Below are 260,371 nucleotides of genomic sequence, written 5' to 3'. Positions count from 1 at the left end.
CTTGTTCCAAGATGTACCATAACTAATATCATATCCTCCCCCCCCTTCCCATATATTTCTTATCATTAGAACGCTTATTAAAGAATATGGGATTTTCATTCCTTTTTTTTTTAAATTTTTCACTCACTTTGGACTGGATGTAGAATTAATGCGCGGCGCTTTAAAAATGAGATAAACGAAATCAATCGTCGCTTTTATACTATAGATTCGCATAAAACCTTAGATACATACCGAATTTCAGCTCATTCATCTCCCTGTAAGCGAAAAAATATATATATACAAATAAATAGATATACTTAGTAAGGAGAAGCGTCTCAATACATTACACTTCCATTTCCCAGACTTATTTTCTAAGCTTTTTTAAAGAAACTTTTATCTATTATGATCTATGTCCAACTCTACCAGCATGGCAATACATTTCTAGCTTAAGATGTCTAAAAAAATCGAAACAGCAGAGCTTTATTGAAAAGTTGCATGTACCAAACAAATAACTTGAAGTTTGTAATACATCTTACGTTCCAGATAATTGTAAACATCGAATCTATGTGTCTTCAGAGGAAAATTCATATAATATTTCATCTAACAACCATTACATGTATACACAAGAATTGAGAAAACATTCGAGGAGTTCGACTGTTGTTGTTCCACCTAAATATATATAAATGCGTGGCCACCATGCGCGGAGGAGTACACATAAGCTCAAAAACATTTTACCAAACTAAAACCGATTTTGTAATCACGTAATTTAAAAAGATTTTGTATTTGTGAAAATAATACTACAAATTATAAGTTATTATTATTCTCGTTTCTGTCAATCGTTGTACTAAGATATTCAGCGCCTGTGACTAGTAAACTTAATATACCTGTCAATCAAAATACACATTAAAGGCTAAGTTCTACAAAGTTTATCCAGTATCTTGAACAATTTTACAAAGTTTTAGAGCAAGAAATAATTTGTAAAATTTTGGAAATTAAATATAAACAAATTAAAATCGAAATGAACCGAAAATTGCGTTTGCAGCAACTGTCACTGGTCAACAAAAGAGATCCGAGAATTCTAGCGTAAAACGTTTCGCAGCTAGTTTAGAAAAAAGTTTTTATACAGACAACCTCATGATTATGAAAAATAACTAAATTTTTGCGTCTGCCATAATTAGTTGCGTTCTGCTGCGATTATCGCTCAGTTAATTTATTAAAGCTATATATTGAGTTAGATATACAGGTATATGAGTTGTCAGTACTCTCTTTTCACTAAGATTATTATTTCTTCGATCAGGTAGATTCAACTTTTATGTCTACAAATGTACCAGACGTAAAAAAATTTGAGTGAAATTTTCATGTGCTCGCTAGCCAACCATCAACAAAACAAAATAGCATCAGCATCTCACATATACCTACTCCAAAGTAATGTTATCGAATGCACGTATATCATATCGTTGGCACAACGTAGCAACGGCTATCAAATATAACGACAATATAATATGTCGGTAGTAAGCAGAAGCAGTAGCATTAAAGCTTCAAGCTCGTTGTTTGTTTGAATCGTACACACAATTTTAGTGTGTAAGTAACAGTTGTGTAGTGTGTGTTGCAGCTGTTATAGGAGCACCACGATGTTGTATAAACGTGTCTCCTGACATGGAATTTTATTGTGTTAGTTTAGCGAGTTTTTCTGTATGGGGGTTGAAAAGGTAAACACACCCTTTTGTTTATATGTATATTTATATTTTATAAATATTTTAATGTGTAGCAACAGCTTGTATTGTTTATGAAAAATTTTACAGGCTTTTTCTTTTGTTTTTAAGAACGTGCTCATTGTTGAGAACTATATATTGTTGTATTGAGATACGTTTAATAAACAATAAGATAATGTTCACAATATGATCTTAAATTTTTACTTTCCAATACAAAATTTAGTCCGATAATTTTTACCTGTACTTTTTTTTTAATTTTCATTAATCTCAATTCCGAAAAATTTATTATGAGTTACCTATCCCGGAAAGATTAAAATGTAATTAAAAGTCCGCCCAAAAATCTATATGATAAAATAGTTATGAAATGAATAGTTTTCGAGTTACATAGTTCGAAAACCATTAATTTATTGCTCGTTTACTTCACAAGTATTCGTTTTAGAGCTTCAATATCATTACATAATTGTTTGAATCAGGATATTTGGCCACAATCTCTGCAAATTAAAGCGGGGTATATACTTCTGGTTGCTAATTTTCTCTGGAAAATATGCACTTGTCATATCTAAAGATTTATTGCCGTATTATGCAAATAAAATACGAAACACTTGATTACCGCTGATGACAATTTATCATATCCAGATACTATTAAACTGATCTTACACCTAATAGAATTTGAAACTAGGATTACGAATTAAAAACTTGGCGGTAACTGAAACAGTGGGAAAAACTATTATAGTTTTAAAGTGGAAAGTAGAAACATAAGCTTAACTATATTAAATTTGAAAAAATAGTTTGAAAAAGAGCACTTTTATACTAGCAAAAATATGTGTTTGAAAAAAAAATTTTTTTTCTATTTTTATACAGCATACCTATTTCTTCTAAAATTATTTCCTAATCGATATCGCGCAAACAAAAAAAGAAATCGATTTCGTTGAAGTGTTGACCGAAAGTTGGGCGAGTTTTTACTTAAATTATTTCCTCATCCATATCACGTGAACAAAAAATAATATCGACTTCATTGAGGTGCCGATCGAAGCGTATTAATGATAATATGATCCGTAAAGAATTTCATAAAATCGAGACTTCGAAAAGGAAAAATTCAAAAGAAAAACTCCGACTTCATTAGGTTTTCAGTAAATTAAAAACGGGACATTAAAAACACTAGCATTAACTCTGTTAACAAAATATGTTTTTTAAATTATCCATTAAAATCGGGCGTCTCGCGCGGGACATTAAATTTTTGATCAAAAAACGGGTTTTCCACTTTCAGCACCTCTCGTCTGACAGCGCTGCAAACAAAAATCCTACCAATAATTATTAAGTAATAAATTGTACAATTTAATGAATTCGAGTATCATTTCAAATGACTTCAAACGCAATTCAATTTTAATCTTTCTTATTTGGTATTAACCACGAATTCATTAATTAAAAAACGAATCAAATTGAAAAGATGTATTTAATAATTGAACATTTAATTAACCTTGATCTACTGAAAAGAAATAAATAATTTTTTTTCTGTGTGAAGTTTAATACTTCTGTTATAAAACATACACAGAACACATCTATCTAATGATTAAAAATAATTTGGTTTCTATTTTAAAACTCAACTACACAAGGTTATTTCTTAATTCAAATAAATAAAGACTAATTAACAGCTATCAATTTTAAATTATATTTTAATGATTGTAAATTATTAGTCATACGGTCAATCACTGCTAAAAATTTTAATTTCTTCATCATAATAGAAATATTTCGATATAGAATAATGTAAAGTTTTGGTTGACTATGTATGGAATTATCATAATTTTTTATTTTTTATTTGTCCGTTATAATTTAACTGTATTGGCCCGTTATTGAATATTTAGTAGGTCAATTAATATTGTCATATCGCAAATGGAGAGAAATATACTTGTTTGGTCAATTGGTTTATGGAAATATCTGAGCACTGTTCCTTGATGTTAACATTCGTACGTGGTAATGTGAAAAATCATTTTGCACATATTTCCAAATGTGCTGAGCTTTGTCTGACGTTTTCATAAGTCAATGAATCAAACTTTCTTTTATTTTCACTTTTGTCCAAAATGGATGGTTTATCTTTCGGAGTTTTAAAAAGATTTAGTCTTTTTTATTTGAAAATTGTTATTTATCGATGTGATTGAGTTATATTTGATAAAAATTTGTTAATCTGTTTAGATATTATCAGCTTTCTCCCAATATAGAATTCTTTACCGAACCAAGTAGTAGCACAGGAGAGTGTAATAACAAACTTGTATCCAGCGGTGTCCACTTCTGTTCATGTCCATGGTTCTTTAATCGAAATTACTATTAAAAAATTAAAACTGTATTTCGCCTATTGAGCTTTCTAAAGGCTATTTGGGCATTTTAGGAAAGAAGCTACAATGAATTATATTCTCTAGAAAATGTAATGTCCATTTTTCTAACTTATTTGGGTTGAATTCTCCACTTATTATTTCGGATTTATTTTAGTATACTATTTGTAAATCATATCGTTGGCCATTTATATTATATGAAGTAAGAAGAGTTCTTATGGACGTTCTCATGCATAAAACAAAGAGGAATTGTATGTGTATACACGAACTCATCACTTGAAGCTGTACACATGCATAGTAGCAATCACGCACAGTGACACATAACCATAACATATCATAACACACAGTACACATTCCCTCTTTGTTTTATACATAAGAACGTCCATAAAAACTCTTCTTACTTCATATATTTTATATGGCAAACGAAATAGCTTACAATCGGTATAACAAACGTGCTTTTGAAAACAATATATTTCCTTATTTTATATGGTTCATATTCACGCCCGAAAGAATATCTTTGGTTATTCATTTTGATATATACCTCTTTAATCTGTAGTTTTCAGGCTTTTTAACCCGCTAATAATTTGATGTGGTTATCAACAAATTGTTATATATTATAATCCTACCAAAAATTGTACTAAATAAATTTATACATAAATAAAGCTACTGTCTCTCTAGACAATTGAGTATAGTTACAGCTCGCATAATACAAGATACAAAGACACAAGGTATGTGATTTTAGGTAAAAATTCTCGTTGGCTCGTTTAATTATACCCGAGATATGATTTTGTATTTTTTGTGCCTTCTTTCTGATAGAAAATAATATTTATCCAAATCGGAGATACAGAAAGAATTTCCCTTTGAAAAAATTGAAAAAATCTCAACTACAAAAATTGAGACATTCTACATTTTAGCTACCAGGTGTTAGAATCTAATATGTATTATGACTCCAACTTTTTTTTAAATTTTAGATATTTTTTTTAATTGTCTAATTACTGAAAATAGTTGACTTCCTTACATTTTAGGAAGGTTCAGTTTTTTGAAGGGGACAGTTACTCTGATTCTGGAGTGAATCTACTTAAGGGTTTTTTAGGCTACAGTCCAGGGTCTCGTGGATACAAAAGGGCCCCAGCCTTCATTGTAACCGATTGTCATTGTGAAAAGAAGTCATATTATATAAATATAATATTTTATGCCCCGATTCTTCCCTTCTATAGATTCGCGCTTGGATAATGGCAGATACTGCCAAAAAAAGACATATTATTAATAACTTACTACCTAATTTTGTTAAAATTGCGGTCGTGAAACAGATTAATATAACACATCTGTAGGTTTACTATCGTGTGGTTTAATACCACTATACATGTAAATTTTATAACATTGAAATATAAATAAAACCGCATATTTTACAATAAAATATTCAAATAATGTTCGTATAAATTAGAATTATTTAAATAATATTTCACACTTTATTATTATATACAAACCACCGCACTCACAAATTTAGAATTAGAATTTTTTTAAACATTATTATTCAATTCAATATATTCAAATATTCAATGAATAGTAAAGTAGCCAACAAGATGTTTTTAATGTATTGAAAATAATTATAAACAAATCATTTGCCAATATTAATTAATATAATTACGTATGTTGTAATTATTATTTTAAATATAATAATAATATACTTGTATCACGCCTGCGAGTACTATTTATTATATAGCTAATCAAGTTATTTTCATTAGATTTTTATAAATTATTTATTATTAGAATTAAGAAATTTACACGCGCGGGAATAAGTGCAGTTCAAATATCAAGCCAAAGTATTTTCAAGATAGAATTGCTTTTAAAAATTATTGTTTATAAATTATTAGAATTTTGAAATTTATTTATAAATAAAGTCAATATTGATAATAATTAAAGTGATAAATATGTTCATTAATTGTTGTGAAATACATCAAATGTTTATAATAAGTCTTTATTGGAAATAATAAATCATTAATAGTTAAGTTTGAAGTTGAATAATCAAATTATAATTGTTTTCTTAAATTTTCAAATAAGAGTGCATAATTTTCTCGTGGTGAATAATTATCGAACCAACCTAGAGTGATGTAGGAGATTAATGTTTATCGTAAATACTGCGCCTTATTGAGTGTGATATGTGGATATTATGGATTGAATTTTATGGAGCAATAACTAATCTGAATTCAAAGGTAGCATTTGAAAATCAAAATTCATGTCGATTTTTTTTGCAGCAACTTAATTCAAAATTTTGAATTTTTTTAAATTATGGCTTCAAATTTCTTAAAATAATTTATTTTTAAGTAATCCTCTTTTTAAATTATATTGAGAAATCCATTGAGTCTTCATTTTATTATCTCCAAAAGTGAATAAATAATATATATTAATAAATAGTATATGAACCATAAAAAAGTCAGGAAATATTTAAAAAATTTGCGTGTACACGGCGACATACTGCCTATGCAGGTTTTATCTAACAAGTTAGCGTACCTATATTTTGTGCTTTTGGAAAGTTGGGCAAATTTTATTTTTCATTTTATTTTACGTTTCCATCACTGACGCGAGATGAATGCGCGAAATGTCCCTAAAGATCGAGATCAAATTCAATGTGTCTAAAAGATGCCCCCCTAAGATATTATCATTTCTTGTTTGATAAATTTGTCTGAGTTTTAGCTGCCCTACATGATTTTTCCGCTTTTATCGATTATAATGATAAACCGTGTATAAATATCCAAATATTAAAGTTTCAAATATATAACTACGGAGCCCTATATACGGTTGGTTAGTCACGCACTTAGGATTTTTTTTTTGTAATATTTATTCGATAATATTGTATAAAATTGAATAAGAAAAAAGGCTTTTATTATTTGAAAATGACTCAGATACAAATTTATAAACCTTTCTGATAAGTATTATGTGCACGGTATCCATTCCTGAAAAGTGATGACACAAGCCAAATAATTAAAGTTAATTGAGAAAATTTTTTCCCTATCAATGCTTGTAGTACGCGCACTCACGCTTAAAAAAACTTTAAGATTACTTCACCGCTTAAATTATTCATACTTGTGATCATATATGGTCGACTTGATAGTTTATTCTCTACAAAAAATTTCGGTAAAAATTTCGCTTTCTCTGTCACGGTATCCCAAAAATTTTGTATTGCATGGGCTAGTTTAAAATTTAGGGATTCTATTTTACGGGTGTTTCTGGGCTAGAGGGTTTAATAGAATTTAGAGAAAATAGACCGAAAAAATAGACCTGGAATAAATAGGCCGAAAAAATTTCTGTAATAGTGTCCCAGTTTTGAATGCAAGAATTAAAATTTCAGAACCCAACCAACTCAATTTTTTCGGAAAAATCGGTATGTATATTCGGTGCCAAAAAGCCCACGCCCTTGCACGGAGCATATATACATAATGTGGGTTTTAATGACACAGTTGGTAAAGTTGGATAAGTGCCAAGAATGTACCTTTTGGGGATTTCAACTGCTTCCCAACCTACTGCCTCTTTTTTAATGTCCAAATATTTTTTCATCTGTACACCCTCTTCAAATTGAAGTAGAAGGTTGATTGAAAATAGCTATTTAGATTGGGGTAATATCAAGGATGTGTCTTTTGAAGATGTCAACTTTCCAGACCACCTTTCCTCTCTTTTATAAAGATTTTGGTTGTTTTCAAAAAACTTTTTTATTCTTATGTGGTTTATGCAGGTTTATTTATTCATTTTAACATACGTTATCGCCATCGGACATGTTAACATCATGCTTGATCGAGCCAAAAAAAAAAATTAAAACAATATCAAATAAAAATTATTATTTATTTAATACAACTTTTATTGATATTTTGTTATCAATAAATTTTATGATACATTAATAAATTTAATCAGAAAAACTACTTCAAAAAATTATGTATGATTAATAAAAAAGTTTTTTTTTATAAATTTCATACAAGTAATCATTTGAAAGTAAAATTAGAATGAAAATTTTGTAAAAATTAAAAAACTTTAAACTATAATATCTACTTGAAAACTTGTTATATCTAAAAAAATATATTTATTATTTTTACTTTATAAGTTTTCGAAATTAATAATTTTATTTCATCTTTATAGGTCTGATGGCCTTTCCAGGGGGGATAAGTGTTAGTCCGGATAGTCAACAATTAATTAAACCATCATTTACATTTACAACCGAAGATTTATTAATTTCTGGTACAACCTCATTAACACAAACACCACAACAAGAGGATTTTCATTTGTTACCAAGCTTTTCAACATATTCAAACTTTTTCACACCAAAAAATAATAAATCATTAGTAGACAAGAAATATTTATGGTATACAAAATTACCATATTTTACATTAATTATTACCATTTCAGAGGTAAGTACAATTATTTTGGCATATTTTTATACCATGTATATGACATATGCAAGGTATACTATGTTTAGTCCCAAGTTTGGACGCTTAAAAATATTGATGCTACGAACATAATTTTGGTATAGGTGTTCATAAAATCACCTAATTAGTCCATTTCCGAGTGTCTATCCGTCTGCCCGTCTGTCTGTCAACACGATAACTCAAAAACAAAAAGAGATATCAAGGCCTTCCTCAAAAAATTTCTAAATCCATTGCTAAGTATATGTAGGGTATTTAAACAAATAATTCTATTAATAGTTATTTTACTTGTTTTGATGCGAAATTATTTGTTACAGATTTTGATACATATCTTATTCGTTACAAAATACAAAAAACTTTACAATTTATTTGTATTCGATCCCAATCAAAATCAAGAAATATGGCGTTACATGACATACATGCTTATACACTCCGATATTTATCATTTACTTATGAACATAACAATGCAACTTGTGGTAGCAGTGCCTTTAGAATGGTATCAAGGTAATATACGACCGGCAATTGTTTTTATGGCTGGTATTGTATTTGGAACACTTGGAACATTTATCTTTCAAACGGAAACGAAAGTTATAGGTGCATCAGCTGGTACATATGCGTTACTTTTATCACATTGTGCTGACTGTTTTATGGTAAGTACCTATAGGTATTTAGTTTTCTGTCAGAGCAACCAAAATCTTTCTCCAAAGTTTCTCTCTCTTCATAATAGAGACATAAAAATTTTATCATGAGATTTCCTTGTTAAAATTTCTCAAAGTAAATAATACTGAAGCTATTGAAAACTAGTCTTAAATCTTAAAAAAACCAACAATGGTCTATGGAAAAGTAAACCATTAAAAATTTAGGCTATGAGAAGCTACTAATTTCAGTCATTCATATGTTTGAACAGTTTTGTTGCAAATTACTATGGCTTCTTAATATCCATCTATTTATTCAACGTCTGCTGAAAACCAGTTTAAGCCTGTTATCGTAACTCTATTTGAATCCTTCGGTTATCGTATGGCAAAATAATTTTCTCAATAGTTTCTGATTTTCTAGGGCGGGAGTCAAAGTTCTAACAGAGACAATAATACACGGGTTCGAGAGCGTACATCTGTCGAAAAAATCGCCTAACGAAAAAAGTATAACTACTAGTAAATTTCTAAAAAATACCTTACACATTTGAATATAAATAAAGACTTTTCCTCAATTTTGTGTACAAAAGAAAAATTCTACTCAAAAGATGGGAGGAAGAATATTTTTATCCGGTAGACCCTCTTCTCAAGCTAATATTACGTCAAAAATTAGCTTTCGAAGAAGGATATTTATTATATTTGAACTTTGACCTGCAATATCAAACGCTTTACACTGTTTGAGATTCCATGTCAGTTTTCGAGAGAACAGCAAAAAATTTCCGAAAAAACATGCCCAAATCTTCAGCATAATTAGTTATTTTTTTTAAATTTTATCACTATGTATACAAATACATATATAAGGACGTCGATATTAAACTATAGTTTAATATCGACGTCCTTATATTCCATACGTCTACAGTATGCCAATACAGCACGAAAATCGATAAACTCTACTACCATAAATTCGACTTATAAGTTATAACTTTCGCAATTCCTCAAAAAATTTGTTCAATTTTAGTCACATGTAAGTAATTGAGGCGAAAATCTATTTCTTATTTTTTAGTTCATTAAAATTTACTTTCTAAACCATTGTTATTGTTAAATAAAAGGTCCTCTTTAAAATGGTTATTTTTGATTTTTTTATTTTTGTAGAAAAATTATAAAATACAAATTATAATATGTTTAGTATATTATAGGAATGCAATAATGAAGAAATTAAAAATTACAAAAAAAATACTTTTTTTTTAGAATCGTAGGCGTAAAAATGTGATAATCCAAATTTCTGCAGTATGTTTTATAATATTTATTGATGCGTGTTATGTAATATTTCATGTTTATAATAATGGAAATGTATACCCAAAAATTGGATGGTCAGCACATTATTCTGGTGCAGTAAATGGATTTTTTCTTGGATTTGTTATATATAAAGGAACTTATGCCAAAAGTGAACAAACAACGTATATAAAAGCGCTTCGAGGTGTTTGTGGTATCGTATGGTTAACATTATTAGTGACGGCAATCACAATGAATTTATTAAAAATGAATATTTGATAATAATTTACCAATATAGTGGCGTTAGAACTGGGTGATCGAATTTTTATATTATAGCTCTCGTCTAAAATAATGAGTAATAAGCTCAGCAGCGATTCAAACGACGATTACTTCCCCCACTGTATCAATATTAGCAATATTTATATTTCAAATGAGCCTGTCCATTAATATTTTTTTATATTCTCATTAAAGAAAATTTCCCTGATGATTCGAAGCTATTAAAGCCACCATGAATAATAATCACGGAAATATAAAGTTTAATTTTTTTTCCCACAAATTCATATACAAATGAAAGAAATAATTCATCTAGAAGAATTCATTTTAGAATGAAAAAAGACTTGTGATGTGACGTCTTAATATATGTTGAGGCTGGGAACCAATCGGAATCACGCTAAATTCACATTTTTTGGCTTGTTTCTATGTAAAATTATTATGTAACAATATATTAACAACAAGTTGGAAGAAAAACCATTAATCATTTTGTATGTAATTTCTCCGTATTTCTCCGTACAGTGGCGTTACTCCGTGAAGTTGACGTCACTGGCGTTTGCAGGTTCACCGGCATTAATATACATTCGGCTTTAAAATCAAAAGATAAAATTTAGACAGGCTCATTATATTATACACATGTATTTCTCAGGTATTTAAAATAGTTACACAGAGTGTGTTTCGAATCATCGAGATCGAAAACTATTTAAAAATTGTAATAAAATATTGATGGTAAGGAGATCAGTTCTAGATAAATGATTCAATACACACCTCCCGTATAAACTACGAATTATTACAATAATTAAATTTTTAATTAATCGCAATTAATAGTACTTAAATATATAATGAAATCGCGAATATCTCAGCACAAACTTTTTTCAAACATCTCGTACCAAATATTCAAATTTTTAAAGGTATACTCATATAGACATGATAAGATATACAGGATGAGTCATGAGAAGCGCATTAAACTCTAGAAATGAAATCAAAATATTTAAAACTAAATCATTCAATGGGTAATACGACTGTTTTAATCGTTTGCTGTGTCAATTTTTATTAAAACACATGGAGTGTCGAAACACACTGAGCAATATCGAGCGGCTGGAGGCAGCTACTTATCGTAAGACGCATGGTACAATTAGACAAGGTATGATCTTGCGCTGATTCACTCTCTCACTCTTGGTTCATCTCTCTCGCATTCTTTTCACCAGTCTCCACCATATTACTTGAAGTTGCTAAGTCACATCTGTCAATGCGCATTTCTTTTTTCTTAATTGGTTACGCGTCGGTGATACGAACGTACTGTGTCTAATTGTAATTGTATTATTCTGGAGTTTGATACGTTTTTCGTGATTGACTCGATATAGGCCAAATAGGATTATGCTCGAAATTCGAAAATGTATGTGCCATAGCTTAATTTAGAAGGATATTACGTTCTGCGCATGGCTAAAGTAAAACGGTAAATGTTATGTTCATTTTCTGGGCGAGTAGAAGATCTTTAAAAATCTATTTGTATCTACTTTAAATTTTACTCGAAAATTTTTGTATATATTTATAATATTGAGGAATTCTGGCTCAATATAAATTTTATAGATTTTACTCGTTGTAAATAAAATTGTTTGGTATAAATTAGTTAACATAGGGAAAGAATTGGAAACTGCAAACAGGGTAACAAAAAATAACGCGGCCACTACGGTTGTATTCATGAAAATCAAATGTTTGGAATTTACAAAAAAAAAAATTTATCAAAGTAAATTATTACATATACCCTACTTAAACTAAAATTACATATATCCTACTAAAAATATTACTTTTCTACTTTAAAAATTTGTTAGTACTAGTAATTGATTTAGCTAATATATACCAAATAATTTTATTTACAATATGAATTATTTGAAACTATTCGTTGCGTGCAGAACTAAAAGCAACACCCCTCGCGGAAATATATGATTTATTAAAATGAATTTTCACACAACGGCATCGTATTGTCGATATTTTAAATTAATAATACTATTTATCTAAAAATATAGACAATATTATAACATACATGATGAAATCATTATGTGGAAGGAAATTCATATTAATAATAGAATGAAATGATATGAATCTTCTTGAGAGAAATGCAGTTACAATTAACAAAATGCTTTGAATAACTGTATAAATATGAATAGTTTAATTTTTTATAACAAATATTATCGCAAAATAAATAAACAGGTAAATAAGGGCCGTGTAAGTTCCGTAGAAATATAATGAGTAATGAATTTCCAGCTATTGAACAATTGTTTCAAATTTCAGGAAAATTGTTAATTAAACTTATAAATATTTGGTCTCGCGGTACTAAATTCGGCTCTGTACTCAACGAATAACTAATATATAATTATACTTGCCCAAATTTTACAAACATTTATACAAAAATTTTATGAAAAATATTGTAAAGAAAAACCTTATAATTAATGTGATATTAATTTTTAAACCAAAACAATTTTGTTCAAACGTTAACTCTTTGTGATATTTATATAATAATATTTAATATTTAATAAAATAATTATTATACCTATTTAATACTTTAATAACGTAATTCATAATATTATATATCAACAATTTATATATGCATAAAAAATTATTATAAAAATAAATTATTAATCGAATCGATATAGGCATTTGTTTTCAACTGAATATTTTTAAAACCTTTTCAGAAACGAAATCAAAAACTGTATATGATGTCCTGTAATGACCGCATTCGGACAATTCAGTCATATATAAAGAATAAAATTTTAATCATAAAAGACCATAAGAAACTCTTTAATTCAATACACTAACAAGAAAATTTGAAGTAGATTGGACCAAGGAATCACGTTATCCCATACAAACTTTGGCCCCGTTTTTCATCCCCTTAGGTATTTTGGTAAATCTATCGTTGATCTGTCAATCAGTCAGTTGTCAGACACACATCTGTCAATCAGATGTGTGTCTGCAGAACTCATCAAAACTAAAAGAAAGGTTTAAAAAAAGGTTTGGAAAGCTTCGATACTTAGATCAAAAACAATGCAAACAAATCTCTGAATAAAAAAATACGTAGTGTATTAAATTTGAGTCATATTTTTCAAATTTCACGTTAAACTTAACATCTTCTCATTGTTTATAGCCACTAATTCCTAAACCGAAAAATTCGTGTGCGGACCCGATTGAGTCGCGATGTTTTTCGATTTACGACCGATTGCGGCTCGGCCTTGTAAGAAATGTAGAAGGAAATTTTTTTGCTAGCACGCACGTTAAAACAAAACGCCCGTCATTTTTGATCAAAATTAAAAAATTAGTTTTCAAAGGCCAAAATTATAATAAAACACAAAATGGATAATAAATATGTATTTAAATTTTAAAATAATTCATTTAAATAATAATACTGAACAGGATTTGAAAAGTTAATATTTTTCACATTAGTCATGGATTGATTACTTTGTCTTTGGTATTTTACAAATAATTTACATGCATCCCTTGAATCATGCACTCGACTTGTTAAGATTCCATTGATAATCTCTTCAGAACAATTACGTTCTTCTAAAAGTTTTTTTAAACTTGAATTTGAATATAATTTAAAAGGACATCCACCACAAGACCGTACTGAAACAGCATCATCTTGCAATTGTGTACAATTTCTACATCCATAATTTCTTCGACTACCTTCTAAACCATACATATGTCGTATACTGTAAACGTAACGCTTTTCGGAATCTTTCCATTGATGTGAGCACGATGTACAATGATTTGATGGTTTATCATATTCTAATTTCCAATACGTTATTGCTTCGTTTAGTGGTAGACCGATATTTTTTAAAAATAATGTTAAATTTACTCTAAAATGAAATAAAAATTATTATTGACTGAGTATTCGGGCGTTCAGTTTAAATTTTATAATAAATGCTAATACAATTGAACGCAAAAGAAACGAGAAATTTATAAAAAAACTTATTTTCGATACCTTTGACCTTGAATATCTAACGACGCGAATGCGTTATCATTTGTGACTTTTGAGACAACATTTGTACTATCAAAATAAAGGTTTGTACAAAAAATTAGCCGATTGATTCCGAGCGTAAACCCTAAGATGATTGGAGTAATACGTAATGAATGCGAAAGCTCTCTCTCATAACACAATTTCATTAATATCTTTGATATAGAGAAGGTACACGCGACCAAGCTAGTCGGAGTGTCCCAGTACAAAAGTTCTTAAAAAATTTAAAACTCTAATCTATCGACGCTACGTAATCACATGCCACGTCAATGCAGGCTTTACTGCTAAAGCCATCTAGATTAAACTAACTCTAATCTGATTTATATAAATAGAATTAAAACCCGTATAAGTTAACCAGACATATGGTCAAACCTCTTACCTATCGTCATGGTGTAATCTATGCTCGCGTTTTAAAGTTGTGTGTAAAATTTGCATGCACAAAGGAAATTTTTCAACTTCTTGTTCAATTTTATCAACTGTTATAATAGGCACATCCTTATCGATTTGAATTTTTCGCCGTTTTTCTATTAAATATTCAAATCTAGGATCATCAAATACTTCTAAAAATCCCGAATTATTTAATAACAGATCGCATTCTAATTTCAAATAAAACATATATAATTCTTGTAAAAGTAATTTCCATTTACTGCAAGGTATAAAAGCAATTCCTTTCCTCATTTCAACTTCAAACGACGATATTAACTTCATACAAATCGTAAACGGAACTAAAATATATTTAAAATTACTAAAATTGATTAAAAAAATGCTTAGAAATTGAATTACTTTCAAAATATATTAAATTACACTCCGTTGAATGTATATTACAAAAAATATGCTCAAAAATATCCTTTCTCAAAAACTGTAAACAAAGTTTATAAAATAAATTTAAAAATTTTAATTTTTTTGGAGGTATTTGGTTGTGATCTAAATTATCTTTGATATGTTTTATCCAAGTATTAAACATAACTTTTAACATATGAGAGTCGTAAGAATCTAAGCGTAAAGAAAATAATATTTTTTCACCGCGAAGAAAGTCTAATGTAGAACCTTCCTTGACACTTAAAATTCGTAGTATAAAATGTCCTGTTCGATCAAGAGCCGTGCCATCGATAAGACAATTAAAATTGGTAGGTAAATCTTTCTTTTTAATTAGATCATTTAAAAGATTTGTTCTTTGATTAATAGTTTCTTCTAATATATGAAGTTGTAAACCACCTCTTGGAGGTTTTAAGTAAAAACACATATTCTGTTTACTGTGATTTCAAATGCAAATTAATTTTGTCATGGTTTATTTTTTTGTTTTCACAGCTCTTTCAGTCTTGTCAAAGTCAACAATTACAAACAGTACAAGAAATGACATTTATTTTGTTTTGTGTTTAAACTTTTTAACCTATATTTTGAATTATCTGTACAAGAGTTGACATTTTGACGTCATTTACGCGCATTTTTTAAATTAAACACTTGTTGAATTTTATTTTACTTGTTGCTACAACAATTATTTACTATTTACTTTACACTAATAATAATGCATAAAGTATATCAGAAAACTCCTGGTTGAACAGAAGGCCATAACTTGTATCTCGTTCATCATTTTTACAGAAATAATTGATGCTTCACAATAATGTTCATAGATATCGCGAAATGTCAAAGAATAAATTTTATTTATTTTCTTATTTAATATATATTATATCCTTATAAATTATAGCTCATGTGTTATTCTGATTTATGAGCTTTATTATTGTAAAGTATTTATGAGATATTTTATTGTAAAGTTTCTATTAAAATTAATTGAGAAGTTTTTGCGTGATACCGTAAAAAGCAAACTAACTTACTTTCACATTTATAGTATGTAAAAATAATGAACCTAAAACTAATAAAATGACATATTTATTTCTCAAAATATCACAGAAATGAATTTTTTCTCCACACGTAAAGCTTTATTGAAACTCCATCATTAGGTATACATATAACTATTTCCTCCATATTTGTGTTTCCGCTAGACCTTTTCATTTTAAAATATAATTACCTTTTGTTTCGAGAAGTTTGTTAAAAAACTAATGTGATAAAATGAATAACAAAAATCTTTTATCTTTGTCCAACTAATCAACAATTAGTTCATTCAAGATCTCAACTTTAAGTAACGAATTTGTTAAGAAAGTACTTTCCGGATTTCTGTCTGAGAAATTGAAGGAATAAATTTCAATGATAAACAACACAATATTTATAACGCAATATTTAATGTTTATAATAAGAATAAGTCTACAAATTAAAAATGAAAAGATTAAACAATATATAAATTTAAAATCCTAAGTACAAATAATTCGATAATTATATTCAAGCATCATCCATTTGAACATCTTCAATTTCCTCTTCCGTTGGTACTTGTGTTACTGAATATATTTTTTTTAATTTTTCATAATGTTTTTGATCCTAAAATAAAAACAAAAATATTTATTGAATTTTCTTTAAAAATGTTAAATGATAAAATATTTTGGGTATTTGGGGTATTATTAAGAGGATATTTTAGAACTGTTCCAAAGCTTAAGTTACATTAAATATCGTACTGAAAAAGTCAGAGATTTTGATTTTAATTACTCACCTTATCAGTGACTGATGGTCGAATTTTTCGTATAGCTTGTTCAAAATGTGCTGTAGTTACAGCTATATTATTTCCATCAGATTTTCCTTCGGATATGATAAATTCTCGTAATGCTAGTACACCAGCTTCACGTACTAACGCAGCTAAATCTGCTCCTGTGTAGCCATTACATTGTTCAGATCTACCAATCAATTCTAAATTAACGTCGGGTGCTAATTTAGGTCGAGTTCCGTTTTTAGTAACAGCTCGTAATATATCCACACGATCATTGGCTGTTGGTAAACCAACATATAAAATTTTATCAAAACGGCCGGGTCGTAAAACAGCTGGATCGATAATTTCTGGTCTATTGCTAGCAGCCATTAAGAATACACCTCGACGACCTTCAACACCATCCATTTCAGTCAACATCTGATTTACTACACGCATACTTGCACCGCTTTCATTATTTTCAGAACGTTTTGGACACAATGCATCAAGTTCATCAAAAAATATAACACAAGGAGCTGAATTCCGTGCTCGTTGAAAGCATAATCTTACAGCGCGTTCACTTTCACCAACATACTGCAAAATAAAAAAAATAAAAATTAATTATCATTAACGATTTTTAAAAAAAATTTATTTTCTTACCATATTTAAAAGTTCTGGTCCTTTAACAGATATAAAGTTAACACCCGCTTCATTCGCAATCGCTTTTGCCAGTAATGTTTTTCCACAACCCGGTGGTCCACATAATAGAACTCCAGTTGGTGTTGTTAGACCCATTGCTTCAAATTGGTCAGCATGTCTTACCGGAGCCTAAAATAATAATTTAAAAAAATTCAATCTTAAATTATTTTGCCTTACAATTAGCAGCTTTAAATTTTTGTTTGCTGCTTATGGGACAAAACACCATTTAAAACAAAATCTTTTAAGTCTTTAATTCTTTTAACTTAAATAGTTAAAAATAAGTTATAAAATCATTTCATACAAAAGTGCATTTATTTTGATGTGCTGTTTGACATCACATAATTGCTTTTTATTTAAAAAAGTACATAAATATTTTACTCACCAATATCGCTAATTTTAGTTCTTCCCTGATTTCAATCAGTGATCCCACATCATCCCATGTTACGCCTGGAACTGTAGCAAAACCTTCACGTTTTGCTGATGGTTGTACAGAACTTAAAGCCTTCTGAAAATCTGTGCTTTCAATATGAACAGCAGATAATTGTTCTTCAGTAAGTTGAACTGAACTATGTAACCATTCAACTAATTCATCATTTCGAGACTTTTGTATTGTATCCGCTGAAGAAGATGTTGCAACATTTTCATTATTTACATCTTTGTTTTCTTGTACTACAGGTGTTTTAGGTTCGGATTCTTTAGCTGCCTCACCATTTTCCACTACCGATGCCGAGGCACTTTCTACATCATCCTCATTTTTTGTTGGTGTAGCTTTTAAATCTTTAATTACCCTGTCAACGGCAACCATAGCAGCTTCACGTACTAATGACATCAGGTCCGCTCCAACAAATCCTGGTGTTAGTGACGCCAACGAATTGTAATCAAAATCAGATTCAAGTTTTAAGCTTTTACATAAAACTCGTAAAATATTTGCCCGAGCTTTAGTATCAGGAATACCCATAGTAACTTCTCTATCAAATCGTCCAGCTCTTCTCAACGCCGGGTCAATAGCATCTGGACGATTTGTTGCTCCAATTACCAATACTCGATCACCATTTTCATGCTGAGTTAAGTCATCTAAACATGATAATAATTGTGCAACGATACGCCGTTCCATTTCACGTTGAGCTTGTTCGCGGTTTGGGGTAATTGCATCAACTTCATCAATAAATAAAACACATGGCGCAATTTCAGCAGCTTGTTCAAATAAATTTCGTATACGTTCTTCAGATTCACCGGAAATACCGGCAACTAATTCTGGTGCTGCTACTTTTAATAAAGGAACTGAAAGTTCACCGGCAATTGCATTGGCTAATAATGATTTACCACAACCTGGTGGACCATGTAATAAAAATCCTCGTGGTGGAGTCACACCAATTTTTCTATAGATTTCTGGGTATTTAATGTGTACGAGTAGTTTACAAACATCTTCTAAAATATTGTCAATACCTCCAACATCTTTGAATGTGGTTTTTGAATCAACAATGTTCAGATCTCGTTTTCGTTTTGCTGGGGTCTGGCTCAATGTTGATAATGGTAATTTTCTTTTACGATCAATTTCTTTGTTTGATTGAGGAAGTCTTTCAATTACTTTCACTTTCAAACTCTAAAAATTAAATCAAAATTATCTTATTTAAAAGAATACAAATGAAACAGAGATTTTATGTGATAGCTCGAGAATTGTGTATTTAGTCGTCAAATTAACTTATTTTCTTCAGGTCTTAATTATCAAAAGCTTCTAAAAACAGAGACGTTTCAAAATTTTTTTGTATTTTTACTATTTTTAAAGGTAAAAAGAACCAAGTCCAAGATCTTATTTGACGAAAATTTGTTGAATATTTTTCAAAATCCTCCGATATTTTCAAGATAAATCGTGAGCATTCAAATTCTTTCAATTAGGATAACCTGGAATTTAGTTTTGTGGCCACTCAGCCTAGCTCGAAGTCAATTTCGGAAAACTTTATATAAGCAAATATTTTAATAAAGCTTTAATTCATTTTAAAAAAAGTTAAGTACGAACAGCAAATTGTTAAATACCTTATCAATGTTACATAATCCTCTTGGAATTTCACCTGGTTCACGATCTGTAGATTTGATACTTGCTTCCGAGCCATTATTATCACTTTTTTTAGGATCAACATTTTCTAAAGTTTCTTCCTCTTCGTCACTGCTTATTGTTATATTTATTGTTTCACCCTGTGGAACTAACTTTTGTTGATACAATTTCATCAAACCATCATTCAAATGATTGGACCTCTACAGTAAATAAAAATTAAATGTTAAATACTCAAATGATGCCAATTTGATAATGACACTATAATCAAATAAGATTATGTTAGTTATTTTTAAAATCTGTACTAACGGTAGCAGATATAAAACTATAAGAGAACATACGCTTATTCAAATCAATAGATCTATCTGGGAAAATTATCACATCTTCGGAATTCGAAACCGCTCTGCTTTAACGGTCGTTTTTATATATATGTCGCAACTAACTAGCTTAATTAGTCATTCAAATGGCGCTGTTCAACTACCAGCTTGAAATATATTCATTCGTAGAGTTTAATATAACATTTAATCAACTTGTTGACTGATGCTCAGGGGATTCATATTATAGGATGACCATTTTACAAAAAAAAGATGAAATATCTAACATTAGAATTTGTTTATTTACGTAGAAATATAACATATTGTTATTTGGTAATCATGAGATCAAATAGCATAACTCAATAACAAAATACACGTGTAAGTAATTAAAATATTATTTGTTAACAAAAGTTAAATTTTCATAGCATTTTGATCCACAAAGAATTTTCTTTTTAAAGCACGCACATCTATTATTGCGATACTGATTTACAGCAGGCTTACAACCCCATTTTTGGAATCCCTTGCCAAAGACACTTTCTAAGAAATTGGACTTTCTGAATTTTCTTCGTCATTGTTTGTATCTGAATTCTGCAATTGCCGTACAAACCAGTATTGATTAGAAGCTTAGTAAACCCAATCAAACTGTGAGAAATATCAACAATATTGTGTATAGATTTCAGCGACAGGTGGCAGAAAGTGGAACTAAATTAAAAATAACTAGACTAGGCATGTAATTAAACGTTATCGATCTAACTCATTTGCCTAGCTGTTTGATTGAATAGCTGAATACCAATCAGGTCGCTAGTTGAACGGTGCCGTTTAGTAAAAAGTTTAGATATTAATTTAAGGGCTTATTAAGATATTTGGCTACGACATATACATCACAAAAGTGAATAAAAGGAGCTGTCTGTTTCAATAACACAGTACAAACGTTAATAGCTCTCGGTTAATTAAACTACCAACAAACTAGGAATTATTCAGCGAAGTGGACCGGTAATGGCTAGTAAAATTATTTATTTACATGACTTTCATGTAACATGAGTATTACAGAATCATTTATGGTCTATGTACGTATACACTCAGCATTTGTTGCATCAATAAACAGGATGTCCTTAAAAGGTCTACACAATGTTCTACCAGGAATGGTTTAGCACAAAATAGGCTGATTTTGCTGAGTTAAAGTTAAGTTACTTAGTTTACGCACTAGGAGTAGAGTTTGAATATTAGTTCCCTTGTTAATAAAAAGTATACGAACCGGATTTTCATTTTCAATAACGTCATCATCATCCTCTTCATCATCTTCATCATCCGACCAAGACGTTGTTACATTTTGTCGTTTATACTCGTCCAACAGCATTTCATAAGCATTCTTTACATAAGCTTGAAATGGCCGACGCTTCCTTCTGGTATACTCTCTATATTTTGCTTGTAAATAATCGGCCATTTCAACAATATCAACTTGACGTTGTTCTGCATTTAATTCCAAAAACTATACAAAATTAAAGTTTATATGGAATTTTATTATGCTGTCTCCAAAAAAACTAACGAATTTTTTCAGATAATTTTAATAATATCAAAGCGGTATTATCCTCAAAATCACTTATATATCAATAACTATAAATTTTATCTAAATGTATTATCCAGTCGCTAGCCCAGTAAGGCTAAGCCTGGTACCTATCAGATTTTGGTTCGGAATTGTCGGTTTTCGTGACCAGTCTTCGATCTTCGGGCGAAGATCGTAGTTCTCATTTCTCGAAAAAAAAACACAACTATCTTAAGCTACAATAATAGGTACATCTTGGTTATTTATTATACCTATAAAGTTATAGGCAAAAGTCTTAATCGGTCAAAACCAACAATAATTAACATTGTTCAAATTAAGAAGAGCATTTCTACGTAGGCTGCAAATATTAGGCATTTTTTTAAATATATCACCTTCACGACCCACAATAAAAACTGTATCTTAATTTGAGTAAGGTTAAATAATGCTTATTAAACGGCTGAGGCTATTCGAACACTATTGTGTGTTAAGAGTCAATCAAAAAGCCAAAAAACCCATAGATCCGTACTAACTCGATCCCATTAAAGACATGATCAACCCGTGAATCAATGAATAAACGTATAGTGTGTAAATTTTTGATGACTTTTGAATTTAATCATTTATTCATTTTTAGGCACGAAGAATAATTTTTATCGACAATGAAAGTTTGTTTGTTAATTTTCCACCAACTCCAAGAACAAATTCGTAATCTACGTAAAAAATGCTTTAATTTGGTTTTTTATCAAAGGTTCTAGAAGCTCTTTAAGAAAAGTCGCCAACTACAACAGCAAATTCGTAATCTACGTAAAAATGCTTTAATTTTGTTTTTTATTTAAGGTTCTAGAAGCTTTTTAACAAACGTCGCTATAGATAGCATTAACATTAGATAGCCGTTAAATACACGATAGTGTCCTAATATCCCAAGCGTAATTATAATTGAATTTCTTTTAAATAATTAATTGGGTTGAATTAAGTTCCCCCTGATGAGAGCCTATATTTAAGGCTAAACTGGAAACCCGCAGCTTCGGGTACATACAGCTTCGATTTATACGGACTCACAATTACTTTAAAATAGGTACAAATAATTTACAATAAAGTGGGTTAAGTATAGAGCTCGTGCAATTGTGCTTAATTAAAATTAGTATAGGCATCACATGATTTTCCAGTTTCAAGTTAATTATTGTATTTTCAAACTTAGCCTTGTATTAACATAAAAATTCATACTCGTTGAAGCTCCGATTCTTAAATCAGTGTGGGGGTTTACTTAAGAATTTACTTAACGATAAAATATGGTTACTTTGGGAATTAAATGGATGTATAACCTCCATTAAAACTAGAGCAAAAAAAATATTAAAATTTTTTTAATTACCTCTTTCACACGTGCAATTAAATGTGGATCATGTGGACTAGCGATATATTTAATATTTGGCATCGTTTTAGGTTCATCTAAACCACTCATATTAAAATTATTATTTGCGGTTTTTTCGTTTTTTTTGTCAATGTCTATTATTGGTATAATATCTACTTCGGCTGGTATCTCTTTCCTCTTATTATTACTAGACATAATTAATTAAACACTAACTGCATTATATAAATTTTTTTTAAACTTTGTAACAGTTTATTAAAAATGTTTTTTAAAACGCCATTTTAAAATTAGGCATCAATTTACAACTTTACTACATCATCAATCACCTATAAAGTTTAGTTCACAGTTTATCGCATTCGTTAGTTTACCAACGTGCGCTACTATGTTCCCGCCACATTATTAAAAATTAAAAATATATAATTTTTTAATATAAGGAAAAACTTTTACTAAAAAATTGCTAATTTTTAATTTTTAGATCAGTTCTAGAACCAATAAAGATTCTATTTAAACATAAGATGTATCAAAATTACGATTTTAGCATATACTCATGATAAGATAATGAATGGCGGTAACAATTTAAATAAAACAACTGAAATTATAACGCAAACGTGGCAACGATGTAAAAACTGTGGCACATACATAAGAGATTCATTTTGCTTCATAGAGCTCACTTTTGGCCTAATAATAAAATAATGGACTTAGTTGAAGGAAGACCCGATAATTTCTTATGTTTAAAAAAAATTGAGAAATTCTATATTTTTCTCTAAAATCAATATTTCTAACCTTTCCAAATTAAGAGGCTAATAGTAATTATAACGACCTTGTTTTAGAGGATATAACATTAATATTAATCAAAACATCCTCGTGTCAAAACAAATGTCCAATATGCAGAAACTTAAATAAAAGTAAAAATTTGATTTCAATAGTTGTGAAGGAATTTTAATATAATAAGCTGATTGTAACTAATTATATTATAAATATTAATTACCTACATTAAAATTCCTATACGCAATTCACACTAATGAAGTGTTTTTGTGTGAGTTTTTTGGAGATGGGTGCGTTTGTTTCGAAACTGAGATTCATGAACTTATGATAGTAGTAGTTACAATAAAAAATAATATTTTATGTAAACTCACCTTTATTTGCAGAAGTAAAGTTCATTTACAAACCGTTTTTGGCGCCACTTAAATGTTCAAAATGTCATCGACTTGTTTTCATTTTTGACATATTCATCTTGTTTTTATAAATTCAATGCGGCTGTTTTACTTCATTTCTTTTTAAGTTACTTTAGCGAAATTATGCCCTGAAATATGTTTTTTGAAACATATTTATGTGATTTTTATGTCGTTTGGGCAATTTTACCTAGTATTTTAATGATTTTTTTTATAATAAAAATCCTACATTGGGTATTAACTGACACAAGTATTGCAGTTCCAAATAGTTCAAAACATAGTTGGAAAAATATTGGATGGTTAGAAAAAGTATGTACTTAGATAATTTTTTATTCAGTGAAAGTATAATATTAATTTTGGAAATTTACTTCTTAAGCCATGTTACTGTTCAATATGCGAATCTCTTATGATGAATGCTGCGGGATTGTTTTGCGATTGTTGTGGAGTTTGTGTGGATCAACCGTGTGTTAAAAAAGCGGATCGTAAATTATCTTGTAAAAAGATAAAAATTGATAATGAAGTTCTGTCACATCATTGGGTAAAAGGTATTTTGTAATCTGTGTTCAAGCTTTTTTTAATTCTTTTTAAATGATACACTTTTTAAGGTAATTTATCAAATGGAGCGCAGTGTGTAATTTGTCAAGAAGAATGTAACTTTGAATTTGGTTTAAGTGATTACCAGTGTTGTTGGTGTCAACGGACTGTCCACAGTAGATGCAAGAGCTCAGTCCAAAATGTATGCTTTTGATTTGATTATTTTTATATAATTTTTAAGAGATTTAATTTTGTTTTATCATATCAATTTGAGAAAAATTCTGATTAAGGGCATCAATTTCATTGAGGTGATAAAGCAACATTTTGGCTAACATTACATAAACTGGGGTATAAGATAAGATTTGCTTTCATGCTTCCATTTTTATTAATTGAATCAAAATTAGACTCCATTCTCCTAAGGTATTTATTAAAATAGAGTAATGTAAGTGCGTAGAAACGTCAAAAGAATTTACTTTTATGCTACTTAAATTGCCTTAATTTTTTGTCTGCCTGTCAGCGATAATTCAACACATTATAATTAGGTTTTGATTTCAATAATCATTTCTGAGGTGAATGCCCCATTGCAGATCGGTGCAGGTGCTTAATTTGCTTTAAAGTTATAATTTTAAAATGTCGAAAAAAAAAGTCCTTTGATAAAACGGACAACTCGAAAACGGTTAGTCTTAGGAAAATGAAAATTTGAAGTTTGTATGAATTTTCTTGTAGATACGATTTTTTCTGTCGATAGAGAGGATGTGGGACGTTGTAATCAGAATATGAACTTGAATCCCAACCGCCATTTTTAGTCAACATTTTAGACTTATAAAATGTATTATGGCCATGTTCTGAACGAACTGTTATATTGTGACTTACATTGATTTTATTAACGAATACTCCGCGTAAAATTTATCTTTGCCTCTCCCTGTCTTTAATGGCAGTCTTTAAACTGTGACATGACATTAATCTGTTTATGGCTAAACATGGCGCATACAAAGCAAAGAAAAGTTTTGGGCTGCCAATCTAGTTTTGGACTGCTTATTAACAATCTTCGTTTTTTAAAATTAAATAGAAACTTGTTGTGTAATTAAACTTGAAGCTTTAGAAGCTAATTTGCTAAACCACTGTCTTTAGGAAATAATTATTCAATATTCTACGACCGATATGTTTCTTGCATCTAATTGCATTATTGTATCTGTTTATTTGGTCTGTCAAAAGGGTAATTCGGTGGTGAATACTTCGACGTTATAAAACCACCTCTTGCATTTTCTTCCATCTTTATTTTATATTTTTTTAAGTAATAATTACTCATTACATATTTTTTGAAAGAGTTCTGTTCATTTAATATGATAATATTATTTAATTTATATGCGTGCATTGAAGGATTGTGATTTGGGTATGTGGCGACAATTTATAATTCCACCATGGAGCGTGCGTGTATCTGGGCGACATAAAAGTATGCGACGTCATCAGCATGTACAATCTGTTTCACATCCGGGATGGAATGATTGGACGCCTCTTATTATAATTGGTACTAAAAAAATAACTAAATTTATGTGAAGGCCGCTTGAATGCATGTAAAAATCTTTTTATTTTAGCTTGCATTGAGTATTTATTTAATTGCTTACTGGGGTAATAATTTTAATGCTAGCTCTAACGCCTAATCAATATATCTAAATCGAATTTGGTGATTTTCATACACCATCAAATCTTTTTTTAGGTAACAGAAAGTCGGGGAATGGGGATTGTGATCGAATTCTGTCTTTATTCAGACATATTTTAAACCCGTGTCAAGTAATTGATTTAGATGAAAAACCACCAATTGTCGCCCTTCAATGGGTGCCAATTTTAAACAAAGCATTGCATCAAGGTGATGTTGTTTCATCTGAACGAGAATCCAATTTAGAAGATAAAAATTGTAAGATAAAAATTTCGTGTCGATTATTGGTAGCTGGTGGGGATGGAACTGTAGCTTGGATACTGAATATTATTCATAACATGGGATTAGAGCCTCCACCTGCAGTTGGAATTTTACCGTTAGGAACTGGAAATGATTTGTCAAGAGTGTTCGGATGGGGTAAAGCAACTACAGCGAATCTTGATACTTCGATAATATTAAATCAACTTATAAATTCAGTGCCAACGTACTTAGATAGGTATGTTGTCTGTTTTTTTTTTCTCAATATTTTGTGCGTTGTTCTTTATATTTGTATTTACTTCTATACGTAATGTCACTTCATGGATAATATTTGTTTGTTTGTAGATGGAGTGTTCAAATTAGATCTTTTCGCCATTTAGGAATAAGGTTACCAACAAAAGCACTATTTATGTACAATTACTTCAGCGTTGGTGTTGATGCTCAGGTCACTTTAGATTTTCATCGCACTCGAGAGAGTTGCCTGTACTTATTTAGCAGTAGACTATTTAACAAAGTAAGGTCTTTACAGTTTTCTATTTTTGGTGATGTTTTAACCATATTTATTTTTTTATCAGTTATTGTATTTACTATTTGGAACTCATCAAGCATTAGCTGCAAATTGCCAAAATATTCAAGATCGCCTAGAATTGTTCATGGATGGCAAACTTGTTGAATTACCGTCCATTGAATCAATTGTTGTTTTGAATATACCTTCATGGGGTGCAGGTGTACCATTATGGTGTAAGTATTTCATGAATATATTTCGTCAAGTCAGAAATGATTTTGAAATATTTTCTTAGCAATGGGTGCAAATGGTGACGTACCTAAACAATCTGTCAATGATGGAATGCTAGAAGTTGTTGCAATATATTCCTCATTTCATATAGCACAACTTCAAGTGGGCCTATCACAACCACATCGACTAGGACAAGCAAAAGTTGTAGAGGTAAATATTTTGTTTTAACCCATAATTTAAAAATTTTTTTTGTATAACACGGGTGGGTGTCATTAGCCTGTAAATAAATCATTAGTTTTCTTAACATTTTATATAATTAGGTTACTAGCCACTAAGGTTGACTAGCGTTTTATATAGTAAAAATTAAATTTCGGTGGATATTTCTTGATAAAAGCACCGTACATAAATAGTGTGACAACAACGGTTGATTAGATACTAGGTACAAAATTATCTTTGGAAGAAGCACACTCTGATAATAATAACATAATTTGACAATAGTAAGAGGTGTTTAAATAACAATATTGATTTATATTTTTACCACTTTTGCGCTTCAATTTTAACTTTTCAAACCCATATATTATAGAAGCTCTTACTTTCAATGGAAAAATATATTTATACAGGGTGGGCTATCTTAATGATCCGTGAGAATAACTGTTCAGGAAAGCAGGGTGCAAAGAAAATTTATATAAAAAGTTTCGATTCATAAAAGGGTATCTCATGATGACTTTGACAATCAAGGTTACTAAGTCAACTCCTGTTCATAAATGATGAAAAATAGACGAATTTTTTAATTAAATTCATATAGGAACATCTCTTGTTTTTTTCGACTCTCATGGTCATTTACAAGTAAACTAGATACGTTGGAAATCTACTTTCTTCCAAAGCTCAATAAGCATAAAATAGTTAACCTGTCTCACAAAATGTAATATCAGCCTTTTTTTCTGTACGTTTATATCAGTATAATGGCTTATTCACACATGTAGCCACGAGCAACATGCGATTAACTACGGAACTGGTCCCTGAACTCTATGAAATTCTGATTAAACCATAGATTTTCAAGCATTACAGTATCCACCATTAGAGATTGAATTCTTATCTTCCAAACTCATTCAATGTATTGTCAATTACAGATTAAAATTAAAGGTACATCTCCAGTTCAATGTGATGGAGAACCATGGGAACAGCATCCTGCACATATTACAATTACTCATAATGATCAAGCATTAATGTTAAGAAAAGAATAATTTTCCAAACAAAATATTGTGGGTATTTGAAAATATTTAATGTATTTATTACGATAAGTTTTAATTGTTTTGTTTAAATATTTATTTTTTAAGATAATATTTTAATTTTTATTTCTTTTTTTTTTCTTTTTTTAAATAAACTCAGTTATACTGTATAAATTACTGTTTTAAATTTTTACAGTACATTGACCAAGTAAATTGATAAAATTATTAAGTTGTTTCACCTTTATTCAAAGCTTGGGTGTTATGGTGTTATTATAGAAGAGATGACGGTGGGATATTGATCTTCCTCTATCTGAAAACCAGATGAGATATATTTTTTATGAAATTTCATTGTTTGATAAACACGCCTATGGTAGCTTGTCTATCGAGTAAAGTCTTCATGGCTATTTTAATTAAATAATGTTAATCAATTTTTTTTCATAACCTTCACACTCTTTTTTAACCAAGCAAATTTAGTTTTAACTGATAGTTTATTAATATGGAGAATATACCTAAGTAGGCTTGCCTTTTTATTTTTGTTCATGGTTACATTGCAAGCAGGTAAGAACAGATAAAAGCTAGTCATGGAGATGATAGAAATGCGCCGCAAATCATAATTTGAAAACAGTAATATATTTATTTTTTAACGAAGGCTACTAATTCATGAATGTATAGTCGTCATCTTTAAAATAAAGCGACTTTCTATCAAAAATTCGATTACGATAGTTTGTGATGGAATTTCAACATAGTTAGCTATAATTAACAAAAACCAATTATATTAAAATAGATATATTTATATAGTCGTGTTTAAAATAAAGCGACATTTTTTTTATAAAATTCGATAGCGATGGTGCGTGATGGAATTTTAACATAGTTAGCTTTAACTAATAAAAACTATTTATATTAAAATAGATATGAAAATATTTATTTTAATATAAATATATATTTTATCCTTTTAGGTTAGTATATGAAAATTTCTTGACCCAGTATCGAAAATTCAAAATCGTGTTTTTTGTAAATAAATTTGTAGATTGTTTCGTTGTTTTCGAGCGTGGCTATATCTCTTATCCCTTTTACAAATAAATAAAATACTGTTTAGCGGGAAATCTTAGGGTTAACTTTTTAAATGAATATAAAAAGTGTTTGTTATCAAAGGAAGTTCAAAGTACACAGCATTCTTTTAACATGTATAATATATTAGTTTTTATTCATTCAACAATTTTACAGATTTACGTATAAACCTTATACAATCTTATAATCATCATCTTTGGTGTGATGAGGAATGATGCTACAATAATATGAAATAAATGCAAAATTTCTATTATTTTTAAGTAATACAATGCCACGCTTACAAAAAAAATAGAGGAATATTATTGATTATAAAAGTATGCATAGTATAATATCAAAATCTAAAGTAAAAAATCCTAATAGGATTTTTTTCAAAATATATATTTGATCGATATTTTCTTGAATATCTTAGGACGTTATCATTTCAAAAACCTGATTTGACTTATACGAAATTTGAATGCTTATGTGATTTTTTTCACATATGAATACAAGATTTCACTTACAGTGAAACTTCAATATGAAAATTATAAATATTTTTAAAGATTTCAATAGGTATGTTTACACAACGCAGTTAAATTATTTTTAGAAAGCACTGTCAAAATTTCGACTAGACTTTTAACTGAATAGTATGAACTTAATCTATAATAATTGTTAAAAAAATAGGTTTTGTGACGATCTACATTTATCAGAAATACATATTCCATTTATGGCGGTATTTTGTTGTGGTAAAATTTTATAAAATTAAAATTGTTTGAAAAATTCCATTTATGGCAAATATTTTGTTTAAGTAAGTAAAATTTTATAAAAATAAAATTTTTATTTAAAAATATTTTACTAAATATAAAAATATTGATTTCTTTATAGTTTTATTGCGTATAAAAATAATCTATAGAAGATGTATTGCACTAGACCCAAAATCACACACATAAATTATTATTGCCTAAGATTTAAAAAGAATAACCCATATAAAATCCTTCAGTTACCTTTATTGCCCATAAGAACTGAGTCGTTTTAAAATTTACCAAACTCTTAATTAAGGCTGTTTCTTAATAAAATTATAATAATTTCTAAATATATATTGTATGTAACCAAAATCCTGAGTTTGGAATTCGTATTGTTCGATTGTATTTTAATCGTAAGACCGCAATAATTTTTACGTAATCAGAGTATAGAAAATTATAATCTAAGAAACGGCAATATTAACGGATATTTGATTGTTTCTAAAGATAATGGATATGAATTGTTCTTAAAATGTATGAGATACTAAAGTACTCACTTGGAATGAGAGATATACCGGGATCAATTTATTTACAAAAGAAAAATTCAGATTGCAAATGCTGGATATTGATCCTAATAAATAATCGGATATAATCGACGGATCTGGACTAACTTATTTAAATCGAGATAACTATATATCCATTCGATTATGAAAATTTCCGTTTTATAACTGTTAATATCTCATAATATCTGTTAAAATTTTTGGGTAACGTACTATTAGAATTAAAATTAAAAACAGTACCTAATTAATCTGGCCCACTTAACCAGTGGAATTAAAAGAAGCATCTTAAATCCAAACAAAAAGAAATATTTTTGATAAAATAAAATAAATTATAACTATTCTTATTTACATAGTTCTGATATAGACTGAGGACAACAATTTGATATAAAATTATTTTGAAAAATATAATCTGTTTTGATAAAAATTCTATAGAATAAATTCGTTTATATTAGGATTTTGTTAAATAAATAGAAGATACACTTATCTATTGTCTTAAATAGTGAATTCAATAAATTTTTCATTTAAGTCACGAGTCAAATAAATATAGTCACCATCTTATGTTGAGCTACGCATCGTTAAATATATATGAATTGCTAAGATATATGAAATAGCTAATAGGCAATTAACGCTGGGGAGCATTGATTAAATAAGCTTCTTAAAATTGGGCATGTAGTATAAAGCATTAAAACTAACGGACAAGATACGGAGGCAAAGCATTATGGTTGCTTACGTTACACATATCTCTCACTATATTCACAAGAATACTTCACAATTATCAAAAATATTGTTAGCAATTCATAAATGATCGAGATGCGTATATTTATGATTTAAATATTTGGAATTTACGTAGATTTTGAAGATGGGTCGATACCAAAATTTAACCGTAATTGTTCTAAGAATACAAAAGTGAGTATTGTTTGTGGACCTAAACGTATAAATGCTGGAACATAACCTTTGAAGAATCCCATTGGACCTAATTTGGCAGTATATTTTATTAAAGCTAACATGTTCTTAAATTCACCCGGCTTCGAATTCATTGCTCTAGTTTTTAGAACATCCAAAGGTTGAGTTAATGTTGTTGCTACTGCACCCTAAAATTAACGGAAAAATGATTACATAAGAATAGAAGAAAAAATGAGTTGTGGTGAGTATTGTTTTAAAAAAATATTAAATTTAAGTAAATTATGGTATTCATTAATCAATTTTTAGAACGTTAAAACCGTAAATATTTCCATGTAGAAACAATTTTAGATACCTCAAAACGGAAATATACAATTTTTTAATTCGATTTTTAGAATGAATACAATAATTTCTTACCAGGAATTCACATTACATTAATTTATATTTACCGCTGTAAAACTCGATAAGAAATGAGTATTAAAGTTATCCTGGAAGTATCCAGATTTCAATAAAATAGATTTAACTTGATCATAAAAAGCAAGTTGTCCAACAGTCATAAGCACTGCCCTACTCGTAGCTGTAGAAGCACCATTAAATAATCGTAATACGCCCTCATCCTTGTATACTCGCCACAATCCATGGAAAACATTTTTATAGCTAAAATAAAACATAAAAATTAAATAATATATGCAAATTATAACAATATTTATGACAACCTACTTTCTTCGTTGTTCCTTAGGCAATTTAACATCGTTTTGCATTCGTACATTAACCATATCTGCTGGTGTACCCACTATTCCACCTGCTCCACCGGCTACGGCAGCCATAGAAACTAATGTAGCAAAACTAAGTTTCGTATTATCACCAGGTTTGACTAGAGCTTGTTTTGTGATTTCATAAATACCAAATCGTGTTGTGGAATATGTTAATTGTCGCATAAGTGATGCCGTTAATCCCGAATATAATTTTGTGACCCCTTCATTTTTAACAATTTTTACAGCAGTTTTCAACTAAAATAAGTATTTGAAATCAGTAATAATTGTTATAAAATTTGCATCTTTTTTGTATTACCATTGAAGTTTTACCCTCTTGTTGAGTTTGGAGGTGAACTTTTAATAAATCTAACGGATGTGTACAACATGCAGCTCCTGCTGAACCCAAACCACCAAAATACCATTTTGCTAATCGTTTATCCTTTTCTGTACCCATTTTGATAATTTTCTATTGGATAGTTTAAAATCAATTGTTACAAATATGAACAAGCAAAAATTTAATACTGATTAAATACTAAAAAAACCTTGAGTTTCTATTACTATATCTAAGGTAATTTAGATGCCCCCCTTTTAAATTATTAAGTTTTAATTTTTTTTAAATTTACTTTTTTATGTTAAATGTAGGTTTTACAGTATTCTATATTAAAAAGGTTCAAGGTTATCCTAAATAAAGATTACAGTTCGTTAACACGGAAAAGAAGGTTAAGTTAATAAAAATTATTTATAAATAAAAATTTGTTTCTGAAATGAGCTTACTTTTAAAAAATATATATAAATTAGTCACTTTAAATTAATTTTAATAGGTACTAACCTTCCCGAATTGTAGTTGTAGTGTTGTATTAAAAAACTTATTGTTAATTAAACTAATATAAAATTATTAGGATTGGCGGGCATTTGAATGATATATTTTATGAATTAATAAAATGCACATCATAACATTAAAAATGATTTGATTTTTTTAAATTGACCTTAGTCTCCTTGGCATAGTAGTGGAAATATAAAAGTGTATATCAATCATATAGGTATCAGTATAATATCAGTCTGTATTTTGTATATTACATAAATGGTTTATATGTGTACAATATAAATATACCACACACACTACACTGTAATAAAATGATTGGGCATGTGTATTAGTAATCACTCATTTATCATCAAGTTTTAAACATTCAATTTTATGCATATGTTTAAATAAATCATGTGCTAAGTTAAGCCTAAAGTCCAACTATACCTGTTGTAAACGTTTGCGAATTTTTTCAATCTAAATACATACATTAAAGATTAAATTTATTTTCATAGTATAGTAAACCTGAATATATTTCATATATAAAACAATATTTTTTTAAACAAAATAGTATTAGCTCGTTTAGAAAGCGCTGTGGAAGTGCTCAAACCGTTAAAAATGGGTAAAATCCATGATATTTGATATAAAAACGAAGAAAGGAAAAAGGACTGGGTTAAGTTACTACTCTCAAAAGGTACTTCTTTGACTCGAACTCAACTTACATACCGTTTTTCAACCCTTTAACTCAATTTGGAGGATGGTTTGTTCATGCGGGTAAAACGTTAAACATATGTAGGCAAATTTTCCTGGAAATTTTCTTCGCTTCTGAAATGAAACTCTGTTTTAATTATACATCGATCCTCCTAGTATAAAACCCTACATACCGAATTTCAGCTCATTTGAAACAATGGGATCCCTTAAAGGTGCCCCCTAAAGTAGCCTGAAACAAATAGTCCTATATAATTATATCTAGATATGTAGTAATTCCTTTCAAATTGGCTTTCGATACAGTGCATGAGTCTATATTTTCGAGCCAAATTACCGACCAAACCAGATTTTAGGACAAACTAGTTTGGTCTAGGCTAAACTAGTTCTTCCTATACGCGATAGGATTAACTAATATAGCCTAGTCCAAACTAATTCGTCCTAAGCCTGATAGGATAAACCAGTTTAGGTTAGGCCAGACTAGTTAGTCCTAATATAAACACATACAGTCCAGGATAAACTAGTACGGCCTAGTCTAATCATTATAGTTTGTCCTGAGATCGGGTTTTTACTTGTTGTACAAAAAAATACTCATTTTCATTAAAACAATAATGATTCGTAGTTACATTCAATTAATGAAAAACCACGCCTATCATTCAGAGATCAAACAATCGCCATACCAGTCATTATTTGGAATGAAATCCAGAGTGGGACTTTCGACTTCGTCTTTGTCGTAAGAAATCATAAATAATATTCAGGATGAGGATGACTTAAGGAAGGTAATAGAAGATGATTGCAATGTTAACCTTACAGAAGACAGTACTGATAACGTTGAAGAAGTTAAAACCCAGAAAAAGTGATTATTTTACTAATTACGAAGTATTTCATTCATATTAACTTTATATATTAATTTTGCTTTCAAGGTATTCTACAATGTTTAGTCTAGGCCGTACTAGTTTATCCTGGACTGTGCGTGTTTATATCAGGATCAACTAGTTTAGCCTAGCCTAAACTGGTTTATACTCTCGGGGTTAGGACGAATTAGTTTGGACTCAGTCGAATGAGTTTAGCTTAGACCAAACTAGTTTGTCCTTAAATCGGGTTTCGCTGGTAACATATACATTCAATTTTTATAAATTATTTCTCTACTTATAAAATTACAGGTATCCATTTTCTTGTACTTTAAAGTAAAAATATTCGCCAATAAATCATAAGAGTTTATTACTCATAAAAGTAGTATAGTACACCGCAAGACGTTCCCAAGTGAGCTTTAAATGTGCATAAATGATGTGCATAAACGATATATTTTGTACTTTATTTTATGTAAAATATTTTCTCATAATTTTCTATTAGCACTATTGGGGGTAAATTTTTTCATAACTGGGAAATACATTTTTTTTAATTGAGAAAATTTCAATTTCAATGTAATTTTCATGTAATTTTTAATGTGAATCCTACTTGTTTCTCTTTGGTTTTTTAATGAGATCGCCACGGGAAATTTCAATATTTTCTTCGATAAACTCTGGTTGATAATCCGAGTACGAAATCGCGTGGTTTGACTCTTAACAGTTAATTCTACAAATCGAAAATATTCGAATACTAGATGACCCGGTGAACTTCGTTTCATCTACAATTTATTTGATTATAACTTTTGATCACCGATTATTATTCTTAATTAACCTGCAGCTCCAATTCATTAATAGCTATAGGTAGGTACTATGCTTATATCAAAAAAATAATTATTCGAATATGTCAAACCGTAATTCGCTCAAGCTGGCCCAAAATACCAATACTCCGTAAATATTCAACAAAATGAACGAAAAAAATATACTCGGGGATTTTTGGGGTCTCTGAACACAGTTCCGCGAATTTTGATATACTCCCCCTCTTCTGGGGTAATTTGCCCCCACTGGTCTAAAACAGCAACTGTAATTATTTGACAAAATTATGAATTATGTTAGAGGGAGGGGGAAATATATCGGAATTCTGATTCTGGAATCGTAATCAGCGACCCAAAAAACTTCTGAGTGTACTCCATGTTTGTATTCAATAAGATGGACCATCATTTTTGGCCCATGTTATTGAATATTTACAGAATATTGTTGTTTTGGATCAGGAGAGGGTAAACTAACCGAGGAGGGATGGCATATCGAAATTCTGATTTCGGAATCGCGATCAGAGACCCTTAAAACCTCCGAATGTAACTTTCTTACCCATTTTGTTGAATATTTACAGAATATTACTGTTTTGTATCTGCGAGGGGTGAATTACCCCAGCAGAAGGGAGGAGTATATCGGAATTCTGACTACGGAATCGTGAACAACGATCCCGAAAATCTTCGAGTATACTTTTTTGGTTTATTTTGTTGAATATTTTCAAAGTTTTGGTGCGAGTGATTCCAACTCGAAACGCTATAAGGTGGGAGCGTGGGACTGAAAAGGAGTTTTCCAGTTTTTAAACTTAGAACTTGCTTGATGAATTTGAGTGCTTGTCTTTTTTATAAAGCACTCAAAGTTAAAAAAAGTGCTTAAAGTGTTAATAACTAACCTGTTTAATAATTTAGAGCTATGTATTACACCATCTCGAATGTTAGTTATGTGATATTGTTTGCATAAAACACTGGAAATTTAGCATACTTATTACATACTTCTAAGAAATTTTATAATTTTAATAATATTAATTTTAAATTCTATAATATTTACATTAAAATTAAATAAATATTAGTTTATCTCAAAGTATGAGATAAACTAATATTCAGAAAAACTGTCAATACTGTTGCCTAGGTTTTATTGCTTTTATGGTCCAATAATCGACCGTAGACTTTTATAACAGCAAATTTAAATTAATTTTACGCAATTATGAATATGCACAAGTTTTGTCTATGAAAAGGTACAGTTTTCGAGACACATGCTCCTCAAACTTTAGAGATTTGAAGTTTATTATTTCAAAAGAAAGCTAAGCAGTAAAAATTTCAGGTATTCGTTATTTTTGGTTGGGATTACCTTGGAACATGATTTCCTTCAAAATCGAACATTTATTTTCGATTTTTTCTAACTTTTTAAAGGTAAATATGACCCCCAAAAAAAAAAAAACAAACAAAAATTCAGCTGGCATTCCCAATTTTCGATTCGAAATCAAATCCAGGATATATTAATGATCATACTTCTAATCAAACTTTTAAATAAACATTTATTTTTGGACTCGCATTAGGTACCTTAGATTTCGCGTTAAACAAATTTCAATAGAATCGAAGAAATTGCAAAAACGAGAGAAAATTAATAATTAGATTTTTATCATTTTTTTGGGTAATTATGACCCAAAAAGTACAAAAATCCAGTTCACTTGGATAGCTGGTGTATAGTTTTGGAGATACATTCTCCTCAACGTTATGATTTCGAATTTTTGGAATTACAAGATAAACGTAGGGCATATTTTGAAAATCATACTTCTGATCAAACTTTTAAATAGATTTTCGTTAATTTTGGGTTCGAATTATTTTAGAAAGGATCACTTTTCTACTCAAGCTTCTGAGGCTTGAACTATATTCGAATTGAAATTGAAGCCAAGGTTATATTTTGAAAATCATATGTCTCTGATTATTTAGATTAGTATAGGTTTATTAATTACTCTTGTGGTTATATGACCCTAGAGTAAATACGCCTCTGCTTTAATAATTTTGAATAACATTACATCATGTTGAAGGCTGTATGTAGAGATAAAAATTAATTTCGAAGATTAATTCTCCAAAGATATAGTGCAATAATGAACATTTTTAGAAAAAAATAAAATAAACTTCAAATGATTAAAAAATAACCATGAATAATTTCGAAGATTTCTCAAAAGATATATAATGTAATAATAATGACCATTTTTACAAAAAAAAAATATCTGGATGACCGAGCTTTGCTCGGTTATTCGCCAATAGATGTCAGCAAGAGTCATATTTTTCACTTTAGACTACTCAAACGCCTCCTTTTTGTTATGTTATAATTTGCATTGTATTTCATTAACTACGTTATACACCAATAGATGTCTGATGAATTTTCCATGAAAAGACGGATAAACCGACATTTCTGATAAATGAAACCTAGCTAGATCGACTTATCGCCCCAAAAAACCCCTACATACTCATTTTCATGAAAATCGTTGGAGCCATTTCCAAGATCGTTGATATATATATATATATATATATATATATATATATATTTATATATATACAAGAATTGCTCGTTTAAATATATAAGATAAAATCAACTTCAAACAAATGATATTAAAAAAACACTATGGCCGTAACTGCACTAGATTATGCACGGCTCTCTTATTTTATTAATTAATTTACTGTGAAGCTACAATAGGGCAACCGGTAGTGCCTTTAAGCCCCGGACCTGGGGGTAAATTTTATAATTTTTTTTATTTTGGCGCACAAAATTATTTGCTAATGATACTGTAGATTAAATTTAAATTTATCACCCCTATCGTTTGCTTTATCAATTACTTCAAACTTCACTTCAATTGATTTACGTCAAATATGTATCTAAATCTAAGCACATAAAGGACCATTCATTAATTACGTAAACGGTAAGAGGGGTAAAGTTTCATTTTCAATTTTGATGAAGAATTTTGTTATAACTTCATGAATGTAGACGAAAAATAAGTATAAATTTTTTCGATATCTGCCTCGATTTTCGAAATGTCGAAAAGCTAAAAAATTAAATAAAATTTTCAATTTTCAATATTTTGATAATTACTCCAGATATCGAAAAAATTGATTTAAACTTTTCGTCTTATATTGTCCAGCTATAACATAATTCTCCATCAAAATTGAAAAAATATTTTTGTTTGTTTGTTTTGTTTACATTAATTTATTATCTATAAGGTTTTAACTTTAATTTAAATACAGTGCAACCTTAATATAACGAACCTCAATATAACGATTTCCTCGATTTAACGAATTTTTCGTAATCCCCTTGAATTGTCCATAAGAGTCAATATAAAATATACCTCTACATTACGAATATTCTTTGCGTACAACCTCTATATAACGAATTTTCAACTATCAAGAAATAGTATAAATACATAGCAAACACATATACATATGTAGTAATTTGATAAAAATGTGTTATAATTTATTAGTATAAGTACGTAATACATATTGAGGTGAATAAAACTATTCTTTTACCTCTTTATAACGAATTTTAGACCAATCTAACCTCAACATAACGAACCTCAGTTCAACGAATTACTTGATATAACGAATATTTACTGGTTCCCTTCAGATTCGTTATATCGAGGTTGCACTGTAGTTTTATTTTTTAATTTCCACCGACTAGTTTTGGAGATATCTATGAAAACATGTCATCCATCTACTGTTTTACCATAAAACCAATGTTAAATATGCCTACTTTTGAAGTAATTTATTTATTTAAATAATCGGGCAACCCCTCCCTAAAATTTTCGGAATTGATTTAGACTTAGTCACACTTCATATAAAAAAAATCAAGCTTTTTATTTAAAATTGCCTTGGTGTTTGCACATTCTTAAGACCATGAATTTGAATGAAAATTACTTAAAATTTAGAATTAAATGTTTACAACGTTCAGTTCTTGGAAAAGTTGTAATTAATTAAGGAATGGGCGAGTTATTTTTAGTCAAAGTCACCATTGTTATAAATTTATTGCGTGCCATAAACTTGATTGTGTGTCTTTTTATGCAAGTCCGCATTGCTCATAGAAGAGGAAGCGAGGCGGGTATACGACTCTTCTACCTATCTCAGTTTCTCTAATAGTAATGAGATAGGTAGAAAAAAAATGTTGTCTCTCTATCTTACTCGTATTATTGGTTGACACTGGTTAGGGTATCACTGTCTTACTCGTATGTTAGTTACAGAAGCCTGAGTGGCTTCTCTAAGCCACGTTTGCCCGCCCATGCATGAATTATAGGACCATATGAACTTTTCTCCTTTTTTGAAGTCAATTGAAAAAGAAAAACTAATTTAATTTGATGATCAATCGATTGATTAAATTGAAATAGGTTGGTAATCTGATTTTGTATATAAAAATCATTCTCGCTTTTATGACGAACATAATATTAAACCTGATCTAAATTACTTTCACTATTAATCACTGACCTGTGTAGTTATTTTATATATAACAACACTATATGGTGTAATAATACTACATATATCTACTTTACTTGATAGGCGAACATACGAACATAAGTTTACATGAAAAGCTTCATACAAACACGTTGTATATTAGATAATATGACGAAAAGCTCTTTATATAATAACGTATAGGAGTGAATAATATGTTGTGTATAAGGGGGTTTATAATACAGGTTCATAAATTTAGTCAGTCTAAGCGCGTGTGCTGTGCAAATATTCTGGTAGCACAAGCAACCAAGAGAATACCTACCACCAAGCAGCCTCTATTTGCTGAATAATATAAATGCCTTGCTCGGTAATACAATTTATTAGATGAAAATGTTCAATTTCTGATATTCTTCGTTTCTCTCGAATGCTGTACTCAAACGTTTAGCTTTTCGTTTTTAGTCACATTGTAACGTTCATATGAACTGGTACATATAACGTATATCATTAACGTTATTTTTATATAATATTTATTTTTTTTTTTTAATATAAAAAACATAAATTAATTTGTGAAAAGGGGTGTGTTTTTTTATTCATAAATTTAAAAAAAATTTCTTTTCTTTTCAAAAATAAATTAAAGTGAAATTAAATGTTTTTCTAAAGTAAAATAAAAATTACTGAAACATTCAAATTATTCTTAATTTGGAAATAATAATAGCATTTTAAAATGTTCGTCTGTTGAAAATTTAAATTTCGTAGTATTTTCTCTGACGTGTGAAAGGTGAGTTTTATCGATTATACGTTATGAATGTATAGAGAAATTCGTAACTTAATTAATAAAATGGGATAATTTGACAAGAGAGAGAAAGAATATCGTCTCGTTTTTTTTTATTATTTAAAATTTTACTTTCATTTATTGATGAAAATCGAACTTAATATCTATATTATATATAAAAATAGCTAAATTTTCATTTTGGAAAATTCGCAAAAAATTATTTTTCCGAAAGTATTATTTTTTTATTTATTTTGATGATAAGATTAAGATTATTGAAAATACGGCAATTTATTGGATTTACGAAATCGAAGATTATCAAAATTATAAATAAATACCTGAAATTTTCGAATTTTGAAATTAATATGTAATTTTATAAAAAAAAAAAAAAACATTTGGATAGGTTTAAAATACAAAAAAAGGTTTTTTTTAGTCCTTTTTATATTTTCAAAATGAATTGGTAAATTAAAACATGATGAAATTACTTAGACACGATTTGTTATTAGCTTTGAGTTGCTATTATAACCGCCGGGTAAATAAATTTTACATAAATACTATGTTGAAAATTTTTGTTATTTAATGTTATTTAACTCCCGCCATAAAATAGGGGTGTTAAAAGTTAAAAAAAGCTCTTGCCTGTCTGCGGATAGTAATTGATACCTACGTCACAAAGCATCCAAACAAATTGACTGCGGATTCCATTTGTTTTTATTTAAATGTTTAATTGAGATGAATGTTGGGTGAATGAAGGGTTCTTATAATAATGGTGGAAGCGCTGGGAAGAATGAAAATACGAATTTATAATATTCATTTCTGTAATGCGATTCCAAAAAAAAAATATATATATAATAATTTTTTTGTACTTCTAAGGGCATAAGTAGTTCTTTTCACATGAAAAGAAAATAATTTAAGCAAGTTGTGTACTCGGTATATTACTCAGTTAATAGTGTATTACACATCTAGGGAATAAAAGTAAAGAATGTCTCAGATCTCATGTTCATTAAGCCCAAGGCGAAGCTGAGGGTGACAAACATGAGATCTGAGACATTCTTTACTAGCTCTCTTGATGTATATACATTTCTCTCCCCGACGGAGACGGAAAGCGGCAATTTGGTTTTGTACAGTGGGCAGAAAGTTGACACTTTCTGCACGGAGGTGAGAAAACTCACTTTCTTCTTTCTATTTGCATTATCGAGGGCAGTTTATAATTTTATGTTTCACAAATATGTAAGTGGAATTTTCCAAATTAAAAAAAAAAAGATCCAATGAAAAACGAAAGTTTGGATTTGAAAATATTCATACTTTTATTATAAAAGCTCTAAGAAATAGTACATTATAGCATTTTTAACATTCTTTCCAACTAGGAAAAGAGCTGTTGGAAGAACGCCTAAAATTAGATTCCACAACTTCAAAAGCGCTTGAGATCTATGATGCCACAGGCAGATAAACACCAACAGTAGACAAAAAACACTTAGTCCCAAAAAATGTTTGGTATCCAAAAAATGACTAAATTTATTTGGATAATAATAAAAATATTAAAAAACTAGAGTGATACCCACCCGCTTCGCTGGGTTTAAAAGTAAAGATTGATAAAGATTGCTCTCGCTTATCCACCGTCGTGAAGTTGGCCCCCGCATTTTTTGTTCCAGAATATAAACCATATGGTTCGATTGTACTCGCATTAAGATGGATTGTTCCAGAATTTCACCCTTTTGTACCACCCCATTCTCGAGATATTCAATTATATATGCGCGGGGGCCAACTTCACGCTAGCCCCCGCATTTTTTGTACTGAAATTTTAATGCTACCTTTCGGAAGAACAATCAAATTAAAGGATTGTTCCAGAATATAAAGGGAAAAAAATCAAAAATACGGGGTGGGGAGCCAAAAATATACCAACCCACTAATACTAGTTAACAAGTTACCAATTCAGTAGAATAACGCTATAAACATAGATTTCTTACAAAAGACTATAAAATTGATACTATTGTTCATTTTGAGAAATGTATACTGAAAACGGCAGCCATGGGGAGGATATTTATAAGGGTGCAATTACATGATGATGGAAAATTATGTAAATGCTACTTCTTGAGACGTTAGTAATGAGCTACTGTATGTGCCAATTGATAGATATACGTTAAAAAAGGATTTTTCCAGAATATTTAATCAATACAACTTCAAATGGGGCGTGAGGGAGCAAAAATTCACCCCCGATACAAGAGTAAACACATAACGCATTCGTTTGTACTGGGCTATGAATGAAATTTTTAGAAAGAATACATATAGAATAACTTAGTTTTCCATTTTCACCATTTTTAAACTTCGAACGTAGCCACAGGGAGGTGATATATATTCGGGGGAGACCTAACCCTCGCTGTGCTGCTTTCTATGACGTTTGTACTGGGTTACTGTATACGCCAATCGATAGATATACATTAGTAGAGGATTGTTCCAGAATATTAAATCAATTCAACTTCAAATGGGGCATAGGGGAGGAAAATCAACCCCCGATACAAGAGTAAACACATAGCGCATTCGTTTGTACTGGTCTATGAATAGAATTTTTGGAAAGAATACATATAGAATAACTTATTTTTCCATTTTCATCCTTTTTAAACCAGGAACGTAGCCACAGGGAGGTTAGATATATGCGGGGGAAACCTAACCCTCGCTGTGCTGCTTCCTGTGACGTTTGTACTGGGATACTGTATACGCCAGTCTATAGATATACATTAGTAGAGGATTGTTCCAGAATATTAAATCAATACAACTTCAAATGGGGCGTGGGGGAGGAAAATTTACCCCCGATACAAGAGTAAGCACATAGCGCATTCGTTTGTACTGGTTTATGAATAGAATTTTTGGAAAGACCACTTATAGAATAACTTAGTTTTCAATTTTCACTACTTTTAAACCAAGAACGTAGCCACAGGGAGGTGATATATATTCGGGGGAAACCTAACCCTCGCTGTGCTACTTCCTGTGAAATTTGTACTGAGTTACTGTATATGCCAATCGATAGATATACATTAGTAGAGGATTGTTCCAGAATATTAAATCAATACAACTTCAAATGGGGCGTGGGGGAGAAAAATTTACCCCCGATACTAGAGTAAACACATAGCGCATTCGTTTGTACTGGTATATGAATGGAATTTTTAGAAAGCCAACTTATAGAATAACTTAGTTTTCAATTTTCACTATTTTTAAACCACGAACGTAGCCACAGGGAGGTTAGATATATGCGGGGGAAACCTAACCCTCGCTGTGCTACTTCCTGTGACGTTTGTACTGGGATACTGTATACGCCAATCGATAGATATACATTAGTAGAGGATTGTTCCAGAATATTAAATCAATACAACTTCAAATGGGGCGTAGGGGAGGAAAATTAACCCCCGATACAAGAGTTAACACATAACGCATTCGTTTGTACTGGGCTATGAATGAAATTTTTGGAAAGAATACTTATAGAATAACTTAGTTTTCCATTTTCACTATTTTTAAACCACTTTTTGTGTTTAGTTTTTGAAAGGAACATTTTTTACATTTAAACTTTTGCTCTATCTCTAAAGGGTTAGAAGATGGTAAAGATAAAACGGTAAGATAAAACCCAATTGACCTATGTTGCTCATTTACGAACTTGACCTCAAGTTCAAAATAAGCAACATAGGTCAAAAATAAAAGAAAAATAAACAAACAAAAAAATATTTCAATTTATTTTAAATATTTTTTTATGCACAAAAAATAATACATTTTTTGCCAAAAAATGATAAATTTCCCGTTTTTTGCAAAAACATGGATCAAGGAGCCAGTTTACGGGCATGCAACTTATTATAAAATCGATAGTTAATACTAAAACCTACAATTTAAATAAAAATTTAACTTTCTAGAACCCAATGGCTTAAAATGGCAGCCGTTCTGAAAAGATCATTTCTAAAAAGTGATAAATTTTCTGTTTTTTGCAAAAATATGGGTCAAGAAATCATTTTACGGACATGCAACTTCTTATAAAATCGAAAGATAATAAAAAATGCTACAATTTAAAAAAAAATTAACACTCTAGGACCAAATGGCATAAAATGGCAGCCATTTTAAAAAAATCATAAAATTTAAAATTTTGGCCGAATTATTCGGCGAATTTAGTTAAAATTTTAACTGAAAGTTGTACGTGTTATAACCTAGTTTTGGTATAAATTTCATTAAAATCGGTCAAATATTTTTCAAGTTACAGTCAAATGAACTCATTTATCATATACATGTATAATATATATATATGTATAACTTGGGGAGGGAGGTAACAAAAACCCCCCCAAAAAAAATGTGGTGTAGTTTATAACCATTACTACAAACTTACCAAATTTAGATATGCTCCGATATCTCCTCTTTAAAATAAAAAATAAAAAAGATAAAATTTCTGAAAAAAATACCATTTTTGACGCCATTTTGTTTTTTTGACCTGTTGCACCACTCCGAGAAAGTAAAAAATTTCAAAAAATACTTATTTTTAAGTAAAAAGCAAAACCCCAAAGTTTCGTTGCCCGAACTTTTAATCCATACATAAAGCCTATTTTTATTCTACTAATACATGAGTGAGTGAGTTACAGTTGTAGTAGTTACAGTTGTAGTCATTTGAAACAATATGATTAACTTGTAGTTAATTCGCGTAGTGCTTTCCATATGGTACTTTGACTTATTAGGTATACAAAGAATATTATTTGGATAATTCAACATATAGATTGGTATCTTTCCGTTTAATATAACTTCGAAAATATTATTCTATCGTCGATTTTTATTGTGTCAATTTTTTTGCTTTTTTTCATTTATTATCATTTTTACAATTTTTTGCTTTTATAAGCTTTATTTTTCCTTCATATTTTTGGTGTTTTGATTTATTCGCCGAAAAATAAAATAATTTTTTTTTAATTTTTGATTAATTTTGTTTTTATTATATACATGTATAAATGTATGTATTTTTCGATTTTTGAGTTTTTTTTTTTGGTTTATAATTTTGTTTTATTGTTTGTGCTTTTTTTTTTTTGTTCACTTATTTTTTCGTGTCGGAGTTTATTTTTAATTATTTCGATTTATTTTTGGAATTATTATTTTTTTTAAATTGAACTTGTTTTTGATTTTTTTTAAATTTAAATTTGTTTTATTACAAATTTAAAATGCCGAGAACTTTGAAACTACTCCCGACTGAAATTTTGGATGAGGCTCTTGATTTTAATCTTTATGATGAAATTGGTAAACTCATACCTCCGTCCAGTGGTATATGGAGAGAAATTAGTAAACGCCTTAGTAATCAAATTACTCCAAAACATTTATGGGTAATGTTTCATGGAAATCGATATAAGTTGAAAAATTTGTATTTCGAAGCTAAAGGACTCTTCATTCAAGAAGAAATTATTGAACCGAAGGAAACCGAAATAAACACTGGTAGTGATATAAATAATACGTCTACAGAATCCGTTGCTTGTTCTGATTTATCTTATTCCATCATAGAAAAGAAAGATGTCAAAAGCAAAAACTTTCCTCTTTTGCATACTATTCTTACAATATCTGCGGCTCTTTGGTCTAAAATAATACCTTCCTCTTTAAACTACCAGGATAAACGTGATCACACTCGTGGATATTCTGTTTTAAGAAAAGGGTGGACTGATATAATTTATAATGCAATATGGGAGCAATTACGAATTCCATGTGCGTTTGTCTTTAAGCGAGGAATCATATCTGAAAGCCCAGGTTGTCCCTATTTAAAAATATCGGCCTTGTGCCATGAATGCCATTCAAATTTAAGTGCACATTTATTATTTAAGCCAAAAAAGACAGATGAAAATATTATTTTACAAGTCACGGCTTCTGACACCCGAGGTCATGCGCATATTAAAAAACGTCGCCTGGCTGGGCAATCCCGCCGCGAAATCGGAAAGGAATTAACTAGCACACAAGCAGCAAATTGGAGACGTGAAAACGCAAACCGCTGCATGCTATACGGCGAACCACAACCCGCAAATCTTTATAGTCTTGAAGTATTAAGAAAAGCAAAACAGGAGATTCGCGATGAGATTTTGATTGGAGGGAAATGTACCGATTTAGTAGAATCATTTCATAATCTTAATGAGTCTGTCGAATTTGCAGATATTATAAAGGAATTGTGCTTAAATAAATTTCACCTCATATACTGGACCATAAATCAAGCGACAATTTACAAAGAAATGAGCCACCGTGAGAGAATAAGCATTTCTATAGATGCAACTGGATCACTTGTGCAACAGGTACACAAAGGGAACGACTATTCCGGCAGTATTTTCTTATATCAATGTGTAGTTTCCTCAAAAAGTGCAGTGGTTCCAATTGTACAAATGCTATCGGAAAAACATAACGCAAACATGATAGCATATTGGCTTCGCGAATGGCTACGAACAAGACTCCCCATACCTTTTGAAGTTATCACGGATTTTTCACTGGCTTTGATGAATGCTGTTTCTTTGGCATTTAATGGAATGGAGCTATCCAACTATATTGACCTGTGTTTGCAAATTTTAAAAGATGCAAAAGATGACAATGTGCATTTACCCCGAACATTTTTACGCATTGATATAGCCCATCTTATTAATTTGGTATGCCGTTGGAAGTGTTTCCATAGTACAAAATTTAAAGTGAAAGATTTCTACGTCCGTTGTGTTGGTATCCTGTCGCAGTGTACTACTTTGGAAGATTTTAGGGAAATTTTGCTTTCCGTTCTAGTCGTTTCACAAAGTAAAAGAAGCGGTCGAGTAAAGGATATGGATTTTTTAACGCCTTGTGAAAATCGGGAGGTCTTTCTCATGAATAGAATTAAAAGCTATAAAATAGAACAATTCGTTAATAAAACAACTAAAACAATTGAAGGGGATACTTTTGTAGACGATGTTGATAAGTACGAAGAGGAAATTTTAGCGGAGGCTTTCGTAAAAGATGCTACTAAGAATAAATTGACAGAGATACAAAAAATTCAAGCAGAAGCACTTCAAGAATGTGGTGTCCAAGGAAGTCGCCTTAATGCATATTACTTACCAAATTTTGCTCAAGATTTGTTAAGAATATGTAAACACTTCGTAATGTGGACAGGAGTTTTATCTTCGAAGTATATGGCGACTGTAACTGCATCGTCATCGTATGTGGAAAGTTACTTCAACGATTTGAAGAATTCTGTTCTCAAGAACGAGAACTTACCTATTCGAGCTGACAAGTTCTTTGTTCACCACGTACGATCTATTGAAGGTACAGTGAAATTGGTTAAATCAACTCTTTTACTGTCAAAGGAGCAACTAAAATTTAAACCAACACAAAATGTCAATTCTATTTTCATTGATAAAAGTGAAAATATCAGTCAAAATCTTGAAATATGTAATAATAATTTAGGGACCGATCTTGATCATTTAAACGAAGTTGAAAATTGGAAGGGAAAAGCAGCGCAAAAAATCAAAACGAATAAATATTTACAAAAATGTCCTGGAATGACATCAATTGAAGGCAAACCAATAACAATTAGTTCAAAAAAATTGTTATTAAGAAATGGGAGTATTCTACCTTCTTTAGTAATAAATGGCATGAAAATACAGGTAACATATACCTGTCCTTTTGATACTTTGGCCCAAGCATTTTCTGCCGCCTATGTCGATATAAATTCATATAATACATTCGTTGACAAAAGCGGCATTCAGTTTTTTGAATTAGTAAAAAATTTTGTAATGCAAGGGCCTAAGTCTTCTATTTATAAACAAAGGGCCGACCTCTTATTGAAATGGCGTGGGAATTCCCTGAAAAATAATGTATTAGATTGTTCTGGAAACGTAATAGAGCTGGCAGAATATCTCTTTAAAAATGAGCCCAGTGTCATAAATATCCGGAAATGTAAAAAATGTAATTCCGCACGTTCATCTTCTGTTGTTGCATTATGCTTAACTCCCCAATATTTTTATGAAACTGGTTTTGCTGGTGTCGAAGAAAATATAAAAAAATCTCTACGAATCGCTTTAAATCAACAATGCAAATCATGTAAGGAGGATATGGAAACTTCTACTGTTATTGGGAATCATTTAATAATTGACGTAGAATTTACAAACTTTCCGAAACACAATGATCCAGATTGGTCTGGCCAAATAAAATTATCAGATTTGCCTGTAGAGATAAATATTTTCAATGACAATTTTAAGCTTGTCGCTGCCATTACAAATTTACCTCCAAAGGTGGAGAATAGTATTGGGCACTATGTAGCATACTGCCTTCGTGCTTCAAGTAAATGGCAGCTACACGACGGCTTAAAGTCCGAAATAATAACGGTCAATCCAAATAGAATTAAAACAACGGTGTGCGTTTTAATTTTTGTTAGAAAGTAAATAATTTGCACAACACTTACCTAAACAATATTCCTCCCCTTCCTCTAGTACAACATATACAGACTTCATTTACACAAACTTCTCTCATATATATAAACTATATGTAAAATTCTATCACAAGCTGTTTGGACTCGGCGTCAACATATCAATCGGCACATTGTCTTTGTCCCCTCCACATAAATTCCCCCAACCTTCTGATAACAGCCCAGTAAAAACATTTTGCAAATATATTAGCTAAAAACGAGAAAGATATTTGTTGATTGTTGTATCGGTGGGATATAATACCGTTTACGTCCCCAACCTTTGCAGTTTGATTAATTTAATATCATGAAAAATCCTATTCTAAAGTATATCTGTCAATTGCCGTATACAGTATCCCAGTACAAATGTCACAGGAAGTAGCACAGCGAGGGTTAGGTTTCCCCCGAATATATATCACCTCCCTGTGGCTACGTTCTTGGTTTAAAAATAGTGAAAATTGAAAACTAAGTTATTCTATAAGTGGTCTTTCCAAAAATTCTATTCATAAACCAGTACAAACGAATGTGCTATGTGTTTACTCTTGTATCGGGGGTTGATTTTCCTCCCCTATGCCCCATTTGAAGTTGAATTGATTTAATATTCTGGAACAATCCTCTACTAATGTATATCTATCGATTGGCGTATACAGTAACCCAGTACAAACGTCATAGAAAGCAGCACAGCGAGGGTTAGGTTTCCCCCGCATATATCTAACCTCCCTGTGGCTACGTTCCTGGTTTAAAAAGGGTGAAAATGGAAAAATAAGTTATTCTATATGTATTCTTTCCAAAAATTCTATTCATAGACCAGTACAAACGAATGCGCTATGTGTTTACTCTTGTATCGGGGGTTGATTTTCCTCCCCTATGCCCCATTTGAAGTTGAATTGATTTAATATTCTGGAACAATCCTCTACTAATGTATATCTATCGATTGGCGTATACAGTAACCCAGTACAAACGTCATAGAAAGCAGCACAGCGAGGGTTAGGTCTCCCCCGAATATATATCACCTCCCTGTGGCTACGTTCGAAGTTTAAAAATGGTGAAAATGGAAAACTAAGTTATTCTATATGTATTCTTTCTAAAAATTTCATTCATAGCCCAGTACAAACGAATGCGTTATGTGTTTACTCTTGTATCGGGGGTGAATTTTTGCTCCCTCACGCCCCATTTGAAGTTGTATTGATTAAATATTCTGGAAAAATCCTTTTTTAACGTATATCTATCAATTGGCACATACAGTAGCTCATTACTAACGTCTCAAGAAGTAGCATTTACATAATTTTCCATCATCATGTAATTGCACCCTTATAAATATCCTCCCCATGGCTGCCGTTTTCAGTATACATTTCTCAAAATGAACAATAGTATCAATTTTATAGTCTTTTGTAAGAAATCTATGTTTATAGCGTTATTCTACTGAATTGGTAACTTGTTAACTAGTATTAGTGGGTTGGTATATTTTTGGCTCCCCACCCCGTATTTTTGATTTTTTTCCCTTTATATTCTGGAACAATCCTTTAATTTGATTGTTCTTCCGAAAGGTAGCATTAAAATTTCAGTACAAAAAATGCGGGGGCTAGCGTGAAGTTGGCCCCCGCGCATATATAATTGAATATCTCGAGAATGGGGTGGTACAAAAGGGTGAAATTCTGGAACAATCCATCTTAATGCGAGTACAATCGAACCATATGGTTTATATTCTGGAACAAAAAATGCGGGGGCCAACTTCACGACGGTCGCTTATCCCCTTTCTATAACACTCGAAATAATGGTAAGGATTATTTTACACAGGTAAAATATATGTATGGTTTTCTATTTTTTTTTAAATGTATAATAGTCGTAATTATTCATTGAGTATATCAGAAAAGATGACCGTGAAATATTTTATATTGACTATTTTTATAGAAATCTGTAATTTATGGTAATGTCAAATTAAATTATATCTTAAATTTTTTTTTATTTTTTATTAATATATCTTTATAAATTATATCTCATGTGTTATTCTGAAGTATGAACTATATTGCTGTACAGTTTTATTAAAAACCATTCGCTAGTTTTAGCGTGAAAGCGTAACAAACAAACAAACAAACAAACATGCTTACTTTTGCATTTATAACATATAGAGATAATATTTTCTATTATATACCTACTATACTATCTGAGTTTTATTTAGTAAAATAAATTATTTATAACATCACGGAAATAGTTTCTGTTGAATACTATATTTGAATAGAAATATAAATTGCTCACGGAAATAAATAGATGCATAACCATAAATTTAAATTATCTATATCACAAGTTATAATTACTATTTTAAACTGAAATATACTCATTGGCAAAGAAATTGGGAATTAAATTTTTTTTTTTTAAATTGCCTTGAGTAAATGAATAACTTATTTAGTGGTAATATTTTTGAAAACTCTTCTTATTTAAGTGGTTCTAAAACTGAAAAAAAAAAAACGAAATTTAAAAAAAAAAATGGTGATGGACTATCTCAGGAATATAGTTACTCAATGAGACCCGTTACTTATAGGAAAAAATTTCTATTATTAATAAAAATACTTTTTATTTATGAAGTTTTTAATCATTGAAAATAAAAAAATTTTGAATATTATGTCGAACAAGTAAAAACAAACAATTGACTAAATTAATTGTTGAAATACCATGTATAGACAGTTTTGATAAAGCAATCGTTTGTTTTTTGAGGTCAATGTTTCAAAAATGTTTCAAAAAAAGTTGTTTATTTTTTTATAAGGAATATTTTTTACACTTAAACATTTGTTCTATCTCTAACGGTTTACAAGGTGGGTCCAATTGACCTATTCTGCTCATTTACGAACTCGACCTCACTTTTTACGTCTTAAGCACACTATAAAAATTTCAGCTTGAAATCTCTTTTCGTTTTTGAGAAATCGTGATGACAGACGGACAGACGACAGACGACAGACGACAGGCAGACAGACAGACATTTCTGTTTTTAATTTTTTTCGTAGCATCAATATTTTTAAGCATTACAAACTTGGGACTAAACTTAATATACTATGTATATTTCATATACATGGTATAAAAAGTGTCTGTGGATCATCTTAAAGCCGGTTTTCCACTAAACGGACAAACAAAAACAAAACAGAAACTCGTTTCGAAAAGAAGAAAACTTTTACACACTTCTTGAAGACTAGCAATGTAGTGGCCATTACAGTTTCAGTTTTGATTTTCTTTTTCAACAAAAACTCAAATACAATTTTTATATTCTTAGAAAGGCCGAGGCTAGAGCGTATTCTTAACAAACTGTACCTATCGAGCCATCATACAAAACCTTATACTGAATTGTAATAAATGTTTGATAAAAAGGTAATTGTCAATTAAAAAGCAGAAACTTGAAATGAATATGAAACGAATTAGTCATAGAATACTTTTTTTTTTTTTAAATGTGGACTATTATAGGAACGGGACTATCATTGGTTCCACTACCAGAGATAAAGGATTTCACAATTTTTATTTGTAAAACCATTTTGTCGATCACGATTTGCCCGCAATTTAAAACCTTGAAAATTGGGTGGCAGACGTCAGACGACAGGTATCTCGTTCCTTCGAGTGTTCGATAAAATCATTTTTGCATTTTATACCATGTATATATGAAATATACATAGTATATTAAGTTTAGTCCCAAGTTTGTAACGGTTAAAAATAATGATGCTAGGAAAAAAATTTTGTCATAGGTGTTCATAAAATCACCTAATTAGTCCATTTCCGGTTGTCCGTCCGTCTGTGGACACGATAACTCAAAAACGAAAAAAGATATCGAGCTGAAATTTTTACAGCGTACTACAGGTCAATTGGGTCTTGGGTCCGCAGGACCCATCTTGTAAACCGTTAAGGATAGAACAAAAGTTTAAATGTAAAAAATGTTCCTTATCAAAAAATTAAACATCTTTTGTTTGAAACATTTTTTCGTAAACATCACTGTTTACCCGTGAGGGCGCCAATTAGGCGGAAATTTTATAATATGTACTATACTTGATTATCATTTATGTATGTGTCACATATGTTTGTATGTGTAATGTGATAGAGTAATTAGTAACACAATTTATGCATGGTATTTCAACAATTAACTCAGTTAATTGTTTGTTTTCACTTGTTTAATTTAATTATAGGCATATTTGAATCACGCTCACAATGAATATCTAGTAAAAAAGAAATATTTGTCAGTTTTTTTTGAGGGGTTAAATACTACGCTTCTCCGCAGAAAAATTTAATCTTAAAAATAATTTTTTTTTTCATACACAAAGTCTTATATAACTATAGTTTCGAATATACTTACCCATTTTCTTTGTCAACGGGTATAAAATAAACTATATTCATGCAAATAAATTCGAATTTTTTTCGATTAGAGATTTTCGTATTTATTCAGTTTAAGAATGTTTTTCAATTCAAGATTAACATTAATATTTTCTTTTTAATTTTATGTTTTATTATATTGTTTGTTTTTTTAATATGATAAATTATGTAACGGCACGTTTTGTAAATAAAAAAAAATTCAGATGGGAATAATTTAAAATTAAATTATAATTTTCTACCGATATACGCCAGTAAAATCTTGCAAAAAACAACTAAAATCACAAAAAGCGATGTGAAACTATTTGCTTTTTTGGTATGCTATGCGTATAAACTACGTTTTGGCAGCAAAAAAAACGTACGAAACTACGTTTATGCTACCTGCGTAATAAATGAAAAACTGAAAAAAGTCCGTGTTTTTTTTTTGCTAACAATATTTAGTTTCACAATCCCCTAAGGGAGCCAAATAAGCAGCTTTATTACATCGCGTTTTTCAATTTTTATGTAGAATTTGACTGGCGTAAGTTGTTATATTCGTTTTTTTTTTTTTTAAATCACCGAGCCACAAATCGGCAATTTCTTTGAGTACTTTGAGTATCTAAAATAACTATATTCTATCGAATTAAACTTGGTGATCATGAAAATAGCAAAAAAAATTTTCTTATATATGTCATATTTTTAAGGTATGATATCAAAAGTTGTTCCATGTTGGAAAACATGACGTGATAAAAAATTTGTTTGCGAATTTTGTAGTATATTAAATTGCATAGAAAATAGCGAATAGTATTCTGGGTGTCAAAATGCACCCAATCGCACAGGGTCATTTTTTAATTTATAAATTGCTTTGTTCGATTCAATCGTTTAAAAACATTTAAATTGATTGATTTACTGATTCTCTTAATGGCATAAATGTTTCGGTAGTAGACTTAATATTTAAATACAGAGTTTTCAAGTGATGCCTCGCCGAATTGTGCAGTTGTATTCCTACTATTGGGACACCCTATATACCAAAATTCGCTAAGACTAGGCAGATCTTGCATGCATGTTGAATTTTTCCCCCAAAATCGATCGAGTCAGGATACATAAATGATAATCTCCGATTTTGCGTAATCGAATGAAAAGTATATGACCTAAACAAAAGTATGTAATAAAGTGTTTATATTGATTTGATGATTTCACAAAAGTAAAAATATAGAAAAATATTTCTTTTTTTTTTAATAAAAAAGAAAATTCACGCAACAATAAGTTTATTATTGCAAAGAAAAAAAAAATTATTTTTTCATTTTTATTGTGAAAATCTAATTTAATGTTACAGTTTAGGTTTTTATTTTAATAAAAAATGTACTGACGTCATATGTATGTAGTGTTTAGAGTACATAAATTGAAAAAAAATAACATTTAAAAGGTGTAAAAAGGAAAATGTGAAAAAGTGTTTCCATAACAAATGGTTTTTAAATTAAGTGAACATCTTTACCATCTACCCGAACAATGTTTATAGTGAAACAAAATGAATCATATTATGTTTTATCAAAGTATAACATAAATTATTTACAACAAAATAATGGCAATATTGCAATCCTGTTGTTGCTGGAGAACTGTACGTCAGGGAAGTTTTGCTAGTGGAATTTATACAGCGGTAAGTGTACTTTGATTTAAATTGATAACTTAAAAGTGTTGGTGGATTCTGTCACTATCTAAAAAATTCGAATTTGGCGACTACTTATTTTAATTCAACCAAAAAAATATTGACTGAATTGTTGATGGTACGTTTCCTCAAGGTTCTCAGTTGATATCCTGTTGATAACGCTTATCAAATCGATTACACGATTTTTGAGTAGAATTTATACAGAATGTTCGATTTACGTTTGGCCATATAAATATCACTAGTGTGACAGAATACATGCTTTAGGCAATGCATCTAAGTGAGAGGTATAAAAATAAATAAAAATTAATATTGGAATAGTATATAGTCCTTTGATAATGTCCCTATGGAACAGCTAATAATATTTACGTTTGAGTCAGGTTGAAGCTGAAAGGGTTGTCAAAGTAAATAGCTACAGATAATGGCTATTCATAAATTACGCAAAGCTATAAACTCAAGTAGTTCCTGCGATTAACAGAGCGGTTCAATGATACATTGTCAAACTTTGAGCATGCGTTCCTTCAATTAAAACAAAAAAAAGAGTTCATATAATTATATGGTCTTAGCCTTTTCATTTTCGAGGTACAGGGTGATAAACTTTCACAGCAAAGAAGAATAACTCTTTTTTTTTTGTTATTGCTGTGTAAGATCTTGAAAAAATAATTTACAATTACCATTGATCATATCTTTACTTTAAAACTTGATTAATTTGTACCTCGAAAATGAAATATATTCTTTTAAAGGCAAGGAACCCATGTTCGAATCTATCCCTGTTCATATTCTTATTTTTACAAAAAAAGTCGCTAGTTGTTAGATTCGACTTATTTGTAACTTTCTTCGTTATATACACAATTACTTAAAAATACAATTTATTCAATTTTCATGATTTCTTATGTTGTAAAATACAATTTATTTAATTTTAATGATTTTTTATGCCGTTCAAACTGGTAAAATGCTAGATATTCGTTTCACAGTATTTCTATTATAATTACATACTTCTCTACCCAGCCTGTATTATTGAATCATCCGGTATAGGTAGTGGATTCCAAATGAAAAGATTGAATTACAAAGTGGATATTTTTAAGAAAATTGAATTTGAGAAGGTATTCTTTTCATATTGAAACTCAATAAAATTACCTGCTCAAAAAAAGAGTACAGTTATACAGGATGGTCCAATTATGAAACCAGGTCAACAGGGCTTTATACGCACTTATAGCCGAGAAAGCCTTATTTTCTAGATATAGAATGTTTAAATTTTGAAAAAAAATCTCATTTAGGAGTATTATTAGCTCAGTTGGTTAAGGCGTAAGCAATTCCGTCCGCGGTATACATAGGGTAGCGGGTTCGATTCCCGCCGTCGCAACAAAATTAATTTAATTAATAGATGGGCTGGTGTAGTGCATGGTAGATGCATGAAGGAGGTGCACTTAGCCTCTGAAATAGAGGAGCTGAAAAATGAAATTATCAGCGGAAAGGTGGTAAAACACAAATATGGTATCACAATGCACTCTATAGCCTAAGTGGGTCCTTCGTGGACAGTTAATATAACCTAACCTAGCCTAGGAGTATTATCAAATCGAGGGCCTAGAAAATTTGAAATTTTGTCACACACTTTGATCTAAGGATCCTTTATGATTTAAAGCCTATGGATGATAAATTACAAAACCGTCTTTGGCAGGGCCGGATTAACAAGTAGGCAGAAAAGGCAGTTGCCTGGGGCCCCCGATTTTAGGGGGCCCCCAAAAAATGAAAAAGACTCCTAAAATTTTCTTACAAACATAAAATTCTAGAGAGTGAATGGAAATATAATCAGAACTGAAAATAAATTTTACTCAAATAAATAAAACTCAATTGGCCGCATTCAAAAGGCGACGACCGACGAACTAGACAAAGTTCCTAAAAAGGACATTTCCGACTACTTTGACAAAACTTATAGTCATTTGTATAAGATTCTAATGGAAGATCAATTAGCCGATGTATTTCCTAACACAGAAATAGCTCTTCGGATTTTTTTAACATTAATGATCACAAATTGTTCTGCCGAACGATCCTTCTCGCAATTAAAAAAAAATCAAAGCTGCTGAAAGAGCTACAACGCGACAAGAGCGATTCGAGATGTTAGGTATACTTTGCATTGAGTCAGATTAAGTTTGTATTTTTTAATCGAAAAAAGAAGGGAACGGGCGTGAAAAAAGGGCCCCCAAATTGATGGTTGCCTAGGGCCCCGTTGAGGATTAATCCGGCCCTGGTCTTTGGAGCCTTAGAAGAGACAAAAATGTTTCACTGAATTCATTGAAAATGTAATGAATACTTAACGTTTATGCGATATTTGAAATGAATTCAGAGAAATTTCCCATTTTTCTAAACAGCCGTTTTAGCAATATATGTTCAGAAAAATGCCTAATTTATTCAAAAGATTTCCATACCTTTGGCTCTTATTGAGAAATTATGATTTTTTAGCGTTATATACAATTTACTGAAGTCTTACTGTTATAAGTTGGACCATCTTACTGTTATGAGTTGGACATATTTATGTAAAATACTGATATAAATTTTATTGATTTTGTTCCAGTCATATTTCGCTTTGACCATACTCATGATGGCAAACTTCTTAAATGAGGAACGTCTACATTTGTCTAGCACACCAGAAAATCCATACAGTACAACTATTTTAGAGCCAGAAACAATTTCACACAGTAAGCTTTTTTTAATTATAAACTTTTGTTGTCGTTTGCTTAATAAGCTAGTACATTTGAGTTGGTTAGTAAAAAAAGAATTACTCCTACTAAAACTCAATGCATGTTTACTTAAAAGTAGTTTTTGCGATAATAAGTTGTTAAAGTTAAATGAAATTAAATTGTAAGCAGTGCATGATTTCGTTTAGGATTCTCGCGTTTATTAGTTAAAAAACTAAACACCTCATATGTACTATAGTATACTGAAAATAACATTTGATCACGAAAATTGCAACAGCAAAAATTTAACGTCTACTATTTTGAATCGCCTATAGTCTTTAAAAAAATTATACCTAAAGGTGAAATAAACTTTAAAACTCGAAGTCTTAAAAGAATTTGAGCTTTTCTTTTTCAATTTTGTTCACTTCACGTGCTAATTTATTATCACTCAAAGCTAAGTTATTATTTTATTTTGAGTTTTATTTTTGTTTGTCTGTTTAGTGGAAAACCGGCATTACAATTATTCGATAATGAGAGAAATTTTGCTATAAATTTTCAGTTGCGTTACTTTTGACGCCGCGTGTATTTTGATTAGATATTTTCAGTATACTAGTAAGCATTAAATAAATATCATGCTTATAGCTAATTAATTTTTAGCTACAATGACTATCAGTATTGTCATACTGTGCAGTTCTAGTTGTGGTTTTCTTACATCATTACTACTTTTGTACGGAGTATACACCGTAAGTAACTTACTACTGCACGGGTATAAAATTTTGGATGTGCACGTTATATTTTATAATCTGGATCCATTCTCTACTGAGAGAGGGTATCAACCACCATATTCTATCAGACAACTTTTACTCCAGAGAATGTACGAAACAAAAAGTAATCCAGTCTATTGATAAGCAAAATATTTGGTGGAGTATAAGAAAAAATTCTTAGACAGAAAGCGTTTTTTGCATTTTTCCAGATGGTGCAGAATATAACCTATATCAATCGGAAAAGTCGGTAAAAGTCGAATTAGTTAAATCAGGAAGTTACAAAGAATAAAAAAAACTATCGAATGAGAGAGACTTGCTTAATACAATTTCGTTGCTAATTCTCTGAGAAAATCGCGAAATTTCATCGAAATTCTTCGATTTTTGTTCTAGCTTGAACTGCTCAATTTTTATTATAATTTAAATTTAAAAAAAAAGCTCCTTGTTGTACTCGGTAGAGGTATCTTTATGTGTTAATTACAAATATAATAAAAGTTGAACCGTTCGTGGCGAGAACAAAAAACGACGATTTTCGATTAAATTTCGTGATTTTATCGGAGAATAACCAACGTATCCAGCAAGCCTCATTCAATAGGTTTTTTTTTACTCTTTACAACTTTTTGATTTAACTTTTTTTGTAGCTTGCTTTGATTTTTTTAGAGCGAAAAACCGTTTTTCGATTTTTGCTGGAATCCAGCTGGAAAAAATGCAAAAAACATTATCCTTCTTAGAATTTTTCTTCTACCCGACCAAATTTGTTGCTTCTCGACAGTATGTTTTAGAGCTTTATCATTGGGTCATTCGTAAACTCCCTGGACTATTTGTAACTTACAAAATATCTAGTACTCCTACTATCATTTGTATAATCTCTTTTTTTTCATCTCTGTAGCTAATAGCTAATTTTATGTGTTTTTTTTCCAATTTATTTAAAATTATATTGTTTTGAAATAAAATTCAAATATTGTATTTCAGGATAGAAAATTCCTACTAGTTCCATGGATTTTTACAATCATCATTGCTACAATTATAGAATTAGTTCATTGTGTATATATTTTCATCAATGAAACGGTGCGTTCCAATATATATATTTATTTATTTATTTATTTATTTTTTTGGAAATGCATGCAGGCTTTTTAATGTAACATTGCCACATACATACGCCCAGGATTACCAAAATGAGCAATTTTTCATAATTTTCGAACAGCTTATACAAGGGGAATTTAATTTAATATTTCGAAAAAATTTTCAAATTGGAAACTCTAAATACAACCTAGATGATAAAAACGAATTAATCGTTAGATGTTAGATATCATTAAAAAAAAAAGTTTTCCAGTTTCCACATGATTTTCACCCTAACTCTTTAACTTGGAAAAACTAAGAAACTCATCGGAGGCCATTTATATTTGCAATATCTCTGCGAATAGATTTTTTCAGCATTTATTATAATATAAAATGGGAATCTACACTGTGAGGCAGAGAAGTGTGCGATTTTAAAAGCGCTGTAAAACCAAAGTCCTTCAATTTTCACAAATTATGTTTTTACCATCCAAAAAAAAGATTTACCGAACAACAGTTGAAAACTGCAAGAATATTTCACACACATCAACATACATTACATACATCATCACACATTACACTTTAAATTTTCCAGTTTCTAATCTACGCTTACGCACTGCTGTGATGATTTTTTCAATTGTATATTTAGAAATAATTAAATTAAAGCGGCAGTTTCAAATTTTTGTATTTTCATTAAAAATAATCTTTAATAAAATTAACATACGGTAGCACTTGTCGAAGGTAGGAGAGCAACACAAAGCTTTTGATCCACCTACCCCCCGCCCTAGCCCTTGTCAAACGATGTATGCCTGAATGGACTTCATCTTACTAGATTTTTATTTTACAGTGTTTTCAAAATCACATGGTTCACTCTGTATACTTAGAATTAAAACTTCTAAGTTTATACTAAAATTTTATAACAACTAAAATGTCTAAGGATATAATTTTTTGTCTGTTACAGTTACGCTTTAATCCAAGTACAGCTATTTTATTCACAATCGACTTTTTCTTGCTCAGTTTAAATGTAAGTTGCCCTTTAGTATAAAATTTAAACGATTTTAGTTTTGTATGCATTCAAATGATTTCATTTTTGAATCAACTATATTTAACTTATTTCAAGATACTTTCAAACAAAACACATATTTTATTTTATTTAATACAAGGTAGTACAAATTACAAGTATCCAGTTTTGCTTCTCTTGTTTAGGTCTGATTATCTATCCTTGATAATTGATTATCTCAAATTCAATCTGAATTCTTTCCGTTTTCGAATGAATACGTTTGTCAAGACATTGGAAATTAAAAAAACGAATCATTATAATTATTATCCAAGCTCCTTCAATCGTCTAGTTTGCTACTTTTGACCCACAGTGTTTTTTTAAGAACTACAAAAACTGTCCTGTAGTATATTCCAAGCAAATTAGACATTTGGGTACTTAAATTCTGAAAAAAACCAGTAGTAAGGGTTTAAGATTTGCTAGAAAAAGTTATAAATATGTGTGTAAATTTTGCATATACAGAGAATGGAATAAGCCTTCTATATCTTTAAAACCTACAACTTTACGTGAATTTAAAGAAAATACACTAGTAACCAATTTCTAATTTGCTTGGAGTAATATATAAATAATTGTAAATAATAGTACTAATTTATTAAAATTTTTAGGTTTATTCTTTTCTTTGTGTGGTTTCGCAGTATCAAGAATATCAGGCTGGTCGTGGAACTGCTCAGTACCACTTGGAGCATGTAAGATTTGCCTACATTATATATACATGGTTTCTAAAAGTCAAAATGAATGAAAATAGGGGATGGAATTCTAAGACGAAGAAATTATTTTGTAAACCTAATTTATTCATGTTTATTTTTTCGTGACGTTTAATACTTATTTATAAAGATATTTACGCTTAAGGTATTTCCAGCATGGTATTTGCAGTTTCTATGTTAAAGCAATGGTACAATTTTTTTTTCGACAGAATTTAACGAAAAATTAAATTTAAGAATTTAATAATGCTTACTATTAATTCCCAAAGTTTCAGAAATTTTGACCGTTTAAAATGGGAAATAATTATGCCAACGTCCCAATTTCGATCAATTTACGTCAAAATTAATATCTTGAAAGTGAAAATTAATTTCTAAATTTTTTTTTTAGAATTTTATTGTATAAACATTTTTTTCTACTTTTTCTTCAATATATAATAATATCATAAAAAATAGTTGGAGAGACCGGACATTTTACATGCTTTAAATGGGACATGACCCTCAAAATCGCGAACTTTGTCTTTAAATATCTCGCGATCTAAACGGTCAAAAATTATGAAATTTTAGGAATTCATAAATAAAGCTATTATAAACCCGAGAAAAAAAATTCGGCCAAATCTGTCGAAAAGTGATTTCATGCTGGTACTACCTTAATGCTCTATATAGGAAATTTGATTTTTTCACTATACTAATATAACAACCTGACAGCGCAACGAAAAAGATGATTTGAATACCACTGGAGTTTAGATATTTCTTTTTTTATTGAAATTAGGTAGATAGGAATTAAGTATGAGGCACCTGCGAGCGGTTGGATTAATTGTGTTTACTGTTGCAGTATTGTTGATTTTAAAATAATTTTAAGGCAATTTTTAAAAATCATTTTTCATGTACTTTTGGCGTTACTAACACCGAGCTAGATATTATTCTAATCATTAAAAAAAGAATTCAAATCATTTTAGTATGACATATTCAAATTCAAATCAAATTATTTTAGTATGAATAATTTTCTTAAGATAGCTTCATAATTAAAGAATCTAATTTTAATTTGCCAGAAAAAAATGCTTTACTAGCGTGGATTCCGTGTTAATGAACGTAATAATCCGCTCTCAAATGTAAAACGTACTTCATCCCTACCCAAATTCAATTAAATTCGAATTCGAAAAAAATTCAAATTTTGTTTATTGAATAAATTTTAATTTTACTAATAATATTTAGAATTTTTTTAAAGAAACAACTTTAATTAACTCAGTCCTGTCTTGTTGGGGGTTCGTTCGATTGAAAATGCCAAAGGACTTTTCTTCTTAAAATTCCATCATCTATCTATCCTTTTCTGCCATTCATGATTCTTGGGACACCCCAATGTATTTACTTGCAAGCGAGAAATAATTATAATATTTTGTTTATAGGTACCATGTGTTGAATATATTGGACCATCTACAGCGACTAGTTATCTAACTAGCACCCGTCGTGGAACGTCATTCGCTTTAGGCGGTGGTGTAACCGAAGCACAAATTACTCCACCACCAAGTCCCACACAAAATTCATTAGCTTTACCAGATGTTACGACGGCAATGAGTCGTAGGCCAAGTAGTAAGCGTGTACAATTTCCCGTGAATGCACCTCAAACAGAGCGGAGAGGTAAGCTTATAAGGTAATACGAATAAATATAATGAAATTTGATGGTGTTGGGGCAAAATTGCAACATTTCATAAAATTATATACATTTTCTCATCTAAAACTATAAAATTATAAGTGTGTTAAGACAGTTGGGTATAACAAAAGATTCAAAATTTAGTCAAAAACTAAGTAGTCTAGCCACTCAAGCGTTTGAGAAGAGCAAATATCTATCTATAGTTCACTTATCCTTCGTATACTCGCGTATTGACAGGCAAATCAATAATTCCTTGTTTATTCAAAAACTAACATCACTAGGACATTTGTTTAATTTGAGTAGCTACTTAATTTGATGTTAGGCATTGAATTCATTATTAACACCCAGTCATAAAGTGTCACACGTAGTCTCAGCACTAACGCACGCACTACACTAATTCACGTCTAAGAATGAATTAAGTAGCTATTAAATTCCGCAAAGTTCCAGTAATACTAATTTTTGAGTAAAGGCGTAATTATTGATTTCAGATTTGTCAGTCTGAGACACACGAGCATATATGGCGTGCCTTTGAACGCGAATATACAAAGGCTAGGTGATTGCTTGTTGTTAAAAGTAGTTGCTTGTAGTTTTGATACATTAATTACAATGATCTAGATGCTCCGATACCCATAACTGTGTTTCAAGCAGCAACACCTACCATCTTCTGAGCGTATTTGAAATTTAAAAATAGAAAAATTAATGTGGCCAAACCTGTTTTCTTTTAAGTATAAAGCGCTATAAAAATTTCAAGTGGTTTTCTTACGCCTGCGCAAATAGCATAATTATAACAGAACTCAACTCAAAAGAAAATAACCAAGAACATATATAAGGACGTGAAACCTCCTACGGCGAGATATAAGCACCCGTGGATGAATTTAAGGCTCCTCTGGGCGGGGTCTAGTCATCGGCCGTTGCGTACTTTGCGCTGCATCTCAGGCTGTCTAAATGATTGAAAACATTTGAAATTGTTTTCAATCACTTTCATCAATTGATTGACATGAAAAGACAAACAATTGAAAACAAAAGACGGTCTGATGCGCAGTACAAAGTACGAAACGAACGAGGACTAGACCTCGCCCAGATAGGCGCTCTTTTCCTCTTCGCTCAAGTTTCACGTCCTTATATATATGTTCTTGAAAATAGCTCGGAAAGAACTAGAGTTCCTTTCTCAATGCACGTTATATAATTTAAAAGTTGATTCAAGAACGTATATAATAAGGACATAAAAGGTGCCTATCTGGGCGGAATCTAGTCATCGGTCGTTAAGTACCTTGTATTGCGGCATCAGGCTGTCTTAAGTGATTGAAAACATGTTTTCAACCACTTTCAATTGATTGTAAAAGACAAAAAATTAAGACAGCCTGATGCGCAGTACAAAGTACGCAACGACCGAGAGAACTAGACCTCGCCTAGTTAGATGTCTTTTTTTCTACTACCCTCTCCCCGCTAGTTTTACGTCCTTAATACATATGTTCTTGAGTAGATTATTTAGGATATAAACACATAATTTTGTTATCTATGCTCCAGGGATTAATTTTAAAATCTTATAATTAGCTGAGGAGTGTCTTACAAATTTTGAAATTATAATAAAGAAATATTCTTTACAGATTCAGTACTGAGCCAAGCGGGCGTGATCTTGACCAGTGATTATAATTTTTTTTATGATCTCAATTAATGAAGATGGAAGTAAATTATAACGATTAATAATTATATGTTTTTAAATATAAATATGTGTGTTTTATTTATATGAAAATTGTTTTCAAATCAAAATATTTAATTAAAATTCCGATGACACAAACTAAATATCATTATAAACTCCTTTCATATTAGGTTCATATCCTGACTAACGAAAACAAATGATATTTCCAGTTTTCATTTAAGCAATTTTTTGAAAATTAAAAATAAGTATTCCTCTAGAAATTTAATATAAAGGGCTATTTTTATACCCTGTATATATGTAATATACTTATACAAAGGCATACTAAGTTTAGTCCCAAGTTTGTAAAGCCTAAAAATATTTTTGTCTGTCTGTCTGTGGACACGATAACTCAAAAACGAAAAGACATATCAAGCTGAGATTTTTATAGCGTGCTCAAGACGTAAAAAGTGAGGCTTAGTTCGTAAATGAGCAACAAAGGTCAATTAGGTCTTTGGTCCGTAGGACCCAGATTGTAAACCGTTGTATAGATAAAACAAAAGTTTAAAAGTTAAAAATGTTCCTTATAAAAAATTAACAACTTTTGTTTGAAACATTTTATTCATAAACATTATTGTTTATCCTTAAGGACGCAAATTAGAACAAAACTTTCTGAGTTCACTGTCTCCAAAACTATAAAGGATATCAACTAGTGGTCTTGTGAAACATTCTAGAAAAAGAAAAAAATCTAAAGAATCGAAATTAAAAATATTTTTCTTTCTTTTATTTTAATTTAAAATTGTACCTACATAAAATGAAAAAATTTATTGTGGCATTTATTATAAAATCGATCATTTAAAATTATCCCAAAAACAAGAATAGTACATTCATTTAAATATGATTAATTCACTGTTAATTTCATTTTTTTTGGAACTGTTTAGATTTGATCATTGCTAATGATTCAATTTTGTTTATCCTTGCAAATTTAAGCATTTGGATTTGTCTATCTTTTGTAATAGTTGCGGTTAATAGTTCCCGTTCGCGTTTTGTTTGAATTTTTTCTTTCACAGGCATAACAAATCGACATTTCGCTAAAAATTTTAATCGCTTCTGAATGAGATGTTTAATTGATTTTTTTAAATTGTAACTTGAACTACATTTATCCACAAGCGATTTATCTAATTCCTCTAAGGAATGTTTTAATTTCTTCACTGCAATACTATGCAAACGTCGAGTATAATCAATGTAATTTAGTACTTCAGATAATTCTAATCTTAAATAAGGTTTCTGTTCTACAACAGTCGTTGGAGTTGTTGATGCCTTTTCTATTTTTTGGGTGATTTTGTTTCTTGCATCAGCTAGTCGATCACAATAATTTCGTCTTCTAGTTGACTGAATTTCGAATTTGTAATGTGATAATTTATGTGCTGATTTAGATTCTTTTAATTTTTTGTAATATTTGAGACTTCGAAATCTATTATCTAATGTTTTTATAATTTTTTTGTTATTGCATTTATGTATGCAATGTTCAAGACAGGTAATGGGTGCTGATGACGAAGATTTCTTTGATGCTCTTGAAGCTGTCGAATATGTAGCACTGGTTTTTGCAGCCACATTTTTGTCTAATTGCATTTGCACTTTTTGTGTCATCTTTACAACATTTAAAACAAATTTCTTTTAATATCAAAATTTTTTTTGGTTTATTATTTGTTTGTGATTTTTTTGAATTTTTTTAAATTATTTTAATATTAACGGTAAATTTTATGAATTTTTATTTTTTACATTTTTGGAAATTTGAAATGTCAAGAGACATTCATACTTGATCATAAAAAATTAAAAGTTTTTCATAATCATAAACAAATATTTTTGTATCCTACAAAATTGGAAAAATATGCAATAAATGGTAGGTATTTTAATATAATTAATTTAATAATTTTAAGAGTATTTGAACAGACTTTTAATATTTCCAGCATTAAAAATTTTTTTAAACTTATTTACAGTTTACTAAATTAAATAGAGCATTTTTTTTTATTTCCCATACTCGATCTTTTGTTAATGGTTTGCCTATTCATGACGATCTTCCACTTTCCAATGACGTTACATGACTAATATGTTGCGTCTGCGTGACTTTTATTTTTTCGAATTTTGCTACTGCATTAAGCCAGCAAATAACATTATTTGTAAAAATGCACCTATATTTTCTCTCAAAATAAAAATTACTTCTCAATTTCTATAAATAATTAATTTGTTATCAGTTTAATTTTGCTACTGCATTCAGCAAATTGCACTCGCGCCTCTTTTGGTCAATTTCTTCTTGTCTCAATACAAACCGACATTTCATCGTTTTTAATCTCTTCTCCATAAAATCGTAAATAGATTTTTTAAAATTATAATTTGAATCACATTTATCTTGTAAACCTTCATTTAATAGACGTAATGAACGTTTCATCTTCTCGATATCTCTTTTATACTCATATCTTGTTCTATCGATGTGATTCAGAACCGATTGTAAATCTCTTTTTGATTCTGTTTGTGCAATATTTCGGGGTATATTTTCTTTTCTTTTGGTTCTACCAGTTTTTAAGAAATTTGAAACAAAATTTTCTGATTTTGGTTTTTGTTTGTTTCGACTTGATTGAATTTCAAATTTGTAAAGTTTCAATTTATATTTTGATTTCTTCTTTTTTAATGCTCTATACCAGTTAATACTTCGAAACTTATCGTACAATGATGTTATTATTTGTTCGTTGCAATTATCTTTACAATGCTCAACGCAAACTACGGATTTCGAAGATTTCGATGCTTTTGATACTGTTGAATATACGCTGAAACTATTGTATCCATATGATATGTTTTTTTTCGACATATTTTTGAGACCAATAGTTTTGTGCTCAGATTTCACAGTTTGAGATTGTTTCGCCATGATGTTAATTTTTTGGAGCTTTAGGTGGCAAAAATGTAGCTGCTTATTTAATAATACTTACATTTTTTGATTCATTGTCGAAAATTTTCCTAACTTTTTTTTTTTTTTTTTTTGTAATGACGAAAAAATGTTAGAAAAATTTTCTATTAACGCATACACAAAAAAAATACCTATTTATAGAAAAATTTTGGGAAACTTAAAATGTCAGTAATCAGGCATTCTGGATCATGAAAACTTTTTTTTAAATTTCTTTCAATTTTTCTATTTAACAAATCACGTTTGCTTCTATTTACGTAAATTTTTTCTTGTTTCAATACAAAACCACATTTCATGATTTTTATTCTCCTCTCCATAAAATCAGACTTTTAAAATTAATTATCTTGTAAAGAATCTTTTAATAACGAACGTTTCATTTTCACGATAACTGGATGGTTTAGAGAAAAATGTCTAAGAACATTTTTTTGTGAATTTTATTCCCAATTATATGATAAAAATTTTTCCGAAGCGTTTCGGTTAATATTACTTATTTGTTTAAAAAAAATTAAGAAGCATATTTTAAATGGGGTCCTGCGAAAATTAATCATGCTAAATGACGGATTTTGTCGGGTCCAAGCCAAGAAACAAAAAGAAAAAAAGCTACGATTTTATTGTATAAGAGAAAGCAAATAGAGTTTATTCTCGTTTCAAGTTTGACATATATTAAACACCTTAAAAAACTTGCTTACACATATCCTATGTCTCTTTTGACATTAGACTTTTTAAAATATTTTCGGGAAAATAATGTCTAGCAGGTCAGTTAAGATGATACTAATTATATAATTTTTTCAAATAATTCGATATTTTCCAAATACTTTTTTTAGGCTCGTGTGGTGTAGAGACAACTTTTATAAGAGTAAACCCTTCTTTGACGTTTGTCATTTTGTAGAAAAGAACCCTATTGGGATCTGACATATGGGCGGGGCTAAAAAACATGGCTGACATAAAGTGACAAATTTAAAAAATAACATAGCAATACATAAACTTTTTGCAATTTTTCAAGAACAGAATGATTAATATTAATGAAATTTGTTGTTGGGGACAAAAAAAAAACCGAGCAATCGTAATTTTACTGAAGGTGAAAGACTTTTGAAAGCAAGTCATGTGATTAAATGTGGAAAAAATCAAGTCGAAAGTGAGGAGGATGTGCTCAGTTTAACGTCATACTGTTTAAAAACAACTAATTTAAAAGAAAAGCCTCATCAAATCGATATAAATAAATAAATATCTCTTCAAGTATTCTTGATGTCAAAACACAGTAATCTTTTTAGATAGAAAACTATTAGTTCAATAATACATTATAAATTTACTTGATAAGACATAATCATTTTTTTTAAATGTGAGTACACTTTTTGACTTGGTAAGATATTTTTTAATTGCACTGTTTTCTGTCAAAATTTTAAGACTTCAATTTTCTCAAAAAAACCAAAATATCGTTTAATATTTTCCTGCTTGAGGCAAATTATGAAAACTCAGATCTGTATTCGTATTGGAACGACTTTGGCAATTTTTCACACTACACTTTACTCTTTTGTGCTTTTAAATTGAGGTAAATACTTTCCAAACGCCATAATTTAATTTTTTTATCAATTATTTATTGTTGTTGTAATTATAACTTGCAAAAAGTAACCAACTCCAAACATTTCAATGCTCAACACTAAAAGCTGTAACTTGAAATTAGTTTCTACTTTGACAACCAGGTGTCATGCCTCCTTTTGTCAGATCCCATTCTACAAAGGGTATTTCAACAATTAACTTAATCAATTGTTAATTTTCACTTGTCTTAATTTAGACTTTGTTCATAGTAAGTGGTGTTGTTAATGTGACTAAACAATTTTTCTAAGGTTCTAGGAGGTAAGTTTTAAATTAAACTATTCATAACAGTTATATATATGTTTATTGATAATATAAGTTTATAATAATTAACAAATTACTTATTTATATAATTAAAAAATAATATTATTTGTAAAAATGCACCTATATTTTCTCTCAAAATAAAAATTACTTCTCAATTTCTATAAATAAATAATTTGTTATCAGTTTAATTTAAACAAAAAAAAATAAAATAAAATAATAATAATAAATTAAACTTAACAAAATTTACACTTAAAAATAATAAACACGTCAAATATATAGATAAAATATTCATTGTTTGTTTATTTATTTTGTAAATAAATTGTCTCCATCATCGAGATTATTATTTCGATTCAGAGTATTTGAGTATCACAGCAAGGAAAAAAGTTTACTAGGAAACTTTCATAATATCCAATTTGTAGTGAATAACATTTTATAAAGAAATCAATCAATTTTTTTTTTCTTGAGCATACATACATATTAATTAAACAAAAAAATAATATAATCGCTCGCAATTCGTAATTTAAAAATTTGATGAATATGCAATATGTATATATGAATTAAAAAAAAAAATTGGTTGATTTATTTAGTATGGAAAACATAAATCCATTTCGAAGTTATTTTACAAATTGGATACTTTTTTTTTAGAAATAATTAGTATAAAAATGGATTTTTTATTTGAATAGTTGTTTAGCATAATGCCAAATTCTGAAGAAATATTCATCACGCCGTAATAGATAACCTCGAGCGTATGAATTTATATCAGCATCCATTTTATGTTCACGTAACCATGATGATGTATTATCTGTACTATAGCTTGTTGGTTCACGTTCTGTGATATCACCTTTGGATACATCTTCTTCATCAATACCTAAAAGAATATAAATATTATTATTATTTTATTTACAGAATAATACATATACAGAAGTGCATGTACCCTATATACTCCAATAAACGAGGAGAGCAAAACACGAAATCTCTAATTTTTGACCTATATAACACCGATTTCAATGCAAATTTGGAATAGAGCTTTATTCACCTTCTAGATCAAAAGTTATATGTTGCCCGGTGCACTTCCTAGAGGGTACATCGTATATTACATTCATAGTAGATGTAGAAGTGACTTAAACGAAAATTTACTACCAAAAATTGTTTAAAAAAAAAATTTGTGCAGTTTATATTAAATCCAAAAACATTTTGCTGATTTTATCGTCGTATTTTAGTATCAAATTATATCACTTTGATTATTAATGAAAATTGTTACAATTCTCAGAATCTATGGGCTAGCTTTTACTGTAAATAAGCCATCTCCTATAATGGAACAGGACCAATTGATTCTTGTTCAGAAAAGCTTATATATTAATATTCCGGATGTTTCCAGAAACTCTATTACACCAATTTTTGTATATCCACCCATCCCCTTCTATAGAACCAGTTAAACGGCATTTTTTTTTAAACCAAGTAAAGCTACTTTAGGTTTTTTATACCAGTTCACGTAAAAGTGGCTTCTTGTTTTTTTTTTTTTTTTCATAAAGTTCACCGTTTAAAATTAAACTTAAGTTCGCATATAAGATAATGAGCAGTTTTTAATATCTTATCCAGCTAAATTTCTCTAAGATTTCTTGTGCTTTGCATTCTAAAACGATTTATTATGTTTGGGTCATATATTTGGGTCACATTCTCCTATAGATCAAAACTTACCTTCGGTTAGTAAGACCTTATATGGTTCTTCTGATTCTAATGGTTCACTTAAACCAATTTCATTTCTAGCAAATATTCGTATAAGATAATCATGATCTTGTTCTAAATCTTTAATTGTATACTTTTGAACACCAGCTCGTACTTTTGCAACTTCCATCCACATTGTTTTCTTTGTATCTCGGATAGCAATATTATAACCTATTAATGGTGCACCACCATTAAATTCGGGCATACCCCATTCAATTTGTACACTATTTGGACCAACAGCATGTATTTCTAGTGGTGCAGTTGGCGGTGATGGAACGGCTGTAAATGAAAATGATATTGTTACGAAAAGACGTTTATTGAGGTAAATAGCTTTGTATAAAATATAAAAATAGTACAAATACAACGGGTAGGGGTAGTAGGAATTACAGGGGGATTATTCTGTTTAGATAGAAAATTTAACTTACTTGCGTGTATATCTAATGAAACAAGCGCTGTGGAAGCTGGTGTACTTAATCCAGCGGAATTTTCAGCAAATACTCGGAATAAGTATTCTTGCCTATCTTTAAGTTTCTCGAATGTATAAGTATATACTGATGGGTCAACACTTGCAACTTTCTCCCATTTTGGACTAGCTGCTAATTTCTTTTCAAGTACGTATCCTATTAAATCTGCCCCACCATTGCTTGCAGGTGGCCGCCATGTAATTGTTGCACTTCGACTAGTATTATCCAATAATTCCACATGGAGAGGACAAGATGGTGGTGCTACATAATTTCAGAATAATTAGTAAGTTATAAATTAATTTTTAATAAATTAGTAGATTGATTATACATTTTAATTTATTTACGATTTACATTAATATAATAATAATAATCAAATTCAACACTCATACAATGAGCCTGTTCATAATATTTTATTTTTATAATTTTAGTTTCTTTCATGACGTGTAGAACTAAAAACGCCCGGCTTTTTGTGAAATAATCACTAATTTGGAATATCATATTTTTGTGTGAGAAAAATTGTTAAATAATTTGTGCATTATTAGTCATCAGTCAGATGTTATTGCAACTCGTAGGTACTTACTTGATGTTTTCGAGCAAAACACAGCACGTGTTGTGTTGACGAATATTTACGATTTATATCGATTTTCAAATTTTGTAATACTTTGTAATACACGATTCGCAATCGTGTATTACAAATTTAAACATGGGTATAAATCGAGAATATTCATCAACACAACGCGTGTTGTGTTTTGCTCTATCGAGAACATCATAATAGCTGTTGTGCTCGACTAGTGACAACAAATTGTCGCATTGGTTTCAACGTGCCTTTATAATAAGCGCAGTCAAAATTTTTCATATATTGCATTTACTTTGGTGTGAAGTTGGCACTTGTATTCGACAGTTTGACGACAAATAACGAACCCAGTTAATTTGTTTGCAATTTTAAATTAAAACATAAAAAATAATATAATTTATTATATTATGTTAATCTAAGTTTATTTAGATTGATAAATGGGCTTGAAATAAAATATATATTTTGAAAATAAACAAAGCAAATGGCTAATTTAGAATAAGTAGCATATACGACTCCTTTTTGATTTGAAATCTTCTTATATAACTAAAAATTACTTAAATGTCATCAAATAAGCGCGAAGTAAGTGCAATAAAGTAAAAAAAATTATGGACAAGCTCACTACCACTTAAGTCATTTATATATTAACAACACTTTCTCTGTAGGAAGAAATAAAAGCAAGCGAAAGCATTAGATACTTACAAACGCCAGAAAGCTTGGTGCGTGGAAAAATACCTAGCAATGCATATAAAGCTCCTTCTGTAAGTTTCGATCCTAATGTAGAAGCAAGAAGTGAAGCATTAAATAGAGTAAAGAAAAAGCATTAAAAAGATTAAAGAAATATAGATAAAAAAGGTAAAGCGTTAAATTTGCAAAGAATTTCAAGCCAGAAATGTAAAACATTTCTGTGTAATGTTTTATGTAATAAACATTACACAATTTATACTTACTTATACGTTGTCCGGCTACAATTTTTTCATCTGGACAGAATGGGTCACTTTTACCTACAGCATTTCTAGCAGTGATTCGGAAATAGTATCCGGTTTTAGTTTTCAAATTTGGTATTGCAAGTTCTGTAAGTTCATCTCGTGTGCCACCAACTTTGGTCCATTTTTTAGTATTTTCTTCTTGCATTTCTACAATATATTCGATAATCCTTGATCCACCATTATGTTCACTTTGTAGCCATTTCAATGAGAATGATGTTGCTGTCATTCCAGAAATTTCGATTGGACCTCGAGGTGGAGACGGTTTCGCTAAAATAACAAATTTTGACAGTTTCTATTAATAATGATTAACTTTTATAAATTCTTGGAAGAAGGATTATTTGCTGCAGTCTAAGAAGCACCCCGTTTATTATAATTGATTAACTGCCAAATCGTTCTAAAAGCGTTTCGATACGAAAACGATAGTGTTACCAAAAATCTGAAATTTTGTTGGTCAATTAATACGTCTTCTGTATAAATTTCAATAAATTCTCTGAACGGTTTACGAGAAATAATTTATTAAATAATAAGTGTTGGTTTTTAGTCTTTTGTGAAAAAAGAGAAAATCGATATGAATTTTTCACAAAAAACGAATAAAAGGGGGTTTAAATGATAGATAAAATTGTAAATTTTTGTTTTCATTTTTACGGAATCGAAATTCTTCAATTTAAGATTACAATTTTTTTAAGCTAATTTTTTATTTTTTTATTTATTTTTATTTTTTTTTAATTCATAAAAATTACGATATGAAATTAAGATAAAGAATAATAATTTACTTACTTGTGCCACTATGTAATCTAAGTGTATCACTTTCTAATGGTTCAGACGCTCCAACAGGATTATTTGCCACAACTCTAAACATGTAAGTAGAATCTTCTCGTAGCTTTTGTACACAGTAGGATCTTACATCTGTTTCAACATCTGCTACTTTAGTCCATTCTTGTTTCTCAACTTCACACTTTTCAATCGAATATTTCGATAATTCAATACCACCATCATCTAATGGAGGTTTCCAAGCAATTACCACAGATTCTTTTTCAACATCCTTAAGAAGAATTGGTCCTTCAGGTTTACTTGGTTTATCTGAAAATATTTTTACAGTTACTATCGTGCTTGGTGAAACCATACAAGAAACATTAATTAGTTATGGATAAACATAAGGGAATACAATTAACTTTTGAATCATTAGACTGAATTTCATTCTTTGTTTATATATTCGTTGTTGGAAAAAAATGGAAAAAATAATACAAATGGAATGTTAACAAAATAATATGAAAATTGAGTTTATATCTTAGTAGTCTATATACAGTGTGTCCCCGGATAGAGGTAACTATACTTGTAAATTTTCTTATTTTGCATTTTAAGAAAAAAAGTCATTCTTTATAAGTATTATGAAAAGTATGTAGGAATATTTAAAACTTCTAAATAATGTACAGGGTAGCCAAAAATTTGGTATCACTATTTTTTTTTGGTAAACTACCCTTCGTTTTTAAAAGTTGACAAAATGTTACTAAAAAAAGTTACTCGAAATTAACAATTATGACTCAATATCAAGCAGATCTTTCCAACTTTGACAATTCCATTCTTAGTGAATGTTTATCCGAGAAACTAAATTTTTTTGTTAATTTTCTAAACTAGTCCACAATAAAATACACTCTCGAATAGTACATGTTAATTGATTTATTATTATTTTCTTTCTTACGTTTTTTATAATTAGAGATTTTGTTCAAATAAAAAATGATGCTATTATTAAGTACACGGATCTTCTAAATATTTTGTATGGAGTCATAATTGTTAATTGCGAGTAACTTTTCTTAGTAACATTTCGCCGCAACTTATAAAAAAGAAGGGTAGTTTACCAAAAATAAAAATAGTGATTCCAAATTTTTGGCTACCCTGTACATTATTAAGAAGTTTTAAATATACCTACATACTTTTCAGAATAAGCAAAACTTCTTATAAAGAATGACTTTTTTTCTTAAAATGCAAAATAAGGAAATTTACAAGTATAGTTAGCTCTATCCGGGGACACACTATATATATGGCACGCCATTTTACTATTTAATAGACTAATTTTTATCGAGAAAAAAATTAATTAATTATTTTTTTTCAATCAGAAATTTTATATTTTATATTTTATATTTTGTAAAATAAATCCTAGTAAAAGAGAGATTGATATAAGATAAGATGAGAAAAGAGAGATGAGAATTAAAATTATGATGATAACATAATAAAAATGTATTATTATTATGTATCATCATAATAATAATGTATTATTATTATGATGATACATAATAATAATACATTTTTATTATGTTATCATCATAATAAAAATGTATTATTATTATGATGATACATAATAATAAATCAGTTAATTTTATTTGAATTAGATTAAAAAAAAAATGATTGAATTAAAATTATGTACATAATGGAAATAGAGAATTAAAATTATGTACATAATAAAAATGATTGAATTAAAATTATGTACATAATGGAAATAGAGAATTAAAATTATGTACATAATAAAAATGATTGAATTAACATTATGTACATAATGGAAATATAGCGCACGCCGTTTTACTATTTAATATGAATTAAAATTATGTACATAATAAAAATGATTGAATTAAAATTATGTACATAATAAAAATGATTGAATTAAAATTATGTACATAATGAAAATGATTATTATTATGATGTTAACATAATAATAATGTATTATTATTACGATCATTTTTTTTCGGACATTAAATAGTAAAATGGCGTGCCATACTATATATGCTTTAACATAGGTATAATTTTTTTTCATGGAAATTATCGAACTAAAATTAAAATTTAAAAAAAGTATTTGAGCATATAAGTATCTTTGCAACGCAGCATATTTCTGCTGGAAAAAAAATATGTATATTACAAATTGACAAACTCAAAATGTAAGCATACATTCGTTTTTAATACGTCACTAGATGTCACGATAAACCACTTGATTTAAATGTTAAATGAGAAGACTTTAAATGCAATTTTCTCGAAATTTATGATTTCAGAATGTAAGAAAGTGTTGAAATATTTTTGAAAATCAAGAATATTAAGATGGCTATTTTTAAAATCTCATATTAAGTATAATACGTATCAGGCTGCTCCTAACATCTAGTGGCGAAAATATTTGAGCGTTTTGAGAACATGTTATTTCCCAATTGTTTTCTTTGGATGATGCATATGTATTAAAAATTCTAAAAACGGAAATAAAAGTGGTTATATTAGAAGGGATGCTTTTAAATAGTATATTATTGACAGGGTTTTTGTTTTTACCAAGTACTGGATCACGTGGACCTCTTTTTTTTTGTTTTCGTAAAGTATCATCTGAAATATTAATGTTATGAAAGTAAAGAAAGTGTTAATTAAGCAATGTTGTAAAAAAGATATTTTGAAAAGATTATTTATAGTTGAATAAATTTTTGTTTTATTGAAATTTTTAAATAAATACTCTCATTAAACAAACGACTTAAAGCAAATTCGATTATTGCAGGATGGTCATAGTAGGCCTATCATAAATTTAAAATAGAAACAAATTTGCTCAACCATAAAAAATCTGAAAGCATAAAAGATTTTTAAGAAAATGATAAATTATTAAATAGAGAAATGTGAAAAGTATTAATAAAGATATTTGATAGATATTAGAATTGCCACTCAAGTTGAGGGAATTGTTTTCTTTACAACGAATCATCGCGTGTTAAAATCAATTAGTAAGAAGATGCGTTAAAGCGAATCGTATAGGTACTTACACGAGTCGCTTCAATGCGTTCGTGCGATCTTTGTTTAAATATTATATTTAAATCTCCTCGTTAAAAATTTAATCAAAAGGACAACTCTAATAGCTAACATGTTGTATATTAAATTTAAAGCAAGAAAGAAGAAGAGACTACATCGAATCAGAAAAAAGGCAATGCTTTATTTGTGGAATAATATCTGTATTCATATTTATAGTAGCTTGGTGCCTAATCTCACATGAAGACTATAAGAGAAGGAGTTTTAACTCTGCATCTAGGGCAATGCATTCGATGGGCCCGTAAACGTCCTGCATTTGTAAGTTCGCTTATCTGAATTTGGTGGCGCTGATTGTATCTCACGACCATGCGTATTGATTCTGCGCATCTTCATATAAACTATGATGATTATACAACTATGATCGTGAGATACAATCAGCGCCACCAAATTCAGATATGTGAAATTACAAGTGCCGGACGAATATGCGCCCACTCAAAACCCAGAGATAAGTCTGCTTCTCTTATAGCCTTCATGCTAATCTCTGACACATATAGGTAATGCCCAGAAAAAGATACATTTTCGTGGTAAACAATTATAGAGAAGAAGCAAAATTGACAGATTACAGCAAAGTAAAAATTATTAGCTGATGCAGGTTTTCGATGTTAATGTTTTTAAGAGTAAATATTTACAAAAAAAAAAAAAAAAAAATCACGAATATCATTAATATTAAGCTGAATAATTTTACCACAGCTGCATATGCGACCGATTTTCGTTTATCTGAAATATAATTAACTATTATAAAATATAAAAATATTAAACTCACCAATGATTTGTAGAGAAGCAAATTGACACGCAGATCCAGCATTATTTACAGCTGTTATTGAATAATTTGCTGAATCTTCACGTTGTAAATCACTGTTTGTAATTGTTGTAACATTTTCAACAGTTTTAATTTTTATATGTTTTGTTTCTTTTACTTCCTCATTTTCACGTAACCATTTGATAGTTGGTTTTGGATATCCAGTGAATGAAACACTTAATGTCCATGTGCTTCCAACAGTTAATTTCTGTGATATTAACTCTTCACTAATATGTAATGTTGGTGCTTCTTGTACAGTTAATTTACATGATGTTTCCACTTTTCCTTCTGTATTTGAAGCTTTACATGTATATGTACCTTCTGATTTTTCTGTTGTTTTAGTGATAACTAATTTTGCCAATCTATTTTCATATGTTACATTTTCCTTAATTACTTTTCCATTATGTGACCATTCAATATTTGGTGATGGTGTACCACTTATCACACAAGATAAAGTAATTTCTTTATTCAAACCAGCTACAATATCTTTAAGTGGTTCTTGTACAATTGGTGATTCCATTTTGGTTGGAGCAATTACTTTAATATATGAACTTTGTATGGATGGTTCACTTTCTCCAACTCCATTGACAGCAGTTACACGGAAAGTAAGTTCAGATTCTTTGACTAATTTAGTAACCGTATGCGTTGTTTGTGTAATTTTCTCAACTGTTTTAGTCCATTTTTCTGTTTTTTTATCGTGATATTCAAGATTATACTGAATAATTGGTGAATTTCCATCTGATTCTGGTACTTTCCAGTATAATGTAATTGAATCATCTGTAACTGCCACTGGTTCTGGTGCACCGGGCGGTGTTGGTTTATCCATAACGGTTAATTTTATTTCTGCGGTTGCTTCACCACAATTGTTCTTCAATTTCAATTTATATTTGCCGGAATCGACATCTTCTACTTTACGTATTGTTAATGAAGCCGATTCGTTTGTAATTTTAGGTTCGAATTTTTTCGATTTTACTATAACTTTTTCATTAACAAACCATTCATCTTTGGGTTTTGCATTTGTTGTATATTTAACGGATATTGTAACGTCCTCATCTTTTTTAATACGAATTTCTGGTTCATAATCACCAATCTTCGGTGCTGTCTCAACCACTGTATTGGAAACAAATTATTAAAATCTCTCTCTAATATCCAAAATATCTGAAGATCGGAGCTTTGAAACTATGCGTTTACTTTTAATAGACAAGAAGAAGCAAGGTGATGCAATATGCAAAAAGTAGATTGAATTCTCAAAATCCGATTCAGCAATTCACGTATATATCATTTCAAAGAAAAAAACGAAAAAATAAAAATGCTAAGTATAGGATGTTATTTTTAGACATTTCTCCGATCTTCGAGCGATAGGTGAATTGGAAAAATAAAATTAATTTATTTCGTTTAAAACTATGAGTAGTTATGTCATGCGTATTGTATTGACTGTTAAAAATTATAATATATGTTTCGCAGCCAATTAGGCCATGCTTATAACGGACCGGATCCTATCCAAAATATAATATTTTCGACATACGAGAGCTTTAAAACGCGCAAATTGTGAAATCTCAATACTAATTTGTATGTAGCGAAAAAAAATTAAATTTTATAGTAATTACCTTCAAGTTCAAGTTTTGATGATGTAACTAAATCCGCGACTGTACATTTGTAGACCCATTGATCATCATCGCGAACATTTCGAACAATTAATTTTCTTATTTTATTATCTGTTAATGTTGTATACTTTATGGAATCAGTTATGGGCTTATTATTAACAGTCCATTGTACAACTGCGTCTGGTTTTGTTAATTCAACAACAAATATTGCTTCCTTATTTAATGAAGCATACGTGATTTCAGGTAAAATTCTTGTAAAGTCTAATGGTAATTCTTCTACTTTAAGTTTGGCAATTGATTTTTGAACACCAACCTAAAATTCAAATAAGAAAGAATATTTATAATATCTCAATCCTCTAATGGAACGTATCTATTAGAAGCCAAATTACTATCTAAAATCTAAAAGGAATATTTTATTGAAAATTTACAGCAAGGAGAAGTTATTGATATTTGTAAATGAATTTTGAACTCTGAGGTTTGTAAATGAATGGGTTAGTAAGATTTGTAAATGCATATAATAGGTGTCCTAAAGACTTTTTTAAATGTAAAATTATCAAAGATAATTTATGAGAACTCTAGGTATTTGAAATAGAATTTGAAATTCGCTCCCATACCCCGACTAAGACAGTCATTAAATTAGCTACGAGTAACATCTCGCAAGAGATAAATTACGATTAGCTAATTCATACTGGTGATGACTACATTGTAATCGAAATGCGGTATTTATAATTTAAAAAAAATTGATCTACGTATTAGTGTGAATTTGAAATTGTATTGCATTTCGCCTTTTTAAAATAACTTTTGAGATATTATTGTAGTTTTGAGAAAAGTGGGGGAATATTTACCTCACAAGAATACACTCCGGCATCTTTCAATTCAGTGTTGTATATTTTCAATTTTTGCTTTTTACCATCAATAGATAATTGAATGTGTTCGGAGAATTGGAGTTCTTTGCCATCTTTAAACCAACGAACTAATGCATCTCCTTTTGTAAGTTCAATTTCAAACATTGCTTTTTCACCTTCTGGTACTGTTAAATCTGTCATTTTAGTAATAATCTCGGGTGGTAATTCAATTACAGTAATTTCTGCTGTACATTCTTGATCCGGTAAGCGACAACTATATTCACCTTCGTCATGAATGGAAATATTTCTGACAAATAATTTTCGAACGGATCCTTTCTTTTCAACAGTATATTTAGTATCGTCTGTTTCAGTTATTGGTTTACCATTTTTAATCCATGTAACATCAGCGGTTTCTGATGAAACTTCGACTTCTAATATTGCTAGTTCTTTTTCTTTCACTTCAAAGTCTTCTAATTTTCTAATAAATTCTGCTTTTGTTGGTTTTATTTCTACAGTTGTTTCAGTTTTTTGTCCTTTTACTGTACATTTATAGGTACCTGAGTCACGTATTGTTGTTTTCTTAATTATTAATTTATGAGAACGTCCTTCCTCTACCAGTTCTCGATGATCCATTCCTGATAATTCTTTTTCATTATGGAACCATTTTGTTGAAACAGTATGTGATGTTTCACATTCTAAGATTAATGTCTTTGTTTCTTCGGCTTGATATAATTTTCTTAATTTTTTAGTAAATGTTACTTTTTCTACATCGACTGTTACCCGAGCACCGTGAGAAGCTTTACCAATCGAATTGTTAGCTATACATTTATAATCACCAGCATCCACTTCTGAATTCATACTTGTTATAACAAGTTCAATGTTTTCACCATCGTAAACTTGTTTCACATTCGATGATGGTTCTAATGGTTTATTATTACGTAACCACATTACTTCTGGAACTGGATTACCGATGACTTTGGCTTTCAATACGAGTGTACCTTGCTCTGGTATGTTCTGTTCTTGGAATCTTTCAATGAACATAGGTGGTTCTGGTTTTTGACTTGGGCATTCTAAAAAATTAAATATTCATTAATCAGTAAAACAAATATCCTTAAAATATTCGAAAACATCTACGAGGTGTGAATGCGATTTTTTGTTTTTATATTACGGGTGTATTGTCACAAAAAGAAGACATTATGCGTAAGCTTTTATACTTGTCTTAAATATTGCAAAAAATTGCAAAAAATTGCAAAGTTGGAAAAAATGATGCATTTTGAACAGCTTTATCTCGGAAACTATTGGGTCTATAGAGACGATTCTAGTCTCGTATTGTAGCGATAAATTTAGTCTATATCCTGAAAAGGTACTATAAAAACTAGTTCATTATAATCGCCAAAATCTGAAAATGCCGAAATTTTTACGGTTTTTTCGATTTTTGACAAAGTTGCGTTCGGCGCTCCAGGTCACAAACTTGGATTGTTAATTAGATCAACATCATAAACCAGTCTGCAAAAAATCAGAATTACCGTATTTGACGCAAACTACCCCCGTACTTTCAGACGTCTAGGTTACTGTATTAGTAGGGAAATATATTTTTTGTCAATGAGATTCATCATTTGAAATGTCATAAAATCGTCATTGGAAACATCATAACCAAATCATCATTTGAGACATCATAACAAAATTTGCTTGTGGCAACACATGTAGGCAGGGAAGTGCTCTCAAAATATTTAAGATAAATATATATATAAAAAAAAAAAATGTTTTAAATCATTACAAATATGATTATTTTGAAAACATTTGCTCTTATCTAGATCCTAAAATTTTATTATAAGGTAGTGAAAAGGTCCAATTTAAAATGAAATTACCTTCAATTGTTATTAAAGCTGTACATTCTGCTGTTCCGACTTCATTGGTAGCTTTGATTGTATACTCAGCTGTATCATTTTTGTTAGGTTGAATTAATGTTAACGAGTAAACATCACCATCCTCACTAGTTGATAATTTATTATCCGGTTTACCATTTTTAAGCCATTGAATTGTTGGTTTTGGATTTCCAACAATTTGTGATTTTAATATGACACTGTCGCCTTCTCTAACAGTCATACTCTTCAGTGCTTCTAGTATTTGTGGTGGTTCTTTCTCGGACGTTTTTACTTTAATTACAATATCCAATACTGATTCTCCTTCACGATTTTTAGCAACAATTTTATATGTACCTTCTTGCGATTTTTTAATTTTTGTTATCTTTAATATACTTGTATACATGTGCATATCAGATTCATTGATAATTATAACATTATCTTCAGTTTTTAATTGACGAGGACCATCAAACCAAATTATTTCTGGTTCAGGTACAGCAACTAAACGACATTCTAAAACAGCATCCGTATTTTCATCAATAAACAAAGCTTTTGGTTTTCGTGAAAATGTTGGTGGAATGCCTTCTAAAATATCGGCAAGTGATGATTCTCTCGAAAGACTTTTTCTTGATAATCCGGCCATATCTGAGCCACGATCTGATAGTGGTGCTTCCACAATTAATTCTGTTGTGCTTGACGCAAAGCCTACTGCATTTTTAGCCACACATGTAAAGGTTCCTGCGTCTTCTGGGAACACTTCTCTAATAATGAGTGTAGCAACATTATCTTCGTCATAAAATATTTGGAAATCAGGTGATGGTTTAATGATTGCTGTTTGACGGAACCAAGTAATTTGTGGCCTAGGAACACCTTCTACTTGGCATTCAAATTGAACTGTGAATCCATCTGGTGTATGGATGGGTTGTAATTTTTCTGTAAATCTTGGCGCTGAAGGTTTTTCGTTAGATGTAGGTTCTGAAAAATGTTTTTAAAGTTACAATTATTAGACTAATGCAAATTAAATTTCAAGTGTACATACTTTCAAATATGGGTAATTTATCAATTTTTTCGTTTAATTTTTTCTGTACATAATGTGTATAGTTGACTTCATCCATTAGATATTGGGCTGGTACCCATCCCTTTTCTTCAGTTAAATGCTTTCTGACAAACCACCAATCAGCGTTATGACTTTGAATTACATAAACACGTTCTCCCTCTACTAAGTTAATAGCTTCATCTGTTTCGGCCACATATGAACAAATTGAAAATCTCACTTCATCTTCTGCCACTTCCATTTCCCGACTGATACTTAACGAAGCAACTTCTAAATGTTATAAAATATTATTTTAGAAATTAACGAAGGATGAAAAATTGTTAACTGATAATACTTTTACGGCTGTTATGCTATGCAAGCGTATACTTACCAGAGCAAAATGTAATATGAAAAATAGCAATTTGAAGCACAGCTAAAATATGAACTTTCTTATGTGATAACAAACCTTCTGAGTAAGATTGAGAAATTGGTTTTTTCTTTGGTTTTAAAGTCAATGACTCTTCATCATACTCAAATTTAATAGATTTTGGTTTTTTCTTAATTCCTATATGAACATCTTCTTCAATATCTTCTTGTACAGTATAAGTTGGTTGTGTTTTCTTTATTTTTCGTTTTAGTGGCACCTGGAAATGCTCTTCAATATTGGTATCTTCTGTATCTAGTGGGAGTTCTTCAGCATCACTTCCTTCATCTATAATCTCTTCAATTACCGGTCCATCATCACTTTCAATTTCTTGAATAATTTGAATACTTGCTTGATCCGCTTCTTCAGAATATGTTAAAGGTTTTTGTTTTTTAAGTTTAATACTACCCGACATGGAAATTTCCTCTTCAGCATATGAATCTAATTGAATCTTAAACTCTTGTTCAACATCCTCTTTTGTTTTTACAGATTTGGGTCTAAATGTTACATTTTCCACTTCCGTGTATTCGGGAATATCTGGTTTTGAAGGTTTTCTAACAGGACGTAGTTTTTTAATTGTAATTTCTTGTGAGTGCTCTTCAAACGATAGCTTTCGTTCTGGTTTCTTTTTCTTTATAGTAAATTCTTCAGTTATGTCTTCAGATTCATATGGCATTAATTTCTTAATTGTAATTTCTTCGGAAGCTTCTTCTGATGGAATCTTCTTAGGTTTTTTCTTAATAACGACAGCTCCTTCTACAAGTTCTTCTTCTTTTGGTTTTTCAGGCACAAATTTTTTTATAGTTATTTCCTCAGATGCTTCCTCGATCGATACTTTCTTTGGTTTTTTCCTTATTATAACAGCCTCTTCAGTAACTGTTTCTTTTTCAGGGCTTTCAGGACGTTTCTTGATTGTAATTTCTTCGTCTACATTTTCGTCTTCGGATGGTTTTTCAGGGACAAGTTTTTTAATGGTTATTTGTTCGGTTACTTCCTCCACAGGTACCTTCTTAGGTTTTTTCTTTACTATAATAGCATCTTCTTCTACAGTTTCTTCTGCTTTTGGTTTTTCAGGGACAAGTTTTTTAATGGTTAGTTCTTCAGAAGCTTCTTCCGAAGGTAATGTCTTCGGTTTTTTCTTAAGTACGACAGCTTCTTCAGTAGTAGTTTCTTTGACGGGGCTTTCAGGCCGTTTTTTAATTGTAATTTCTTCTTCTACAATTTCATCGTCCTTTGGTTTTTCAGGCACTAGTTTTTTAATGGTTATTTCTTCTGAAGCTTCCTCGACAGACACCTTCTTAGGTTTTTTCTTTAGTATGATAGATTCTTCGGTTACTGTTTCTTTGGCAGGGCTTTCAGGGCGTTTTTTAATTGTAATTTCTTCTTCTACAGTTTCTTCTTCTATTGATTTTTTAGGTACACGTTTTTTAATAGTTATTTCTTCAGACGCGTCCTCTATTTGTTCCTTTTTCGGTTTTTTCTTCAGTATGATAGCCTCTTCAATAACAGTTTCCTTATCAGGACTCTCTGGACGTTTTTTAATTGTCACTTCTTCTACCGTTACTTCTTCGGTTTGAACTGGTATAGGTTTCGGAAGCTTGAGTTCTGCTTCTTCGACATCTTCAGTTTTAGGTACAACCTTTTTAATTGTAATTTCTTCTGCAACTTCTTCTTTTGGCACCCTCTTTGGTTTTTTCTTTATAACGACAGCTTCCTCTGTGAGTATTTCTGTAACAGGACTTTCAGGTCGTTTTTTGATAACAACTTCTTCTTCTACGGTTACATCTTCAGTTTGAATCGGTACAGGCTTTAGAAGCTTGAGTTCTGCTTCTTCTACATCTTCAGATTTAGGCACAATCTTTTTAATTGTAATTTCTTCTGCTACTTCTTCCTTTGGTACCTTCTTTGGTTTTTTCTTTATAACGATAGCTTCTTCTGCAACTGTTTCTTTAACGGGACTTTCTTGACGTTTTTTGATGATAACTTCCTCTTCGGTTACTTCTTCACTTTGAACCGGTATAGGTTTTGGGAGCTTGAGTTCTGCTTCTTCAACGTCTTCAGTTTTAGGTACAACTTTTTTAACTGTAATTTCTTCCACAACTTCTTCTTTTGGTACCTTCTTTGGTTTTTTCTTTATAACAACGGCCTCCTCTGTAACTGTTTCTTGAACAGGGCTTTCAGGTCGTTTCTTTATGACAACTTTTTCTTCTATGGTAACTTTCTCAGTTTGAACTGATAATGGTTTTGGAAGCTTGAGTTCTGCTTCTTCGACATCTTCAGTTTTAGGTACAATCTTCTTAACTGTAATTTCTTCTCCAACTTCTTCTTTTGGTACTTTCTTTGGTTTTTTCTTTATGACGGCGACTTCTTCAGTATCATCTACGGTCTTTTCTGGGTGGCCTAAGTCTTCTTGAATAGCTTCTTCAGGTTGTTTATCTTCAGATACTTCATTAACTGTTTCAGTGCTAGGTACTTTTTCCTTGGGCACTTTTTTCAATTTTTTCTTTTTTAGTGATTTATCTTCATCTGGTTGCGATTGGGGAATTTTCAAAGGTTCTAGTGATACTTCTTTATTATCAGGTTCGTCTTTACTATCTGGTTTTATGAATGGCTTAAGTTTTATAAGATTATCGTCTTCATCTGGTTTATCTTTTTCAGGAATTCTAAATTTAACATCATCATCCTTTTCAGGCTCAGGTATTTTTGGTCGTCCTTTTTCAATTGTATACTGAACATTATCTTGCTCTGGTTTTGGTTTTGTAGGTGATTTTTGTGGTTTTTTGATTTTGTCTGGTTTGGTGTCTGGCTCCTCTTCTAATTGAGGGATATCTAAAACTTCTTTTTCTGTTTGATGGTCGGGTATATCAAATGGTTCGAGTTTGGGATGAGATATTTTTCTCTCTGGTTTTTTGGAAGTTTTAGAAATATCTTCGGGTATTTCTTTTGTGATTTTATCTGATTTGTCTTCCATAATATCTTCGGGTTTGTCTGGAAGTTTTTTAAGTTTTACAATTTCTTCTTTTTCATCTTTTTCTGGAACTAATCCTTTTTTAATTGTTAATTTTTTAATATCATCTGGTTGTTGTTTTTCGGTATCTTTTGGTTGCCTTTTGTATAAATCACGATCTTCAAACGTTTCTAAGCCATCTTTTTTCAGTTCATATAATTCTTTATCCATTTTTTCCAGATCTACAAATTCTTTTTCGATATCTTTGAGCTTTCGAGGTTTTGTTTTGATTAACTTTTCGGCCTCTTTAGTATTTCGAGACATAATTCCGTTATCCTTTATAACTGGTGGAAGATATTGAATAAGTGGTTTTTGCATTAATTCATGTTCAGGTGGAAAATCTACATGTCGAATTCGACTTTTTAATAAAACTTTTGGTAGTTCTGGAGTTTGAATTTCTTTTTTCTCTGGAACTTTTGTCTTTTTTAATTTAATTTGAGCAAATTGTGGAACCTCAACAGTGGTAATAGTGGGCTTTGTGACCTTCATTTCTTGACGTTCTATTTTTAATCGTTCGGGTAATATTTTCTTAGGTTTTATTATTTTTTCTGGTGTTGAGTCTGGTTTTGTACTAGGGGACTCGTCAATTTTTTCTTTTACTGTAGGTACTTCTTCTTTCTCGTCTACTCGGCTTTCAGGTTTGAATTCAGGCTCAGTTTTATCATCTTTTGGTTTCTTTATTTTTTTAGTTTTCAGCTTTATAGTACTATCTTTGGGTAAATCACGTACTTCATCTGGAGTGAATTTTAATATTTCTTCGATTGGTAAATCTTCACTAATTTTTTCTTCTGGTTTAACTCCTTCCTCTGATTCTGAAGAAATTTCTTTGGGTTTAATATCTTTAGTAGAAGAGGGTATTACCTCTTCAATTATTTTTGGCTTTTCTTCATCTGTAGGGATCTGAATTTCATCTACTATCTCAGGAATTTTCGTTTCGGTTTCTTCTTTAGGTTCTTCTTTAGTTTCCACTTTAGGTTTCTTTATTTTTTTAACTTTTGGTTGTTTATATTTTTCTTTTGGTGTTTCAATATCGTCGTGAGGTATGCTATCTAATGTCAATTCTGATGGTGTAGCATTCTCACCATTTTCTTCAACTTTTGGTTTTATAAATGGTTTTAGCATCAGTTCAGGATTTTCGTCTTCAGGTTTCTTGCCTTGTTTGTATTTTAAGTTAATTGTTGGTTCTTCTTCTTCTAACGGTTTCTTGGGTTTACCTGGAATAATTGGATATTGGACAGACTCTTGAGCTGGTTTATCCTTTTCTGGCTTTTCGGATTTCTGTGGCATCTTTTCCTCTGGTTCATTTGGTGTGGGGACTATTTCTATTTTCTCAGGTTTTTCTAGGTCGACGTTAGATGGTTCATATTCAAACGGTTCAAGAGGAGCTAATTCAATAGTTTTTGTTCCAGGTTGTGATTTCTTTAATGGTTTTGGTTCTTTATCAGATTTTAATTTTGGTTTGGGTATTGATTCAGTTTCTTCTGGTTCAATTGGTGTACGCTTTAATTTTACGTTTTCAGGTTCATTATCATCCGCAGGTATTTGGCCTTTGCCCAAAGACAACGGTTTAAGTTCACTCGGTTCTTCTATTTTCTTTTTGGGTTTTCTTTGATATAATTCTTTGTCTTCTATCTTTTCTAACCCTTGTTTCTTAAGTTCTTCGAATTCCAAGTCTAATTTTTCTAAATCTGTTTTATCATCTTCAATTTCTTTCATTTTTCTAGGTTTCGTGCGACGTATTTTTTCGGCTTCTTTTGTGTTTCTAGATAATATACCATGATCTTTAACAACTGGTTTTAACACGGTTATTACAGGTTTTTGCTCCTTTTCTTTCGAAATTGGAAATTCAACGAAACGAATAGTACTTCTTAACAAGAATTTTGGTAAGCTTACGCTTTTTCTGTCTTTTTTCTCGGTTTTCTGTACAACCTTTGGCTTTTTTAATTGAATTGTTGCAAATTGAGGGATTGTAGGTGCAGAAACTACAACCATTTTAGATTCTAATTTTTCTAGTTTTGGATACTTTGGTTTTAATTTTTTTGGTATTTTATCATCTAATAATTTTGTATCAAGAACAGCTTCTTGCGTACTATCTGGAATATCATCGATTTCTTCAGTTTTATCTAAAGGTTTCTTCTTGTGTTTCTTCTTGGGAGTTTCTTCACTAACTTTTGGTTCTGTAACATTTGGAACAAATTTAGTATCAGTTTCGATTACTTCGTTTGTGTGTGTAGTTGGTGTTTCCAATAGTGTAAGTGTATCTTCATGTTCTGTAGGTGTAATTTCTGTGATAGTGCAAGCATTGCGATCTTTTAGAACGTTTCTAGTTTTAATTTTTTTGTTTAAATTGTCTTGTGTAATACCTGCTTCGTTTGTGTGTTGAGTTGCAACGATTTCTTGTGTTTCATAATGTTCCAATGGTATAATGGACGAGTCTCCAGTGTCATGTGTGGGTGTATTGGGTGTAATATTTGTAAGCTGGTGTTGTATTTGGTCTGGTTGTGACAAAATACTAAAGGATTCGTTAAGTGTGTCAAAATCTAACTTGGCTTCATTTGGATGTTCTTTTACTGGCGTAAAATCATCAATTTCTTCTAAAAGTAAGGGTTTTACTTCACTTTCTTCAGACGTCTTTAATTGGATAGTAGTTTCAGGATAAGTTTCTTCCATGTTGTCATTAATTTTCTTTTTTATTATCTTTTTCTTAGTAACTTTCTTTTGAGGTTTGTCTTCTTCTATCTGTGTTTTAGTTACTTTCAATTCTTCAGGAAGTTCTTCAATAACAATAGCTGCTTCCTTGGGAGCCTTACTTGTAGGAATAAGTTCTTGAACTTCTTCTTGCGTTATTGGTTTTTCCACACCTTCTTGAGATGTTATGATTTTAACAGTAGTCTCAGGCTTTTTATCATCTTCTTGTACAGTTGTGATGTGTGTTTCCTCGACTTTGTCACCAATCTTCTTCTTAATAATCTTTTTCTTAACAATCTTCTTTTGCGGTTTGTCTTCTTCTGTCCCCAGTTCAGTTTCTTCAACTTCTTCAGGCAGTTCTTCAATGACAATTGCTGTTTCTTCAGAAGCTTTAATTGCAGGAATTATTTCTTCGGCTTCTTTTTGAGTAATCGGCATCTCTTCACTTTCCTCGGAGGTAATAATTTTAATGGTAGTTTCAGGTCGTTTGTCGTCTTCTTGGACAGTCGTGATTTGAGTTTCTTCAACTTTGTCACCAACCTTCTTTTTGATAATTTTTTTCTTAGTAACCTTCTTATGTGGTTTCCCTTCTTCTGTTAACACTTCAGTTATATTAACTTCTTCGGGCAATTCTTCGATCACAGTAGTTGTTTCTGTAGGAGCCTTAATTGCAGGAATAAGCTCCTCAACTTTTTCTTGAGAAATTGGTTCCTCTACACTCTCTTCAGAAGTATTAACTTTAATTGTTGTTTCAGGTTGTTTGCCGTCTTCTTGAATAGTTGTTATTTGAGTCTCCTCAACTTTGTCTCCCAGCTTCTTTTTAATTACCTTTTTCTTAATAATTCTTTTTTGAGGTTTACCCTCTTCCGTAAGAACTTGAGTTATCTTTACTTCTTCAGGTAATTCTTCAATAACAGTCGCAGTGTCTTCAGGGGTTTTTAATGTAGGAATAAGTTCGTGAACTTTTTCTTGGGTAATTGGCTCTTCCTTACCTTCTTCAGAAGTTGTGACTTTAATAGTTGTTTCAGGCAGTTTATCATCGTTTTGTACAGTTGTAATCTGAGTTTCCTCAGTTTTATATCCCACCTTCTTTTTAATTATCTTTTTCTTTACAACTCTCGTTTGAGGTTTACCCTCTTCTGTAACTACCTGTGTTACCTTTATTTCTTCTGGTAATTCCTCAATAACAGTTACTGCTTCTTTAGGAGCTTTAATTTCAGGAATTAGCTCTTCAATTTTTTCTTGAGTAATTGGTTCTTCTTTACCCTCTTCAGAAGTAATTACTTTAATGCTAATTTCAGGCTGTTTATCATCTTCTTGCACTGTTGTGATTTGTGTTTCCTCAACTTTATCTCCCATTTTCTTTTTAATAATCTTTTTCTTTACTATTCTCTTTTGCGGTTTACCTTCTTCCGTAACTACTTCAGTTACTTTAACTTCTTCAGGTAATTCCTCAATAACAGTAGTAGATTCTTTAGGTGATTTAATTGCAGGAATGAGCTCTTGAACTTCTTCCTGCGTAATTGGTTCTTCTTTACCCTCCTCAAAAGTAATTACTTTGATCGTAGTTTCGGGTTGTTTGTCATTTTCTTGAACAGTTGTGATTTGAGTTTCCTCTACTTTGTTACCCAATTTCTTTTTAATTATCTTTTTCTTGACTACTTTATTTTGAGGCTTACCCTCATCTACAACTACCTGAGTTATCTTTACTTCTTCAGGTAATTCCTCAATAATTGTAGCAGCTTCTTGAGATGATTTAATTGCAGGGATTATCTCTTGAATTTCTTCTTGAGTGATTGGCTTGTCTTCACTTTCCTCAGAAATTTTAATTTTAATGGTTGTCTCAGGTTGTTTATCATCTTCTTGCACAGTTGTTATTTGAGTTTCTTCAACTTTGCCGCCAACCTTCTTTTTTATAATCTTTTTCTTAACAATCCTCTTTTGAGGTTTACCTTTTTCTGTTGTAATTTCAGTAACCTTTACTTCTTCCGGCAATTCTTCAATCACTGCTGTTGCTTCCTCCGGAGAAACTAACACAGGAAGTAGTTCGCTAATTTCATCCTGGGTAATCGGTTTCTCTTCTCCTTCCTCCGAGGTGACAACTTTAATAGTAGCCACAGGCTGCTTATCATCTTCTTGTACAGTTGTAATTTGGGTTTCTTCAACTTTATCTCCAATTTGCTTTTTAATAACCTTTTTCTTGACAATTTTTCTGTGAGTTTTACCTTCGTCAGAAACAGTTTCTGTCACTTTGATATCTTCGGGTAATTCTAATATGTATACTTTTGATTTGTCTGTTTGCTCGTGTTCAGGACTCTTTTGGAATGGTTTCAATTTTATTGCTGACGGCGGTTCGTCAGGTTTTTCGCCTTGCTTATATTTTAATCTTATTTCAGGTTCTTCGTCTTCAGTTGGTTGTTTTGGTGTACCTTTCACTAAAGGATATTGTATGGTTTCTGCTTCAGGTGCAACTTTCTTTGATTTTTTATTTTTTTGAGCTGGCTTCTTCGGAGATTCATTTGGTTCTGGAATTATTTCTGTCTTCTCATATTTTTCAAGCTCAAGAGTCGAAGAAGTATCTTCGAAAGGTTGTAAGGAAGGTGATTCTACTAATTTTTCGTCCACCGATTTTTGCTTCGGTGACTCAATTTTTTCATCTTTTTTAGGTTTTAACGTAGGTTTCGGTTCGGTTTCATCTGGCTTTGATGGTATACGTTTCAACTGAACTTTTTCTAGTTGTTCTTCTTCTTTAGGTACTTTGCCTTTGCCTAACTGAACAGGTTCTGATTGTGCTGGTTCTGTAGGTTGTTTTTTGGGTTTACGTTGATAAAGCTCTTTATCCTCCATCTTTTCCAATTCTTGTTTCTTAAGCTCTTCAAATTCCATATCTAATTTTTCCAGTTCTTTATCATGAGCCTCCAAATCCTTCATTTTTCGAGGCTTTGTTTTTCGTACTTTTTCTGCTTCTTTAGTATTTCGAGAAAGAATTCCGTGATCTTTAAAAACTGGGGCCAATTGAGTAGTGAACGGTTTTTGTTCTTTTTCCTTAACACTAGGAAACTCAATGAAACGAATATTACTTTTTAATAAAAATTTGGGTAATGTTACACTCGTACTCTGTTTTCTCTGTGTAATTTTTGGTTTTCTTAATTTGACCGTTGCAAACTGTGGTAAAATCGGGGAAGATACAGAACAAATTTTTGATTCAAGCTTTTCAAATTTAATAAATTGAAGATCTTTCTTTGGTTTCTTGACTACTGGTTTATCTGTTATTTCTTCTAGGCCTTTGACTTTAGGTTCTTCATCCACTCTTTGTTCAGTTGTTGTTTCTTCAATTTTATCATTAACCTTCTTTTTAAGGATCTTCTTCTTAATAATCTTCTTTTGAGGTTTTCCATCTTTGATCACAATTTCAGTTAATTCTTCTGGAAGTTCTTCAATGAGAGCTGTATCATCTTCGGGAGACTGACTTTCTTCTTGACTAATTGGTTCTTCCTTAACTTCTTCAGAAGTTATAACTTTAATCGTAGTTTCAGGTTTTTTGTCACCATCTTCCACCGTGGTAATTTGTGTTTCCTCTACTTTATCTCCCACTCTCTTTTTAATAATCTTTTTCTTAACAACTTTCTTTTGAGGTTTACCTTCTTTTGTTAGTGTTTCAATTACTTTAATTTCTTCAGGCAGTTCTTCAATAACGGTTGATGTTTCTTTTGGAGCTTTTATTCCAGGAATTATTTCTTGAGCCTCCTCCTGAGTAATAGGTTTCTCTTTACCTTCCGTAGAAGTTATAAGTTTAATGGTAGTTTCAGGTTGTTTATCATCGTCTTGTACAGTTGTGATCTGAGTTTCTTCAACCTTATCTCCCAACTTCTTTTTAATAATTTTTCTTTTAATAACTCTTTTTTGAGGTTTTCCGTCTTCTGTAACAACTTGAGTAATCTTTACTTCTTCAGGTAATTCTTCAATAATTGTCGCTGCTTCTTTAGGACTCTTAATTGATGGAATAAGCTCTTGAACTCTGTCTTGCGTAATTGGTTCTTCTTGTCCCTCTTCAGAAGTAATAACTTTAATTGTAGTTTCAGGTTCCTTGTCTCCTTCTTGTACCGATGTTATTTGAGTTTCTTCAACTTTGTCTCCCACCTTCTTTTTAATTATCTTTTTCTTAACAATTCTCTTTTGAGGCCTGCCCTCTTCTGTAACTACTTGGGTTATCTTTACTTCCTCGGGTAATTCTTCAATAATAGTTGTCGCTTCTTTAGGTGACTTAATTGCAGGAATAAGCTCTTGTACTTCTTCCTGAGTGATTGGTTCTTCTTTACCCTCCTCAGAACTAATTATTTTGATTGTTGTTTGTGGCTGTTTATCATCTTCTTGCACAGTTGTGATTTGAGTTTCTTCAACTTTATCTCCCACCTTCTTTTTAATAATCTTTTTCTTTACTACACGCTTTATCGTCTTACCCTCTTCTGTAACTACTTGAGTTGTTTTAATTTCTTCAGGCAATTCTTCAATTATCGTCGCTGTTTCTTGAGGTACCTTACTTGTTAGAATTAGCTCTTGAACTTCTTCCTGAGTAATTGGTACTTCTTTACCCTCTTCAGAAGAAATAACTTTAATGGTTGTTTCAGGTTTTTTGTCATCTTCTTGAATAGATGTGATTTGTGTCTCCTCAACTTTGTCTCCCACTATCTTTTTAATTACCTTTTTCTTAACAATTCTCTTTTGAGGCTTACCCTCTTCTGTCACTACTTGAGTTATCTTTACTTCTTCAGGTAATTCCTCAATAATAGTAGCCGTGTCTTTAGGTGACTTAATGGTAGGAATAAGCAATTGAACTTCTTCCTGAGTGATTGGTTCTTCTTTACTCTCTTCAGAAGTAATTACTTTAATAGAAGTTTCAGGTTGTTTGTCATCTTCTTGCACAGTTGTGATTTGAGTTTCTTCAACTTTATTCCCCACCTTCTTTTTAATTATCTTTTTCTTTACTACACGCTTTATCGGCTTACCCTCTTCCGTAACTACTTGAGTTGTTTTAATTTCTTCAGGTAATTCTTCAATTATCGTCGCTGATTCTTTAGGGGCCTTAACTGTGGGAATTAACTCTTCAACTTTTTCTTGAGTAATTGGTTCTTCTTTGCCCTCTTCAGAAGTAATTACTTTAATGGTAGTTTCAGGCTGTTTATTATCTTCTTGCACAGTTGTGATTTGTGTTTCCTCAATTTTATCACCAACTTTCTTTTTAATAACCTTTTTCTTAACTATTCTCTTTTGTGGTTTACCTTCTTCCGTAACTACTTGAGTTATTTTTATTTCTTCAGGAAATTCTTCAATTACGGTCGCTGCTTCTTTAGGAGCCTTAATTGCGGGAATTAGCTCCTGTACTTCTTCTTGAGTAATCGCTTTGTCTTTACCCTCTTCAGAAATTATAACTTTAATAGTAGTTTCAGGTTGTTTATCATCTTCTTGAACAGTTGTGATTTGCGTTTCCTCAACTTTATCACCAACTTTCTTTTTAATTATCTTTTTCTTCACAATCCTCTTTTGAGGTTTACCTTCATTTGTTTTTGTTTCAGTTATCTTAACTTCTTCTGGCAATTCTTCTATCGTAGTCGCTTTTTCTGTTGGTGCCTTTATGACAGAAATAAGTTCTTCAACTTCTTCCTGGCTGATTGGTTTTTCTTCAACTGTTTCAGAAGTTATAACTTTAATGCATGTTTCGGGTTGTTTATCATCTTCTTGAAGAGTTGTAATTTGTGTTTCTTCGACTTTATCACCAATTCTCTTTTTAATTATCTTTTTCTTAATAATTTTCTTCCTAAGTTTACCTTCTTCCGTTACTACTTGGGTAACATTTACTTCTTCAGGCAATTCTTCAATAACAGTTGCTTTGTCCGTGGGCGTTTTAAGTGCAGCAATGATATCTTCAACCTCTTCCTGTGTAATGGGTTTTTCTGCTTCTAGTTGGAAGTCTTTAATAGTAGTTTCAGGTTTTCTGCTGTCTTCTTGTACAGTCGTAATTTCAGTTTCCTCAACTTTGTCCCCAACTTTCTTTTTAATTATTTTCTTCTTAACAATCTTTTTTTGTGGTTTATCTTCTTCTATTTCTGTTTCGGCAATTTTCACTAGTTCGGGTGATTCGTCTGGTAACTCTTCAATTATAATTGTTGATTTATCTTGTGTATCTGCATTCTCGATTTGATATTCTTGTTCTGTTATTTCTTGAATATTTAGAGTGTTTTGATCTTTTGTATCGGAAGTATTTTCGTCTATTACTTCATCTATAACTACTGTACCCTCTTCCTCTTGTGTATCATTGTTTGGTTCGTACTTACCTGTTTGTTTATTTTTAATGACTGTGCGTTTTGTTTTAATTGTTTTTACCATTTTTGTTCCAGGAATAGTTTTAAATGTAGTGATTATTTCTTGTGCTTCTTGTAATGTTTGATCTGTTGGTGTTATTTGTGTGTATTGTTCTTTAGGTTGTGTGGGTAATAATTCTTCTGAAAAAGTAAATTTTGTGTTATTGAAAAAGTATCTTGATTTCCCTGATTTATCTTTTGTGAATGTTTTTTTAAGTATTTTATTGTGTTTCATTCAAGTTATATCATGGAAATTGGAATAAGGATATAAATGAGTGAAGTAAACAAAATTGAAGAAATGTGGAATAGTGAAATAGTAGCAAATTACAATCAAAGTCATACTTTTACCGTTTTTCAAATAATAAAAATTTACAAAAAATGTAATACCTTGTGTGCCGTGAGGTGTGTGTGATGTAGTGTGTAGTGTAATTTGTGAGTCGGTAGGTGTATGTTCAGGTGTAATAATTTCATCATTTTTTTTAGGTTTTAATTTTTTCGCTCTAGGCATTTTCTTAGAAACTTCTGGCATATCAATATCATCGTGTGGAATTTTGTCCAGTAAAAGTCTTGTTGGAGTTGCGCTTTCATCTTGTTCTTCTGGTTTATTCTCTTTGAATGGTTTCAGATTTATTCCAGATGGTGTTTCATCAGGCTTTTCACCTTGTTTATATTTTAATTTAATATCCGGCTCCTCGCCTTCTTTTGTTTGTTTCGGTGTACCTTTCTCCAAATGATAGTGTGTAGTATCTTGTTCAGGTATATCCTTCTTTGGTATTTTGCTTTTTGGAGGTGTTTTATTTGGTGATTCACCAGGCGGGGGAATTATTTCGGTTTTTTCATATTCCTCAAGCTGAGGGCTCGAAGAAGTATCATCGAAAGGTTTTAAAGGAGTTAATTCAATTACTTTTTCGTCTACTAACGTCTTCTTTGATTGCTTAATTTTTCCATCTTGCTTAGATTTTAACGAAGGTTCTGATTGGGTTTCATCTGGTTTGGGTGGTAAGCGTTTCAATTGAATCTTTTCTAACTCAGCATCTTCTGTAGGCACTTTTCCTTCTCCCAACTGCAAAGCTTTTGGTTGTTCTGCTTCTACAGGCTGCTTTTTAGGTTTGCGTTGATAAAGTTCTTTATCTTCTACCTTTTCTAGTTCTTGTTTCTTAAGTTCTTCAAATTCCAAATCTAATTTTTCTAGTTCCTTGTCATATGCCTCTAAAGGTTTCATTTTTCGTGGTTTTGTTTTGCGAATTTTGTCTGCCTCTTTCATATTTCTTGAAAGTATTCCATGGTCTTTGACGACTGGTATCAGTTGCGATATAAATGGTTTTTGTTCTTTTTCTTTTGCATTTGGAAATTCAATGGATCGAATATTACTCTTAAGTAAAAACTTGGGTAATGTTACACTTGTACTTTGCTTTCTCGGTGTGATTTTCGGTTTTTTTAACTTCAGGGTTGCAAACTGAGGTAAAATCGGAGAGGAAACTGAGCACATTTTAGACTCGAGCTTCTCCAATTTAAGTAATTGAAGATTTTTCTTTTTAAGCTTCGGTTTAATAAATGGTTCATAAATTTGCTCTGGAATTGAAACAATATCTTCATTCATTCCATCATTTTTGAAAGGTTCGTCCTTATCGCACTTTATATCTTGATCCGCTTCAATCAACCCCGGTTTCTTAACAACTTTCTTTTTGACAATTCGCTTCTTATCAACTCTCTGATCAGGTATACGCTCTTCGGAAATAGTTTCTATTACTTTGATTTCTTCAGGGAATGTTGAAACTTGAACACTAATTTCAGGTTTCTTGCCATCTTCTTGGACAGTTGTAATTTCTGTAACTTCCTGTTTACCACCAACATGCTTTTTGATAACACGCTTTTTAACAACCTTTTTGCGTGGTTGGCCTTCTTCAGAAATTGTTTCTGTGACTTTAACTTCTTCAGGTAATTCCTCTACAAGAAGTTTTGGTTCTTGCGGTTGTTCGAGCTGTTCTAATGGTTCCGTTGATTCATCATCAAATGTTTCAACGTGAACAGTTGTTTCGGGCTTTTTGTCGTCTTCCTGAACAGTTGTGATTTTGGTCACTTCTTTTTTACCTCCAACTCGCTTTTTGATGACTCGCTTCTTTACAACTTTTTTGAGAGGTTTGCCCTCTTCAGAAATAGTTTCTATAACTTTCACTTCTTCAGGCATTTCTTCCACAAGAAGATTTGATTCTTGCGGTCGTTCGAGCTGTTCAAACGGCTCCGTTGATTCATCATCGAATGTTTCAACGTGAACAGTTGTTTCGGGTTTTTTGCCGTCTTGTTGAACTGTTGTGATTTCAGTTACTTCCTGTTTACCCCCAACTCGCTTTTTGATGACTCGCTTCTTAATTACCTTCTTGCGAGGTTTACCTTCATCAGAAATCGCTTCTATTATTTTAACTTCTTCAGGCAATTCTTCTACTAGGAGTTTTGGCTCTTGTGGCTGTTCTAACGGCTCCGTTGATTCATCATCAAATGTTTCAACGTGAATAGTTGTTTCGGGAGATTGATCGTCTTCTTGAACAGTAGTGATTTCAGTTACTTCCTGTTTACCTCCTACTCGCTTTTTAATAACCCGCTTTTTAACAATTTTTTTGCGTGGTTTGCCTTCTTCTGAAATTGTTTCTGTGACTTTGACTTCTTCAGGTAATTCCTCTACAAGAAGTTTTGGTTTTTGCGGTTGTTCGAGATGTTCTAATGGTTCCGTTGATTCATCATCAAATGTTTCAACGTGAACAGTTGTTTCGGGAGATTGATCGTCTTCTTGAACAGTAGTGATTTCAGTTACTTCCTGTTTACCTCCTACTCGCTTTTTAATAACCCGCTTTTTAACAATTTTTTTGCGTGGTTTGCCTTCTTCAGAAATTGTTTCTGTGACTTTGACTTCTTCAGGTAATTCCTCTACAAGAAGTTTTGGTTTTTGCGGTTGTTCGAGCTGTTCTAGTGGTTCCGTTGATTCATCATCAAATGTTTCAACGCGAACAGTTGTTTCGGGTTTTTTGTCGTCTTGTTGAACTGTTGTGATTTCAGTTACTTCCTGTTTACCTCCAACTCGCTTTTTGATGACTCGCTTCTTAATTACCTTCTTGCGAGGTTTTCCTTCATCAGAAATCGTTTCTATTACTTTTACTTCTTCAGGCAATTCTTCTACTAGGAATTTCGGCTCTTGTGGCTGTTCTAACGGCTCCGTTGATTCATCATCAAATGTTTCAACGTGAACAGTTGTTTCGGGTTTTTTATCGTCTTCTTGAACAGTAGTGATTTCAGTTACTTCCTGTTTACCTCCTACTCGCTTTTTAATAACCCGCTTTTTAACAATTTTTTTGCGTGGTTTGCCTTTTTCTGAAATTGTTTCTGTGACTTTGACTTCTTCAGGTAATTCCTCTACAAGAAGTTTTGGTTTTTGCGGTTGTTCGAGATGTTCTAATGGTTCCGTTGATTCATCATCAAATGTTTCAACGTGAACAGTTGTTTCGGGAGATTGATCGTCTTCTTGAACAGTAGTGATTTCAGTTACTTCCTGTTTACCTCCTACTCGCTTTTTAATAACCCGCTTTTTAACAATTTTTTTGCGTGGTTTGCCTTCTTCTGAAATTGTTTCTGTGACTTTGACTTCTTCAGGTAATTCCTCTACAAGAAGTTTTGGTTTTTGCGGTTGTTCGAGATGTTCTAATGGTTCCGTTGATTCATCATCAATTGTTTCAACGTGAACAGTTGTTTCGGGAGATTGATCGTCTTCTTGAACAGTAGTGATTTCAGTTACTTCCTGTTTACCTCCTACTCGCTTTTTAATAACCCGCTTTTTAACAATTTTTTTGCGTGGTTTGCCTTCTTCAGAAATTGTTTCTGTGACTTTGACTTCTTCAGGTAATTCCTCTACAAGAAGTTTTGGTTTTTGCGGTTGTTCGAGCTGTTCTAGTGGTTCCGTTGATTCATCATCAAATGTTTCAACGCGAACAGTTGTTTCGGGTTTTTTGTCGTCTTGTTGAACTGTTGTGATTTCAGTTACTTCCTGTTTACCTCCAACTCGCTTTTTGATGACTCGCTTCTTAATTACCTTCTTGCGAGGTTTTCCTTCATCAGAAATCGTTTCTATTACTTTTACTTCTTCAGGCAATTCTTCTACTAGGAATTTCGGCTCTTGTGGCTGTTCTAACGGCTCCGTTGATTCATCATCAAATGTTTCAACGTGAACAGTTGTTTCGGGTTTTTTATCGTCTTCTTGAACAGTAGTGATTTCAGTTACTTCCTGTTTACCTCCTACTCGCTTTTTAATAACCCGCTTTTTAACAATTTTTTTGCGTGGTTTGCCTTCTTCAGAAATTGTTTCTGTGACTTTGACTTCTTCAGGTAATTCCTCTACAAGAAGTTTTGGTTTTTGCGGTTGTTCGAGCTGTTCTAGTGGTTCCGTTGATTCATCATCAAATGTTTCAACGCGAACAGTTGTTTCGGGTTTTTTGTCGTCTTGTTGAACTGTTGTGATTTCAGTTACTTCCTGTTTACCTCCAACTCGCTTTTTGATGACTCGCTTCTTAATTACCTTCTTGCGAGGTTTTCCTTCATCAGAAATCGTTTCTATTACTTTTACTTCTTCAGGCAATTCTTCTACTAGGAGTTTCGGCTCTTGTGGCTGTTCTAACGGCTCTGTTGATTCATCATCAAATGTTTCAACGTGAACAGTTGTTTCGGGTTTTTTATCGTCTTCTTGAACAGTAGTGATTTCAGTTACTTCCTGTTTACCTCCTACTCGCTTTTTAATAACCCGCTTTTTAACAATTTTTTTGCGTGGTTTGCCTTCTTCAGAAATTGTTTCTGTGACTTTGACTTCTTCAGGTAATTCCTCTACAAGAAGTTTTGGTTTTTGCGGTTGTTCGAGATGTTCTAATGGTTCCGTTGATTCATCATCAAATGTTTCAACGTGAACAGTTGTTTCGGGAGATTGGTCGTCTTCTTGAACAGTAGTGATTTCAGTTACTTCCTGTTTACCTCCAACTCGCTTTTTGATGACTCGCTTCTTAATTACCTTCTTGCGAGGTTTTCCTTCATCAGAAATCGTTTCTATTACTTTTACTTCTTCCGGCAATTCTTCTACTAGGAATTTCGGCTCTTGTGGCTGTTCTAACGGCTCCGTAAATTCATCATCAAATGTTTCAACGTGAACAGTTGTTTCGGGTTTTTTATCGTCTTCTTGAACAGTAGTGATTTCAGTTACTTCCTGTTTACCTCCTACTCGCTTTTTAATAACCCGCTTTTTAACAATTTTTTTGCGTGGTTTGCCTTCTTCAGAAATTGTTTCTGTGACTTTGACTTCTTCAGGTAATTCCTCTACAAGAAGTTTTGGTTTTTGCGGTTGTTCGAGCTGTTCTAATGGTTCCGTTGATTCATCATCAAATGTTTCAACGTGAACAGTTGTTTCGGGAGATTGATCGTCTTCTTGAACAGTAGTGATTTCAGTTACTTCCTGTTTACCTCCAACTCGCTTTTTGATGACTCGCTTCTTAATTACCTTCTTGCGAGGTTTTCCTTCATCAGAAATCGTTTCTATTACTTTTACTTCTTCCGGCAATTCTTCTACTAGGAATTTCGGCTCTTGTGGCTGTTCTAACGGCTCCGTAAATTCATCATCAAATGTTTCAACGTGAACAGTTGTTTCGGGTTTTTTGCCGTCTTGTTGAACTGTTGTGATTTCAGTTACTTCCTGTTTACCTCCAACTCGCTTTTTGATGACTCGCTTCTTAATTACCTTCTTGCGAGGTTTTCCTTCATCAGAAATCGTTTCTATTACTTTTACTTCTTCAGGCAATTCTTCTACTAGGAGTTTCGGCTCTTGTGGCAGTTCTAATGGCTCCGTTGATTCATCATCAAATGTGTCAACGTGAACAGTTGTTTCGGGAGATTGATCGTCTTCTTGAACAGTAGTGATTTCAGTTACTTGCTGTCTACCTCCTACTCGCTTTTTAATAACCCGCTTTTTAACAATTTTTTTGCGTGGTTTGCCTTCTTCAGAAATTGTTTCTGTGACTTTGACTTCTTCAGGTAATTCCTCTACAAGAAGTTTTGGTTTTTGCGGTTGTTCGAGCTGTTCTAATGGTTCCGTTGATTCATCATCAAATGTTTCAACGTGAACAGTTGTTTCGGGTTTTTTGCCGTCTTGTTGAACTGTTGTGATTTCAGTTACTTCCTGTTTACCTCCAACTCGCTTTTTGATGACTCGCTTCTTAATTACCTTCTTGCGAGGTTTTCCTTCATCAGAAATCGTTTCTATTACTTTAACTTCTTCAGGCAATTCTTCTACTAGGAGTTTCGGCTCTTGTGGCTGTTTTAACGGCTCTGTTGATTCATCATCAAATGTTTCAACGTGAACAGTTGTTTCGGGTTTTTTATCGTCTTCTTGAACAGTAGTGATTTCAGTTACTTCCTGTTTACCTCCTACTCGCTTTTTAATAACCCACTTTTTAACAATTTTTTTGCGTGGTTTGCCTTCTTCAGAAATTGTTTCTGTGACTTTGACTTCTTCAGGTAATTCCTCTACAAGAAGTTTTGGTTTTTGCGGTTGTTCGAGCTGTTCTAATGGTTCCGTTGATTCATCATCAAATGTTTCAACGTGAACAGTTGTTTCGGGTTTTTTGCCGTCTTGTTGAACTGTTGTGATTTCAGTTACTTCCTGTTTACCTCCAACTCGCTTTTTGATGACTCGCTTCTTAATTACCTTCTTGCGAGGTTTTCCTTCATCAGAAATCGTTTCTATTACTTTAACTTCTTCAGGCAATTCTTCTACTAGGAGTTTCGGCTCTTGTGGCTGTTCTAACGGCTCTGTTGATTCATCATCAAATGTTTCAACGTGAACAGTTGTTTCGGGTTTTTTATCGTCTTCTTGAACAGTAGTGATTTCAGTTACTTCCTGTTTACCTCCTACTCGCTTTTTAATAACCCGCTTTTTAACAATTTTTTTGCGTGGTTTGCCTTCTTCAGAAATTGTTTCTGTGACTTTGACTTCTTCAGGTAATTCCTCTACAAGAAGTTTTGGTTTTTGCGGTTGTTCGAGATGTTCTAATGGTTCCGTTGATTCATCATCAAATGTTTCAACGTGAACAGTTGTTTCGGGAGATTGATCGTCTTCTTGAACAGTAGTGATTTCAGTTACTTCCTGTTTACCTCCAACTCGCTTTTTGATGACTCGCTTCTTAATTACCTTCTTGCGAGGTTTTCCTTCATCAGAAATCGTTTCTATTACTTTTACTTCTTCCGGCAATTCTTCTACTAAGAGTTTCGGCTCTTGTGGCTGTTCTAACGGCTCCGTTGATTCATCATCAAATGTTTCAACGTGAACAGTTGTTTCGGGAGATTGATCGTCTTCTTGAACAGTAGTGATTTCAGTTACTTGCTGTTTACCTCCTACTCGCTTTTTAATAACCCGCTTTTTAACAATTTTTTTGCGTGGTTTGCCTTCTTCAGAAATTGTTTCTGTGACTTTGACTTCTTCAGGTAATTCCTCTACAAGAAGTTTTGGTTTTTGCGGTTGTTCGAGCTGTTCTAATGGTTCCGTTGATTCATCATCAAATGTTTCAACGTGAACAGTTGTTTCGGGTTTTTTGCCGTCTTGTTGAACTGTTGTGATTTCAGTTACTTCCTGTTTACCTCCAACTCGCTTTTTGATGACTCGCTTCTTAATTACCTTCTTGCGAGGTTTTCCTTCATCAGAAATCGTTTCTATTACTTTTACTTCTTCAGGAAATTCTTCTACTAGGAGTTTCGGCTCTTTTAGCTGTTCTAACGGCTCCGTTGATTCATCATCAAATGTTTCAACGTGAACAGTTGTTTCGGGTTTTTTATCGTCTTCTTGAACAGTAGTGATTTCAGTTACTTCCTGTTTACCTCCTACTCGCTTTTTAATAACCCGCTTTTTAACAATTTTTTTGCGTGGTTTGCCTTCTTCAGAAATTGTTTCTGTGACTTTGACTTCTTCAGGTAATTCCTCTACAAGAAGTTTTGGTTTTTGCGGTTGTTCGAGCTGTGCTAATGGTTCCGTTGATTCATCATCAAATGTTTCAACGTGATCAGTTGTTTCGGGTTTTTTGTCGTCTTGTTGAACTGTTGTGATTTCAGTTACTTCCTGTTTACCTCCAACTCGCTTTTTGATGACTCGCTTCTTAATTACCTTCTTGCGAGGTTTTCCTTCATCAGAAATCGTTTCTATTACTTTTACTTCTTCAGGCAATTCTTCTACTAGGAGTTTTGGCTCTTGTGGCTCTTCTAACGGCTCCGTTGATTCATCATCAAATATTTCAACGTGAACAGTTGTTTCGGGATTTTTATCGTCTTCTTGAACAGTAGTGATTTCAGTTACTTCCTGTTTACCTCCTACTCGCTTTTTAATAACCCGCTTTTTAACAATTTTTTTGCGTGGTTTGCCTTCTTCAGAAATTGTTTCTGTGACTTTGACTTCTTCAGGTAATTCCTCTACAAGAAGTTTTGGTTTTTGCGGTTGTTCGAGCTGTTCTAATGGTTCCGTTGATTCATCATCAAATGTTTCAACGTGAACAGTTGTTTCGGGTTTTTTGTCGTCTTGTTGAACTGTTGTGATTTCAGTTACTTCCTGTTTACCTCCAACTCGCTTTTTGATGACTCGCTTCTTAATTACCTTCTTGCGAGGTTTTCCTTCATCAGAAATCGTTTCTATTACTTTTACTTCTTCAGGCAATTCTTCTACTAGGAGTTTCGGCTCTTGTGGCAGTTCTAATGGCTCCGTTGATTCATCATCAAATGTTTCAACGTGAACAGTTGTTTCGGGAGATTGATCGTCTTCTTGAACAGTAGTGATTTCAGTTACTTGCTGTCTACCTCCTACTCGCTTTTTAATAACCCGTTTTTTAACAATTTTTTTGCGTGGTTTGCCTTCTTCAGAAATTGTTTCTGTGACTTTGACTTCTTCAGGTAATTCCTCTACAAGAAGTTTTGGTTTTTGCGGTTGTTCGAGCTGTTCTAATGGTTCCGTTGATTCATCATCAAATGTTTCAACGTGAACAGTTGTTTCGGGTTTTTTGTCGTCTTGTTGAACTGTTGTAATTTCAGTTACTTCCTGTTTACCTCCAACTCGCTTTTTTATGACTCGCTTCTTAATTACTTTCTTGCGAGGTTTTCCTTCATCAGAAATCGTTTCTATTACTTTTACTTCTTCAGGCAATTCTTCTACTAGGAGTTTCGGCTCTTGTGGCAGTTCTAATGGCTCCGTTGATTCATCATCAAATGTTTCAACGTGAACAGTTGTTTCGGGAGATTGATCGTCTTCTTGAACAGTAGTGATTTCAGTTACTTGCTGTCTACCTCCTACTCGCTTTTTAATAACCCGCTTTTTAACAATTTTTTTGCGTGGTTTGCCTTCTTCAGAAATTGTTTCTGTGACTTTGACTTCTTCAGGTAATTCCTCTACAAGAAGTTTTGGTTTTTGCGGTTGTTCGAGATGTTCTAATGGTTCCGTTGATTCATCATCAAATGTTTCAACGTGAACAGTTGTTTCGGGAGATTGATCGTCTTCTTGAACAGTAGTGATTTCAGTTACTTCCTGTTTACCTCCAACTCGCTTTTTGATGACTCGCTTCTTAATTACCTTCTTGCGAGGTTTTCCTTCATCAGAAATCGTTTCTATTACTTTTACTTCTTCAGGCAATTCTTCTACTAGGAGTTTTGGCTCTTGTGGCTGTTCAAACGGCTCCGTTGATTCATCATCAAATGTTTCAACGTGAACAGTTGTTTCGGGATTTTGATCGTCTTCTTGAACAGTAGTGATTTCAGTTACTTCCTGTTTACCTCCTACTCGCTTTTTAATAACCCGCTTTTTAACAATTTTTTTGCGTGTTTTGCCTTCTTTAGTAACAGTTTTTATGACTTTCACTTCTTCGGGCAACTCTTGTACTAAAAGTTTTGGTTTCCGTGGTTGTTCAAGCTGTTCTAACGGCTCCGTTGATTCATCATCGAATGTTTCAACGTGAACAGTTGTTTCGGGTTTTCCGTCGTCTTCTTGAACAGTAGTGATCTCAGTTACTTCCTGTTTACCACCAACATGGTTTTTGATAACACGCTTTTTAACAACCTTTTTGCGTGGTTTGCCTTCTTCAGAAACAGTTTCTATGACTTTTACTTCTTCAGGCAATTCTTCTACTAGGAGTTTCGGCTCTTGTGGCTGTTCTAACGGCTCTGTTGATTCAGCATCAAATGTTTCAACGTGAACAGTTGTTTCGGGTTTTCTGTCGTCTTCTTGAACAGTATTGATTTCAGTTACTTCCTGTTTACCTCCTACTCGCTTTTTAATAACCCGCTTCTTAACAATTTTTTTGCGTGGTTTGCCTTCTTCAGAAACAGTTTCTATCACTTTCACTTCTTCGGGCAATTCTTGTACTAGAAGTTTTGGTTTCTGTGGCTGTTCAAGCTGTTCTAACGGCTCCGTTGATTCATCGTCAAATGTTTCAACGTGAACAGTTGTTTCAGGTTTTCTGTCATCTTCTTGAACTGTTGTGATTTCAGTAACTTCCTTTTTACCACCAACTTGCTTTTTAATAACTCGCTTCTTGACAACCTTCTTGTGAGGTTTTCCTTCTTCAGAAACAGTTTCTATAACTTTTACCTCTACAGGCAATTCTTCGACCAAAAGTTTTGGCTCTTGCGACTGTTCTAACGGCTCCGTTGATTCATCATCAAATGTTTCCACGTGAACAGTAGTTTCAGGTTTTCTGTCATCTTCTTGAACTGTTGTGATTTCAGTAACTTCCTTTTTACCACCCACTTGCTTTTTAATAACTCGCTTCTTGACAACCTTCTTGCGAGTTTTTCCTTCTTCAGAAACAGTTTCTATGAATTTTACTTCTTCAGGCAATTCTTCGACCAAAAGTATTGGCTCTTGTGACTGTTCTAACCACTCTGTTGATTCGTCATCAAATGTTTCAACGTGAACAGTTGTTTCGGGTTTTCTGTCGTCTTCTTGAACAGTAGTGATTTCAGTTACTTCCTGTTTACCTCCTACTCGCTTTTTAATAACCCGCTTCTTAACAATTTTTTTGCGTGGTTTGCCTTCTTCAGAAACAGTTTCTATCACTTTCACTTCTTCGGGCAATTCTTGTACTAGAAGTTTTGGTTTCTGTGGCTGTTCAAGCTGTTCTAACGGCTCCGTTGATTCATCGTCAAATGTTTCAACGTGAACAGTTGTTTCAGGTTTTCTGTCATCTTCTTGAACTGTTGTGATTTCAGTAACTTCCTTTTTACCACCAACTTGCTTTCTAATAACTCGCTTCTTGACAACCTTCTTGCGAGGTTTTCCTTCTTCAGAAACAGTTTCAATGACTTTTACTTCTTCAGGCAATTCTTCGACCAAAAGTTTTGGCTCTTGTGGCTGTTCTAACGGCTCTGTTGATTCGTCATCAAATGTTTCAACGTGAACAGTTGTTTCAGGTTTTCTGTCATCTTCTTGAACTGTTGTGATTTCAGTAACTTCCTTTTTACCACCAACTTGCTTTCTAATAACTCGCTTCTTGACAACCTTCTTGCGAGATTTGCCTACTTCAGAAACAGTTTCTATGACTTTTACCTCTTCAGGCAATTCTTCGACCAAAAGTTTTGGCTCTTGCGACTGTTCTAACGGCTCCGTTGATTCATCATCAAATGTTTCCACGTGAACAGTAGTTTCAGGTTTTCTGTCATCTTCTTGAACAGTAGTGATTTCAGTTACTTCCTGTTTACCTCCTACTCGTTTTTTAATAACCCGCTTCTTAACAATTTTTTTGCGTGGTTTGCCTTCTTCAGAAACAGTTTCTATCACTTTCACTTCTTCGGGCAATTCCTGTACTAGAAGTTTTGGTTTCTGTGGCTGTTCAAGCTGTTCTAACGGCTCCGTTGATTCATCGTCAAATGTTTCAACGTGAACAGTTGTTTCAGGTTTTCTGTCATCTTCTTGAACTGTTGTGATTTCAGTAACTTCCTTTTTACCACCAACTTGCTTTTTAATAACTCGCTTCTTGACAACCTTCTTGCGAGGTTTTCCTTCTTCAGAAACAGTTTCTATGACTTTTACTTCTTCAGGCAATTCTTCGACCAAAAGTTTTGGCTCTTGTGGCTGTTCAAACGGCTCCATTGATTCATCATCAAATGTTTCAACGTGAACCGTTGTTTCAGGTTGCTTGTCATCTTCTTGAACAGTTGTTATTTCAATTACTTCTGGTTTACCATCAACTTGTTTTTTGATTACTTTCTTTTTAATAGTTTTTCTTCTTGTTTCACCACTTTCATCAATTTTTGCTGCTATTGTGGTGTTTTTAGGATATTCATTTGTATTTGCAATGTCTTGGTTATGAATACTTACCGAGGGCTCTTGTGTTTTTTGCTTTATAATATTTTCTACTGTTTTAAGTGTGTCTTCGGCTTCTGCGGTTTGTATTTCGTGTATTGTAATTGGTTGGTGTAGTGTGAGTGTGGTGTTTGCGTGTTTTTCAGGTAATTGTGTATATTTTATGGATTCTTGTATATCTGTGTTCGAGTATGTTATAGATTGTTGTAATTCATTGTAAGGATTAATATTTACAGTACTATACTCAGAGCGTGTTGTTTGAGGTTTATACTCACCTTCGGATTCTTGAAGTAAAATTTCAGTTGTTTGTAAATTCGTTTCAATTTTCTCAATGGTGGATTTGCCGATTTTTGCCTCTGGTGTTTTGAATTCAGGAACTTGTGAACCAATTTGCTCCCCTGTTTGCAATTCAGTCACAACTAACTCATTATTTGGTTTCATATTCATTGTTGTTGTTGCTGAATCATATGTTATTTGCATTTGAGCCATTGAATCAGCGTTTTCAGTGGTACAAACTTCAGATTCGAGTAGTGCTTGGCTTGGCGTAAAACTGGGTGCAGCTTGTTCTTTCGTTATTTTCTGTACTGTAAAGTCTTTATGAGTTTCTTGTAGTTCATTTTCTCTTATGGAAATACTTGATTTTGTTGAGAATTGAATTTCAGCTTGGGAATACTTTCTTTTCGTTTGAGTTAAGAGAACATCTTCTTTTTCTTCAACCAATACTTCTGATTGAATTAAGGGTTCAAATGGTTTTTGTTCGGTTTTAGCCAGCTTCATAGTTGGTAAAGTTTCATGTATATCAATTATAGAATCCGATGGCATCACAATCGATTCTTCTATTGCTTCTAGACTATCTATTTCCATATTTACTGTTGCACTTCCTGGTAATTGTGCCTTTTCAAAAGATTGTTCTTGCATTTCGCTACAAATTTCCGTAACCATAAATCCTTGATTTCTGCTTTCGATATTTATTGAGACATTTTTAGTATCTGGTTTAAATTTTTTGTCAAACATTCCTTCTTTTTCACGTATGTTTGTTTCTGTTACCATAACATATTCGTGTTGTGAATGCAATTTAGTTGCTTGTTTTGTAGTTGTCTGTAAATTTTCCAGATCCTCTGTACTCATGTGTGGAATTACTTCTGATTTCTCTACAACTTCAAAAGGTCTTATTGATGAAGTAGCAGTACTTTCTTGTGGTTTTTTATTAATATCTAAAATGTTTTCTGAATCGGTGGCAATAGTTTCAGAAATATTCAATTCATGCATTTCATCATAGCTAACATTGGCTTTCTTTTTGTCAAAATTAGTTTTTTTATCAAATGGACTTGCTGTTTGTGTTGTTACAATTACGGTTTGTTCTAATGCTTGAGTACTATCAATTTCAGCTTCTGCATTGAAACTTTTCACTTCGGAATCAATAAATTGGTTTTCTTTCATTTCAGTTAAGACTTCTGTCACTAATGCACTACGTTTTGCCTCTTCCATATTCACTCCCGCAACTTTAGTAGCTGGTTTAAATGAATCTTTAAATTCCTGTTCATTTTCTTGAATGCTCGCTTGTGTTATAGTTACGGGTTCCAGTGGAATTTGAGACTTTTCGGCTTGAACGAATGATCTTTCCAAGGTTTCTAAATCTCCCGTTGATATAATTGGTAATGTTTCGGTTTTTTCGGCTATTTTTCTACCTTCAATTTCAGGTAGTGCTTTACTTTCTTGTGGTTTCTTCTGGTCGGGTAATATTTGTTCACTTTCATGAGTGACAGTTTCTGATATGCTTACAGTTTTTTGTTCTTCAAAATCAATTGTGGCTGACTTTTTATCAATAGCTAATACTTTGTCGTAACTATCCTCTTTCTCAGTAATTAAACTTTGAGAAACAATGACACCCTCATTTAAATTCAATCCGATTACAGCTAGTTCTTTAGGTTTTGAAACTTCATCGAAGTTTTCAACACCATCCTGTGTAATAATTTCACTTTGTTGCAAATATAAATTACTTACAATTGATGTTGTGCCTGATTGTGTAGACGGCGTTTGTTCGCTTAGTAGATTACCCTCTTTATCTTCAGGGATTGTTTCGGTAATATTTAAACTTTTGCCTATACTAAAGACTGTTTCCGCTTTTTTTGTATTATCTGATTTTTCAACTGTAAAATCTTTTTCTTTTTCGGAAATATTCAATTCAACTTGAAAAATACTTTCAAGTAATACATGAGTCGGTTCTGCTTTCCTTTCTAACGCCTTTTCAGTCAATAGGTCTGCTGTTATATTTTCAGGAAGAACTTCCAATGATTGTGCAACTTCCTGACCTGTAATATTTGGACTCGCTTTTGCAGTATTTAAATAAGGTCGGTTTTCTAGAGTTTCTTCTTTTTGATTAGTGTTTACTTCCGTTACTATTATGCTTTTAACTTCATCAAGAGAAATTGTTGCATTTGTAGTGGATGCTGTGAATTTTTCACTGAAAGTTTTTTCAGATTCTGCAACGGTGATTTGCTCCACAGAAGTCGATTGTAGTAGGTCTTGACTTAAATTTGCTTGTTTTAAATCAGTCTGCCCTACTTCAAAAGTATTTAATTGAAAATCTGGAATAATTTCACTCTTCTGAGCAATTTGATTATTAATTGTATAAGAGGGTTGGGCATGTTGTTCAGCCGGCTTTTCAGTTATTTTCATATTTGATTCACTTTCTTCTGGTTTAACTTGGAAAACATGTATACCTTTTTGCTCTTCTATTTTAATGTCAGCAGTTTGAGTAACAAGTTTTAAATTTGGTTTGAAATCATTTTCTTTTTCTTGTACATCAGGTTTTGTAGCCACTACTCCTTCAAAAACTGACTGCTTTATATTTGCCGAAGCTTTTTTAATATCCAATTTACTTAAATCGCCTACATGATAGTCTGCTTCAATTGTTGTACGTTCGGCTACTTCTAATCCTGTAACATTCAACATTGCTTCTTTTTTTTCGGGTAATTGCATTGGACCAACATTTCCTTCTTTACTTTGTAAGGTAACTTCTGATATTACTTGCACTTTTTTACCTTCTTCCATACTTACGTTTGCCTTTTTCTGAGCAGGCTCAAATTTACCTACAAATTCATCACCATGCTCTTCTGGCCGATGTTCTGAAATAATAATGCTAGTTAGTGTTTCTTGACCTTCAGTGGCAGTAACAGGAGTTTGTGTAGTTTGCGGTAATGTAGTAATGTCAAACTCTGCTTGTATTTGAGTTTGTTGTACAATTTCATGGCCTGCATCTATGTCAGAATGTGCTTTTTGATGTTTTGGTGAGTTAGTGAGTATTAACTGAGAAATTTGGTCTGCTAATGTTACTTCGGAAATGAAAATGCCTTGACCTGGCTGAACTTCAAAATTAGCCGTGTGCTTTTGCGGTGCGGCTTGTTCTTCTAGAATTCCTTCTACCTCAGCCGCAACTGCTTCTACATTTACTGTTGTTTTATAAGGTTCTTGATTTTTTTGTGCATGAGTTTGTTCTGGTGCTTCGATTTTAAGTGAACCTGGTGCCATTTCTGAAAATATTTCTGATTGCAAGGCAATTTCATGCCCTGAAATAATTGGTATGGCTTGCTTATCAGATGGTTTTGTTTCGGCTGGTAACAGTCGTTCACTATCTTGGGAATGTACTGTTGTCACTTCTAAACTGTATTTTGATTCTATGGCAATTCCCGCAGTTTTCACGTCTAATGGACTTTTCTCGTCTATCTTCTTTTCTGATTCAATTGTAATAGCTTCTGTATTTATTATACTTTCAAATGGTATCTGGTTTAAAAGTGCAGTTGAAGTTGTTACTAAATCTGGTATATATTCTGATACACTGTCGTGTGGAATAATTTCGGATTGTTTTGTTGTTTCTTGACTGACAATATCTCTGGATGCAAATTGCTCTAAGGGCTGAAATGGAGACACAAATTGTTTTTCAGATTCACCTAATGTGATTTCGGTTATTTCTACAGTTTGATCACCATCGATTTTCATATGTGGTATCTGAGCTATGGGTTTTTGTTTTTCATCTAAAAGTTGTTCGTTTTCATTTGCAATAGTCTCTATGTTAATCACACTTTCGAATGTAGAGTGCAATGCTTGAGCGTGTTGTTTTTCTAAAACAGATTTCTGTGTAAGCGCTCCTGTTAAATATTCTGGTATTATTTCAGTTTTCGCAGCAACTTTTTGTCCTTCAATATCAAATTTGGCATTTTTCATATCTTCAGGTTTTTTTGTAATGTATTCTTTTTCTTTGTCATCAGTAATTACTTCAGATACTACTAACGACGAAGCTTCTTTAAATGTTTGTTCGGCTATTTTATAATCAGGTGCTACATCTTTAAATATACCCTCTTTCTCATTTACTTCTGTCATGGTACTTGATAAACTTGTAAATGGAATTTGTTCTAAGTGACCTAATGCGGTTTTAGGTGATATTTCTTCTAATTCATTAACTGTATTTTGTACAAAAACACTTGTTTGTCCCAGTGCTTCAAAGCTTAGAATTTCCGGTTGAGCAATTTTTGCATCAGGGGCAATTTCTTCAAGAATTGATTCTTTTTCCGTAGCTAAAATAGTTGTCACAGAAACACTTTCACCCAATTCTAAATTCGATTCAGCCGTTTTAGAGTCTGGTTTTGCACTTGGGAAATATTGCCCTTCTTTTTCTTGTGTTACAGTTTGACTTTGTATAAAAGTTTCGTAAGGTAACGTTTCAAGATTTGCCTTAACTGAATTATGTACTACGTTCGAAAAATCTTGTACACTAAAATCTGAAACAACTTCTAATTTCTGTGCAACATTTTGAGAATCAAAAGAGGGGGTTGCTACGTATTGTTTGGGTACAGTACTATCGGATAGTGGTTGTTCAGAAAAATTTGAAACAATTTCTGTAATATTAATACTTTTTCCTATTTCAAAGTTTACATCCGCCTGTTTGTGATCTGGTTGGATCGGTTTTTGAAATGTGTCCTCATTTTCATTAGCTGTAATTTCGCTGCTTAATGCACATTCAAGACCATCAGTCTTGGCATATGCTAGTTCTTCTTTTACAAACGGCTTTTCAAATGCACCAACATTAATACCACTTACAATTTCTTGTTGTAAAATAACATTTTTTTCAATTATATCAACTGTTGCAGTTTTTTCTGTTGGTATTTCTAAATTACCTAAATATTCTTCTTTGTAATTGGTTATTACTTCTGTTATATTTATACTTTTTTCCGGCTTCACAGTTACTTCTGCTACTTTTTCTTCTGGCAATTTATAAGATTCTAGCAATTTTTCTGTATCCGCAACATTTGCTTCTGTAACAATCAATTCTTGATGAGGTAAATTTTCAGATTTGGCTTTTCCAGTAACTGGTTGTTCTAATAACAAATCGGGAGCATTACGTATAGCTGTATTTTCTGATATGACAACAACATCTTGAGTTGGTATGATTGGTATAGCACTTAACTTTTCAGGCGATTTATCTTTGACATATTCTTTTTCAGATTCATGGACAATAGCTTGTGATACACATAAACTTGGTATATCAGTGTCAATTTCCATATTAGCTTGTTTTGTATCTGGCAATGGGTTTGATATATGAGCTGACTCCTTTTCAATTACATTTTGTTCTGAAACTTGTATGCTATCAACTGTTGTATGAGTAGATTTCGCCTGACCGGTTAAAATTTTTGGTTCGTCAATTGGAGTAGTATCCATGTGTGTTTCTGTTAAAGATTTGATAGCTAATTTTTGTAAAGAAAACTCTGGCGTAGCTTTATAGCATATCGGGGAATCTTGTGGTTTATAGATCCCTTCTTTATTGTCTGCAGTAACTTCAGTAATTGTAATGAATTCTCTCGGACTAAGCATGACATCCGCTGTTTTTTCTTTTATTTTCTCAATTTCGGTATAAAGTCCAACACTTTCAGTTGTAAAAACTTGTTCTACTGTGGTCTCTTCCAATGTATTTGAACTAACATTTGCAGTAACTGTTTTTAGTTCGTCTTTTGGTATAGACCCCGTAGTAATTTCATGTTGTTTTTCTTCTACTTGCACAGTTGGTAGAACATGCGTAGGTGTGCATTTAGAAACATGCGTTTCAGGTCTGTCAAATGGTTCTAGCGATCCTTCTAATTCAATGGGTTGCGTCATATAGCCAGATGTAGATTGTTGAGTTTCAAATACATTTGATATATTTAAAGCGATTGGAATTTCTTTGGCAACAAAAGAAGATTCTTTATCGTGAACATCTACAAAAGATATTTCTTTTGCTTCATTACTTTGTAAAATAGTTTTGGCCTCGTCAGTTCTATATTTTAATGTATCAAGTTTGTAAATAGGTGTATCTAATGTTTGCACTTCAAGCACAGAAATAGGTTCTTCAGGGCTGAACTTCATGTCTGCAACAGCTTTCTTTGGTTTCTCTGTATCTATTAAATTTGATTCGGATTCTTGAATGTCAATTGAAGATACATTTGATGTTTCTAAACAAGTAACTGATGGTACGGCTACTTTTGTAGATGGTTTATCGTCAGTTATCAATGGAGTTTCTTTTTCGGACACGATTGTTATTGATGACATAGCACTTTCTAGATTTGTTATTTCAATATTTGCTTGCCTTTCTTCTTTATATTCAATATTCATATCGCTTTGTGGCATTTGTGAATCCACTGCACTTATTATTACTCCTTCTACGCATGTTATATTTTCGGTAGCATTCATTACATTTGGGCTACGTCCTTTTTCGAAGATATTTTCTTTTTCTTGTACGTTCTGCATTTCTACTATTAAACTTTCACCAGATGTAATATCAAGTGTTGCATTTTGGAATGGTGGTAAACGTTCAGACGAATATATACCTTCAGTTTCAGGAACATTTATTTCCTCTGTTTGGATTTGTTTTTGTGGTATAAATGATTCATTTGCTACTTCCGTAGCAACAATCAATTCTGGATAATATTTATCTGGTTTTGTTTCAGTAAATACCTCACTTACTTCTACGGGTTCTTTTGTAGATATGTTGACTTTAGGTTTTACAGGTACCGTTTTTAATTTCCCATCATATGTATCTTCTGATAACCCTTCATTTACTTCATAAACACTTATACTTTCTTGTGTGCTAATTATTCTTTGAGCAGTTGTGGTTTTGGGTAATTTTTCCCTTGTAAAGTCACCTTCTTTTAACGATGTTTCTATTTCAGAGACATTGGTCGCTTCTTGTAACGACAAGGATAATGTTGCTTGAGATTTTGAAACGGAACTGTCTAAAATATCAGTCACAGGTTGACCAACTTCAATTTCATTTACAATAAGCCCTTCTTTAGGTATAAGAGATTGTTGTGCTTCATATAAAGTTGGTTTCATACGACCTTCATATTCAGTACAAGTTGCTTGAATATTTGTTTCTGTTACTTGATACGATTCTACTGTATCTATCGTGGACTTAGCTTTAGTTTCTTTTGGTTTAGTCTCTATTGAATCAATTTCTTTTTCTTCTGTTGTAGTTTCTGTGTTGGATAAAGCTGAGTGTGGCATCAAACTAATTTTAATTTGTTTTGGTTCAGTAGTTTTGGTTTCAATTTGTGGCACTTCAATTAATGGAATTACTTCAGATGACAATATAGAAGAATTGATAGGTTGTGTTTTTTCAAGAGTTGGTTTACTTGATTTAATATCTTCTAAATACTCTTCATCAATAATTTCTTCGCCTGTCTCTGGCCTTTGTGGTTTTAACTTCAATTTTTTAACCATCTTCTGCCCATCGTCAATCTCAACAATTTCTACTTTTTCCTCTGATTCTTTTACTAATTTTTCTTTTTTAATCTTTTTTTGCTTTGGCTTTTTCTGCTGACTAACAATTTTCTTTGTTACTGTATCAACAATTAAAGTTTCTTCATCTTCGTTTTCTGATTCTTCTTTCGATTCAATTTTGGGTGATTCTTCAATGGGTTGAGTTACAATTCCAAACGATGTTTCTTTGATAGAGCTTTGTTTTTGATCAATTTGTTCGTCATCAAGTAATTCAGTAATTTGTATACCTTGATGTTGGCTTGACTGTGTTTTTTCAATTGTTGTTTGTAAGTTTGTGCGTTTTGCAGTTTTTGTCTCTGTTGAGTGTATAATAATGTCATAAAATATTGTTGAAATTTCGAACAAAACAGAGACGAAGTCATCAGTTATCATTTATAAATATTTGCGGTGTCACAAAGGCGGCCCAAGAACTTTTAGAGAAGTTTTTTTATAAAAGTGTTAATCAAGTCAATTTTATAAAATGAAGTATAAAAATAATGACGTGGGTAACCTCTATTATAGACGTGGGCTGAGAAACGGAGGTTAATCCCCATTATTATTATTATTATATAAATATTTTAGGCAAGTTTCAAAAATCAACAATATAAATTTAGTGAGCATATTTGGGTGACCTTAAAAAATTTATGGAAGGCCCCATAGAGATAAAAATTTCAAATGGAAGCCCATATTTTTAATTCACACAATACAGAAAAAATGAAAACTTTTAAAGTGGTCGCACAATATGGAATGCTGACATGATAAATATATTAAATAGAAGCTTTCCGGTTCCGACAAAAATTTTGTAGGCTTCAAATCTATGAAAGAAAGTCTCCGGTTTATATAATTAAATAAATTAATATTTTTAACAAGTAATAGACGTGAAAAAAGTATACATATTTGAAGGGAATCAAATCCGAACATATCACAATCAAAATGTATAAATTGTGCATCGTATTTTCTACACCATTCTTATTTGTGTAGTACCAGCATAATATTTATAAATAATACTTTCGGCTTCTTGTATTTACATGTATGCAGTGTTTGTGAATAAATAATAAGCAAAGCTGAAACTAATAGCATAATTTTATGACTTACTTGCAAAAAAGCATAATATTAGCATCTTCAAAATGTTGTTAATTCTGCTGCAAATAATATGAAGCTAAAATTGTAGAAGCTAATTAAATGTTATTTTAACGACTTGCGCATAACAGCCAAAATTATCATTGAATTAGAAAGCCTACCAAAACTTTTATTTAAAAAATTTTATAATTAATAATAAATTACACAAAAATTACCTTCTTGTTCAATTGCTTCTTTAATCTCAATTTTTTCCGACACTTCTTTTACCTTCTTATCTAAAAATATTAACATATATTTAATAATTTTATTTATAACATATTTGTAGTTAATTTTTATTATTTGGCTAAGTAAAGAAATGATTGACATTCTACACAGACACTAATGCTAACTGTATATGAAGAAAAGTACACGTGAGTGGGAATAGAACCTAATTGTTTGCTGGACAACCGCTCTACAATTGGACAACTATCGAGTTTTACAATAGCTCAGATTCCTCAGCACAACCTTCTTAAACTGAATTGTTTTTCAACGGTTAAATATATTTTTCAATTCATATACTAGCTTCTATTCATCGATTGCTAGCAAATATCGTTTGGATATGATTACTAAATCTAAAAGTTATTACACTTTAATCACCTCCGTTAATGAAGGTATAGCCTTCTAAGAAACATTCACTAACAATGTGTGGGTATTATCATATTGATATTCGGTATAATTTTTCTAAAAGACCAAACATTTATTATACTGCTAGTATCTAATAAGACATTTTCGATTATATTATAACTTACCACTGATAAATGTTTTAACTTCAGTTTTCTTAACTGTTTGTAAATCTTCAACTAATTGAGACATGACTTCCTTTGCTTCTTTATATTCCCATGGATGTGTTTGGAAATCTTCTGGTGCAAAGTTTGTGATAACTTCTTCAACTGTTGCATGTTTCAAATCGACCATTCTCATAAATGCTCTAAATCCAACAGTTGCTGCTACATTTTCATCCAAAGTAGTTTCTTCTGTTAATACTTCTGATATTAATGTTCCATATCCTTGACGCTCAACTAAATTAACTAAAGCTGATTGTGATTCTGGTTTACGCAAGGCTGGGAATTTATCTGCATCATACAGTACAGTTACTTCTTTCACAGTAATACCATGTCGAACAAGAAAACCAATTTCTGCTAATTCACGTACTGGTAATTCACCAGGTCCTAATTCTTTAGCTTTAACAAATTCAAGAACTTCCTCAACTTCCTTTTCCATTCGTTTTTGTTTCTTTTTCACTTGTTTTACTTTTTCAATAACTTCTTTCACATTTGTTACCGTTACTTCTGCTTTTTGTAAACTTTCTTGTGTAATTGTAGCAGAAGCCTTTGTGACTTTAGTTTCTTTTAATTCCTCTACCTTATCTTCAACTGTTGTTTCAGATACAGTCACTGGCTCAACTGGTGAAATAATATGTTCGGCTTTTTCTTCAATACTTTCTTGTACTTTTTCGTCAATCTTCTTACAAGAAGCAATAGCTTCTGTAACAACCGGCTCTAATATGGGTAAAATCTGTTCAGCTTGGCGCTTGTCAGGCAATTTAGATATTTCCTTTGTTTGTTCTGTTACAGTTACCTCACTAACAGTGGCTGTTTCTTTTAAAGTTACTTGTTCTGTTGTTATAGACGATTTGCGAATTTTTCGTTCTGCTCGTTTTTTGTCTAATTTAGCTTTCTCTAATAATAGTTTCTCTTTCTTCTCTGCGGCTTGTTTTATTTTTAATTTTTCTTTTTCTTCGTGATAAAGTTCTTGTACATGTAGTTTTGCTTTTGTAACGGCCACTCCAATATCACTGGTAACTTTACAAGCGTATACTCCCACATCTTCAAGTTTAACATTCGTTATTGTCAATGAAGTTTTATTATCTTTTATACGAATTTTAAGAGTTTCGGTATTTCTTACTAGTTTATCGTCTTTATACCATACAACATCTAGAAAAATAAATTACTAAATTTGTATTGCCATGTAAAATGAAATGAAATATTGTGGGATTGCCAATCATTTTACAAAATGCGACTAGTATGCGTAATTTTACCGACCATGGTCCAAAAGTTAAATGATTTTGATAATAAGATCTGAAGAGCCTTTTAAAATCAACAAGTTTAAAATAATGAAAAAAAATTTATGGTCTATCCATACAAAAAATATTCGTAGCAGCAACTGCGTTAGCTAAGTGAATTCCCTCAGAGATTGAAAAAATAACACATTTTTCTTAAAATCGAATATTATTGGAAGTTTTTCAAGAATTTTATTTCGAAAACTAAGCCTCGCCTCTAGAGGAAGAGTACTTTTTTGCTTAAAACTGATCAAAAAATTCAAAATTTTGTACTTTGCGCATCCCCTCTTGTTTATTTGGCGATTTTTCTCATTAACGAACTTCCCCCTTCAAATACCAAACCCCTTCTTGATACCAAATGTTATTGAAATCATACTTAAATTGCGACCGCTTTAGAGGGTACAGGTTAGGTGAACATTTGAAGAAATTTTTTCAAAATTCCATCACAACAGTACAAAAGCAATAGCTCCATTTCTTTCGGTAATTCGCTAATAATCTAAATAGTCAATATTTGAGGGGCTAAAAAAGCATTTTTGTATGATAAACATGTGTCCAGAAAAGACCCCTTTTGAAGCTAAAGATTTTTATCTCGTTTTCGAAAAAAAGTTCATTAATGCCTTCATGCTTTTTTCTGAAAAATATTGTGTAATATAATCTTCACTAATCATTTTACAATTGTATAAATGAAATTACTCAGGTGTCTCTAACCGTTTTTTGAATGTGTTAACTTCAAAATAGGGCCTGGTGGAAGGTTACCATCGGAAATGGTACTTTTTCGAAAATTCAGACAGCTGTATAATCAGATAATTAATACATATTATATTTAGCATTTACTTACCAGGTGTTGGAGTACCAGAAAATTGACATTCGAAACATATCGTTTCTTCTTCTCTGGCTCGAATATCAGTAAATTCTTGTACAAAAGTGGGTACACTTTGTGATGCTAAGAAATAAAATAACAAATGTTCATAATTTTTAAGAATTGTTTTAACCTTAGAGACTTAATATTGTTAAACAGCAAAATTAACAACACATTCATAGACTTACCTTTTACAATAATTGTATTTTCCAATATATTATTTAAAAAGAAAATAAATCAGGCAATTTAGAAAAAGCAATTCAAAACATACACAAAATTAAATTTTAAAAATTTTATTAAATAAAAAAATATAAAAAATATATATTAAAAAATAAAAATTATTAATTTGTTAACAATAATTTATTTCAGTGGAATTAAAAAATAAAGTTCAAAAATAATTATTTAAGTCTTTTTTTCAACAAGTCAATGTACAAAAAACACACACAAGTATAATTAAATAATGACTCTTAGTACACTTGGTCACTAAATTTCAAAAGGACGCTTTGTAAGTATCGTATTCTTGGTCGATTTCCATCTAAGAAAAAATCAAAAACTAAGAAAAGAGGTAAATTAAAAAAATAATTTTTAATTTGACCAGATTTACGAATTTGACCATGAAATACAAATTTTTTATTTAATTCAAGTTTATGCGATTTTATCATTTATGATCTGATCAAACTTGTTTTTCTATTTTTTACTGTATTTTGGAGTGCGATAATAACATATGTTGTTTCAGAAATAAATAGGTTTATTACGGTTTTATTTATGAGGGGCATAATAAATTCTATCTACCTGAACCGATAGCTATATGATAAAGATTTATTGACAATGTGTAATAAAAGTATTGTTTAATCATTATTTAACAAAATAGATGCCACTAACAACTATTCATGCTTCATACAAAAAACTATATTTGGCTACCTTTTAATATTGCTTGCAATTCTTCCATGTGTGTTACCCATTCTGGCTTTCTATATTCTTTTGTTCCAACAATACCTATAGTAAAAGAAATCAATAAATAAAAATAATAAAATATAATTTAATTTAAATCAAATGTATTTCAATGTCTGTAAATAATTGTGTAATGTGAGAATGTGAATTATATTTAAATTAGGATAAAAAATAGGATATTTTTGGGATAAATCAATATATATCCTGAAAAAATATTTAAAAGTTATATTAGATAAAAAGCTATTTTCAAAAGTCTTTTTAAATTCAAACTTTTACCTTCTACGGATAATTCAGTTGTGGTAATAGCTACACCTAGAGGATTAAAAGCTTCAAATGTGATTTCACCAGTATCATCTGGATAAACTTCTGTAATGGTTAATACTGAAGTACCATCCTCAAAGTTTTCAATAATAAATCCTTCTGATGGTATAATTTCAACATCTTGTTTAATCCATTTACCTTCAGGTTTAGGTTTACCTTCAGCTTTTACCTCAAGCCTACAATAATTAACATTTATTACAAAATTTACCCTAATTTAAAAAAAATCTACAACCGTACCTAATAACATCACCGTCTTGTGTAGTGATAACTTCAGGCAATTTCTTAACAATTTTAGGAGCACATTCATTATCACTGTCTAGTGGTAATTCTGGAGCATCCTGTAAGAAGAAATAGCATTATTTGTCTAATGAAAATATAAAATTGCTAATCTAGTCTCACGGTCTTTTTTCCCAATTGATTACTAACGGGAAGATACTTTGTATGGAGTTTCGCTATATGGACTCTAAAAATTTTTTTCTTTTATTTGAGTAATGGTTATTACAATAAGAAGATTGTTAAATAATGAATATAAAAGTAAAGTGATTCATCATTTTATAAAAGTCGGGCCTCCCATTCTTCGGGATTTTTCCAAATAAAAAAACCATATATGAAGTAATAACTAACTGATAAGTGTTGGTCATTTGTTGGTAATCTCTTGAAGAATGGGGAAGGGATTCAATTTCCCTCCAAAAACATAATTATTATCGTCAGTTTTGGTTAAAAATTACCAAAAAATGTTTTGGCGGAATTTCGTAAAAGATACAAATTTGGACATAAAACCATTTAGTCAATAGAAATTAGCGTGTAAAATGTATAATTTTAATTTTAGTCAAATTTAAAGTTTAAAGAAATATTTATCACTGTTGATGTCTTAAGCACCTGTTATGAGAAGTGGTTTTGAAGATATTTGGATATAAATGGATGATATTTCGTATTTCATATTTTAGACATTAAATCTACCAAAAAACCACATTGTTTTCATAACAGCGTAAAATTGATTTTGGCCACTGTTTACGAATATGAATATAACATTTTATTTTCTAATTAAAATGATAAATATTTAATTAAAATGGACCGTATAATCTTTAGGGGATTAAAGCTGCGCACGGCTAATTATAATTTTTATTGCAAAATTGAAAAATTACAATAATTAAACTACATTATTAAGTACTACATCAAATATTATTTATAAATAATATTATTTTTGCAGAACCGATTTCCAATAAATTACCTTTAACAAATCTTCTTCTGATCCACTGGCTGCTGTTGTTGTTAATCCAATTTCGGAGTCAGGAACATATTCATAAGCTAAAAGTAAAGTTTAGTATGAATTATTAACATTATTTATACAAAATAAATAAATTTAAAAAAAAGTTTCTGTAAATTATATATACAGTAGAGTTGTGAAAATCGGGACCCTATAAAAATCAGGGTGGTTTGGATTGCTGAAATTGTTCGGATTAAAGGGATTTTATAGATAAATGTATGTATATATTTTAAAGTGATTGTGAACGCTCGCAGGCATAGGGACCGGCATGGAAAGCGAGGACTTAAAATGTACGCATTACTTGACGTTTCGGATTATCGAGACTCTACTATACTCATATTCTAAGAATGTTGTGAGTTAAGATATCGATTGTTTACCTTCTACAACCAGGTTTGTAGTACAAATAGCTTCTCCAACTTTATTGGTTGCAATACATGTATAGTTTCCTGCATCTTCTGGAAACACTTCTGTAATAGCCAAGAAGCAAACACCTTCCATATCTTGAGATACTATGACACCTTGTGCTTCCTTAATTGGTCGATCATTATGCCTCCATTCAACTTTTGGAACTGGTTTCCCAACTACTTTACAAGTAAATGTAACTTTTTCACCATCCATTACACGGACTGGCGATACTTGTTTTACAAATCTTGGCGATAGTAATTCCTTTGGTTCTTGCCAATCTTCTTCTTCTAAAATATTTATATTAGCTGTACATGTGACAGATCCAGCGACATTTTCTGCTCTGCATGTGTAATTTCCAGCAAATTCTATGGGGATGTCTGGTATGTATAATATAGATTTATTATTGTCTGTAGCAATTCGTATTTCGTTACTAGATTTAATAGGAACATTTTCTTGGTACCATTGGAATGTAGCAGTTGGGTATGCGTCAACAATTGCCTCGATAATTACGACTTCTCCTTCGGTAACTATTTGAGGTTCAATAGGTTTAATAAATCTAGGTGGTCTACTTTCTGTTGTTTCTTCCTCTGTAATGGCTACAGATGCAGACGTTCGAGCCTCACCAACTTCATTTTCAACGCGCAATTCGTATCTTCCAGTTTTTTGCTTGACTTTTTCTGATATTACTAATTTTGTAGTATTTTCAGTTATTTCAATTTTAATGTCTTCTGATGGCTTGATTTCTTTATTATTACGATGCCACTTAACTTTAGCCTCAGGTATGGCTTCAAATTCTGCCTCTAAAACAATTGGCTCTGTGTTTCTGGTTACTACTGCCTTTAGAGGCTTAATTATTTTTAATGTTTTCTTCACATGATGAAGTGTTGGCATTTTCATTTCTTGAACAATCAAATTTGCTCGACTCTCTGCTCTGCCAAACTTATTTTCAGCACACACCCGGAATATTGATGTATCTTCTTTAGTTACCTCTTCGATTTCTAATACAGCGTGACCAGTTTCTGGATTGTATTGAGTTACAGTCTTATCATCTGGTTGTATTTCATCGTTTCCTTTAAACCATTTTACAACAGGTGTAGGTTGTCCTACCACGTAACATTCGAGTTGCGTTGTTGTGTGCTCTTCAGCAATTTGTGGTTTAAGTGATAATGTGAAATGAGGAGCAATTCCATCTTCTTTTTCTGAAAATTAATCAAAATTAAAAATTTTGTATTTAGGACATAATATAAGAAATTGTACCCATTTCAAAAACCTTCTATGCATTTATATTGAGATAAATCTTATAATAAAGCTACTTTAAAATTAAAATAAAAAAATGCATAAAGATTTTGGCAAGTTTAGACCTGGCAATTGTCCCAGTATTTAAAACATTTATCAGGAATAAACAAATGGGATAAATTAAGAGAATAATAAAAATAAGAATTAATGTTATCATCATTAGTTTTCTTTACCTAAAATTATAAGGTTTGCTGTAGATGTAGCTACTCCGGCACTATTTGTAGCACGGCATGAATACATTGATACATCTTGAGGTTTCACTTCAGCTATTTCTAAAGTTACTGTATTTTCTACTACAGACATTTGTACGTGCTCGCTAGCATGAAGCTCCACTTCGTTTTTGAACCAAGATATTTCAGGGAATGGCGTTCCCTCCACTTCACATACGAATTTGACTGGTTGATTTAGTTCACCAGTAACTGGTTGAAGCCTTTGGATAAATCGTGGTGCTTTAGATTTTTTAACTTTCTTTTGTTCTTTAATTTCTACCAGCAACGTGGAAGTTGTTTCTTTAGTTTTACTGGAAACAGTTTCCGGTTTAACTTTAGATTTTTTCTCTGAAACTATTTCTAAGTCACCCAAAGGTTGATCATTATCAAAAACAACTCGTTTTTTAACTTTTTTCTTAGAGTCAATTTTAATACTTTGGGTAGCCTGTGTTGTTTGACTTTCATCTTCAACTGTTTCTGTGCTTGGAGTTTTCATTATACTCTTCCGAACTACTTTCTTTTCCTGTAAAATAATTACGGAATCTGATTTCACATTATCTACTTCCTCATTTTGAATTTCGGGAACATCTTCAATTTCAACTGGTTTTTCTTCTGTTTTATTTTTAGGTATAGGTTTAAGAGTAACCTCTTCAGGTTTCTCTTCTTGTTTAGGTCTTCTCTTACCAGAAGGCCATTTCTTTTCTTCAATCTCTTCTATTTCTTTAGATTTTTGTATTGGTTTCAAATCTACAGTATCTGGAACTTCTTCTTTTGGCTTCTCTTCTGGTTTCTTTTTAGGAATAGGTTTAAGAGTGACTTCTTCAGGTTTTTCTTCTTGCTTTGGCCTTCTCTTGCCCGTGGGCCATTTCTTTTCTTCAACTTCTTCTATTTCTTTAGTTTTTGATATCGGTTTCAGATCCACGGAATCAGGAACCTCTTCCTTCGGTTTTTCTTCTGGTTTCTTGTTGGGTATAGGTTTATGAGTGACCTCTTCAGGTTTCTCTTCTTGTTTAGGTCTTCTTTTGCCTGTAGGCCATTTCTTTTCTTCAACCTCTTCTATTTCTTTAGTTTTTTGTATTGGTTTCAAATCTACAGTATCTGGAACTTCTTCTTTTGGCTTCTCTTCTGGTTTCTTTTTAGGAATAGGTTTAAGAGTGACTTCTTCAGGTTTTTCTTCTTGCTTTGGCCTTCTCTTGCCCGTGGGCCATTTCTTTTCTTCAACTTCTTCTATTTCTTTAGTTTTTGATATCGGTTTCAGATCCACGGAATCAGGAATCTCTTCCTTCGGTTTTTCTTCTGGTTTCTTTTTGGGTATAGGTTTAAGAGTGACCTCTTCAGGTTTCTCTTCTTGTTTAGGTCTTCTTTTGCCTGTAGGCCATTTCTTTTCTTCAACTTCTTCTATTTCTTTAGTTTTTGATATCGGTTTCAGATCCACGGAATCAGGAACCTCTTCTTTTGGTTTTTCTTCTAGTTTCTTTGTGGGTATAGGTTTAAGAGTGACCTCTTCGGGTTTCTCTTCTTGTTTAGGTCTTCTTTTGCCCGTAGGCCATTTCTTTTCTTCAACTGATTCTATTTCTTTAGTTTTTTGAATTGGTTTCAAATCTACAGTATCTGGAACTTCTTCTTTTGGTTTCTCTTCTGGTTTCTTTCTGGGAATAGGTTTAAGAGTGACTTCTTCGGGTTTCTCTTCTTGTTTAGGTCTTCTTTTGCCCGTAGGCCATTTCTTTTCTTCAACCTCTTCTATTTCTTTACTTTTTTGTATTGGTTTCAAATCTACAGTATCTAAAACTTCTTCTTTTGGCTTCTCTTCTGGTTTCTTTTTAGGAATAGGTTTAAGAGTGATCTCTTCAGGTTTTTCTTCTTGCTTCGGCCTTCTCTTGCCCGTGGGCCATTTCTTTTCTTCAACTTCTTCTATTTCTTTAGTTTTTGATATCGGTTTCAGATCCACGGAATCAGGAACCACTTCCTTCGGTTTTTCTTCTGGTTTCTTTTTGGGTATAGGTTTAAGAGTGACCTCTTCGGGTTTCTCTTCTTGTTTAGGCCTTCTTTTGCCCGTAGGCCATTTCTTTTCTTCGACTTCTTCTATTTCTTTAGTTTTTTGTATTGGCTTCAAATCTACAGTATCTGGAACATCTTCTTTTGGTTTCTCTTCTGGTTTCTTTTTAGGAATAGGTTTAAGAGTGACCTCTTCGGGTTTCTCTTCTTCTTTTGCTCTTCTCTTACCAGTAGGCCATTTCTTTTCTTCAACCTCTTCTATTTGTTTAGTTTTTGGTATCGGTTTCAGATCCACGGAATCAGGAACCTCTTCCTTTGATTTTTCTTCTGGTTTCTTTTTGGGTATAGGTTTAAGAGTAACCTCTTCAGGTTTCTCTTCTTGTTTAGGTCTTCTTTTGCCCGTAGGCCATTTCTTTTCTTCAACCTCTTCTATTTCTTTAGTTTTTTGTATTGGTTTCAAATCTACAGTATCTGGAACTTCTTCTTTTGGCTTCTCTTCTGTTTTCTTTTTAGGAATAGGTTTAAGAGTGATCTCTTCGGGTTTCACTTCTTCTTTCGGCCTTCTCTTACCCGTGGGCCATTTCTTTTCTTCAACCTCTTCTATTTCCTTAGTTTTTTGAATTGGTTTCAAATCTATTGTGTCTGGAACTTCTCCTTTCGGCATTTCTTCTGGTTTCTTTTTAGGTATAGGCTTAAGAGTTATCTCTTCAGGTTTTTCTTCTTCTTTCGGTCGTCTTTTTCCAGTTGGCCACTTCCTTTCTTCAACCTCTTCCGTGTCTTTAGCTTTTGGTATCGGTTTCAGATCCACAGAACCTGAGACTTCTTCCTTTGGTTTTTCTTCTGGTGTCTTTTTGGGAATAGGTTTAAGAGTGATCTCTTCGGGTTTCTGTTCTTCTATTGGCCTCCTCTTACCAGTTGGCCATTTTGTTTCTGATTTATCCTCTGTAGGTTGTGATTTTCTTCTCCATGGTACAATTGGCTGTACACGATTTGTTTCTTCAGTGGATTTGTCAACTTGAAGAACGATTGTATCTTCAACTTCAGTAATTATTTCTTCTACCATTTCTGACTGTGCCAAAACATCGTCTTGTGCTTGATCTGGTTTATCTTGTTTTGGTTTTCTCCAAGGTGCAACTGTTGCTGGTTTTTCTTCTTTTGGCTTTCTCCAAGGTGCCGTAGATACCGGAGTGTCCAACTCATCTTTGTCGGGAATTTTTTCAGATGGTTCTAAGATTTTTTCGTCCAAATATAATTCTTCAGGGCTACTAGTAGCTTTAACTGGTTTTAATGTCACATCTTCTAAAGTTTCCTTTTTAATTTCTTTCTTTTGTGTGGCTGTTGGTTTTAATTTAATTGCTTCTTCGGTCCAGGGTTTGGTTTCCTGACTCATTTTACGTGGTTGAGGTTTAGGTGTAGTTTTAGGTTTTGCCAATTCGTCCATTTCTTCTTTGATTTCAAGCAGTTCAGAATCTTCAACTGACACTATTTCACTAGCTTCCTCGATTTGATCTGTACTTTTTTTAATAGGTTTTAAATCCACAATTTCTAAAGATTCTTTTTCAATTACACCTTTTTGAGTTTTAGAAGGTTTCAGTTTAACCTCTTCCAATGTTTCTTTTGGTATTTCTTTTTTCTTGGCAGTGGCTGGTTTCAGTTTTATTGGTTCTTCTGTCCATGGTTTTGCTTCTTGACTCATTTTACGTGGTTGTGGTTTGCTTTTAGTCCTAGTGAATTCATCTGTCTCTTTTTGAAGTTTTAGCAACTCCGAGTCTTCAACCGATACAACTTGTTCCCTATCGGTCTGAACTGTAGTTTCCTCATCCGTTGTAATAGTGGTCTCATCGACGATATTTTTGAACGGTTTTAATTCCACAGTTTCTAAACTTTCTTTTTGAACAACACCCTTTTGTATTTTGGATGGTTTCAATTTAACTTCTTCCAGCGTTTCCTTAGGTATTTCTTTTTTCTGGGGAGTAGCTGGTTTCAGTTTTATAGGCTCCTCGGTCCAAGGTTTGGCTTCTTGACTCATTTTACGTGGTTGTGTTTTTGCCTTAGTTTTACTGAATTCGTCGGTCTCTTTTTCAATTTTCAGAAATTCTGAATCATCGACTGAAACTATTTGTTCCCTATCAGTTTGAACAATTATTTCGTCAAGAGTTGTAGGTACGGTTTCTTCTACCGTTTTCTTAACTGATTTTAAGTCTACAGTTTCTAATGATTCTTTTTCTACCACTGTCTTTTGTATCTTGGAAGGTTTTAATGCCACTTCTTCTAATTTTTCTTTTGGTATTTCTTTTTTCTGAGGAGTCGCAGGTTTCAATTTTATAGGTTCTTCAGTCCATGGTTTTGCTTCCTGGCTCATTTTACGTGGTTGCGGTTTGCTTTTAGTCTTAGTGAATTCTTCTGTCTCTTTTTTAAGTTTTAGCAACTCCGAGTCTTCAACCGACACAACTTGTTCTCTATCGGTCTGAACTGTAGTTTCCTCATCCATTGTAATAGTGGTCTCATCGCCAGTTTTTTTGAAAGGTTTTAATTCTACAGTTTCTAAACTTTCTTTTTGAACAACACCCTTTTGTATTTTGGATGGTTTCAATTTAACTTCTTCCAGCGTTTCCTTAGGTATTTCTTTTTTCTGGGGAGTAGCTGGTTTCAGTTTTATAGGCTCCTCCGTCCAAGGTTTGGCTTCTTGGCTCATTTTACGTGGTTTTGATATTGTCTTAGTTTTATGGAATTCATCGGTTTCTTCTTGAACTTTCAAAATTTCGGAATCATCTACTGAAATTAATTGTTCCATATCAGTTTTGACAATTGTTTCATCAAGAGTCGCATTAACTGCAGTCTCATCTACTGTTTTCTTAAATGATTTCAAGTCCACAGTTTCTAACGATTCTTTCTCAATAACACTTTTTTGTATCTTGGAAGGTTTCAATTTAACTTCCTCTAATATTTCCTTCGGTATTTCCTTTTTCTGAGGAGTAGCTGGTTTCAGTTTTATAGATTCCTCTGTCCATGGCTTCGCTTCTTGACTCATTTTACGAGGTTGTGGCCTAGTTTTGGTTTTTGTAAATTCGTCTGTTTCTTTTTGAACTTCCAGAAATTCAGAATCTTCCACTGAAACAATTTGTTCTCTACCAGTTTGAGTTATTGTATCATCAAGCGTTGTAGAAATTGTTTCATCAACAGTTTTCTTAAAAGGTTTTAAGTCAACTGTTTCTAATGTTTCTTTGTCAATTACACTCTTTTGTATTTTAGAAGGTTTCAAAGTAACCTCTTCTAAAGTTTCTTTAGGAATTTCTTTCCGTTGAGGTGTAGCAGGTTTCAGTTTTATTGGTTCTTCGGTCCATGGTTTTGTTTCTTGGCTCATTTTTCGTGGTTGTGGTTTTGATTTAGTTTGACTGAATTCATCTGTCTCCTTTTTAATTTTCAAAAACTCCGAATCTTCAACCGATATAACTTCCTCCTTATCTTCTTGAGTTGTAATGACAGTTTCATCGATAGTTTTCTGGAATGGTTTTAAATTTACAGTTTCCAAGGTTTCTTTTTCAATTACACCTTTTTGTATTTTAGATGGTTTCAAAGAAACCTCTTCCAAAGTTTCTTTAGGTATTTCCTTCTTTTGTGGTGTAGTTGGTTTTAACTTTATTGGCTCTTGAGTCCATGGTTTTGTTTCTTGTTTAAGTTTTTCGATTTGTTTTTGTGATCGTTCTTCAATTAGCAATGTCTCTTCTGATGTTTCTGTTGTGCTTATTGTTTGTTTAGATATTTTTTCGTCTGCTCGTTGTCTCCTCCAAGGTGCAAAATTTGTATCAGCCTTTTTAATCCTCCAAGGTAAAGTTTCATCTCCTTGAGGTAACTCAATATCTTCACTTAATTCATCATCTTCAACATTGCTTATATTATTTAGACCAGGTCCCTCCTCAGTCGAATCTCCTGGGCGAGTTGTACCTTTTTTACCTAATGTTGTTTTTGTGTCATTTGTAGTTTTTGTTGTTGTACGCCGTACTACTTTAGTTCGTTCTGTAAAATATATCAAATATAATCTTAATTTTAAAATAATATTTCTAATAATTCACTTTTAAATTAATATTTTTAAAATATTCTCTTATTAATTCTTTCTTCGAACTTTCCACAGTTCATAGAATTTTAATAAAGAGCGTAAAATAAGTAACATCAAAATATGTTAATTTTGGGATATAATGTTTGCTGAGATATAAACTAGATTTATTTCTCGATGGTGCGTTCAATTCATGTATTGGTAGAATTTTTAACATTTTCACCCATATATTTCGAAAACGGAATATAAAATCATAAGACTCGATAATACTTGTCAGCTTATTTTCAGCGGGAATGAAACTATATACTACTATTTAGTTTTTTTTTTATACGGGGACACTTCACTTTTTTATACGGTCAAATAGATTTCTACTTTGTTTTCTTAAATGAAATCACATATTTTTTGTAGAAGATTCTTGTTCTGTGTTATAAAAAAGTAACTTTCGTATGAAAATTTTTTTCCCTAGACACTTTTAACGGCTACTTATTTTCAGGTTAAAGTTTCCACGAAGAAAATATAAAGTAAACCAGCAAACTCTTTAATAAATTTTCATCTTTACTATTTTAACAATTTTTAGCCTTAAAAACCGTAAAATAAGGAACTGACTTGTCTCTTAATACGTTCCCGTATAAAATGCTAAATAATGTTTTTTCGTTCCCCCTACTTGCTTTTGCGTTTTACGATATTCCATTCCTTTTTGAGATAGAAGGGAAGAAAGAGAAAATTAAAAAAAAATTATCTGTATAATTATCTCAAACGAATAAGCAGTACTGGAATAGCCACGTAGAAAAATTTTGATGGGCACGTCCACCTGATCACGTGATATATGGTGGACTCACGAAGACTAAAAAAAGATATTCCTGGTAGTTTTTCTACAGGCTATATAGAAAAAAAATGAAGCTCATTGGAGTCTTCAGGTAATGATAGGTACCACAAATTGGCTAAATTATATAATTAGCTATTTAAATAATAATTTTATTGCAATAATAAACAAAATATAGCTTTAAAAGAAATTTACCCACTAAAATTTGTTTAAAATCTAATTGAATATTTACATTTTTACAGTATGTTACAGGAATAGGTGTACATGTGTTACAGGTGTATAACACAGTATGTGGGTTACACATTATACACAAATCAAGAATATTCATCATTGGATGAATCACAATTTCGTTGCAGTGTAGGGGGCAAAATATATGAGAAATACTTTTGTATACAACGCGGCGTCCGCGTCGTTTAGTTTTGGTATATATAATGTGTTTCATTTACACATCTGGTTGTAGTATGTTTTGCACACGCGACGTCGTATAATCTGTGAAAAAAACTATACATTTGAGTAATGGTTGGAGTTTAAATACAAGTTTTTTGTTATTTTTTTGCTCAGTAAGTAAATTTGTGCTATAAAAGTATGGTTTAAAAATGTAAGAATTATTGTGGTAATAATGTAAATTTTTGTGAGTTTAGTGTTTGTGTTTAATTTCAAATGATTCAAAACCTGTTTTTCCAGTGTAAAATAATAGTATATAGAAAATAGTTTTTAATTTTTTTCAACGGTATTTTTTAAACAATTTACAGGATTATAATTATATTATTTAATTAATTTACATATAAAAGAAAATTAAAGAAAAAAAAGTTGAAGAAATTTTAATTTTAGTCTTTATTAATCTGAGGCAAATTTTTTTTTCAAACTAATGTTTTCATCGTAAAATTAATTTTGTTTTTATCCTTTGTATATTATCCTATTCAAAAATTATAGTTTTTTCAAGCTATCAAGGTATTTTGTTTGCTTTTCACAGAGAATAAACTTTTGTTTTCAAAATAAACATAATTTTCTTTTCTTAATAATTTTAACTAGTTATATTTTGTAAAATTAAAATTAATTATTCTTAATTTTGTGTAATATATATTTTTTTTTATTAAATAAAATATTCAATAAAAAATTCTTTATTTTGTTGAAGTAAATTTTAAATAAAATAAATTAAATAATTAATAGAAATAGAAAAATAGAACATAAGGCAAAGAAAAAAGTTTTGTATTGAAAATTGAATTTAATAAAACTATTTTTTATTTTGTGTTTTATATTTATTTAAAAAAATCCTTGTTCTCCTTTCATTATAGAAAAACAAATTCTAAAAATGGTAAAATTAATTAACTATTATTATTGAATAATAATAGAACATAATAGAAGATAATTTCTTAAAATAGGTATTCCCAAGGCCAAAACATTATCATACCGTTGAATCATCAAATGATTAAATTGTAAAAACAATATTAAAACTTGACTCACTTTATGATGAAATTGAGGCTAATAGGATACAGAAAAAAATTGTAATAAAGCAAACATAAGCTATTTTTAAATATACTGAGATGATTAGTTAAGTAAGACATCATCACAGGTAAGTAAATATATTACAAAATTCTTGGCAATAACTTACATTTCAAAGAAAATTTTTTTTATTATTAAATTCAGAGGATATATTTCATATTTTTTTAATACTCTTGTTGCCAGGTGAATTTATTCAGGTGTTTATTAATATTAAAATACTATTAATACAAACAAATTTTCATATAAATAATAATTTTTATGTATTTTTCATTCTCGATTAAGACAGTAATTAACTGGAAAGAGTAATTTAAGTAAATTGTTATTAATTATGTGAGTATTACGAGTAGTTTATTAAAGATGCAGGCAGTTAAATATAATAAGTAAATCTCATAAAATAGGATTTTATATTTAGAATTACTAATTTTATACATTTCAGTATGTATGGGGTAAATGAATTTACTGAAAATAACTTCTATATACAATTAATTATTCTGTGTTGTAAGGTACTTTCTTTGGTCATTTATGTAGATTCTGCACACGGCTCGCGCTACACTTTGTATTCTTCTGCGTGCGTGTTTGTGTTTAAAATACTATTTTATATATCCACTACAATTTCCAGTCTAGAAATAGTTATTCTTCTGGGCATTGCCTTTTTAGACGGTCGTACGCATCATATATGCAGTATTTCCACATGTATGCAATACACATAGACTACCTATAATTAATACTAATGACTAATAAGGGGGTCGCATTTTTTTCACAAACCATCTGGTATTTTTATCTGTTAAAATATTAAATAGATAACTTTTTCAACGTAATTTTACCAATGGAATTTCGATGATTTTTATGTGACTAGTTTTATGTTGAAATGATTGTAAGTGGTATTTTTTATGTCCTATTTATTTTATTTCGTACAGTTATCCCGATGTCTGCACAGCACTTCTGAAACACAGCCCATATAGTGACTTTTCCTGTCACTACTGCGAAATCAGAGCGGACTTTTTCTTAATTAAAGTTATACAAAAACTTTTTGCGTAGCTCAATGGAGCAAAATAGCCTCAGAACAACTCTATCTAGTCCATCGAAAATCAAAGAGCGCGAAAGATTAACTCCAATAAAAGAATAAATGAATTTGCTATACCGTTAAATCTAGGAAAAAGAACTTTTTGTTATAAGTACTTGCGTTTTTGGTAACGAAATGCTTTGTAAGCGCTTGTAAAATATTACAAGTATATCATTGCAAGTATCATGGCTGTTTCTACAAATGAGTATAAAATGTGATATAAATTTTGATGAATTTGGATGGGGCCCTCAAATTTGCTTTTGACCCGGAGACTTTACAGCTCTTCTTTCGGCTCTTTACATAAAATACCATTCTAGAATAGGTGTTGGTTTCTCGTTATATTAGGAAGCAATGTGGTATGCTTTCGAAAATAATTTACTCTCTATTTTATGTATTTATCCTTGAAATGTGGGCGGTAGGTAACAATTATCATTATTAGTTGGTAAGCTGCTATAAAAAGGCATTGTGAAAATTATGCAACGCCCTCATTATTAAGATTTTCTTTAAAAACTAAAGCATGAGGTATTACTAAATTGTAAGTATGTATGTACAAATATTTACAGTTGAATAAAATATTGGCGGAAAAAGTTATAATATTAAATATATTTTTTAAATATATTAAATTTTGTACTCGTTAAAAAAATACATACCTCGACATACATACTTACATACAAATATAGAAAAATGCATCAGATGGTCTTGCGAACTGAAAATTTGTCCTTTTTATTTTTGAAAATAAAGGAAATTACAAAACCACTCTAGACCAAAGATTGTGTCAAGGGTTTTAGGAAAAGTTTTTGGAAATATATAACATAGTGGCGCAAAGGTATCTGTCTAACATTTTTGCTTTCGGAATCAAGAGAATATCACACTAGACTGAAAATTCGTAGTTATAGGTAAACTTTTAGAAACCTATATGTAAAAGTACTTAGAAAATCGAATGTACTCCTTTTTAGATATGGCTTCAAAATGCAACTTAAAAAAAAAGTTTAATTATGTTTCAAAACAAAAAACAAACTTATACTTTAATAACATATCATTAAGTCACTAGTCAAAAATTAGTTAGTTTACAAAAACAAAAAAAAATAAAAACAAAAAAATATTAAACCGGAGTGCATTTTTGGGCCTTCTTGAATTTTGAACAAATTCGGTAAAAGGTTACACATAAGTGATTTTCTTGTACTCTATGCGTTCTAAGAACAATGATAGCAAATTAAACACATTATGGTATTACTGAAAAACCAAAAAGAAAAAAATACATGGACGCATCTACGGTGGACGATAACAGTGAGATTAATGAGATATTATATTATATTATTATTTCAATGAGATATTACTTTTGATAAATTTTTCTCCGAAAATCAACAATGTTTTATATTTGGGTCATTGAACAGTGAGACACATAATAGGAAAAGGATTTTCTTGAATTATATAATTCCGCTGAGGGAACTTATCGCTGTCAGATTAAATACTAATATATCATCAGAGAAAGAATTTCAAAAAAAACCTATAGGCCTAGTACGATCAGAAAAACTGTCAGAATTTAGATTTTTTGGTAAGTATTTTTAACTTTAACCGAAAATTCCAAACCTTTAAAAGTTTAATTGGTTTTATTATTTTTTTATTTGGGAGATTTACAAAAACAATTCTGCCCTCGAAATACTACTTTTTCATACATCACCAATCCGTCGGAATTTAATTTTTGGATTCGTACCTAATTTAAATTTTAGCCTGTCATTCCAAACCGTCAATAGTTTCGTAGCTTTTTTTTTATTGTTTGCACCCAATTCAAGTGTATTTTAATAAAATAAATATCGCACAGTGAACAAGCCCGAAATACCATGGCTAAAATATCTGTATTTCAACCCATATAATCAATAACACTAACCATTATCTGTTAATATTGGCAGCACTACTGATCGTATAATGAAAGATTCTTTAAGATGAAAATTTTTTAGTTTTTTCATTATTAAAGATTTTATTTGATGTGGTGTGTATTTCGAAAAAATTTCAGTTATTAAAAAATGAAAATTGTGTATTTAAGCATAAGGGTATTATTTTCGTTGTTATTCTTACAAGTTTTTATTTAGAAGCCTCTTATGAAGGTTTAGTATTTAATTCAATAGCTGTAATATAATTGATTAACTATAATAAAATTTGGGAGGTTTAAGAAAACAATTGCTCTCGAAATACTATTTTTTTAAGTCCCACTGTTATTTTCCATCGACAGACTTGATATTGTTATGAAATAATAAGGAAAAATCTATGTTTCTTATGAAATATAGCAATTTATTTTTGATAAATAATTAAATATAGTAAATATTTTGAATTACAAGTAATTGATAATTATTAAATCTAAATAATTAAATAATTATTTCATTATTTTGCCAGAGTACAAGCTATTACAATTGTTAAACATACAACTAAAAATTGTTATTAAATTAAGATAGGCATCTTTTTTTTTCGTTTTGAATCATTTGATAAAATTAATAAACAACCCCAAGCCCTTATATTAGAAAAATATTATACGATAAAAAAGCTTGAATTTGTATGACTAGATAATTCTTTTTTGTATCAAAAATCATATAGAAAGAGTAAAATAAATAAATTTTGCACCTGTTAACTCTCTCTTTTTTGCGTATTACTCTATTCCAAATTGATTTTGATAGTGTATTATTGTGATAAAGTTTTTATTGCACATTGAAAAAAATTAAATCATTTTTCTACCAATAACACAGTCCGTTTTAAAAATCAAAATGTGATTATTTCTTACTTTTTACTGTGAGTCTGGCCGAAGTCTCTACTTGTCCAGCGGAACTTGTTGCTCTACATGTAAATACTCCAGAATCTTCTTCGTAAGTTGTTGCAATTAATAAAACAACGTTATTGCCTTCTTGAAGTGTCTGTAATGAAAGAATAAATATAATTAGTAAAAATAAAAAATGAAAAATTTGTAGGGTAAGAAGAATGAGCCTACCCATTAATTTTACTTCCTAGAAATGAGTAGGGACAATTTGCAAGATTAACATTTAAAATAATAACGCCAATTACTTCGCGCTAATTCTCTGTCGTTCAAATGGGAGAAAATTAATTACTTTTAATGACAATGATTAATCTATTACTTGTGTTAATCAAGACGACAAATAGGGAATGTTAATTATACAACAAAGCGGGGTTGTTGAAATAGTAAAAGAATCTAAATTCTCGAATAATTCTATTCAAATCTTCGAAAATTGGTCCAATTTTCATCTATTAGAAGACAATGTTTTTTGGAGAAACTAACTTCATGAATAATCATTTTTTACTGATTATGAAATACTTATTAAAATAAAAAATTAAATTTTGGGTAGACTCTTTTTGAAAATTTTGAAAATTTACAAATCGTGAATAGTTATTACCTGAAAATCTTGTGATTCTGGTATCAAAACACCTTCTCGAAGCCATTGAATTGCTGGTTTTGGTTTTCCAGCTACTTGTGTTTTAAATTGAGCAGGATTTCCTTCTTGGACAATAACATCTTTCATGGGGGTGAGTGATGGCGCAACATCTTGATTATCGGGTGCAGCAACTTTTAAACTAGCTGATGTTTTAGTAGTACCAGCTGGATTTGTGGCTGTACATGTATAAACTCCTTCATCTTCTGGGAAAGCTTCTGATATTTTTAAAATACAATTATCACCTTCTTTTACCATTTGGAAATATTTTGATGGTTTAATTGTTTTGTCACCTTTTTGCCATGTAATAGTTGGTGTTGGTTTACCAACAATTTTACATTTGAATGCAATTGCTTGTCCTTCTTTTACAATTTGGTTTTTAAGGGGTTGAGCAATAATTGGCTCTTTTTCAGCACCAGGTGTTGATGGTTTTTGAGTTTTCTTTGGCGATTGTGGAGCTTGTACAACACATTCAGCTTCACAACGAGCTTCACCAGCATTGTTAATAGCCACACATTCATATTTAGCAGCATCTTCGGGAACTACTTCAAGAATTATTAATGTATACGTATTATCTTCTTCTAAAGTTTTGTACCGAATGTCTGGTGTGATTTTCTTGCCGTTCTTCAACCAATATACATCCAATGGCTTGGTACCTTGAATGCGAGCATCAAAACGTACTAATTGACCAGCAGGTACATTTGCATCATGAATTGTTGCAATGAAATTTGGTGGTATTACACCTCCGCGTCCAGTACGTCGTTTTTGTTCCACAACTAAATTGGCACTACATTTGGCTGTACCACCACGATTTTCAGCAATTACTGAGAATACACCAGAATCTTCTAGCATAACTTGACGTAATACCAAAATTGATTTAGTGCTCATTGTATGAATTTGGAAATCTGGTGAATTCTTGAGTAGACAATCTTCACGGAACCATTTAATAGTAGGCAATGGATCACCGTCGTACTCAACTTCGAATCGCGCACGTTCATTTTCGAACGCACGACATGGTTGAATCTTTTTAGTAAAGAATGGTGGTGTTGATGGTAAAACTTGTCCTTGTACAACACGTTCAGTTGTTTTATTCTTATGTTCCATTTCAGTTGTTTCAGTTGCTGTTATTTTACGTGTAATCTCTAGGTCTCCTTTAGTTTCTTTTTGAGTTTGTTTTTGTTTTGCTACATGAATTTCTTTTGCATGTACACCAGATTCAGTTGGGCCAGGTGGTACTGCTGATTTTTTGGTTTGTGTTTCCTCAACTTCAAGTTGTTCTTCTTCAATTTGTCGTTGAGTTTTCTTTAATTGATGTTTTGTCCAATCAGGTTGTTGTGAGTAATCTGGTTTTGGCAAAATTGGTATTGGTTGCAATGGTTTTTGTTCTGGTTTTTGTTCTCTGTAACAAAGAAAATATTGGCATCAGAAAATAAATTCGAGGAAACTTTAAGGCTTTCAGTTTGTTCAAAACTGGTAGCGCTTAATGCTAATACCATTTTTCTGATACTTACAAGTTATCTTGATATCGTTGCGCCATGCCTTTTGCAACAGAAGCATTAACAATTTTTTCACCGGGAATGGCGAATTGATGATTTGCTTCCCGAATACGTGCTTCTTTAACAACTTGTTCATTTTCAAGTTCATGTATCTTTGAATAATAATCTTCGTTTTTCTTCTTTTTAACTGTTTGTTGCCATTCTGTTTCAGGTTCATTTGCTACTTTTGGTTTGAATTGGTCACCAGTAATTATAGTACGTTCTTGTTGTGTGCGTTCATCAAATACACGTTCCAATTCAGTTTCACGATCTTTTTGGTATTGTGTTAGATTGTAGTCGTACCATGCTAAAGAATAATTTTTTAGTAAAATTTTCTAATATTTTTAAGTGCATGAAATGTATTTTAAATGATTGAGATTCATAAAGAAAAAAATATTAAAATAACATAAAAATTAAATTTTAATAAACCCTTTTAAATTAGAGCTAATTCTGATTACGTAAACAAACCACTTTAGCAGGCATGTGCATGAAATTTTTAGTCCGTTATGATGACTAACTTCTTTCTGTCGACAGAAAACGCTTCTAATCGCACAAGCACAAAAACATGACTATATTTTAGGTATATAATCTTGTTAAAATTAAAAAAAATTGAGGCAAGTTTTTATTGTTTATTTTTACCTATCTCAATCATTTAAAACAATCAAATAAACAATTATCCAAATACTCATGCATCGCCTATAGCTCTTAAAAAGGAGCCTAAAGATTTTAATGGGAAATATTATGGTTTCATGTAATTTAATATATATTTTTAGAAAAAAATTGCAATTATGATTTTTATACACATTTGTGAAAAGGATGTGATTAAAAACGGGGCATTATCATAAAAAAAAGTGATATAGGAAAATGAACTTAATACCGTATATCACATGTTAAAAAATTAATAACATTCGCAACTGAACAATTATCATATTTATATAAGATATTATTATTTACAAAACATTATTGGAACACAATTTCACAATTTTACACCTCATACCTGTTAAATATTATTCCTGGATCGTGAGGAAGCATGTAAATACAGAAGATCAACAGCAGAAGATTCTCAGATGACGTAAGCCGTAGGTAATAAATCATTTTGGGGAATATTGGAGTATTTATATGTGGGTAGTTTGGTAAATGTGCAATGTAAAGGGTAGCTTTCTATTTGAAGTATATTTTTGTTTGTTATTTATTTGTGGCAAATAGGTTTAAACTTAAAGTGTCGGTGACAAGTACACAATTATATCGAGTGTTATAAATACCCACTGTATTTATATTTTCCAAAGTATCTTAACATGTGTATCTAGATTCTAGGTTCGCATAAATTCGAATGATCTTTTTGTACCCTTGAGTGTAGTTAGAAAGTGATATAGTCTTATTACACTGTAATATTACTATTATTTTCTACTTACACTTGGTGTACTGCACCGAGGCATAAAGAACAAACTCAATAGTGTGTGACAGAAAATATATTTCACATTGCTTATGTTCGATATTTTAAGTTTACACATATTTGCCCGCCTAAGCAATGTTGTTTTTTATGATTTGGTTGCATTAAAATTTAATGCATTATTTTTGTATTAATGTGTAATAATTTCAATAAAGCTATAAAAACAGTTATGTAAAAAAATAAAATCTCTAAAAAAATAATTTCTATAATAATGTGTTATATCCAGTCTTGTGTTTAAAAAAAATTGTTGTATTTGTGCAGTAAGATTAAATTAATGTTAAAAATTCAGCGTAAAATGTTTGGGAAGTGTAATAATACTCACGTCTTGGTGAATTTTTCAATACACCACGGAAATCATCCTTTCTAGGTACGACTTTTAATTCTGTGGTGGCTAAAGCTTCACCAACAGAACTTCTTGCAATTACTTCAACAACACCATTGTCATATTGTCTTGTCTTTGGAATGTCCATATGGTACATTCCATCGTAGGTTAGTTTGTATCGAGATCCATTGACAATGGTGTGTCCATTAATTAACCACATTACTCTTGGTCTTGGGAAACCAGTTACACGACAACAGAACCGCGACCAGTCACCTTCTTCAACAGTTACTGGTTCTGGTTTACTGACGAAAATTGGCGCACAACGTGATTTAGCTGCTTCTTCGGGCTCATCGGGTACACTGTATAATAGAAAATTATTGATAACTTGTATGATAGGTATAAATATTATAGAATGTTGTAACTTACACTTGCCAAGCAGCTTCCATTTCTCGAATCTTTTCGATACTCTTCATACCTTTCGGTAATTGAGATTCATAAATAATTCCAGGTTTACCAGCTGTTTTAATAATGGCTCTAGTTTCGTCCATTCCATACAAATTTGTTGCTCTACATAAGTATTCTCCGCTATCTTCAGGGTATACCCAACCGAAGTTCATAGCAACATATCCAAAATCGTATATAGGTGTGAAACGATTTTCTATAAAGTTTTAAAAATATATATTATTATCATTTTATTTCTATACTTTCGTTTATGTTAAACTTACTGTGTAGAAGTGGTTTTCCATTAAAGAACCATTCAACTTTCATATTAGGGTCACCGACAGGAGCTAATTGACATTCAAATTTAGTGCTTTGCATTTCTACAAGAGAAGTTTGATCTTGAATTTGTGTAACAAATCGTGGTGGTTGTTTACGATCTGGATCGTACAAATCATCTTCTGTTAAGAATATTTCCGATGTATATTTTTTGATTGTGGCTTCCATTTGCATCAATTGTTCTGATCTCTTCATGCCCTTAGGTACTTGATTTTGTAAAATAATTGATGGCAATTCTGTAAGAAATAGGTGTTATTAAATACCTGTGATAAATTCCGCACTATTATTATGGGAATTAAGTCTCGGACAAATTGGCTCATATTGCGCGATTTGATAAATTTTTGAATGCTGATTAAAAGTCTCAACGGGTGCGACCGTCCAAATCCAACCGTTTTTGAGCTATGGACGTTGGAAAGTCAAAGACGCATACGGTTTGCAAAAATATTAAAAATATTTGTTTGAAAATATGTTGGAACCACACATACGCACAGCTATTTAAAACACTTAGGCTCACACTCCAACTAACATAAATATTTTTTCAAATATATTTTTGGTAAACTCATACCTGTTCATTGTGATTTTTGACATTTCAATAGTCTCAAAAACGTGCCATTGAGACTTCAAGATGCCAAGATCTATAAAATCTCGTGATATGAGCAAATTTGACGTAGATCCATTTTTCATAAGATTAGTGCCTTTCTGAATTTGAATAGTTATACTAACCTTTACATGAAATGGATGCTATGGTTCTATCTTCGCCGTATTTATTTACAGCACGGCAAACATATTCACCAGAATCTTCTTGATATACATAAAGAATATCCAACGATACAAAGCCCATATCATAAACTGTGCGGTATCTGTGACCAGATGGTAATGGTTTTCCATTTCTGTACCATTCAATGCGAAGATTTGGATCATCTTTAGGTTCAACATGACATTCAAAACGAACAGCCTGTGATTCTTCAACTGTAGCTGATTGTATTTGTGTAGTGAATTTTGGTGGGCCATGTTCAGCATCTTCTTTAGGAGCTTCACTTACAGGTCCACGCTCTAAATCTTTAAGTTTTTCTGCACTCATACCTGTTGGTAACTGAGATTCAAAATCTACACTACGTTTAGATTTGATAGTAATTGAAGCTTTAGTAGTTGCAGAACCCCATTTATTGGTTGCTCTACAAATATATTCTCCAGAATCTCTAATATATGTATAATCCATATCTAACGCAATAAAACCAAAATCGTTCAACATATGAACTCGAGATCCAGTTGCAAATGGGCGGCCATTATGGAACCAATCAATTCTCATTGTTGGGTCACCAACAGGTTCTACACGACAATCAAAGTGAATTGGTCCACCCTCTGGCACATCCAAATTGTCTTTCAATTCTACAGTAAATTTAGGTGGATTTGGTTCCTCTTCCTCGGCTAGAATTTCATCACGTTTGTATAAAGATTCTTCCAATTTTTGAATACTCTCTGTACCAGTTCTGAAATTGTTTGGTAACTGAGGTTCCATTACAATTCCAGTACGACCTCGTACTTGCAATTTGCATGACACGGTAGCTTCACCATGTTTGTTTGTAGCTTTGCAGGTATAAAGTCCAGATTCACGTTGATAACAACCAGAAATTTCCAAAATAACAAATCCAAAATCGTTAATGGTTTTCACCCTTGATCCAGCAAGAAGTGGTTTTCCGTTATGGAACCACTCTACACGCATACTTGGATCATTAACTGGAGTTAATCTACATTCGAAATGAGCTAAGGAATTCTCAGCCAAAGCTAAATCTGATGGCGTTGTAATAAATTCTGGGGGTTTGCCACTGTCATCTTCTGGTGGCATTTGGTGAGAGCCAGTACCCAATCCCTCTAATTCTGCAATTTTGTCAATGGTTCCCTCCATTCCTTTTGGTAGTTGGGATTCTAAAATAATGCTACGTTTGCCTTGTATTTTCATGGTAGCAGTAGTGACAGCTTCACCATAGTCATTAAAGGCACGGCATGAATATTCGCCCGAGTCTTCGGGATATATTGGAGATATTTCAAGAATTACGAAACCAAAGTCACAGAATGTACGGAAACGTGATCCAGCTTTTAATGGTTTGCCATTCCAGAACCATTCAACCTAAAATCATTTTATATTAAAATCTGTCTCAAGTTTAGGAGATATTATAATCGTAGTTTACCTTTAATTTTGGATCATCCGTTGGTGTCAATCGTGCTTCGAAATGAGCATTTTCTCCTTCTTTAAGTCCTTCAATGTTTGATAATGGTACTGTAAATACAGGAGCTTTGCCCTTCGCTTCAATTTCTCTTTCTTCTCGGGTTCGAACAAGTGAGTCTTCTAAGGTTTGAATTTTTTCCAAACCACCTTCCATGCCCTTGAATTCAAAATAACAAATTAAATCATTTTATTAAAAAAGAAATTTTTATAAGTGTTATAGCCTACCCGCGGCAGTTGCGAGTCCAAGATTAAGTTTGCTTTGGAGACGCACTTCAATGTTGCTTTGGTAGAATCTTCACCATATTTATTAACAGCGCGACATTCATAGACACCAGAATTTTCTTCATAACAGTATAAAATGTCTAAAATAACTATTCCAAAATCATGGAAGGTTCTGTATCTGTGACCATGGGGTAATTTCTTTCCATTGTAATACCATTCTACTTTTAGATCAGGATCTGTTACTGGAGTTAAGCGTGCTTCAAAGTGTGCACTTTGTCCTTCAACTAACTTGGTAACGTCACTTATTTGGGTTATGAATTTAGGAGGCTCTGCTACCGGTGTTGTTGGTGTTTGAGGTTGTTGCCCTTGTTGACTTTCCAGCTCTCTAATACGAGCCAATGAATCTGGTTGTAAACTGTCTGAGTATACACCACCTCTTCCATAAGCGGAAATAGTAGCTTTAGTATAATCCTCTCCGTATAAATTACTAGCTTTACAGACATACTCTCCTGAGTCATGGTTTTGAATATATGAAATATCTAATACTACAAATCCAAAATCGGATACTGATTTTATCCTTGATGATTGCAATAATGGTTGGCCATTATGGAACCACTCAACTTTCAATTTTGGATCGTTGACTGGTATTAGCGTACATTCGAAATGAGCAGATTCTCCATCCTTCAAGCCTTCAATATTTTGTATTTGTGTTGTGAATTTAGGTTTTTGTCCTTTGGTTTTTTCAACACATTCTAAGTTTACACTTATCTCGTCTTTGCCCCATTTGTTAGTTGCACGGCAAGTATAAGTACCAGTATCTTCAATTTTAGTACCTAAAATTTCTAATACAACCATACCGAATGCATACACTGTACGAGTGCGATGACTTGCTTTTAGGACTTCACCATTATAAAACCATTCGACTTTCATTGTTTGGTCACCTGTTGGTGTTAAAGATGCTTCAAAGTGAGCGATTTCTCCTTCACTCAAATTGCTTAAATCTTGTGGTTGAGATGTGAATTTAGGAGCATGTCCATCTTCAGCTTCTGCTGCTGATCCTTCTGGTCTCTTTAAAGAATCTTCTAAATCTTGAATAGCTTCCAAACCTTCTTTACCCTTTGGATGTTGAGTACGTTCAATTAGATTTTCCTTTGAACTGCAGTAGATTGTAGTTGAAGTATACGCTTCTCCGGATTTATTCCAGGCTTTGCATGTGTAAATTCCTTGATCTCTTTCATAAACTTCTGTTAAATCCAGTGTTACAAATCCAAACTCACTAGTCATTTTAAATCGTGAACCATGATCCAATGATTTACCATTAAAGAACCATTCAATCTTTAAGTCAGGATCTTCTTTTGGTTCAACATTGGCTTCCAAGTGTAAAGCCTGTGCTTCTCCTAATGAAAATTCTGGTTGTAAAGGAGTAGTCCAAATTGGTTTTGGGAACTCATGGTCGGCTCCCAAGTCTTTTGGTTTATATCTATTAGCTAATTCTTGTTCAGTTTCTTCTACTGCTTCTAAACCAGCCTTTCCTTGTGGATGTTGCGTTTGTCTGTAAATACTTTCTTTACTTGTGCAACGTAATGATCCAGATGTTGTAGCTGAACCTTTAGAATTGATAGCTTTACATGTGTAAATACCCGAATCTTCTTCATAAGCGTGATTTATATCTAATGAAACATATCCAAAGTCGTATGTTGACTTATATCTTGCACCCGATGGAAGAGGTTTTCCATTAACAAACCACTCAATTCTTAATGTTGGATCCTTAGATGGCTCAACGGTGCATTCAAAGTGAACATTATCACCTTCAGTACATTCAACATTGTTAAGATGTGATATAACAACGGGTGATTCATATGTTGGTTCAGGTTCAGTAGGTTTCTCTGCACCTGGTTTTTCTAAAGCCTCAATGATTGGCATTGCATCTGGATGTAATGAATGATCAATTAACCAATGATGATCTGCGATTTTCAATGTACATGTAGACACAGCTTCACCAAGTAAATTAGTAGCTTTACATGTATAAATAGCAGAGTCATCTTGACGTAAACCGTTAATCGAAAGTGAAACTAAGCCAAAATCAAATGTACTGCGAATTCTTGTACCAGTAGTAAGTGACACTCCATTTTTGAACCACTCAACACGTAGGTTAGGGTCGGTTCTAGGTTCAACTTGTGCTTCTAGGTAAACATGTTGACCTTCTGCTAGATTATCGTAGCTCTTCAAATGTGTTGTAAACACTGGAGCTTGTTGTGGTGTGGTCTCGACAAACATTTCAGGGACACGATTCATCTCTGCTTCTTTTAATTGAATCTTTTGCCATGCATCGGGCTGTAATGGTTCACCAGCAATGGCTGAACGAGCGCGTACTTTAAGTGAGGTAGAAGTAACGGCTTCGCCTGCTAAATTAATTGCCTTGCACATGTACACACCTGAATCTTCAGTTACGACTGAATTTATATCAAGTGTTACATATCCAAAGTCATGAGTTACTCGGAATCTTGATCCTAAAATATATAAAACACATTTTAGAAACAATAAAAACTAGTCATTTCGTATAAATACATACCCTTCTTTAATTCGACACCATTCACAAACCACTGAAATCTTAGATTTGGATCTCCAACGGGTACAACTCGACATTCAAAGCGGGCATGTTGTCCTTCCCATAATTCTGAAGGTCCAGTGAGTAATTGTGTGAAAATTGGTTTTTCAAATACACGATCTCTTTCTTCACTCCGTCTTTGCGTTGGTTGTTCGAGTTGCTGAATACGGCGCATTCCCTCTGGGTGTTGAGTTTCTAATTGAATACTAGCTTTTGCTAAAAAATAATTAAAAAATTATTAATATCATCAATATACATGAATAGAGCTATTAAATCTTACTTTTAATTTTCATTGAAGCAGTTGTTACAGCCTCTCCAAGAGCATTAGATGCACGACACATGTAAACACCTTCGTCATCATCACGAATGTGTGTTATATCTAATGATACAAAACCAAAGTCGTGAACTTTAGTGATACGTGAACTATCTTCCAAAATCTTTTCGTTTCTAAACCATTCTACTTTCAATGTAGGATCACCAACCGGAATCAATCTACATTCAAAGTGGGCAACTTGACCTTCAATAATATTATCGATATTTTGTAATGGTTGTGTGAAAACTGGTCGTTGTCTTGTTTGTGGATCAGGAATTTCTGGACGTTTGTATGGAGTTTGTTCTTCTAATTGACGTATTTTCTCCAAACCTTCTGGACGTTGTGAATCTAAAATTATGTTACCTTTGGCGGTTACTCTCAAATTAATAGACGATGTACACTGTCCCAAATTATTAATAGCTTTCACTGAATATTCGCCGGCATCTTCTGGTACACAATGGCTTATGTCTAATGCCACATATCCAAAATCAAATGTAATATGGAAACGTGATGCTGACGGTAAAGACTTTCCATTGTGGAAGAATTCAATTCGTAAATTAGGATCATGAATTGGCTCAACTTGACATTCAAAATGAGCTGTTTGACCTTCAAATACACTAGTTGTACCACGAAGTTCTGTAACAAATCGTGGTGGTGTTGGAATTGGTTCTTCTACTTCCAAGCGTTGTGGATGTCCTTGAGCTTCTAATTCTCTTATCTTTTCTAATCCATCGGGATGATGAGATTCTAGAAGAATACTTCGGCGTGCTAAAAAAAAAACATTTTAATTAGAAACACATTAAAATAAATGTTCACTACATTGCTGTGATAATACGTACAGGCTACTTTAATATTACAAGTATTGACTGCTTCTCCAACCAAATTAGTTGCCTTACAAATGTAAGTACCAGTGTCTTCTGGCCACACATACAATATATCAAGAGCAACATATCCAAAGTCATGAGTTGTACGGAATCTGTGACTAGCACGAATTGCAATTCCATTAACGAACCATTCAATTTTCATGTTAGGATCACTAACAGGTGTAACGCGGCATTCTAAATGGGCGTGATTACCTTCTTTGAGATTCTCCAAACTGACTAATGGTGTTATGAATATTGGTTTTTGCTGTTCTGGCTCAATTTCTTGTTTTTGTGGTTCTTCACATGCTTCTAAATCTCGAATCTTTTGTAATCGTTGCTCATCAAGTGTATCTAAGAGCAATCCAGATTTGGCTTTTACATTAATTGCACATGTAGTTACTGCTTCACCAGCTGCATTACGTGCTTTGCACATGTATGTGCCGGAATCTTCAGCATAAGCGTATAAAATATCAAGTGCCACAAATCCAAAATCGTATGTGGTCTTGAATCTGTGACCATTTGGAATTGGTCTTCCATTGCAATACCATTCAACACGCATAGTAGGATCATTTACTGGCGTTAGAGTGGCTTCTAAATGAGCACTCTTTCCTTCTGGTAAGTTTTCAATGCTCTTCAGTGGACGACCAAATTGTGGTTTTTCAATAACGATTTGATCTTCAACACCAGTACGTTTGTATTTAGAATCGTCTTCCAAATATTGAATCTTTTGTAATGCGCCTTCATGTTGAGTATCGAGTATAATTGATGAACGTGCTAAAATATTTAATTGTCATTTTATAACAAAGTTTCTAAGGTTTTAACAACTTTTTCAAATGAAAGTTTACTTACATTTCACATTAAGTTTTATTGATGATTGAGCAGTACCAAGTCTGTTTGTAGCTTTGCATGTGTATTCTCCGGTATCTTCTCCATAAACAGTTAAAACATCCAAAGATGCAAATCCAAAATCGTATGCGGTACGGAATCTATGACCGGTTTGCAAAGGTTGGCCATTACAAAACCATTCAACTTTTAAGTTTGGATCTGGATATGGTTCAATACGGCATTCATAGTGAGCACTTTGACCTTCTACCAAATTGGTCGGTCCATTCAATTGAGTCACAAATCGAGGTGCTTGGGTAACAGTTATTTCATCCTCTTCACGGCGTTGGTACTTTGTACTATCTTCTAGTTGATGTATTTTTTGTAAAGCAGTTTCATGTTGAGTTTCCAGTTGCAATGAAGCTTTAGCTAGAATTACACGAAAGTTTTTACGTTTAAAATAATTTTAAATATGTTTAACAATTTTAAGCAAAAACAAGCATTTATATTTACATTGGACAAATAATGTGGCTGATGTTACAGCTTCTCCTAAATCATTGGTTGCTCTGCAAGTATATGTACCAGAATCTTCCGGATTAACATATTTCATATTAAGCGCAACATATCCAAAGTCGTGCATTGTGGTTAAACGATTACTGGCCTCTATTGGAACACCATTTCGCAACCATTCTACTTTTAGTCGTGAATCGCCAACTGGAATTAATCGAGCTTCGAAGTGAGCAGCTTGATTTTCAGCTACTCGTAAATCACGCACTGGTAAAGTGAATACTGGAGCTTGAGTAACAGTTTCTTCAACTGCACTTGTGCGCTTGTATCGACTAGAATCTTCCAGTGTACGTAATCGGTTTAATGCTCCTTCATGTTGTGATTCCATATAAATTGATTTCTTAGCTAAAAGTTAAGAAAAAATTTATAATAAATTGAATCACCAAAATGTTTAAATAGCAATACTCACAGTGTACAACACAGCTCGCTGAAGTTACTGCTTCACCAAGAGCATTTGTTGCTCTACATGTATAAATTCCTGCATCTTCAGGATAACAATACATGATATCTAAAGCTACAAAACCAAAGTTATTGGTTTCAGTAAATCGTGAACCAGATTTCACTGGTACATTATTATGGAACCATTCTACTTTCATGGTTGAATCAGAAACTGGTATCAATCGACACTCAAAATGAGCTCGTTGCCCTTCTTTGATTTCTATATTTTTCAATGAAGTTGTAAATATTGGTGCTTGTTTTGTGATTTCATCAGAAATTTCACTGCGTTGATATTTAGTACGATCTTCTAGGTAATGAATTTGTTCCAAACCTTGTTCATTTTGTGTACCTGTTATAATTTGTGCGGTACCACGACATTTTAAGGAAACCGTTGTTTCATCTGTACCAACCAAGTTTACTGCACGGCATGTGTATACACCAGAATCTTCAGCAATTAGATCAACAATATCTAATGCTACATATCCAAAATCATGGATTGGCCTGAAACGATGCCCAATAGTAACGGGACGACCATTCTTATACCATTCAACTTTCAAATTAGGGTCCGTAACTGGTTCTAATTTGCATTCGAAATGAGCATGTTGGCCTTCACGCATGTTTTCTAAACTTTTTGGTTTTGTTAAGAATTTAGGTTTTACATTCACGACTTCATCAATATGTTCAGATTTCTTGTATCGTGAACTATCTTCCAAGTATTGGATTTTCTCAAGACCAGAAGCATGATGAGTTTCTAATAAGAGGTCTTTCTTTGCAATTACACGTACTGAGCATGAGGTTACTGCTTCTCCCAATTGATTACGAGCTTGACATGTGTACACACCAGAATCTTCAGGATATACACTAAGTAAATCAAGTGCCACATAATCGAAATCATATGCAGGTCGGAATCTGTGACCAGTTTTTACAGGGAATCCATTGACGAACCATTCAACTCTCATTGAAGGATCGCCTACGGGTTGTAAACGACATTCCATGTGAATATTTGTTCCTTCAATGGTTTCAATATTATGTAGTGGTCGTGTGAATTGAGGTGCTTGAACAATTTGAACATCTTCGCTAATATGTTTACGATAACGAGAAGCATCTTCTAACATTTGAATTTGTTCCAAAGATTGTTCATTTTGAGTTTCGGTTACAATATCAGATCGTCCGACGACACGAACGCAAGCTGATGAATGAGAACTTCCTAAATGATTTGTAGCACGGCAAGTATATTCACCGGAATCTAAAGCAGTAGCGTGAACAATGTCAAGGGCAACAAATCCAAAATCGTAGTATGTTCTAAAACGTGAACCAACTGTAATCGGACGACCATTACAGAACCATTCTACGCGCATTGTTGGATCACCCATTGGTTCAAGACGCCCTTCTAAATGAATATTTTTACCCTCATTGATTGGTTTTGGATCAGATAATGGCTGAACGAATATTGGTTTTGATTTTGAAATTTCTTCGATTTGATATTGTGGTTCAACAAATTTACCACTTTCTAATTGCCGAGTTTTTTCGTAAGATGTATGATGCATGCTAGATGTGTCAATGCTAGAACGAGCTGTTAAAAAAATTATAATATTAATTATTTAATTTTCTCAATTATTTTCACAAGTATACTTACTTTCAACTTGCATGGTAGTTGACATTTGCGCTTCGCCAAGAGCGTTACGAGCAACTACAGTGTATGTACCAGTATCTTCGGCTCTAACACCTAAAATGTCAAGAGCGACATACCCGAAATCATGGTAAGTTTGAATACGATTAGCGCTCATAATTGCTTTTCCATTGAAATACCATTCAATTTTCATGGTAAGATCATTTTGTGGCTCAACACGAATTTCAAAATGAGCACGTTGTCCTTCCACAATTTTAGTTGTTCCTTTAAGTGGACCCAAAAATCTTGGTTTTTGAGTAACTGTAACCTCTTCATCAGATTTACGATTGTAACGTGAACTATCTTCTAATGTTTGTATTTTTTGTAAACCACCTGGATGTTGTGAATCGAAAATAATATCGTTCTTACTTAAGACACTTAATTGTGCTGTAGTTGTGGCTTGCCCTAAAGAGTTGTATGCTCGGCAAGTATAATTTCCAATATCATGAATAGTTACATATTTTATTGTTAATGCAACATAACCAAAGTTAAAGAAAGTTGTAATACGTGAACTGGCTTCAACGGGCCTTCCATCTTTCAACCATTCCACGCGTAAAGTAGAGTCACCAATTGGTTCGAGGCGAGCTTCAAAATGAGCAAATCCTCCTTCACGAATATTAATTTGATCTTTAATTGGACTTTTAAATTCTGGTGGTGTTGTGCTTTCGGGTTGTTCTTGTACATATTTGCTATGTAATTGTTGTTGATAAGCTTCTAACTCTTCAACTTTTTCAATGTATCGTTGTTGCTCAGGAATACCTAAGTCTGCAGTTACACTTGTTCTTGTAATTACTTTTAGTGATGAATTGCATATAGCTTCACCCATACGATTCACAGCCCTCACGGTATACAATCCTGCATCTTCAGCCCGTAGGTGCATGATGTTAAGAGAGACGTAGCCAAAGTTGAAAATTGTAGTAATCCGAGAGCTAGCTGTGATTGGATAACCATCCTTATACCACTCCACTTTCATTGTTGGATCGCTTACGGGAGTCAATTGGGCTTCGAAATGAGCATTTCGGCCTTCTTGTAAATCGCCTAAATCATGGAGTGGACGGATGAATTGTGGTTTTTGTGTGTAAGATTCTTCAATACTTTCAGAACGTTGGTATTTTGAATAATCTTCTAATTGTTGAATGTATTGCAGACTATCTGGATGTTGACTAGAACGTTCAATTGTTGATTTTTGTTGAACGCTTAAAATTGCACTGCATTGAACTTGACCAGTGGCACTTGTAACAACACAAGTGTATTCTCCACTGTCGGCTAGTACAATACTAATTAGATCGAGAGCAACAAATCCAAAACGGAAAGTAATAGTTGTACGAGAGCCTAAAAATTAAATAAAAATGTTTTAATTATCTTGTTCTACTAATTAAGTTTTTGCTAAAGAAATACATACTGGCTTCCAAAGGTTTTCCATTTAAGTACCAGTCAACTCGCATTGTAGGATCACCTACAGGTTCGATTCGAGCTTCGAAATGTACACGTCCACCCTCTATCTGTACCACATTTTGTAATGGTATGATAAATTGTGGAGGTGGATATATTTTGTCATCTTCAGACTGCGGTAAGTGTGGTTTTGGTCTTTCAACATGACGCAAATAAATAACTTCTGGACCAGGAGCCGGTCTAAAAAAAAATATTAATTAAGTAATGCAAGTAATTTTTATTTTATTTTAAATAACTTACTCTGGTTCAATAACTTTTGTAGGCCTTGGCAAATGCAAACGCCAAGGTTCAGAAGTTTCAATTTGCGGTGTTTCAACGAATAATCGTGCTCTAGTAGCAGTGGAGCCAGCAACATTTTGTGCAGTACATTGATACCAAGCTGCATCCGACGCCTTGGCTCTTGATATATCTAAAGTTGTGGCACCACCATCTACTGTAATGCGTAACTCGGGGCTAGATACTATTGAAACGCCATCCTTCTGCCAAGTGATTCGGGGGATTGGAGTACCAACAGCCCTTGCATGTAGGGTGACTGGTTCTCCTTCTTTAACATTCACAGTAGTGAAACGTTCTACAAATTTAGGTGCAACAACTTGTTCTTTTTCAATAACACCGAAATTACATTGGAAAGATGTTTCCCCACTTTTATTTCTAGCGATACATGTAACGACTCCAGCATCGGCACGACTAACATTTGTAATCATTAACGCATGATTTCCAGATTCATTTACTAAAATTTTATGTGTAGCATCATCAGCGACTTGTCGTCCATTAATGTACCATGTCACTTCGGGATATGGTCGACCAGTAACACGACAATCGAAGCGTGTCATTTTGCCCTCAGTCACTTCACGATCACTGCAAACTCTGACGAAGTTTGGTGGCAGTGATTTTCCAGCTTCTGATTGGGTAGTTTCATATTGCTGTTGTGTAGTTTTCATTGTTGTTTCACGTATAATACCCTCTTGGGTGTTTGTTGGTTCAATTGCTAAATAAGCTGATGACACAACACATCCTTGTGGATTTTCTGCTAATAAAGTGTAATGACCAGAATCATCTCCTTGTGCATTACGTACTCGAAGTGATGCTTGATTATTTGAATAAATTGATTCGTATTTTTCATTTTGAACAAGTCTTTGTCCATTTTTAAACCATGTCAAACGTGGTTTTGGATTTGCAGCAACTTTAGCTGAAAATAGCGCATCAGCACCCTCTAATAGTTTAGAGTTACGAGGCTTTTGTTGAATTTGTGGTGGTGCTATTGGCCCACGTTCGACCACCGTTGATATTTCTGTATCAGTTTCAGTTACATAACGGCGGGTAATTGATTCACGAAATGAAACTTCACGTAATAATCGGTATTCGAATGTATCAACTTTGAAATCTTCTGTTACGCTAGTGTGTCCATTCGAATATTTTTCGGTATGTTGATACACTTCTTTGGAATAACTCTGTTGTTGTGGTTGTTGTTGTACTGGAAAACCTTCTGGTTGGATAAAGACGGAACAAATAGCTTCACCATATTGATTAACTGCTGTACATGTATATTCGCCTTCATCTCCTGGACCGATTTTATTTATTAGTAATGTTACAATTCCTGTTTGATCATTGTATGTCATTTTATATTTATGTGATTCCATTAATCGTACTCCCTTTCGTGTCCATGATACTGTTGGTTTTGGATTACCAACTACTTTACCTTCGAATAATGCATTACCACCTTGAGCAAATCGTGCATTTCGGAAGATTTGTTCAAATATTGGTGGTGATACACCACCTGGAAGTACAGGAATTAATATTTGTTGTCTACCACCTGTTTGCTGTTGGATTACTTGCTGTGTATTTCCAACCACTGAAAAGAAAAAAATCAAAATTAATAAATAATTAATAATTTAGAAAAATTCTGATTCATCTTAAAACTAGTAGTTTATATATTTCTTTAAAATAATTTAGGGCAAAATTTAATTAACGAAATTTGTACACTCTTTTGAAGTCAAAACCTCCTTTGAAATAAGGAATTACTACAAATTTCCTTTTAAGTAATTTCTTATTTTGGTAAAGTCAGTCAATCGTTGTTCTGAAATTTCCTTCTTTAAACTTTACAATTTCCAAATGAGCTCCAAGAAAGTATTTGAATCTAGAGTCTAAATTCTTGCTTATGGGGGACCACTTTGAGGTCATATTTTAATATAAATTTTTTTTAATAAAATAATAAGATGAGTGTCCTATATGTTAAAATTTTTATTTCGAATCTTATGGCTTTTCTTTATGGTATGGTACAGAAAATTCGCACTCCATTTATCGACCGTTTGTACAGTTTTAGTCTTCCTGCCACTTTTGACACAATTTACAATATTCCAATGACTTTCTTTAATCATTTATTCAAATTATATACCCAAGCTGTTTTTAAAACTTTCTTTCATCGTAGCTTCCAAACAGATAAATTCATCAGTGCTGTCTTTGATAGTTGCGAAGCCCTTATCTCAAGAATTCTGAAGGCCCATGTATGGGAATTTTTTTTGTACATATAGTAATATCATTTGCTGCTTTGAAATTCTTACTAAAGTATGGCCTTCACAGTACAAGGAAGATAAAAGATTAAATTCTTTGTCGTTGAGATTGAAGATTTCAAAAATTGAGAAAGAAGATTATTTATTAATAAAAAAAGTGGTACATTGTAATACTGTTTTATTATTTTATCTTAAAAACAATTCCTTTTTAAACAATTCCTTTTTCCCGAATAACGAGGGTAAAGACGGCACTGGAACAGTTTTCAATAGGTTTATGTCTATTTATCTATTTATTAATTTATTTGGAAATTTGCTATATTTGTTAAAAATTAACCATTTAAAAGTCATTGATTACGTTCATATGAAAACGGGAATCTCATGACAAAAGAAAGCGTTATTACAATCGTTTTGGGGGTAGAAACAGTAATTAAATTTATCAAGGAAATTATTGCTCTAGCCTCTAAATACTCTGTTTTAAATAGCCTTATTAAAATTCAAATTGAACGTAAGAGAAACAAAAAAATATGTATAAAAAATTTATTTATTTATATAAAATTTCAGTGTTAAATTGTATGAGTGAATGTGTGGATGAAAGTTATTTACAGCACACAGCAGAGAGATCGCATTACTGAAACCCATTTTAGGAGTAAGTTATATTATTATTCTCTAAAATATCAACATGTTAAACACATTCCAACAAAATAAACGGCGACGTCGGTCGGCCGATTATAATAAAACGCGTTTGGACGTCGTCGACGGACGTACATTGGTATGTATCCTCTCAACCAATCCAATATTGCCGTGTCAGAATTATTTGGCTACAATATGCTTTAGTTACTGTGGCTATAGCTAATATTAAACGAATTATAAGTATCTAAAAATATCGTATTAGAGTAGGGCGATTATATTGAGATAGATGTACTGTTTTTCTTCATGAGATAATTTTAGAAATTTTTGTTATTTTTTATATAATAATTTATTTCATGCTTTTTAACATAAAAATTTATCATGAAAATAATGAAAATTATTTCTCACACACTACATTTAATTTGAAAAATATTTTTAAACGATTACAAATATTTTTGTCTACAGGAAATTCGGGAACAAATCAATCAATGAAGAACAAACAAATCAATTAAATTTCGACATTGGATTTTAAATGTTTACTGCCAAACATCGCACCTAATTGCATCAAGAATTCGATAAAAACATATCATAAAAATAGTTCTATAATTTTTTGTATAGCGCCAAAAATCTTGCCAAATACAGGATATTCGAATTTTTGGTTTTCAGCTTCTGAAATAAAATTGTTCTTAATATAACATTATTCCGACAGTCATGTCTAAGTATACATTTCCACAGGTTTTATCTGACGTCTAATAAAAGATAATAAGCAACCAAGACAATTTTCTTTGAAGATACATTTTAAATTTTAAATGAAACACTTGCAATTTTCCTTATTCTACACTTGTTAAGTTGCGTTGGCATGTTTCGGTTTACATATTAATCATTCTGTTAGACTAGTTGGTGGGAAAAGACTAATTATAGAAATAGATGCATTTTGTTGAAGATCAAAATACTCAGAAGAAGATATCGTTAGAAATAGTTGCGAAAATTTGACGAATTTTTATTTATTTAGATTCCCATTTCTCCAAAAAAATATTGAAAAATCATTTCTTCAAACTTTTTAATAGTGAAAAAATTCGCCTCTTTGAAAAAATTCGCCTCTTTGAAAAAATTCGCCTCGCACCTCAAATTAAGAAAATTACAAAAAAAAGAGAGAAAACATTAACTGAATTCAATTCTGAAATTGGATAATCCATAACATTTAATGGAGTATCCACTTTTCACATTTTGAACCTTTTTTAAGCTTTGGATTCCTCATCTTAAAAATTTAGAATTAATGTTATTTTTCTTTTCTTTTGTTAAGAATAGATCTAGATATTTTTATTCGATTGTAAAAAAGATTGATTAAAGTTTAAATGGTTAGTTTTTTTCGAAACCTCTTTATGAATAAAAAAGTCGAGATAATTCAGAAAACCACTAATACGTTTAAACACTATTGATAAGAGCCATTCAAAAGTAGTGTTCAAAAACAATATTTTTAAAATTGTTTGTGACTGAATCAATTTTTTCTTTAAAGAAATTTATTTTTATTTTCAAGTCATAAATTAACATAAATATTTAAAAAAAAATTATGAACTAAATATGAGAACAAAATTTGAATATCTGTCCGTAATATTGTATAAAATAAAAAGTTAATTATTTTTAATAAGTTATATAAATAATAAATATTGCTAGGTCAAAATAAAATAATATTATAACATAACAATAATAGTCAAGGTTATTTAATTTCATTAATTAATGCTAAATCATTAATAATAGAACTATATTTAAAATAGTACGGGGTGGTGCTATCTAAAATGCAAGTTTTGCGTACAATGAGAATTTCATTACGAAGTAAAACTCTGCACCCAATCGAACTTAGCATTACTGAGCGCTCAGTATGGATACTTTCTTTTAAAATCCATTTAACTTGAGGTTTCAATAGAAACATTTGATCGGTGAGTGAACACTAGTAGAGACATGAGCCACTTGGATATCAGGGCCAATCATTAATTTGACTCTGATGGGTTTTGTATACTAAAATATATGTCCTAGAAAGATTACGTGAGTAGCAAAACTCTCAGAGAGAAGAAGTGGTTAGGGAGAGGCCGTTTTTGCCCTGAATAACTTTGATTGCATATCAAACTTTCAATATCTTTGAAATTTTGATAGTAGATGTCTCTTAAATGTGAAACTAAAGAAAAAAACAACACAAATCAAATCTTCTGATCAAATTTTTGGAATTTTTCGTATTTATTTACATCTTTAGTTAAGGATAAAAGATAATATTGTAAACAGAATATCTTAAAGAAATTTTAAAATTTCCATTTATCGCGTTATCGGATATATAAACAACGGCTGAGTGCATCTTCTTTTTCTATTCGGCTAACTGAGAACTGAAACGATTTCAATTTAGATACCGATTTTAAAGTAGGCAAATATAAAATCTCCGAGAATTTCATTTATAGCAATGTTTAAACACAGCAGGTGATTTTTTTTGTTTGTTAAATATCTAACATTTTTAGATTGAAATCGGTTCTGTTTTCGATTAGAAATGATAAATGTGTTATTTCTGAAGTTAACGGCATCGTTTCCTTTCATTATCGATTGGCATAATAGTATAATAGTACGAAAGTATAGTATAGTAAACTGATTATAAGAGTCACTAATAATCATTATTCATACTGTAGATATTGCAATTTCTTCCATTAATAAGTTATTATGCTTGGCCATATGCTATTCGTATAACATCATTTGTCTTGTCGAATGATATTTTATAGATAGTAAATAATAATTTATAAAATAATTATTTTTGCAAATTGAATTATTTCAGAGGTAAATAGACTTACGCGGCAGATTTTACCATACTCTCGTGATTTATTCTAAACTTTTTTAATTTCAACATTATGCTTATTTATTTTCAATAAAAAGTTATTACATACCAAAGTTAGTACTTTTCTATCAAAAGCTATTGTGGAATATCATTGTCGACAGATGTACCTTTCATTTTACTTCATTAATATTTCTAAAAATGTATCAAACTTGTAATGTTTTTATACTATTTAACTAATGCTCTATCTGATAGCTTCACAGTATACCACAAAAAACGCGATCAGCGGTTGAAATTAAATTTTTCCTTTTTTCTTTTACCTAGGTTGAGGTGACGATCAAATATCAGTGGTTGGTCCAATATCCGTCACCATGGAAACGATGTTCTCATTCGATGCTAATCCAAGGCTAGTCTTATCTTGGTTTTCCAGGTTGACCTAATATTCAATTATTCGACTTGTTATTTCCCTTTGAGCTTGAAATTTGGATCCCTGGTAAGATGTTTTTATTATGAGAAATTGATATCATATTTACAATCCTTAGACTGTTTAAGCAAGCGTTCGGCCAATTTAATTTCGGGAGGCCAACCTGTATAGTTTGCCTACTTTATTTCTAATCTCCATCAATTATTAAGAATAATTTTTTATATAAGGTATTATATTTAATGTATACATAATTGGTAATTCGTTTTACATATACCTAAAAGTGTATTTTTATAAAGGCTACTACACACATAACAAGATGCAGCTAATTTTTAAAATAACAATGTTATCTTCATACTGGTACAGTGATGAGTAAGTTAAACGCTTACACAGCGTTCAGTAATCACTGAATTCTCTATGCTACGAAATATTTTTATCATAAATAATAAATAAATTGGTTTTTTTATCGATTTTGAGCATTTTAAATGCCACTATTTCTAAGCTCCAAGTCATACAATCATTACGATGAGAAAAATCGTTACACTAAAACGAATGCAACAAAAATTATACAAGAAAGGCAACAAATATATCCCGCAATTAACAGAATAGATATACCTTCTGGATATTAGCATTAGAAAGTAAATCTTATTTTTGTTTCTGTAATATGTGTCGATTCAAGAAAGAAAATGTTTGCTTTTGAAAATAATAACAGTAATGTCTTGAAAATAGTTATAATTCAGATAGTAGCAGATATGATTAGAGAAAAGGGTCAAAATTTTAAACAGCCGTACAACACGAACATAAACAAAAAGTAGATTATAATTTCAATGGAAGCAATGGAAGATTTAAACATGACAGAGAAAGTTTAATGGATCATGTTAAATGAAAATCTGTCATTTCTGAACAATATATACAACTGAATTTACAATTAATGTGTTGCTTTTCATTTTCTTGTTATAAATTTTCGGAGACCCATAAGCATTAAGTTAATTATCATTTACTTAAAAAAAAAGCAGTGGTCTATGGAACAACTAAACCATTAAAAGAGTGGGCTTTTTTTTTGGACAGTTCATCATACATCTGAACCGTATTGTTGTATGTTACCATGGCTTCTAAATATCCATCTATTTACTCAACGCCTGCTGAAACTGAGAATGAGTCTGTAAGCGCAGTTGTATTTAAAGGAAAAATAAATACTTAGCAAAATGAGTTCTTGATAAAATGACTTTTTTTAAGTTTCTTTTAATTTCAAAAAGACCTGCTTATACAAGAAAATTACATTTCGAAATACGAATACACGGGTTTCTTTTAAATGCTAGTTTCTAATAATGTTAAAAAAAATCTTTTAAAATGTATGTGTGTACAATGGCCTTTAAATGCACACATAAACAATTCAAGATAAAATAATTATGTACTAGATTATCAACATAGCACAACCTATAACATGTAATGATTTACCTCTATCTACTGCCTATAACGGAATTTGTAGTTTTTATTATTCAGTTTTTTGTTCTCACCCTTAAACGTAGTTGCGAAGAAATACAAAATTTTCTTATTCTAAATAATTCCAAAATTTTGGAAAACCCACGTAGTTTTTGTAACGTTTTTATAGGAAAGTTTTATTTTTCCAATTTCAGAAACTGAACATCCTCTATTCGTTTGGTAGAAAATTTAATAAAATTTGACATTGATTTTAATGGCAATATGGATTTGAACATGCCGTGGGTAGGTTCTAGTGCGAAACGACTCGACCGAATCGAAACGACTCGACCGAAAATTATGAAATTCTTTTCGGATCATGTTGCCCTAAATACTTGACCGACAACTAAACAAAGTCTGTATGGTTTTTTGTTGGCGCGATACCGACGACACATACACACACATACTTCTTCTCCAAATTGGTGTTAATGCTTTGTCCCAACCGTGACACGTAAAGATATGTTGAAAATTTCGATTTCGAAAATTGGGCCTATTACAATAACTTCCTATTCTGGGAAGTTAATATCTATATGATTTTGCATGTGATAACATCATACAAGATCTCTGGATCCAGTAAAGTAAGCAATATAACTTAGGTAAATGAAAAGTAGTGTAATGCTTTTTTAATTAGTTTTGAGGCCTGGTAAGTCTGAGTTTCGAATAATTTACCCAACCCAATTTCTTCTCAAGTAGAAAGTAGGATAGGTTAGGTTTTATTGGCTGTACAAGAAGGACACACTTAAGCTATAGAGCCCATTGTGATATCATATATGTGTTTTATCACTTTTTCCGCTGATAATTTCATTTATCAACTCCTTCATTATTTTCAGTGGCTAATTGAACCTCATCATGCATATACCATGCAATACACCAGCCTATCACAACTATTAATTAATTTAATCTTTATTATGACGGCGGGAATCGAACCCGCTACCCTTGGCATACCGCGAACGGAATTAGTTACACCTTAAGCAACTGAGCTACTAGGATTGACAAGTAGAAAGTATCTAGATAAGCACTTTCTTACTCCAGAACTTGATACAAACATTAAACTCTTTGTCGTGTAATGTCACCAAGTTTTCCTGAAGAGATATTCTCAAAGAGAGTCCATTTATTTTTCGACTCAAGCTCCCCGACTTATTCTCAGAAATGATTTCTTAGAAATCCTACCATCGTTCGTTATTTCATTTTAATTGAATATAGAGATCGTGTGAGTTTTTCACACCAGATTTTTTTTTATATTTAGAGAAAGCATTAATTTATAATATATATTATTGTGTAGCAGTATTATGCATGATGCATGCCTTTAGTATACATAAACGTAGATTTACTATATATTGCCAATACCGGCTTATACCGTATATGGAATCATTCAACCTACTTGCATTCTTAAGTTTTTTTTTTTTACAATGTTTATTTATCTTTTTTTATTTTAAATTTATTTAATGTAACATTTACATTAATGGATGACAGTTAAAAAATTATTTAAATAAAAATAGGAATATTAGATTATCATCAAGATTTTTTATAGACACTTTTTTATACCCCGTAGAAAGTGCTAGAAAAACCAAACGTATTTTTTTTTAAAACTCTTTGCTAAAAATTATAATTTAATTTATTCATATTCTTATTATGGAAGCGCAAGGAAAAACATATTTACTCTTTTTCACGGAGCTTCCACCAGACATGCAATCAAATATATGGCGGGGTAGAAAAGTGTGCGATTTTGAAAACGCTATGAATTAGAATTTTTTACCGTCTTAAAATGCAGATAAAAGTATTTAAGAAAATTATATAAATTGAATTTTTAAGTTAATTGTAAATTGTATTTGTAACTAAATTATGTATGCTATAAATTAGTTGGATCTAAATACTTGCGATTTCTTGTAAAATTAAAGGAAAAGAGGAGTATCAGAAATGATAGAAACTGTATCAAGATAGTTGACCATCAACATTTGTAGCACCGAAAGAATGGAATTGACAATACGTGGTTCAAATTCTGTGGAATGTCCAAATGAGTTGTTAAAAATGCAATTTATTTAATTTATAACTTTTTAAAGTACAATTTATGTAATTTTCTTGAATACTTTTTTATGCATTTTAACATAGTAAAAAATAGTTTTGAAAAATGGATGGATTTTTGTTATACAGCGTCGCCCCACCTTGTTTAACTATAAACCATTTCGATTAAAACTAGCTTTTAAATAATAAACACTCGCAATAACATCGGTCTAAGTAGCCCTGTTTTAAAAATTGTGTAAGAAGAATATTCGAATTTGTTTTTTATTCGTCTTACAACGATTTTCAAGGATACTTTCATCTAACCGTTTCAAGGTACTTATCTAACTGTTTGACAAAATTGGCTAAGCGTTTTGTACTTTCGGGCGATAGAAAAGAAAACATTATAAACACGATTAAAAAACGGCTCAAATCTTTACGAGATTTCGTAAGGAATTGGTAGAAGAAACTTTGTTTTATATAAAAAATATTGAGATTTTTAAATTATCTTAGTTTTACTGTGGTGGGAAAAAGAATGACAAAAGAAAATTTCAAAATCATATAAACTAAAACATATCCTTTTTATTACATTTCCCAGAAGTAAAATTGTAGAAAGTATGAGCGACAATTGTTTTCGTAAACAAATTTTTTATTAGCATGATCTCATTCATCTTTAAATAAAAATAATATTATTATTCTCTTATTTTGCAATATCAAACATTACATCGCTTCTCTTAATAATAATACATATCTTAAAATAAATTATAATTTTTTGTTTGTTTTTTTGAATTCATAATCTTATATATTTTTGGAGTTTATCCAAATGCGCAAATATAATTTTTGTTAGGTATACTACTCATTACTTTCTTCCACTTATCTTGTGCCTCTTCTGTTGTGCCATTTTTAATATAATTTACCTAGAGTATACCACCTACTCACACTGGTACATCATTATAATATTTTTTTCGAATTTAATAATTATAACAAATGTTTTCCGAGTGTTTTAAATATAGAAAAAAATTTATAATAAAAATATTTTTATGTAATTGAAATAAAAATAATAATATTACCTATAATAAATTTAAAAATCATTTTGAAATTTTTTTTAATAAAATTCTTTTCGCTAAAACTGTATAGAAAATAATGAAAACAAAAAAAATTGTTGAACTTAATTTAATAAACGAAAAAGAAAGTTCACTTGGAATTTATGTCAATACTTTTATAAATAAAAATTGACAAAATTTTGTATAATGTTAAATAAATTTTATATAATTTTTTTTACAATGGAAACCTAGGAAGTAGCTTTTTCAAAACACTTCCATGGTATCATTAGACCCTATACACTTCACACAAGGAAATCGGTTTTAAATTTTTAAAAAGGCACTGAAATCGGTCTACAAGTTTGGAAAATATAATGCCAGATACATTCACTGCAAAAGACAATAGTCTCAAAGTTAAAGCTGACCTTATTTGTTCAAATTAGTGAAGTGATAAGACTTTTATGAAAACTTTTTTAAAAATTTTATAAATTTATTCCAAGTAGGTACATAGTTTTCAGAAATATGGGGGAAGTTTTCACAATTTAGACTCCACTTGATGAATCTTGACCATCTTTAATTTTTCTACCAAATTTTTCCTTTATTCTTTTGTTTTCAAAATTTAGTTTTAAAAATTACCAAAATCTATTAAATAATCCTAGATGAGCATATTTTAAAGATAACTTCAAAGGCCGTGTAATACGTCGCCTATAATATCGTCGAGATTCCATTTTTAATTTTGTTATTCTTATTTAAACTTATTTTTAATATTTTTAAGTAATTTGTCAAAATTTAATCAGAAGTACATTTGTAATTAAAGCTTTAATAAACTCGATTTAATCATTTGCCATAATTTGCCTTGTCGAGTGGTAAAGTTCAAGGTTAAACTTTCAATTATGAATAATTTTTTAATCCTACACTCATTGAACTTTCCAAAGCTACCTTTTGTGGCATGAAAAACCATTGGCCTTACTACCCATAAATTTTACCTGAATGTAAGCGGGTATAAACAATTTTACGAGATGACCCTAAAAAACTAAGAAATTTTTTGGATGTCATTAATTAATAATATTAAATTTATTAAAAATATCTTTAAAAAACTTAAAACAATAAATAACACTTAAATAAAAAGTTCATTATTGAAGGACACAAGAACTTACTATGATTTTCACACGGTGTCAATAAAATACCGACTTCACTCATTTTTTTTTTTTTTTAATTATTATTATTATTTACTTATAAACTAGACCACAATATTATCAACTAATAAGTACCACACATTCTAATTACAATTACAATTCATTTAAAAACAAAACATTATATTATTTAAGTATATGAAGTTAACAAACAACATTAAGTATAAACAGTATTTACAAGAAATAAGAAGAAACAGAATTAAAAGAAGGAATGTATTAGTTTTGTTTTAACAGTAGCGGCTTTGTTGGAGGAAGGGTTTATTATTATTAATTAATCTCCCACTTCAGTTGTTTCAACAATAGTCTAAGAGACTATGTCAAGTTCATGTTCATCATAAGAAAATCCATCAAAATTTTAAATATGGCCATATTAAAATAGTATGTTACATATCTAGGGAGCAAAATTTTTGTCACCCTCGGCTTCGACAAAGCACATGAGATCTGAGACATTTTTTACTTGCTCCCGTGGTGTGTATAGTATTTTTCTCCCCGATGAATTCACAAAGCGGCCCACTTCGTTTTGCACAGCGAGACGAAAAATGATACTTTCTGCACGGAGGTGCAAAAAAATTGTATACGTTCTTATAATCCTAGAGTTAGACAGTTTTAGATCATAATGCCCGAAGTTATACCTAAAAAGTTGTCCCACCTATTCTTAGCCAAAATTCTTCCATGGATCTGCTTATAAGAACAGTCAGAGGGTTTTGGTGTCAACGGAATTCAAATCAAAGAGGTCTCCAGAGAATGATTCACGCAAGTGAGTCTATTTTCTCGCTGGATGAAAATCATAGCATCATTTTCCTCCTCTACAGTGACCCTTTGAAATGATTTTATATTGGGATCCAAAAAATTGCTAAAATAATAAATTGAATGAAGCTAGGTTCTTCATACAAATATTTAGCAGATTTTTCCAAAAAGAGATTTTCGAATTCTGCCGAGCCAATGTTTTAGTTATAAAAGATATCATTTTTCAATTTTGGAAACCAAGATTACTTTTTGGGATTTGCCTGTGTGTCTATGTCTGTCTGCGGTGCCATTGCTTCTAACGGATTGGCCCATTTCAAGACTGGTGTTTTTTTATTTGAAAGCTGATTTATCAAGGTTAGCTGTTATTTATACTTGATGAAAATCTGAGTAGCCGCTTGAAAATAATCACCATTGATCCTACAATTTTTATTGGCTAGGGTCCTGAAGATAAATTACTTCCATGTTATTCCGCCATTCCTATATTTACACATTTATTTACTTAACATTTTGGCGTTTAGTAAGCTTACTTTGGGCTCCCAGAGTATAAAAAATCAATTACTGATTAATAAAAGTACTTAATATTCAAAATTTTCGTTTTTTATAGAGAATTTTATGATGAAGAGGCTTAAATTATTATTTCTACCTTAATATTAAATAGTCTTAATTCATAGAATCCGCTACTGTTTTATCTTAGTAATTCTACTTCATAAATTGGTATAATATACCTAACAAGTTCTTCTTGACCGATTATTGATTATTAAGTCGCCAGTGATGGATGAAACATGAAGGAAGGTGCAATTTATTTAGGTTTTGAATTTTATTGGTAAAATCATTCAAAACAACTTTTTTATAATTTGTAATTACTTATTAAATATAATTAGAAGGAAGTACAAATTATTACAAAATTGACATTGAAATGTCAGTTATTCGAATACCCCCTCCACCGAGTTTCATCAAATTCCAAAACAAAAACTTTTTTTGCGTTTTTCTCGATTTTTTTAAAGGGACCCCTTTAAAAAATTGCAAAAAATCGAGACATTTTTTTAATCTCCAATTACGATAAAACTCAGTATATAAGCTAATTTTGACTCAAAAAGTACAAAAAAACGGGTGCATTTGATGACTGGTCGAATAGTTTTTGAGATACGGACTAAAATCGATCCAAATATTGCGATATCTTAGAAACTCTGTATCAAATATACTCTCTAAGATAATTGATTTTGTAAGAAAATCTTTTATATTGGTTTTGCTTTAGAAATCTTTAAAAATAATTCAAATCGTCAACGGTTTTGCCCTCAACTCTTTTCTTGCCGGAAGTATATAGTTTCAAAACCTTTGCCTCAAATATTTGTAGTTTCAGATTTTCGATTTATAAAGAAGCATTCATATCATACCGCTTGGGAGAAGAATGATTATTTTTTGAATATTGTAAATATTGTATAGTAAAAAAACCTTAGTAACATTATTACATACGTTGATCTATATTTGTCTACAAAATTATTGACATGCAGTTCCCATATACAAAATTCACATCCCCTTTTGAGCCCTTTAAGGAATGAATTTCTAAAAATGCCTTCTTGGTGCTCACTTACGTTACTTAAGGAACGTGTGAACAAAATTGCAGGTATCTAGGCCCAACAGTTTCAGCTGTGCGTTGATCAATCAGTCAGCTTCCATTCTTATATATAAAGATTATTAAAATATAATGCTATTAAAATATAATGGCTTTGTCTTATATAACAAGTTCACAAAGTTTGAAACAAATGTACATTTGGTTTCAAAATAAAAATATCAGAATTGTACAAATTTTCGAAATTATAAGTGCACGAAAAATTAATTCTAATATATTAAACGATAAAGACCAATCTATTAAAAGTGTGTCAAAAGAAAATATTTCAAATTTATTCGAATATTATTTTATAATTTGGTATTTCTGTTTAATATGTTATTGTAAAGAAAAGCTTAATTTAAAATTTTCGTACAGTAGTGACTCATATCCACTGAAGATGTTACTCATAATTTTAAAGATATCCTACTGAAAATATTCTCATTATTCATCAAACTAAAATTATAAAAAATTTAAAATACCTACAGTTTATTTCTAAACATATAGGCGTAAATTCTAGAGAGGGGAACGATTTTTTTTCCGTTAATTAATATTGCATGTTGTATTATAATAGTATTTTAGTATGCAAAGTATGCGATAATCTAGCATAAAGTTGATACATTAATTTTTTTTTTAAATATCTACTTTAAACTTATGTCTTCAGATTATTCCATCACCTGTAGGTATAGACGTAAACTTAAGATACACATGTGTTTAAAAAAATGGGTCATGAATATAAAATACACATATGGCTTAAAGTATACACTATCGCACAAAAAAATTGATCATAAGTTTGCTCGTAAAAAGAAAGATAAAATTTAAGTTTTTAAATTTAGTCGCCAAAACGATGCAAAGAAGTTCGAAAAATTTGAACATTTAGTTGGATTTGAATGCGGCGTTCGATTCGCAAGAGCGTCAGGAAATTTTGTGACCAAAATTAATTTATAAGATTTAAAATGCATTTTTTAATTGCATTTTATATTTACCGTAAATATACTAAATTCACAATTCGATTAATAGTAGTGAAAATGATTTCAAACTCGTTACAGGGAGGATTTTGGAGTCTCAGAGATACCTGATGCCCAGGGTAAACGCTATACCCGTCGTTTCCTGGAGTTTTCACATAACTTTAAGTATCACATAACTTTTATTATACATAAAATTTTCATTATTTGACTAAAAAAACTAAATTTATTTTTTATCTTACAAAATTTATTCTATACTGGCATAGAACCATAGAACTAAATAAAACTTTCATAGAATCATGGAATCATAGAACTCAAATTGCGATCGGGCATAAGTTAGTTCTTTATTATTCATACCAGAAGAATTTTAGAAACTTCTTTTCAGATTGGATCGATTCTTGAAAATTTGATTGTATTTTATATAGGATTATTTTTCTAACAGGAGGTATGCATCAAAACTATATAATTAACTCAGACTCGTAATACTCATTTATTATTACTTATTAATAATTATTACTAAAGAGCGGATTTTGAAGTATAAGAAAGATTTTGTTGTTTTTTACCATTAAAATTTTTTATCTATCTAGAAACAAGTTTCAAAACATTGGCTTCATAGAATCATTTCTGGCTATACTTTGATATTTGTTCAAACTTGACGTCCTAGGCAATAAAATATCCACCTCGATAGTTAATTCATAGTTAGTTGTTCGAGAGTTAATTCTGACATACTAATTTTGTATTACTCTATTCAAGTTTACCGAAACGACAGTTTAAGTAAAACGTTAAGATGAGCACGAACCTTTTGATCTACAGCATAAACGTCTTAGTTATTACGAAAATAATTATACTTCAAAATCGTTTACAACTCTGTTCTACAATTTTTTCATAAAACCGATCAATATTATGAACTACATTTTTTCAAGATACTTAACCGAAATCAGAACTTTAAAATCAGCTTGCTACAAATTGACAATAAGGACCGATCCTTAATATTTTGTCCAGCGTCAGAGATGGTTAAAGATATCGAAAAAAGAAGACTATTTAAAAAAGTTGCTTAGAATATTTTTTTAACCCCATATATCGATTTTCATGACAAAATTCGCAGTTTTAATTTTTTCATTCTTTTGGTTTTTATTCAAAATTTTTACGAATTTATTGAAATATTTGAATACATAACACTATTAAATTATCAATTTGTCCAGTTTTTTACATTCGATAGCACACTTATAGTTATTAAATTTAAAAATCAATTTTTATGGAATGTACTTGTGTACTATGGAAAGTAAAAAGTGGTCAATTGATATTTTAATAGTTTTAATTGAAAATCTTGGTATAAAAAAATATTCTTAGCAACTTTTTAAATAATTCTTTTCGATATCTCTAACCAACTTTGACGCTAGGCAAAATATTAAGAATTGGCCCTATTTGTCAATTGTATGACTGTACAAAATTTCAAATTGATATTCCTACAATAAATTTCTGCATTATTTTATTTATAATTCCTATTTATCCGCTCTTTAATAATAAATATAGTCACTTCTTCTATTCAAAGTGATTGAACTTCAATTTCAAATTAAAACAATGTTATTAACATAGTTGTTTAGTTCTCATAAAAAAAGAGAAATTATTCTTCCATTTATAAATGAAATAATCACTATGTTTAATAATAATATAAAAATAAATAATTTTCTTGCTGAATATGTTAAATAATAAAAAAAAAATATATATATATATATATAAATAATCACAATATAAATATTTTATTCTTATTCTGAGAATGTGTAAATTATATACTTATTTATATTCTTTTTAAAAAATGTTTAATTAAGAATTATCATGCATGAAATAATCATAATCATATTGTTGATCATCAGGCAAAGATTATTGTAATTTAATCTTAAGATCTTTTCAAGAATTAATACATAATAAAAGTCCGTGATGAAATGTCAGAAAAGTTCATTAAAAATCCAGTTTTACCCAAGGAAAACAAAAGAAACAATTGTTTCATTATTGAAGCATTGTTGTGTTTAAAAACCTGTACATTAACTTAAATTTTGAAAAGTGTTTCTTTCCTAAAAATAAAGTTTCATTGTTGAAATATTTGTTACGCTGAATTTTATTGTTGGATTTTTATCGTTTTTTTATCTTCATTATTTTCTTCATGATTTTATACTTATTCCTTTCTGTTATTGGACTGAATTTTTATGAAAACTTTTAAACAATTAAAATTTAGGCAGTAGCTTAAATTATAGGTAATATCATATTTCACAGTTCTAGTTATGGTTTACTGACGACACTCGACAAATTAAAAAAAAAAAAGTGGTGGGCAGGTAAATTGAATTCTACTTCATCGTAAAAAATAATCAGGGAACATTATGCCGTGATTAAATTGTTACAATTATTTAATATCTAAGTAACAATATCTATTTAACTTTAATTAACTAAAAAAGTGACCCTTTTACAAACAACAGTAGTTTCATTGTTAAAGCATTGTTGTGCTTCAAGTTGATCTCCGAACTTGGGCATATCGATACTTCATATTATTCCGAGATAACAGTGTATAAAATTTTCCAATAAGGAATTAGCAGGAAGAAAGTAAGAGAAAAAATCTTATTTGAACCAATATCTGCTTAGCCTACACGTTATTATATAGTAAAACATATCCAGCTAGATTTTTGGTTAAAAAAATTTGATCTAGTAACCACTAAGAAACTTAGAAGCATTGTTACGGAAAATATAAAAAACATAAATATAAAGAGAAAATGCTAATTTTGAAAAAAGTCTCTTTTCCTATAATGTTTATATTCATATATTTTTTAACCCATTAAATTTCGCGATTAAAAAAATTGTAATTGAGGCCATTAATGCTTATTCTAAACGGTGTTACGATACTGCTATATGCGGTATATAGTAGCTCAGTGCTTCTAATTACCCTGTTTTTATCTGGGTCTAATTAAGAACAGAAAAAATAGAAATAAAAATAAAAATATAAAAGATAAAGTTTTGAAAAACAAATTAATTAGGCAGAAAAAATAGAAATAAGGCTAAAGTTTTGGAAAACAAATTAATTAGAATAAGTTATATCTTCCTCTTCTTCTACTCAATAATAGTTTGATTGTTGCTTTGAACTTAATTGTTGCGAGGCTGAATATTAAGTTAAAAGATTGATTCCTCATCTAATTGATTTAAAGTCTAATAAAAACATCGATTTTTTAAAGAAACGAACCTGTTTGTTGTGTAACTTGACGAGTTTCCGTTCGACTCATCCTTTGTTGTGATGAAGTGAATTGTTGTGAAGTTTGTGAAGTTTGTTGCTGTTGTTGTTGGCTTAATTGTTGTTGTCGTTGACGATCCATGTTTAAAAATAATTACACTTCACTTTTCCAAAAGAATAAAATTTTCAAAAAATAAAATTGTCTATACGGTTTTTTTTTTATGTAAAAGCACTCACTCTCAAAAAAACGAAAAAAAATAATAAAATTAACACAAAAAGCGAGAAAAATAAAAATCGATATAACAATTAAATAACAATTAATAATAAATATAATATAGAAGTCTCTTTCAACAATATAAATATCTGTTTTAGATTCGGTTTATTCAATTAATATATGCCTTATACGTGGCTTCATTTAGCAGAAAATTAAGTCATCATCCCCGAGAAACTGGATTGTTTTCTCCAAGACGTCGGTCGATTGCGAATTGCGAGCGATGAATGGTGAAAAAATGATGTTGTGACTTAGCATGAAAGGGTTGATTTGAGTCATCATTTCTAATTCGTCCTGGGAGGCGATTTGTAACGACGACAACGAGTCATCCGTAAGATCATCGTAATATTTTGATTTGTTCATAAGTCAGAAATATCTTCGGGACGGTTTTCGAGTGACGGCGATTAACAACGATCATGTTAACTTACTTTTAGTAGATATAAACAAACACATGCATGCATTTAAGTGAAAGAAACATATGTATGTTGTTTTTTTTAAATCGTAAAGTGTACCGTTTGTTAACTGTATTAATAATGCTCTTTAGACCAACACTGATAGTTTGGAATGGAAGCGTGCGTTATGTCAGTTCATAAATTTATCTCTCATATTTTAATAATTTATAACAATGATTGTTTTTTTTTAAATAGTCACACAGCTGGTAACAATTTTTATGGTTTTAATAGTTTTGTAAATATTTGTAATTGGAAGTTACCGACGAATTCACTATTTGGTGGATTAACTGGACAGTCTAGTAAAGCTTAGAGCAGGCATGGGCATTTAAAATACGAGTAAGAAGGCATTTAAAATACGAGTAAGAAAGTGACAAACTAATCAGTGAAACTAAAAATACGAGTAAGACAGAGAGACATCATTTTTTTCTACATATCTCATTACTATAAGGGAAAATGAGATAGGTGAAGAGTCGTATACATGTCTCGCTTCCACCTTTATGAGCAATGCGGACTTGGATAAAGAAACACACAATAAAGTTATAACAATGGTCACTTCGACTTAAAATAACTCACCCATATATCTAGTCACCAAGAATTTAATGAAGATCTTACATAGAATGAACTAGGCAAATCAAAAGAGAGTTTAATACAGTCGCGAGAATTGCCGCATAGCTTGGACATGGTGTACGAGGATGACATATTTTGAAACAAACATTCCAAAAAAAGGAACATAGTGCATCACTTAGAAATGACCGGAAATCACCTATTCAACGTTATAAAAACGCTACATTGTAATTAGATATACATTTCTAAAAGACTTGCAAAAAGCAGCAGGGTTAGGGATGAAGAATGACTCGAAATTGGAGATGTTTTATTAGAAAATTAATCGACAAAGAGATTTGCTTACTTAAGAATTTGTAGAAATTTAAATATAAGAAAAGGTCAAAATACAGACTACTCGAACAAGTTTTACTGATGTCTCCTACAAGTTATCGTATTTTTTTTTACCATAGCATATATTTTTAGCAACTTAGGATTAGAAACTACACCGTCTAGACATAATGTTTTCAAAACGAAGATGCGAAGGATGACATACGAACATAAATCTACCTTCGAAATCAGGGAAATGGTATCTTACATAAGTGATCCTATCCTCAATCATTTGTCATTTTTAACAGAAATTGTTAATTTACGATCCAGCAGCCAACATTCCGTGTTGACGTCATATTCTCCAAAGGCACAATCCTTTTGAATTTAAGTTGAAATTACAAACATATAAATTTAATTCAAAAACTCGGAAATAATTATCAACCACTAATTTTATCAAATGGATCTTGAATTAATCAACTGTAGAAGAAAATTATGCCACTCTTAGTATTTCGATTAGGTTTGGTTATATTTAAGTTAGGGGTAAGTCTTAGAAGAAAATACTTAAAGACGAGATAGATCTATTATACCTTTTTTACTTAAAAGGTTCTCCAGAAATGCGCCATCTTTAATATAACTTTAATTACTTTAAGATATGGGCCTGGGCAAACGTGACTTACAGAAGTCGCTCGGACTCTTTATTTAAAATACGAGTAAGATAGTGACAACCCAATCAGTGTCAACCTAAAATACGAGTAAGACAGTAAAACAACATTTTTTTTACAACATCTCATTACTATTAGTGAAACTGAGAGAGATAGAAGAATCGTATACCCGTCTCGCTTCTTCTTCTATGAGTAATGTGGACTTGGATAAAGAGACACACAATAAAGTTTTTGACACACAATAAAGTTATAATAATGGTGTGGAATATCTGAGTATGATAATGTGATATTTTTCCACAAACAACTAGTACTAATATACATTAAGTTCTTACGATGTTTATCTATAATTTTAATGAATGCATTTCTTTCCGGACTAAAATGCGTTTGTCTGCTTCCCTATAATTATTTATTAACAATTAACTAAAAATACATACATATTATTATAATTTATTCAACCATTTCTTTTCATTCAAACTATATATTATTTTTTGTATTAATTACTTTCATAATTAATATATTCATACATCTTTATAAAATATATTATTATTATTATATTTATATTTATTGATTTTTTAATTAAAGAATTTTGCGAATAATTTAAAGCATTGTTTTTACATTAAATAAATCGATAGCATTCTTACACGAATAATAAAATAAAATCATTCATAATTATTCTAATTGTTTATAATTTTATTGTTTTGAAATTTTCTCTAAACTCGATAAGAGAATTAATCGTGATTTAGTCTAATAATTAAAATTAATTACCTTATTTTATTTTTCCGTATCTGAAACCGCTGGGTCTAGAAGCCTGAAATTTTGTACACACGTTCCTTAAGTAACGTAAGGGAGCACTAAGAAGGGATATTCGGAAATTCATCCCCTAAGGGGCTCAAAAGGGGATGCGAATTTTGTATATGGGTACTGCATGTTAATAATTTAATAGACAAATATAGATCAACGTATGTTATAATGTTATCGATTTGGATCGATTTTAGTCCGTATCTCAAAAACTATTAGACCAGTCAACAAATGCACCCGATTTTTGTACTTTTTGGGTCAAAATTACCTTATATACTGAGTTTTATCGAAATTGGAGATAGAAAAAATTTTTCGATTTTTAGCAATTTTTTTAAGGGGCGCCCCTTTGAAAAAATCGAGAAAAAAGAAAAAAAAAACTTTGATTTGGAATTTGATGAAACTCGATAGATGGGGTAATTTTGATCCAAAAAGTATAAAAATCGGGTTAATTTAATGATTGGATGCAAAGTTTCTGAGATATCTCAATATTTGGATCGATTTTAGTCCGTATCTCAAAAACTATCCAACCAGTCAACAAATGCACCCGATTTTTGTACTTTTTGGGTCAAAATTACCTTATATACTGAGTTTTATCGAAATTGGAGATAGAAAAAATTTTTCGATTTTTAGCAATTTTTTTAAGGGGCGCCCCTTTGAAAAAATCGAGAAAAAAGAAAAAAAAAACTTTGATTTGGAATTTGATGAAACTCGATAGATGGGATAATTTTGATCCAAAAAGTATAAAAATCAGGTTAATTTAATGATTGGATGCAGAGTTTCTGAGATATCTCAATATTTGGATCGTTTTAGTTCGTATCTCAAAAACTATCCAACCAGTCAACAAATGCACCCGATTTTTGTACTTTTTGGGTCAAAATTACCTTATATACTGAGTTTTATCGAAATTGGAGATAGCAAAAATTTTTCGATTTTTTGCAATTTTTTTAAGGGTACTTTAAAAAATTGAGAAAAAAGGAAAAAATAACTTTGATTTGGAATTTGATGAAACTCGATGGATGTAGTAATTTTGATCCAAAAAGTATGAAAATCGGGTTAATTTAATGATTGGATGCAGAGTTTATTAATACAAATTCGAAAAAAATATGATAAATAGTACATTAAAAGTACTATATTTTCATCTTTATATTATATATATTTAACTCTCTTAAACCATTACTATATTTCGAAGCGTGTTTTCGCGTATGCAATGAATTTAATGAAATTTATGTAGGATCAATTTGAGACCTTTCCATACGCAAAAACAGAAAAATTTCAACAAGTTTATAAAAATATAAAATAAAAATAACTACGAATTAAAACATTTGTTTAAATATGAACTACACACTGAGAATGGCCTACTGTAGGTACTTTTATATTAACTTTTAATTTAAAATTATTTAAAAAAAATTAGGGAAAGAACTACCAAATTTTAAAAGGTATTTTAATTAAAATGATTTCTTACAATTTATTTAATATATAAAATAATAAACCAAAATAAAACAAGAATCTGATATTAAATTTCTTTCCGCATATTATCATTTCAAATTAAATATATCACAAATAAAAAATTGGCAATTGATAGTGCCAATTTTAAAAATTAACCTGACACGTTTTTAATTCATACAATGTTTGATACTATCTCGATATTTTTTTCATAGTATAATGTTACGTAAATCTTTTGACCTGTAATTGGTATTTAGACAGTTTAATATTCTATTATTTTATTATTTTGTAATAAGTAATTGATGAAAATTACTAATATACGATAGAAATATTATTTTTAGTGGGCGTTTGTTTGCAAGCCAATAAAAAATCGTTATCAATTCCGTAGATCAAATTAATTACAAGATAATAAAATAGAGTTTCCCTTTTTTTCAATTTATAAATTACTAGCAAATACCCATCCGCCTTGTTAGACAATATCAATCTTAAAAACAAAAAACTTAAAAACACTTATACCCTTTTTGTTCATAACAGCATGGATTTTTAGTGGGGAACCCTAATGTTTTCTAAATATTTTCGAAATAATGTTCCATAAGACATATTTATATCAAATTTCAAGTGGATACGTCCTGCAGTCGTCTTTTTCTCTAATCCCACAGAAACCTAATATTTTTCCGGGATCAAAAGTATCGTAAATATTAAACCAGGTAATAAACTATCTTCAGCTGTTTGCGTGATTGAGTAACTAACATCCAAACATCCAAATATCCAAACTGTCACATTTATAATATTAGTAGGGTATATATTTGATGTAATTTTATTTATTCAATACAGTTTATGTAGAACTAATTCGATGACCAATATCTCAAGAATAAATTTGCCCTTAATATGGTGTAATGACTGGACCAAATTTGATTTGAAATATAAGTAGTATTTCATACAGATAAGGATTGATGTAGTAAATAAATGGTGGAAACGAAATTAAATTATGGAGTAAATTAATGTTACTATACATATATATTTCTTTGCGCTCCCGCCATATTTTTAAACAAGCATGTTTGAGAAAGAAAAAATCGAAACTGAATATTTTTGACGAATGGCTTTATCGAATTTTTTTCACGTTTTTGTTTTGAATTGCATTGAAATTAGTCTCATAAAACTCAAATTATAAATAGGTGGATTTTTTCTGGTATACGTTGACGAAATCAACTTGATTTCAGTCATAGGTAAAAAGTATGAGCATTCGAAACGCTTACACTAAAACTATAAATATTTCGCTTTTTGATTTATTATATGGTGTGTTTCTTTTGTTGTACAAAACTTTAGGTCTCATGCTTCTGGAAAGCTTATTCAAAAATAACAATTTCTCTCTAGTCAAACTTAAGCGGATTTTTTCCATAAGCGAACTTAACAAGGCATATTATATTATATCCAAAAACCCACATTATAAAACCTTTAAACTTCCGCTTAAATTTTAAAATTTTATTTTTATTTTATAATTTATTAACTATTATTTATTGCTATAAATTTTTATTTGGAAACAAGTTTATAAAAAAAAACGCCTCGATGTTGAAGATTTCATCTGCTGATATTTTGAACATTTTCATGAAAATATTACTAGAGATTATATATAAAATAAATTATAGTGACAGAATATTGCATATTTTGTTAGAAGCTTCAAGTACAAAATTAACACAATCAGGTCATTTTAGTGGTAAATCTGAAAATAACTTGTTTTTATTTTACTCATGAAAATTTTGTTGAATCATATTATTATTAACCGACTTCAAACAAAAACGGAGGAGGTTATCAATTCGACTGTATTTTTTTTTTTAAATGTATGTTAACTCAGAACTTTTGACTGGGTGAACCGATTTTGACGATTCTTTATCTATTTGAAAGCTGGTGCTTGCCTATCATGTTTTTGTCAGGTTCATTTTGATCCAGTTCTGGCAACGGCATCCATGAGAAAACCATAAAATTCAAGTTACAAACAAATTTTTATAAACCTCAGTACGTATTGGTGATTACCATACTTTTGTAAGCCTGGACCAGTTTTCATTACATAAGCAAATTCTCGAAAATTTCTTTCGTGAGGTTCCCAAAAATTGTTTATTGCTTACCAATTTTAAAATTGATTTATATTCGCAATAATAAAATTAGCTACGATCTAAATTCTAAGCAGAAGATAATATTCATAACATAAATAAAAGTTTTGCATTTGGTCTGAATTTTACACCACAGGGTGGACGTAGTTTGATATCCGGAAAATTGCGATTTTGTAATTTTACTTTTGTATAATGCTGAATTAAAAATAAGTGTAATATTATGTTATATCCAATTATCTTCTCTACCGATATGTATCGTTTTCAGATTGTGACATGATTAGAAAATTTTCGGATTATTGACAAAGAAAATATGGTGTACTCAAGAAATAATACGTTCCAGTCCGCGTTTTGAGGTTCGAAAAAATGATAATCAGTAAATAATATCACTAAAAAATACTATGGCCTATTATTCAGTAATTTTAAAATTTAGTGTATAAATATGTAGGGACATTTTCCAAAATAATTGGGTAATTTAGAGAGTAATTAAAATTAATTTTTTCCATTCCAATATAGAACATTTAAAATGGATACAACGCATGCTAGTGTAAGACATTAATAAAATACTTTTAATAGTGGATATTAAGAATGTGTTATTTTTAGATTCTTGTACAACTCCTTAACAATGGAATGTTTATCCCATACCAAACCTAACACACAAGCCTATTTTTACATTTGTATATTTTTAGGTTTTAAATAATTATATTTTTCATTTTATAGGTATTATGTATATTATGTATTATAATTTTTTTTTAATTTAAGGATGTTCGGACTTATATAGCCACAAAATGTCCGGTCGAAAAATCAAGACAAAAATTTTTTTTTAACAGATCTATAAATCTTATATTGTTTCATATAAATCATATCTTGTATGAAACTATAATTTCTCAGAACAAAATTTTTCAGAACATTTAAAATTTATTATAATTGTTAGATAATCCTAGTAACACAGTTGGTTAAAACGTAACCAATCCCATTCGCTGTATGTCTAGGGTAGTAGATTCGATTCCAGCCTTAACAACAAGAATCAATCAAATTAATAGTTGTGATAGGCTGGTATATGCATGAAAGAGATGCACTGAACCTCTGAAAATAATTAAGGAGCTGATAAATGAAATTAAGAACGATCCAGCTCAACCTCAAAAAAGACAGTAATGTAGGAAAGGAATGTCCGAATTCAGACTAACTCAGCGAATCACCTACTCAGTGAATCGTTAATTCGGTGACTCGTTATACTGAATTCTGAATAATTATATAGATATCAATAAATTATTGGTTTTTAGACCATTCAGGAAAAAATCATTAAAAAAGTCGTCCATATTTATTTACTTTATGTTCCTATTAGCCATATCTTTAAATTTCGATCATGAATCAGAAAAATAATAATTTTCATAATTATTTATTCTAAACGGGTATCGAAAACCCCCTTAATCAAAATAACAAAACGCACACTACAATTACTTGGAAATCTATTTTAAAAATAAAATCATACAAAATTTTATTTTTATTTATAAAAATTTTGGCAAAATAATTTATTCATGTGTGAATAATATAATTCCAATTTATTTTGGAATACATTTTTATCAATGTTATTCGATTATAATTAATTTTTTATCGTTTTAATTTATTAAACAAATATTTGTGGAAAATTAATCATTTTTTATTGATTCATAATAATATTTGAAAAATTATTGATTTTTTGGATGAATAACATTGAACATTCATCGTTTCGATGATGATTCAGCATTGATTTTCGAAAACTTTTCTTTTCATTCATCTTTACTAATCATTTCTATTTTTATCAAAAACAGTTGTGTTTTAATATTTGTGGACTTTTTAATAAAATGTTGCTGTGAACCAGAAATTGGTGCGAAATTCGGATTAAAAAAGTGTAAAATTGAATATTCTTTTATTCAATTTAATATCTATCGAAATATTTCGACCACTTTTTAGAAGAATATGATGATGTCTGATATTTTGTCATTTGAAGGTGAGATAAGATTGGTAAAGCCCCACCCCCTTTTCCGATCAGTTATTTCGTTTAGGATAGCGCCTTTTTGTATCTATAGTTATAACAGTATTTCAAAATTTTCGTTAAAAGGAATCAGTTTGAAATATTTGCCAATTTTTCAAATATTTTGTAAAATATTAATAAAAATTATTGAGAAATATTACATGAAACATTTTAGTGACAATTTTTCAAAGCCAAAAAGTGTTTACTGCAAAGCTTTAAATCAGCCTACATGCCCATAAAATTTTGTTCAAAGTAATATTATAGATCTAGGGTCGGACGTACTATTTTACGATGTTGTCCGAAACTAAATTTTCACTGCCCTAATCCTAGGGTCTTTTTATTGGGTGGTATGCTTCAAATTGAAAAATATTAATTTATTCAAATAATAAATTTCAGCTTGATATCTCTTTTTGTTTTTGATTTATCGTAAGCAGATGGCCAGAAAACGGAAAAAGACTAATTAGGCGATTTTATAAACAGTTGAACGAAAATTTTGTTTGCCACATCAATATTTCTTAGCCTTACAAACGTGGGACTAAATATGTAATCTGTGCATTTTTGTGACACAGGGTGTTCAAGATCTGTTTCGTTCACTATAAAATTTGCACTTTTCAAGACTATGTATGTGGATGTTTATGATCTGTTGATCGCCCGTTGGTTAACCCCAATTTAAATAAAAGTAAAGTTCAAAAATTAAAACCCATTGCTGTAAAATTACGCTCTAAAAAATATGAAATAAGAAGAATAACCGTGGTCATATGCTGCTTTAATATTATTTAAATAGTTTAATCCTCAATGAATATTCATCAATTTTAAGCTTGTCCAATCAAAGTCTATTTAGACCTTCTTAAAGTCTTTGGCTATGAAAATTTCCGTATTTGTGAATTTCCAGAAGTTTGGAAATTACTGCCAAAAACTGCACCGGGATCAAGGCCTATTAGTTTATTTCTTTCAACATTATGTTTACTTAAAATATACAATTACAAAAAATTTCTAAACATTATAAAGTCTAATCCATTTGAAAATAATATTTTCTGGTGAAATGTTTTGAAATAAGATGAGTCTAATTATACGATCATTGGAAACAATGACCTAAATTTAGAACGGAACGATTTAAATGTACAGTAATTTTAATCAACATCGTTATTTGTCATATTATCTGATCTGTAAATATTTATATATCTTTTTAAAAGCTGTTTAGATAGATATTTAGATCATTAATTTTTGTGTCAGTATTTATTTGATCGCATAATAATCCGTGGATTTTTTTAACATATTCATAACTTTTCAGTTTTTAAAAACGTAAGTATAGTTTGAATAGGTAAAACATTTGATGCAAATTGAATCTGTGGAAACCACCAAACAGCCGTTCAGAAGCCCTTAATAACTCATTAATAAAATCATTCTTTTAAGATACGACAGAACCAGACAAATTTTTGCAATTAAAAATTGCTCGTATTGAAAGGGGCATCTCATTGACACCTTGGATTGTTCAAGGTGTCTTGATTTTAAAGGGGTGTTAACGTCAACATGTTTTTGTAAATGGTGAAACATAAAAGAGAGCTTTAAATTTGAAAGGTTTCCCTTATAAAAACCATTCCATAACTTGAATTTGAAATCAAAATCTAAATTTAGGAGCTAAAATTTAATAGTTTAAGTAAGTTCATTCTGCCTATTTTTTAAAGAAAGTCGCTTAATTTTGACCCATCTTCTTATACATTTGATCTGAGATGAAATTAGAAACTTAGATATTTTTTAATAAGTAATTTCTTAAAACTTTGATTGATCTACCTTTATACCACCTATAAATTTGTATTTAGCGAATTCTATTTGTCTTATGAATATGCAACATTCAGTCTATACATTTTTAAATTTTAAAATAATTCTTTAATACTTTGATTAATTTTAATTTAATCATTAAAATATAAATTCTGCTTTGAACAAAACTTAAGTCAAATCAGAAACAGTGCTACTGTAAAGATTTTTCATCAACAAACTATTTTAAAACATTTGACTTGGCAAGAATCATGTTAGTAATTAACATTTCAGTAAACTCCTACACAATTAAAAAATTTTCTTTACCCGCATAAAAAGAATATTTTCCCGAATTATAAAACCAGTAAAAATTTGGAAAATAGTGAATAGTTTTGATTCCTTTGTAATAAAATTAGTAAAATTAATGGTAACTATTGAAACTAAAACTCTAAAAATAAAGAAGCCTCATAGCTAAAAATATCGTTAAAAAAGGGCTTCGAAGATTATTTCAAAGGACGAATGAAATCTGATAACAGTCACCTATCATTCATTCCTTGAGACTTGTACCGAAGTTTGGTTTCTACGATCAATCTTTCTATTCTAGACTAGGTTAAATATTCAAAATCAGAGTATAATCCGTTAAAGTAGTTGGAAGAGGTAATATGAACTTTTCATAAGCATTTTTCAATAATTATTATTTTTATACTTATCATGTGTTTACTATTGAGTATGTTCGTTTAAAGCTGACATTGGGTTTCTGGTTTATTTGAAACAAAATGAAAATCTAGTTCATTTTGCCATTAATCAAGTTTCTAAGATATCGACAGAAATTATTTTTAAATATTGACAGAAATAAACCGATTTTGGTATTTTCACGAGAAAATTTACTTCTGAAAATGAATTACTTCCAAATCAGAGGCAAAATAAGATTTTGTACAATTTTCTTACCACTTTGAAAAATTCGTAGTCAAATTTTTATGATATTCTCTACTTGCTAGGAGCAAGATTCAAGGTTTGGAGAGGGGTTTAATGTTCCAAAAAACTTTTTTTTACCTAATTACTACCTAATATAAAAGTTTTTCAGTTTTAAAAATTTTTAGGTGAAATTTAAGCTAGCGAGACTGTACTAACAGAATACTAAATATTGTTTTTTTTAAGAATAATTGAAATAAAGATAAATTGTTATGACTGCATAAATAAATTGTAACATGTTCTTCACACAATTTTCATAAAAATTCACCAGGAAAGAATTTTCATTTATTTCGCATATACACCTATAGCTACCGTATGTTGGTTGTTATGACAAAAAAATTTAAAAATAAATTTTTCGTAAGAAAAACATGAATAATGCACGTAGCCCATAAGCCCATAATAAATCGAAAATTTTACGATTCTTTTTGGATAGCATTTGAAGGATTGTTAAAAATAAATTTAGTAATAAAGAAAAATGAATTTTCAACAGTGGCTATCGAAGTATCAAATTTATATAAATTTTGTTTGTGATTTTCGCATTTCGAGTATTTTTGTCTGTCGTTTATTTTAAAAGAAAGTCATTTAGTCTAACGGTGATCTTAATTTTATTACCTTAAATAAATTGTAAAAAAAATATAAAAAACTAAAAATATGCATTCCTCTTTCTTGCAATTTTGAAGTTGATCTTCAGAAGGCCTTCCGTTAACATTTCAAGGTCTCGAATAGATTATAGATTCAAGGTATAGAATAATTTTCAACAAAAGCTTTTTCTGGAGGTACTTTATCCGCCCGGTTACTTTTTAACCGACTTCAAACAAAAAAGGAGAAGGTTATCAATTCGACTGTATTTTTTTTATGTGTGTTAACCTCTGAACTTTCGACTGGGTGAACTGATTTTGATGATTTTTTATCTATTTGAAAGCTGGTGGCACGTGAAGCGTGTATCCCATTTCATTTTTATCCCATTTCATTTTGGTCCAGTTCTGACAACGACATCCATGAGAAAACCATAAAAGTCTTAAATTTGCATTAAGTATATGCACGACAAGAGGTCGGATAACTCAATATCACGCCAACCGATTTCGATGCTTCTTTTTTTAATGACAAATTAGTTAGTGTACTTCAGATTCACTAAAAATCGCAAAATAAAAAAAAACAAAAAGAAAACCGACTTCAAAAGAAAAACTTTTCCAAAACAAATTAATATGCACTAAAAAGTAAAAAAATAACGATAATATAATGTAGTTAAAATTATTGTTATTTTTGGAATCGGTATCAGCTAAGCTAATGTAGCAAACTGTTCTGTCAAAATTGTTTCCTTAGCTGACAACGACTCCAAAAATAACAATAATTTTAACTACATTATATTATCGTAATATTTTTACTTTTTAGTGCATATTAATTTGTTTTGAAAAAGTTTTTCTTTTGCAGTCGGTTTTCTTTTTGTTTTGCATATTAATTTGTTTTGGAAAAATTTTTTTTATGTGATACTCCTTTCTGAATCGATCCCCCAATTGGCAGACAAAAAGAATCACTTGATTATGGGCTAACGGTCTATGAGTAAAAATTGTAACATAAACATAATATTTTATTATTAACTACCTACTAATATTAATATATTATAAAGTGAGTTAGTGCAGGTGAGATATTCTATTTATAAATATATATTTTAATGAATAATACATTATAAAACTCATCTCACCATCATAATATAATGTTACATATTGAAAAATATTCATGTAACTAAATTGGGAAACCTCCACATTTTCAACCTACTCTGCTCCGCTTTATATAGTTGATGATTTACTTACTTACCTTCAAAATTATGTGTACGTTTTTTTAATACTTAATGAAGAAAAACCCTGCCAATGATGTCACAAAAATTTATCATTTTCATTTTATTTACAAACTCATAAACTCTGTCTCTCATCATGAAGTTAATATTAACTAGACACTAAAATCTAGGTACATATTAAGTTTTCGGACCTATTTTCCGGATAAAACAAGTAAATTCCACAAGATAATATCCACAAAACACGAAAGTTTTTATTAGTCGGAAAATATTATTTTGAAAATTATGATTTCGGATAAATAATTTAATTCGTAAAATTTTGTTTCGAAATACATTGACCCCGAAAAAAGAATTTTGTTTCGCCTATACTTTAAAAAAAGTTTGATCCCATTAAAACCCTTTTAATTATTATTCAGATGTAGTTAATATGAAATTAAGATCAACAAACCATCAATTCATATCTGGATTGAAACACCTTTACTTTTGTAGAATCGAAAACAATGAAAAACAACAATATTTTTCAATGAATTTTTTAAGAAAAAAAAAACTTAAGCTGATACTGCGTATATGACCATAGTAGTTAAACACGCAGTATAAAATTAAAAAAAAAAAAACTTAAGGGAATGCAAAAACGATCCGTTTATTTCTAGACCACCAATATAAAGGTATATTTCGTCCCATAAAATAAATAATAAACGACCCAATAATGGTTCAACTCAGAGAAAAGATTGTAAAGCAATGGTCTACGTTTGGAAACAAAGACTAGCCCAGTCTTGAATACTGAATGATTGTAATTGTGTCAACCTTGGGTATTTGGTCTGTTTTTAAGTCTAATCATTTAGTCTTCGACCAAGCATGGAATGCTTGTCTGTTATTCTTGGTGCTAATCTCAATTCATATAGTATCATGTTTAGTTCTTACCTTAAAGTTTGAGCAAGGATTGACAAACCTAGGCTCTATTTTATTAGCGTTGACCAAGACGTAGGCAAGGACTGATAAACTAATACTTGATATATTACCCTAGATTTAGGCTTGAGCAAGGATTACAAATTCAAAACATCATTTATTAGCCATGATCGAGGCATGCGGAAAACTATCCAACCTGCAAGGTTTGGTTTACTAGATTTGGTTGAAACTTGGACAAGGACTGGAAAAACGTCAATTGTGTCACCAATGACCCTACGTGAGATATACTTTCCTTCGTAAAATCTAAATCAGAGATTCATGCCACAAATAATTGAGGCTAGAACTCGAAGTTTTGGGAAGATTAAAATGTTCTCCCTGACGCTAATACAACAGATTCTCATTTTTATTTCTTGCAAAAATGAGAATGATAAACTAAAATTATTAGAATTAACTGAAATTAAATATTATTAATAGTTCTGTGAATAATTGTTAATATTGACATTAATCATTAATTACTTAGAATTTATAAATTGGATGTATGGGTTAAATTTTAGTCTATAAAAGGCAGGAAAAATCTGTTAAGGAAAGTAATTACCATTATAATAATAAGAACTAAACCATAGGATATTAAACGTGATCGATATTACTGGCAATTTTATCTGAATACCATTGCAATGTCACCAGATGGAGGGTCGCCGTAATTGAGCGTGTAAAGCATACTGCAGACATAAAAGTTACAAATTTAGCTTTTTTCTTTTCTCGTCATCATTCGTCAAAAAAGTACTACAAAGAATCTGGCCGCCGTACTAAGATATCGGATTGCGAAAATTTACAATCGAGTTTTCGCTACCTTGTCTTAATCCGCAAAAAAATTAAATGAACGTATACACCGATTATGAAAACCATAATTTTTGTATTTTTGAGTCAAAATTGCTTTCAGTTCGAAATTAGCGACAGTAAATTTTTTTCGGAATTTCATAAAACTTGTACTTTAAAGTAATTTTGGATCAAAAAATTTTTAAATCGAGTTCCCTTAACATTTGTGCAAGTATTTTCAACGATAAGGTCCGCATTCTATACAAAACGCAATATTTTAAAGAATTTTTTTGTTAATATCTCTAGGACTAATCATTTAGTTGGCAACTTTTCAGAAATTTTGTGTTTTTGTTGGGTCCTGACCCTTCTGTTTTTTGTATATATGTTCTTTTTGGTAATTACTGAGATAAAAAATTTTAAATGGGGCACATCGGTTTTGGAAAGCTCCCTGCATAATATTTTCGAAATATTTTGTAGTATTATTAGTTGGCAAACAAATAAATTTTCATGTTTGACTATATTTTATACTTTAAAACTATTTATAGTGATTAAAATAAATTTAAATTAATCGGTCATTTAATAAAACATGTAATTAATTTATTTTATGTTGCACCTAATAAATTTTTGGCTCTAACTAAAGTAATAAATAAAAGTGTTATTTTTTGCATAAAATGCAATCATAAATTTTTATATAAGTAAATAATTATTTAATTAAAATACAATATCTAACTTCCAAAAGAAGGAATAAATATTTTCTTTAAAAATCGAAGGGTAAATGTTTAATGCATCGGAAGAGAAGGAAATAAATTCCGCACACTTTACAGGAACAATCTACTCTACGTGGATCTTCCAAAACGAAGTATCGATAGGTACTTATAATTGTACACCTAATGTGTAATTTGTGTAGTACGGGATACTATAAACTATTATTTTTCTAAAAAGAACGCTTTTCCAATCATCTACATTCATATGTTTGTTTACTATGCTATGCAAATGACGAAAAAAGATTTTATTTTACATACTTTAATGCGCAAATGCCACCTGTCTAGACTATTTACACTTACTTCAGGCTGAGTGCCTAATGAGACAATTTTAATTTTAATAAACGCAAATAAGAAATTCTATCAGAAACAGAACATTTTTATATGTAATTGTTTCAAATGTTCAATCTACAAGTCGTTTTAAACGGAAAATTTTAAACCATTAATTAATTACGACATCAGTGTTTCGTTGTTCTTTTAGATTGTAGTTTTCAGTTCGGACGAGAGAACAGTAGCTGGTTTATAATTACTAAAAAAAAAAATTTAGAATCTATGTCTTTGACCACATTTTCCATTGACCACAGATGCCATAGAAAGCTAGCGGCATATACTAAAAGTTATTTTAATTAAGATATAGTGGTATTTAATTAGTTTTCAGTTGCTTAAACTGCCTGAAAATATTTTCTTTACTTACATATTATGTTCTATGAGATTGAAGTTTATAAAATTTTAGACCAGATGATTCTTATTTATAAGACGATTCCCATGTGTATACATTCCTCTAGTAATACACTTTATAAAGTATACGGTGCTATTAAAAATACTTCAACGACTTTTAATAATGCCATCCTAAAGTTGGCGTTCCCAGATCACTCTTTTAAAGAGCGGAAGTAACATATAACAAGCAATATATCCATTTTACTATTAGGTGTGTAGTTTTTCAGAATGTTGTCGCTTAAAATATTAAGATTTCATCTCATATTCGAGAAACTACAAGCTCTGTACTTTAAACTCTCTTTCCTTTGTGAAAAAATCGTAAGAATAACAAAAAAATTTTGAATCAAAATATGATAAAACTAGGTATTAACAGTAATTTTGACACAAAATAAAAACGAAAATATCACTTGAAATCCTATATGTAGAAAATTCGTAGAAACCCGTAGAAAACCTTTAAAAATGGTCAACATCCCTGCCTAGAGGCTCAATAAACGGTAATTATGCTTGTATCCGTTCTTTATATTTTTTTAAACACTATATCAAGTTCATAAAAGTATAATTATATCAATAATTTATTAATGTTGGAACTCATTAGAAATACCTGCTAATTAAAATATGCATAAATTATGTATAATTAAAAAATAAAATATGAGCACTACACAGGATAAAAATAGATGTACACTAAAAAGCATAGATCATACTAAAATACCACCTAAACAATTCTTAAAAGAACATAAAAAAGCCCACATAAATTTTTCTACATTAAGTATATACACAAATAAGAAAAATAAATAAATAAATAAGAGAAAAGAAATTAAAAAATTCATTAAGTGAAAAAAGCATCTTTAATGAAATTACAACATCTACAAAATAATAAATAATCTAAATATATTTTAAATATAAATAAAAATTACACAAAATAATTTTTTTTTTTTGTAAAATAAAAACTCATTAAGCAATATGGCAATAAAAATGTGTATTTTCTTAATATTCTTCAAACATTTTTTTTTTCAGTCATATAAATAAAAATTAATAACAACAACAAATAAAAATAAATATACCCAAAAAAAAAAATAGTAATAAAATGCACTCTTTTAAAATTTAAGAAAAGAAAATGGGTAAAATATATTTTTAAAAACGCATTAAAAAAAATTATATGTAAAAATAATAATACTTTGAATGATCTCTGACGTAGCAAACATCTAAAATACTAGATTCTTTTTATCAGAAGCTCATTTACACTTGGAAGGGTCGTAAACTTGTACATTATTTGATTTATTTTATTATATGAGCCTCTTTTCGAATATTCTGATATATAAGCAGAAAACAAAATTTATAAAAGTTTTTGAAACACAATTTTTACCGCTTAGTTCCCTAATAGTTACGTTAAAAGCCAATTACTCAATGTTTAGTTTTACGCAAAGATTATTTATCACGAGCAAAATGCTATTTAAACGCACTTAAGCGATATATCCGTCAAGAGTTGGAAACTACAAAGGCTTCATTTCTTTGATAAAAATTTTTTCTGGGCATTCATGTTCAGGACAAATAAACTGTAATTCATGCAAAAAAAAAATATATATAATTAGTTCCACCGCGTTTATTTATTAGTAAATAAAAAATAAAAATGATTTAAAGTCTAATATTGTTTAAAATTTTCATCGCCAAATATCGTGACCACGTCTGCAATTCCCCATTTCAACAGCCAAAATTCAAAAAGATTTATTTCCTCTTTTAATTTTATGGCTCGGTACGAGATAGGTATTAAAAAAAACATGTTTCATGTCAAAAACTATTCAATTTTTTTTAGAATTTACTTTTTCAACCATATTAATTTAAAAAATTTCATTTTATAAAACGTATTTAACAAACAACAAACTTCGGATTGGTAACTGTCAAGTTTTAAAATGCCCGCTTCTTGTTAGCGTGTGATTGAGTAACTTAACCTGTAACACTCAATAACCTGTAATTGGTGTTTAAAGTAACTACGCAGTAAGTGTCAAAAATTGCATTAAAAAAAGTATTTTAAGACCAATAAAAAATTTAATAATATAGGACTTGTCCAATATGATATTCAATAAAAATAGCATTACGACCCAACATTTAAAAACTATAAAATAATAGATATTTAAATCATAACTAACAAAGCGTCAAAAAAAAAATTAACAAAATAAAATAAGGGCACTTTTCATGATATTCTGAGTAAGATTTTTATTACTCGAATACATATTTTGACTAGAAAATTAAGTATCTTGATATGAATAAGTTTGTCATGGATACGACATGAGTATTTTCGCTTATAAATATAAAGACGAAACCACATGAAAGACACACGGATTTCCGTGTATTTATTATGTTGCTTATATTATCGTAGTACTTAAATGACATATTCGTAACATTTCGTTTCGTAAAAAAATCGTTTTAAGTAATAAAATGTGTAATTAATTTTTATTCAAATCTACATAATAGAGAGTATAAAAAAAAGTGTTGTTAGAGTTATGAAGAGAGACATTTTTTCCCATCACCATAGCAATTACATCTTCTGTTAAATATAAGAAGAACGACGCTCACCTGGCACTTGAAGATTTGCTGTTGTACTTGCAGTGCCTTGTGAATTTGTTGCAGTACAATTATACGTTCCAGCATCACCTGTAAAATAAATTTACGGTGCATATTTTTCTTACATTTGATTACGTTTAAATTATATACCTGGATATGCTTTGGGTATAGTCAAACGACATACTCCATTCCTGTAATATGCTTGATAATCGGAACAATTTGCAATGATTCGACCATTCTTTGTCCATATAATATTTGGTGTTGGTTCAGCTTGTACAATACACTCAAATTTGGCAGTTTGTCCAGCAATAACAGCTATATCACGAAGTGGCTAAAAGTTGAATAAATTAAGTTTGTGCGACTTTCTAAAAATATGGATTCACTTACAGTTATAAACATTGGTGGTTTTGGGGGCTGGTCAGAAGGACGGATATGGTCCGATTGAATATTTCGTGGACTTGATAAGGCACTGGTTGGTGTTTCAACTTGATAACCTACAATTGAAAACATGAATAATTAAACTAAAATTATTAAATTTTACAAATTCACAATTTGTTAGTGTGCACGCAAATTTGTTGAGTTTTTCATATCAATTAAGGGATGTTATTTTCCCACAACAAGCATCATTACATATAGCGTATTTAATATCCGTCAAATTGTAGGCGGTGGTAACACCAAATGTCCTAAAAAATTACTGTATCATTCCTAACGCATCATAACAATGACTATAATAGACAAAAACTCAAAATTTATGGAACGTTCAGAACGATATCATGAGTATTCAGGAACGTTCAATTTTTCCAGAGGCAAGTTTTTGTCAGAAACCGAATAATTCATTAATTAGCTCAATTAGCGAAAATTTTGGTAATATTAATAGTTTGATACAAACGGTAAAAACTTCTCAATACATGCAAATCTCTAAAACTTTGAATTTCTATAGATCCTCCCAATTGAGACATTTCATTATATAAATCGGAGCTACGTAGCCAAAATCTGCTGATTGAATTATTTCGCCGACTTGTAATATCGGGTTTTTGTAAAAACAAAATTTTTTTCAAATTCTAAGGAGATAAACTAAGCTATGTGGTAGTAGTTAATTAAAGCAATTTGGATTTTTTTCTTCGCAAAAACAAGACACAATCGAGAGAAGCAAAAACAAAATGCTTGCAAGCATATTATTAGATAAAATTATATGTAGCAATAATTGGCACAAAAAATATCCACAACACCAATGAAGTATATAATAATTGTTACCCAAATTATTGTAAGCTGGAGAAATACTGGGTATACTTGGTGATAGAGAGTTAGGACTTGGTGTATTTGGTATTCGTATATATGGTGGATTTTGTGTTGAATAATCACTGGGTTGTGGTAAACTATTAACTCGTTTACGTCGATTAAAATCTGTATCGGCCATTTCAGATAATTCACTTTCTGAATCATATTTTGGTACTTTTCTGGCACCTTTTTTAATTGACGATGAACCACTAGTGCTTTCATGAATTATTGGTACTTCAATATCTGAATCTCTTTTAGGTGGAGCAATTATTGTTTTTGTTGGTTGAGGAATTTCACCATTTTTACCCACGCCGGGTAAAACAATTCCGAATTCGTAACCAAAATCATATTTAAAGTATATTAAACCAGTATCAGGATCAACATGTTTTGTACCTGTAAATTAAAAAAAAAAACACCGATTAGCAAAATAAAGCAATTAATTGTAAATTAAAATATTTACCATGTTGAGCAATTCTAGATTCTTCGCGATAAACTTGAGCATCTGAATCTGTACCCTTTGTAATTGATTTTGTTTGTTTTGGTTGCTGTTTCTTATTCACATCTGTCATAATATCCTGCGCAAATTGCTGTGCTTTTGATTTGAAAGTACTTGTCATTTCATCCATATGTTTCGTAGCAATTTTTGTTGCAGTAGACGCAACAGTTTGTGATGGAATATACCCATATTCTGGTGGTGATCCTGGTTGAATATTATTGTTATATGGTGCAATTACTTTAGACACTTTAGAGACGTTACGCTGCTGTTGTTGTTTAAAATCTTTGCTGAATTGTCTTCGAACAGACTTTTTAGCTCTTTCGTCATCATTGGATTCAAATGTTATTTTGGTTGGCATTAATGGGGGTTGTGTATCAAACTCCATTGGAGTCAAGACACGTTCTTTACGTGCAGGTACACTTGATGAACGATGCATAGCTGGAGCTCGAACACGTCGATAATGTGGTTCATCTGTATCACTATCACCAGGTGCCCATTTTGGACGTATCTTTGCTGATTCAAATTCGCTTTCATAATCGCTTTCTCGAAACTCACCTCTTATAAATTTCGATGGAGTTGGTGTTTGTGGTAAACTTCCACGGCGTAGGTAGATATTATTTGATTGTGGTGTAATTTCAGTGATTTTACTCTTTGGTTTATCACCAAATTTAATAATTTTTGTAGTTTGTTGTATGTTTACAACTCGGTGTGAGTTTTCAGTAGATTCATTGAATTGTACAATATTGGAAGTTTCAGTTTGTGTTGCGTTGTGATATGGTGCACTGGTTGTAGAGCGATAATATTGTACTTTTTGTGGTGGAGGGGCATAACTTAGCTCAGGTGGAGAACCAGGTTTAATATAGTTTATAACAGTGGTTGTTTTAGGGGTAATTGGAGAACCTACCAATTGTGCCGAAATTGCTTTTGGTTTAATAAGTGTTTGTTGTTTTTGTGTAGTTTGTGATTTTTCATGAAATTTACTATATACTTGTTTTGGTTTTTCAATTGGCTCAAATTTAGGACGTGGGGGTCCATCGATTTTCGGTGGATTGTCAAATTCTGTTGGGGGTATTGGTGATTTGGTAACAGATTGTGGACGATTATTACAATTTAAAACAGGATGGATTGGTTTATAATGTTTATCACCTTTATTCCAAATTGGTTGAATTCGTCCATCAAAATCACTCTCGTAGTCGCTTTCTCGGAATTCGCCCTTGATGAATTTTGATGGGCTTGGTGGTGGTGGGCATTTTGTACGTTTAGTACGTGGTGGATCAGGTTTATATGGAAATGCTTCTAAACTGGAATCTCGTTCATCACGTTGTATTTTGGTTTCAATTTCATATTTCTTTACAATTTCAGGTGTGGTAAGTGTCTGAAATTAAATATTGAAATATTATTTCAAAAATTTCAAACATTTTATATTTCATCTTTAGTAGTACAAAAAAATTAAACACAACATTTACTAGTCATTCAAGTTGCATCAATCTAGTAACGAGACTTCCCTATGGCCTTAGAAAACTTCTATGGCCTGAATTTTTTTAATCTTTCTGGTAAAAATGTTCCTTAATATTTTTTACCAAAATCAGTAAATTTGCACACAAATTTTTTTCTATCAATTAGTGGATCTTATATATACTTTATATAGAAATTCGTTCTAGTTGGGCGACAAATCGACCTTACTGCCCGAAAAATATAAATTATTGTACCACGAAATTTTAGAAAATCAAATTCAACAATATCTATGAAATAATTAAAGAACATGCACAAACGTAAAATTAAAATAAAGAAGAAATCTTCGAACGTTACAAAATTATCACTGGGAAACTTTCGCTTAAACTATAAGTAGTGCTATAAACACAAAATCAGTGGAAGGTATACGCGTAGACCGTAAGAATCAGAGCGTATACGCTAGTGATTTAAAGTATACAATTTGTTTAATTTTCGACCAGGGTATAGGCTAATTTGTTAGATCGTACTACCACAAAATATACGCCGTATATCCCCATCCCCTTACAGGGCTGACTTTAAGCAACTTTAAAAACACGAATTTTAATAACTTTGCTGAAAAATAGGATAAAATTTTAAAACAGTAAAAACAAATTGAAAACGTAACAAGCATTTTTGTAAAAATTACCTAAAGATTTGGTTAAAATAAATAATAAAAATATGAAAAAAATAAAACAATCAAATTATTAATTCACACATTTCAAGCATGCGTCATGGATCATTTCTTACTTTTGAAGGAGCTGAATTTTGCCTAACATATTTTTTATCTTCTTTCATAACATGATTTTGTGCTGTTGATCTTGAAATATGTTTCTGATCAACTTTTTTATGGTAAAAATGTTTTTCTTGGACAGTATGAGTTTCTTGAGTGCTGCTTATATTCGATTTATATTGAATAAATGGCTCATCCGTGTCAGCCATATAACCGGTATCTGCTACCTTTGGTTTAACTTGAGGTGATTTTGGTGCTTCAGCTCGTAAATATTCAGGCGGTGACCCTGGTTGTAAATTAATTGGTGACAGTGACTTTGGTGGTGATTTCTTACGTGGTAAAGTGTGTGATGTAAATGTTTTATGCGTAGTTGTTGAAGAAATTGTAGAAAATGGACGTTGAATTTGTTGAATTGTAGGTGTTACGAAATTTGGTGGGGGTATGTATGGTTCGGTGGATTTGGATCTAGGTAGTGTAGTTGGTGGCTTAACACTACGAAAACCTATATCTTTAATTGTACTACTTTCTGTTACAAAACTTGATGTCATTGAAGTTGAACTGAATTTTTCTTCTTTAAACTCTTTTGGGGGTAAAGGTTCGTAACTTGGTATTGGTTTTATGAATGCAGGCTTAGCTGGTAAAGGAGGAGGAGTTGCCAATTTTTCCTTACGTGGAGGTAATACTGGAGGTAAAGATTTTTCTTTAGGTGGTGGCGGTGGGGGAATAGTTCGAACAGATCCGGGCAAAACTTTAGATGGAACTTTTTCCAAATTTTGTTCCAATTCTTGTTCAATGGTTTCCACATAGGATAATCGTCGCGTTTGTGGTGGTGGTTCTGCAAAAGCTATTTCAGGTGGAGATCCAGGTTCTAAATAAATTTCGTCTGTAATATCTTGAACAGAAATTGGACGAATAATTTCTAATGGTTTTATTTCCTCCCGTTTTGGCTCTATATTTTTTACAATCGCTGGTGACTTTAATTCGTAGTCTTTAGTGATAAATGTTGATGTTTTCTTCACTTCTGAAGGTTTAATATTTTTCTCTTCAATTACCAATTCATTTGATTCCATACTGCTAATGGTTTTACTAGATGAATATTCAGTTGTTTCAGGAATATTCATTTTATGCTGCAATTGAGATGTTTCAGATCTATAGTACTGAACTGGTTGAGAAATTACTGGAGTAATTGGCTGAGAGGACTCGAACTTTTGAGTATATTGTGTAGAACTGTATTCTTTGGTTTGTTTCGTTTGACTTACTGACTCTGTTAAATTTGATGTCCATAAAGGTGTTGCAGTTGGTTGCACTTCAGTTTCTGGGGGTGGCCAAACTTTTGCATGTGATCCAACATGTTTATGGGCCCATGATTTTTCCATTGCAATACCTTCTGCAGATGGTTTTTCCACTGATGTCGATAACGATGAATGAGGTCTGCTATAAGATAATGTTTCAAACGACGAAGTTGATGCCGCATATCCAGGTTCACTATCAAAACTTTTCATTTCTTTTATTTGTTGATCATAACTATAAGATTTTGTTTCTGTCACATAAGGTTCAGGTGATTTAGATGGAATCCATAATTTTTCCATTTCAATTGCTTCTGCAGATGGTTTTGGAGTTAACGGACGTGTACTTATCTCAGCTTGTGGACGATAAATGGGACCTTCTTTTTCAATTGTATACTGTTCAGATTTTAAAAATGTAGTAGTAGTTTCAGTTTTCTTTTCTACATTATTTTCTTGAGGTGTTGGATATATTTTAATGCCTCCTGATGGAATTTGAGATGATGGTAACTCTTGATGATTACTTTCAAGTTTTTTTATTTTATGAGAAATATCCTCTCGTTGGTATGATTCAGTAGATGCTTTTGGCATGTAACCTATTTCTGGTGGCGGTTCTGGTACTAAATTAAATGGTTCTGAAATCAATTCTGTTTTAGTAGATTTTTGATCGACACGAATAATGTCTTCTGTTCGAACATCAATAGGAGGTGCTTTAACATAAGTCCTTGTACAAATTTCTTCTACTTCTTGTTTTGGAACACTTTCGGAAAATTTTGCTTTTTCAAATTCAATATATGAGTGTTGAACCTTCTCGGGTAAATGAGTTCTATCTACTGGTATTGGTTCAGAATTTTCTTCTAACTTTGTTTTAAAAAATTCATAAGCACTTTCTTTGGTTATAGATGAAGAGTCAATAATACTTCGCGCTTCCTCTTCTTCTTTTGGCACTTCAATAGGAATTTGGGTTACAATAGGAGCTTCAGGTAATACACTAATGGGTGTAACATCAGGTAACTTTGGCAAAACAATTTGTTCTTCTTTAGTTTCTATTTGAATGGGTATCTGCTTTGTAATTGAAGATTCTTGATGTATTTCAGTTTTGGTTTCAAATTTTGGAAATTGTGGTAAAATTTGTGGAACTTCAGGCAATGAAATTTCCGGTTTGTACCCTTCATTGTAATGTTTTTTAATATTGAAAGATATTTCTTGTTTCACACTATGTTGGAAACTTCTATTCTCATCTATGATGTTAATTTTATCTGGAAAATCCTCAATAGTTGTTCTTGAATCGGTTAAATCTTTATTTATTTCAATAGGTTGTATTATTACAGGTTCTTTTTTTTCAACTGGAACTGGTTTTTCAATTTTTTCCGTGGTTTCGATTTTATGTTCAATTACTTTAGACGAATCCTGAGAGATTGTTGGTATGGATTTCGTTTCAAAATTATAGCTTGATTCTTTATGTTCAGATACATGTGTCTGAATTATATTCGAAGAGATAGGAACTTTAGATGCTTCTGGAGCAGATTTTATCTTTTCAATCGTACTCGACTCTTGTGTAGTTTTCGTAAATGATGATTCAGCTGAACTTTGCTATTAATTTAGTAAATATAATTTAAAAATGAAATATAAATTTTGTAAATAGCAACATATAAAAAAGAATTATAAAAATGAAATATTAGCATACCAATTGTTCTAATTTTTGGGCATCTTCAAACACTAAAGTTTTAACCACTTCAACCATCGTGTCAGGGCAAGGTTCAAATACAGCAAAATCAGCTATGCTTTGTGCTTCACCACTTGAATTAACTGCTCTTACCATATATTTACCAGAATGCTCAACCGCAGCTACAAGATAAAGATAATTAAGACAAATTATGTTTGTTTTTAAAAATAAAAATACCTTTTTCGATGATTAAAGTGTGGCAATTGCCTTGACTTTTTAAAGTTAAGTTGTTTGGCTCAGTAGTCAATGGCTGGCCATCTTTAAACCAAGAAATTGTTGGATCTGGAAGTCCAGTTACTTCAACTTCCATTACAACACGTTCTCCTTTCTTGATTAATTGAGCTTGAAGGCGACGACCAAACACAGGAGGGAAAGTTTTTTCTAAACAAAAAATAATAATTTTAGTAGGCATAATAAGACACAAAAATAATTTCTAACGCACTTTTTACAACTATATCCGCAGTACAAGTCGCCGATCCAGCATCATTGATGGCTTGACAGGTATACTTTCCTGCATCAACACTTGTAGCATCTTTTATTTCTATTTTAGTCTTGTTCAAATCCCACGTAACACTAATTCGTTCATCATTTTCTGGTATTGCATGTCCATTCTTTGTCCAGGTCACTGTTGGTGTTGGATATCCTTCTAATACACCTTCCAAAACCACTGTTGTATTTTCATCAACAATTTTACCCATAACAGGTGTTAAAAATTTGGGTGGTATTAATTTCCGCGTCGGCTTAGATTCAGTCTTGATTATTTCAATGGTTTTTTCTTCAATTTTCTTAACATCAGTTTGTTCAATTGATTTTTTAGCTTCGATAGGTTTTAAAGGTTCATCAACATGCAAGTCAAATTTGTGTACCTCAGTTTCAGATTTGTCACTATATTCGCACGATTTGTTATTGTAAACAATACTAGTAGTTTCACTGCTAGTTTCTATTGTATATGCATTTTGAGTTAATGAAACAGATGATTTCTCGCTTAAATTACTAGTTGGAGTCACGTCAGTAATAACCGTCGGTATTATTTCAGTCGAAGTCTTCTTAACTTCTTCAGTGACTTGTATCGGTATTTCAATTTCATTAGACGGAGTCTTTGGTTTTATTTCAGGTGCTCCTCGTAAGGATTTGACAATTAATTGAGCAAAACATTTAGCATCGCCACTTGGATTGGAAGCTCGAATAGTATAAACACCGCGATCGTCTGATGTAACTTTTTCAATTTGCAAAGTTACTTTGCCATCGTCGTCATGTGTGAGTTTGATTCGTGAATCTTCTTTAATTTCTTGATTATTTAAAAGCCATTTAATTTCAGGCTTAGGATCTCCTGTGACTACACATTCCAAAGTAACACTTTCACCTGTCGTGAACAAACAACGAACTATTTAGAAACTGTCGGAATTTGTTATTAATTGGCATCGGTAAAATAAAAAAGGGTAATGGGATAAAACAGGATAATGCTATAATAATTCATGCCTTTTAAACTTTGTTTATAATTTATTGTAATTATCAATTTGTCCATGGAGACTACACAAGGTGATCGAATTCCATGTAAACAAACTGCTGTCACAAATAAGATGTCAGTAGTGTTCCTTTTTCACCGGATAAATGCGTCATATGACGCATTTATGTACTATATCGTTCCTAAGTTCGTTTGTGTTCCATTTTATTCCGTGCAATACACTTCAGTACTAAAACACTTCCATGCAATACACTTCAGTGCTTCAGTGCTTCAGTGCTAGTGTTACAAATAATTTCTGCTAGAACGTCGACAAATTTTTTCAGTTTTAAATTAGTGTCATTATTGTTTTGCAAAAAATCAAAAAGAAATATAACTTTACGAAAACCTCGAACAGTTTTTAACCTACATTTTACATTATAAAAATTAGTTTAAATAAAAAATTACCTTCAGATATCAATACATCCAATAAAAGTTTTGTAAAAACAGGAGGTGAACCACTTGGCAGAATTCTTTCAGGTTGTGGTTTTCTTGTTGGATGCTCTGTTATTTCTAATGATGATACAGATAATCGGCAACTACTTGTAGCTTCACCAGCTGAGTTAATTGCAACCGCTTTATATTCACCAGCATCTTCCAAGTAGGCTTCCTCAATAATCAAAGAACACTTATCACCTTGGAAGAGTAATTGAAAATCGGTTGATTCTTTTACTGGTTGATCATCATGATACCATATAACTTCCGGTTCAGGTTGTCCAACAATAACACAATCTAAACGGACCCGACTTCCTTCAAATACTGATACATCTTTTAATGGTGTTTGTATTTTTGGTTTTATTGGTTCCATATCACTGGCAAATTCTGAATCGGATGTTTCAACAGGTAAACGACCTTTTACTGTAACGTTACATGAACTTACTGCTTCACCAGCAAGATTACTAGCAATTGCTGAATATATACCGGCGTCTTTTGGGAATGCTTCGGGAACAATTAATGTCGCTGTATTATTCTGACAAAGTAACTATAAACATATTAAAAGAAGAAAAATAATGAAAATGTGTTCTATGAAAAATATGAATTTCAAGTCTAATCCCACCTTTAACTACAAACTACACGCACGCTAACTAATATTGTTATACACTGAGTAATTTTAGTAAGACATTATTACATTTTGTGAAAAAGTGAAATTTGGAACAATGCCATTAAGTATCAAAAATAGAATTTCTATGCCAAAAAGTAAAAGAAATATTTATACAATTATTTGCTAAATTTGCGGTGACTGTTACTTAGTAAGTGGGAATAATTTAATTTTAAAGAACATGCTAATTTCTACGTCTATATACTGACTAATTTGTATGACAGAGGCTTTGTTTAATATCGAAAATATACTTTGGGTTCTCGTCAGATTTAAGTTATCCGCAGATAATAAAAATTCATTTATGGTAATTGCATTTTTTAAACTAATATTACAATTAATTCATATAGTAAAAACTAAAAGTAGCTATAAAATTATATTCTTTAATAAATCAAACAAGTATTTGACTTCTGAAATTGAGACCTAAATTTATGTACCAAAGTACGAAAGGAATATGTTTCCTACCGGGTGTGCCACGAACCCCTCGTTCTTTTTATTACTGTATAAAATGAAATAATGAAAGTATACTATTCTATCTGTTTTCGGTTTGAGAAATCCACAATTTCACTGTATCTCACTGTATCACATCTAACTGAAAATTTTAGCCTTATTAAAATGAATAAAAAATTTTATTTTCACTAAATTAAAACAGGTACTTAAGATTTCAGAACCCAAAACATCTTCGATCAGGTATGGCACCCTTTTTACACCAAACCAATGGTATGGCTTTTTTCCCGTTATTAGAATAGCATCCATCCCCATATTTAAAAAAGATTTTAAAAAAAGGATGCTTACACCACACACACAGCTATGCCGACTATTTCTATTTTAATAGACAGAAGTTACTAAAATTTTGCATATTCGGTTAAAATAAATATGTGGTCCTGCCCAATAGTTCTTAGAATGTTAGAAAGAGTTAATTATCCTTAGAATAATTTCCATTTCCTAAATTTCTGTTTTATTCACAAGCTAAATAATTTTTATATTTTTTGAAGTGGTTTTTAGGTATTGTAGTATGTATATAGAGGTCATGGAGACTAGCAACTGACTTTTTTATTAAGACAACAATGATAATATTTTCAGTGACGAAGAAACAATTTTCAATGGCGGATATTTTCATTAATAAAATGTAGAAAAAGCATTGAGTAGGTTGATTAAAATTAGATCAATCATAATTTTGCAAGTTTTAATAAATTTTACAAACAATACCGCCACTGATGTTTAATAACAGACTAAGAGACGCATTATTCGGCTCTATTAAAATATTACAGTAAACATAATAAAATTGCACAATTTGTGTGACACTTAGTTAATTATTAGATAGAGATTTAGCAGGTGCAATGTTTAGCCTTTATGGTTGAGAAATTTGGGTGGTATCCAAAAACATAGGTTACAAAAGAAAATTAGAATAATCGTCAGCCTTAAACTATAGAAAAAATGTTTACCTTGACATCGTGAGATTCTTGAAGTAAATGACCATTATGAGTCCATGAAATTTTCGGTTCTGGGATACCAGAGAATGAACACTCTAATTTAATTTTTTGACCTGCACGTGCCATTACATTAGACAATGGAACGGAGAATGTAGGAATTTCTGTTGGCTCCAATGCTGGAAAAGAAAGTATAAAAATTTACGTACAAAAAAATATAAAAACAAACAATTAACGTACGTTCAACATTCAAGTTTGCGGTTGATTCTATTACACCCAAAGGATTTTCAGCTCTACACGTGAAAGTTGCATTATCCTCTAAGAAAACTTCTTCGAAAGTTAAAATAGCTTCGCCATTATTATACGTGATAACATAATCGGATGAATTATCGATACAAGTATCATTTTTAAACCATTGTACAGTTGGCAAAGGATTACCTTGCACTCCACACTCAAATTGAAATTTACTACCTTCACGAGCGAGGGCTGGTGTTAATGTTTTTGTAAAGTATGGCGGTATTAATTGTTCGTCTGGTTCAGTTTCTTTAACAGATAAATATGCAGAGGTTTCGGCAGATCCAACCGCATTTCTTGCTTTACATGTAAATCTTGCTGAATCTTCCGTAAATGTTTCTTCAATAGTTAAAGCACAAACGCCATTTTCAAAATTTGTTTGATAATCTAAATTGCTTTCAATTGAGATTCCATCTTTAAACCATTGAATGACTGGCAACGGATATCCAGTTACGTGACATTTGAAAGTAAATGAGGAACCTTCTTGTATTATTATGTCGGTTAATGGGACAATAAATCTGGGTGCTTCTAATTGTGGGATCTCTTCAATTTGTATATCATCTGATTTTTCTTTTTCAATTGGTATAATATGTACGACATGTTCTTCAACCTGTTGTGGTGTTGTTTCAGTTTGACTAATTTCAGTTTTTTGCACCGTATCGACAGTTTGCGTACCATCAGTTATAAGTAATTTTTCAGGTACTAGTTTTTGTGTTTCAATCAAAGTACTTTTTTCTATGGTAGTATTAATTACAATTGTTTTCTGTTTAAATTCTTCGGCTGCATCGTTTAATGTTTTCGCAGCGGTTTTACATGCTTCTTCAGCAGCTGCAGCTGCTGCTTTAGCAGCTTCGGCTTGTGCTTTAGCAGCGTCTGCCTCAGCTTTAGCAGCATCTGCTTCGGCTTTAGCAGCTTCAGCTTTTGCTTTAGCTTTTTCAGCTTCTATTCTAGCTGCTTCAGCTCTTTGTTTTTCTAATAGCTCTTCAGCTTCTCTAATTCGCTGTTCTTCAATATCTCTTAACCTTTGTGCTTCAATATCCTTAATTCTTTGTTCTTCAGCTACTTTCAGATTATTAGCTAATATATTTAACTCATTTATGATACTCGAAAATGAATCAGTTAATTCTTGATTTTCAAGTATAACTTTATTAACTTGTATCGGTTGTTCATGGCCAAATAGTTCAAAGGCCATTTTCGAAATTTCACGTATTCGTTCGTCTTGTTTTTGCTCTCCTGGTTTCAAGAAAGTTTCGAGTTCATTTAATAATTCTGTCGCCTCTTCGGGTGTTTTTACAAGTGATGATTTTCGTGCAATTGTTCTCAACAATTGATTACCTTCTTTAAACCATTCTTCGGCCTAAAATTTATAACACAAAATTAAAATATTTGATACAACTTATTGTGTTGCCTTTGAAACTTACTTTTAAAACAGTTTCAAAATATTTAATACTCAAATCAATTAAATGACGTGTATCTTGTACTTGTGTTCTGAAATCATTCCAACGATTTCGAAGTTTATTCAGTTCTGCCTCAATGTGCGGTGAATGAATGTGTTGGTTTTTCAGCATATTTTCGGCTGTGTTTCCAAATTGTTTTAACCTGTCTTCCAGTAACTAAAAATTAAAAAAAAAAATTTAAGTACTTGTAGGGTTCAGATGTTTCTTGTAAAATTTAAGGGTAGGTGATTGAATTTATAAAGGCCCGACTTCGAGAAAGAAAATAATCTGTCTAGGACTGCAAAATTAATCGGATGTGCAGGCCTGCTTACTTAAAAATCGGAATTATATGACGCAAAAAACTGTATTAAAAATAAAATATACTTCCTAAATACCTCGATAGTTTTTTCAAAGTAAACAAACGCCAATGATGTAGCTTTTGCTTCTGCCAATGATTCTCCATATTTTCCCTTAATTCCATTCAATTGTTTACCCAAATCATCTAATGTATCATTAATTTGATGTAGATCCGAATCAAAATGACATAGCTGAAGATGATCTTCTAAAACTTTTCGTCGTTCTTCCCACATATTATCCCAATCATTACGTAGTTGTTTTAACGGATATAAAATTCTAGAAATATCTTTTTGGGCAGCATCACCTGGTTCCTGTTTATTGATTTTCGATATTAGACGATCGCATTCGTTTTGTGAAAAATTAAACATTTCTTGCAAAATTTGATTTGATGAATTATGTTCATGGATTAAATGCTCCGTTTGTGCAACATCATTTGATAATTTTTCGTTATCATATTTTTGCTTGTAACTTTCAATTTTCTTTTGTATTTCGTTTATGTGTTTAAAGTAGGAAATTATCATTTGTGTTAAAAGTGAATACTCTGTAATATCATTTGAAAATTTATTATTTAATTCGTTTAATTTTGTTTCCACTTTTTCATTTTGAACTTCAGAGGACTTTTGTGACAATGTTTCGGTTATTCTTAAACACTCTTCGATTCCTTTTTGAGTACGTTTCATTTCTTCTAATGTTGTATCTAATTTGTCTTCGAGATCGGATACGATATGTAATGGTTCAGTACTGCCAGTGGTGATAATTGGATATAATTCGCTATCTAATTTTGTTGCCAAATCAATTGTCTGAAAATAAAATCATTGTTTTAATTACTGGACTATTTTCGAAAGCCTATAGAAGTGAGACAGCATTTTGTTTTTCCTTTTCTCAAATCTCTCCTCAAACAATTCGTCAGGCTGATTAAATGGTACAAATAAAGCAAAAGATCTGAAAAGTTTCTCGTACGCAGAAATGAAAGAAAAAATTTTTAATAGAATAAATAGACATCTAGTGAAATCTAAAACATCCTAAATTTTTTGTCTATGACTCTGAACATAAGCAGATATTGAAAAGCAACATACCTTATTCGATTCAACTATATTCTTTTCCCATTGAATTAATGTTTCTCGACGTTCTGATAATTCTGTTTGCCAAGTTTGCCATGATTCAGACACTGTCAATTGTTTGTTTGCCAACCGTTCTAGTGTTGATTCCACACAAAGTATTGCTCGTTGTGAATCCAGATTTGGATCACTAACTTTGTGAACATCTTCAATAAATTGATGACCAAGAGCTTTTAATTTATTATAAAGTGGTTTCAATGATAACCACTGTTCTTCCAATTTACTGATAACATTTTCATTCAATTTTTCGTTTTTATTCTTCACCGAATTCTCTAATGATGTCATTGCTGCATCTAATTCGTTTGTTTGTGTTAAAAATTGTACGTATAAACTGGCTAAATCTAATCGTCCTTCTAAAATATTCTTAATGTTAATCCAACGTTCGTGTAAATTTTCAACTTTTTTATCCAAATCTTGTCGTTCGCTATGCTCTAAATATTCTAAAATTGGCGGTAGTGTTAATAATAAAGTATTAATTTCGGTTCCTTTTTCCTGAAAAAAAAAAAACACAAGTCAAATTTTTATTAGCAATTTTCAACAAACAGTAACAACAGATACTACCAAAAACGTAGTATTTGCACTGTGTTACAGTTTCTTTTTTACAAAACTCGACGTCATATTTTTGGTAGCTTTGTGCAAATAAGATATTTTTTTTTTTATACATGAACAGAAAATCTGGCGGCTTTCATTTTATAAAAAAAACCTCTTTATCCAAACTCTCCAATATCTGTTCAATTCAGATAAGTGCCTTTTCCCTTGATATCTCGATTCCTCAATCAATGTTTTGATGAGATTAATGATCTCCTAGTTTTACTGACCCTAAATAATCTTATTTCGCTCTTCACCATGTGTTACTATCTGTTCCTGTTCTTTTCTGAAAAATGTTGAAGTAGCGAGCGAAAGTCTTACTGTTTTTGTGACTGATTATTTTAAGAGAGTTGTTTATTTCAATTTAAAAATGATCTTAAAAATTTTCCGAGTTTTGATAAGAAGCTTCGCATATTGATAAAACTTACTTGAATGTCCCGTAATAATTGAGTATGTAAATCTAAGAAATCTTGTGCCAACACTACATCGCTTCCCATATCTTGATGGCTTTGAAGAAAAGCTTCTGCAATATCTATCAACCAAGTATGTAATTCATTTTGCCGTTTAAGGAAATTATCTAACGCTTCCATTACTCGTCTATGTTCTTCCTTATGAGCAACGCATAAACTATCCAAGAATATCTTCCTACTTTCTAACTGTTCCACCATAAATTTAACATGTTCTGTTCCTGTTGAACGTCCAGTTGCTTCCAAAAGTGCATATCCGGCTTCGATTGGTGGATCGGCAATTTCTTTAATAGCTTTCTCAGATTCTGAATGTAACTTTATTACCTCTGCACGCGACAAATTTGGACTGACTAATTCTATTTCCATTTGTTGTAATTTATCCAATGCCTAAAAATTAAAATTAAAAAATCAACGTACAAATAAAGTTATGTAACGATTAAATTTCAAAATATGTACATTCTGGGCTGATTTAAAGAAATCAATGGCAGATGTAAGTAATTCCATTTTCGCTTCTAAGTCTGTTAAATATTGTGTAGCTAAATCTAAAACACCATATGCTTGAGCAGTCGCTTGTTCTCCAGCAAAACATCCACTTGAAACAAATTGTTCGGTTGCTTTTGTTATCTTTAAACTCTTATCTTGTAAATCTTTGGCTTCTTTATACAGTTTATCGTGTTCATTATAAAATAGTTCGGCACTTGCTGCTGAATCACCCAAATGATCATTATTGTTTAATATTTCACGTCTTTGTAAAATTGTGTTTTCTAAATCACGTAAATCTTTTGCAAGAAATGCTAATGCTAAGCATTGCTCTAGCTGTAATTTCCTACTCTCCCATGATAATTCTAACAGTCTTCGACGATCATGTAGTGATTCCATCCACCTTTCAACTTGCGCTATTGCTGAAATTGAAAGAAGAGAATTCAAATAACTTTGTTTTCAATTAGGAAAACGAAGTTCTTACCTTGTTGTACTGGTATTTTTATTTTTTGTGGTCGTGAATCTAAAGTTCCTTGTTCAGCCAATTCTTTTAATTTATGTAATAAGGCGGTACCCTGTTGTAGGGCTACCATTAGAGATTCTAAAACAGCACGTCGCATATCATGTATGTTGGTCAGAAAATTTTTAACAGCATCGATTTCGATTGGTATCATGGTATCATTACATGCCATTTCGAGTACTTTCATTTTATCATGGCAATCATCTGCTTTCTGATGATACGAAACATTCATATCTAATATCTGTCGACGTTGTTCTAAATGTGCATTTACATCTTTCCATGCTAACGCTAACGATTCGGCCATTGCTGCGTATACTTCAGTACGTGGTTTTTGTGTGGATATAAGTTGATCAGCCTGTCGAAGTAATTCTTCAACAGGACTTTGTTTATTCTAGACAACATTTAAAAAATTAGTTTTTATTATATTTTTCTTAATAAATTTTAAACGATCGAAGTATTTACCTGTAATTGCAATAAAACTTCATTATGCGCTTTTTGTAATTCTAACGCTTCGACTAATGTATCACCTAGTAATGTTAAATCTGGTTCAAGTTCTAATATTTTAAGAAGTATCCAATCACCACTCTAAAATAAATATAAAAATATATATTAATATAAATTATTTTATTTTTATTTTTTGGAAATTTTCATTTAAGTGAGTTTACGAGTGCAATCGGGGATAACAATAAATATCAATTCTTAATTAATAAATCGCTTTTAAGATCGCAATTACGAAAACAAAATTTCGTTTAAAATAGAAAAAATTAAATTTATTTTGAAAGATTCTCTGTTTTTTAAGCATTTTTCATAGTTTTTCAAGCGTAAATCCTTTGATACAGCTGGCAGATATCCAAAACGTCAGTTGAATCTGTATTCTATTGAGTGATATTTTCATTAAAAATTAAAATTTAATTTTCTTATCAAAACAATGATCTGAATTCAATTTTATTTATCACAAAAATTTTTGCAATATTTATTTAAATCGTTAATTATAGTGCTGCATGAAGTTAAAATTAAGAATATAAATATCCCAAACCATATAATTCCGAACCGATTTTTTTCATAAGCTATTTAGAGTGTCGAAGAGCCTTAAAAGAAAACCTACTATGTAAGTTCGAGAAATGAGGTCAATCTGGTTTATCTATGATATAATAATAATAATAATAATAAGGGGTTTATCCTTCGTTTTTCAGATATCCATTCATAACAGAGGTCACCCACATCATTATTATTTTAATGTTTATTTATTTTATTTTAAACTATATCCAATATACAATTTAATTTTTTATGGTGTGAGTGGAATCGGTTACTTCTTTCTTATCCAAGCGACGACAATGTGATTAGTTTTACCGCCCATTAATTATAATTGTTCACACTGCCGCTGCCTGAATTCTAACCCGCAACCTCCCAGTCAGTAGCCTAGACGATTTTGGTCGTACATCCACGTAACCGGTTTCTTATGTAACCTTGATAATTCGATGACAATCGAAAGTCCGTACAGAATTTTTGACGCAATTGAGCCATTTTAAAGACGCTGTATTAAATTTTAAAAATTAAATTTTTTTAAATAATTCTAAGCTGAAAAAATTTAAAAATTTGTGTTTTATACAGCTATTTTATTCATTTAATATAAAAATAACTTAAGATCCAACAAGCGCTTGTTAGATCATTTTCATTTCGGTTCATTTTTCTTGATTTTTAATTAATTTTATTTTTACAAACGAAAACTATCAAACAATTTGTATCCATGAAAAGAGTCTGATTTAAAAAAATACAATAATTTTATACAGCGGTATTAATAACTTTCCTAGCTGACGCCAATACTTCTCAAATTTCAAAATGCTTTTAATGTTAAACATATCAAAATATAAAAAGTTTCTTTAAATTAAACTCGAATATGTATGTATGTACGTGGTTTAAAATAATAATCCAATAATCTAAAAATAAATTTAAAATATAGAACATTTAATGAAAATTTAAAATATATTAATCATTAATATTTCAAGATAGTTTTTATTGGCATTTATCCAACCTTTGTAGGCAACATATTATATCCCTAGCCACATATCAAGAGCCTTTATTTTATTCAGTTTCAAACTGGATAGAATTCGGAGTCGAATAAAATAACAAGAATATACCATCATTTTTAGTCCGGAATGTTTTTGTAATGGAAAACTTTGTAATTCGTCAAATTACTCATAAAATGGTAAATCAAAGTGCAGCGCTGAAATTGAAATCTGTTCAAACATAGCGTTGTATGTATGTATTTGTTATAGATATGCCAGATAACAGAAAGCGCCAGATTAGATAAGGACTTGATTACCGAAGCCCCCCTGTAAATAATAAAATTGTAGAATATTGGTATAAAAATTCCACAAAACCACGTGATTTATTTACTTTAGAAAAATGAAAACTAATTTGGTATTTTTTCCCATTCGAATGTTATTACGTCTAGTCATGGAATTACTCGTTTATCCTTCCAAGACCAAGAAATTCTTTCCTATCCTTCCAAGACCAAAGAAATTACACTTCTTTCTAAGAAATTGTCAGCTGCAGTATAATAAAAGCATACCTATGCTTAAAATTTATGAAATAATTTTTATGTTTCTTTTTACGAATCCTAGACAGCGTGGTCTAAAATGATTGTTTAATGAAAGTTGAATGTATAAATAAGCAACGGTTTATATGCCTCACTCACATTATTGCATTTTCATCAATTCAATTTAAAAAAACATATTTATTTATTCATAAGTAATGAATCAGTGATGATTGATAAGCTACAAATAAGTGATGATTTGACTCAGGAAAACGAAGATATTGTAGATTGAATTTTAGTTGATCCCACGATTTAGGTACATCCGATAAGGTATATCAGATAGAAAGTTCCGAGCGTACTTCATTAAACGAGAACTGAAAAAATTGCTATACCTATACATGTAGCTCAATAAGTCTACAGAAAAGAGACACTTCGTGAATCACAATTTCCTTTCGTTTTGCTATCGAATCAATTCTAACAAGATTCCTCATTCTGCTCGAGTGAAATTTAGATGAAGATAAAGTTATTTTAATTGTACATTAATTAATTAATACTTATTTACAATTAATATAGAAAATATATTAATTATAAATAGTAAAAAATTATAAAAACTAATTAAATTCAAATATTTTATTTAAAAAAAAAATGATATAAACTTTTTATAAAATTATAAAACTTGTGTTTACAATAAAATCAGACATAAACACATATCCGCTGTACTTCAGAGAAATCATTGGCAAAGATAAAAATTGGCGAACCATTTAGTTGTAAAGTTTATTATTGCATTTAGTTTAGTAGTTCTACATATAACAAATATATCTACATTTGATTTTTTGTTTTATGAAGATGCGTGACATCATTTCTTATTACGTAATCTAATTATAGAGTTTAGTTCAGACGGCGTCAAAATTTACACACACCTAGTACACCCTTAAAATCGCTTTTATCCACTATCACTTGTATTTTTAGAAAACAACATGACATCAGATATATTTTAAATCTAATTTTTAAACATTGTGATAGACGATAAAACTTGGACCCAAAACAATTGAATAGGTATACTCTTTACAGCTTTTAGAAACAAGAGATGTGCGTAAATTCCATTGTACTTCCCACAAATTATATTTAGTATAAGCAAAAGAGTTAAAAATTTAAAATAATTTTCCTGTCCGGTTTTTCAAAGGGGTACTTAGGAGAAAAATAATAGTTTTTAAGAAAATATGCTTTGGAAAAAAAGTCGGAGTGTAGGAAGTTGTTTAAAAAAATGGAATGGTATACTACCATGTGTATAACATACAATATAGTTTGTAAATTACCGGTTCTCTTTGCGTTTTCATAGTTTCACCATGCATCTACGTAATTAATAATTATGTAGAGGTTTAAGGAGAGAAAACTTCTTTACGCACGTTGAGCACTTTTTGGGTGAACAAAAATCATGAAACTCGCGTCATCGTCACGCTCCATACATACCCCATTGAAGACAACAGTTCTCACCTGATCACTGATGTTAAGCAACATTGAGCACAGTTCTAGAATGGGTGATCGTTTGAAAACACTGTGTGTTGCAAAATTGGTAAAAACTAGCAAACGGTGTATAGAGCTCTTAGTTGTATTGAAGACAGATACGGTCTTTCTGGGAGATGGATACTTTTAAAATATAATTTGTGGTACTTCAGGATTTGGGGTTCGGAAACTTTTTAACTGTAATAAAATAAGGTCTTAAATTACATTTATTGTTGATTCACAGTAAGGTATCCTGTGAAAGCCCAATTAAAGAGAACTTCTAAAATACGATTTAATTTTCTCAATTGGTAATTTTTGCTAATTTTGTAAAATAAATATTTATAGTAAATCTCCCAAAAATTATGTAAATTTAATTAAATTAATTAGATAATATATTAATATATGGATTACCATATCTCTATATTTTAAATTATTAAAGGGTACACAGAAATTGATAATTTGTGAACAAAAATAGAAATAAAATTTCATAAAAAAGAACCTTGGCCGCGATATGAATCTATATTTAATATAACACTAAGAAAAAAATTTTTATATTCTCAGTATAGTTAGTACATACACACAATCATTTTTACGTAATTTTTTGTTTTTAGACATAAAATGTACACGTAGTCATGAGCGCATATTTGTTCGAAATTGATCCAAGATTATAAAAGAGTTTTTGATCATATGGATGCACAAAAATACGAAATTTCCTTTAAACACTTTCAATTCTTAACCCTATGTAAAACGATGGCAAAGATATCAACTCTCTCACAAAAATAATCGCGAGCTTGAAAATATAGTAGATCGCTCACGCTTTTAAAAATTTGTAAATCCTCAAGGTACGTTTTACAGTAGGTAATAGATAATTAAAAGGTTTTTCATTGCTCTGTCCGATATAATGAACTAAGAAGATTATTAGAACTGTGGAACTGATTGATGGTTGATGGGCAAAATTATTGATTATATCTGCCCTATAGAATGACAGATGATTTCCGCTTAAATAAGCTATTGGGAAAATCAATTTGCAATACAACTGGTGGCTTAAAATAAGCCCATGATAACAGGCTTAAACTGAGTTTTTGCAGGCGTTTCAAAAATAGATGTGTATTAATAAACCATAGTAATTTACAACAAAACTATTCAAATGTACGAATGGACTGTTTAATAAAAAATACCTTAGGTTCTCTTTTAATGGTTTAGTCATTTCATGGACCACTGCTGTTGTTTTTAAAATGTCATCCTGTCTATAGCTGCTATATTGATTGCTTTTACGCCATTAATGGAGAAGTAGGAGAAAAAAATTTAAAAATTGACAAAACCCAAGTTTCGAAAATTTAAAAGAACTTAATGTAAAAGTTTCTGCTGCACTTTAAACAGGTCATTTGTGCAGCAATGTGAAATTAAATGCAACCGTTTAAAATCTTTCAATGTGTGATTTTCAATATAAGTTGATCGGGTCGACAATAAATCTTTGATTGAGCAATAATATTTTGCGCAATATTACCGTGAGGCTGAAAGATACATTTTTAATGCTCCTTAAAATTTTAAAGAAAGAAGTAAAAATTGGTATTAAAATTGGTAGACACTGCCAGTAAACTGTCTATATATTCCATTCAAGTTGTGCGGCTTTAATTTCGAAATTATTATTTTTTTAACTAAGTAATCCTAAAACATTTTACTTATCCATCCTGTTATGTTAGAACTTTTTCCAATAATTTTTACTTATGTCACTCAATCCTTTTGACATGTCTTTCATTAATAATATTTAATTGAAAAAAAGCCCACTAAAAATGTAGAGAAAGATCACTTAATCGGATCATAATGTATCCATTTATTACAGAAATCACCTGTGCGGTCCTTCCTGTTTGTTATTATGTACATTATGACAAACAACATCATTGACACACAAAAAAGTGGAAGATATAAACTGTAGAATTACATCATAAAAATAATAAAATATCAAATACAAATCTTTTTTATATTCTTTTCTATAAAAAATTTAACATTTATAACTAAAATTAACTAACAAGTCATCACTACTTTTTATAATATTATAGGACAGTAGTGAGTTAATAGAATTCGGAAAAAAACTATTTTAAAATGTATTAGGATCTCAATTAATTGGTTTTATATTATATTAATGTATTAATACTCCTACGGAACCCTTAACTCGCACTTGAAATGTTTCTAAGAACACTCTCCATTAAATTAACTTTTTCCTTAGAGTCTTCTCCAAGCTGAACCGATTTTGTGGATCATCGCCTATTTTTTAGTTGTTCTGGCTACAGAACATTAAACTCGCACTTGAAACACAGCTAAGAAACCCGCCCCCACCCCCAATTAAATTACATTTCAAACGAAACAAAAAAAACGAAATCAGTTCATTCATTTAGGTGCTACGATGCCACAGGCAGATACACAGACAGACACACAAAGCGGTTAAACTTATAACACCCCTTTTTTGGGTCTGGGGTTAAAAACCAGGAGTACATGTATTTCAGAACAAAAATTATTTCATATTTTACATTATTGTAGATTTATTAATTACATCAATATCATTTAGCCAAGCCTAATCAAATCTAATTCGACCTCGCATAAATTAATAAATGTCTTAATAGGTTTACCGCAACCTAAATGTAGAAAAAAAAACATCGGTGTAACTAATTTAATTGACTATAACCTTAAAAGAATAGATATAATAATAATAAAATTATGTTTTTTCAATTTTTTTAAAATCTTTTTAAAAAGACCTTCCTATTTCTTAACGAGATATAAATGTTACAATCTTCAAAATGGTGGTTTCCGCAGATTACCCCCGTTAATAAAACGAATTCTTTATATGACGATCAGAAATTATACCGTCTTTCAGGCGCAATTCGGAAAGTAATTATCTCACAACAAAAGTTGAAGCTTTATATTTTCCTAACTAGCTTTAATGTTGATCCTAAAATAATTATCTTGCACAGACAAACATCAGGAGTTTTTTTAGTTCACTGATATTTCGACAAAAATGTTGCTTAAAAATTAAATATTATTAAATAACGACAAAATTTTGAAATCACCGAGGTAAAATTCTAAGCTTATAACAGTATTTTAATTAAATTTTTTAATTTTAAAGATTAATGCAACTACGATACACCGATTAAATAAACAAATATCAACAGATTAAATTTCAATTAAGAAACGTGAAGATGCGTGAAGTAGAAAAACTAAGAGGTTAAATTTTTTAACAATATTTAATGCACTGATCTGCTCCTCCACCGAAATTAAAACTCATACAAAAACTAGAAGTGATGATAATTTTTAAATGGCTGAAGAAATGTTCATCAAACATAGCTAAGAAATCAGCTTTCGAATATAAAACGGCAATTAGATCGGTCAATATGTTTGGAAATTACGATACAAGAATCAAGCATACAAATTGACTATATATATTAACTAATATTATTAACTGGACCCGCGATCGTTAATTTTTTACGCCTTGAACTATTTGAGTTTTAAGAAAATTGACCTCATCAACTAATAATAAATAAGCGCCGACAGTTTCACGTAAAAAATATTTTATAGAAATAAAATTTTTGTTTATCTATATTTTATTCCAATTTTTACATCTCTTTCCTACTATGTGATACAATTCCCATGAATTGAATAACCATTAATCATTGCTAACAGATATTTAAAAAACCGCTACATTTTTATATAAAAAGAATTAATAGTAAAACCTCTTCATTACACACCCATGATTATAAAATTAGATTTATAAAAAATAAAAAAACCAAATGAATATAAGTAAATAAAATGTGTATTAAAATAGCAAATTATATCATTAATCGATTCTTGTTGAATTGTCATGTATTATGTATGTGCGGTATCATATACATAATTTTATTGTTTGTACGATGTTCCATGTCTTTCATATGAAGTACTTAAAGAACTTAAAACTGGCAAAAAAAAGATGTTTCAATATTTAGAAAGAAAAAATTACTCGTAAAAAAACTATGAAAGCGTGCTTTATTAAAATGTGAATTACAAAGCTTAATGCGAACTAAAAGGCACCTCTCAAGGTCACTAAGTGTATATTTCCCGTCACCTCCACCATCGGTTCTTGTTATGTATTTCTGAGTCATAAAAAACGCACATTTTAGAATATATACTCTATTTAAATCCTAGCGACACAGAGTGTACATACAATTTAAGATTATTAATGTCAATAAGTATATGAAAACTGAATTCAAAACAAACGATTGACTGAGTTAATTGTTGAAATACCTTGTATAGAAAGTATTGAATGTCAATGCTTGCATTATTTTTCATAAATTATAAGAGTTCAAAATTCAATACAGTTATGGCAGCCATATTTGACTGCTATTTGTTTTGGTTTTCAAAAATTCCGAAAATTTTCAAAAATATTTCCTAGAACTTTTCTTCATTTTTCGAGTATAATTTGCTCCCTCACGGTTAAACAATGATGTTTGCAAAAAAATGTTTCAAACAAACGTTGCTTATTTTTTATAAGAAACTTTTTCTATATTTAAACTGTTGGTCTGTCTCTAACGGTTACTTACACACTATAAAAATTTCAGCTTAATATCTCTTTTCATTCTTGAGTTATCGTATTGACGGGCGGGCAGAACAAATAGTATTTGAAGAGTACATAGATTTCAAAAAGATAAGAGAGACTTAAACCAAGAAAAGAGAACAAAAACGTGGGGATTACTCTTAAATAATGGGTGAATATTTTTTCCTTTTCCCTGGACTAAATTTCTTGTTTCGAGAATCTCATTTTACCAAGTATCATACAGACAATTTCGCTGAAGGAATTCCTGGCAATCTCGCAGTATGGTCTCGAAGTTTCATATGGGTGATTGTAACTTGACCCTTCATATGAGACATATGTTGAAGGTCAATATATTTTAGATGAAATTGATAAAATAACGTTAATTTTTCAACGTGTTTTTCGGCAAATATTTATATATTAAATATTACATACATATTATGACATCATCATTCGTTTTTGCTTGTGTTTTGTTTTTAATATCACCTGTGACCTTGCTCTTTGACGTTCAAATATACATGTTGTATTGTGTATTTGTTATATCTGTTAGATTTGTTGTCGAATCAAAAACAAAGATAACATATGTTAATCGTTTGTGTATATACAATTAATTGTCTTTATTGTCCGTATAATCATGATGATAAACTTTTTATTATTTAGAAATTAACATATTCAAAAAAAAAGTTTAATAAAATTTATTAATGTACAATTTTGGAAATAATTTGCATATTTTTTTTGGTAACATTAAAAAATGATACCATTTACATTCAAAAATTGTATGTGTGGAAAATAATTATTATCAATGCCGGTTTATTATAAAATTCCTAACAAAACATTCAAATCAAGCGTAGAAAAAATTTAAGCCATAACTGAATAGTTCCTTCTGGATTAAGAGCCAGGAAAAAATGTTTGTTGAATTTACTAAAGCTGAAAAGTTGAGGATTGGTTCTAGTAGTTGTGTACACATACTTACTTCGGTCAGTCAAGCGAACGATAGGACAGGGGTCAGATATATGATATCAAAACGGTGCAGTTTTACGAGGTACTAAAATGAATTTACTAAAGGTGAAAATTATCATACAGATTGTATATTGCATATAAATAACAGTTATGATTGTCAGTCAGTTAGGTGATTCAACAGAGCTGGTCAGTCACTCCTTATTTATGAACAGTTAATATTTAAATGAATTTATTAGAAAATTGTTATACAGCTTGTATATTGCAGATTGATAGAAGTACAAGCAAATTTTCTTCAAAATATCCTAAGAAATTCATCCAACACTCATAGTGAGTTGATTTCTTATATAGTTACTTATTTTATTTCGCTAGAGTTATTTTCTTGAAGTAGTTTTGACAATAATACTGTGGCATTTACAAGCCATTTCGTGGAGGTATGTTTATTCTAAAGATATTAGGTTAATACGAAGTACCATTTACAATTAAATTTGGACTAAGTTGTCCTTGCCTTTTTGTCGCATAGTTTAGAGAATCATCATTTCATCGGCTTATTCATGAATAAAGTTAAATTATACTCTGTTTATGGTAATTTTAAAAGACAAGCAACCATTGGGCCTTCTTCGAGTAACAAGTAGGTAAATATAATGTAAATTTTTTACGAAAAATCTTCGTCAATGCATGTTTGAACAAATAACTAATTTGTTTTCCTTTTCCAAAAATTTCGGACTATAAGAGGTCGATAGCAGTTCTTTATAATACAACAGATACTGGCCTCATGCGCTGCCGTCTTGCAAAACATTTATCGCCGGTCAACTACAGTATACAAATTGTTATTGTATCCTGCCATTTATATGCGCTCCCACCATATTACACTCATTTATTTCAATGAGGCAAAAAGTAATGGTGTTATTTTCAAAAGATATGGAAATCTCTATTGGTTGCTAGATTCAATCAAGCAGCACTTGTTTTAGAATGCTTTTTCATAAATAGCTAATTTTCACAAAATCAAGTAAATCGAAATTGTTATTTTCAAATCTTAAAAATTTGCATAGATATATAATAGGGTATTTTACTCTATATGAGAACAAATCTAAAAATATATCTTTAATATAGCTTAGACAAAAAGGATTCGGACCATATTAATTTTAGCTCACCATATTATTACCTGTGTAAACTAAAAAGTTTCAATTTAGTCAAATTACAAGAAATTGGAAAATTTAAAATTTAAATGCATTTTTATGGCACTTATCGTAATGAATAAAAATTTTGTATATTTTGTAGTGGTTTATTACAGGCGTGGGCTAGTTATTTTAAGTCGAAGTCACCATTGTTATAACTTTATTGTTGGTCATAAAGTTTATTATGTGTTTCTTTATCCAAATCCGCATTGCTCATAGAGGAGGAAGCGAGACGGGTATACGATTATTCTCAGTTACTCTAATAATGGTAGAAAAAATAAATGTTGCTTCTCTGTTTTACTCGTATTTTAGGTTGACACTGGTAAGGTTGTCACTGTCTTACTCGTATTTTAATCAAGGAGTCTGAGGGAATTTTTTAAGTCACGTTTACCCATGCCCGGTTTATTAGCAATATAGAATATAATAGAGACACTTTTAAAAAATGGGTGTAACCCTATTTGACACAATATTAAATTTATGAGATCCCGTTTTTAATTCGTAAGCTTAATCTATATTATAACCTAGTTGTGCTAATGTTAATTCATAGAATTAACCGTATAATGGCCATATATACATTCATTGTAAGATATGCTTTATATAGCAAAACAATTATAGTTTGTTTGTTGTGTAGTTTGGTCAGGGAACTTGCTAAGAGCAGTAAACGAGTATTCTTGCATGTTTTTACCATTTATATAGGTAATATTTACCAAAGCAACCTATACAGTAATTTATGAGAAAGTATTAATTATTTTCTCATCTGACAGGATGCTTAACTATTTTTAATATGGCCTTGATTTTTCAATTTTAACAAACATATTTAATATAATCGTCGAACCATAGAAACTAAACGCATTGAAGAAGACATTTATTCTGTCCTTTCTAGTAAATTAGTTTAAAATGAATTGAAATAAAAATAGCCATAAACATTTTACGATAGAAAAGCTATCATAAGCGTGTTTATCAATCTATAAAATTTCATAGAAAATATGGCTTATACCGTCTCCTGTACTATAGATTCAAACCAGCATCCGGAGAAAGTGAAAACAAACGTGACTGATCTGTTTTCATTTGCTTTAATCATAATAAAATGTCAAATTTGTATTTTGCAAATGATACAGAAAAGGAATTTTTTCAATATTAAAAGATTATCTGCGCTTCCACCATTTCCATTTTTCGTATGGTTTATTTATGTCGAGTCATAACGAATATGACAAATAAGTTTGATATGTTAAGAGGTATGTTTAAATAACTACTTTGTTCCGAAAGATACCGTTCAAACCTAAAAATTCTGCCTAGTTTAGCCAACATGAATATTACGACTTTTTTAATTTATACTTATTTAATGCATCGAGTTATTCGCTCCGTGCGTAAGTTTCGTTTCCATGGTAACAATACACTACTTTAATTATAGAATTGTATGGATGCATATATAATTGTATGGATTGCATTTAAAACTTACATTTAAAATTTAATATTATTGTCTCACAAATTTAAATAAATAATTATGATAATTTACATTTGAAAAATAATATTTGTTCAATTTGATTTCTTATTTTCACAATTTTTAATGCATTAAGATTAATTAATTCGTGTTTTTCAATAATTTTAATTTGACATTTCTATAACATTAACATGTAAAGAATTGCAAATTAGTCATAACAGCCCCCTTTAACTCCAAAATTTTCACTGGAAGCGCTGCGCTGGCATCGATTTTATTGTCCCTACCATGACTACGCACACAACGAATAGCGACATAATAACGCCAGTCATAATTTGTTATAAGGCTTTCTACTTTTTAGAAATACGTCAATTTTCTAACCATTAATATGAATATTTTGAGACATATAGTTATGTGTCTGAAAAATAAATCTAAAATTTTCAGTTCGTATCTTTCAAAGTGTTTTGGCGCACGATGAACTGCAGATAAACTGATACTGACAAATTAAAATTTCAATTCCGAAATATGGACCACACATCATTTCAAATTGAAAAAAAAAAACACATTACATTAATGTTACTTTAATAAATATTTCGAAATTTCCATCGGAAAAAAAAACAAAATTAATTATAAAAATATTAAAATTAAAAATTAAATTTCATTGAAAACGTTTTATTAGTATTATTATTATTCTTATTGTGATATAATAAATTAATAAAACACTCGAAAAAAAAATTGATATAAAAAAAATTTAATTATTAATCATGTTTTGTTGAATTGATTTGTCCGTATGAGTAATGAAAACCATTTTTTATAACTTTCTTTTTTGTTTTTAATGTTCTGTAGGTAATAAATGTGCATCTAAAGAAATATCTTTAAAATTAGATGTCAGAATACTTTGTTCATTATTTGTTTAAAGTATAATCACACGTCAATTTCTCAGCAGATATAACAGTTTTTAAAATTTTAATCTTTGGCCCTTTTCTAGTTAAATTTCATAAATTTTGTGCTTTGCAGATCTCTCCCATAAAAATGAATTTTAGAGGAAAAAGCTATTCTTTTTTTCCTTTTTTCCTAAGTAGTGTATAAACTTTCAAAATAAATAGGGGCCTAGTTTGTAACTAAATGACTGAAAAGAAAACATTTGAACATTAGCATGATGAGAAATGTTACAAATCGCTCACCACACATATCATGTAAGTAATATAAAGTTAATTACCGAACCCTATCGTCATGGCACATGTGAACGATTAACACTGACACATTCGAGGATAATAATGTATTATTTTTATGTAGAAAAATGCATAAAATGAAGTATTCATTATTTATGTTATAAAAATAGCGCACTAAACTATTTGAAAACAGGACGGTGTTTGACTATTTCGAATGTTTTTGAAATAACGTCAGTTCCAATTTAATACATAATAATTGTAACTATCTATGCAGTGGGATGATTTCATAAAAAAGTTTCAGAAAAAATAAAATTAAAAATTGTCTTTAAAAAAAGGTTTCTATATTTTAATTTTGAAGGGATTTTTTTTTTGTTATTTCAAGGTCGTGTGCTTATGTTTAGCGATTTTAAAGATTATTTCCTATTCAGATTATGTTCATAACTTTCTCTACAACTTTCTTCAGAAAAAGGAATTTAAAATTAAATTAAATTAAATCCTTAATTTTTTTACTTTTCTTATGTCGAAAAACGAAAATTTATGCAAATTATGTTATTGATAAAAAGTTTGAATATTCTCAAAAAAAATTTAAATTTAATTGACTACAGTTTTTCATCATTTATAACTTGATAAATTTGTATATTGCGACATTTCCGAATAAGCCGTCTAACCGACTTACCTGATTGATAATAACAGGAGCTACAATCGTTAAATTCTACTAACAGAAGAGATTAGAAATTTTGGTATTGTATGGGTATTTGAAAATATGTACATTACATTGAAAAATACAAAAATTTAGAATTAATTAATTCTAAATGATTTAGAAGATATGATTTCAAATGCGCTCCTCGAATTTTTTTGTATATATTCAGCTACGACTGCCTTGGCATTTTCAGTTGCTTCGTTGGAATTAAAAGAAATCTACAACAAATTATCGATTCCATGAAATTTTAATCAAAATTAATTGGATCAAGACTTTAACGAATTTTTCATTTAATTTTCCCATAATAAATAAAAAGAAATCAACTTCTTGTAACAATTACTTCGGATATTCAAATAATTAATGTAAATTAATTAAGTATGTGACAAAAACAAAATTCCTTTGCCCATAACAGAATTTTCTTAGCAAACTCATTAAACAATTGTGTTAATTACATTACTTGTGTGCATTGATTTTATTGATTGAATACAATCAACCAACACTTCTTATTCAACAACCGATCGTAGTAAGCCCTTCATGATAATAGTTATACCATGTATATGAAATATACCAAGGTATACTAAGTTTAGTCCCAAGTTTGTAACGCTTAAAAATATTGATACTATGCACAAAATTTTGGTATAGGTGTTCATAGAATCACCTAATTAGTCCATTTCCGGTTGTCTGTCTGTCTGCTTATCTGTCGTGTGTCTGCCGTCTGTCGTCTGTCCGTCTGTCATCACGATTACTCAAAAGCGAAAAGAGATATCAAGCTGAAATTTTTATACCGTGCTTAGGACGTAAAAAGTGAGGTCGAGTTCGTAAATGAGTAACATAGGTCAATTGGGTTTTCATTTTTTTTTTTAATAACGTTACGGGACCCAGTTCCCAAACAAAATACATAACAGTGCTCACTCTGTTATATCAACTTTTTTAGAATTTTATGGAAAATATTGTTACATTTTTAAATTTTCAACCTCTTCAAAGTTTATTATATCTTTCTCAAAAATGTTGGAAAAAACTTTAAACGACATTAAAGTTTACCTTACCCTAGACAATGGTAATGGCGTGATAATCACCTGCAGAAAAAAGTCACTAGAAAAACTTTACACTAAAGGCATATTCTAAATTACCCCAAACCTCAGTTTTATTCATAAAGGGCAATTTGCATTTCAAGTAAGCCTATGCGTTGGATAGGTCAGGCGAATATTACACTACTTTAAGCTACTGAAAACTAGTTTTATCGCTTATGCTAGAACCCCTCCTCCTACGTAATTTCCCATCGTCCAGTATCTTGACATTTTCAATTTCGGACTCAGAATCCAAAATTTCAGCCTTGATGATTTCATTTATTACAATCAAAAATATTTTACAATATTCGGTGAAATTATTCTTTTTTAAAACTTTCCCTTTGTATGTATGTTGTATAAAAATTTTTCTCTTAACTAGTAGAAAAACTATGAAATCAAATCAAATTTTTAATTTGTTTATCAGGCAGGGTTTGCTAGGACCAGATTTCTACTGTTATTATATGTCAACAATTATATTCATTTATTTTTCTCTTACATGTAAAATCGCAATAACAAGACGCGCTTTTCCACTTTGTACAGCAATTGTACTAATTATTGTTGTTTTAACGGGCGTTGTTTGTGAAGAAGATTCACCACTAGCACCACCCACATCAACGGCCACACTCGTTGAAGGAACAGCTCCATCTATTGTATCGCCTTTAACTTCCATAACTCTAACAATGTACAAAACAACAACACTTTTTTTTTTTTTTAAATTTCGTATTTCATTATTTTCGAACGGACAACAACAATCGGAGGATGGAAACTTTTAATCACAAATATCCGGGATTTTTGTTTGTGGGAAATAATACAAACTCTCTATCTCTCTCTTTAAATTATGTAGAAAATAAAAATTAGTATATACACATTATGCGCGATTAATGTTTTTATATAAAAACGGTTATATTATTGTATGCGCGATTGTTGTTCAATTGTTTCGCGACGGGCGGTAGGTTGACGACTTTCCTCACAACAACATCGCGATCAACTAGCGCTTGTATATGTGTTGTGTATAATATTATGCTGCAGCTACTTTTCAGATTATTATGTGATTCCATATAAACACGGGCTGTTCTACGTACGCGGTAATCATCAACAGCTCTATAATATACGGCCAGAGAAGTAGATGATTTTTTTTAACCTCTATGTATACAGACTACAACGAAGGTTTGTACCTTAGAATTTGTAAGCGTTGATTTGAACTTGGCGATCTAAAAACGGTGATTGAGTTGAATGAGCATATGAACATGATTAATTTAATATTTGTTAAAGCGCCAAGCTATTTGTTAAAGCGCCAAGCGCAAAATGGCATGAAGATTGTCACTAACGAAAGGTTAATTTTTAAGAATTTAGAATCCTTTCGACAGTTAGAAAACTACGTGGTATTTTTTTCATATTGTGTTGCCAATGACTACTACAACAGACAAAAAAAATGGAAATGGAATAACTTAATTTTCATTTATTTGATATTTAATATAAAGCTTCAACCTATAATAAAGTTTAAAAACTCCCGAAGCAAAACAGGAAACCGTTTAAAACCAAGGACTATGAATATAATCTTGGGAAATCTAAGTTTGAATAAACATAACTTATGAAAATTGGTTTTTCCAATTGAATTGTAAGACGAAGAAGTGCATGATTTTGAAAACGCCTTTTTCCAAAGATTTTGATTTTGAAAAGATATAGTTGCGAAAAAATTAATGGTATTTCTTTTTAAAGCGCTTTAATTTAATAAGCGCTTTAAAAGAAATGAAATCAATTGTTAATTATGTTGGAAGCGTTGAGAATATTCATGTTTCTATCAAAAAGATAATTTTCAATGTTTAATTTTTCTCAAAAACTATGAGAAATCAAAAAATTTTTAAACGTCAAATTTTCATGAAACATAGCCATTCTCCCAAAGATGGATTATCTCTACGGAAAAATAGGTTTGTGCCTAGGAGCGTTATTTGTGTAAGTAGGTATGCACTTAGCAAGCATCGCACGTTGTAGAGAAAAGGATCAGACGCGGGGTGAAAGCTAAGCGTTTGGCGGCGAAAAGGTGACGAATCTTTCAGCTTGGTTGTTGTCGGTTACTCACGCCTCTTTTGTTCTCTAAAGATTAGGATAGATTAACAAACTTTCAAAATTTGTTAGTGAAATACTGATCGACTAAAAAAAAAAGTATTTTGTCAAAGGTCCTCCCGGCAAAGAATCGTAATTAGAACGAAAAGGTCTTTATTGATAGATTTTGAATAACGGCCGGAGACAATTTTTGAAACTATCCAGGAGAACCAAATTTATAAATTCCTGCATGGGCTCACCATAATTAAAATCCAAAGTTACAGGATATGTCTTTTTAGAAATGAACCAACCGATTTCCAGTATTTATGCCAATACACAGAGGTTAAGTTAATAATTCACACCAAAATTTTTTAAAGTTCTATCAATGCATGTGTGTAAAATTTTATTGTATATATAGTATGCGATATAACCAGATTTTTGCTTTAACGAAGATAATTCCGCATCATTCGATAAATAACTGCTTTATAGTTAATGTATGTATATAGATATTATTTTGTATATAATACGAACGTCATTAAAATATTTTTACATATTCGTTTCAGTATATGTGTACAAAACGATCGAACGAACGAATCGACCATTCATGGCCACTTCCATAATCAATACGGTACCGACAAATTTATCGATAAAATTATTTCTTGAATAAATGGTTCTTTCAACAACAAAAATAATTCGTTTATTGTTATACCATGTATATATGAAATATACATAGTATATTAAGTTTAGTCCCAAGTTTGTAACGCTTAAAAATAATAATGCTAGGAAAAAAATTTTATCATAGGTGTTCATAAAATCACCTAATTAGTTCATTTCTGGTTGTCCGTCCGTCCGTCCGTCTGTGGACACGATATCTCAAAAAAGAAAAAAGATATCGAGCTGAAATTTTTACAGCGTACTCAGGACGTAAAAAGTGAGGTCAAGTTCGTAAATGAGCATCATAGGTCAATTGGGTCTAGTACCCATCTTGTAAACCGTTAGAGATAGAACAAAAGTTTAAATGTAAAAAAATGTTCCTTATCAAAAATTAAACAACTTTTGTTTGAAACATTTTTTCGTAAACATCACTGTTTACCCGTGGGCCAATTAGGCGGAAATTTTATAATATGTACTATACTTGATTATCAGTTATGTATGTGTGACATGTATGTATGTGTAATGTGATAAAGAAATCAACACTGACTATGCATGGTATTTCAACAATTAACTCAGTCAATTGTTTGTTTTCACTTGTTTTTATTTCGATACAGTCAATTAAAATTTTATAACAATAGAAAAAAAATTGGCATTTAACTCAAAATTTTCTGCTTAATTACGTGATAGTCTCTTATATGTACGGCAGTTTGCTCAAAATAAAATCTCTTCCATAGTTGCAGATTCGTAGGTAGCTTCAACATTTGGGATTAAAAAAAAAAAACAAAGTATTCTTTGGCGTAATCCTAGTAGACTAGGAGCAACAAAGTTCGTTTTTTTAACACATTGTTATTAGCTTGTTCTATATATCTATGTATCGGAATCTTTGAACGTGATATTCACCCACTTCAAAACGTCGGATTGAATTCAAATTTCGCACAATGATCAAGGACCGTACAAAAATACATAATTCGATAAGTTTGTCTAATTTTACTGCACAAAATCTTCAAGAATAACGATTTTGTAATATAAATAAATCATATAATTCTGGTGGAAGCGCATATAAGATTCCATAATATCAATTAATAAAATAATTTAAAAAACTAAAAAACACGCTTTTGTAGCTAGCTGAACTAAAAAGTAGAAAATAAATAATAGTAAAACTACCAATATTACCAATATAATCAATATAATCGTATGAAGTTTACGGCACAGTAAAAAGGCGGGCTAACAGACAAACAAATAGGCCAAAAATTGCTTTTTTTTGACGGTATAACAAGATGCTTCTTTCATATTTTTGATTTATTAGCAGTTGATATTTAAAATATTGATGAGGAAGTATTCAGCAAATACTTCGTCTCATATGTGGAAGTATTCAGCAAATAATAAAATGGCACAAGCAAATTGTTTGTCAATCATAAAAATTACCAAATTTCAGCTGCCGGTTTAAAAGAGAAGTGTTATAAGTTTAACGTATCCATGGATCTGTGTATTTTGTCTCCAATTTTGTTTTTTTTTTACGGATAAACGTATTTTGATTTTTTTAAAGGTAATTTGATCGAGAGTGGTCATCGCTGTATTTCAAGTGCGAGTTTACGATTCCGTAATCGAACAGAGTAGAAAAGAGGTGATAATCTGGAAACGGCAAAGCAGATTTTCTTGAAACATAGCTGAGAATACTCTCGATAAAATTACCTTTCAAACGCAATAAAAAATCAAAATCACAGACCTGGGTTTGTGGCATCGTAGTTCCTAAACGGGTGAACAGATTTTGCATTTTATTGAAAGTTAATTTGATCGATTGTATTCTTAGAGTTTTAAGTTCGAGTTTAGGGTTCCATACCCGGATAACAATCAATAAAAAGGTGACTATCTTTAAGCGGCTGAGCAAAATTTCTTGAAACAAAGCTATAATGAACACTCCCGATCAAATTACAAAATCGGTTAGTCCATATGGGAGCTACAATGTCACAAACGACTCGATTAAATCTGTTGTGTCTTGGATTTGTTTAGTTTTATTGAAATAATTTCATATTTAAATTGAATTCGAACTATCAAAATACAATGACAGAATGAACACAGTAGGGTGTCAAAAACATATTATGGCTCTAATCAGATTGAGACATTAATATTAGTTGAGGTACCTGTTAAATATAATTTACATTGAGTATAATTACTAAACCGTAACATAATAATCGTTACGCTCAATTAAATTGATTTTTTTTGAATAGTTTAATAATAAAACATATTGCGAACATATTTATATGAACTAATAATTATCCATTATCTAAATTATTTATTGCAAAAAAATTTTACGATCACGTGAGAATTATATAATAATAATGTGTAAAATATTTGTTTAAGTTTACTTTAGCATTTGTAACTATTTAGCAATATCCTTTTGGCCCCACCCACGCAAAATAAAATTTGTTAAATAAATATAAATAATATCATAAATATTTAGTCCACAAAAAAGGTCATTGAATACCATACCTTTATCAAATTTCCTAACTTATTTAATTATTGAGATATTTTCAAACAATTATTTTAGCTTACTGTGAAAGTTTTCACTAATATTTATGAAATTTGTTGGCAAATGGACTTCTATACCTTGAGTGTTTAATAATTTATATGTGAATTTTTTATAGTTTCTCGATAATTCGGGAAATTTTTTGGGCTTCGTCATGTAAAATGGTGAAGCTTCTGGTTTCACTTCGAAATTGTCAAACCTATTTTATATAAGTTAGCAACTATATCACTGATTCTCATCTTTCAGCTTGATCACAGAGTCGGACTGTTAGAAATATAGACACAATTAAGGCTTCCGAGTGACTAGTTATATTCCAGTAAATGTTAATATATATTTTCTTTCTGGATCCGAAAAACAAAGAATTGTAATATCGTATAGTTACGTGGTAATGAATATTTTGGTAAATAGAAAATGTATGTTCTACAAGTTTTTTGTCTGCATTTTTAAATACAGGGTTTCCAGAAATGTTAAAATTTTGAGTTTTACTTATTTTAAACAGTTAGAGATAGTTTAAATGTAAAAAATATTTCTTTTAAAAAAATTAACAACTTTTGTTAGAAACAATTTTTCGTAACATCTTTATTTTCTCTTGAAGGGATAAATTAGGACAACACTTTGGTGCCCATTTTGTAAAAAAATATAAAAGATAGGGAGACGGAAATTTGTTGGTAGCTTCAACTAGTGAGCATAATAAAAAAAATTAGAAAAGAACAAGAAAACAAAGTTTTCTAGAAAATACTTTTTCGAAAACGGCGGCCGGAAGACGATGTAATCCTGCTTTTCTGGTATATTATTTTGACTCTTTAAGGAAGTGTGAAACTACGTTTTGCAAGCAAAAAAATGTTTGCTACTTGCCTAATATGTAAAAAACTAGAAAAACTCCGAAAATTTAGGGCACAACCTTTTTTTTTGCTTGCAAAACTTAGTTAAATAACATACCAAAACAAGCAGCATACATACCAAAAAAGCAGCTTTACTTTATACAAAATATTTGTAAATCAAATTGCAATGTTGCAATTCCACTGTTTAAAGTTAAGGGATGCTATCAGGATTACTCTCCTCTATACTTGTCGTCCTTCTAGTCTTATTTTTGATATAAAATGACTTAATTTACACTAATCTTATCACAAAAGTAAAAATTATAGCGAAATTTAATATGCATATTTTTAATGTATAGGAAGTTTTAATAAGAACTTTTAAAAATTTTCTTCTTTTTTCTTTCAAATAATTTGCAGAAATATATTATAAACAGAATATTATTATTTTATATTTATTTACAATAAACAGAGACTCTATAACGACGGGTGGCTGCTGCTGTGTTTTAGTTTATTTTAAGAAAATTATATGTATATGAATGCCTTTCCATTATTTATATTAGAGTTGATGCTGAAAATAGATATTTTTATAATTGAAAACTTTGAAAATTTCAAATCTGTTCCATATTATGTATCATTTTTATTTATAAAAGTTATTATCGATAATTTTCAATTTAAAATTATTTTAATCAAGCTTTTCTGTAAATCCTTATACAAAAAGAACCTATATAATTAAATTCAAACATTCCAGCTCAAAATTCTTAACACGTTTTGTGCAAACCACACCTTAAAATCAACTTTTTAGACTCAAATTAAAAATTTTATCTTATCAAGTTTTTCAACCTTGTTTTATAAGCTCTTTTGCTTGATCATCAATTATAAACAAAGAACAAAGAAAGAAAAATCGAAAGGTAAATGTAGAAGTTTGAATTCCCTCTCAAAGATAGAAACCTAGCTTCTGTAAATGCAATTACTTCAATGTTATATTTGAAAAAGGATAATTTTAGTGCAATATTTATGCAAATTTTTCATATTTTAAATTAATTAATTAATCACTTTGCTTGTCTGGTAAGAGATCTGTCCGGTGAGCAACATTAGTAGGACATTTGGTTCCAGAGCTAAAAAGTGAACATAATTTCGAAAAAAATTGTTCATGAATATGGACTGACTGACCAGCGCTGTTCTAACACCTAACTAACTGACAATCATGTGTTATTTATATGCAATATACAATCTGTATAACAATTTTCAGCTTTAGAAAAATTTATTTCTAAAGCTGAAAATTTACTACGTAAAACTTAACCATTTCGATTGCATATATCTGATCCCTGTTCTATCGTTCGCTTGACTGAGTTTGTGTGTGTACACAACTACTATAACCAAACCTCAAATGATCAGCTTTAGTAAATTCATCGAATATTTTTTGGCCTGGCTCTTCCATTATAAGGTTTTTTTAACAAGTTGACTACTGTTTATTTTTTAATGCAAATTCTATATAAATCATTGCTTAATAGTGAGTATTAACTTTAGGCAAAATTTAATTTTAAACAAATTGTACGATGTTGAGAAGGTAAAATTTGAAAAGACAAAAATTTTACCCATGAAACTGACGACATTATGATACCACTTTTATAACTAATCAAGTATCGGTGAATGTATTATAAGTGGAAAAAGAAGTCTTATTCACCCTGAGTCGTTTAAAATAATAATGTAAGCTGTTTCAAGACGCTTGTAAAAGAAAATACTCGTATGAGAAACTTTTAGTCTGTAAATTGGAAGAGTACATGTTGAAGCTAGTACTTTCAGGCACAAAAGGTGAAGATAATCCTAGGTCCATTCGGGTGTGCTCCCATGGTACATTACGATCTTGTGCGATTCACCACTCATATTTTATCATCACACGTTTTCGACAGCTATTTAATAAATTTTCAAAAAAATACACAGTGTAAAGGAATAGTACTGCTATGAAGAGAGGCTGTTTCTCTCCTATTTTAGCGAAAATTACCATTCAAAAAATTTAAATATAACTTTCCTTTTTGTATATAGAAAAACAGACATAATATCAGTAAATTCACTGAAAACGAGTAAGAAGATACTCAAACTGTTAATCGATTTGAATAAAATGAACAATTGGTAAAAATTAATATAACAATAGGCAATAGAATGTGATTGTTGTATGCATACATTGATTTCTGAATGATGGCAAGTATTAGAACATGAATACAATGTGTACTGCATATAGTTAACATACTTAAAATCTAAAAAAGATTTGTTGCAAACTAAATATAGGTAAGAATATGGCCTGCCAATCCAGATGCCAGATTTCACAGTTGGTTAATGTGTACCCATTTCCGATCCAAGTTTAGATAGAATTAATCTCATGGGACCTCAGTAACTCAAAATAAATAAAATACTGAAATACAGTCAACAAAAATCTATAACCAATCTCGCCTGGATTAATTAAAAATTCGTCGGTGATTTAAATTACTTATAGAAAAACAAATACGTTGTTTTTTTAACCCCCGAACTAAAAAAGGGGTGTTATAAATTTGACCGCTATGTGTCTATGTGTTTGTCTGTCTGTGGCATCTTACCGCCTGATCGGATGAACCGATTTTAATTTTTTTTGTTTCATTTAAAAGGTAATTAAACGGAGAGTGTTCTTAGCTTTGTTTCAAGTGCAAGATTAGTTTTCCCGAAAAAACTAAAAAATTGTCGATGACAGAAAAGGCATGACATATAATTTTAACATATAAATAATTACTCTGGAAATGAATGGTCAAATAAACCTGACTCAATTCATTTCGAGAAGTGAAATGGTAAAATAATAAAGTAATTCAAAATAATAAATCAAAATAGCAAACTCAACTCAAAGATTTCAATTTGAATTAAAATGTTTCCAAAAATTTGTCCCAAAAAATGATAGCTCTCTAAGTATCCTTTTCATCTCATCTGATGTCCTTGGCCATCACTTTGATATTGAGTTAAGAAGGAGTGTTATAAGTTATAGTGTTTATCTGTGCGTCTGTGTGTTTCTCAGTGGCATCGTAGCCGCTAAACGGTCGAACCGACTTGATTGGAAACATTTTATAGCTTAGTTTCCAAAAATCGGGTAACAAGGAAAAAATCGTATTTGTCGGGGGCTTTTTAAAATTTATAAATTTCATTTGTTAACATATTTAAATGGAACATTTCACTTACCTTGTTATATAAATCAATCTTAAAAATAATTACACAAAAAGCCATGCAAAAAATAATAAAAATGCAACAAATAATTCAAAATCAATAAAATAATATATATTTTTTTAATATAAAAAACACACACAAAATTCTTAAATACAAAAATTATAAATATTGGCATTTTACTAGCTTTACTTTTAAAGATAAATAATAATGGCAAAATAAATTTTCTTAATTTGTCTTCAATAATCAATTTCCTTTTTATAATTAAAATAAGTTTTAAGTATTAAACAAGTTTGAGCAAAGTTATACCATTGTGAAAAAAAAAATCAACGACTAGACAAACCATTTTTTGTTTTTTTAAATTAAAATTTGAATCCCATTTATTTATATCCAAATTATGTAAGTTTGAAATACACGGAGATCATTTTTCGAAAAATTCAATAGAAACAATAAAAAATTAAAATATTAACATTATCAACGATAATAAATGAGAACTCTGCGATATTTCGAATTAAATTTCAATTTTTCCCCAATTTCCTAGATCATTTTTTGTTCGCTTACCACGTACTGACAATCCTTACTCGTTACCAATTCGCACGCCGTGCAGATCGTTACATATACTATAAGAGTAATTACGATTAGCTAATTCATACTAGGATATTGGGAAAAAAATCGAAATTTAATTCCTTAAATAAATCAAAAATTATATGTCTCTTAAAATATTACAAAATCCTTGAGTGCTAAAAACTTATATTGTTAAAAAAAAAAAAGAGCGCTGGTAAACAAGAAATTTAAATCTGTTTCTCCATCTAGCACATGAACATTTTACTTTCTATAGATTCCTACCCAACAAAGAAGACAGTTTAATCCAAAAGACTGATCATATTTTCATTGAGCATAGACACAATCGAACAAATTAACCAAACTGACTAACATCGATTCATCCGTTTGATGCACAGAGGAGAAGAGGCTTCAAGCATCAAACTTCTGTCAGCTCATAACAAGAAAACTGTAAAAAATTGATTGTTTTTCTGTTACTCGAGCTGGCAGTCTAACTCTTCTTGGTCAAGCGATAGCGAGTTGCGATTAATACTTAATAATTGATTAAATAGGTCGTCTCAAGTGTCAAATTTTGATTGAAGTTTAATATTAAAAGAATATAAAAAATTTTCCAGCTGCACTGAAAAATTTATTTTTAACTTACAAATCAAGTAAAGCTATCGTTACATTTAAAATCATTTAAAAACCTTAAAACTTAAAAATGAACAAAAACACACCAAAAACTTACGAAATAAAAACAAACAAGCACAAAATTCTTTGTTAAAGTAAAAAATAAAAGTTGAAAATCAAAGGCATCCTTTAATTGTTTCTTGCGTGACATAAGTATGATAATATTTACACCAAGCGTTATTATTATCTTCATACATGAGCACAGCAGGCTCAGCAGGCTTACAACTCACCTCTTTAAACTGTTTCAATAACAAATCATTTGCATCTGTTGTAACAGATGTCTCAACATTTACCGGTACAATAACTTCCCGACCTTCCGGAATATATTTAACACGATCTTCATGAACAATTTTTTCAGTAACTGTTGAAAGATTTTGATGTTGTGCACCAGCTAAATTTTTTCCATCTTTGACAGTTTCCGAAGTTAAAACGTACGAAGAAACATCTAACGTATGGCAATGTTGAACTTTTAAATGTGTTGTTTCAGTGACTTCGTGCACAATTTTTCCGGGTGGTACTTCTGGACTAGGTTTTAATACAGATTTTGGATTTGGTAGTTCTGGTAAACCAACAGCGATCACCATTTTTTCTTTATGTAAATCTTCACGTGGTGAAACGCTGCGATCTAGTTCCCACCAGGGTGATAATGCACCACATTCGGAGGTTGTATGAAATGATGAAGAACGTGATTGAACAGTACATTCAGATGCTGTTAAGAATTCATCGTCGGATTTAACATCATCAAAACGACTTGGTGTTGTAGGTTTTTTCTCTGAATTTTGGGCATACCAATTCTGCAAAATAAACGATTTAAATGTCAGCAAAGCAAAGATTATTTTGTTGTTTTTTTCTTCTAAAACATTTCCTGTTATAAGTATTTAAGGAAGGAACAACACTTTCAACAACAACACTGGGTTCAAGTTGGAAACGCACATTAAATTGGAGTGGGGAAATAAAATTTTTAACGATTATAAAATTGAAAAAGGACCAAAGATAACAAAGTTACAAGTATAAGTGGTATGACCTGATCAAAAACAAGTTGCAATTTATAATTTCTGCTACTTGAAGAAAATCGTTCAAACTCAATACCAAACTATTTTACATGCTCTAACTTTTGAATTAAAGCTTCTGAACCATTATTGTAATCGATTACACACACATTTAACAAATTTTATAAATCACATATTTTTAGATTAAAAAAAAAGTTTTGCAAATTTAAAATGACAGAAATATCACGGAAAAATTGATGCAATAAAAGTGTCATTATTTCATCACTTAAATCATAGACGAATTGAAATTATTTTTTGCTGATACTGTCTTATTATTACAAAATATATTTTTAGATATTTAATTTATTCGAAAAACAAAATTTAAATTAATTTTAATGACGTCTTTTTTATTAATTTACTTCGATCGAAATACTAAAAAACAAATTGCTATTTGGCTATAGTTTTCTAGCTTTATATACATATTAAACTTTCTACATGGAAAACTCAACAACGATTTTTATACTTTGTATGTGTATATCGAGTGTCCGATTTCAATCACTTTCTCTAAATAAACTTTGTTTAGAGTTTAAAATTCTGATTTCGATTAAATATCTTAAAAATAATAGTTTAAAAAAACTAAAAAACTTGCTTTTGTAACTAGCGGAACTAAAAGGTTGAAAATAATTCCTTTAAATTCAAATATTTTGTAGACAGATATTGGTAAAAGTAAAATCATTTTAAAATATCTTCAGCACCCCACGCTTTTTTACGAAAAAATGATTTTTGAAAGCGTGTTTTTTAGTTTTTTAATATATATAAAATAATATGTATAAATATGGTGGGAGCGCAAGTAAATGTATATATTTTGAGATATGGAAATCGTTAATCCTGATCATGATAATCAAATAAACTTATTAAATTATATGTATTGTCAACGATCCTTGATAAGTATGCCAAATTTCAAAGTTTTCGTTACATACTAACATACTAACATACGCATAGCTCACCTCTGTAGGTGACGCCACACCAGCCGTTGTTGAAGTTGTACTATCATCAAATATCTTTTTAATTGGCCCTATAATATTTGCGTTAATTGTTGATGATGATACTGGTGGCGTTGCTAAGGCGCAATCTTGTTGTGCACCACGTAATGCCATGTCAAGTTGTTCAGCAAGTCCAGCTACTTCTGATAAACGTTCCGATATCGATTCAATTGCAGTTGCATTACCTTCATTTAGATTTATGTGATGCTGTTGTTGTGATTGTTGAGGTGTTTGATCCGACGTAGGATTTGATTCATCAGCCATTCTGTAGACAAAAAATAGTATAAAATCCTAAAAATATGAATAAGTGAAGACATACAAATTATTGTTACAAATAAGTAAGGGCTAAAAATTACCCGGGTCTCGAACCGGGGAAATTTTACAAATAGAATAAAGAATAAACATACAAATAAAATAAAGACGCGAACTAGTTACATATAATTTGAACCACTCACATAGAACAAAAATGGCGGATTTGGTTACATCGTAGATCGGATATTTAGAGGATCCGGATTCGAGTCCCGGCTTCTGTGTATATTTTTCGTTTCGTTCTATTTATTCCAATGAAACTTTAAAACTTTATTCTATAAAGTCAAAATTATATATTATTACTCTAGCAAGTTTTTTCCTGTCCTACCCTTGGCTACCTTATTACTTTATCAAATTCCATAATTCACTCCTCATTTTCAAGCTTATTATGTCTAGGTTTCACAAAAAATATACTCAGGGTCTATAAAAATAAATAAAATTAGATGTACTGCTTAGGAAAAAACACGCTAGACAAATAATTTATAGGAAAAAATATCATAAATTTAAATTAATTTAAATAATTATTAGGCAAACATGTTAGTTTTTACAGATACAGATTTTTATAATTACTATTTTTAATGCATGTTCTCCTAATATTAATTTACATACTTTTTGTCTTTTTTCACCACTTATCTACTAAATTTGTTGTTTTTAGCCAAGAGTACAGGGTAGATACGGGTTATGGTCACTACGGGAACTAAGGGAAGTTCTTCTTTAAAAAAAATGTCCTATAAACTTTTGTAGTTTATTTGTTTTAAGAATTTTCAAAACGAATAAATTTTAAATTTTATGAAACAGTTGTGAAATAATTTTTTTTTTCAAATTTCATTTTGAAATATGTAATTAAACAGAAACAAAATTCTACATTTTTCAATTTTATGTAATTTAATATACAAATTTAACGTGTACAGATAAATAGACACACATGTGCCAAAATTTTTCCCTGAACTAATTTTATTACTTATTTATTTTTATTACTTAAAATTATTATAGATTATAGGAAAATCTTTGACAACACATACACTTAATTATCAAATTTTTTTTCTATTTAAAATTTATACGAAAATGTGGTGTTATTATAATTTAAAGACAAATATTATTTAAAAAAATTTTTAATTGAAAAATAATATTATGCAAGAGCAAGCATCTTTTCCTTATTTTGTTATTTTACTGGTGGGTGGTATTTTGAGATTTATAACATAACGTAGGATTAAAAACATTTTACTAAGTAACATTTTTATGTATAAGTAATAATAACCCGTAGTAGAAACTCAAGCCTCTTTGTTTTAAAAATTCCAAAAATGAATTTTAGAAAAATTCGTGTGGGCAGTTGTCCAGATATTTATATTAAATTGTTTTGTTTTTTGTCCAAATTCCTGTTAACCTGCAATATTTATTTGTATATTGGACGTAAACAAAATGCCGAATTATATTATTTATTTTTTCGTGTCGAATTTTTTGTCGATCAATAATCAAGAAGAAATGTAAGTGAAACAAATCGGATTCTCGAAATGAAAAACTGTAACAATACCTACTTCCCTGTGCCAACATAATAGAATTCTACAAAGAAATTGCTTATAAATTAATAATTTACAGATCGAAATACAAAAGTATTGTCCAAATCGACACCAATATATATCCGCGAACTAAGAAGGACTTGATTTTTTTAAACCACACTTCTGTAAGCTCTGCAAGGAAGCCGTTTTCAGAGCTAAAATTTTATATATTGAAAGAATCAAGACTCATAAAGGTCCAGATAAAAATTGCGACAAAAGGCCGTATAATCACACATCCATACATTAAAGAAAATTTTTTTAAATCTAATTCAACCATGAAGCAACATTGGAATGAATCTATGATTAGAATTTAATGCGAATGCTTATGTGTATACTGGAGGCGTGAAATTCGAGTCTACAGCGATAAAATTTCTTCAAATTTTGAAAGGACTTAAAATTTTGAAGAAAAAAAAATATACGGTTTAGGTTTTAAAATAAATGGACCAAACTGACTTTGATATACGAAGATTTTTATTTTTTTTATTGATACTGAAAATTTTTGACGTATTATGAATTTTTTGTTTCTTCGTCATAGTTGACGTCACTGATAATTCAAAATGGCAGAATCTAGCCCGCATTTCGTCAAATAAAAGTTTTCAATGTTGTTATGTACCTAATGTTGTTATGATTAGCAAATACAAGTTCTTATTGACAATAAGCTCCGAGTAGTTCCAAAATCATTTGGTTTCGTTAAAAAAATAGTTATTATGCCTGTTGCATTTTGGTACAAATCAAATTAATTGGGTACATAATATCTTAGTTGCTCTTGTTTTTCTTTTTCCTTTTTTTGCGTCACCGAAATCAAATTGCATCAAATTTATTTTCAAAATATAAACTATTTTTCGAAACTTACATCATAATTTTAAATAAAAATTTTACCCAAGTAAGTAATGCAAAATGGAATTATTTTGGAATAACCGTCTCACGTTTTTTAATAATTCGCAATGTAATAATATTTCAACCGGCTTATTTTACAAAAATCTTCTTAAAATCAACAAACTAAAAATAAATGTCTATTTTCAGAAATATTATATTAAAAATAAATCTATTTTAAGAATAAAAAATCGAAACGTCAATCATCTAAAGAAGGATTAAAAATTTAATTTTATAAACAAGCGAAGTAAACTAAAATTTACAAAACAATAAAATACCGCGCGCTAACAATTAGTCGCATTTAATTATTATTAATTATTACCTTTTAGAAACTCTTGAAGTGTTAATATATAAGTAAAATCACACTTAATTATATTTAATGAACTTTTTGTTAATGAATTTTAATGAATTAAAACTGAACAAAAAGAGGGAAAAACAAATGAAAACAGAAGTAAATTTCGAAAATATATGACAGATGTAGAGCCGGCCTCAGCCGGGCGGTCACTAGAAGATGTAACTAAAACACGACTTCATGTTGAGAATTCATTGCTCCACATTAATTAAAGGTGATACTAGTTGGTGAAGAGTATACTAACGGTTGTGATTTGTTTCTTGGTTGAGAGGTAAGCCGAAAAAAGGGCAACAAAAAAAACGACACCAAAACCCAACCATTTTCACTTAGGTCAGCTAGGAAACTAACACTGTTTTAAGCGATTTAGCTTGCCATGAATTTTAAGAATATGCAAAAAGATAGTATATCAATTTGTATTTTTTTCAAAATTCTATGTTTTTTCATTTAATAAATGTGGAAGTGAGTTATCAATCAGTTATCAGTGGAAGTGGCTATCAAAAGTTTAAGATAATTTAAAATAAGTACAAGGAAATTTTATGTTAAGTCATAATAAATTTCCTGATCAAACCAAATGTAGGTACGCTCATATTAGGTTGACTACTAAATCAGAAGTATATCTTTTTTAAACTAATAGTACAATTAATTGATACAGAAAAAAGTAAAAATAGCTAAACTAAATTCTTGAAAAAATAAAGTAAGCATTTGATTTCTAAAATTAATACCTTAAATTTTCAGTACAGTATCTTGTAAATAAAAAAGTAGATGCTACATAGCGAATATAGTTCCTATCACGACACCTATCGTTCTTTTTTTATTGACCCAAATTTTTTAAACAATAATTTAAGGTCAAAAAAATCTCTTTTTATAAAAATGTTTTTATTTCTACTGGCTATACTTCGAAATCCTTTCGATACAACTCAAAAATTTAAATATCACTTGCTGACTTTGGCTTACTCTAGGCCGACTAGTATTCGTTTTACACAGTGCGTTTGTAATAAGAATATATGAATAGAATTAAAAATAGTAAGTTTTTTAATACAAAAATCTCTCATAAGCTCTTTAACTCAGCATCAACATCAGCGGCTAAACACATTTGGTTGGTTCTTCAAGTGTAAGGTTTTATTTATTTACTTTTTTAAAAAGAAATATTTTTGGAATCTTCCATTACAATAACATAACATTAAAAAAAATATAATAGAAGTCTTAAAGTATAAAAGCATTTTCAAATTAAACTTTTTTTTTTTAACTTTAGTATAATTTCCTGCATTGTAGTAAAAAAAATTGTGGCATGTATTTAAGTATTTCGTGTCATGTATAAAAGTCCAGTTGAATTATTTTATAATTAACGATTGAACAGCTGCAATAGTGCGTTTGTTTTCAGAAAAATTGGATATAAATTTAGTAAAAATGGGAATTATATTACTCAGCACATAAAAAACGAAGTTTTGAAAAACTGCAGCATGATAAAAAATAATGTTTCTCTAGAATTGAATTCTGAAGACATAATTGTAGTGTAGGTATACATCTTGGAATGAAATATATATTCTGCCTAAATTTTAGCTACAAAACTGCTGTTTTGATTATATTAGAGTTGTTAAACAATTTCATTCATAAAGCGGCAGGTCCAGTAAAAAATCAGAAAATTTGCATTTTTGCTTAAAAATTCCTCAATTTGCAAAAATATCGCTTGAAAATGGATTAAATTTATTTATTATTGAACTGAAAATATGCTGCTGCGCAGTACAAAAATGATGATTTTGCAAATGGACATATTTGTCGTGATTTAATCTATCGAATGTCTAGATATGATCGTGGTTATCTGATCCAAGAATTGAAATAAGGGAAAAAGTCTCTCCAAACATATTTTACTCCTTGTATAGGGTCAATTCGTTTTTAAATAGATTTATTGGTTCCACCAAAAGTTAATTTTTTTGGCACAAAAGCTTCCCTTCCGGTTTACTTCATAGATAAAAATAGACTACAATGAAATCCAAACTACATGAAATCAAGAATATACAACTTTTACTACATGTAAAAAAAAAACAAGAAATGTGTCGTGATGTAAACTCTGACGACACTGATTTTCTGCGACATCATAATATTTATGTGTGTGTAAACTCAGTGTATTTTTAGAACATTTAGTATATAATTCGTAATACATAGGATTCTACATGTAACTTTCGAATTGTTACCGAACACAAATATTTCTAAGTTGTGATTTAATTTACAGAGTGTTTTAACGGTATTGTTCCACGACGTGTTGGTAATAGCAATAAGAAAGCCAAGAAAAAGGTTTTTTGCTTTCATAAATGTAAAAAAGCATATCCGATACTGTCTTTTAATTAATCAATTGAGAATTGAAAAAAAATTACAAAAGCATAGGAATTGAGGTTCAATTTGTTGGATTTATTTCCAAGCGCCTTAACCCGAGGACTTCACTCAACCAACAAAGAATATGAGAAGATATTCATTCTTTGCAACTTGAAATAATACTTTTCCATCAATTTTCTCGAATGGTTAATCGAAAACCTTGAAGGTGTGTCTGAAATCTTGAGTATATTTGACCATAAGAAACCAGATATAGTTATCAAAGTATACATAAACTTGGATGGCAACACACTCAATAGGTATTTAGGCAATATTAAGATTTCCAAGTCACGGTTTCAAATCTTGCACAAGGCTAATAAATGAAGCCATGATTTACCAGCCCCTATCCAATTTGCTGTTAACATTGACGGACTAACCATCAAGTGGATTAGGCAACTGCTTTGGGTCCCTCATCTACTCCAATTTGTACGAGAAGGATGCCAAGTCAATTGACAAAGGCTAATAAACAAAGAAAAAAGGCAAATTTTTATAAGGGGTGCCAAGTTATTTACGAAGACTAAAAAAACACGGCGATGGCTGATTTTTATATTGCCTAGATGCCCGGGCGAATTGCACTGCCTAGGAGGCTCCGACATGGTTTAATCCGACACTGGATGTTAATAAAATTCTGGTCCAAGCATAATTTCCAAGCTTCTCCTAATGCTCAACAATTTCCAACCAAACTTAAACCAAATTGTCCAATATTGTCCAAATGTTTATTGGCTCTAGCTATATTAAATTTTTATTGGCTCTAGCTATATTGAGAGGTATTTCTGGATAAAATCTCCATAATAAACATAATTTTACTCTATCATCCTGTATATAATTACAGCATTGTATGCATTTTATTTAATTGATTTTAAATTTAGATCCAAAATCAGATCACTAGACCGTTAATATAAATTGATTGATTTTAGAACTGATTGATTTATAGACTCCTATTAAGAACGGAATGCCACCTAATTAATTATGTCCGTGTTCGTTCAAAAACATCAAAAAAACTATGTTGTTATATTAACTGCAAAAACAACGTAGTTCCCAACTATACTCCCTCTAAATATATCTTCAAATACAATAGGGCAACTTTTAGATAATCAAGCATATATTCTTGTTTATCTGTTTTCATAGCAACTTGTATAGTATTAAATACAAAATTACGTAGCTCCCAACTCAGAGAGTCTTAATAAATTTTCCCCATTTCAAGCTCATATTTTCATGATTTTGGCTTTCGCTTTAAATTATAAGCTCAGAAAAAATTATTTATTTTTAAAATAGAATAAATTTTTCATTAACATTTTTTGCATTTAATTCACCCAATTTTTGTATCCAAATTTTACTCGAATTTTAGCGATTTTTTTACCTTTTAAAAGGTATAGAAAATATTATTTTTATTAAATAATAAATTTTGAATAAACTATTCGATTATGATTTTCTGAGATCTAGATCGATATCTACGGCACCTCTAAATTCCAAAAAAGGTACCTAATAGTTGAATATTTAAGTACTTACATTGTTGGATACAATGACTCCCGTAAACGTGTTCGTAGCAATCGACCAAGTCGTACCATTCGCCCCACTTCCATTAATAGATGTTCTCGACTAACAAAAAATTGTCGAACACGTTCCCGTTTCTTAATTGGATCTTCTAAAGGCATACCACTAACAGCATCACGTAAATCTTGTATCTGGACACAGTATTCATCGACAGAACGATGAAATACAGCCGAGACACGTAATCTGGTCATTTGTTCTTGACAAGCTGACTCTATTCGTTGCCATGCAAAACGTAATTTTTGTGATAGTGTTGTATGGTCTTCGATAGATAATTTGCAGGATTGGCGTAATGTTAAAGATGCATTTAGAAGTTGACATCCAAAATTGTACGTACACTGCAAAGAAAAAAATTACCTATAAAGGCACTTAAATCTTTAAATTACTCCATTAAAAAAAATCTCAAGCCTAAATATAAGAGGTCAAGTTCGTAAAGTTTAAAAGCTTTTAGCCCCTATAAAAATTTGTCTACCTTGACTGTTATTTTGTTTTAAATAGCTTTCGTCCTTTTAACATAAACACCGGAAAAACCAAGCTCACAATTTGCTCTATTATCAAACATACCTTTTCCAATCTTCTACGAAGTATACTAAAGGAATTTCAATTTTTAACTTTTTATATGGACCAACAGTCCAGGAAGGTAAGAGTGCCTTAAAAACCAGTCTCTTGGCACTGCGGAGGAGCTAAATCATTTCCCGTTGAACAACACAGTCAGATCGATCTGGGTACCGGATCACTCCGGCGTTAAAGGGAATCAAGCAGCAGATACGTTGGCACGAGAGGAGTCGTCTCAAACGCCCCTTTCACCTGAGCCTGTCATAACCATAGCATGATGCTCCGTAATTTACCGAATCAAAGAATGACTACGGCAAGCCCATTTTGATTAGTGGTACTTTGCAAATGAAGGCATTATTCTCAGTACCGTTTCTTTAGCAATTATTGCAATTTATTGCTCACAGAGATCAAAATACAAAATCTAGATAATTCGCTTACCTTTACAGTTTGTTGAAACGATTGTAAATCCTCTTTTTGGTTTTGGATTTCCTGAACATTACAACCCACTTGACTATGCGATTCTAATACAACTTGAAATAAATCATTTAACCATTGAATGGCTTCCTCAGTATCACGTTCATAAGATGAAATATGTATAATTTTTTCCAGTGTTAATTTCTGCAATTCAACACTATCAGTGAAAATATTTTTTCTAGCTCTTGTCGCATCCAAAATATCATTAATATTAGTTATTTCTTCCTCATAATTAACCGGCACATCACCACCTAAGGCATTTTTTACCGGCATCGATAACATATCTCGTAATTTTTCTCCTTCCTTAACTAATTCCGTTTCGATTGCATCTAATTCTTGTTGGTTTTCAACTAATTTTTTTAACTTAATATTCGCTTCATTAAAATCGTCTATTTGATTACCCATCACTAATGCTTCGTAAACTTCACTAGTACGATCAAAATATTCGGAAATTAAACGAAATAATCTTAAAGAGGTTATTAACAGATTACGTCGTTTTTCTAGTCGAGTTGCAAAGCTTCGACAAACAAAATCCATAAATGCCTTCTGTGACAGCAAATCTCGATGTTGTATTGAATCGTTAATAAAAGGGAATGAATTTATTTTGTATGATATTTCAGCATAATGTCCATATGTATCCCAACATTGTAATTCGAGTATTTCATGCTCTAAACGTAGCTCTTCAGCCGATGCAACATCAAAACCAACACGTTGTTGGCTATTTGCTAATTCTTCTCCTTAAAAAAAAAAAAACAAAAATTACGAATTATTTTCTAATTTCTTTCTATTTTATAATATCCACAATTTACCAACGGTTAGAATCCAATTTGTTACTTTCGTAACTCCTTCTTCCAGTGATGTTAATTCATGCGCTGTTTCAAAACTTTTTTCCATTTGTACCCAAGCCGTATCGATTAATTCTTGTTTCGAATCAATTTCTGATAATAAATGATCAATTTCAGAAGCAGTATCTAGCAAATCTTGAGGTGCTTGACCATTTCCATTGAAATTTTTCCATTTTTTTATATTTTCTTCGTACAGAAATAGTAATTCTTTCCCTAAATAAAATATTTAAAATATGTATTAGTTTTTGAAAATATGTATAATTAAAACAGAACAAACCAGAATCTATTACAGCTTGTGCAAGCATTTTTGTGGATTCGCTAATATCCATACTAACATTGAGAGCATTTTCTACGTCACTAGTTCGTAGCAAGCAATTGTTAATCAATCGTTGTTGTAATTCTTTTAATTCGACTAAAACATACTCTAAGTCAGCTTTCCATTCTTCTAATCGCTAAAATTTAACAAAATATGTTAATACTTTAGTCTATTCAAAAAATATAGACAGGTATTCGCGATGAGACGATTTAATCCGAGAAATAACCTCCAAGAAAATAAGGAAAATTTGAATATAAAAAAGCTACACGACCCTAAGCAAAAAAATTGGTTATCATGAATTTGACCTTCCACTTACTTACACTTATCATTTGAGACTCTGTTACCCGTTTGAAAAAAACTAAAGCTAGAAAAAAAACACGTTAAAATTTCAGCAAACTATTTTCGTGTTTGAGTTTCAGAAAGACAGACAAGCGGGAAGGAGAACAAAATTTAACAAGGTGATTTAATTAACACTTATTCCGAAATTTTATTCCTACGATCAATATTTCTAAAAATTACAAGCTTAATATTTTGAATATACAAAGCTTTAAATTTTAAATATATTACAAATTAACAAAATAAAAAACTATTTTATTATTTACCATTTGATTTTGCACCCACTTTTCATGATCCGCAAGTATACAGCCTCCTCCAAGTTCAACAGGTATTTGTGACGTATCAATAAATTTAATCAGTCGAGATCTTGGAATGTAAATAATCTACAAATTATTAACGATAATAATAATAAACTATTAATATTCAAAATTTCTTCAACTCTAAATTACTTACAGAGATTTCATTTTGTGATTTAATACATTTTTCTACACGCTGCTTATCCCAAAATACATCCGGTCGTAATACCAATAAAAATGCAATAACATCTTTGGACACATTTTCACTAATATACCGTATATATGTTCGGGTTATTCGCCAACTACTCTCAATAGCATTTAAAACAATTGTTATACCGTTACGGAGGCTAGATGATCTATAAAAAGACAAATTGGTTAAACAAATATGATTGAACAGAAACCTCTCCTCGAATTTTTCAAAGCGTTTTTAGTAGACTAAAAATGTCACATAAAGCAGTGTAATGAAAGTTGACCTTTATTACCTGAATTTCCAGAAGAACAAACAGTGAATAAAGAATACAATTTGATTGTGTATCTTGTAGGACGATAATAATACACCATCGCATATCTATTTTTGTAATCCACAGAATATCCCCATAAGTCCTTAGGTACTTTTAATGATATCTTTATTCCAAGGTTAGTCAGATTCAGAAAAATATTACAAGTACAACTTGTTCGTATCAAAAGGAGGCGCCTTAGATTATCTCTTGGTCTTCAAGGTCAGTTAAAGGTCAACTTTTTTTTCACATAAAAGATATGTTCCTTATAAAACCTCAAATAGTTTTTTTTTAAACGTTTTTTTCTTCGAAATATGAATCTGTTTGGCAAAACTTGAATGTCAAAATTTACTAAAACTATAAAATTATGGCTTCAACGTACTTTGATGTTCTAAAGAATATTCCAAAAACTGTATTTCGTGCCCAAAAAGTGATTCAAAATTTCCAGGAATTTTCATATGTAGAAAGATTTTTACACTCATTTCCTGCGGAAGCTATTCATGTTTCAAAAATTTAGTTTTTATATATGAAAAAAAATTCTAAATTAAAGTGGTCTTCTAACTCTCACCAGTAACAGAAACGAGTTTATCTTCAACCATTTTTGTGTTAAATATTTTTTTGTAACTAATTTACCTCAAAAGATAGATCTCATTAGGCTGGCTAAATGTGGCTAAATTTAAAAGCAATAAAATAAGAGATGATGGAACAAAAATTTTATATTTTATTAATTTTTATTTAATAATTCCGGTCATCAAAGTCGAAAATTAGAGTAGTATTTTTGTTCAAATTTTTTCTTACCTGAAGCATCGTATTAGATAATTGATTACTAAAATAAATTGATCCTTCTGTTCGACATTTGTCTCTATTGGCACATTTACCAATAGTATAGGTCGTTGTTCTTTGTCTCGCCCACCAGGTAACGAGCATATATTCAATTGGAGGGCCTGAAGAATAGACGTATCCATTGGACCACATTCCAATTCCTTTTAATTACTGTAACAAAAAAAATAGAGACTATTAAGAATATTTAAGCGAAAGTAAAAACGATTAAAAGACCTACACAACGACATTTCGATGCATAAACATCTACAATAAATGTTTTTTTAAAGCAACTTCAAAAATAAATATAATAAAAGGTGAAATATAATTTTACACCAAATACTTGTGAATCATTTCCCAAAACCTCACCATTTTTGTAATATTCTTAAATGCGCTCCCACCATAATTATTAAATTCCATCATAAGGTCAGGAATGATATTTATCTGGAATCTCAAAGTAATAAGCGTAAAAACATTTTTAAAAAAACAGAGATCGAAAAATGAATTTTTTCCTTTTTTGAAGTTGATTAAAAAGGCTGACTGTAATTCAGTCTATAAAAATCATATTTTATTGTGGAATAAGTATACCATGGAGGTGTGAAATATTTATTTTAGGTCATAAATCAATTCGAATTTCTTTATTAAAGTTGTTCTGTTAAGTAGTCTTATGGGTATCAAATAACCAAAACTTTTGCCTACTTATTTAAAAAAAATGTATCTTCATTTTTATATCCCGTACCTTTGAAATATACAGAATGTTCGATTTACATCTAGACATATGAATATCACGAGTATGACAGAATACATGCATTAAGCAATGCATGCAAGTGAGAGGTATTACATACATGTGTTGAATCTTCGATATGCGTTGAGATAGTTGTAAGAGGCTTGGAGAGTGGGAGTTTCTTAGTTGAATAAATGAACTACCACAGATAAGCCACGATACAAGTCACTTTTGCAATTTCATATAACACCTATAATACCTCTTACTTAAATGCATTGCTTAATCCATGTACTCTCTCATACTCGTGATATTTATATGCCTAAATGTAAATCGAACATTCTGTATATTAAGGTATACTAATTTTAGTCCCAAGTTTATAGCGCTTAGAAATATTGATAATACGAACAAAATTTTAATATAATTGTCAATCAAATCACCTAATTAGTTCATATACGTGTGTCCGTCCGTGAATACGATAAGTAAAAAACGAAAAAAGATATCGAGCTGAATTTTTTTTTTGTGTTCAAGACGAAATGAGTTTATATTCGTAAATGAGCAACATAGGTGAATTGGGTCTTGCATCTTCTCTGCATTGGGTCTTGTATATTAAGGTATACTAATTTTAGTCCCAAGTTTATAGCGCTTAGAAATATTGATAATACAAAAAAAAATTTTAATATAATTGTCAATTAAATCACCTAATTAGTTCATATCCGTGTGTCCGTCCGTGAATACGATAAGTAAAAAACGAAAAAAGATATCGAGCTGAATTTTTTTTTTGTGTTCAAGACGAAATGAGTTTATATTCGTAAATGAGCAACATAGGTGAATTGGGTCTTGCATCTTCTCTGCATTGGGTCTTGTATATTAAGGTATACTAATTTTAGTCCCAAGTTTATAGCGCTTAGAAATATTGATAATACAAAAAAAAATTTTAATATAATTGTCAATTAAATCACCTAATTAGTTCATATCCGTGTGTCCGTCCGTGAATACGATAAGTAAAAAACGAAAAAAGATATCGAGCTGAATTTTTTTTTTGTGTTCAAGACGAAATGAGTTTGAATTCGTAAATGAGCAACATAGGTGAATTGGGTCTTGCATCTTCTCGGAGATAAAACAAAAGTTTAAGCGTAAAAAATTCTTTTTATAAAAAAGAAACAACTTTTGTCTGAAACATTTTTTTGTAAACATCACAGCTTACCCGCCTGGGCTCAAATTAAAACAAAATTTTGAAGTTAATTTTCTCTAAAATTATGAAAGATAAGGAGTTGAACATTTGCAGGTAGATTCAACTAGTAATCTTGTTGAAACATTCTCAAAAAACGAAAACATTCTAGAAGATATTTAAGAAAATTTTCGAAGCTTTCGAAAACCAAAACAAATTGTGTTTGTTTTTTAAACTTTTCTATTATAATAGAAGTACTGACATTCGTAAACTTTCTATACAGGGTATTTCAACAATTAACTCAGTCAGCTGTTTGTTTTAACTTGTTTTTTTTTTATATGTAAAAAAATACAGTTAATTTTAAATATTTATGAGACAGTAAAATTAATCAGTTCTATCTTTTTTATTTAAATTTAATAAAACGGATGTTGTACAGGAAGATATATTTTGAAAGATAAATTTGTATGCGGGTTTTTTTTTGTTGTAGAAAAAATATTTTACAATGAGAAGCGTCATCTTCTGTCAAATTGATTGATTCGCGAAATTTTAATTTTAAAATTTAAATACACCAGACATTTATCGACATGAAGAAACCTCCAAGCCTAAGTATTCTTCACACCAAATAATAAAAATTCGTAGAGCAGGAGCTGTGTTAGCTAAGGAAATTTTCTTTAAAAACATTAAAAAAATAACACGTTTTTTCAAGAAGTTTTATTTCCAAAACTAAACGCCCAGAAAAAAATCACAACGGTACTTTTTGCTAAAAACTGATCAAAAAATACAAAAATATGCTTCACTTTGAAAAATTCTAAATTTTAGACTTTACGGGCACATGGCTATTTTAACGATGGCTATTTTAACACCTATTAGGTAGGCTCGATAAACATTTGAAAAATTTTTTTAATCAGTACAAAATCAATAGCTTCCATTTCCTTTGGAGAAACTTCGGATTCTAGTATGTGTGTGTACACAACTACTATAACCAATCCTCATATGATCAGCTTTAGTAAATTCAAAGAATTTTTTTGGCCTGGCTCTCCCATTATTTCGAGTCTTATGCATAGGGGGTAAATGAGATCGTCCAGCGATGCAGGTGTGCTAGGCTACTATATTGATAATAATATTCTATCGGATATTTTTTTGGTCTCGAGACTCCGCAAGATGTAATAATAGTATTCGAGAACTTGACATCGCGCAGGCTCTCTCGCTCAAAATTCTCTCCAAATGCGCATCTATTTTATAATATTAGTCTTCTCGAGCCTAAATGGCCTAGCGGTCTAAGGCGTTTGTCTTTGAGTGTTCGTCTATTTAGGTTGCGAGTTCGAATCCAGGCAGAGTGAACAATTATGATTAATGAGGGCGGTAGAATTGATCACATTGTCGTCGCTTGGGTAAGAACGAAGTAACTGACTCCACCCACATCAAAATGTAATTGTAAATATGTTTGTAATTAAATAAATAAAAATTAACAAATAATGATATGTCGGAGAAACGGAGGTTAAACCCCATTATTATATTATTATTATATATTATATTAGTCTTCTCTAGATTAAGAATTTCTATAATAATTTACTTTTTATAAGAATACATTGAAAAAAAAAATTTGTTGTCAACGGTACAACAAGAGAATAAATTATTATGAAAATTAAATTTGAATAAATGTTGTAACATTACATTTTACGATGCAAATTATAATTTTTTCAATCTAATAGAAGCAATTAATAGAAAAAATTTAATGTTTGTAAATAGAGACAAAAAACTTAATTGTTGCAAAACCTATTAACAAATTTTTTTTTTGATAGATAATATTTGAATAACACGAATCTCTACGTTAAAAAAATATATATAACTATAGGCATCGACAAATAACGGTATTAAATGAATATTATCAAACCCACTTTTACATGTGAAATTATAATCAAACAGTTCATAATAATTTGGTACCTACTATAAAATAACAGACTTATGCCTGTAGCCAGTGGGTCAAGATGAGGCATTTCCTTCATTCGTCTTTTTGAATATATTTTTCCTAAATAACGTGGCGTTAAGACCTATCTAAATTTCTTATGCAAATAATTTGACCTGCTAAGCACGAATGCTTTGAATAGTGATTCGTTCGAACTTCTTTTCAATTATTCTACAAAAAAAAAAAACATTTTTGTATTGTCTGACCAATTTTAAACCAACAAGTCTTCTTTAAATAAATCTTTTTTGAAAAAAGAAAACTGACTCCTTTTCAAAACATGCACTTTAAAAAAAAAAAAAAAAAAACCTGGAAAGTTTACCTTTTCAAAGAAAAATCGGCGGATCTACAATTGGCGGAGAAATCGGCGAACATACATAAGAAAAATACATACATACGAACATGGGCCCTCCTACTATTTTGAAATCGGTTAAACATTAAAAATTAGGCTGCCTAAAACTTCTAAACTTTAGTATACTTTTCTTTATTATGAAATAATTGATCAAATAAAAAGTTTTGAAAAAATGCTTTAAATTAAACTTCCAACTAAAAAGATAACTTTTTCTAATATTTGCCTTTTTTCCATCAGTGATATCGCATCCAAGCGGATATATCGATGGTTTTAAGCTATGTTTCAAATCAAAATTTGGTTATCCGTTTAAAGATAATCATCATTTTTATAGTTTGAACAAGAATCTTCATATGAGCAGATTTTTAGTTGAAGGACCTAAATTAAATTTTGTAAATCTTTCTTTGCAGTTTTTTTTTTACAGTTTTTTTTAATAATCAATAGTACCCACATCAAAACGTACAACTTCAAAAACTAACAACCCCTTCCGCCTAAGACATTTCATTTCCACCGATGAATCAAGAGGTCCAAGTTTCGATTCTCGGCAGTGGTGTATATGTAATTTTTTTTGCTTCTTGATTAGTATTTCCTTGGCTACGGTTTGCTTCACGTTGGATTCCTTGGCTACGAGCCTGAATGTTTAATAACATGTGCTTTTCGTTTTTATAATCAAATTATTTTAAATATATAATAAAAATAAAACTTTTAACAAAAAGAAAACCGACTTCAAAAGAAAAACTTTTCCAAAACAAATTAATATACACTAAAAAGTAAAAAAATGACGATAATATAATGTAGTTAAAATTATTGTTATTTTTGGAGTCGGTGACAGCCAAGGGAACAACTCTGACAGAACAGTTTGCTACATTAGCTTGGCTGACACCGACTCCAAATATAATTTTAACTACATTATATTATCGTTATTTTTATACTTTTTAGTGCATATTAATTTGTTTTGGAAAAGTTTTTCTTTTGAAGTCGGTTTTCTTTTTGTTAAAAGTTTTTTTTATTTTGTAATTTTTAGTGAATCTGTAGTGTCTAACTAATTTGCCACTAGAAAAGAATAATCGAAATCGGTTGGCGTGATATTGAGTTATTCGTCCTCTTGTCGTGCTTACTTAATACAAATTTAAGAATTTTGTGGTTTTCTCATGGATGGCGTTGTCAGAACTGGACCAAAAAGAAATGGGGAGAAGCACGAGCTTTTAAATAGATAAAGATTAATAAATCATCAAAATCGGTTCACCCAGTAGAAAGTTCTGAGGTAACAAACATAAAAAAAATACAGACGAATTGATAATCTCCTCCGTTTTTGCTTGAAGTCGTTTAAGAAATTGGATGCATAATAAGAATCTATTCATTCACATTTTCGATAAATCATCTGTTATCTGTTATATGAATTTTAATGAAGTTTTTACAACGAGAATCTGAATAAATATGTACAGTTAGGTTTTTATAAATCTCTGAATGATTTACGATTATTAAAATCGATACAAATAGCTAATGGGTAATTGTGATATTATAAAAATGTAAATCTGCATATGTTTTTGCAATCAAATTACTATTAGAGTAAACATACAAATATGCTTTTACAATTAATATTATATAACGTTATAATTGCATAGCGAGCTTAATCTGAAGAATGTCGCAGATATACTGTTCATTATTTAGGTTTTTATACCCTGTATATATATGTAATATATATCAAGGTATACTAAGTTTAGTCCCAAGTTTGTAACGCTTAAAAATATTGATGCTACGAACAAAATTTTGGTATAGGTGTTCATAAAATCATCTAATTCGTCCTTTTTCGATTATCTTCCTGGCTGTCTCTGCCTGTCAAGCTGAAATTTTTATAGCGCACTCAGGAGGTAAAAAGTGAGATCGAGTTCGTAAATGAGAAAAAGGGTCAACTGGGTCTTGGATCCGTAAGACCCATTTTGTAAACCGTTAGAGATAGAACAAAAGTTTAAAAGTAAAAACTATTCCTTATAAAAAAATAAACAACTTTTGATTGAAACATTTTTTCGTAAAAATCACTGTTTATCCTTGAGGACGCAAATCAGGTGCAAATTATATAGGATGTATTTTATGGGAATATCAGTTCTGTATGGCTATCGACCACTTTTTTTGGGATGATTGGGTTATTAATAAGAGACAAAATTTACTAATTATAAAATAAAATCATTGCAATATCTAATTAAAAACACACTACCCTACTTGCTTGGGTGCCACAACTAATCACAAAAATTCAGCTTATTCCGTTAGATTTCGAGGTGAAAAAGATGATTGGAGTGTATCTAATTTTTTTCTCATTTTAAGAATGTAGTCCAACTAAAATTAAGTTAAATTTATCCAATAATTGTCTAAGATAAATTCTTTCCACATAATTGTATATTTATTTCTTTACAAATTGAAAGTGTACTTGATTACGCACGATATAGATTGAATGATTAAATTAATTAAATAATAAAAAAATATTAAAAGTAAAAAAAAATAAAATCATTATATCGTTGTATTTTTTTTACTCATACATGATTAAATTTTAAATTTAATAAATTTGATAAAATTGGATTTTTTTTCATGTTTTATTTATTAAGTATGTTAATTTATTAAGTACGTAAAAACTGGTTTTTAGTATACAAAAATAATAATTATTATCGATAAAATTTTATTAACGACAAATTCTTTAAATTTACATAACTACAAAATTTACAAAAAAATAAACTCAAATCACTTCCATTCAAGTATTTTCGATAAATAAATATAATTTCAAAAATAGAAAGCGATCAAGGATGTAAGATAAATTATTTTGGTTTTTTTGAGGAAACATTTCTTGAATAAATTTCTTTATTAATTTGTTATTTCCTTTCAAAAATAGTAATAATTACAATAATTATGAACATGAATGAATAACCTTTGACTACGATCTTTATAAATATCAATCAATTTGTCTACATGGAGGTCATTTGCATGCACGACACATATTATTTTAAAGGTTTGTGAAACCCTTAAGAGATATACTTTCCAATCTGAAAGTTAACCACATCGAAACTTCAAAATTAATATATTGAATTGAATTTTGGTTTAATTTAATTAAATTAGGTAATTTAATTTTTTTGAATTTTTTTGTTAAATTACTTGGATTATAGAAGACTTATTACAATAAGCGGACCTTCTCGCTAAATGAAAGTAGATTTAAAAATTAAAAATCAAATATTGAAGAAATTTAAAAAAAATTTATTTGAAAATTTATATTTCAATTTCCATATTTTATTAATTAAAATAAATAAATAATTAACTTAAATTATCGAGATAAGTATCTCGATTCATACGATTAAAACTTGCATAAATGCATTGATTTTTTAACCAAGCAAAATATAAATAGGTAAATCTATAAGTTTTAATAGTTATCGTAATTCTTCTAATTTTGTTTTCTTTAAATTAAACTATGTTTTCTCGATAATTAAATCTATGATTGTTAAATTATTTTAATTTTTTTTATAATTATTTCAATGTTTTAATACATTAATTTGGACATCTATTTTTTTTTTATCAGCGTAGTGGGAGATCTTTTTAAAATTAAAATATTTGTAAAGCAATGCCAACTCGAATTTTTAAAATTAATTCGTACTAAACACTGATATTTTCGAGAAGACATACCTGAATTATCAGATAAAATATTTCCATATAAATACCTACTATTGGATTCAAAATCCAAAATAGTTTTCCAAATTTTTTTCCAAAGTATAGTTTTTGTTGGGAATGTTAGAATTTTTTTTATTTACGCCAAAAAAATCGGTAATTATGGTTGATTATTCAAATATCGAAACGAAAATTAAAATTTTAATTGTATATTAATTAATTTACCTGTATGAGATCTTTGAATATAATTTATTAATCAATATTTCATTGATTAATGAAACGTATAAGCTTTGTTATCACACAACATTTTCAAAACAATCACAAAAGTTACTTAATATGTTGATTAAAAATATGATGAATTAGAGCACACAATTTTATGATAAATTCATAACAAACATTTAATATTTTAATTATATTATATTAATTATTGATTTAAGAGTGCACTGAAACTCTTGTATCGACCCTGACTACATCTTACAAGAGTCTGATTATATATTTTAATTACACGAAGCTCGCTAAGTAAAAGATTGTTATGTTTTTTCTGTCGTTTTTTGCTTGTGTCACACCATAATTTCTTCAATGCAGTATATATATTGTATAATAATAAAAACAAGTGTTTAAGAAACAGTAGATGACCGCGCGGTTATTGAATATATGGCACAACTCGCGACTCAACAAACTACCACATACAAGCTGATCAACCGGTTCAAAGTCATATATATATAACTTACTTAAGAGTATTAAACTTTAAATCTGCTGGTTTTTGAGTGTGAAAAAACGGTTGAGCGAAGTGTTACCTCTATATATGAATATATGTTTAACCACTTTTTCCGCTGATAATTTCATTTATCAGCTCCTCAATTATTTTCAGAGACGGAGTGCACCTTCTTCATGCATATACCATGCATTACACCAGCCCATCACAACTATTAATTATTGTTGTGACGGCAGGAATCAAACCCGCTACCCTAAGCATACCGCGAACTACTACTTTTTCCTAACGACCGCAAAAATGTTACATAATGCTAGTAGATATATCATCCCTTCCCTTCCCAACTACTGTCCGCCAAACCGAGTTACTCCTTTTCGATTATGAGGGAGTTTATTTGGTAAGGGGCAGAAATTTTTTCGGCTTTTTAATCTACTGTAAAAACATCTTAAAAATATACTTCAAAAACTAGCCCTTTATTGTTACAGTCGCCAAAAACTGAAAAAGCCGAAATTTTTTAAGGTTTTTTTTTCAATTTTTGACAAAGTCATAAACAAGTCTGCTAAAAATAAGAACTAATGTATTTGACATAAGCTCTGATGTGTAAAGTTACGTTGATAAACTTTCAAAGGCTTTATCTCGAAAACTATTGGACCTACAGAGTCCACTCTAGTCTACTTTTATATTGTAGCAAATTTTTCCTGAAAAAATACTATCAAAAACTATTCCCTAAAGATTATAATCGCTAAAATCTGAAAGTTACACGGTTTTTTTATTTTTGACAAAGTTTCGTTCGGCGCTCGAGGACACAAACTTGGATTATTCATTAGACCAACATCATAAACAAGTCTGCAAAAAATCAGAACTACCGGATTTGACGCAAGCTACCCCGTACTTTCAGGTGAAAGGGCTATAGTATTAGAATGAAAATTCCAAAAATTGTTGATCACCATCTTGAGTTCCGGTTTTCTTACCATTTTTTTTATTGCATATTATTGTACAGTAGAACCTCGATAAGGAAAAAGCCAAGAGAAATGTTGAAAAATAAATTGAGTTATCCACTTTTTAACTTACTAAAGATTTAAGTTAAGAAGTTTTTAATGGTTCATATTTTTACTTAGTTAAGTTCTGTTTATTGTTTATTTATTATACATATCGCCGTAAAGTTAAATTTGTTCTTTTAGATTTTCTAGAAAAGTCCCTCTTGGTATAACAATCATCAAAAAAAACGGTAGGGTTATCTGAAAAATATATGCGGATCTTTGAATACTCAAAACAAAGTAGTTTCTTTTTCTTATATGTACATACAGAATCACAATATTACTTACTTACCTGTACGTTGAGATACCTTTTTATTACAATTTACAAAGTGTTACAAAAATTATTCATAGGACGCGACCAGGCCAAATCTCTTACAACACAGCATCAATTCAAAGACACAAATATGTTCAATTCAGTCATTTTTACTTGGTGGATGATGTTACCGAAATTCATAGAATTAGATGTCAAAAAAGATTTTGTTATATCATTCCAATGTTTTTAAAAAAAAATAAATAAAACGTCTGCATACCTTAAACGAGTAAATTTTTTTTATAAACATTCCAACTTCTATATTTATCAGGCATTCCTAAAGCGAAATACCCTTTTAGATTGGCATAACTTGCAACAGCATTCGAATTCTGATCTATTTGATTTTAAGATACTTATATTATGGTCGCTCTGAAAATAAGTACGTATTTGATCACAAATTTTCCAGACACGGTTAATATTTCAATTTTCTTTGTTAGCAAACTTTCTTTTATCAAACCTTCAAAAAACAGGTAATAAAAATTATAAAACTTTTGGTTCAATCTGGGGTACTGAATAATATGTACAAAAACAATAAATATTAATTTTAATGTAATAAAAAGTGTATAAGTTCCCCTTTCGCTTATCGCTTTCGCTTATAATTTAATTTAAGGAAGTAAAATGGGTAGCGGACACCATTCTGATTATACAATAACGGCGCTTCCACCATAAGTATTTCATTAAAACAAACGCAAAGAGTTCCTAGGTCACTCTCAAATATTAAGGCTTCAACGACCTAGAAATAAAAAATATTTTTTCCATCATTCTCTCGGGAAATTTTTTAATCTGGACTCTGGTAAAAACGGTCTTAGTGGTTAAAATCCTTTCTGAATAATGGTTTTCAAGACATTGCTGGGATAAAATTTAGATAAAACCGTGCAAAGTGAAATTAAACAATTAACTGAGTTAATTGTTGAAATGCCCTGTATAGACAGTGTCGTATACCAGACATTGTATTATTTTATAAATAAAATAAGTTTAAAAAAGCCAAAAAATTTATGACAAATAAATGATAACCTTATACCTTGCTTAGTTTTGGAGAAAATGGAAACTTATGTTATAGCATAATTAGCACCCTCATGGAAAAACAAAGATGCTTACGAAAAAATGTTTCAAACAAAAGTTGTTTATCTTTTTATAAGAAACATTTTTTATATTTAAACTTTTAATCTACGGTTAAAAATGATTCGGCGGATTAAAAACCCAATTGACCTATGTTGATCATTTACGAACTTAAACTCACTTTTAACAAACTGAGCACACCATTTTTTGTTTGTTTTTGAGTTATCGACAGACATACTATACTAAAATTTTCTTCTCATCATCAATATTTCTAAGCGTTACAAACTTGGGACCAAATTTAATATACCTTGATATACAAGGACCACAATGTTTGAAAAACAAACAAAAATCTCTTTTAAACTCACAGTAAAAATATTAACAATTTAACTAGTCAATCTTACAAAAATCTATTATAGCTTATATCATATAAACTGAACATTCCAATGAGTATACTTAATATATATTTTTTTTCCCAAAAAATAACAATCTAACACAATTATAGCACACAAATTGTATAGATTTTAGAAATTTTCTATGCATGAAATTGTATATCAGCAATAACTTCTTTTTTTTTCATTTAATAACAGATTCTTTTTCAATACACAACTGTTTGGTTTCAAAAAGTGTGTCGTTATAAACACGATTAAAAAAATGTTATATTCCAGTATATGTGAAATGTTAAATTCTCACCTACCCATTTTTGTAATAATTTAAATAATATGTAAATAGTTACGTGGCGTTATATGTTTGTACGTTTTTTTTTTAAAAACTTAAAATCAATTTTATCATTGATCTAATTCTTGATCGTAATTATTATTTAATAATTAATTATGACATTCTTTTAATTACAAAAGTTATTGCTTGAAAATCTAAGTTAAATTTTTGCCAGTAAAATAAATTTTGAAAAAAAAAAAAAACATTAGAATTCATTTTTTCTTTATTGTACTTTGCTAGGGATAAAGTAACGGTCCAAAAATATTGAGCCGTTTGGCTTGACCTACACTCTCAACATGTCGGAAAAAGGAGGGTATGAAAATTTATCAACAACCAGCTACTTTTTACACAATTGTTTAATAATTATTATTAAAATTGATTGCTCATACTGGTCTACAAATTTCATGAGACGTTTTCTCAGACCTAGAACCTGATTTTGTATGAAAATATCGCAATTTTCTATGTTTCTAGCAGTAACCTAGAAATATATACCTACCGTGAAGCTTTTCCAAATGACCAAGTAAAAATTAAGACTATTAAGAGCCTAACGAATGGAAAACGATTCTTTCGATATGTTATTCACTTGAAAATTTGGAAATTTTTTCTCGTTTTTCATTGGAATACTTTTTGAGGCTCTACGAGGAAAGCCTGGAAAATGCGTTACTTTTACTTACGATCTAGTGAAATATCCCTCTGTTTTGTTGAGATTTAAAAATGGTTTTGACAAAGGCGATTGGTTTCTCTTACGCGCAACAAGCTGATTTAATTTCTATAATCGATTTTAAAAACTTGTCACTCATAAAAATCTTAATGAAGAAATAATATTACAATAGCAATCCAATTTTAATATCTGAAAACAAACCTGATTATATATATTTAGTTCACACGGGGCAAAACACTAATATAAGCATATTTTTGAATTTATGAGGCTTCCATATTATGTAATTTGAACTTCCCAAATTTATATTTGGAGAGAGTTGACATATAATATTATTATTTTGCTTATACAAAAAACCAACAAATCGACAAATAACGTACAATTTTTACCTTATAAATTATTTTTACGATAATGATTGTATAAGTACAGATCTTACACCTTCAGTAGGAAATTTTTTTGTCTTTCTAAATACGTTTTTGAGATGGATCGGGCGACAGCACGTATGCGTTGACCCAAGGAATTACCTCAGTTGTTAACACACACAACTCTGTATGGAAAGATAGGCGACGCGCAATCCATGTATTTAATGGTCTAAGCATACACGTTAAAGTAAGTAAACGGTAGTAACTTTCATTATGAAAAACGTAATTTTCTAGAAACCAACAGCGGATTGGCAGATATCAAGCTTATAAAATTTTGTTCATTGTTTTAAGTTGGGTGTTAATGATTTTTATAGCCTCAGTATATTATCAAATTAGACATATCCAGACCACAAAAAAATAACAGAAGATTAGATTTATAATCTTAGACGCTCGCTGTCTAACAATGTGTATAGTATATTTATTGACTTCTAATGTTTGCGTGCAGACAAGAGTGATTTTTTTTAGCTCATTTCTTATATTTTGCATGAAAGCAAATCTGATAGGTATCATCTTCAGATCAGAATGATGTAGACAGGAGCATATTGTGTTATGTATGCCTGTATGGTAATAAGAGCTTATCACGCGCATCTAATATTTAAAATGTCAAAAAATAATAAAAAAGTAATAAATAAATTCTTTATAAGATATGATGACATTATCTCAAAATTTTGATCAACAAATATGTAGGTAATATTAGTTGCTTGGATTCTTTAAAACGTCTCTTCGTAAAGTTTCAAAGAATGAAATTGATCTATTCTATAATTTCATCAAAATTTTTCTTAGAAAGCTAACTGGAATAAAGTTCGTTCGAAATGTTTTTTTTTTTTTTTAATTTTTAATGTTCTAATTTTTGCAATTTTTATCAAAATAATAAAAACATTCCTATAATAAAAACTGATTCCTATAATAAAAACAACATTAATACAACCGCGTGCTGTAATTTAAAAATATATTAAGATTCAAAGCGATGATGTAAAACAAGTAAAAACAAACAATTGATTGAGTTAGTTGTTGAAATACCATGTATAGACAGTGTTGATTACGGAATCGTTTATTTTTCCACGTCATGTAAGTAAAGAGAAATAGCCACTCTTAAATAGCCAGACATACATACATGTCACACACACATGATTGATATTCCCATATAATTACTATATAATTTGCGGATAAACAGTGATGTTTTTGAAAAAAAATTTCAAGCAAAAGTTGTTTATTTTTTTATACGGAACATTTTTTACATTTAAACTTTTGTTCTATCTCTAACAGTTTACACGATGGGTACTACGGACCCAAGATCTAATTGGCCTATGTTGCTCATTTACGAACACAACCTCACTTTTTACCTGAGCACGTGTAAAAATTTCAGCTTGTTATCTTTTTTCGTTTTTGAGTTATCAAGCTGTCAGACAGACAGACAGACAGACAGACATAGGGACGGACAGACATTCAAACGGACAAATGGATTTTATGAACACCCTTACCAAAATTTTGCTCGTAGTGTCAATATTTTTAAGCGTTAAAAACTTGGGACTAAACTTAGTATACCTTGATATACATATATTACATATATACATGGAATAATAATGGTGGGAGCGTCTTGAAAAATATATTTAGCTAAATGGACCATTTTAAGCTTTATTTTTAATATCGATATTTTAATATCGATACTAGAACTGACAATTGCAATCTTACTGCGATTTTTTGCGTCTTGTGTTGTCATTAATTATCATCAAAAATTCATAAAAAAACACACAAATAGAAAAAACTTTAATTCCATAAAATTGACGATCGAGCCGCGGTTAAAACCCGAGTTTTCCTTATTATGCCAGTTTTCCACTAAACAGACAAACAAAAACAAAACTGAAACTGCAACAAAAACAAAACTGAAACTGTTAAGACATTGTTGGCTCCCAAAAGTTTGTAAAAAGTTTTGTTTTTTTCGACTCGAGTTTCAGTTTTATTTTTGTTTGGCCGTTTAGTGGAAAACCGGCATTACCAAACTTTCATCAAAAAGTATCACATAAATTTCGCTTCATTATGATGTCGAGATTTAAGCCTATCAACGAAAATTTGTAGATAAGTTACAATAGTTCAAGGCTCTTAAAATATAATTGATTGTAAAATATCAAGAGACTGTTGAATTTTGCATTAAAGGTTGATTGCAGACATAAAAATACACAATTGTTAAACAAATGAATTAAATAAAAAAAGGAAGCGAACTTATATTCACTTTTATATTTTTTATCCAATCATATTATAGTAAATATGTGATTGTATAAACAT

General features: G+C 30.5%; 7 protein-coding genes across 11 annotated transcripts; 3 read left to right on the top strand and 4 right to left on the bottom strand.

The window, feature by feature from the left end:
• The first annotated feature begins 8,752 nt into the window (after window positions 1–8,752).
• Window positions 8,753–12,984, top strand: LOC123295136 (protein rhomboid-like). The gene is made up of 2 exons (XM_044876365.1): window positions 8,753–9,080; window positions 10,311–12,984. The coding sequence occupies exons 1-2, from the start codon at window positions 8,841–8,843 to the stop codon at window positions 10,611–10,613; spliced, it is 543 nt and encodes a 180-aa protein (XP_044732300.1). The 5' UTR covers window positions 8,753–8,840; the 3' UTR covers window positions 10,614–12,984.
• Window positions 11,132–15,856, bottom strand: LOC123296001 (DNA primase large subunit-like). The gene is made up of 4 exons (XM_044877463.1): window positions 15,661–15,856; window positions 14,993–15,338; window positions 14,006–14,455; window positions 11,132–11,192 (listed from the first exon to the last, which is right to left on the bottom strand). The coding sequence occupies exons 1-4, from the start codon at window positions 15,854–15,856 to the stop codon at window positions 11,132–11,134; spliced, it is 1,053 nt and encodes a 350-aa protein (XP_044733398.1).
• Window positions 15,857–16,901: 1,045 nt separating this feature from the next.
• LOC123295321 (nuclear valosin-containing protein-like) lies at window positions 16,902–23,532 on the bottom strand. The gene is made up of 7 exons (XM_044876628.1): window positions 23,155–23,532; window positions 21,501–21,734; window positions 19,916–20,134; window positions 18,264–19,484; window positions 17,843–18,010; window positions 17,213–17,776; window positions 16,902–17,043 (listed from the first exon to the last, which is right to left on the bottom strand). The coding sequence occupies exons 1-7, from the start codon at window positions 23,347–23,349 to the stop codon at window positions 16,948–16,950; spliced, it is 2,697 nt and encodes an 898-aa protein (XP_044732563.1). The 5' UTR covers window positions 23,350–23,532; the 3' UTR covers window positions 16,902–16,947.
• An 870-nt stretch (window positions 23,533–24,402) lies between these two features.
• Window positions 24,403–28,792, top strand: LOC123295203 (diacylglycerol kinase epsilon). 2 transcript variants are annotated; one of them, XM_044876454.1, is made up of 10 exons: window positions 24,403–24,632; window positions 24,700–24,868; window positions 24,929–25,059; window positions 26,238–26,385; window positions 26,575–26,693; window positions 26,778–27,010; window positions 27,118–27,286; window positions 27,348–27,513; window positions 27,573–27,718; window positions 28,639–28,792. In XM_044876454.1, the coding sequence occupies exons 1-10, from the start codon at window positions 24,462–24,464 to the stop codon at window positions 28,750–28,752; spliced, it is 1,566 nt and encodes a 521-aa protein (XP_044732389.1). In that variant the 5' UTR covers window positions 24,403–24,461; the 3' UTR covers window positions 28,753–28,792. The 2 variants fall into 2 exon arrangements, with proteins under 2 accessions (XP_044732389.1, XP_044732388.1); XM_044876453.1 differs by having other exon boundaries at window positions 26,575–27,010.
• Window positions 28,793–31,512: 2,720 nt separating this feature from the next.
• On the bottom strand, window positions 31,513–33,702 carry LOC123294762 (mitochondrial dicarboxylate carrier-like). Its single transcript, XM_044875900.1, has 5 exons — window positions 33,566–33,702; window positions 33,053–33,202; window positions 32,702–32,991; window positions 32,431–32,638; window positions 31,513–32,172 (listed from the first exon to the last, which is right to left on the bottom strand). Exons 2-5 carry the CDS (start codon window positions 33,188–33,190, stop codon window positions 31,924–31,926), a joined length of 885 nt encoding a protein of 294 aa, XP_044731835.1. The 5' UTR covers window positions 33,191–33,202; window positions 33,566–33,702; the 3' UTR covers window positions 31,513–31,923.
• Window positions 33,703–55,241: 21,539 nt separating this feature from the next.
• LOC123295778 lies at window positions 55,242–65,078 on the top strand. 4 transcript variants are annotated; one of them, XM_044877226.1, is made up of 8 exons: window positions 55,242–55,484; window positions 58,063–58,186; window positions 58,823–58,908; window positions 59,899–59,994; window positions 60,944–61,006; window positions 61,645–61,725; window positions 63,144–63,388; window positions 64,996–65,078. In XM_044877226.1, exons 1-8 carry the CDS (start codon window positions 55,410–55,412, stop codon window positions 65,033–65,035), a joined length of 810 nt encoding a protein of 269 aa, XP_044733161.1. In that variant the 5' UTR covers window positions 55,242–55,409; the 3' UTR covers window positions 65,036–65,078. The 4 variants fall into 4 exon arrangements, with proteins under 4 accessions (XP_044733161.1, XP_044733162.1, XP_044733160.1 ...); XM_044877227.1 differs by having other exon boundaries at window positions 55,243–55,484; window positions 61,675–61,725; window positions 63,144–63,375; XM_044877225.1 differs by having other exon boundaries at window positions 55,244–55,484; window positions 63,144–63,375.
• A 5,267-nt stretch (window positions 65,079–70,345) lies between these two features.
• Window positions 70,346–245,488, bottom strand: LOC123296560 (titin). Its single transcript, XM_044878085.1, is given in 71 exon segments — window positions 70,346–70,708; window positions 71,539–71,844; window positions 71,991–72,290; window positions 73,303–73,374; window positions 73,551–73,856; window positions 74,367–74,669; window positions 78,172–79,317; window positions 79,815–80,124; window positions 80,657–81,726; window positions 82,525–83,493; window positions 83,558–83,842; window positions 84,018–96,170; window positions 96,417–102,267; window positions 102,415–102,468; window positions 102,556–108,563; window positions 108,660–116,489; window positions 117,468–117,527; window positions 118,041–119,225; window positions 120,189–120,293; window positions 121,131–121,205; window positions 121,437–121,657; window positions 121,719–121,819; window positions 122,713–122,789; window positions 123,126–124,352; window positions 124,623–130,670; window positions 136,870–136,999; window positions 137,495–138,790; window positions 139,038–139,372; window positions 140,838–141,196; window positions 141,264–141,495; window positions 141,563–141,850; window positions 142,338–143,742; window positions 143,804–143,998; window positions 144,067–146,573; window positions 146,636–146,887; window positions 146,952–147,752; window positions 147,824–148,621; window positions 148,697–149,098; window positions 149,183–149,581; window positions 149,646–151,247; window positions 151,311–152,675; window positions 152,746–152,975; window positions 153,036–154,626; window positions 190,301–190,387; window positions 190,448–190,628; window positions 190,685–190,791; window positions 191,552–191,968; window positions 192,036–193,446; window positions 194,310–197,168; window positions 197,263–197,423; window positions 197,479–197,682; window positions 197,744–198,664; window positions 199,211–199,784; window positions 201,344–201,507; window positions 201,569–202,979; window positions 203,044–203,235; window positions 203,454–204,215; window positions 204,492–205,025; window positions 205,550–205,975; window positions 206,045–206,490; window positions 206,553–206,979; window positions 207,051–207,173; window positions 232,380–232,943; window positions 234,146–234,446; window positions 241,148–241,527; window positions 242,183–242,955; window positions 243,028–243,276; window positions 243,341–243,515; window positions 243,982–244,098; window positions 244,169–244,367; window positions 245,307–245,488. Coding segments are annotated over 71 exon segments (74,778 nt in total). The 5' UTR covers window positions 245,474–245,488; the 3' UTR covers window positions 70,346–70,511.
• Between the last annotated feature and the right edge of the window lie 14,883 nt (window positions 245,489–260,371).

This window comes from Chrysoperla carnea, chromosome 3 (assembly GCF_905475395.1).
Source record: "Chrysoperla carnea chromosome 3, inChrCarn1.1, whole genome shotgun sequence".
NCBI classification, from domain to species: domain Eukaryota; kingdom Metazoa; phylum Arthropoda; class Insecta; order Neuroptera; family Chrysopidae; genus Chrysoperla; species Chrysoperla carnea.
This window is presented reverse-complemented; position numbering and strand designations above follow the sequence as displayed.

Excerpts from the sequence above, each read along its gene's own strand:
- LOC123295136 (XM_044876365.1), top strand. The coding sequence starts at position 8,841 with ATGACATACATGCTTATACACTCCGATATTTATCATTTACTTATGAAC. Across the intron at positions 9,081-10,310 it reads ATTGTGCTGACTGTTTTATG|AATCGTAGGCGTAAAAATGT; the intron begins GTAAGTACCTAT and ends CTTTTTTTTTAG.
- LOC123296001 (XM_044877463.1), bottom strand. The coding sequence starts at position 15,856 with ATGTGTTTTTACTTAAAACCTCCAAGAGGTGGTTTACAACTTCATATA. Across the intron at positions 14,456-14,992 it reads AGATTACACCATGACGATAG|AGTAAATTTAACATTATTTT; the intron begins GTAAGAGGTTTG and ends ATTTCATTTTAG. Across the intron at positions 11,193-14,005 it reads AACTTTTCAAATCCTGTTCA|CCGAATGTATATTAATGCCG; the intron begins GTATTATTATTT and ends TTGATTTTAAAG.
- LOC123295321 (XM_044876628.1), bottom strand. The coding sequence starts at position 23,349 with ATGTCTAGTAATAATAAGAGGAAAGAGATACCAGCCGAAGTAGATATT. Across the intron at positions 20,135-21,500 it reads TTATTGAAAATGAAAATCCG|AGGTCCAATCATTTGAATGA; the intron begins GTTCGTATACTT and ends TATTTACTGTAG. Across the intron at positions 18,011-18,263 it reads AACTAAAATTAGCGATATTG|GCTCCGGTAAGACATGCTGA; the intron begins GTGAGTAAAATA and ends TTATTATTTTAG.
- LOC123295203 (XM_044876453.1), top strand. The coding sequence starts at position 24,462 with ATGTTTTTTGAAACATATTTATGTGATTTTTATGTCGTTTGGGCAATT. Across the intron at positions 25,060-26,237 it reads GCAAGAGCTCAGTCCAAAAT|GATTGTGATTTGGGTATGTG; the intron begins GTATGCTTTTGA and ends CGTGCATTGAAG. Across the intron at positions 27,719-28,638 it reads GACAAGCAAAAGTTGTAGAG|ATTAAAATTAAAGGTACATC; the intron begins GTAAATATTTTG and ends TGTCAATTACAG.
- LOC123294762 (XM_044875900.1), bottom strand. The coding sequence starts at position 33,190 with ATGGGTACAGAAAAGGATAAACGATTAGCAAAATGGTATTTTGGTGGT. Across the intron at positions 32,992-33,052 it reads AAGAGGGTAAAACTTCAATG|TTGAAAACTGCTGTAAAAAT; the intron begins GTAATACAAAAA and ends TACTTATTTTAG. Across the intron at positions 32,639-32,701 it reads CCTAAGGAACAACGAAGAAA|CTATAAAAATGTTTTCCATG; the intron begins GTAGGTTGTCAT and ends GTTTTATTTTAG.
- LOC123295778 (XM_044877225.1), top strand. The coding sequence starts at position 55,410 with ATGGCAATATTGCAATCCTGTTGTTGCTGGAGAACTGTACGTCAGGGA. Across the intron at positions 58,187-58,822 it reads GCCAGAAACAATTTCACACA|CTACAATGACTATCAGTATT; the intron begins GTAAGCTTTTTT and ends ATTAATTTTTAG. Across the intron at positions 61,007-61,644 it reads TTTTCTTGCTCAGTTTAAAT|GTTTATTCTTTTCTTTGTGT; the intron begins GTAAGTTGCCCT and ends TAAAATTTTTAG.